This window comes from Podarcis vaucheri (assembly GCF_965113315.1).
Source record: "Podarcis vaucheri genome assembly, chromosome: 12".
Taxonomy (NCBI): domain Eukaryota; kingdom Metazoa; phylum Chordata; class Lepidosauria; order Squamata; family Lacertidae; genus Podarcis; species Podarcis vaucheri.
This window is the reverse complement of record NC_138750.1, coordinates 39,605,553-39,887,956: the sequence shown is the minus strand read 5'-3', so window position 1 is coordinate 39,887,956 and position 282,404 is coordinate 39,605,553. Positions and strand designations below refer to the sequence as shown.

At 43.0% G+C, this 282,404-nt stretch overlaps 3 protein-coding genes and 2 long non-coding RNA genes across 5 annotated transcripts; 3 read left to right on the top strand and 2 right to left on the bottom strand.

Moving 5' to 3' along the window:
• Nucleotides 1–5,099: 5,099 nt before the first annotated feature.
• Nucleotides 5,100–18,629, bottom strand: VIM (vimentin). The gene is made up of 9 exons (XM_082192058.1): nucleotides 17,972–18,629; nucleotides 16,479–16,539; nucleotides 10,214–10,309; nucleotides 9,942–10,103; nucleotides 8,168–8,293; nucleotides 7,135–7,355; nucleotides 6,999–7,042; nucleotides 6,436–6,518; nucleotides 5,100–5,463 (listed from the first exon to the last, which is right to left on the bottom strand). The coding sequence occupies exons 1-9, from the start codon at nucleotides 18,532–18,534 to the stop codon at nucleotides 5,425–5,427; spliced, it is 1,395 nt and encodes a 464-aa protein (XP_082048184.1). The 5' UTR covers nucleotides 18,535–18,629; the 3' UTR covers nucleotides 5,100–5,424.
• A 28,348-nt stretch (nucleotides 18,630–46,977) lies between these two features.
• Nucleotides 46,978–198,814, top strand: CUBN (cubilin; the record flags this gene model as incomplete). Its single annotated transcript, XM_082194061.1, has 68 exons — nucleotides 46,978–47,210; nucleotides 55,180–55,401; nucleotides 55,530–55,659; nucleotides 58,179–58,271; nucleotides 69,778–69,816; nucleotides 70,453–70,554; nucleotides 72,037–72,140; nucleotides 76,389–76,515; nucleotides 78,120–78,288; nucleotides 78,388–78,519; nucleotides 80,094–80,189; nucleotides 82,135–82,256; nucleotides 83,583–83,769; nucleotides 85,076–85,188; nucleotides 85,974–86,208; nucleotides 87,833–88,014; nucleotides 88,825–88,987; nucleotides 89,083–89,273; nucleotides 96,048–96,207; nucleotides 97,770–97,948; nucleotides 99,865–100,027; nucleotides 100,325–100,541; nucleotides 101,333–101,463; nucleotides 104,527–104,713; nucleotides 105,207–105,367; nucleotides 106,393–106,574; nucleotides 109,297–109,453; nucleotides 110,391–110,578; nucleotides 119,127–119,286; nucleotides 130,668–130,849; nucleotides 138,318–138,492; nucleotides 139,614–139,795; nucleotides 142,903–143,059; nucleotides 143,669–143,785; nucleotides 144,427–144,540; nucleotides 145,285–145,413; nucleotides 146,279–146,411; nucleotides 148,841–149,046; nucleotides 150,408–150,589; nucleotides 151,055–151,247; nucleotides 152,177–152,374; nucleotides 153,190–153,336; nucleotides 154,958–155,148; nucleotides 155,812–155,995; nucleotides 157,123–157,297; nucleotides 159,078–159,256; nucleotides 159,366–159,575; nucleotides 161,223–161,363; nucleotides 162,020–162,201; nucleotides 163,701–163,872; nucleotides 166,938–167,144; nucleotides 168,315–168,464; nucleotides 168,886–169,007; nucleotides 169,755–169,980; nucleotides 170,983–171,170; nucleotides 172,532–172,691; nucleotides 173,929–174,078; nucleotides 175,554–175,751; nucleotides 180,358–180,487; nucleotides 181,826–182,043; nucleotides 189,448–189,656; nucleotides 190,664–190,826; nucleotides 191,671–191,879; nucleotides 193,660–193,816; nucleotides 193,948–194,123; nucleotides 194,577–194,742; nucleotides 196,793–197,028; nucleotides 198,609–198,814. The coding sequence occupies 68 exons, from the start codon at nucleotides 46,978–46,980 to the stop codon at nucleotides 198,714–198,716; spliced, it is 11,247 nt and encodes a 3,748-aa protein (XP_082050187.1). The 3' UTR covers nucleotides 198,717–198,814.
• LOC309515447 lies at nucleotides 115,507–116,307 on the bottom strand. Its single transcript, XR_014212480.1, has 2 exons — nucleotides 116,117–116,307; nucleotides 115,507–115,732 (listed from the first exon to the last, which is right to left on the bottom strand). It is a non-coding gene; the product is annotated as an uncharacterized lncRNA (long non-coding RNA).
• A 3,000-nt stretch (nucleotides 198,815–201,814) lies between the features above and the next one.
• RSU1 (Ras suppressor protein 1) lies at nucleotides 201,815–266,344 on the top strand. Its single transcript, XM_082193239.1, has 10 exons — nucleotides 201,815–201,986; nucleotides 204,169–204,284; nucleotides 207,956–208,006; nucleotides 221,241–221,361; nucleotides 223,030–223,148; nucleotides 225,277–225,359; nucleotides 225,719–225,833; nucleotides 233,316–233,448; nucleotides 265,706–265,873; nucleotides 266,045–266,344. Exons 2-9 carry the CDS (start codon nucleotides 204,176–204,178, stop codon nucleotides 265,806–265,808), a joined length of 834 nt encoding a protein of 277 aa, XP_082049365.1. The 5' UTR covers nucleotides 201,815–201,986; nucleotides 204,169–204,175; the 3' UTR covers nucleotides 265,809–265,873; nucleotides 266,045–266,344.
• LOC309515749 lies at nucleotides 211,396–217,004 on the top strand. The gene is made up of 3 exons (XR_014212648.1): nucleotides 211,396–213,058; nucleotides 213,116–215,483; nucleotides 216,650–217,004. It is a non-coding gene; the product is annotated as an uncharacterized lncRNA (long non-coding RNA).
• Nucleotides 266,345–282,404: the final 16,060 nt, after the last annotated feature.

Below are 282,404 nucleotides of genomic sequence, written 5' to 3'. Positions count from 1 at the left end.
TTCCTACCCTGAGGGTAGATGGGCAACTTTTTTTTGCTGCTGTGGGCTGCATTCCCCTGGGGGTGCAGGGGGCAGGAACTGGGTCAGAGCCAAAGGTGGAATAGGGTAACCCCCCCTCTCACTGCCATTCCTTTTTCTCTCTCTGCTTCTCCTTTCTCCCACCCCACAACACACATCCCCATTTGCCCCTGCTATATTTCCTCCTTGATGCCAGCATAAAATTGGCCTGATGTTGCAGGCTGCCTTCCCCAGCTATAGCCTTTGACTCGACAGTGTTTGGGAGGTGCTCCTGATGGGCACAAAATGAAAGAAGCTGCATGCTCAATGCTGGGAAGTTGTAGCACGCAGCTCACAGAGAGTGAAACATTATTAACAATGGAGCTTTTTGTTGTGCAAGAGTGCCCCTCCGGATAGCAATAATGCAGTAAAACTGGAGAAGCATCGCAGAACAACTAATGAAGTGGAAATATGGGCTGGTGGTCCAGTATTGCATCAATGACATGTTTGCATTTCAGCTGCATGTATTGACACAGGCAAAAACACAGCACATGCAGGCACTAGTTGAACCTCCATTCTTACTCCTGTGCATAATAGCACCCCCACACACCCTAGCCTGAGCGGGGGATATGCTGCAGAATTAAGAGAGAGTCGAGACCCTACATGGAGTAACAATTCAGTGTTTCTTCCTCCAAGTTCAAGCCAAACTTCTTTGCACAGTGCCACCTCGTGGCTCTTTTGATTGCAATCACCACATCTCCCTTCTTCCGGAGAAAGAAAATGAAAAACATACAAGAAGATGAGTTAAAAACATGGCAGGACTAATACAGAGTCACTGTCAGGATTGCTGGCAATTTCTATTTTCTGATTGTCCTTGCATCTGTAGGCTGTGGAAGTCAGGCTGGAACTAGGATGAAAAACTGAGTGGAATCTAATTTCTCTTCCTTCAATAGCTTTGTCTGGCTGATGCCTCTCCTCAGCGGCCTTGAATCATCAGCCACCTAGTGGCCTTTGTGCTTATTTACACTTATTTAAAACTTTTCATGCTCTTTCCCACAATGCGAGCTCAAGGCTGCCTGCAAGGCAAAAATTCAAACAACTTTCCCCCCCTTTAAAAAGAGTCAATAAAGCTAACTGTCCAATGTATAATAATGGTTAAACAATCCAAGAGCAAAGTGAGGCAAAAGCAATGATGCATCAACAAATAATAAAGAGAAGCCCAGAGAAATAAGAGTTTCCACCTGGTACTTAAATAATAACCTAAATCAGCTGCCCCAACCTGGTGGCCTGCAGACATGTTTGGATTACAGCTACTGTCATCCCTGGCCATTGGCCATGTTGATGGGCATTGCCAAAACACCCGGAGGGCACTAAATTGGGAAAGCCTGTGAAGCAGGCATTTCTGAAGTGGGCTACAAAACTAAGAGGAGGCTCGGAACAGGATTTGCTGGGTAGCTCTCTTCTTGCTCTTGAAAACGATAGATCTAGAATCACATCTAGTTTTTTCTTCGGATGGACTTAAAACCTGTTTATCCTCTGCTTTCTTGAGGGGTCCCTGCTGGTGTACCTTCTACCCAGGTGCTGGTCATTTGACAATGCAGAGTGCCAGTAGGTGCTTGCGAGATCATTCACATCCATTTCTCAGCTTTGTCACATTTCTTTTCTCCAGTGATGTGTTTGCGTGTGATTTGGCTTCCCAGACACTCCTGTTTGCTCTCCAACCACTGCTTTGGGAAGTGGTGTGCACATGACATCCGCCACAGTTCTCATCTATCCTGTTGTTTGTGCGACAGTCACACATGGCAGCCCAGGAGGGCGGCAGGAAGGAGCACAACCAACACACCTTTGCAGGATGAAACAGGCCACAACTTTATTGGGCTTTATGCAACAATGGGTTTGCAATTGTATTAGTGCAAGGATTTTGACTCCGTTGCAATCCGTTCTTGCTGCCAAAATGCTATTGCCGCTTGGTTAGAAAGTCACTGGAGCTAGCCTAGGATTCTCCTGAGCCAGGGCCATGATGTGAATCATGGAGGGAAAGGCCAAAAAAAGCCCTTTGGAGGGTTGAATTCCCCTTCAACCCTGTCAATCAATGACCCAAGAGTTCAGTGAAGCACAAGCGTTGAGGGTGGGCTGGCTTTTAATCTCGGGCAGGATGGATATATATTTAGTATGTGTCTAAAGACAGGGTGACTATTTGGGAGGGCTGATAAAATACAGTCAGCACTAGGAATTCTGAAAGCCAGGCTTGAAACAAGAGGCCATGCTCACAGGGAGTGAATAAATACCATCCTAAATGTTAATATAATTTCCATATAGACACCATATGAGCATTGGTCTTCAAATGCCATATTTTCCTCGCCTACCCCTTTCATATCATATCAATTTATACAAATGAAATATTAATGTGTGGCATTAATGTTAATGCTGCTCAATCAGAAATAATGGCTTTGAAGATAAGAAAAGGTTGCCCGATAAGAGATGCTTAGTAAAACATAATTGGAGGCTGGTATCTTTTATATAGTCACTTAGGTGGGATATTTTCAACAACGGGAAAATAGAAAAAGAAGATGGGAGTGTGTTCTCCCAGCTACATTCAATCCAGTCTAGCTTGTTTGTTTAAAATGAATGGGTGTCACTAAGAAAAACAGGGATATAGACATAATTTCAGTGCAGCTTCATTTTCATTGTAAGCACACCTGGAATCTTTTTTTAAGGGCATAGTAAAAAAAATTGGATTTATAATGCTAAATGCCTATAGTAAGTAATGGTTATAATAACTAAGCAGCAAGACCCAACAACCTTTTGTTCTCACACTGTTCTAAATCACAGTTCTTAAAGGAAAAAAAATCTGGAAAGGCATTGCATCAACTGCCCACCTGTTCTCAAGCTATCATTAAAAGCTTTCGCTCCATAATAAACAGAGAGGGGGGTATTTATAATTTTTAAAGGCCTGCTCACCCATGCTCTCAAAGGCTGGGGTAAGCCACATGATCACCCAACAAATGATTATATTAATTTACTCTGCTAACACTACCCGAGGCTTGACTTGCGTGAGACGAACTAGCAATTGGCTGTGTGGTCCCTACAGGGCCAAAGTCTGCTGGGAGGGAACAAGGGCCTAAGCCTTGTTCTCTGCCAGTCATGCTGGCACCACAAGCCCACCAGGGAAATAATTTGTGCTATGCAGACAAAGCAGATGTGAGCAAAACAAGCGCTCAGCAGCAAGAGCAAATGAATGGAAGCTAAACCAGCCATGAATACTGGCACGCAAGACACACACACAGAGGTCAATGTGGTATAATGGCAGGAGTGTTGGGACTATGAGCTGGGAGAGCAGGGTTCAAACACCCCCTCAGCCATGAAGCTCCATGTATGGCCTTGGACCACTCCTATCTCACAGGGTTCTTGATATTTTTTAATTCATGAAGTTTATATACTTCTTGATGGTAGGAAAAAACTTCAAAGCAGTTGTGAGGAGAAAATGAGGCAGCGAGAGCCATACGCATCACCTCGAGCTGCTCCTAAAATAAACCCATTCACATGCCCCTGTTAAATTCATACATAAAGACAGCAAAAGTGGTATGAATGGTTTCCTGCAAGTTTGATCAATTTGAAACTGCACATAACAAGATATATAGGAAGCCTGGCACTACATATATGTACATAAATATGTGCTCTGTGTTTACTCCAATCAATGAGACAAATGGGGGGGGGGATTTGTGGTGCTCTCATATTCCTGAGTCAAATTGTGCTGTTTACTAGACATGGGAAGGCAGGTCAGGGAGCTGCAAGGAGATAAAGAGCCTTACTGGTTTTCACCCCGTACCAATGAGGGCTAAATGAGTGCACCTGAACAGCAACAAAAGCAGTCTATTTTTAAAAAAGACTAGAGAGTAATATGTATCTCATACCCACATTGTGGAACAGGCGCCATTCAACAGATGGTTTGTACCATCAGGCACATTCCATGCAGGCTACTATTGCAGCTAGTGATGTCAAAATTGGTGAGGCCATAAACTTCCGCCCCAAGCACTGGCTTATAACCAAATTGACCCTAGTAGCATCAGTGCCTCTTCCCTTCCCCAAAAATTCACCAGAAACAGTGGCAACGGCAAGACCTATTTGCCTTCACAGGCTCTGGAATGTCATGGCATTATTTTAGGCACCTGTGGGGAAAAGTAGCTTGCAGGACACCCAGAATCTGATAGATAATAAATGTTTCTTGCATTTCTAACGCAAGGAGTGCAAAGGTCTTGTAGCTTTATTAGGCATCTCCAAAGTCACTGCTGCCAGGTAGGGTTGGGGGCAAGAGAAGATGCTCAGATCAACTTATGGGAAGCACAATAGGGTCTGGGTTTTTGGGGGCAAGAGAAGATGCTCAGATCAACTTATGGGAAGCACAATAGGGTCTGGGTTTTTTTATGACTTCAGGTGAGTGCCAAAAAGAATTTCACAGCTTTGGGGAAGGAATACCTTACTATTAGTTCAGCCCAGTATAAAAGCTGATCTGAAGGGAGTGTGTGTCTTGGTCACTAGGGGCAACTAGTGGGGGAGCATAGTCCACTTGCAGAGCAGATGGCTTGCATGCAAAAGGCTGCAGAGGTGGTTTCAATCCTATGTCTCTCCTTATAGTGCCAAGACAGACAAGCTGTCTACAGTCTGTGTAGAGTAAGGGGTGGGGAGCCTGCCACTTTCTAAATGTTTCCAGGGCTGATGAGAGTTGAAAAACATCAGCAATATCACAAGTTGCCCATCAATACTAGCCTAAATTGACCAGTGGTCTGATGTGGTATGAAGAAGCTTCCTAGGAGAGAGACCTTTTTCCTATATTAAAACAAATATCACAATGAGGGTGCTGGAAAAGGAGTAGTCATGTGCTTATACCCCAAGGAAAATATATTTATCCCCTCAATAGTGTATAATTACTGTGTAAGAGCTAATCTTGACAGACACCAAGTTTCAAAGAGCAGGTGTAGATGTGTGCGTGCGTGTTTTCCATTAAAAAAACAACAACCTTGGAAGCATTTCTTGCTGCTACAATGAAAGTAGATCTATGATTGTTGCTAAAAACTTGCTGCAAATCAAGAAGACATGAGAAAGCAATTTCCCAAATGTTTATTGAAGCAGTGAGAGGTTTCTCATCATACTGTGCTGAAAAAGCAGTTTTATTCAATTCAGAAACTTAAAAAAACAACAGTATTGCAGCACAAGATAGTGCTATCTGAACTAGACTCCCTTTTTTTTAAGCTCTTCTAACCCATCAAGAGAGTCAGTTTTGCATGATCTAAGACCTATATCTTCTAGCATAACCACCTTGCGCTCTTGGAAAAAACTGCAGAAAGGCACTTGAAAAGCTGTTTCTCTTTTTTTAGTTTTGCTGGTAAGGGTTCATTTCGGCACAAGGAAGATGTGCTGTTCTCTTCTTCACTCCAGTTCATCATGGTGAGAAGTTTCATTGATAACCTATTAAGACAAGTATCGTAAAGCATTAGAAGGGTATTTAATTGTCAATTGATCTCAGCTCCTAAACCTTTCACAGGGAAGCTTAACTGCCACTTGAAATATTTTCCACTTGAAGCTAGTGACTAGAAATCTTGCACAAACACTACTGTCTGGCTCGCCACATGGTCCACAGATTGTATAGGCAGCAAAAAGGAAGGTGCAACTCAACAGGCTGGTGCAACACTGTGCCCAGCTCCCCTTGCCCTCCCCTCTGATACCTCAAAGCATATGGAGGGACACCAGAAAGTCTTCCCAGCTTCCCACCACCTGCTCAAGATATCTCCTTGGGAGCCAAGGCGGGGTGTGGAGGGGGGAGTTTAAAGAAAGGCAACTCAGCAATTTAGAGACAGCTGGCCTTCTGTCACCACATGCTTAAACCTGCCCAAGACATCCAACAAATGCAGAGCAGTCCTTGGAATTGCTGCACCACACAGCATTTGAAGCACAGCATTCAGTGGAAAAATTATTCACATTGTGGAGGTTTTGAACAGAGACAGCAGCCTGACTTAAGGGCTCAGAAACCAGAGCTAGATAGGCTTGTTGATGACTTTTAGATGGAATTCTAGGCTTAGCCCAGTATCCTTGTAGAATTGAATCCCGTTCATCCACGTTTTCATGCCCTGCAACCAGTATCTATCCCTCCCACCGTTCCAATGAAACAATGGCAAACACAGGATCTAGATCCTTCACAAATTTGGAGGTAGACACTCAACTTTCATTAAGCATCCTGGGCATAAAAGGTTGACCATTTTGACTGTCTTTGTGTGTGCACACACACAGCCAGTCCAGAAGAGAGGAAAGGATACCCCCATAATATATTCCAGTATGCTAAAGTAGTATGTTCCACACCCCTAGAAGATACGTTTAACAGCATAAATGTAAATATGTATGTATATACACAGCCCCACAACTGTAATTGCTCGTAGCACTCACTTGTCCATCTCTAGTTTCAACAGTCTTGATAAGAAGTGTTCTCTTGGAGTGGGTGTCTATTGGGATAGACTCAAGGTTTGTTTCTGTAGATAAGAATAGCACAGTTAGAACTCTGTAGAGAATTCTCACTCATGTTAGAAAGATGCCACAGCAATGCTGATCTTAGATCAGTGCTTGGGTAATATTGCTATGCAAAACCAATGAGATATCAGGCCTTTTGGAAGCTCTCTATTTAGGGTACCAACAAAACAATGTTTAAAAAAGCAAACGGCTAATTCAACCCTAAGTCAGGACCATCCACACCCATCCAATGGCAAAAGGCAGGACCACCCAGAGAAGGACACTTCAACAATTCTAGTCCCAGATTACACATCTGATACAAGGTGGGCATTGCAACAAGGACTCAAGAGTGCATCAAGGGAAGTCCAGACCCTTTACATACATCAGATGCCAAAATCAAGACCTTCTATTGCCGAGTTAAACTCAATGTCCGTACTATTTACATAAAAATGGTTAATACACCAAGGACGTCCAGCTACCAGATATAGATGGCACTTGCTTACCTCTCAGGTTCAGGGAAGCAAAAGTCGGAATGGGCATTGTGATTCTGAAAAAAGAAGACAGAAGTCATATTTAGATAAGACGGCTGAGACTGTTTTCAGAAATGCTTGCTGAGGGTTCACCGGATGAATCTAGTACCTGCTCTCTTCTCCCTCCAGCAGTTTCCTGTAAGTGGCAATCTCAATATCAAGAGCCATCTTTACATTCAGCAGCTCTTGGTACTCGCGCAGATGGCGAGCCATTTCTTCCTTCATGTTTTGGATCTCATCCTGGAGTCGGGCAATGTTGTCTTGGTAGTTAGCAGCTTCAAGATTAAAGTTCTCCTCCATCTCACGCATCTGGCGTTCCAGGGATTCATTCTGGAGAGATTTCACAGAAGCGTACACTGAGGCTTCAAGCAATAGCATTCAGTTCATGGGTAAAATGGTGAAATCAATAGGTTGTATCCAAGCAAGTGGACCCGAGTTAATAACATCTATTAATTTCAATGAGTTTATACTCTGGTAGGATTAAAGCGGAACAAACCCCAATGGCTCAATTCATCCCTGACCATTAAGAAATGCTGCCCAAGGCTGATTCAAGTAAAAACTTATTTTTTAACCCAGAAACATCTGGAAGACCACATGTCCGCCAGCCCTGGTGTAGACAATCCTGAGTGAGATACAACTGTCTGGCAAGGTGTTAAGTCAGATTTATATGTTCCCAAGTGTAAACATGGAAGACAGAAGGCTCCTTCACTTGCTACAAGAATGTGCAGAATGGACTCGAGTCGTAAGATTAGATTCATTTTATGAGTGCAGAACATTCTGCAAAGACAACAGCTCAGCAGCAGATCACATGCATAACAAGGCTGTACATTCAATCCCTAGAGTCTCAATTGAAAGAATTTTTAGGGTAGCCTGATAAAACTAGGGTGGCCCTAGTTTTATCACCAGCTTGAGATCAGAGACAGAGATGAACCACAGGCTCATTTCTATGTCAGGCAGCTTTGTTAGGGCATATGCCAACTTTATTGTTTGAAAGGTCTCTTTTGCAAACATGTAATATTTAAGTTTAGCTATTCCAAAAGAATGACTGAGAAATGCAGACTTAAACATACTTTTCTTCTTAAAAAACCACCACCACCACCACCTGCCAAAGCCTTCCCCTCCAAGCGTCATCTTTCACTTACAGTTCCTTTAAGTGCATCCACTTCACAGGTGAGACTCTGAATTTGCCTGCGGTACTCATTCGCTTCTTGCTTGGCCTGGCGCAGGGCATCATTGTTCCGGGAGGCTGCTTCAGACAGATCTGCAAACTAACAACCACACCAAGGTTAACTAGATGAACTTTTTCAAGAGCCCACCTTTTAGCTAAGACACATATTAAGAACTGGGCGAATTAAACTCTGGTACCAAAGGGCATGATTGATGAGCAGAACTCAGCTGATTCGCACCTTACAAGCCACTTTGGGTGGACTAGGCCTCTGCGTCATGAAGACTTGCATGATATAACCCTGTCTTTTTTAATGGGCTCATTTCACAATTGCAACGTGACCTCCCAATATATGTGTCTGTGAGACATTTGTTTACCATGCAGAGAAGTCCCTACAGAATTCCAACTGCTTTTAACAACATAACCAAACCCATCTGCAGCTTGCCAGATGCTCCTTAGCAACAGGACACAATACTTTTTTTAAAAAAACCAAACCAGAATGTTACTGGCCTGCAACTATCCCTTCAAGACACATCAAGGTACAAAGAGACACACGATCCTGTCACAGGATTCTAGTTTTATGGGGAATTCCATATTTTCCCCTGTAGACTAGGGGTTTTTAAACCAAAAAATTAGGTTTAAAATTGGGGCTCGTCTTATACACGGGTAGTGCTCAGGGGTGTTTTCTTAATTTTGAGTTCCCCAGAATAGGGGGCATCTTATACACAGAAAAAATACGGCATATTCTTAGAAACACTGAACTTTCAATGCTGCACCTACATTTTCTCAACTTTTACATGTTATTAAGTGCCACTTATCAAGGAACACCAGGAACCACCCTTATTTTAAAAATTGAAATTTAAAATATCCAAAATATAAATTAAGAAAATTTATATAACACTTATTTGACAGAAAATCTCTAAGAGGTTAAAACCCAAGCAACATTTTTTTAACCGAAATATAAATAAAATCAGTGATTCTAACACAGATGTAATGTGTGTGTTTTCATGGCCCACCCTATTTCTGCAACTGTATTCTGTCTTAACTGATTTTAATTCTGAATTTTAAATTACCGTTACCCACCCTGGGACCTACTGGTTAAGGGTAGGCAATAAAGAAGAATCATAAGAAGAATTCTAATGCTGATGATAAGAAGCTAAAACTGTGTCCCTGGGCAGACTTGCCAAGTTCATGTGTTCACCCAATTCAGTTCCGACACGGTTTCCGAAGTTATGTGTTGTGTTACTTAGAGACTATGAGTTGTTTCTTAACTGTTTCTGGTATTCTCTTTGAGGCACTGGAAGTTGGGAAGAGGAGAAGAGTGTACACCTTACGTAGCCTGAGCTGAGTGTAGCTTGTAAGTGTCCCTCTCTTAAAACGAGTGTGAAATGCTCCCATTACTAATTATGATTTATTTTTAATGGATTGCTTTTAAAGGTCTCATTTTATTAAATAATTAAGCCACCTCTCAGAATCCTTTTTGTGACAGAAAGCGTGGGACATAAATCTTCTAATGTACACACAAGTTTTATTTTATTTTTTAAAGAAATCTGCAGTATACCGCCATTTTGAGGGAGTGCTTTCTGTAGTATCAAGGCCTACAGTAGATCCCTAATAGTTCCATGACCATCATATTCAGGCAACTAAGATTAGCACTTTGCATCCAAATGACAAAATGTAGAACTGCTGAACTAAAGTATTTTATTTTATTAAAGAAATCCTCTAATTGAAGCCAAAGGCCATTCGCTTACTTTGGATTTGTACCACTCTTCAGCTTCCTGGAGGTTCTTAGCAGCAACACATTCGTACTGTTGACGCACATCGCGCAGGGCAGCAGTGAGATCAGGTTTGGCAACATCCACATCGATCTGGATATGTTGTTCCTGGATCTGGGCCTGAAGCTCACGGATTTCCTTCAAGGGGAAAAAAGGATGACATTCCAGAGATTGAACATTTTTACCAATGCAATTCATTTCCCCCCTAAGGAATCACATTGGAAAGCTGATGGGAGTTCAAAAATTACCTCATCATGGAGCTTCTTCAAGAAGATAATCTCTTCTTGCAGAGATTCAACTTTGCGTTCAAGATCCAGGCGGTTCAAGGAGGCATTGTCAACATCCTGAGGGAGGAACAACAGGGGGAAAGGTGTCAGAAACATTCATAAGCTAACTGGGAGAATGTTGAAATATGGGGCAAAAATGTCTGCAATGAACAAACTTCTGTCTAAATAAGGAGCGGCTCAATTTCACTTCCTTCCTTCAGTAATTGAGGTGGAGGTTTGACATTTCTCCATGGAAAATTGTCTACAACACAGAATCCGACCAAAGCTCTCCACAGCTATATTTTTTCTGCATACAATTTTCCATTTTGAGAAAGTCATTGTTTCATAACATTAATTAATGATCAATGAAGTCTAGTCAAATCTGAAACTGCAATCACTTTTTCTAGGGAGCTATTTTCAGAAAGGCTGCACAGCTTTCAGTCAAAAGAGGCGGAAGTATAAATCTTATTGGCACCTTCAATTGTTTTCTTAATTAAAAAACATACTATTGTCATGTCATGTCTTAATCATTCCATTATCAGTAATTTCCAATAAAATTTTTTATTATAATATTTTAAGCACACCAAGTGTACTTTATTGAATTCCCCAACTCTAATTCAGTATTTCAGTTCAACTATTTTTGGCTACAGAAAAAACTTTAAAGTTAGTATGACATACTTTTAGTTTGGCTTATGAATACCAGTTTGAAACATGCAGAATCAAATCAATATGGAGTAGCAGAAATTTTCCAGTATTTTTTCTGGAAAGCCAGCATCACTGTATCTAGGTGATCTCAACTTAGACTAAACACATTTGACCACCAGAAAAAAAAGTTTAGTTTAGATAGAAGTTGTATGCAGTCTGAGATGAAACGAATGGTGTGGCATGTTTTCGTGTGGTTAAAGTAACCTATTTACACACTAAATTCATTGCAACAGGATCAAAGGCATGCAAGTACTTTAAGAACTTTAGGATATTACATCAGGAAAGTTATTTGAAATATTAATGCACCTGAAACAAGCTACTAATGAATGTCCACAAACTTTATCATTCCATTCCATTTAGGACAGCAGGTTTGTTACACAAAAGAAATAGTTGGTGTCATTTAAGACTCCAGGCAAAGGATTAGCTGGGCTGGAGAAGGACGGCAAAATACAGTAGGGCTCAGCCACAACAGAAAGGCAGATAATGTTGTGTTGTGTGTACTTGGCAGTAAGCAAAAGAGATTAGCACTCATCTCAGAACCTACTTTTGTTTTCTCTGCAACTGTGCAAAGCTGCCAGTTATTTCACACAGGAACTCAGCAATGCCATTTCAGAAATCAGATTTCATGCCTGAAAGCTCACTGCTTATCCCAGACAAGTGTGAGCCCACAGCAAGAGTTCATATCCTCCTCTCAAGGCACCTGTTGCAAGTATAGCTGAAAAATGAACACGCTCGGTCCACTGAAAGCTAATGCAGATTGTTCTAGATGCACCAGGCTAGTGATTCTGGCCCACTCTCCCCCTCAAAACTTCGAACAACAACACCTTTAGGCAAAGAGTGAAAGAGTGCCATTGCTGGAAGATGTTTCTGGAGTGTCATAAGTGGTCATGCAAACTGTTATTTATTTTACTGTTAGAAAGGGGAGATGTTCTTGTGCGATTTTCAGTCTCAGGTGCTAAAGCAGCTCCCTTCCAGATGTTGCTGTACTCCCAACTCCCATCAGCCCAATTGTCAGTCCAGTACCATCTTGAGAGTACCACATTGGCTACCCCCATGCTAAAGTAACTTGGCTGGCCAGGGGTATTGCAGATTTTTATTTGAGAGTCTGGGAAAGCAACACAAGCTCAGGCAGCAAAAGTATTAGCCCAGTTGTGGCTAGCACTAAAAAATAAATAAATATCCACATGCAAGTATAACTAGAGTGCACTCTTGCAGCTTGACTTGAGATGACAGTCTGGGCTTGAACTATTGGGAAAGGAGTTCCTTTGAGTCCAATAACAGGTGCTGGCTCTCAGTGGAACACAATTAGGGAGAAAGCAAAGAACTATGAAGGAAACTTAGAAGACATAATCATGTAGACTGCAGAGAAGAGCCAGTTTTAGCTCTGGTGTTGCACCTTCAACAACCACATGGTTCACTCTACCTGTAGAAGAACGCATATGCTTCTGCAAGCTGGAGCACCACATGCCTGGCACACTGCATGGAGCTCCTTGCACACTGGGCTTTTTTCTACATGCGGAGCATGCCATTGTTGGGGCGGGTGACACAATTTGGGGGAGGGAGAGGTAAAAGCAGAGTCCCACTCTATGTAACGATGCTCTACATACTCAAGTTAACATGTGCAGAAGGCTCAACTGTATATATACATATAGAGATGCTTTGTGGTGAAGCAGGTCACTAGACAAGAAATGCTGGTTAGGAACAAAGCATTGCTGAGTTGAGGTTTTACGCCTGAAGACAATGGCTGGGGTGGGGAGCCCTGGACGCTTCAGAGGTTGCAAGACCATGGCTCCCATCATTGCCTGAACACTGGCTATGCTGGCTGGGGCTGATGGGAGTTGAGGAATCCTACAACAGCTGGAGAGGCCCTTGGTTCCTCACCTATTTTAGAGGAATGCCCTGAGACATTTATGGAATACTAGAGGAATACAAGCTTTGTCCCCCACCTTCCAGCTTCAGGGATTTAGCATTTTCCTTCCCCATGTTTCAACCAAGGGAGACGCAGCTTATCCTTCCTAAGCTCTTTCCAGCAGGACACCCTCATCTCTTTCACGTCTCACTTTACAGACTTCAAAGACAGTTTGCTGAAAACACTCATTGTGAGCTGCTATTTCATTCTGAGCCATTAAATTATGGGGAGGGAAGCTTGACACCATACATACATACATACACACACACATTTCACAGCCTTAAACCCCTATATTGGGGAGGTCACAATCAAACTTGGGATCCATACTAAATTAAACTTGTAAAGGTATCTGGCAACTTCACTGCTGCACAGAGTTGTAGCAATTAGGCTATTTGGATCTGAGCGCTGGTTCTTCCATGGCCTCCATCTGTCAATCATGCACAGTAAAACGAGGAAGCAATTCTTGCAGGCAGACCAGCCTGAGTATGTGAAGCTCTTATATCAAGTCAAGATAGCCCAGTGAACTCCAGCAGAGTTGTTTTGGGCCTGCTGCCAAAGAGCTTGTCAATTGACAGTACAGTGGTGCCTCGCAAGACGAAAAGAATCCGTTCTGTGATTCTCTTCGTCTAGCGGTTTTTTCGTCTTGCGAAGCAAGCCCATTGACGGATTAGCGGATTAGCGCTATTAGCGACTTATCTGCTGAACGGATCAGCTGATAAGCGGCTTAGCGGCTTAGAAAAAGGGGGGAGGAAAAAAAACACCAGCAGGAACTCGCAAGACATTGTCGTCTTGCGAAGCAAGCCCATAGGAAATTCGTTTTGCGAAGCACCTCCAAAACGGAAAACTCTTTCGTCTAGCGAATTTTCCGTCTTGCGAGGCATTCGTCTTGCAGGGCACCACTGTAACCTAGGACCCTTCTGTCTAGGACAAGCCATGACCCAAGTCAAATGTCCCCTAAATGCGTGAGCAAAGTATCTTTCATTCTACCTCTCTACAACCCTGGTTTCTCTATTCCTTCCCACAAGGTGTCCTAAGCATACCTGGAGTTAGCTAGGAAGGTGGAAGTGGGGAATCAGCCTAGGGGCTTCCAAAAGCTAATGCTTAGCCTAATGTTAAGGATTTTAATGATTTCACCACCCTAAGTAGTTCTGTTCCAAGATCCTGCTTTTTCTCTTTCAAATGCCTAAGCTATACAGTGGTATTGTACCACATGTAACATCTTGCCAGCAAAATGAATGCAGCTTCCTACATGGTAAGTGTTTTACCAGATCAGATATTGTACCCAAAGGTTCACTTCATTACATCATCTGTGCATGACCATCTCTTATCATATTCTTCCATGTGCTCAAGAACGCTGGAACATCGCCAGTGTGCTTTAGGTTTACAGTATGGAAGATAAAAGTAAAAACAGAATAAGCTCCTAAGTGTTGCATCTGCATTATGGGTCTGGGCTAAATAATCCTCAATCAACATTGCAAACACATGAGGAAAGAGGACACAACGCCATTGTGCACTGTTCCCTTTATTTATAGCTCCCCCCAGTCACGTGGCTCATGCAGGATAGATCAAAAGTCCCAGCAAAGCAAGGGGAATGAGTCAAGAAGGCTCAGTATTTGGTAATCTTTTTCTACCTGAGTGGCAGTCTTGGAGAATACCCACAAGACAGATGTGGTCCTAGCAATGTGCTATGTTATCCCATAAGTCACCCTTCTCGGATTCCCCACACTCAGAGGCAGACAACCATGCAAATGGAACTATCAGGCCACGCACAAAGGTGCTCTGAGCTACACAGAGACTGAAGCTCTCTGCAGTACTAGACATATCCAAAGAGTACCAAGACTCAGTTTCGGGTCACTCTGGGGGCTCACACCAGTAACTGTAGAAGACAACTCTGCAAGCCACATGTCTCATTCATGCTTGTGAACCCAGCTCTCTCGAATTTCACCTTCCTCTTCTTTTACTTGAAAGTCTCAAACCAAATGCGCTATCCTGCTTCAATTCTAAAGTAATTCCCACAGGATTCAATGGGCTTACTACAAGGTTGGGTATAGGAGTATGGGCTAAATATGTTTCTTCCACAAACTGAGAATCTGGCTCAAAAGGGGGGGGGATATAGTCAGCAAAGTTGCAAACATTTTTATTTTAAGTTAATTGAAAAATGCAACTTATTTCATGAATTTTGCCCAAACTCAGACTCTCACTGTCTTATGGAGATGGCTTTACTTAAAAGGATCCGTTTCCATCTGACATTCTCCTTTGAAATAGAGGTTTGAAAATTAGTTATTGTATTAAAAATTGGCACACAGAGAACTTAAGGCAGAAAAGCTTCATTTTTCAAAGCAAAATGACTAAGCTTTGAAAGGCTCCAAATGTTATTTACTTCAAATGTCCAGTGAACCAGTCTAGTGGGATGGGAAGGAATGCCTGAAGTATTAATTATTATGCAGTCCTAAATTAACATCCTTGTTGACTTTAGGTCGGTCTTCATGTCAGCAATATAATTAGTGGACAATCTTGTTCAATAATCAGTTAGAGACTGGACCAGCTGAAGTGGCCAATGCTTTAAATTATGGGTTTCTAAATATGCTTGCATCATTACACATCCAGCAAGAATGCAGCCTGCCATAAGCACCCCCAGAACACAAAGGCTCCTATTATTTCAATCTGCTGCCACCACAGTCGCTGTTAATGCCTGCATCGGCATTCCATAGTGAATCCCATAGAAACCATTAATACCTTTCAGCCAAGCGAACAGATGGCTCCCTTTCACCCTTACCAATCTGAAAAACCGATTCCACAGAGTTTCTCTGGGTAACAGGCTAGACGTTGATAAAACAGAAACAATTCTTGGCCCCTGCAAGAGCGCTATGTGCTTGTAAATGCCTCTGCTAAATTCAAGCACAGCTCAAAAAGCTGGACACAGCTGGTGTTAACATAGTGCCTGAAAGCATGACCAGCAAGTTTTGTTAAAAAGTTTCTCCGCCACAAACTTACTACTTGGCCCATGGCAATATGCTATCCTTTCATCTTCATCGGAATGCAACAATGTTGTTATATGACAATGTGTCTAGATCAAGGTTAGCCAATATTGGTGCCATCTAGATGTTGTCAGACTACAACTCCGATCAGTCCCAGCCAACATGGCCAATGGTTGGGAGAAATTGGTTTAGGTCAACATCATCATGGTGGCAACCCCAGTATAGATCTTCATAGTTTCTAGACATCATGGTTAGATGAAAACTCCAGGAACAGAGGCAGCGTGCATCAGACTATAAGTTGCTGGGGAGCAACAAATGTAGCCAGCTTCCCAGAGGAATCCCATTAGCCACTGTGCAAAAACAGAAAGCTGGTCTAGACTGACCTTTGGGTTTGATTGAGCTGGGCTCTTATGATCTTAACATTTCAATACTGCTAAAAAATGCAGAAATACTGTTTCGTATGAGTCAAAACACAAGGGAAGTGAAAGAACTACTTGAATTTGTACCGAAGAACCAGAACACTCCCATTATTCATATTCAACCACCAGGTGGCTTTCCGTTCCGCTTTTTTCTTGTAAGCGTTTAAGCACTAGAATTTAACAAACACTTAAAAACTTTAATGGGGGTGGGGGTGGGGATGTATGAAATTACAAACCTGTCTGAAAGATTGCAGGTTGTTCTCAGCTTCTTCCCTCTGAAGCATCTCATCTTGAAGTCTGGAAAAATTAAAGGACCCATTCAAAGAAATGAAAAAAGCTGACCAAGTGAAGTTCAGATTTGATGGACAGTCAGCCACACCCATGAGGGAAAGAGAAGCAAAAGGGGGAAGAGTGTGGGAGGGGGAGGTCTTCCACACAAAAGCACCCCATGCCTCCATTTGTGTGGCTCCGTTTTCATTACAGTGTGACCAGACTTGGAGCAGAACTCTTGCAGAAGCAGCAGCATTAAATCCACCAATAAACATAAGCCTAGCAAAAAAGGGAGGGAAGGCTACCCCACTTATTCAACTAGCTGAGTGGGAGGGAGAGATGACCTACAATTGTGGATTGTTTGCCTAACACATTTTGTTAAAACTGGAGGTTTGCAGCAGCTCCCCAAACCATAAATTCAAACTTAGCCCTGATCTAGACCTTATAATTCTAATACCAACGTGGCAAATTACCAGGCACTTGCAACCATGCAACTTTGGAAAGTACCAGCATAAACTGATTCAACAATGGGTAGAGTAACAGTGCAATCCAATCTATGCAACTTTACACAGAAGTAAGTCTGTGAGTAATTGCAGGCTAGCACCACAATCCTCTACAAGTTTACTCAGAAGAAATTCCCACCCAGTGCAATGGGCCTTGCTTCTAGCAAAAAATGCAAATTGAAGCCAAAGTAAAGTCTACTGAACTGGGTGGGGCTAGCAGCCCAATTCTATGCACACTTACATGGGAGTAAACCACACCTCTCAATGTTTATTTGCAAGTAATTCCCCTTTTACATCAGAGTAAAACAAGAATGGAACTTCATCCCTTGTTCTTTGTGCTGCAGAGTGTGAATAACGGGACCCACCACACTGCAGATTCTTAAGACAAAGGCGCTTGCCCAGCTGCCTCTTCAATGCCTCCAGCCAGCGCAGGCTCAGCTGTGGAAAAGTTTTCTGAACTTTTTCACATGACGAGTCCTTCATGCGATTCACAAAGTGAATGTGATCATTCTGAATCAGCCCACGTGACTGAATTCACAAGCTTTCTGAATCAAAGGAATGAATGAACGCTCAGACTTTTATATTTGCTTAGCGCTGATGCGACAACTTCATTCCTAAGGGGAGAGGGATGGATGGAGACAGACAGAACGAGGGCTGTAACCTGAACGAGGAAGTGTTAACCATCCAATCAACCAACAAATCAATCAATGTGGCTGGCTGAATTCGCACAAATTTGCAGGCATTTTGAAACGAGAAGCACATTTCCTTTGTTTGCAAGGGATGCGCGCGCGCCATCACAGACGGAACCACTACTCGGAGAGCAGGAAGTCTGGCAGGGCAAGCCACTACTCAAACCCCAAGTCCCATTGGGGCCAATGTAGTTTACTCAACCAGCCCAACCCAGCCCTCGCCCCGGACCCCCCCCCCCAGCCCCGTCCAGGGGACCCGCGCCTTACTTTTCCCGCAGGCGCATGATGTCTTCGGCCAAGTTGTCGCGGTCCACCTCCACGCGGGCCTTGTCATTGGTGAGCTGGTCCACCTGCCGGCGCAGCTCGCGCATCTCCTCCTCGTAGAGGTCGCCCAGGCGGGACGTGCCTTTGCCCTTGAGCTGCTCGAGCTCGGCCAGCAGGATCTTGTTCTGCTGCTCGAGGAAGCGCACCTTGTCGATGTAGTTGGCGAAGCGGTCGTTGAGCTCCTGCAGCTCGGCTTTCTCGTTGGTGCGGTTGGCCTTGAACTCCGTGTTGATGGCGTCGGCCAGAGAGAAGTCCACGCCGCCATCGACGCCCAGCATCCGCATCGGCGGCAGGCTGCTCCGCAGGCGCATGGCCTTGGAGGCGTAGAGCCCGCCGCCGCCGCCGGGCGCCGACGACACCAGGCGGACGCTGCTGGGCCGGGCGCTGCCCAGCGAGTAGCGGCTCGACGACGTCACGTAGCGGCTGCTGCTTGAAGAGCTGGGCCGCCCGCCGGCCCCGCCGAACATGCGGCGGTAGGAACTCCGGCTGCTGCTGGTGGTACTCATGGTTGTAATCCCAGAAGAGGAAGGTGGGCAATCCCGGGGAGAGAGCGCGAGAGAGCAGCGCCGTCGAGCAGCGGGAGGAAGAGGCGCGGGAGAGCGGCCGAGCGGGCTCCGCGCGCCTCTTATACGCCAGTCACGCCCTCCGCCCCGTCCAACAAAAGCCAAGCCCCGCCCCGCGCGGCGGCCAACCGCTGCCCGACGGGGTCCCCCGGGACGGGCGGGGCGGGGCTGGTCCCCCACAATCCCAGCCCATTTCTGATTGCAAAAGGAGGAAAAGCAGATGCAAAGGCTTTTCCTGCTCAAGGGGAGGGAGGGGGATGATTAATAGGGGAGAAAAGCCACGACGGGGGGGGGAGGAGGGAGGCGGTGCCCACCCCCCTGGCCTTGCAAACTCCTGATTTGTGGCTGCGCAGGGTGCAGGAGGGAGGAGGGGAGAGAAAAAAGGATGGAAAGGAAGACGGGGGCGGAGAACGCGGGGGGGGCACACCGCAACAAGGGGGGTGGAGAAGTTGGAGGGATCTCAACGAGAAGCAGATGTGGGGAGGTTGAAGGCGAGACGTGGAGATCGGAGCCTGTGGAAAGTGGAAGGAACTGGCTGCAGGATGAATACCATGGGGAGGGGATGGGCAGGACGACCAAGCTAATGGGGGAACCGTCGCGTCCCCTTTTCCTCGCGCAGAGTTTTTGAGAAGTTGGGAAAACGAATCCGAGGGAGGGAGGTGCTGGGCTGGGTGGCGAAGGAGTTCCCCTTTGCTCTGGGGAGTCCCCGCATGTCGAGGCGCCTCCAGCCCGAGGAGAAGGAGGCTCTTTGCCTCGCGAGCAAAAACCAGCCAGGTTTCCTCGGGACAGGCGCTTGCAGAGACGCAAGAGGCTGCACGCGTCATTATCAATCCCTTCCACATGGCACCAGCCGGGGCCTATCTGAGGCGCCGGGGCCGTTATTTGGCTGGCTGGTTTCTCTCTCTCTCCTTTCCTTTAAAAAAGCAAAAACAAAAAACCTTTCGCAGCAGTTGGGCTGCATTTTCTGGTCGATGCTTCTCCTGCACGATTGGAGACGCATCCGTAAAGGGAAGGACATATAAGCTTGCAACTTCCCTTTAAAGCTGTGCGCCAGACTCGGCGCCCACGCAGCCTATTTGCCCTGGAGCAAACTTCGCTGAACTCGGTGGGACTTGCTTCTGAGTAACCAGCTGCTAATGGCAAAAATCGGTGCGGGGATCGTGCCCCCCCCCCCCCCAAGATGATGATGGGTGCCTATCTAGTCCAGCCAGTGGGCTGATGATGGGAGTGGGCATGAGCTTTGAAACCTGCAGGAAAGACTACTTTTCCCGTCATCTCCCAGCCAGCTTAGCCAATGGGAGTTCTTCACAGCAACATCTAGGGAGCCACAGATGTTTTTTCCTGAAAACATACATATTTTTGACATGGATTCTGCTGCACATCTCTGATGGATCTTTCCAAAAGTCCACATAGGGCAGTGTCCTGTTTTCTGTAGCAGCAAACCAGTTGCAGAAGCCTGAAGCAGGGCAAACACAGCAATAGCTCTCTCCCGCTTCTCCTCCCATCAGTTGGCCTACTGTATCTGAACCTAACTCTTCTGTATAACCCTTTTCACTCTGAGGTTCACATTCCCATCTGGGAAATCTTTGGAGAGCTGCATGCAGTGGTGAGTGGAGCCAGAGGCAAAAATGGCAGGAGCTTTTGTTCTGTAAGCTTCATGCTCTCTTATCCAAGCAAGCATTATCAGAGTTCAAGGGCACCTTCTAGCCAGGCAAAAACACTCGGTGGGGATTGTGATGCAGGGCTAGTGAAGCATGTGGTCTGGAGAGACTGGGGGTGGTGGTGGAATGCCCAACATTAGGTCCCTGGGCCTGAGGTGTGCCACTTTTGTGCATAGTCGCAAATGAATTTGCCCAGTTTGGCCTTCATCTCTACAGCCAAGGGGCGTTTCAGCGCAGTAAGCAGTGAAGAGGTGTTTTGACATGCCACATCTTTGGCTGAAGGACAGCAACACAAACTTGGCCCTTGAGATTATAATAACCGTACATAGCTAGCCAGTGGGAAACAAAAGCCCAGTGTCTCATGCAGAATTCTTTACTGATAAGTTATGCAGTTGACAAAAGTGGTTCCCCACTTTTGGGGACCTTCTGGCCCAGGAGCCTAATGAGGCCTGTTAGACTTCAGGCTATTTTGCTTAAGCCACACCCACCTGCCCTGCACCTGAAGTCATATACAACACCAAATGAGCAGGCCTTATTAGGCCCAGAGGATCCCCATTACTGGTCTTTTCTGATGACCTCAGTCAAATTCCAGCTGCTTGCAAACATTTGGCACATGAGCTGGTCATCTGCATGCTGCTGCCATGTGTCACATTCAGCCTGGATCAGCTCTGGTCAGGCCACTAAATTTGTAGCTTGTGACTGTCTCTAAAAGGATGAATGCTGAAATTGCTGCTCATGGGAGCTATTGCAAAATGTCAATCCCAGTAATGGCAATGGGATACAGTATATTGAGTCAGAGCAGGGAGAATTGGACAGAAAGGACAATTTGCTTACACATGTAGAACTTGTTCATAATTCATTGCTAACTCCAGTTCACATTCATAGCACTTGTGAAATTTCAGCTTATGAATAGCGGAAGGTAAATAACGTATTACATTATCGAGACAGATTAACCTTATTCCTGTGTGTGGACAAAATAACAGCAATTGCAGCAGTGGAGACGACCTTCACATTTCTGCCCTATTGCTCCATAACTCTTATGAAGACCAAGATACAAGCTGACCATGAACATGTTGCAATCCCAACGGTGTTATGAAATTCCCCCCACAGGAATCCAGGGGAATCCGGTGGCAACCAGGGAGCACATGCCCCAATCACATTACACAGTGCACAGCCAGAAGTGGGGAACTGAATGGGCGATCAGCTGATTGGCAGCATCAGTGAGCTTTATTTGCAAAGGTACAATGGGAAGTCCACTTTAAGAATGCAATTCTTTCTTTAGAGGTGGGTCCTTAACTGCCCCACACCTGATATGACACCATATCAGGGCATGATTTGAGGGAAATTCCCTTGCGGTCCAAATTGCTACCCATGCTGGGCCTAATTAGAGCTGTTGGCTGAAGGATCCCCACCCCTGGTATACAGACGTTCACCAAGCCAGTAGAGCCCCATGTTGGGCAAAAGATTCCTGCATTGCAGGGGTTTATGGCCCCTTCCAATTCTTAATGTTCCTTTGGTGTATACCTCAGCAAAATGAGTGTAAGGGGAAATAGCCCGAAGCACTCAGAACATGTACCCTCTTCAAAAGAAAAGGGCTGCAACACAAGCTCTTTAGGAGGCAAGTTTTAATAGACATCGTGGAAGATTTTTATTATGGGGTGAGGAGGCCATTTGTATTATTACATGCAGTAATTAATTTCTAGCTAACAGTTTGCTCTAATTCTCTGCTTTGTCTTTAATACTGACCTGGCTCCCACTTGAAAGCTACCTATGCTTTGGCTTTGACAGAAGCTACTTGAGAGATTAGGGACGCGGGTGACGCTGTGGGTTAAAGCCTCAGCGCCTAGGGCTTGCCGATCGAAAGGTTGGCAGTTCGAATCCCCGCGGCGGGGTGCGCTCCCGTTGCTCGGTCCCAGCGCCTGCCAACCTAGCAGTTCGAAAGCACCCCCGGGTGCAAGTAGATAAATAGGTACCGCTTACCAGCGGGAAGGTAAACGGCGTTCCGTGTGCTGCGCTGGCTCGCCAGATGCAGCTTTGTCACGCTGGCCACGTGACCCGGAAGTGTCTCCGGACAGCGCTGGCCCCCGGCCTCTTGAGTGAGATGGGCGCACAAACCCCAGAGTCTGTCAAGACTGGCCCGTTCGGGCAGGGGTACCTTTACCTTTACCTTTACCTTTTACTTGAGAGATAGCGGAGGCAGTTCATAACCTTATAAGGCCAAATAACCATTTTCATTATGGCTTAATAACTTTTTGGGCTTGTGACACATTTAGCAAACCCCCAGAGTCCATGCACTACCCAATTCATTACCTAATTGCTTCCGCTGATACTGAATGTTGATCCATAAGCAATGCTGATGCAAAAGTTGACTGTTTCACAGTGCACAGCCTTCGCTCACTGTGTTCCCCAAACCTAGCCAACTTGTTCCTGAACAATTTCTCAGACAAGCTTGAGCAATGTTGCTATATGCATTCATGGTGTTCCTATAGGGGCAGCTAGGGCTTTTAGGAGTCATGGTCCAAAACAGCTGGAACAGGGAACCTTTGGGCCACCGGATGCTGCTGAACTACAACTCCCATCACCCCTAGCCTTTGGCCATGCTTGTTTGGAGTTGTCATTCAGCAACATCCAGAGGGCCAAACATGCCCTACACCTAATCTTAAAGGTTGGCAAAAGCTGGCTTAAGCCTTGCAATTTCACCTACTGGTAATTCGATAGATCAGGAGTGAGGAACCTCTAGCCCAGGGGTCAGCAAACTTTTTCAGCAGGGGGCCGGTCCACTGTCCCTCAGACCTTGTGGGGGGCCGGACTATATTTTGGAAAAAAAACCCAAACAAATTTCTGTGCCCCACAAATAACCCAGAGATGCATTTTAAATAAAAGCACACATTCTACTCATGTAAAAACACGCTGATTCCTGGACTATCCACGGGCCGGATTTAGAAGGCGATTGGGCCAGATCCGGCCCCCGGGCTTTAGTTTGCCTACCCATGCTCTAGCCCTTTGGATGTTGTTCAACTCCCATCAGCCTCAAAGACTTGGAAGGGACCCTGAGAGCCATCTAGTCCAACCCCCTGGAATGCAGGGATGTGAACACGCAGCCCCTCATCCAATTTGAAACCATACCAGACCCTACTTAGCTTTGCAAATGTCCTAGCAGGGTTTTTGTTTTTAAAAAATTGCCGGTTTGGGATGATGGAAATGGTAGTGCAGGCACCTCTTGAAGGACACTCTGCATAGAACTATGAACAAGATGCTCCTGTTTCAGTGCCAAGTTTATTTATTTGTTGCATTTATAGACATTTATATCCCACCTTTCCTCCAAGTTGATGACAGTGGCATACATGGTCCTTTCCCTTTTCCATGTTATCCTCATAACCACCCTGTGAGGTAGGTTAGGTTGAGAGTGGGTGACTGGCCCAGGTCACTCCTGTGAGCTTCATCAGATTTGAACCCTGGTCTCCCAGGTCTTAGTCCAACACACTAAGCTACCTCTACACCATGCTGGCTCTCAGTGCAAGGCAATTGTTCTAAAAACTGTGACCTTGGCAGAAGAAAAATGGTGCTGGTTTTAGACGTGCCGGCAGCAGGGCACCACTTATTAGCAGATGCCTAGTTAAAACTTTTGAGAATTGCGTCACTGAGAATTGCTCCGGTTTCATCTGGAGTTTTCCCCCCCGCACCCCAGAACTGCTTTGTCAATGTGAAGGACTAACTTTTGATTCTAGATGGGACACACAGGAGTATAATAAGGTTGTTTTGCAACTAAATAAAGAGATTTGCTTTAGCCCTCTGGGCTAACTTTATTTTGTTTTATTTGTGTCATGCAGTCGAGAAAACGAAGCTGACGAGCCTGAATTGAAGGAGTATTGGTAGCGCAAGCCCCATACAGTAGTCTATTTTGTTCTCTCATTCAGTGGGGATCAGAGGTCGCACAGAAAGAAAACATTGCTGGGCCTAACTGTTCTGGCACCCAGGACTGTATTTTGTTGAGCTGTCCAGTTCTTTGAGAGCTCTTTAGTTAAGCCGTCAAGTTTGAGCTATAATCCTTTGTGAGCCTCCCAAAACTCCTGGTACAGGCAAAAGAAAAAGAAATCCCTACAACGATCCTCTGCAAAGAAAAAAGGATGAGGGCAAGGCTGTTCAAGCACTTAATGAACAGGCTCTCCTCTCAGGCCAAATATCCTCTGAACTGGTAAGTGCTCATGTCTGTGATTCAGTATGTTTGTTTCAACAGCCGACTATCTTGCAACCGTTAGAAACAAACTAGTAGCCAAAGTTAGTCAGACTTAACGTTAGTCATGATTTCTGTGTGACTAATCTAAGTATGACTAGGCCAGGATCCAACCGTATTTCTGCAGTATAGGTTTCCCAAATCAAGGAAACAGACAGTTGTGTGTAGCCTAGCAACCACTCAGATGTGTTCGGTCCTTCTGAGGTAACTTGAGCTCTACTTGGTTTGTGGCCATGCCTATTTCCCCCCTTCTGTAGGCCTGTAGAATAAGGCAAACTTTTGCATATTTCTCCTCATGTTGCACGGTTTTGTTCGGTTCACCCTCAGTAAAGTACTACCAGTTTCTTTTCTGTCTGCTTTATTTCTGCCACTCTGTTAACATACCCAATTTGTGGATGTCCACTGTTCTTCCAGCTTAGATATGGCAGCTTAGATATAGCAATTAACATACCCTCTAACATTTCTCCAACAAAATAGGAAAGTCCCATTCCATAATGATAATTTTACTCTTTATACCTCACACGTCTTACTGGGTTCCCCCAGCCACTCTGGGCAGCTTCCAACATATATAAAAAACTGAATAAAGCATCAAACATTAAAAAACCCCTCAATACAGGATTGCCTTCAGACAGCTCAGGGGTCCGATAACTCCATATCCTCCCAACATTTCTCCAATGAAAATAGGGACATCCTAAGGAAAAGCAGGACATTCTGGGATCAAATTAAAAACTGGGATGGCTTCTCTAAATCAGGGACGTCCCTGGAAAATAGGGACACTTGGAGGAAATAAGTCTTTTTAAATTTTTTGATCACTGTGTTGGTCAGCTGTTTTTGGTCTTGCAGTTATTTCCTTCAAGCGTAGGAGAAAAGTTTTTTCTTCTTCTCTGTTTCTTCAGGAACATTCTTGGAGCTGATGGCCCATGTAATTGCTGTTAGTAGTACTGGTGTGTGCATGTTTATGAGTTTAATTTGTCCCACACTGAAGCTTTGGAGAAACCAAAGGTGCCAATCTTGAAAAAATACACCTCAGTTAATTCAATCTTTTGGTGCTTATTGGTAAGCAACATTTCTTTTCCTTTCTTGGTAATAATTTATTTAGTAAATGGAACCAAATACTTTTTTTTTGGTTGCCATGTAACCCCCCAAATACACATAACAGATCTCTGAGCAGTAAGCTGGTGATTTAGCAACGGAAATGACTGGGGTTTTTTTCCTCTGTTCAAAACCATATCTCTCTTTTTTTTTGGTCTGGTGTACATCTATGACTCTCTTGCTCTTTTTCTTATTCAGAAAGGAAGCACCCTCCAGATGATTCATTCTACACAAACCATACTGGTGCCATCTCCATAGTGATTGTGTTTGGTTTCTTATGCTCAGTTCCTCTGGTCTTTCAGCTTTACTTTTGTAAGCTCTACAAATGGAATGGAAAGAACCTTATCCAACTGCCTGCTGACCTCCATTCTTTCCTTATTTTACCCAACACAGACCAGTGTACCTCTGGAAAGAGTTGCCACAAGAAGTTTAGTCGCTGCCATATAGGAGGTTCTAACCCTTATGCCACATAATCCCCGTTGACTAGCATAGACTTGCTCAAGAGTCCAGTGGCTCAATATTATGAGTCACAATGAATGGGCAATAAATATGAAGGATAAAGTGCAAGGGTTTCATCACCAATGCAAATGTTGCAAGTTGTGCTGGTGCACCAATATGATGAGGCGGACCCAGGGTATTTCGTCAGTGCTGCAGCAGATGTTCATATTGATCTGTCTCAAGCAACAACTGCTATTGTTTTTGTTATTTATGGCGTATCGGCAATGTAAATTCTGCTTTACAAAGTAATGTAAGTAAAGTAACAGTGCCCCTGTCTCCCAAAGGACTGCATTATGATTTACATTTAGACAGTGTACATGTGTGGGTACAGGGCTTAGAAACATAAACAGGAGGGATGAGGCATGGGAAATAAGACAACATAGGGATAAGGCAATGAGAACAGCACCATCAAGTGATAAATGCAGTAAACATCAAGTGATAAATGCAGGAAACAGTTACATTAAGCCAGGGATGCAGACCATGTGGCCTTCTAGATGTTTGGACTTAAAACTCCCATCATCCTTGACTATTGTTTATGCTGGCTAGGGGCTGAGAGCTAGCGTCCAATATGCCTGGAAGGCTTTTCCAGAGGGGAGGGCCCACGTTCAGCTTACAAGATAGAAGTTTTCAGCAAAACATTCAGAACTTCCTGATGGCATGAACTGCTGTGGCAGGGGAATAGACTGCATTGGAAGATGAGACAGGTGGCATCATGTTATGTATTCATAGAGGGCATTTGAATGGCATGGTAGAGGCATTTATCACTGCTGAGCTACTACAACATCAACATGTCATTTCCTGGCAGGGGAAACCAAATATGGCCATCCAGGAGTGAGTCTCTATCCAGTTCCAGGCTAGCTCTCCTTCCCAGCCCCTGCCCCCAGGCTATACCCTTCACCATGAAATGATAAGATCACCAGATGTTGTGTAATTGGAGGACTTGGGGACATGGGTGGCGGGCACTGTGGTCTAAACCACTGAGTCTCTTGGGCTTGCTGATCGGAAGGTCAGTGGTTTGAATCTGTATGATGAGGTGAGCTCCCATTACTCTGTCCCAGCTAGTAGTTCAAAAGCACCTAGTAGTTCAAAAGCACCCCAGTGCAAGTAGATAAATAGGTACTGCTGTGATGGGAATGTAAATGTCATTTCCATGCGCTCTGGTTTCTGTCATGGTGTTTCGTTGCGCCAGGAGTGAGTCTCTGTCCAGTCGTTGGGCTTCCCCTCCCCAGCACCAGCCCCTGCCCCTGCCTCCAGGTTACACCCTTCACCATGAAAAGATACAATCACCATATGTTGTATAATTGGAGGACAAGAGATGATCTGCAGATATTGAGATCTTTTGGCTGCCTCAAATACATCCACTGGTGGAGGAACGGGGGTGCAGAGGGAGCAGACTGCCCCCAGCACCACCATTCTGGTAGGGTACCATCGCGGTGGCCCCCCTGGATATGCACCACGCACCCCACAGGCAGTGCATCGCGCCCCCAGAACATGTGCCACGCCCCTGCGGATGGCGCGCCACGCCCTTATGGGCAGCATACCACGCCCCTGCCTGCCTCCCCCCCGCCCCCCCGTAGCAGAGCATGCAGCTTCGCCACTGAATACATCTGCACCTACATGCTGTGCTGGCCAGTCAACAATGTCCAGATATAATACATTACAATTAGTAATGTGTTTTAGAATGAATTCAGAACTAGGGGCTCCAGCACGGGGCCTGCAGGCAACATGGTGCCTGCGAAGCCTCTGAGCCCATCCACCCTGCACTGTGGTTACTTCCTCCCCTCCAAAAAAGACCTTGAACTAAAGCAGGAAGTGAGAAGTGCAATATCATTTCCCGCTTCCTCTTTCAGCTCTTACTTGCGTTTGAAGGCTCAGATTGGCACTTGAGCAGCTGAACATAGAACAGAGAGTCTGAAAGGGGTGGGAAGGAAAGCGGAGAGCAGTCTGAGGGACTTGGGGGAAGAAAACAGGGTGACTGGGAGGAGGTGGGACGAGAAAGTAGGGCACCACAGGAGCTGGGAGGAAAAGGGAGTGAAGCGCCAGAAAGAATGAGGGGGGGGAATGGTGTCCTTGAGAAGGGGAGAAAAGGTACATGTGCATGTGTATATGTGCCATTTAAGTCTGTGTGCTCACTATACATTTAAAGCACATTTTCCTCCAACCCCCCAAAAGAATCCTGTGAACTGTTTGTTAGGGGTGCTGAGAACTGTAGTTCTGTGAGGGGATAAGATACAATTTCCAGGATCCTCATGAATTTAACATTTTTTTCGCAGAGCCCCCAAACCACTATCAAATCATAGATGACATCTATCTCCATTTTCTGAACTGTACAAATCAGGGCTCCCGTGCTTTTCAGGACTGCCAAGAATATAGTTCCAAGGCATGGATCTTCATAAAGTTTACAAGGCACCCCCTCAAACATACCATCTGATCGTAGGTTACCTTTGTGTCACAGAAGTGTTCTGTGATTTCTTGGTAGCTTTGTTCTCACCCTGTGCAAAATAACAAGAAGGATCTGGGTCTAGGATAAATGTTGTTTGCATTGCTGGCAAGCACTGGGTCTGCAGTGTTTACTGCACAATCTACCAATGTAACCCATTAATTTGACAGTGCAAAACCATACAAATTCAGGAGGATCCATTTTTAATTCTGCTGGGTCTAACTTTTATCCAGACCCAATGAAAAAGCAAAGTGTGCGTGCGTGCAGACACGTTTTCTCTTGGGGGTGAGGAGCAGTTGTGGGGAGCAGGAAGAGAAGGGTGGTGCCCATGGCACTCTCCCAAAGTCCCAGAAAGTTGGAGAGCCTTGGTTTAGAATTACACAGTACACTAAATTATGTGATTTCTTTTCCTTCCAAAACGTTTTTCTTTTTTTTCTTTTTTTCAAGAAAAAGGCAGCTATGTTAAAGGCTGCAGTTTGAAACAGAAGACCAAAACAGGGGGAAGGGGATGAACTAATATTTCCCCTTTGTGCTGTTTCTCCACAAGAGGAGCCCTGCTGGATGAGGCCAAAGACCCATCTAATGCAGCATCCTTTTCTATAATAATAATAATAATAATAATAATAATAATAATAATAATAAATTTATTTATACCCCGCCCATCTGGCTGGGTCTCCCCAGCCACCCTGGGCGGCTCCCAACAAAATATTGAAAAAGCAATAAAACATCAGACATAAAAAACTTCCCTAAACAGGGCTGCCTTCAGATGTCTTCTAAAAGTCAGGTAGTTGTCTATTTCCTTAACATCTGGTGGGAGGGCATTCCACAGGGCGGGCGCCACCACCAAGAAGGCCCTCTGCCTGGTCCCCTGTAACCTCAGTTCTTGCAGTGGGGGAACTACCAGAAGGCCCTCGGTGAAGCACCTCAGTGTCTGGGCTGAACAATGGGGGTGGAGACGCTCCTTCAGGTATACTGGACCGAGGCCATTTAGGGCTTTAAAGGTCAACACCAACACTTTGAATTGTGCTCGGAAATGTACAGGGAGCCAATGTAGGACTTTCAGGACTGGTGTTATATGGTCTTGGCAGCTGCCGCATGCTGGCTCCCACCGCTGTTATTTATAACCTGCGGTAATTAGATGATTTTAGACTCTAGATTTAATTAACTTGGATAGATGGGGGAGAAGCTGTTTAGATGCTTGTGTACTTGTGTGCTTGCTTCATTTGCTTCTAAAAGCATTAAACCAGCCCAACTTCCTTTGGGGACCCTCCTGCCCACACTGCTGAGTGGAGCACTGGACCTTTGGCCACAAATCCTGTTATGATGCTGCCACTGTATTCCCCACCGCTGGGAAAAGACGTTCCTGCTCATATCCGCCCTTAGGCTGCTGCTGTAGCAACAGAGGGTCAAGGCAATGCGATGCTGCGTTGCATATCTGTGGGACTAAGAACCGAGTTCCATTGTTCTATCCTAGGCCAATAGCACTTTGGTTTCTATGGCTACAACCCCCAGATGACTTGCATCATCCTATTGCAATCAATAGGAGCTCGATGTAAATGATTTAAGATTTGCAGCTCACTAGGTCCCTTATGGCATACACCTGCTTCACTGCTCTCTTCAGTGAAACAAAAAATAAAAAATGTAGCCCTCAGCTGTTTTGGGACAGTTGCTAAAAGCCAGATTAGATATGTGTAACATTTGTACCATGTTACTTTAGTTTTTTAAAAATAAATAAATACAACTTTGCTGTTATATATTGTATTTTTTTAAAATGAAAAACAGCCTCAGGAGCAGAAAAATAATAGGAAAAGCAGCTGGTGGGGAAATAGTTAATGAACCCCCCCCCCCAATTCCTCCTCCACTTCTGGCTGCAGCCACTTGAGATTCCTTTCCATTAAAATAAAATATCCAGGATACTTACATGTAGACATGAGCAACATCTAGTATGACCTTAAGCTGCTGCTAGATTGTTGCAGTCCACAATTGCAGATGTGAGCCAGCTCTGTTCCCCACCAATTCAGAAAAGATGCTTTGCAAAGGCCTCATTTAGTTCTCTGGAGATGGATGTGGGGAGCAGCTTGAATTGTTGAAGCAGCTCCCTGAGGGCTGAGTTAACAGGAGACAGGTTTTAATTTTAATTCTTAATTTTTTAAGGATTAGGGAACCTTCCTTCCATAGCAATGATGGGCCCTCAAACGCTCCCCAGAAGCTGTTGAGCTACAGATCCCATAAGTCCCAGTCAGCATGGCCCATGGTGTCATGGGCCAGGAGTCAGCTTCCTCTGCTAAACAGCAGCCTGAAGCTAGAGAAGGTGGAGTGACTCTACCTGCAGCTGATCAGGAGAAGGCACAGATGAGAACCAGCTATCTTCTGGCTTCTGGCTTCTGGCTTCTGGTAGCAGTCAGACACTGGAAACAATGCCTGTGATTCTCAGCTCTACCTTGCTGCTCCCCACTCCCTGTTTGGACCCTTGGCTTCATGTCCATTTGGATTCCATGGCCCATGGATTGTTGGATTACATGGGCAGCTGTTTGCCCAACCCTTGGAATGGACTGGACTTCACATATGGATTCTTCTTGCAGAGACTCCTATCTCTTGTTTGTTTGGCCTCGCATCCCACACAGCTCTGCACTCCATTGTTCAGCAATGGGATTTGAGACAGAGCTACGACACATCGGTCAGGGATGGTGGGGGTTGTAATCCAACAACAGTGTGGTGCAGTAGTTAGTGTGTTAAATTAGGACCTGGGAGACCCAGGTTCAAATCCCATCAGCCATGAAGCTCATGTGTGTGTGTACCTTGGGATAGCCATTGCCTCTCAGATGAACCTACCGCATAGGGTTGTTGTGAGGATAAAACGAGGAGGGAAGAACCATGTATGTCACCTTCAGCTCCTTGGAAGAAAGGTGAGATATAAATGCAATAAATAAGCAAGCAAGAAATAAAGTATAAGCAGGACCATAGGTTCCCTATTCCTGTACTCTTCTTTTTTAAAACCCAAAGTTAAAGATGTGCATCCCTTTTAGAAGGCCAGGAATTTATTTTTAACGGTGTTGTGCAGAGCAATGGTAGAACCATATGCCCCATTCAGGAGAACTGGCAGTCAACTGCTGTTTAATTTCATTTTGGAAGGTTAACAGAAATCTGACTTCAGGGGGCGGTTAAGCAGCAGCCCAATAGATTTTCTAGGAAATGTGTTTAGATCGGACCCTCCTCCCTCCATCACCTATGCAGAACATAACTAACAGTAGAATGTTTTGGTTAGGTGGTTGGAAATGATGATGCTATTCCTGAGGACGAGGCAGAGCCCAGTAATGGAATTGCTTATCTGGCAATGACTGCCTCTTCCTCTGAGATGCCCCAAGCCAGCCAGAGCAGCTGCCACCTTAAGTGACGGCAGTGCTTTCGGCCAATTCCTGATGCCAAGTCCCCAAGCCAAATTCTCTGTGCCAAAAGGACTAGCAAACTGGCTACATGCTGATCTGGCTATTTGAGGGTTGTTTGGCTTGGTAGACAAAGGGAGGTAGGGAGTCTTATAGGCCCCTCAGTGAGAGGCGGGCCAGTGGAGCTGCTCTGTGTGCAGGACATGAATGCTATTCTGTTATCCCTTTTTACCAAGCCTATATGTCAAGGGAAGGAGATACTTTCCCCTCCTTCTACCAAGGACTGCATTACCTTGGTGTATATGGCTGGAGTGGTTGTCATTGGGATTGGGGCCAAAATAGGGCTGTGCAGATCTGTCAGTTTTTACTTCTCTCTATTTCTCTTTTGCAATCTTAAATGAAGGTCTCCAGATTTCCACATTAGTTTATCATTATTTTCTATAAAAAAAATCCCCATGAAAATTTATGAACATTTTAGTGCAAATTTCTCCTAAGGGTTGCGTGCAGTTTTGTCCACTTTATCCATTTTTAAAAAGCATTTCCATACACTATAATGCATTTTTGGGGGGTTATTTTCACTAATGTTATTTTTGTATGTTATTTTAATATGCAGTTGTATGCACGCTCTACCCTGGCCCATGCATTTTTGTGCATGTCGCTTGGCTGGAGAACTGCATTGCAAAACTCGGAGAAGTACAAATTTTAAAGGAGCACTGTGTTTTGGTTCTTGTATTGTTTCGGAAATGGGCAGATTATGTAGGTTTGCATTTAAATGAGGACTGAATCAAATATCACCCCCAATCCATAATCTAGAGTCAGAAGTGAGTGGGGTACCCATTTTCTGTCTCTCTCCCCCCCCACTCCTGCACTGGTGCCAGACACTGGGGGTGTGTGGAAGATGGCATTTTGGTGCCTTTGGGAGGAACAGATAGAGGAAGAAGAGGAAGAGTTTGGATTTGATATCCCGCCTTTCACTCCCTTTAAGGAGTCTCAAAGCGGCTAACATTCTCCTTTCCCTTCCTCCCCCACAACAAACACTCTGTGAGGTGAGTGGGGCTAAGAGACTTCAAAGAAGTGTGACTGGCCCAAGGTCACCCAGCAGCTGCATGTGGAGGAGCGGAGACACGAACCCGGTTCCCCAGATTACGAGACTACCGCTCTTAACCACTACACCACACTGGCTCTCGATAGCAGGAGTCCAGGGCTCAAAGTGGGTGGAGGTGCCCCTTTTCTCTCTGTTGCCTCTTTCCAGGCCTGGCACCAGACTTGGGGCCGAGCTCAAGATTTTACCTTGGCACAGGAGTAGCTTCCACATGTTTTCTCTGCCACCACTCCCACTTTGTTTATATTAATCCTTTGTATTTTTATTTTATATATATATCTTCTTTTTTATATCTTATTATTCACGTGTAAATTGTTCAATTTCGTTGTGTCCTTTATACATTTTATTTACTGTTTAGGACTATTTTTGTTATGTTTGTAGCTATGTAATTTTTTTATGTTGTAAGCTGCCTTGAACATGGTTTTAACTTTGGAAGGACAGTATATAAATAAAATGGTTGATTGGCACTTTAGCAGAGGAGGAGCTGAGACTGCTTTAAATGGCAGTTAACAGTGGTGTTCACTGACCATCTTAAATTACCTAAAATGTAAATTACCCCAGGACATGCATAGATTTTATAGGTCTATAGTCCTACCCATGCTGAACCTCATTTCACACTCCAAACCAGATAACAATTTCGGGAGGAACTTTGCTTGATTCATGAAGAGTTGGACAAATTAACATTCCAAGATGGGACCACCTAGTTTTGTGCAGATTTGCCTAGCCCAAGAAGGAAGTATCAGCTGTAACTTAAATTGCAGGATGATGACATCAGCTGGAATATTCCCATTTACTGAAGTGGGCTTCTGAGTCAAAAAGCATCTATGATTCCAGAGCTTGCATTCCTAAGGAAACTTTCTTGAATTTAGATAAATGCAATCACTGCTCCACTTTCCCCAGTAAGAAGAGACTAGGTAATGAAAGTGATGAGGAGGTACTTTTGTTAGAACTGTGGGAGATTTAACCCACCTGCTTCCTTTGTCTTTACAGCACACTTGCAATATTGTCATGTCAGTAAGCAGATTCTATCCTGCTTGTCTTTGGTATATCACATGCCAAAGAGAAGGCAGATGATTTCTGGTCCTGTGTTCTCAAAGTTTCCCTTTGGGGAGAATCGGCTACTCATTTGTTCAGTTGGAAGGGTTTTCCCCCCTCCTTCTTTATGATGTTTCCTGTAAGCCCACAATGCTAGTAATTTCTAACTTTGGTTACAAAATTCCCCTTCTGCAAAAATTCTTAGAAAAAATGGGCAACTGTTAATGTAAGGTTCCGATGTGGACTGACTGTGCCAGAAACCTATTTTTCTCTTTCTCTTGCTCATGTCCATGGCACTCAGCATGATGCAAAACACAAATCTGTGAAAAAAAAGTGTATTGTTGATGAATTCCAGTAACACCCTTGGCATACTACTGGGAAAAGCCCACAGGCTTCCCTTGTCTAATCCCCTCCCCCTTAATGTGATTGCCTTCTTCACCCTCAAAAGTGTGATGTCTGTCTTTGAAGTGTTGAAAATAGATCACTCCAACAGCATTGCCAAGCAGGAGAAGGGGCAGCAATTCTCCCACCTACACAAAGCCTTTCAATTAGCAAGAGGTGTAGACTTCCACCCCTGCAGCCCTTAAAAGAGCAAACAGCAAAAGTAGTGTGTGTGTCGTGTGTGTGCAGTAAGATATCATAGCATTTTCTCAGTTATACTTGGTGGCAGACACAAGTGAAGTTACAGCAGATGGATGGGGTATAAATAACAAACAAACAACTATTATTATTATTATTATTATTATTATTATTATTATTATTATTATTGAATCAAAACCAGAAATCTGCATGCTTGCATCATCAATTCTGCAATAAGCTGCTGTCTGGAAGAAAAAGTCTAACATGTGAAAATACAGGCATTTGGCCACATCTTCAGGGGAAAATGTTAGCATCGTTGGTCAGTGTACCATGCTAGCTGCTGATCTTTCTATTCAATGGATCAAGTTATGTAATTTTATCTTCAGCATTAGAACTCCTATTGTGCATGTGTAATCAAACAGGTTCTGGGCAATGTCAACATTCTGCATTTGTTCATGACTGTGACAGGTGAACAAGAGCAGGTGCAAATAGAGAGGCCAGCTGGGATAACAGAGATACTCCAAATTAATAGACACCAGATGCAGGAAAAACAGGCAGGGCAAGGGAAGAGTTCAAAGGCAGTCCGCAGGGGACCGGAGGCCCCTCTAAAAGAAGTGATGATAGATTGCACATAGATAGAAGTGCATGCTTTAATTAGATTGTGCAGATAGAAGGGCAGACTTCCATTACCAAAGTTTGGAATGTATTGAGAAAAATAAATTTACAGTGCCAGACTTCTCTTCTTGCAGTTCATGCATCTTGATGCAGGAAGTATTCCCATGTCCTGAATGCTTAAGGATGTTTAATTTGTGAACTTGTAGCATAGGTCTGATACACAAATGCAGCCACAAAATTGTAAGCGGGCTCTGAAGTCATGACTCTGTTGACGAGTTCCACTATGTGCTATAAGTTTATACAAGGATGGGTATAATCTTTAGTCCACTTGCTTCTATGCAACATCACAAAATGATCAGACTATAACTTAATTGATGTCCATGGTGATAAAGAACAAAAACGGATGTGCTCTTTTAAACCTATTTTCAAAGAAATCACAACTTATCAGTGAAAATATGAAGGGGCGATGTTTTATATCATGTGCTCCCAGAAAGTATATCTTGCGCATAATCTGTCATACACAAATGCAAGTGGAGGATAAACTCCCCTTGGATGAAAGTAATGATTTATGATACCTAACAGTTTGCCGGATTTGAGGAAGGTGCCTAGCATAAGCGATGTATCCTCCTTGTGTTTTCAGTTAAAAGGCTCCCCTTTAGAATGTAATATTGTTTCTTACTTCCTTTCCTCTTGCATAAACTGCTTGGTTATCATACTTTTATTCTTTCTTTCTTTGCTTTTTTAAAAAAAGCATAGGAAGCGAAACAGTTTCACCACTAACTTCCTTCCTTTCCTGCTAGGCAGAAAAAGAAAAAAGAACTTTTAAGAAACAATGTTACTCAGTAAAACCATTGCTATAAAAAGAATGAGACTGAAATGTGGCTTCCAATAATTGGGTGGGAGGGAGAACAAATCTTTTGTTTTAGCTCTGTGGTTTGCATCAACACTGAAGACATCAGTGCTTTGATAATTTCATTGCTTCTAGAGGTGCAATTCTGCAGCTGGGAGCAAACTACACCAGGGCTTTTTCTCGGCTGTAGGGGATCACCGCAAAGGTTTGAGAACTTTGCCTTTCCTGGTTAGATGACGGAAGACATTGCTTCTGACAAATGTGTATGTGTGTTGTAGTTTACACACTTTCTTGTTATTGTGTCTTAAATGCTGTGACCCATCTAACAGTTTTGCAGCCTCAAGAATTTACCTGTGACTTGGATAAGCATTTTCACTAAAAGTATGAATCAAATTTTGTTCCCCATTCTGAAGCGAGGTACATAAAGAGCTAATGTTTTATGAGCAAATGTCACACTTATGGTCATGCCTATTGGAAACTGTAGAGAAAAGGTTTTCTGGCAAATGACCCGTGACCAATGTAATATGTGACAATCCAGTGACAAGACAACCACAAATAGATGCCTCCAAAGCATGATCGTGCGTATGTGACACTTTATTATGCATTCACAAGTTGCTGGTCAGCATCAAGTCCATGTGGAAACTTGCAGTGCCCAAGGGAATTTGCATTTAGCTATGGCAACACCCTAATGAGTTGGGTTTTTTCAACATTGTAATGTAGACTCCACTTGATTTATTTATTACCTCTATATTCCCCTGAAGTGTACATAATTATCCCCCTCCTGCATTTTAACCTCATAACAACCCTGTGAGGTGGGTTAGATTGAGATTCAGAGAAAGAGAGAGAGAGAATGAAAAATAGAAAACTAAAAGGATACAAGTCAGTTGGTTGGAGTGCAGTGCTGATAAGGCCAAGAGGTTGAAGGTTTGATCCTCGTATGGGACAGCTGCATATTCCTGCATTGCAGACGATTGGACTAGATTATTTTCAGGCTCCCTTCCCTTCTATGATTCTATGAAATAAGTAAATGTTTACTTTTTTTCCCTTTGGGGGGAAAATGATCCTTATAATCTTTTTAAAAAGAGCCAAAACACATGTCTGAGACATGTTTCATTGAACTGAACGGAACATGAACATCAGAAAGACTTTGCACGTCCAGGCTCTGATCCTCACCTTACCCAAGTGGGTATGAATGATGGACATGACACACCTAGATTAGATCGAATAAGGCCACAATTTTATTTACAACGCATGTCAGAGGTTTGGCAGATCTCCAATGAAAATAGGAATGTCCTACCACACCCTCCCTCCAACATTTCTCCAATGAAAATAGGGACATCCTGAGGAAAAGTGAGATGTTCTGGGATCAAATCAGAAACACACGTTTCCAGATATATTGCAATTGAGCAAGGAAGAGCCAGTTTGGCAGGAGTGTGTATTTCAGTTTATGCTGTGGCCAGTCCTATGGAAAGCTTAAAAAAAACACACCACTACAAGCATTTCATTGTATTCTGGATTTGTAGGGTGTTGTACTTTTCTGTAACAGCATTTTTTACAGCTTAGGTTTTTCAAAAAGAAAATTAAAAAAAGAAAATCATTTTCTGCACAGTCCAAACTATAGGTATGCTACAACGACTATTTTGTGAAAACTAGGATTTATTGCTCTAGAGGTTAATAAGGTGTTTCCTATGCAAAACACTATATACACTTGGTCCCAGTTTATGCACAATCCCATCATCTTGGTCAGGGCTAGGGAACTGGATCTGCCTGGTGGGACAGGCCCTTATCTTCCCCCGTCCCCCATTTTCAAAGTTTGGCAGGTAAGGAACATGCAGGCAAAAGCACAGCTTGTAAAGGGCTGATAAGCATCTGGTTGTGGGGGTTTGTGAAGTCCAGTGCACAGCATTCTGCAAGACCCAAAGATTTTAGGTTTTATGCACATTAGAGTGTAGGAGAGAGAATGGGTTTCCTCACCAAACAAAGAAGCTTCAGTGTGAATTTAGGTCTACACAGGTAAATGCTGCAACTAGTCCATCACCCCATTCCTGCACAGTTAGCCATCTGTCCCCTTTTTCTGGCGAACAAGTTAGTGATTCACACTGCAAGGTCTATATACAGCAGAAGTTAAAAAAAAAAAAGGTAAAGGACCCCTGACAGTTAAGTCCAGTCGCAAACGTCTCTGGTGCTCATCTCGCTTTACTGGCCAAGGGAGCCGACGTTTGTCCACAGACAGTTTTTCCAGGTCATGTGGCCAGCATGACTAAGCCACTTCTGGTGGAACAGCACAGAGCAGCACATGGAAATGGTGTTTACCTTCCCACTGGAGCGATACCTATTTATCTACTTGCACTTTTTGGTGTGCTTTCAAACTGCTAGGTTGGCAGGAGCTGGGACCGAGCATCAGGAGCTCACCCCGTCGTGGGAATTCGAACCACTGACCTTCTGATCGGCAAGCCCAAGGCTCAGTGGTTTACACTACAATGCCACCCACGTCCCACAGCAGAAGTAGAGATGTGCATACCTAAGTCCCCCTCCCCCGCCCTATGATTTGTAAAAATATCCTACTGAGGCTCATTTCAACCAGACCATAGAAATATTTCTGGGGCTTGCAAGATATAATTGCACCCATTAATGTGTGAAAATTGCATGGTCTTTTGATATTCAAAGATGTATTTTCATAAAGCAATATAATCTCTTCATTTTAGCAATGTCCCCCTTTCAGTATTGTTTTATTTTGCTTTCCTTTCTCTCACTGTTGAATCTCCCTTCCAGCTGAAATTATGCAGAAGCTGGTTGCATAGATTTAGTCAGTTTCACTGCTATCTAGGGGTTTGCTAGACATGGTCTGTGCTCATCTGTTGAAGCTGATTTATTGCCCCACACTAGGTGTCAGTGTTAACTTACCTGATCTGTCATCTCAGGTACTGGCTATCCCTGTAGCAGAGCAAATTAACACACAGGTGACTAGTATATAAGTACAAAGTACTGTTCTTGCTGCTCATCTGGAATGCTAGAGAAGACAACAAAACATGCTGATTTTAGAAATGTTTATTATAGTGGAACCTCTATATCAGATCACCTGTTGCTTCTTCCTTGTGAGGTTTACATCCTGTTTACTGTGAATTATGAGGTGCATCTCTGCAAAACAACTAGGATATGTGGGATTCCTTGAATGTAAGCTTTGAGGCAAGGTTTTACTTCCTAGCTCACAAATATAATTCTTCTTTGCTTAACATTTAGTTATCAGCAGAGTGGCCACTTCTTTTACTGGCTGTGTAACAGCAACCCAATATGCAAATGTCAACAGCCTGATACACAGCTGAGACCATTCCCTGTATCCCACCTCAAAGGATGCATGGCGGATGCTCATCAAAATACTGGCCTTCTCTGCAGTGGCCCCCTGTCTTTGCAATGTTTTCTACAGGGAGGCCTGTCTGGCACCAACTTTGCTATCATTTGCATTCCAGATTGAAACATTTCTATTCTCCTGGGCCTTGGGGCACCTTTAATGATATTGTTACAGTTACTCAAACTGGGTTTGTGTGTGTTCTTATTATGAATATTGCAGCAATACTCTGCATTGTTTAATAGGTTTTTATTACATTTAGACCCAGTTGGAGGGGACTGCGAGCAGGAGAGCACTGTTGGCCTCATGTTCTGCTCCCAGAGGCATCCATCTGGCCACTGCAAGAATTGAATGCTAGATTAGATCGGCCTTTTATTTGTTTCAGCAGGGCTTTGCTTTTATGCTCTTATGTTCATTTCCACTGCCTTCCTTCCAGATGCCACCCAGCACACAGCTGTGTTGAAGGGTGACTTTACTGACCCCTTTGAGCTAATTGATTAAACTGAAATAACCTTCTACAGAGACATGTTTGGTTTCAAGGGAAATAAGGGCTGGTGCTCGTAGTTTTGCTTGTTGGTGTCCCGTCGACCTTGAAAGCCCTGAGGCTCATGGCCTTGTACAGCTTATTGGAACAGCACGGAAGCAGAGTTTGCTTGAGTTTTCAGTGGCTGCAGATTTTAAAAAGTCATGACTGCTCCATTTTCCAGTGTGACAGCTTCACCAGAACAGTTGGCTAGCAGTTTCATTTCAAGGACAGGAATAAGCACAACTGACTTTATGAAGGATATGATTCTTAACTAAATGACATTTTAAAAAGAGAAAGGGATGGCATTGTTCTGAAGCTGACTTTCTCCTAATTGTCCCTGCTTGAATTCTAGCAAGTGGCAGCCTTGCTGAAATGGTTGCAGTTGTTGTCAACACAGTGGCTAACAACATTTACATCCACAACTTCCCTACCACCCAACTGTGGCCCAAGACAATTGAGGTGAGGAGTCAGGATGATGCCAAAATCTTTTGGATTTTTGATCCCAGTCAATGTTGACTTGACAGGTCAGGTTTAGTAAGAAAGCAAATTGGATGTTCTACTTCTGGAGCAGTGGCATAGGAAGGGGGGGTGCAGTGGGTGCGGGCCACCCCAGGTGTCTTCACTGGGGGGGGGTAACAAAATGGCAAAAATATGTGTTTTTAAAATTAAAAAAATGGGGGACTCATGACACTTTTTTTGAAAAACTAATATTATTTAAAACAAGTTTAATAACTTCGTCTGACAATTAAATAACCTCAACAAGTCAGAAACTTTTTAGTTTAGTCAACAAATGCAACGAAATGTGGCTGAACTCGACGTTGTGTAGTGGAGAGCATATTGATAAGGAAGGGGTTTCTTTCTGCCGATTCGTTGACGTCTGTCTCTGCAGTTTATACCCAAGCAAGACATAAACAACCGGTGACTCATCCACAACCAATCTTATCCACCGCCGTGCTGGTCAGTCACCCCCATGTCATTCTGTTGAGTTAGTTGTGCATTATTACTGAATACCTCCTGAGATGAGTGGAAACCTGGTGGCAACCTACAAGAAACGTCTGACCTCTGTAATTGTCGACAAGGGTTTTGCCACCAAGTACTAAGTCATCTTTTGCAAAGGGATCAAATACTTATTTCACTCATTATAATGCACATCAATCTCTGACTTTTGTCTTCTGGGTTTCTGGGGGGTTTCCTGTTGTTATTCTGTCTCTCACAGCTTCAGCAAACCTACCATTAAAATTATGGACTGGTCATTTCTTTGTCAGAGGGCAAACGGCCAAATTTAGCAAGGGGTCAAATACTTTCCCCTCTCACTGTAAGTGCTGTGCTGAATTTATTTTTGTTACATTTTTTAGTTCATTGATTCATTACGATCGTCCTATTTTCTATGATATTGAATTTGGTAAGTAACGTAAATGTTATGACGCATGCTATTTGTTTGTAATTGTACGTTAAGCCAAAGCTGCAAAATAGCAAAATTAAGTAAAAAAATTCATTCATCAGAAATTCCCATCGTGAAAAAAAGGATTTAAGTGCTTGTGCTCACAATGTTAAGTAAATAAACCAGAAAATAACACTTGCAACTGTATCTTATTTTTCCTTATTTTAATACTCTCAATGTGGGGAGGGTGGGAACAAGAAATTTTCCGCACTGGGTACCACGTGACCTTGCTACACCACTGTTCTGGATTGCATCTGACCAAGCCACAGTGACCCATGTGCTGGTAACCTTGAGGCTTGATTACTGTAATCCACTCTTCGTGAGTCTGCCCTTGAAGCTAGTACAGACATTGCAGCTGCTGTAGAATGTTGCAACTAGGCTCCTGTGGCCGGCTGTGAACATATATCACCCATCCTGAAAGAATTGTGTTGATGGCCAAGCACCACTGTTTAAACATTGGTAACTATCTTAAAAATGCAGTTTTTGCTTCTTCTAGCCACTTAAATTTTGACATTGTTAATGTTCTGAAATGTGTTTTCCCCCCCTCATTTTTGTAGTGAGCTCACTGTTAATCTCATTGGAATAATTTTGGAGCTGTTCCTGCTGTTCTGTTAAAGTGATTAGCTAATAACATTCTGGGCTATGCACATTCCTGCTGACATCACTATGGTGGCTGGCCCTTTGATATGACTTAACTGCAAATCTGCAAAGAACATTCTCTGTGTATTAGAGAATGGCCACCTTTATGACAAACACATGGCATTAGCAGTGTTACTTTTTTAAGCTAAGGTGGTACTGCAGCATGCAATGGAATGTGAACACAATGGAATTTTAACGCAGAAGCAAAGAACAAAAGCATCCTATTCATAATGTAAAATGCTGAATTAATTTCTTTATATGGGGAATATCATTACAGAGGTTCAATAGATTGTCTTTTGCGTGAACAGGCGGAGTCCCCAAATCCCGCACGGTCCCCCCCGTCATGTGAAATAACGACTCATGACAACGTGCTATGGGATTAAATTGGCCACAACTTTATTAAATTTCAAATGTGGGTAGACCTTGGCTCAGGCACTGGGCGTTCTCCCTCCCCAGTCCCCAGCCGGGGACCTAGGGAGCATCAGGGTTATCCAGTGTGTGTGTGGGGGGGAATGGGCTGGCTCTGGAGAACATATGTTCAAGCAGAGATAGCCGCCTCCGTTATGCCGCCACCGCAGGGGAGAGCAATGACAACCTTTCGGCGTACGGTCAAAGCCTCCCTTCAGAAACCCCTTTAATGGGGAACCCTGGTATCGCCGCCGCAAAGAGGAAGATGGACTAAAGGATTCCGCCCAAGGCCTGATACCGCCAAAGTTGTGACATTTTGCTACGGGAAAGGCGAAACCTGCCAATGCAGGGAAATTCCTTTCCGGCCCTTTAACAGCGACCTTAACGTAGCAGCGCCCGCATACCTGTGAAGAAAAGTTAACTTGCAAAACCTGTGAAGAAAAGTTAACCTGCAAATAAGACATTAACTGAGGGTGGGTAGGGTGGGAGAAGCTCTGGAGCCAAGTGAGGATTCCCAGGTAAGATCCTCCCTCTATTGTGTGGGCAGGTAATCCCTCCCCTACCTGGCCTGGTCTCCTTGGCAACGCTTCCCCCAGGTGGGATTGGACAACTGACTGAGGTAGGCGGAGACCTCCAGGTATCCCACCTGAGGGAAGGCAAAGCCAAGCCTATGCTGTTGGAGCCGCTCCAGATCTAGGGGCTGCGCGCGTCCATGCAAAGGGCGCCCCTCATTTTAAGCAGGGAGCGGTCATTGCTATGATTTTGATGAGCCCTCCTTGTCAACACTTTATGAGGTGAGGTGCATGTTTCAAATTCCCTTCTTCTGTTTAGAAAGAGAGGAAAACATGCATTGATGCATATTTTGGAAGATGAAATACAGCTCTCAGAAAGGGATATATGATTGCAATTTTTTAAAATTTAAGTACAATACTATGACAATTAATGGCATTTAATAAATTTTTAAAAAGAACAGATGGGAGGAAATAAAAGCAGAAGTGTGAACCAGCTTCAGCACAGCTGGGTTACTGGCTGTCGGATTTGTGTTCATCTATTAGGAAAGGGAGCTCTCCTGTTCACTGGGCCTAATGATGAAACAAAATGTTATGTTTAACTAAGTTTCTCTTGGAGTAGACCCATTGAAAGCAATGTCTCTAAGTATAGGATGTCTGTTGATTCCAATGGGTCTATAGTGAGCAGGATTTCCACTGAATACCACCCAAAACTGCAGTTGGGCAGTTTTCAAGCTTTTCGATTGTAAGGCAAAACAAAGCTGAATAAACTGCAGGCTTGCTTGTGGATTCAGTCACAAGAATGAAAATTTTATCCTATATAGTGCATGCAAATGAACAAAAACTGCACCTAACTTCTTGATTGAGGTCTAGCATTTGTGTGAAATGAAAGCCTAGCAATTATCCAGTCTGAATTCAGAGCTGTATGCACAAAAGTCACGTTTGCTCATAGCTTTGACTCTGTTCTCTTTCTCTCCACAGAGTTGGCTGACAGGGTGATATTTCTGACCCCAGGACCTGGAGTTTTGTCTATATTCTTGATATTTTTCCAAGGTAATTGAATCAAAACTTCTAAAGTGATTTTGCCTTCTTTAGAGTTTTTTTAGGTAACGACAATAGTGTCCCAAACCAAGCGTATTGCACTGCCAGCCTAATACTTGTCAGCTCTCAGATTAATAGGCAAAACACAGGGTTGCAGTATAAAATGTTGCTGCAGAGTGAAGTTGTGTTGATGCAAGTGCTTTTGCAGGTATCTCAGGGAAAGGAAAAGCTGTCCCAGCAAAGGCAGCTGTGGCCCATTTGTGTCAGTTTCTGACTGAGTTGTGATACTGCTCTTACCAATAATTGTATCCCATAATAAGCACCTGAGCCTGTTTGTTGCCATTAAACATGATGATTTAGCATGTAAACTGCAGGGGGGAAAGCATTTGAAACACCCTGTTTCATCTCTTCGCACTGGCAGGACCTTTGGAGCAGGTATGCGCCTTGCTGGCAGAACTCCTCTCTGTCATCAGATAGGCAATTCTGCCTCACACCAGCTCTTCTTATCCAATCTTTCATAGAGATCGCTCTGTAAATCATTAGCTAGTTAATTAGCTGTACAGCAGCATTCTCTGCATATGTTACTTATAATTAAGTGCTACAAATTCCACTAGGAGTTAGTTCCAAGTGAATGGAACATATGACTGGAACTTTAGATACTTTTATGAATATTCTGTGGGAAAAAATATTTTGTCAACAGTTTTTAAAAACGTAATGTTTATTTATCAATTATATCACCAGCGTTTGTGGTTTTATATACGTGATAACAAATATATCTAGTAAAGGAGAGGGGTTTTTTAAAAATAGCATTTCCTGCCACCAATGCTTTAGTGCTGAATTGTAGAATTTTGAATGATGCCTATTTAAATTTTAGCATCTCTTTGCTTACATGCAGAAATATTGTTTGGTAAGCAAAGCATTTCGTGTAGCCTCTCCAACCCTCTGCAGCCTGAGATGAGTCTAGTTTGGGTGGGCGACGTTATCTGGAAATATGCAAACGCACTTCTAATCTTCCTTGGCCATGTGTCTCTGAGTGAAGCTGCAAGCACTCAAATTCCAAGGCTATTTCTTTAGACTCCCCCAGCTCTTGTGTGTCGCCGAGATAGTGCTCACATGCTTTCATTGCCTGGGGCTCCTGACTCTAGAAATGTTGAACATTTTTGTCATTGTTTGGCAATAATAATAAAAAAAGAGGGAGGGATTAATGCACTGTCACACTGTTCAGATGTCAAATGTAGAAGGCATATTAGCCTAATGGTGATTTTGATCCAAACGTTCTTGCTTTATATCTACCCTTTAAACAAACTGTTTTGCAGATTTGTAAAGCTACCCAAATATTTACTTTTAGAAAATGTCAAAGACTTTGAAACATCTTCTGCCAGGCATGGTGGAATTACACTTCTTTTCTAATTTTCTGGCAAACTGGAGGGAGGGGTGGGAGGGAATCAATTGAAAAATAACAAAAAGGTATTTTCAGGCTGAAAAATGCTGTTTCCTGGAGACAGAACTGACAAAGAAAATAACAGAAGATCTGCGCTGGAAAGATGCTTAGTGGTCTTCCAGTCCAAGAGTTACCACCCTGTTGTCTCCCAGATGTTGTTTGACTCTCATCAGCCCCAGCCAGCATGGCCAAAGGCCAGGTTTGATGGAAGCTGTTAACCACCCTGATGTAGTCCTTCCTAAATCCAACAGTCATGCAATTATATTTGACTTTCAACCATAGATGCTATTCCCAAGATGACAGGATATAAGGATAAGGTACATAACTCAAATTCCAGACTCAAAAGCTTTTCATGGTGGATTTTAGTGGTCAGTGGAGGCTGGTGAAGCAGCCTCTATAATTCTAGATTCACAATTGCCACCAGGAAATTTTAGGACATTTTATACTATTGATTATATATATATATATTCTGAAACTTGTATTTCTAGGGAAGGACATATTGGCTTTCATATAAAATTCAGCATTAAATCCTGACCCAGTAATGTGGAGAAGATGCTGCAGAGATGTTATCCTTTCACTTTCTCTTAAGCAGATAAGAATAACCCTGCTGGATCAGACCAAAAGCCTATCTCCCCCAGCATCCTGCTCTCACCTAGCATTTTTCCCACAGGCCATAAAGGTTAGGGATGTAATCGGGACAGAAAGGAAAAACAGAAGGCTGAACTAAATCTCTTGATGAGAATTGCTGACCCCAAGTGACTCAGCAAGCATAACAGTTTATCAGCAGAAAGTGTATTATACATATAGAACGACCTGGGCATTTAACTTGCCATAGTGCAATTTGTGTTTTGATTTTTAAAAAATGTATTGCCAGAGATGAATTTATATGAACACTGGAAAACCATGGATTTACATATCAAGAATTTTCTTTTCTCCAATTTGCATGAGTAACGTCATAATCAAAAAGACCTATTTGCAAGGAAGAGATGACAATGTATTTTAAAAAGATTGGAAGGACTTTATTGAATATCTACAGAAGCAATGTTAAGGTTAATACATTAGCAGGATTTTAGAAATACCTGTAATGACATTATGAATGGACAGTAAGTAATTTTAATGATTTTTCTATTTAAAATGGACATGCAGTATGATGATAAACAATGGAACCAGGGAAGGAGCTAGGGGGAAGCCAACTTTTTGCTTTTTCATGTTTGATTATGAAGATGTACTGTCGTTGGGTTTATTTTATTTTTTTTATTTTTGGTAAATTAATAAAATATTTTTAAAAGTCCTCCTTGCAAATAAATAAATCGAATCACATAATATATCATTTGAAGTAGCTCTGCAATGACAGCCAAATAACTAGTGTGTTTCTCTTAAGCCCAGAATAGAAAAAATTGCTTGCACATTTTTGTTGGTATTGCTTGGTATTGACAAGATTTCCTGAGCTCAAAGCCAGCGGATTCAGAGGTGTCCAAAGGCCCTACAGACTTGGCAGAACACAGCTCCCCAGAGCCTACGAAAGAGCCAGACTCTGGTTATGACAATGATGGCAGACAACACCCACAGGAGGAGGACTTTCTTTTCAAGCTCGAAACAGTGGGAGAACTGGAAAGCGAACAATGACTTCTCTTTGCAAATGCTGAAAGAGGACCTCCAAGATTATGTGATGGAAGCACTGAGTCAGTACTTCCTGCCAGGAAAGTTATTACTGCGTTACGCTGTTCTTCTAGACATTGTTCCACCCTCTTGCAGAAGATCTACGTGCTTCATGAAAGGGTAAGCCTCTCAGAAAAGAAGTGTTGGTGAATATTATTCTCATATTAGAATACAATATTTTCTTTGTGTTTTTTCTTTTTCTTTTGAAAAAAGCTAGCCAACAAACCAGACTATTCTGGAACATATTTTTCCTAACTGCATTCTTCCTGATCTAATAAAAAAGAATTGACTAGCCTGTGGGAACACCCAGCCCAAAACAGTGCTCACAAAGGATAATGCTGAATGGCTTTCAAAGAAACGTGGCTATCCCTCATAAGAGCGAAGCCACGCTATGAGTTGCTGGCAAAATCATTTGTTCATGCACTTCATATGGTTTCTTCAAGACAATGATGCATTATGCAGAGTGATGTATCTAGCCCTCATTAAACTGCCACTGCTTCTCAGCTTGTTCAATATCATGAATGTCAACAATGTCCAACTATCTCTAGTTGAATATAGGAAGGGTTCCAAATGCCAGCTTCCTCAGTGATGGCAGATGCAATCTGAGAGGCAAAACAGGAAGTGCCTCATGGAGAAAAATATAAATCACAATTGCATTGTTGAATCACATCAATTGCTGCACAGTCCAGTATCCTGTTTCCAATAGTGGCATTTCAGGTGTGGCATGTTATATCCCCCTGGAAACGCACATGTTTATTCCACACACACACAGTAGTACCTCGGGTTACATACGCTTCAGGTTACATATGCTTCAGGTTACAGACTCTGCTAACCCAGAAATACTGCTTCAGGTTAAGAACTTTGCTTCAGGATGAGAACAGAAATTGTGCTCCGGCGGCGTGGCAGCAGCAGGAGGCCCCATTGCCCCATTAGCTAAAGTGGTGCTTCAGGTTAAGAACGGATTCAGGTTAAGAACAGACCTCCGGAACGAATTAAGTACTTAACCTGAGGTACCACTGTGTGTGTGTGTGTGTGTGTGTGTGTGTATAAATACACACACACACACACACACACACACACACACACATCTAAGCATAGGATAATTTCTGGAGACACTAAAACTGGTTTTGTACAGTGGCTCTCCACCACCCTCCTGCCGTTGATCTTGCAACGTGATGGGGAGAGATGATGTCCATCTGTCACTTACCTGGCATCACCGTGACACCAGGAGAAGCATTTTCCTTTGCCCAAATCAAACTGGACTGGCAAGGAAAGCGAGGTTGGCAATTGCTGCCAACCAACAGTAGCAGCTGCAGACCCTGGTTTCTTTGTGCCATTGGAATTGAAAGATGAGGATTTCCAATCATCTGATCAATACTTGCAGCAAGCACCACTTTGCTCTGGGATAGGCTGCACTACAGTGTTCCCAGGAGTTGCAACCTTGTCCCGTCTCTCTCTCTCTCCCCCCCCCCGTATCTGTTTGTTTTATTTGCAAAGTCAATTGCTGTCCAGGACAGTAATTTAAACTCTTGTGGAATTCCATGTGTCATGCAGTGTGGTCTTTGCTGGAGTTTCTAGATGACCACAGCCTTCAATACATACACTAAGCATTTTGCACTCCAAGTAGCATTGATGAGACAGTTGGCTAGCTACTCACTGTACAGATCCCACCCCTCCTCATCCCAGTGCAAATATTTACCTTCCTCTCCCCAGCATGCACCTTTTAAAATGTTTTCTATTGTTATATGCTTTTGCTATATGGGCAAGAGATCTGAAGTGCACTTTCTAAAACTGCGTCTTTTCTCAGCCAGTTCTTCCAGAATGGTTATCAAGGAAATCAAGCCCATTTCTTAGATCCTTGTTCTATAATTAACATTAAATGACAGCCTGCAAGAGACTTCTGTTTACACAGAAAACCTCATTGAATCTAGAAAAGGCATAGCATCATTTAAAAAAATTGCTGGACTCTCATTGTTAAGTGTAGGCGTGTGTGTGTGTGTGTCCCCTTTTGAAATAAACATGCTCAACATTAAGTTGAAAGTACTGATTAAAAACAACATCTGGTTGAGTTCATTGTTCTGGGTCTTTTTTGAAATAAAACCATGTGTCTTTTACTAATGGTTCTGTCTGAATATCAGTGAGCCCAAACTTCTGAAATGGCCCTGCTTTCTGTACATACAATAGGAAATGCATTTAGTACATCTGATGAAGAATTTGTGGACATGTAGCCACCGATTTCAGCAGGGCATGGCTGCCATTCAGAAGAAGCATGAATCACACAAGCACAGAAGAGTCGAGTGCACACTGTATTTTTCATTTTAGCAATTGCCCATAAAACTGTTTTTTGGAAAACTGAAAGGGAGGAAATGAAGCAAACACTACAGGAAATTCCTGGCTCTGAGTACAAGCTGGGCAACTGGGAATATATATTGTACCCTCTTTGGATTGATTGCATTGTATGGTCTTCTATTTTTAAAATTCATACTGGCTAATTTTCCAATCCCCCAGATCATCTGCATTCAATAATAATGTTTTGTGCAGATTCTTTCATTAGGCTGTTGTGAGCACTGCCCTTTTAACCCCTGCACGCAATCAATACTGGAAATCTCACAGGAATCTTAATATCTTGCCCTAAATTGATTTTTAAAATGGTATGGTCCCTATATAGAAGGAACTGGCTCAGTGTTACAGACAGCAGAGAATATTCAGGTAAAGTAGCCTCATTTATATGTTCCTAGATTAATTTTAAGGTGTATTTAGGTGTGTTTTCACTGCAAAAGTTAGTCTGGGGATATAAGCAGCAAAACACTTGACAGAAATAAACCTGGAATCCCAGATTTCATCAAATACAAATGTGGATGTGTGCAATCACTTCCAGGTATATTGTTTGCAAGAGTGTGAACATCTCACTTGCAGGGAAGCATGCAAGAGCCATTAATACAGGTTACATTATGAAAGAATGTAAGAATAACACATGGCCTTTCACCCTGGAATAGACTACTTAAACACAAAAAAGCATGTTCCACCCTCAATCTGATTATCTTAATATTATCCACTGAAGTTCTCATTAAACTGCTCCCAGGGAGAGCATTGGTCCTAGTCATTCTTGGGCAGCTATTGTGGCCTATGTGTCCTGATACTACAGCTCACCAGCACAGCTGCATTGATGCAGAACTGGGAAGCCTTTTTTGCTTCTCATGGGCCAACTCTGACAGGTGAGAAAGACAACCCACCTGAGAGTCACATGACATCATTATGGTGTCACATGGTTGACAGGCAGGTGTGCTTTCCACTTATTAAAATCTTTACACAAGGACTGCAGAAAAGATGGAGAGTGGGAGAGGAAGAAAGGGTAGTTTTGCAAGCAAAGGCAACGGAGGAGACTTCTGGAGCTCTGCCTTTTCTTGCAAAATGCTCCAAAACACACCCTAGATATCCAGAACACACCTTTCTTCCTTTCCGGACTAGGGTGAAGGGAGAAATGAGTGTTTGCAAAACAACCCCTTCTCTCTTCTTGCCTCCAAGCCAAAAACACAACCCAGAGATCTGTTACTTTCAATGTGCTCTCCCACAGCCAAGTTTGAAAAGGAAGAAATATATTGGATATCTAGACTATGTTTTGGATCTGTGATGGGGCAGGGGGAGGAGAAAGGAGCCTTTTGCCAGCAAATGCAAAATTCTTCTGAACACTCTGCCTTCACTTCCTTTCTCCTGATGCTCAGGGGCGTTTTTTGACTTGCCTTGACTGCCTTCTTTGGCTCTGTTTTCCAAGCACATTCCCAGTCCACATCTTAACATAGGGCGGCACAGGAGGGGAGGTGGAGAGGATCATGTGCTGCACAGACAACAGGTGGTATTCAGTGCAAGCCCTACTCAGAGTAAGCCCATTGAAAGTATTGAACCTAAGTTAATCATACCCATTAACTTCAGTGGGTCTGCTCTGTGTAGGATTAGCCTTGAAAAGCATCCAAATAGCTTGCCCCTAATATTCCAGGACCCTCATGGCTGCTTGAATGAAAACCTTGGCCTTTTGTGGCACGGCTGCTTGGTCAACCTCTTCCTACCCATTGCACAACCCAGAATCCAATGGGCCTGTGGCAATAGAGTTTCAGCTCAGCTCCCCTAAAGGCTCCTTCAAGGAGTGTTGTTGTGGCAAATGTGGCATGAAATTAATTGCTAAAGAGGTAGTGTACAAATGTAAGAATTATGTAAAGTGATTGTCTACCCAGAGCAGTTAACTTTTATGTTTTTCCACAGCTTGATGGGAGTTGTAGTCCAAAACATCTGGGGGGCACCCACTGGGGAGGGCTGTTATTTACTAATAGTGAGCTCATTCTCTGAGTGCGGAACCTTATGTGGCCAATTGGAGCAATAACTGTAGCTATAGATGACTGGCCACTCTGCAGTACCTTTTAAAATCCATGAATTGGTCCATAATCACAATTCATAGTCTCTTTGGCTATTAAGGATGGATTTATTGGTCCTCCTTTCTTCTGGATACAGGAGAAGTAGCTATGATGTAGAGTCATAAACTCTTCTAATTGTTTTATCATCATTAATATAATAGGTCTCCAAAGATTGCTGAAACAACATCATTATTGACCAGGATGTTCTTGCACCTGCGACTAGCTTTCAGAAGGATGACATCAGATTAGAAGATTTTTCTGCTCCTGAACATAAGACAAGAGAGTAGGGAAGTGAGGTGCAGGAATGATTGGCTGACAAGCAGGCTCGAGAAAGGATTACTTCACTTTTCCACTCACAAACAAGGGATGCTTCAGAGCATAGCATTTAGGACTTGAGCCACTTGAGTCTAGTTTCTCTGCAGGTCACTGGGCATGGATAAAAAGCGGAGAAAAATTACTCCAAACTAGGCAAACATATCCTTTGCCAAGCAGCCGTGAGAGGCCAAAGCAAGACAAGTTGTTCCCTAAATGGGAACACTCTGAAGAGCCACTTTTCAGTGTTGCAAATTTTACTGCTGGACAGTTGGTAAAAATCAATATCAAGAAGCGTTGTGGGCCTAATTGTAGTACATGCTGGATTTCTATTTTTTATGGATTAGGTCCTGTAGAGGTCATGTGCATTGGGTATTAGACATCAGGAATTCCAAAACAGAAAGACGTTGGCCACAGAAGTTTAAGGTCCATTCCAAGTGAAGGAACTGGATACAGTGCATGTTATACATGTCAAATCAGAAGAAAGTCCAATTGATGTTCCGTACTTCTGAGTAGACGACTGCACTGCACATATGTAGTCAAATAACCAATTTTTACTGCACTTAATAGCATCTTAAAAAGCAGAGACATCACCTTGCCAATAAAGGTCCGTATAGTTAAAGCTATGGTTTTCCCAGTAATGATGTATGGAAGTGAAAGCTGGACCATAAAGAAGACTAATTGCCGAAGAATTGATGCTTTTGAATTATGGTGCTGGAGGAGACTCTTGAGAGTCCCATGGACTGTAAGAAGATCAAACCTATCCATTCTTAAGGAAATCAGCCCTGAGTGCTCACTGGAAGGACAGATCCTGAAGCTGAGACTCCAATATTTTGGCCACCTCATGAGAAAAGAAGACTCCCTGGAAAAGACCCTGCTGTTGGGAAAGATGGAGGGCACAAGGAGAAGGGGACGACAGAGGACGAGATGGTTGGACAGTGTTCTCGAAGCTACCAGCATGAGTTTGACCAATCTGCGGGAGGCAGTGGAAGACAGGAGTGCCTGGCGTGCTCTGGTCCATGGGGTCACGAAGAGTTGGACACGACTAAATGACTAAACAACAACAATAGCTGCTGGAGACAATTGTGGCTGATTACAGGGCCATAAATCGAGAGTTTATATAAAAATTAAAAGATAAGTTTTTGTAGTATATAATTTATGCCTTATCTAAATGAACTTTATGGGTAACTCCAAATGATTAACATCCCTTGTAAAATGTTTGTTGGAAGAATAAACCTCTCTTAGTTTACGCGACTGTCGTAAGACAGTTGTGGAAATACAGAGCATTACTCAAAATTAATACTATGTTTTAATTTGTAGGCACTATAACCTACATTTGTTAGTGACAAATAAATTTCTACATTCTGTTAAGGAACAATTCACATTTTTATGTCAAGCCATCTGCACGTTTCTGCACTTAAGCAGAATGTTGAGGTGTCAATGCTTTAAATAAACAAACTATTTTGTAAGAAAAGTCATAACCAGCTGCAATTACTTAGTACCACTATAAAAACATTTTAAAAAACCACAGAGTTCTAGTGTTGTGAGAGAAGGTGAAAAGTGTTTCACTTTCTTCATACCAGGCATAATTTTATGTACTTTTATCCTGTCACCTTTTATTCCTATAATTCATCTTAGTTTGTTCCTAAATTAGATATAAGAGCTGAGCCTTCATCTAACAGATTTGGCTAAAGGCTTGAATTGCACTGTGTCTCCATGTATCATTTTTTAAAACTGAAGTATTTGGCAATTAATTATGGTCAGATATACTTTCTTTTTCTGCTTTCACTATACTTATCCTAATGTAATATTTTTTCCACCCTGCAGGAGACTCTCAATATCAAATGCAGCTCAATTTCCTGTGTAAGTTTGTTTAAAATCAAAACCCATTAGTTGTTCAATATATCTTGCTGCCCCGATATATGAAACCTCTTAAGTGCTCTTGTGGTTTCTAGGTTTATAAGTCCTGAATCAATAAAGATAGCCTCTTTTGTCTCTGGCAAGGTGTAGCATACCCTCCTGGGCGCATTCGTCGACAAACAGTGATTTAGTCACAGAATTCAGAGTCTAATACGCATAGAAATGGCAAACAGGACAGATAATAAGGGCGTGCAGATACACAGATAAAGCATTGGTTGCACCATTTGGTGACCTTTGCTTCACCCTTAAAAGCTGTGGATTTGGCAGACATACCCACTTCTGTGAATGAACAGTGTTTACTAGTTAATAACTTTGTAGCAAAGAACAAGGGGAAATATCTAAAAGAGATGGAAATGTTCTCAGACAGGATCAAATGCACCATCACAGCATCTTGGAATTATGGGCAGTTGCTATTAATTATCATTGCAAGTGGGATCATTGTGAGTTTAAAGGGGGAGGGCTCAGTGTAGGAGAGGCTGAGCCAACATGAACAAACTGAGTGAGATGAGTCATCTACTGTGGTGGGGATATCGCCATGCCCAAATCAAAGTGCTGGTTTTGACCCATAAAGTCTTAAACATCTCAGGACCGTAATATCTCAAGGATCACATATCCCCATATGAACCTGCCTGGTCCTGAGATCATCTTCTGAGTCCCTTCTTCATGTGCCTCCTCCACAAGAGATCCGGAGGGTAGCAACATGAGAATGTGTGGCTCGCCATTTGTGGAATGCCCTCCTCAGGGAGGTATACACCTTTAGGTGCCAGGCAAAAATGTTCCTCTCAGGCCTTTGATTGATGCACTTTTAAAACGTGTTGTGGAAGGTGTAGATCATTGGGCAGCCTTTGTTTGTTTTTTTTTACAGTGGTACCTCGGGTTACATACGCTTCAGGTTACAGACTCCTCTAACCCAGAAATATTACCTCGGGTTAAGAACTTTGCTCCAGGATGAGAACAGAAATCGTGCAGCAGCGGCAGTGGGAGGCCCCATTAGCTAAAGTGGTGCTTCAGGTTAAGTACAGTTTCAGGTTAAGAACGGACCTCCAGAACGAATTAAGTACTTAACCCGAGGTACCACTGCATTTATTATGTATTTTCTGTTTTTTATATTGCGATTTTATATTGTGAACATAGCTGAATCTCCAGCCGTGTTTCCATTATTGCTGGGGCTATGGAAAGGGTTCAGGGCGGGTAAAACCAAAATACAGTTACATGGCACCACCAGGACGCACACACCAAGATTACCAGTCCAGGGAGAAGTCTTGGAAGACAGAGAAGCATTGCCCAGTAAGAAGTACCTGCTGACATGTCCCAGGAACTGCTCTTTCAAACCTTTCACCAGGCATATTGTCACTCCTGGCAAATGAAATCTCCCTTTTCTCTCTTAACTATGTTATGGATGGGTCAGAAGGGGAAAAGAGCTGAATAAGCATCTCTGTGAATATGCAAAGAGTCCTGTCAGGGCAAAGTACACCTGACACTGGGTTAATCCTTGAAGATAGTGCAGATTTCACTTTAACCCACTGCACAGTCCAGGAAGACTTGCGGCGAGGAATGTTGAGTCCAGGCTCTCTTCGGTGGGCTTTGGTGACATTCCTGATTATTTCTGGATTCAACTATGGATCTGAATCTACTGAGAAAAAGAGAGCAAAAAGGGGCATCAATCAGGATCAGTAAGTATCATTCTTGGGGTGTTAACCTGCAACCTGGCTTGCTCAGACAGAGCATAGATCAATCAGCTTCATTATATCTCTGGCAAATTTAACACCACGTGCAATCTTCTTCCTTTTCAATACACCAGGCCTCGCTTGTCATCTGAAAGGGGCCATTTAGTGTTCCATACTGGCTCTGCCAAAAATATTGAATTCAGAACCGGATCGCAGGGCAGAATAAAAGTTAACGAAGAAGACCTTGTGGAGACTTTGATCCAGGTAATCTTTTGTGTGGTTTTATTTGGTTCATTGGTGTCCTTCAAATGGCTTTTGGATGCAAAGAGTTATAGTCAATCAGTACAGTGGTACCTCAGGTTACAGATGCTTCAGGTTACAGACTCCACTAACCCAGAAATAGTCCTTCAGGTTAAGAACTTTGCTTCAGGATGAGAACAGAAATCGTGCTCTGGTGGTGCAGTGGCAGCAGGAGGCCCCATTAGCTAAAGTGGTGCTTCAGGTTAAGAACAGTTTCAGGTTAAGAACGGACTTCTGGAACGAATTAAGTACTTAACCCGAGGTACCACTGTATGGAGTTACACAGAGCCATCAGGGCGCATAGAGCTTCACAATATAGGTCCCTGTCCTGAGGAGCTTACAGACAATAATTTGGCACAGAGGAAGGGGAGGGGAGGTCAGCCAAAACGATTTGAGTATACACTGGTGCCTAGCGCCACCATAATTTCAGGCATCAACTGTATTTGTTTATTTCATTAACTTAATTTATGAATCACTTCCCATAAAACATCCCAAATGAATAGCAATCAAAGTATCAACAATAAAATGATATATTACAATAATTTCAGAGCTAATTCTGATAGACACTGGGATAAAAGTCTGTACCGCAGATTGCCTCCACTTAAATGGCTTGTTGAAAAAGGAAGGTATTGGATAGTCGCCAAAATGACAACAGAGGTGGTACCTGTCAGATATGGAACGGGAGGGAATTCCAAAGTGCCTGATTCCTATTTCATATGGAAGAGACCTCCCAATAAAATGCTATCACAGAATCATAGAGTTGGAAGGGATCCTGAAGATCATCTAGTCCAACCCCCTGCAATGAAGGGATAGGCAGCCATCCCATACAGGGATCAAACCTGCAATCCTGGCATTATCAGCACCACAATCTAACCCACTGAGCTTTCAGCACACCGATTAAGTATCTAAGGGGTGAGGCACTCTTTGGGGTATCCTGGTTCTAAGCTGTATAGTACTTTATACTTTGGTAGCTAATTGGCAGATAGTGCAATTTTCTTTCACTGTTGTGTTGACAATGTTGATGGAACACTTCCATCTGTTGTGAGTTAGACCGCTTCAATCAATCCAGCTCTGGACTCAACTACCCCACACAGTGCATGCCTTTCTGCAAAAGTAATTGGGTCATGTGGAAAACACAGTTGTGATATGAGGTCTTTTCATTGCTATGGGGACAGTCCAGGCCATGAGTGCTTCTGGAGTTCTTTAGCTCATGTCAGCCTCTCTTCATGGTATCCTTGGTTTCCTCCTTTTCATTGAACCAACGGTACCAGGAAAAATCAAGTGCTATAGTCACGTGGCTTCTTCCAAACTAAGTGGGTTCAGAGCTCTTCAAAGCATTCAAGCCCACGAATCCAGCATCTACTCCTGCTTCTATCTTATTCTGATCTTCTCCCATTTGTCTAAAGAATTTATTTTTATTTATTTTTTACTGCACTTAATCGCTGCTGGAGATGATTGTGGCTGATGACAGGGCCATAAATCGAGAGTTTATATAAAAATTAAAAGATAAGCTTTTATAGTATATAATTTATGCCTTATCTAAATGAACTTTATAATAACAACGTCATATAATAGAAGTGATGTCAGGGTTAGCATGTGGCAACAACAACAGAAATATACTGTGGCCTTGTAAGACCTTTTGATCACAGGGTGGGCTTTTATATGTGTACAATTGACATGCAAAGCTAGAATTGGTGCCATCGCCCTTTCACCCCCATTTTGTGAGAACCCCTCAACCTCATTGTTGCTCTTATTCCCTTACTTGCCCCCAACCCCTAGCAGTGTAAAAGGGGAAGGGCAGGTGAGCAACCAAGCAGAAAGTAATGTATGTATTTACTTTTTATATGCCAAAATTTATACACTGCTTCTATGGGATGCATACGGTATTAGGGGAGGGGTAGTACTTCTGGTGGGGGACACATCATGCTCCTTCTGCGGTAGTTGGTCTACCTTTGCTTCCTACCCTGCACTCAGCTCTCACCTGTGGCTCCTAGAAGCATGTGACAATGGTCACACCCTGGGAGATAGCTTCGACTTGCCAGCTGAACCAGGTGAGGGTAGCCAAAGGGTCTCAAACCCTCAGGGAGTTAGGGACGTCCCCTGCATGTGAAGATGCGGGTTGGGTGGGTTGGGCAGGCGAGACCAATAGTGGGTCCAACAGTCAAGAAGGCGGTTTCAGCATGTCCTGTAGAGGGAAGTGAGGGGCAGATGGGGCTTGTCAACCTGGGGCAGTAGCCCATCTAGGAGAAGGAAAACTCTGGTCTTAAACCTCCACTGCCTTGCAGGATATCTTCGGGAGAAGAAAAGGCTAAGGACAAATCTGGAGTGGAGTCCCTAAGGCAGTTGGATGGTGCCTTGTAGGCCTCCCTCCAGCATCCAACAGTGTCCTGTATTTATCTCCCTTGTGGATTTCTCACAACATCTCTGAAACCTGAGTACATTCCCTGCACTTTAAATCACTGTCAATTTCTTTTGAAATTTAGATCAGAAAGAATAAAGATGAGATTCTGGATCTGAAAAGAATCGCTGGTGTCCCTCAAAATATTTCCAGTCAGATCACACAGCTTCATTCTAAGGTAAGTCTTGTTTTCTATAAATTTGTACACAAATATATTTTCAGCTCTTCACCACGTGAAAAAAAAGTCAGTCTTTTGCCATAAGAGTGATGTAGTAGTTGGAATGTCAGGAAATGACCTTTCCAAATTTCCACTCAGCCATGAAGTTCATTGCACAACCTTGGGCTCATTCCTATTTTTCAGCCCAACTTACCTTACAGGATTATTGTGAGGATGAAATGGGGCAGTGAGGAAGCCATCTATACTGTTTCAAAATTCTTGGAGGAAATAGTGGGATATAACTGTAATAAAGTTTCCTATCCTAATTGAGAATTCTGCATTTTAAACCACATGGACAGTGCTCACAATACATATTTTCAAAAATCATTGTATTTGTTTGTTCTGTAAAGAGACATATACTGATTTCACTGGGTACTGGACCAAATCCTATCTCTATGGATTTTTTTCTCCAGCTCCATGGTGTTTACCAACCTACCAAGGTGTTTACCAAGCCACAATCACTCATGCAAGCCTAGTTTGGAGTGTTGTTTTCATTAAAAAGGGTACATAATGTGCGCAAGAACTTCTAGCAAAGAGTTACCAGAGCTGGTTGAATTTGGAAATAAAACCCCCGTTTCTTATATCATTATTAATCATACACCCAGCACTGAAATCTGCTTGCTTTCCAGGCAAATCACAAGTTTTAGCTAGACAGATGGAAGTTGACAGTGCAGATCCAAATGTAAAATCCCATGGCATGCTTTGTTCAGGTGGTGCATAATTTTGCACTAAAGCTATTGTAAATCCTGCTGATTTTAATGGGAGAAAGTTGCTTAACCTTTTCCTGTTGAAATTAAGGACCACTGCAGCTGTTCAATTTCTACTGTCTTGTGCCTTTTTAAATAATAATAATAATAATAATAATAATAATAATAATAATAATACACGGGGAGGTGGTTCCTGCAACGCAGCAGGATGAATTGATCTTCAGAGGGGACTGTGCAAACAGTAAATTTTGGAACTAGGTGTCTGACTGGTGCAACAAGATTATTAAGGTGGCAGCCCTAGTAGGGGAAAGAGAGGCACAGGCAGGAAAATCTCTTCAGTCAGCCCTGTCCCTGAAGCATCAAAGGCAAAGCATAACGATTAAGATAATTGTAATGTGTATGGGTTGCTCATGCGTAAGTTGCCGCCTCTCCAGGCTTTGTTGCCTTGCTAAACCTTTCAGTCTGGGCAGCCCTTCACTTCGTGGCTGCCTCAGTCGCTAGCAGAATCCGTCAGTGGGCGTTTCTTAAATCTTTTCCAACATAAAAGTTGTTTGACACCCAGTCTCCTCCTACTCTCTCTGCGCGGAAGTCTTCTGCGCAGGGTGGGCATGGGTAGCGGAGGACCCGTGCTCTCCCCGCTGGTGTCCGGTGAAGAGTCCTGGAGCCCTCTCGCCGATTCCCCCATCAGCCCCTCTATATCCCTGGTGTTGCGCTGATAAGCTTCCCCATCTGCGGAGCTGCCTCTCTCCCTGCTGGGCCCTTCTCCAGCATCATTTGAGAGCCTTCCCTCCACCTCTAGCTCCGATGTCAGTTCCCTGACAATAATGATGGAATAAGTGAAGAAAGAAACATCTTCACTATTGTGCTGAGTCATCGCTGTAAACTGATGCTTTCTTGTCCATTCAGGACTGGTGCTGGACGTCAGGGGATCATCAGCAGAGTGCTGCTGATGCCTCTGTGCAGCTGACCCCCTCCCCAAATGCACCACCAATACCTCTGTGGCAGTTGCGCCCCAGTTCCCCTCTTCCCTTGCTGCTCCTTCTCCTTCTCCTCTGACCCCCCTCTTCCTTTTTTCTTAAAAAAGAAGAATGTAAGGTAGTTTTCAGCTAAGTTTTACTTAGAAGAGACCCTCTGAAATTAATGAACATGTTATCTAAGTTATCTTCATTAATTTAAATAGGTCTACTCTGACTAAGACTTAGTTGACCACCACCCATATTCTTCACTGTTGTGATGGCAGCAGAACCGATGGTTTCGCTACCATTTCTTGGTCAAAAACAGGCACCTGTCTGAGCTGGGCATTTTGAACAGGGTGGTGGGAGAAGTATTAGCACCACCACTGTGATTTGCTGCCGTGGCTAGAAAGATTATGTTAAAACTTAGATACATAGAATCAGCTTTATTTTTATTTTTCAACTATGCTTTTGAAGAAAAGGCTTTTTAGTTGCCCTGGCAAACTACGTTTTCTGTGCCACCCCATCCCAAATGTCTGGCTCTAAGAAGGATACCTTTCTCAGAGTCCAAGCAAGGCCGACAGGGAAGTGGAGGTTGGAAACCAGCCAATCACCATGGATGTAAGCAAGTTTGGCTCTCAAGCAAAGTAGGCCATGGTGTCTGCACACATACATTCAGTGGGTTGGGCTGTGCACGCCATGTGGTCTGTCCTTCACCCAGTGGCAGAGCTTCATGCTCCAGCACCGGGGGGGGGGGCAGATAGTAGGTGGGGGCATGGCTGGTGCGCATCCGGGGGAGCATGATGTGTGTCCTGGGGGCATGGCATGCATCCTGGGGGTGTGGCGTGGTGCCTGCAGGGGTGTGGTGTGCGCCCTGGGGGCATGGCACACCGCCCGCAGGGGCGTGGTGCCCAGCACAGGCGGGGGGGCAGCCACGATGGCACCCAACCGGGATTGCCCTGCCTGGGGCTGTCCGCTCCCACCGCTCCCCTCTTCCTCTGCCAGTGCCTGCACCCCTCAAGTGAGCCTGTTGTGGTTGCAGTACGTTGCCATCACCACTGTTAAAATAGGATTCAGCTTCCAGTCTGTTCAACTTCTGTACATAGACCAGAGGGATTGGCCCCCATCTTACTATTTTTGGATTAATCATTAGCTTCATTTGCAGCATTGATATTGATCTGTAGTTATCTAAGTATATTTCATTTTGTTTTCTATTTTAAGCAATTTTTTTAATTACTTTGGCAGCTTCGGGCTCTTTAGTTAACTTAACTTGTATTGGTTTTTGGAAGATGCTATGTGTATGTGTGTGTGTATATATATAAATAAACCTTCATAAATATGAAAACATAAAATGTGTACTTTAATGCTTAACCCGCAATCCTGTGGCCTGGAGTTTTTGCTTCGAGTTTAAAAGATCATACAAGCACAGTTCTGTATAATGTTTTTCTTTTTTAAAAATGCTCTGTATTCAATATACAAAACTGTATCTCTATATAGACAGCAGGAGCAGAAACATAAAATTCTGAATTAGAGCATTTCAATCTCTTTAGGCTTGTTTTTGAAAACATTCAATGGTCAATTCATTCTTGATGTAAGTGGCTTTGGCTGTAAGTCTTCGGAAAACATTTCATAGACTAAGAACTTATTCAGAAGCAAATATAAGAGTTTGTTGGTATTTTTTTTTTTACAGCATTTTACATAACTTCGTCAAATAGACTAAAAAATGACTAGAGACAAATAAGTTTCTTTCACTAATCACTGATTTAGGTTACATGACAAAGAACCATGGAGTGTAACAGTCTTGGGAATCAAAGAATGGGAGTTCATGATTGCTACTTACTAACAAAAATGAAACCATGTTTTGTAAACTGAAGGAGAATATTCTTTTCAGCTTTAATGTCAGCTACTTCATATCACATTACTGGAAGTATGTTTGGAAGTATTTTCTTTTTAATTAGACAATAATTTCTATTTAGTTTGATAATTTCCTGCTTCTTATATTCTTATTTATTCAGTTTATATCCTGCCCTTTATGGAAAGATCTCAGGGCGGTATACAACATTAGAAACATAAAACATCAAAAAAGGAATGGCAAGACAAACTGTTAGAGTATATTGAATTGGCTAGATTAACAGAGGCAAGAGTTTCAAAAAGCATGTGGAAAATGCAGAGAATACTTCACAAAATAGTGCCCTAAAATACATACCTGGACTTGTTTCTTTTTTCTTTTTCTTTTTTTTTCAAATTCTTTTTATTATTCTTTCCATAAAGAAAATAAAAAACAGACATGCGCATAGATAAAGCAAAACATAGTAAAAAAAAGAAAAAGGAGAAAGAAAAAAAAAATTTACAAACGGATTAAATAGAAAAAATACACAAGTTTTCTTATTTTCATAGTTCTCCTGTAACTTAGTTGTTTCTTTGAGGACTTCCTTCAACTTAGCCGCGAATCATACAAAATACATAAATAAAGTTACACGTTTCCTCGTTCTTATTGTCGTTGTGTCCGATTTTGTTCTCTATTTTCCTTACACAATAACCATAGTCTGTCACAGTACATCTCTAAATCCCTCTAGCGTTATTTGTCCCTCACTAATAACTTCCAGATAATCAACGTACTTTCCCCAGTCCTTGATAAACACTTGGTCTTTTAAGTATCTGATTTTCCCCGTTAGTTTATCGAGTTCTGCATATTCTGATAATTTAGATCTCCACTCCTCCACCGTTGGGGTTTCCTGCTGTTTCCACCTCTGGGCTATTAAGATCCTTGCAGCCGTGACTGCATAATATACCAATCTACAATCCTCCTTCTTTATCTGTTGTTGCAATATCCCTAGTAGAAAGATTTCTGGTCTCTTTATGAACGTGTACTTTAATATCTTTTTCAATTCTGTGTATACCTTCTCCCAAAATTGTTTTACCTTTCCACACTCCCACCACATGTGGTAGAAGGAACCCTCTGCCTCTTTACACCTCCAACACTTGTTGTTTACCTTATACATTTTAGAAAGTTTCATAGGTGTTAGATGCCACCTATAGAACATCTTCATGACATTTTCTTTTATCGCGGTACACGCTGTAAAATTCAACCCATCACTCCATAATCTTTCCCAATCCTCATATTGTATGCTATGTCCTATGTCTTTTGCCCAGCGAATCATTACTGATTTAATTTCCTCATCCCCTAGATTCCAGTCAAGGAGCATCCTATACGTTTTAGATATATTTTTCACCTTACTGTTTATTATTTCCATTTGGAATTTCGAATCTTTATCTACGTAGCCTCTTTCTTTGATATCCTTACTAAGCATCTGATTAACCTGCTGGTGGTTAAGCCAATCATAAACATATTCTTTTATCTGCTCGTAGGGTTTGGTTCTCCATTTCCCATCTACTTTAGTCACTAACTGATTGTATGTTGCCCAGTTTCCTCCCATGTTGGTAGTTTTCCTGCTGATTGGTTCAAGGGGTGATAACCAGTGTGGTGTTTTGGGTTCTAATATATTTTTATATCTTTCCCACACCTCAATTAACGGTCCCCTGAAAATATGATTGCCGAATCCTTTGTGTATTTTCATTTTATCCTTCCACAAATAGGCGTGCCATCCAAAATGATTATCGAAGCCCTCTAAGTCGAGCAGCTCCGTATTTTCTAATTTGACCCAATCTTTAAGCCAACTAATGCATGCTGCCTCGTAGTATAACTTCAAATCTGGCAGGGCAAAACCCCCCCTTTCTTTTATGTCCGTTAGTAATTTAAATTGGATTCTGGGTTTTTTGCCCTGCCATATGAATCTCGAGACTGTCCTCTGCCATTCTTTTAGAGTCCTACCCCCTTTTATTATAGGGATAGACTGAAATAGGAACATCAATCTTGATAGAACAGACATCTTGATCATATTCATTCTTCCCCACATTGACAATTTTAGCCGCCCCCATTTTTCTAAATCTTTCTTTATTTCCCTCCACACCGGCTCGTAGTTATTTTTATATAAATCTATGTTTTTAGATGTTAGCCAGATGCCAAGATATTTCACTTTTTTAGCCGTTCCTATCTGCGATTGCTGTTGTATTGTTTCTATTGTCCTTAAATCTACATTTTTACATATCATTTTTGTTTTGGTCTTATTTAGTTTAAACCCAGCCACCTCTCCAAATAGTTCTATTTCTTTCATTATCTCTCCTAGTGATGTTAGAGGATCTTCCGTCATCACCACTAAGTCATCCGCGAAGGCCTTAGTTTTATATACATTCTGTCCTAATGTCACTCCTTTTATATTTACATTTTGCCTTATCGAATTTAGGAGGACTTCTAACACTGTTATGAATAATAACGGAGAGAGTGGACATCCTTGTCTTGTTCCCTTCTTTATCTTGATTTCTTCTGTTATTATACCATTTACAATTAATTTAGCCTTCTGATCCGTATATATTGCCCTCACCGCGTTTGAAAAATCACTGCCTACATCCATATATTCTAAGTTTTTAAGCATAAACTTCCAGATCACATTATCAAACGCCTTTTCGGCATCAATAAACATCATTGTAACTTGTTTGTCAATCCTAATAGACAAGAATTCTAACATATCGATAATATATCTTATATTATCTTTCATCTGTCGTCCTGGCAGAAATCCTGCCTGATCTTTATGGATGACTTCTGCTAGCACATTCTTTAATCTTCTTGCCAGAATTCCTGCAAATATTTTGTAGTCTACATTAAGCAAAGAGATTGGTCTATAATTTTTAACTTGGGTTAAATCCGCATCCTGTTTGGGGAGAAACGTAATATACGCCTCTTTCCAGGTTTCTGGGATTTCTCTTTTCTTTAATATTATATTCATGATCTTTTTCAGGGGGCCCACCAGGACAGATTTCATTTCTTTATAGTAACTGGCAGTAAATCCATCGGGACCTGGTGCTTTGCCCCTCTTTAAATCTCTGATTACCTCTTCTATTTCTTCGTTTTCTATTGGGGTATTCAATCTTTGCTTTCCTTCCCTTGAAATTTTTTGTCCCCCTTTTTCCTTCAAAAATCTTTCTATTTTCCTTTGACCTATCTTCTCTTGATCTTTATACAGATTTCTATAATAATTAATAAACTCACTCCTTATTCCTTTGGGGTCGTTTTTTTCTTCCCCATCTACCATTATTTTATTTATTGTCCCTTGATCTTTCCTTTTTTTAATTTGCCAGGCAAGCCATTTACCTGGTTTATTGGCAAATTCAAAGTTTCTTTGTCTAAGTCTTTTTATATTCCACTCTACTTCTCTATTTATTATTGTAGCAAACTGGGTTTGTAAAATTTTTATTCTCTCTTTTGTTTTGGAACAGTTGGGTTTTTGGACTAATTTACGTTCGTTTTCCATTATTTGTCTTAGAATTTCCTCTTTGTTTCTTTCCTTATTTCTGTTTTTGATTGCGTTTTGTTGGATGAAGTACCCTCTTATTACCGCCTTGCCTGCATCCCAAATTATATTTTCCTTTGTTCCTTTGTCACTGTTATCCTCAAAGTACTCTGTTAGTTTTTTCCTTGCCATTTCCACCACCTTTTCATCGTCTAACAGGTAATCTTTTAGTCTCCATCTATAGGGTCTTTTCTCTAAGCTCTCAAGTTCCATCTCTACCGGGTTATGATCTGATATTACCTTCGGTTTTATTTCTATAGTTTTGACTCTTGGACAGAGTTCTTTTGAAATCCATACTTGATCTAATCGGGAGAAGGACTGATTGGGCTCAGAGTAAAAGGTAAATTGCTTTTCCAGCGGGTGTCTCAGACGCCATATGTCCACTAAACTGCAGTTTTCCGCCATCGAAAAGAATGACTTTGGTAGCTTCCCATCCTTGTTTGCTCTATCCCTGAGTCTGTCCATCTCAAGCGAAACTACTGCATTCGTATCCCCCATTAATATTATTTTTTGATCCACATAATCCATTAATTTCTCTTCTAATCTTTTAAAAAATTCGGTTTTACTTCCGTTCGGGGCATAAATCCCCACTATCAATAGCTTTTCCCCTTGCCAATTGATGTTAACCCCTATCATCCTCCCCTCCTCATCTTTGAACATTGTTTTGGCCTCTATTTTATTACTGATATACAGCACCACCCCTCTTTTTTTTACCTTATCCAAGGTTTCAAATTCATTCCCCAGTCGTTTATTAATTAACACTTTTTTATGTTTCCTGGCCACGTGTGTCTCCTGAAGACAAATAATATCTAAGTTTTTCCTTTTTAGACACTGTTCAATTTTATTTCTTTTCTTTTTATCATTCATACCGTTAATATTCCAATTCCAAATTTTTAAGCCCATAGCGCTTATTTTTTCCCTTTGTTTTCCTTTACTATCTTCCTATCTATTCTAAGTTTCCTGAATCTTCTACTTCCTCTTCTTCCTCCTCTCCCGACCCACTCCCCTCCTCCCCCCCCCCTCTATCACTCTTGGTTCTCCCGGAGAGGCTCTATCAGCTTTTCCTATCTCCTGTATTTCGGCTTTAAGTTCCTTATATTTCCTGAGGAATTTCCCGGTTTCTTCGTGGTTTATCAACTTGTGTCTCTTACCTCTATATGTAAATGATAACCCTTCCGGGAATTCCCACCTAAACTCTATCCTGTTTTTCCTCAATGTCTGCACCAATGATTTATAAGAATCTCTTCTTTTAAGTAATCTTATTGGGACATCTTTAAAAATAATTATATAATTCCCATCTATGTTCAATCTCTTTTCTCTATTCCTTTGGAGGATCCTGTCTCTCATTTCTTTACTCTTAAATGTAATCAGACAGTCGCCTGGAAATTTCTTTACTCTTGTTGCATTGACACGCATTCTAAATGCGTTCAATATACTGTTAGCCATTTCCTCCACTGACAAGCCCATCCATTCTGCTAACTCCTTCGTCAGTTTTTCTTTAATGTTCTCATTCTGTGTCTCTGAGATTGCTCTCATCCTCAGATTCACCTCCCTCTGCCTTAATTCATTCATCGCAATAATATCTTTCATCTCTTCCTGCGTCTTACTTAGTTCCATCACTTCAGATTTAATCTTTTCTTTATCTCTTTTCATATCTCTTAACTCCATCTTTGTCTTTTTTAACCCTTCCTCTGTGAGCTGTGTCCTTCTAAATATTTCCTTAATTTGCCCCTTTAATTCATTCACAGTTTCCTCCATTTTTTTATCCAATTTTCCAATTCTATTATCCACCGATTCTAACTTATGTTCCACTTTGGTTTGGCTTTGTTTAATCTCTGCAAACATTTTCAAAATATCTGACTTAAAGTCTGCCTCCTGCTTCGAGCCTCTCCTGTCTCCTGGGGCTCCCCCGTTCGTTCCCTTCTTGCCTGTTTGAGACATCTTATACCTTTATGTTGGCCCCTCTCCTCTACCGTTCTTCTCCACCAGATTTATCTATCCAAATGCCTCCCGCTGTTTCCTCACGCTCCTTTTTTTTTTCCTTTTTCCTTGCTTAAGATTTGCCTTTCATACCCTATTGGTTTCCTTAAAAACCAGGGTCGTTAATCAGTAACTCCCCTAAGCAGTGCTCCGCAAGCCCAAAAAAACAACCATTGGGGGCACTAGCTAGGCTTTAGCCACCTCATGGGAAGAGATAGATTTAGTCCTTGTTAAGTCCTCGGGGTCCCAATCCTATCAATATCTACTTCCAATAGAGCGGTAGTGTCTCCTATAGTGTCTCCCCAAGTCAAACAAAGGTTTCCAACAGACGCAAAACTTCTTCCCTTCTCTCCCCAAGCTTGTCCAGATATTGATTAGTCCAGTTGTCAGTTAGCCCGGGCCTTAGGCAGGCTTCAGATGGAGGGAGGGAGTTAGGTAGGGAAAGGTAGGAGCTGGGGGGGGTATATGGCTAGGTTGAGAGGGGGGGGAAGGGGAGCAGGAAACCGGAGGGGTTTAAGCACAGCTCATATCGGCTCCATCTTGTCCCCGAAGGTTCTCCATGTTAGCTCCCCACTCTCGCTGGCTCTTAGGTCCGCACAGTCTCTCACTGTATCTTTAAAGTATTCTTTGGATTTCCTTAAAGCTCTAAGGGGTTATCACACTTCCTCTCGTCGTTCCCCACATGTAAGATGAGCAGTTCTCGATATAGTGCAAAGTATATAGTTCTCTATCAGACGTGGACGAAAGACGCCGTCCTTTCTTCTCCCTTTCCACCCAGTTCCGCGCTACAGATTCAGACGGCAGCGGAGCTTTTCTTCGGAGATATCTCACTTACATGTATTTAAGCACATGAGGTTTAACAAATTAAACAGGAGAAATGTCCCCTCTCCTCTTAGCACCCTCCTGTCCATCAAAGACGACAATTTTTCGCTCTTCCCCTGGACCCTTTCAAGATTCCTTCACCTCTCCGCGGTTGTTTTCTTCTTTTCTTATATACCTTGTTTGTTTATCCGCTCGGAGAGGGGGGAACTCGAGAGGGAACCGCGTTACCGCCCGGGCAAGTCACTCACTTTTTTTTTTGCACTGGATATCCTCCGCGTCTCAGTTGATTCCGACTATCGGCTGAATTCTCTTTACCTCTCTCCTTTGCCCCGAAATTTCTTTGTTTCTCCTCTTAGCCACAATGTTTCAAGTTCCGAGGCTCTTTCTTGTTTTTTGAAAGCAAGCCGCTCTTCCTGCAAGCGCAGGGCTTCGCTATCTGAAGGCAAGAAAATGGCTCCCCCTCGACCGTTGAATCTTTCCGCTACACTCTTCGCCTCTCTCGAGGTTACCTGGTAGCCGGTTTGATCCTTTCTTTGGTCGTGCCGGGGACTGGACTCCTTGAACACCCTTCCAAGGAGTTTGGGGGGTCTCCGCGCCCTGGAGCCGCCCCTATCCTTCAGAATAGCTTGGGTTTCACCTCGCGGTGTAAACCCTTGCTTGCACTGGGATCGCGGCTCACCGGAAGTCCATACCTGGACTTGTTTCGATTAATGTCTGCTGGAGACTTTGTGGATATTTAAATTATAATTAGAAAAATCTTAATAATTATTCGTAAAGGAAACAGTTTATAAGAAGTAAATAAGGAGGCCAGATACAGGATAAAGGAAGTCTTTTATTTGGTTGTTTGTACTGTTGTATGTTATGCTTATTGCATGTTATGTTCACGTTTAATGGGGGTGGATTTCTGTATTGGGGGGTGGGGGGTTTATGTTATGTTGTAAATAAAATTTCAAATCAAAATTTATAAAAAAAAGAAAGAAACACAAAACATCAACAAGAAGAACATTATAAAAGCATAGTAAAAAGCAGACAGACAGACAGCCTAATAGTAAAAGAATCACAATAATAGCAGTCGTCCCCCCAACACACCTTCACAGGCCATAGATTATTAAATAGACATAGGCCTGGGTAAAGAGGAATGTTTTTGCCTGACATTTTCCTGAGTGCTTGGAAGGGGATGATTCTTCATCAGAGCTTGGAGAAGAGGGGTGTGGGTGGGTGTGAAAAACTTTTTGGAAGAGAAAGATCTGTGAGCCCAGTCTTGGCACCTTAAGGGTACAAGAGCTCTCTGGGGTTCTGATGTGGGACAATGGGTTTGCTGTCTTGAAAGAGTATGGGCTGCCTTGCAAATAAAGCAGATGCTATGAAGGTGCCATGAATCTCATCCAATGAAACCAGATCTGGGTAGCCCTGCCCAGGGACCTTCTTCACGGCTTGTGGTGGTGCAGAGAACACAACAGTACTGAAAAAATATCCTCTTTGAAATTCCACCCTTTCTTCTTAGCCTGCCCATTATGCTTGATTATAATGTCTAGCTGTTATTCCAGGAATGTCTAGCTATTATTCCCAAATGTTTGTCTTTATATTTCTGTTGTAGATTGTGAATATCGAAGGCAGACTTCAAAGCCTTGAGCAGGTGAGTACTTTTATGGAAGAAGACAAAGTGTTCTGTAGTCAGAAATCTTAGTGGTGCGGCAAGAAGTTAAATTGTGCTCAATCCTGGGTTACGCATGAATGTATCTTAAAAAACAACAACCCAAAAGGTAAAGTGGTGTTGATGGAATGAAGATAACAGGGCTGTGTGCACACCCTAATCCGATGCAGGGCACAATCCAGGATAGCTGTGTGGACCTCCACTTCCCCTCTCCTTGCTACCCTCCTGCCTCTGTTTTGAAAATCCTGGATCACTCTGAGTAGATCTGATCTGACACCAGGTGATCCAGGGCTGGCTCAACCCTGTGGCTGAATCCTTGATTGACCCAAATGAGCCCAATTCATTTAGGCATCCAGGGTTCAGCTGGGGTCAGCAGACAGCCCTCGTAAATAAACTTTAATGCTTATTTCTGAGAAATACTGTAGGTTTTCTATTGACAAAGCAAAAGGAGAGCTTTTGTTATGCACCCATTAAGTTTATTCTCTGAACTGGCTGCTTGCGGGAACCTAAACAGAGCCAAGTCCTCTACACACTATGAAGGTTATTTAAGAAAGACTGTGCCAATGAAGTCATAAACGCTAACTGACTGGGTTTATTTTTGCCCTTGTTTTGTGCCAGACCATCCTGAGAAAAGCCTGTAGCAGCAATCCCTGCCAGAATTCTGGAACCTGCATTGATTTGCTAGATGCCTTCTTCTGTCTTTGCCCCAACAACTGGCAGGTAAGGTAGCCACTCAACAACTTCCAATTGATGCAATATGTAAAGTTCAGTCCCTGCTACTGCCATCACCTGCAAAGGACCCAATCAATGCATTGCTCACAGAAGCATGTAGGGATATAAACATGGTGTTATCAATTAGGGGAAGGGCTGTAGTTCAGTGATACAGCATCTGCAGAAGGCCACACATTCAATCTCTAGCATCGCCAGGTAGGGCTGTGAATGTCCTCCATCTGAACCCCTGGAAAACCAGTGTCAGTCAGTGTACAGTGGTACCTCGGGTTACAGATGCTTCAGGTTACAGGCACTTCAGGTTATAGACTCCGCTAACCCAGAAATAGTACCTCGGGTTAAGAACTTTACTTCAGGATGAGAACAAAAATTGTGTGACGGCAGCACAGCAGCAGCGGGACGCCCCATTAGCTAAAGCGATACCTCAGGTTAAGAACAGTTTCAGGTTAAGAACGAATTAAGTTCTTAACCCGAGGTACCACTGTACTGAGTTAGCTGAGCCAATGTTTTGGCTAAGCAGCTCAGTACACAAGAAGAAGAGCCTTGCTGGATGAATAAGCCATTTACAAAGTAAAGCAAACAAAAACAAACCACTTACACAAAATCAAAATATAAACCCCCATCATTAAAAATTTCAATAACACAATCCTACTGAAGCATTAATGCGTGACTCAGTCCAATAGCTTTTAATATTTATTTCTTTTTACAGAAATTTTTATTAGAGTTTTACAATACAACAAAATAGTATCTAGAAAAAATGAAGTCAGAAATATCAGAAAAAAAGAAAGGAAAGGAAAAAAAACAAAAGAAAAGAGAGGAAAGCAAAGAAAGCAAAGACAGAAGAAATCTATTAGAAATAATAACACAGAGAGAGAGGGAGAAAGAGCGAGCGAGCGAGAGAGATCCTTTTCATTTTTTCCGTGCTGTGTTTCTATCAGATGAGGAATGCACCATAGGTGGAAATGGTTTTCATTTAAACATTGATCATCTTATTCATGGGTCTCCCAAGTTCCAAAATTAAAATTTTATTCATGCAGAGGAAGGGGGGGAGGCAAGTGTGGATGCTTAACTGAACCTCTTGTATTAGTAGGATGTATTGTGTTTATGGCAGCACACAAATGGATCTCTAAAGATTAACCCCTTGAGCAGAGCATGTGCTCCTTTGCATATTTGGCATCAGAAGCTGGAGGGCTAATGGTGCATGATTTCACTCCCCAAGGAGAAGCTCCATGCTTCTACTATAATGGCCCTATGCTTTAAATTAAATAAAAGCATGCTATATTTCCATGGACAAGCAGGGGAAATCTGAACAACTGAGTTTTGTTTTAGTGTTTGTGAAAGGCAGTATTGCCGCAAGCCAACCAGATGCTGCGTTACAATCTTTTGAAATTCTATATCATCACACTGGCTCTGCGGACCCCATTGTGTGTCTGTTTTACTCAGGAAATAAGCTCGATTTCACTCTGTTTTCAGGGGCCATTCTGTTCTGTTGATGTTAATGAATGTCAGATTTATGCTGGGACACCTCTAGGCTGCCAGAATGGGGCAACATGTGTAAATACCCCGGGTAGTTACAGGTAAGTAACTCCTGCTGATGTCCTTAGGAGGATGTCCATTATAGTTTTGCTGAGTGCTACAAACATGCAAGATACAACAATAAAGAGTGCCTCTAGATCGCCACAATTTGCAGGAGGAATTCAAGTGGATACTGGAAATTTAGGCTTCCGCAACAAAAGCAGATTAAACAACGGTCTGTCGCAACAAATCCACTTCTAAAACAACAAAAGCAGACTTTTGTGGTTATGAAAATGAGCAAGAAATGCACAGAAAAAGTGTGGAAAGGACCAATGATTAATGGGAAGACATATCAACAGCCCACAGCTGCTGCCCACCTTTAGCAGCAGCAGCAGCAGCTTTTGTAGCTGGAGTCAATCCCGTCCTTGAGTGGTTTAAAAAAGTATCACAAAGAAGAGGCTACTCAGGGAATTTATAACAACTCTTTTCAATATAAAACAGTTTATGGAGGGAACAAACCATGCAGCAGGTTGTTGCTTGCAATGAAGAACTAAACCTAAACTACACACTGCCTGAGAGCTGATTCAGCAGTTCCCAGTATGGTAAGCCAAGAGGGCAAATATACCACAGTTTTTTCCTGGCTGGACTATATATTTGAACTCTGATTATACATATTGCTTGTCTGGAGTAGGATAGGGAGGGTGTGTGTGTGTATATGTGTGTGCGTGCAAAACTAGCCTACTGTTCACATTTTAAGTTCATTGCTCCACCCCCTTTTACCTCTAGCCCTTCCCATGCTGACATTTCATGCAGCCCTCCAACTTGGACTTGTTTTAAGTTCCTGCTCCTTAAAAAAATGGCTAGCTGGTAAAAACACCCATAATTTCCTGACGAAGCTTTCTCAGTGTAATGGGACTGCATGCCAGAGTTCTCTGCAAAGCATTTTGGTTTTGGAATAACAACAACAACACCACACACACACACAATCCCTTCCTCTGCAAATATTTGCTTGGCATTCCTTGTGCTTTGGAAAACTTGCAAGCTTTTACACAAATTAGTTCAGGGCAACTCTTGATTTGATTTTGATTTGATTATTCTTTAGTCCACTTCTTTGTCTGTGCACACATAAGATTAAAAACAAGAACCTTCCTGAAGTGTCACCCATCTCACTCTGGGCACTGTGAGTTCTCTCTTGCTTGCCAATCAGACCCTCTGAGAATTGCCTCCTTTTCCACCGTGTGTGTGAGACGGAGAGGGTGGGTGGTTAGGTAGAGAAGGAAAGCACTTCACATAGCACATAGTTAAATCCTGGAATTTGGTTCCGCAGCGAGAAATGATGGCTACCAACTTGAATGACTTCCAAGTGTCCCAGAAAAACTGGAACATCCCATTACCCCCACAATAGCACTTAACCATCCAGAGGTCTTTTACCTTTACCTTTTACCTAGTATGTCAGCTTCATTTGTTCACCTGGAGTCATCAGATTCAACACATGAAATGCCCTATTTGAAAATAAATGAGATCATCATCATCATCATTTATTATTTATACCCTGCCCATCTGTCTGGGTTTCCCTAGCCACTCTGGGAAGCTTCCAACAAAATATTAAAATACAATAAAAGGTAAAGGTACCCCTGCCCGTACGGGCCAGTCGTGACCGACTCTGGGGTTGCGCGCCCATCTTGCTTAAGAGGCTGGGGGCCAGCGCTGTCCGCAGACACTTCCGGGTCACGTGGCCACTGTGACGAAGCTGCTCTGGCGAGCCAGCACCAGCGCAGCACACGGAAACGCCATTTACCTTCCCGCTAGAAAGTGGTCCCTATTTATCTACTTGCACTTAAGGGTGTTTTCGAACTGCTAGGTGGGCAGGAGCTGGGACCGAACGACGGGAGCTCACCCCGCCGCGGGGATTCGAACCGCCGACCATGCGATCGGCAAGTCCTAGGCGCTGAGGTTTTACCCACAGCGCCACCCACGTCCCTTAAAATGCAATAGTCCTTCAGAAATTAAAAGCTTCCTTAAACAGGACTGCCTTCAGATGTCTTCTGAAAGACTGGAAGTTGTTTTTTCCTTGACTTCTGGTGGGAGGGTGTTCCACAGGGCGGGCACCACAAACCAAGAAGGCCCTCTGCCTGGTTCCCTGTAACTTCACTTCTCACAGTGAGGGAACCGCCAAGAGGCCCTTAGTGCTGGACCTCAGTGTCCGGGCAGAATGATGGGGCTGGAGACACTCTTAAAATGTTTTGTCCACCAAAAAGTACCATAGGGATGATATCAAAGAGCTCACCGTCCTAGTTAAGAAAATGTTATTCTTGCTTTCTATCTGACATTTTCTTAACAGGGTCACATTTCAATTCAAAGCAATGTTTCAGAAAAAAACTAATGACCAGAAATGGAAAACAGTGACCAACAATTCCTTCATTCATTGCTCTGTTGAGATTGTTATGGAACTGATCTTTTTGAACATTCTGGTTTCTAAAGCTTTGATCTGGACAGCATGACGGTAGTAATAAATTAATATCTTATTCAAATAGATAAAATATAATATCATTTTATACCACCTCAGGGAGTTCTATCAGTGCAGGACTTGGTGTTTTGAAGTCTGCGTGACTAATCACTGAGACTTGTGGTCACTTTTGTGAACTGCCAACCAAATGTTCTTTTTCTTCTAAACCGGGCAATTTGTTTTATCTTCCCCAGATTGGCAGAAGGCTGGAAGATGCTTTATGCTTACAGAGTCTAACGCTCTGATTCTAAACACGTTTTTCCAGGAAATAAGTCCCACTGTCTGAAATCAACAATCTGTTAAAAGACAAACCATTGCTTTATTACAGTTGGGTAGGGGGTAGTCAAGCATTAAAGCTTTGAAATCTGAGTTAATCAGTACCACTTCACTGGAGGCTGTGCTCAGTAACCCAGCTTTGCTTGCTTTTAATGTATCAAGTCAACCATCTAATGGAACGTGGAGCACTCTGAAAAGTTAATAATCTGGACTTCTGGCTACCAGTGAAGCGGGGATCTGTGCATATACAGTTACATGTACAATGAAATGTAACTGTGAATGTATAGTTAAAAAGCTTCATTTGCTTTATATAGCAACCTTGTTTGCATGGAACGCTAAGCCAAATCATGTCTTAGTGAAAACATGTGATGGTACTGGCTCCCAGGCCAGGGAGGAGATTACAGCTGTTTTACTCTTATTCAATTTGGCACAGTGTTTTGCCTGTTTGCAGTTTGTTGGGAGTGCAACAGCAGAGATCATTCTCTGTGTAGCTTAAGGGTTAGTTCTGTTGTTATTGTTAACCAAGAAGGAGACAGGTGGGGTTGTTGTTTAGCAACCAAGCAGAATTGCATGATGTTTCTTGAGATAGCTCATCCCCTGATTGCCTGTCTAGTTTTTAATTTTCTCTCTCTATGACATGTGGGACCTGCAACCAAATGCTGCTGTTCAGGATTCCAGTCATTCTTTTCTATCTTCCCCTCTCAGTTTTCCATCCCCACCACCAGCATTCTGTAGGCATTGAGTATGCACAGTCCTCATTGGACTATTTTGAGGAGCTTCTCCCCTTAGGTCTTTCCCCCTAAAGAATTTTTGTGCTTCTGCAGACCTTGGAGTCACCCCAAACCTGCTGATAGCTCTGTCTAATGTGTGTGTGGGGTGTTTTTTCTTGCTACAAAAGGAATGCCACTTACAGTTGAAACACTGGAAATGGAGGGAATGGCTTCAGGTTAATGGAAGCAAGGCAGGCTCTAGATCCAAACACTAGCCAAGTTAACTAGATGTTACAAAGTAGAGAAAAACTTTGATGCAAGTCAAGGAACTCACGTAGAATACTCTGATGACTCATAAATTCCTTCACTTAAAAAAAGCATGACATTCTTACTGTTAATTCTTGCATTCTACACACACATCTCAAGGCAATATACCACAAAACAGCTAAAAACTTTTCTAAATCAACACAAAAATTAGCAGATGTGTTTTTTATTTATTTTTTAAAAAAGGCACCCATGGTAGAGGCCCATTTATCTTGTTGGGATCACCTGTTGGAATGTCTTCATTTGTTTCCAGAGGGCACCTGTCATATCTCAACAGGAAAGCTCTTTTCCAGAAGAGAGGCTGCTACACTGTTACTGTGGGATGGGCTCCTGAGGTCTTTGGAACTTGCAGGAGATGCTGCAGATCAGATATAAGTGTAGAAATTAAGACATCATAACTCAAAGCATGAAACTGGTTAATGTTTGACAGATTAAGGACAGACTTTAGACATGTGGAAGGGTATTGCAATGTTATTTCATTCTTCCTCTGAAAGCTGCACCTGTACACCAGAAACTTATGGACCTCACTGCGTGTCAAAATTTGATGACTGCCAAGGGAGATCTTCAGCTCTCTGTGGGCATGGGCTCTGTGTTGATGGAAACAGGGAGCAACCTGGTCAGGTAAGCAAAGAGAGCTGATCTAGCCCTCCTAGAAAGAAAGTTATGTAGCCTCTTGAACAATTTCTGTGAGATGAACAAGCCTGGCTGCTCCCACTTTTTTATCCACTGAGTTAGAGCTGCGACAGGTGTTTGGACATCAGGCAACAGGAATTCCTGGGGTCCTAAAATACTGCTGCTTTCTGTTCCCCTTTAGTGCACTTTTCTGTTTTATTTTCTAGTTCTTGGAATATCTGCAGTTTGTCCTTCCTTTTCCCTAGCAACCAGTATGCATCTTTCCTAGGGTGGGCTTGTTTGAGATCACACAGTCCCCAGAGACAATTTTCTGCACATACTACTACATAATAAGTACAAGTGAGAGTTAAAGAACTGCCCCCGTCCCCAAATAGCAAATGCAAAATGTGAAAACATTACAAAAAGACTTCGGCATGGGCAGGAGCCAAGGACCACTAAGAATTCACTCTATAGTTAAACTGCAGTTCAGTGGCATGTATGTCTACTCAGAAGTAAGTCTTTTGTGTTTAATGGAGATTACTCCCACGTAAGTGGGTTTAGGATTGAAACTTAAGCTTTGGTTTCATGTAGGCATTGTGTAAAAGCAGCATCCTTGTGCTTTTAGCAGCTACGTGGGAGGCAAAAATTCAATAGGTTAAGCCTTTTCTAGTATAGTGGTACCACGGGTTACAGACGCTTCAGGTTACAGACGCTTCAGGTTACAGACTCGGCTAACCCAGAAATAGTACCTTGGGTTAAGAACTTTGCTTCAGGATGAGAACAGAAATCGTGTGGCAGTGGTGCGGCAGCAGTGGGAGGCCCCATTAGCTAAAGTGGTACCTCAGGTTAAGAACAGTTTTAGGTTAAGAACTCACCTCCAGAACGAATTAAGTTCTTAACCCGAGGTACCACTGTATGGAAATGCAATTATGGCAAAAACTTCCGCTGTTTACATTCTGCCTGCCAGGCATTTTATTATGTGTGTGGCCAGTGATTTATTATTGGGTCCTTTAGTGCACCTGCAAGAGAGTCCACAAATCAGCATATAATGCAAAACATGCAAATTTGATGCAAATCTGTGGCCTTTTTTCAAGTGGGTTGGAAAGCCACATCCACAGAGTACTTGGCCCTTCTCTTGGAGTTTGAATTTCTCTGGTTCAGACTATACTAGCTTTAAATGCATTTTGCCAGTGAATGAATAACCTTTGTTTGTGAATTTCCCCCAAAGCATAACAACCCACAGTATTCCAAAGACAGAGCAGCCAAGTTTATTTGCAGATGGTTATGTTTGTATCAGTCTTATGATACACTAGCAGGTTGTGCTCACTGAATTTAATTATATTTAGGCTGATTTCATGATTACTGGTCATTCTCTGGCTTATTATGATTAAATTACAGGTTCCCTTTTACTGGAGCACATTAAGCCTCTGCTGCTAGTAGAGGAGAGCAAGCTTGGGGGAAGAGCACAGACCATAATTGAAATGGGGCTCTGTAAAGGCAAATCACCGCACGGCTGCAAGCCTGGCTTGAAATCAGCAATAGTTCAAAAGGTTTATTAGGAGCAGTTCCTCTTGTGGCAGCATGTTCATGATTGCCCTGTTTTAACTTGGCAGCCCAAGTACAGCTGCATCTGTGATGCTGGCTGGATGGCGCCACCAGGGAGTCCTGCCTGCACTGCTGACATCGATGAGTGTAGCCTCCCTAAACCACCCTGCTCTCTGGATCCTCCTGTGCAGTGCCAAAACAAGCCAGGCTCTTACTCCTGCGGTCCTTGTCCATCAGGTGAGTAAGGAAATAAAAAGAGTCCTGCTGGATCAGGCCAGAGGCCCATCTGCTCCATCACAGTGGCCAGCCGTATCATGCAGCTTTCTGTTTCCATAGGTTGGCAAGGAAACGGCTACACCTGCCAAGATATTAACGAATGTGAGATAGATAATGGAGGCTGTTCAACTGCCCCAATGGTTCAGTGCATCAACATCATGGGCTCCTTCCATTGCGGCTATTGCCCGCCAGGTAAACAATGGACGTCCTCTGCGTTTCTCAATCGGTTTCAGCTTTGCTGTTTTGTAGACCTTGATGCTGCTGTACCTACTCAATAATATCTGGCAAATTGGTCAAACCTGTTCTTTGGGAACCTGCCATATTTCAGCTATCTGAAGAAAGACAAATACATTATGAATGGAAAGGTTCCATAGTTTTCTTCACCTGGTTGTAATAATGTCATTTAGTATGAGACTCTGAGGTTTTACAGGGATTTTTGTCAAAAAAAAGGCAAATTCCATTGTGATGCAGGGCAAAACCGATCACAGTCTTTGAGACTGTAAAGGACTTTTATCCCTGTTTAGTTGGGTAGGAAACTCTGCGAATTTCCTTCCTTACTTGAAAGCAGTGGACTTCTCTGAGTCTCCTGAGAGCATTTTAGGCTGCAATTCCCATTGCATTCAGTTGGACTGCTGAGAAAAAATGCATTGGCTTATCCAACAAATGTGAAACACTTTGATGCTGTTTGCCCACGGTCCAGGAAAAGGTATGAAGGCAGATCATGTTTGCTTTCTGCCTGTGACACACACTGTAATGTGGATGATAGTGCTTTGCTAGAGGATATAGCAAGGATAGGTGAAGTGGCTATTAAGGTTCTTTTTGTACCCTGGAGTTTCGTGACGCTATGAAACATGTACTCTTCTGTTGCCATTTCCAGTTCCCTCTTACCTGCTAAGCTTGTGTTGTGTGGGTGTGGTGGGTGGGTGTGTACACCCCCCTGCTTTTTCCAAATCTAAAAAGCACAACATTCCCTGTCCCCTTGATATCTTCTCCTGAGTTTTCCAGCCAAACAATGTGTACAAAAAGGCATATATTGCAGTAGAGTGTGCATAAACACACATGCGTCAGTGAAAAGTAACATACAAAATGCATTCAATTAAGGGAAATCGCTTTGCAAAAATGTCTCTTTTAGGCAAAAATTCCTTACAAACACATGTGTTTTAGGATAAATTAGCACTAAAATGCTGGTGGATTTTGAGGGGGACATTTAATTTTTTAAAAAATTGCCAACTGAGGAGGAAATGTAGAGAACCAAACTTAAGACAGGAAAAAATGAGGAATAGAAACTGAAAATGGCAGTCTGTGGGAAGGAAGCCTATCATTCTCCCCCCCCCCCCCCGAGTGATTTGTTTCTGGGAAAGTTTAATAGAGCCTGGGTCCATAGGGATGCCAGCTTACATCTGGCTTGCACCAGCCACTCCGGCCCCATTGCATCTGGGGCTATTACAGGAACCCGTCACATGGCAGAGATCTAGGGAAGTTGCTGCAGAACCAAGTGCAATGGCTGATGATATCGTCCAGCTCATGAGACTTGGATTGCCCAACTTTCTGCTGATTTATAAGCTATATTAAAATAGACAGGCTTTGTGCTAATGTCAAGGAGACCCAAACAAGACTTCCTTGGATGATGAAACTGGGGAAAAATTTGCCTCTGGCTTCATTTGTCACTGTTCTTTGTCATCTTTTCAACGGCTTGACAGTATAAACACATGTTTGCTATCATATGACACTGCAACTTGATAAAATTGCTGTTTTATTCAAACCAGGCTATGAAGGAGATGGGAAAGTGTGCACCCAGGTTAATATTTGCTCAGTAAACAACGGAGGTTGTCATCCACTCGCTGCATGTACCAGTATAGCAGGTAATGCTGTTGCTAAATCACCACCATCCTCATCCTGCTTTGTATGGGGCTGGGAGATGAACCCTAGTGTGGTGGAACAGAACACTGGGTTAACAATAAACAGACCCTGGTTGAAATCTCCACTCAGCCATGAGGTGCATTGGGTGGTCTTGGGCCTGTCACTGGTCACATCCACACCATAATAATAATAATAATAATAATAATAATAATAATAATAATAATTTACTTATACTTCACCCATCTGGCTGGGTTTCCCCAGCCACTCTGGGCAGCTCTCAAGAGAATATTAAAAACACAATAATCCATCAAACATTAAAAACTCCCCTAAACAGGGCTGCCTTCAGATGTCTTCTAAAAGTCAGATGTGGGAGGGCGTTCCACAGGGTGGGTGCCACCACCAAGAAGTCCCTCTGCCTGGTTCCCTATAACCTCACTTCTCACAGTGAGGGAACCTCCAGAAGGCCCTCAGAGCTAGACCTCAGTGTCTAGGCAGAATGATGGGAGTGGAGACACTCCTTCAGGTATACTGGGCTGAGGCAGTTTAAAGCGTTAGTTTTTCCCCAAAATAATTGTGGGAACCGTAGTTTGTTAAGGGTTCTGGGAGTTATACCTCTGCGAGGGGTAAAACTACAGGTCCCGGGATTCTTTTGGGGAAACCGTGTGCTTTAAAAGTATGGTGTGTATGTGATCTTTCTCTCACACCGATTCTGCTTCTGCTGAACCTGCTTCAAAGGCTTGTTGTGAAGATGAAAGGCAAGAAAGAGGGTGGAAACAAATCCTGCAGCTTTGAACTCCTGGCTCTGGTGAGACAAATGGTATTTCTATTTAAAACTGAGAATTAATGGGTATAATTTAAACAGAACTACCATTCGTCTCCCCAGAGCGGGGAGAACTATGTGCCTTCTCAGTATGCTGCCCTAGAGCTAACTTTATTATAATTTATACATGAGGATGATATCTAAAACAATGCCTAATATAATGACGTGCTTGATGCCTTTAAATATTTTGAAAGTTTTTAATTGTTCTTAAATATGTTTTTTATTCTATTTTTAGTATTATTTCACCACTTTGGTGTTTACTGCCTTGAGTTCTTTTGGAAGGATGGGATAGAAATTTAAATACTGATGTTGCTGCTACTACTATACATGTATATTTTATTCAAATCTCTATCCACAATGCATTGTTTATGAGCACACTGTTGGATGAGAGAAGACCCCTCTCAGGTTAAGGGACCAATCACTACAGGGAACTGAGTGCCTGTCAGCTTCCCACTTCAATCTTCTGACTCCTTCCTCCTCTCTCTGGCACGGATGCTGGGCACTGGAGGCTTCACCAACATGTAGGGGGCAGGGCTATGATGCCCTCTGAACTCCCCCAATACTACAGTAAAATAACAAGCACAGACACTCTGATCCTGCACATCAGGAATTTCAATGCTTTGTAATTGAATCAGATTTTTAACTGGGGCTAATCCCTGTAAAAAAGGATTGAGTAAACAAGCCATTATATTTAGCCTAATAATTGAAATGGGTTTTCCCCAAACATCACTACGCACTTAATCCCTATAACAGCTTTTGCTTGACTAAACAGCCAGAAAATATTGCCTACATCAAGGTTGTTGTTGTTGTTTAAAAATAGGGCTTTTATTTTACTCTGTTGCTTAAATCGTTGTTGGTTACAGGCACTGCCATGTCTCTTGAGCGTATGGGTTTCAAGCCAGGTTAGTTTAAGTAAACTGACTTAAATCAGAGGACTGCATCTTAAATTATTTGTAAGTCACAACTTAAAAAAACCAACTACAGTGGATCGTTTGAAGATTTTGCTGCTGATAAAGAAGTTTTTTGAAACAGGGGTGTTCAACATGATTAATATCAAATTATGGTGACATTCATAGCTTTGATTATTTTGCCTCCTCCTCCTCTTCTTCTTCTTCTTATTTTTGCAGGCCTTTTGCCTAGTTGTATCTGCCCAGCTGGATACACTGGGAGTGGCTATGGCCCCAGTGGATGTGTTGCATTGAGCACTATCTGCCAAACGCAAAACCCTTGTCTAAATGGAGTGTGTCTTGTAAGTGTTCATTGCTATGTTAAAAGCATATGATTTTAGATGTCATGAATTATTATGATATTAAGCTTTAAGAAGATCAAGTTACGTGTTGGCTCATAACATCTAAGAACACATGACTTTGCTGTTGTATTGCTAAAAAGGATGTCTATAAATTCTTATGTTAAACTGTAAGGATGAAGAGAAATTTGACTTCATTCTCATTTTATGTGAACTTACCGAGTTCACAGTTCTCGAAACAACATGTGAACTGAAACTTGGCTCTCTTTTGACGTTTGCACTTCTCTGAATTTTGTAATATCGTTGCAAACCAAAAATGAATATATTGGAGGAAAGTTTGCATAGGAATGCATGTGATATTATTATTATTATTATTATTATTATTATTATTATTATTATTATTTATTAATATCATTTGAAAATAACACACAAAATGCATATTATGTTTTTAAATGCCTGCAAAAATGTGTACATTAACAAAAATGATATTTTAGGAGAAATGTGCATTAAAATGGCAATTTATTATAAGGGTGGGAGTTGCAAATTGATTTACTTTTTTTAAAAAAATTCCTCGTGTGAAGGTTTATCTGCAGCTCAGTGTGAATTTCTCCTAATATACAGTATATCAAATTTTGCCCAGGTTGAAAGGTTGGGAACCACTGGTCTAAATTCAGCATGGATCTGGCTTTTGCTGAATATTACACTATTTGCAGTGGTGTCCGAAAAGCCAAATCTGAGTAGAATTTGCACAGGCTTTAGTTACTACAGTGGTGCCCCGCAAGACGAATGCCTCGCAAGACGAAAAACTCGCTAGACGAAAGAGTTTTCCGTTTTTTGAGTCGTTCCGCAAGACGAATTTCCCTATGGGCTTGCTTCGCAAGACGAAACGTCTTGCGAGTTCTTGCGAGTTTGTTTCCTTTTTCTTAAAGCCGCTAAGCCATTAATAGCCGCTAAGCCGCTAAGCCGCTAAGCCGCTAAGCCGTTAATAGCCGCTAAGCCGCTAATAGCCGCTAAGCCGCTAATAGCCATGCTTCGCAAGACGAAAAAACCGCAAGATAAAGAGACTCGCAGAAGGGATTAATTTCGTCTTGCGAGGCACCACTGTATTTTAATGATGGTTTTTATATATTCTGATTGCTGCATGTCAACCTGGGCTCCTAAAGAAGGAAAGATGGGGCGCAAAAATTATTATTATTATTAAGCATATAGCAACCATGCATACAAAACTTGTTCAACATGGTCTGAAGTACCTTGAAACTGCTTCTAGGTTATGGTAGTAGTAGACTCATATGTGTTTGGTTTCTCTTTTGTTTGGTTTTATGTCTGCAGACCACAGTCTCTGGCTACATCTGTGAGTGTCATCCTGGCTGGACAGGTGCCAACTGTACAGAAAACATTGACGAGTGCTCCAGCAATCCTTGCCAGCACGGAGGAAGTTGCACCGATGCAGTGAATGGCTACTCTTGTGAATGTACAAGCAGTTGGACTGGACCTCAATGCCAGACACCCCAACAAGGCAAGCTCCCCATAAATGAACGTCATAAGGCACTCAGAGATCCTAAACGGCACGCCCTAGCAGCAGGATGTGGGTGCCTTGTGATCTGTGCCATTGTGGCAGTTTGTCTGAAGAAGGAAGCTGTTCTTTGATGCGCTCTAGCTCCACCCACTGCAGGTGGTCAGAGGGTGGCATTGCAGCTGTCAACTTAGCAGCGATCAATGGGAAACAGAATTCCAACTAGTCCTTTAAAGCTGCTTACCTAGACCTAGCTTCTTGTCCTGAACAGCTTTCAGACTGTACAGTGTATCTTTGCATCCCTGCTTGACCGCAAGGGTGCTGAGAACTGTTAGGTGATCCTTGTTCTTTTCACGGAAGTACAACTCTCACAGTGGTTTAACAATCAACTCTGGGAATTGTAGTTCTGTGAAGGGAATAAGCATCTCCTAACAACTCTCAGCACCCTTAAAGAACTTCAGCTCCCAGGATTCTTTTGGGGAAACCATGACTGTTTAAAATGGTATAATACTGCTTTAAATGTAATAAAATTATTATTATTATTATTATTATTATTATTATTATTATTATTATCATTATTTTATACATACATACATACCCCACCCATCTGGCTGGGTTTCCCCAGCCACTCTGGGCAGCTCCCAACAGAATACTAAAAACACGATAAAACATCCAACATTAAAAACTCCCCTAAACAGGGCTGCCTTCAGATGTCTTCTAAAAGTCAGGTAGTTGATTATTTCTGTGATATCTGTTGGGAGGGTGTTCCGCAGGGCGGGCGCCACTACCGAGAAGGCCCTCTGCCTGGTTCCCTGTAACTTTACTTCTCACAGTGAGGGAACCACCAGAAGGCCCCTGGAGCTGGCCCTCAGTGTCCAGGCTGAGTGATGGGGGTGGATACGCTCCTTCAGGTATACTGGACCGAGGCTGTTTAGGGCTTTAAAGGTCAGCACCAACACTTTGAATTGTGCCCAGAAGTGCAGATGGGGGCCAAATACTGTATTTTGATCTGTTGAAGAGAGCTTGTTGAGAAAGGAAGGTCTTCAACAGGCACCAAAGAGGCAATAGATATGTCACCTGTCTGGTATGTAAGTGGAGGGAATTCCAAAGGTCAGGTGCCACCACACCAAAGACCCTATTTCTTCATTGTACAGAAGGGACCTGATATCTACAGGAGGTCTTCTCCTGCAAAGGGCAGTGACTAGTTAGGTAAGAGATGAGATGATCTTTTAGGTATCCTGATAGGTATTTCTCATTTCCTTCAAGGAACTTCTGATATTAACTTACTTACTCTTTTCCATACCTGCAGCGTGTGGTGGGTCACTTTCAGGCCTGTCGGGCTCATTCAGCTACCTTAATCACACTGAGCAATATAATCAGCCGGTCAGCTGCGCCTGGGTGGTTCGGACTACAAACGACAAGGTAAGAGCTGCACAACCTGGGGGTGAAAGAGCATAACAGCCAAAACAAAAAAAAAATTTAGGGCAAGGGAGTCCAGAAGGTAGATCTTTGGGTGGAAGTAGATCGGCAAGGAATTCTGACTCTGTTGTTTAACAATGGCAGCAACAAAATGACTACCCCACCCCAAATTACGAAGAAAACTGGGGCAGTGGGGGAACCAGAAGCAGATGTTTATGAAGATGGCATCTCAGTTCTGTTCTGTTATTTCTTGGCTTTATTCTGAGGGTCTTTCTTTTTCACCCGGGTCTGGTTCATGTCTCCTGGAGTTCTAGTATAAATCAATGTAGATTCTGCAAGCCTAAGACCTGACCGGTCCTGTCTTTGAGAAATTTAAAGCAGTGGTGGGGAATGTTCAGTCTTGGGACTCCCAAGCTTCTGGGAGGAATTCAGTGTCCCTGTTGAAATGGGATAATATGAAATCCAGAATAGCTATCAGGTTACCAAAATAGTTTGGAGCGTCTGGTATTAGATTCCCTGGTCAACTTCTGTGTATATCCACCTCTTTATCTCTTCCTTTGACCTTTCACAATAGCTAATCCTTCTGCCTGCTCTGGGGTTTGTCAGGAAATTATATGAGCACCTCCAGATGTTCTGGCAAACATATGACTGTGTGGACAGGTGTGCTATCTAATCTGCACAGTGTAACTGTATAAACAATATCTAATCAGCCTTCAGCCGAGGCTCTCATAGTCCACGGATAGAAAAAACAAGCAAATTAAATGAATCTCTCTGTTCTTTCCTGCTAGATCCTGTGGATCACATTTCCAGTCTTCCAGCTGGAGGAGAGTATCAGCTGCAGGTCAGGCTTTCTCCAGATTCACAATGGAGAGTCGGCTTCAGCAAACGTGCTGGGGAAATATTGTGGGTCTTCTCCCCCAGAAGAGCTTTTCAGCAGCCATAACTCTTTGTATTTCTGGCTCTATTCTGACCACATGATGAATGCACGAGGGTTTACAGTTCATTGGGAGTCCCGGCAGCCGGGTAAGATGGTGGTGCATGAAAACGAGTAAGACTGTGCCCACAGCACTAGGGCATTGATGCAGATGGGAGTCAGTTTTCCCGTGTGTGCGTTTGTGTGCCATTGCCCACATGTGAGCCCTTTCAATTGTATGTCTCTGGAATCTGCCTTGAGGTTTCCCTACCACATTACTGAGCATTGCTTAATGAGATGCATGTGCTGAGTGTTGTTCTTCCCTCCCCTCAATTAGTATTTCCCCACTCTACGAGTTCTGGAAACCTAAAGTCTGTTGTGGGCATGTGGGCAGCTATTTATTTAGCTGTGCACGTAGACATATATATTTAAAATAAAAAAAATTAAAGTTTTTTTTTTAAAAAGACAGGTTTTTTAATGTACCAACACACAATGCACTTCATTGCATTGTGTGTTGGTACATTCGGTAACATGTAGCTTTATATTGGATTTACTTCCTTTATCAGGTTATCCCTGAATTGGGAAAATCCAAATTTAATGCTGGGGAAGTACGGGCTGCCAGTTAGATAAGAAGCATGGCATTTGGGCAATGCTGGGGGGGGATTAAGACACATGCTGCTTCAAATCTGCATTAAATTCCTGTGTGGATGAGCCCTGAATGAAGCAGAGCTGAAGGCAGCAGTCCACATTTTGAAAACATTTGTTTTAAAATAGCTTTTTGTTGTTTTTTGTAAAGCTAGTTATGTTCACAGATGAACAGTTTACTAATTCCAAGCAAAATGCATAGCTTCTAATTCTGCTGCTTTAGGAAAACATTGCATATTATGCATTCCCTGTTCGGAAATAACATGGAAGCCTTGTGTGTGTCATATATGATTAACATGTGTTATTCTATGCCTATAAGCTGAATATGAAATGAAGAGTGATGTCGCTTGGTTTATATTGGAATGGGCAGCAGTGCATAAGTGTTTTCTTTAAAAAACAACAAAAAACAACCCACAACCTAGTGATGTCATTGAGAGTACTCTGGGTGTCTATGACCCTGGGGTATTTCACTTCTCAGGGTATCTGAGTGCTTACTAAGGATTTCAGGCACCCTCAAAAATCATATGCCCCAGAGCTTATTCTGCTAGCTACAATGCCATCTCAGGTTGGTGCAAGAAGTCTTGAGATGTCTGGTTTTCAGGGCACATGACTTGTGGTTAGTGTAGCCACATATTTATCACTGAAGAAAGAGGAAATACGCCACTATGTTCCACCCAAAAAAGAGGACGTATGAGGACACAAATGTGCAGGTTAAAGAATGCCTGTGCTAATTTCCATTTCTAGATGCAAATTTACCAACAATTAGCAAATTTAGTGACACAGGTCACTTGGTCACTGTCTTCCCCACCTGGTGAGATGAATAGAAATGTGATTCAACTCCCCAGAGAGAGGAAGATGGTGACCTGTGTGACTGCTGTCAATCAAGGGACAGCATCCAGGGCCCTGCTCTCAATACGCTTCTGGTACTTTACCTTGAAACAGACAGCCCTTCAAACAGAGGGCACGTTCAAAGAGAGGACTGCCCTCTCACAAATAGAGGGTTGTCTGTTTCAAAGTAGGACAAGTGGCTTTTCTCCCTGGGGTGAAAAATGTAAATAAGAATCCCCCATTTTTCTGTCTCCCCCTTAGTGTGTGGTGGTGAACTGACTGGTACTTATGGCTCAATTAATTCACCTGGCTATCCTGGTAACTACCCTCCCAACAAGGATTGCTACTGGATCATCTCAACCAATCCCAGCCTCCTCATCACGTTTGCTTTTGGCACACTGAGTCTTGAGCACCATGATAATTGCAGCCAGGACTACCTGGAGGTAAAATCTGTTAGAAGAAAAATGTTATTCATAACACATACTGCTTTGGATAGAAGATTACTGGTGCAGTCCTATGCATTTCTACTCAGAAGTAAGTCCCACAGAGGTCCATGGGATTTACTTCCAGATAAGTGTGCATAAAATGGCAGTCGAAAACACTTAAAAATTAGAAACTTTGCCATATGTGGGGAGAGGTAATTCTCCTTGATAGGCCAGCATAATCCAGTTTTAACCATTATTTAGTCAGAAACACCTGCATAAAGACTTCAGTGGTCCAAATAAGCAGCTTAAATAAATTTCAACTTCAAATACAGTCATACCTTGGTTTTCGAACAGCTTAGTTCTTGAACGTTTTGGCTCCCGAATGATGCAAACCCAGAAGTGAGTGTTCCAGTTTGTGAACTATTTTGGGAAGCTGAATGCCCAGCACGGCTTCTGCAGCTTCTGATTGGCTGCAGGAGCTTCCTGCAGCCAATCAGAAGCTGTGCTTTGGTTTTCGAACGTTTTGAAAGTCAAATGGACTTCTGGAACAGATTGCGTTCAACTTCCAAGGTACGACTGTAGATGCTAGACTGACAGCTCCCAGAATTCTTTGGGGGAAAGCCACGACTGTTTAAAGTCATAACATAGTGCTTTAAATGCATGGCGTGAATGTGGCCTTAGTCGTGCTTTTAGAGCAGACCCAAAAAATCAATGGGATTTAAATTAACGAGGTTTCATTGAGGCCACTATAAATTGGATTACGTCCACCCCATAAAGTGCATGTGTGTGTGACATTATAGCAATATGTGGATTGGTGCTTTTATTTAGATTCGAGATGGTCTCCTCCCTCAAGATCCCCTCCTTGGAAGATATTGCAGCTCAGTGTTGCCACCTCCTCTTCAAACCACCGGCCCATATGGCTTGGTTCATTTCCATTCCGATGGTTCTAATAGTGACAGAGGCTTCCATATCACATATACAACATCAACCGGTAAGTGTGTTTTTGCATACTGGGTCTACAGTTGCAGCTCTTCACAGGGCACACAGATGCTGTTTTGAGTAACCTTTTCTTTTTCATCAATGCAGCGGATCCCAACTGTGGAGGAAACTATACAGGCAGCAGTGGGGTTATCATGTCCCCCTACTGGCCCAATTCTTACCTTAACAACAGGCAATGTATCTACATCATCCGACAACCACCTGGTGAAAAAATGATCCTCAATTTTACACACCTGGAGCTGGACAGTCATCCCAGCTGCAACTGGAACTACGTTGAGGTGACTTTGATAGAATCATCAAATTGTAGAGTTGGAAGGTTGGCTTTGAGAGGAGGGAGAGGAGGATGGGCCAAATGAGATGAGGCATTTGTTAAAGATGTGACTGGATTCCCCTTCTTTTAACATCTATTTAAAAAACAATTGTGGTGGGGATTGTTCTGGTTTGGGTGAGATTATGGCATGCTGGAGGAGAGGTGGTTTATTCCTTTTCCCCTGCAATACTTTCCTGATGGAAATCAACCCTATCTGCACCATTAAGGAATACCTTCAAATGGGTACCTTAGGAGTTACTGGCAAGCAACCTTCTGGGTAACCCCTTCTCCCTCTGGTCCGTGGTCCTGATATATTTTGAAGGGGCTCATGATACTTTAAAAAAGACATTGAAAGTGATAGGAGATCTATTCAAGCAGAATGTCTCTGCACCAAAAAAAATGGTGGAGAAGAGTTTCTAGCTTAGGATATGCAAGGAAATAGACATTCAACTTCATTAGGGTCCAAAAGCCACAGATGACAAGTTATGAGCAATCAAAAAAGGCAAAGGTAGATCAGCACAGAAACATAACTATGATAAGACTGACTCTTTATCATCTCCGTACGATTGAGCGCTCAAATTGCAGTGTGCCAAATACAAGATAAGGATAAGCATTGCTCAGTGAGTTTGTTTTGCCAGAGCCGTATTCTGCAAAGGGTCCTGAGCCTTTAAGAGGTGCATAGAAGGCAGAATTGCACCAGGAGTAGCTTCTCCCAGCACAGAATGGAGTGTCATGATGGCTATGCTCCTTACCTCTGAATGCCAGTTGCTGGGAATCACCAGTGGGGAGAGTGATGATTGCATCCAGGAATCTGGGTGCTCACTGTGATAACAGGATGCTAGATTAGTTGGGCCTTTGGCCTGACCCAGCAGGACAGAAGCTGTTAAAGAAGTATAAAAGGGTCATGGTTCTCAGGTGCTAAAACAGCCAACAGTAATATAGGGTCCAAAATATATATTGGCCAGATTCAAATAATTATGTAATTTCTTCCCTGAATCTATAGGGCTGTAGATTTGTTTCTCCTCCCTCGAGGAGAAACTTCTCCCTCCACAGAAACTTCTCTTGAAACTAAGAATTGCAAGAATTGCAACTATCAAAGGGAAGATAAGACAAGATCTGGGAAATCTTAACTATGGAAATGATTTCACATCAACTAAAACAGGTGTGAGGAACATCTCCAGATGTTGATGACTACAACTCCCATCGGTCCCAGAAACCATGGGCAATGGTCAGGGATAATGGGAGTTGTAGTCCAGCAACATCTGAAGACGGCCAAAGTTTCCCCACACCTGAGCTAAGGCTACAACTGACCCCCAATTTAGCAACTGCTTTATAGGGAAATGGTGTTTGGTTCTAGATATAATCAACTTAGCTAACTTAAATTCTATTCACCGGTACTTTACTGATTAAAGTTTGTGTGTGTGTGTGTGTGTGTGTGTGTGTGTGTGTGTAGATGGCTAAAATGACATTCAGTATTCTTTTATACACATGCCCAAGCACTTTTTTTTGATATATTTTCTTTATCATTATAAATTTTATACAGTTTTAACATCAGAAGGTTTTACAATCATAATAACCCAAATAGACAAGAGCATATCTCATATGCTTTCAATTGTGCCAGATTTTTCACAAAATCCCTTGTTTTGCTCTTCGTTAATATTAATCTCCTCCTTTCGACTCCATCATTTTAACCTCTTAGGTCACATATACCAGTATAACCTTGATAGTTTTCTAGATGCGCCTCAATACCTCCCTCCCCCCATACCCGTTACTTCCCTTAACCCATGTGTGATCTTCTTTACACAATATTATTCCTCTTGTGTTAACCGAAGTTTATATTTATTATTCCATATATATTATAGTACGTCTTGTCTCCTTCCGTGGTTTACTATTGCATATTAAATTTAAGTTCTAAATCCTAATCTTTCTATATATTCCTCCCACTCTGTTGATTTTTTAAAATTTGAACAGCCCCTAATTATTGCTGTTAATTTTGTCATCTCAGCAAATTCACAGATTTTAGCTCTCCATTCTGATATTTTTTTCTGTTTTCCAATTTTTTGCCACTAATAATCTGGCCGCTGCTGTTGCGTAAAGAAATACATTCTTTTTGTCCTTGGGGATGTCACTAGTTATTAAGCCAAGCAATTATGCTTCCGGTTTTTTAGAAATTGAACTCTTGAATATCTTTGTAAGCTCTTGATGTACCAATGTCCAAAATTGTTTGACTACCTTATAGCCCCACCACAAATGGTACATAGTCCCTGCCTCTGATTTACATTTCCAGCAGAGATTTGATTTTTTTAAATAAATACTTGCTAATTTTATTGGAGTGAGATACCAGCAGTAAAACATCTTCATTATACAGTGGTGCCCCGCAAGACGAATACCTCGCAAGACGAAAAACTCGCTAGACGAAAGGGTTTTTCGGTTTTGCGTTGCTTCGCTAGACGAATTTCCCTATGGGCTTGCTTCGCAAGACGAAAACGTCTTGCACTTTTTTCTTAAAGCCGCTTGAAGAGGCGCAGTTGCGACGGACCGTGCTTCGCAAGACGAAAAACATCGCAAGACGAAAAGACTCGCGGAACAAATTATTTTCGTCTTGCGAGGCACCACTGTATTTTCTTTTATCAAATTGCAAGCTGTAAAATTTATATCAGTTCTCCATCTAGCTACGTAAATTGTCTGGCCTAGATCTTGTGACCATTTTATCATTGTTTCTTTTATTATTTCATCTTTCAGTTCCCATTCCAGGAATAAACTATACATTCTCGATATTAGTCTCTTATTTGGTTATAGGAGTTCGTTTTGTAATTTTGATGTTTTCTATTCAAATCCAATTTTTTTGTCTTCTTTAAAACGGTGCACTACTTTGTAATATTGTAGCCAACTATTATTGTAGCCAACTATTACAATAATTCTTAATTTCTTTATAGGGTTTTAATCTTACATCACCTTGCTCTTTAACTAATAGCTGTTCATATGTTGGCCAACCCTTTCCCATATTTTGCTTTTTCATGGCTACAACTTCTAAGGGAGATACCCACCAGGGTATCTTTGGTTCTAAGAGCCATTGGTGATTCGCCTAAACCTTGTATAATGACTTCCTGATTATATGCTTCAGGAAGTCCTTATTTACGGCCACCTTATCTTAAACTAGGTAGGCATGCCAACCATAGCGGTTGTTCCATCCTTCCAAGTCTAGAATCTCTGTATTACTTAGCATGACCCAGTCTTTAATCCATCCTAAGCAAGCTGCAGGGACGCGGGTGGCGCTGTGGGTTAAAGCCTCAGCGCCTAGGGCTTGCCGATCGAAAGGTCGGCGGTTCGAATCCCCGCGGCGGGGTGCGCTCCCGCTGCTCGGTCCCAGCGCCTGCCAACCTAGCAGTTCGAAAGCACCCCCGGGGGCAAGTAGATAAATAGGTACCGCTTACCAGCGGGAAGGTAAACGGCGTTCCGTGTGCGGCTCTGGCTCGCCAGAGCAGCGTTGTCACGCTGGCCACGTGACCCGGAAGTGTCTCCGGACAGCGCTGGCCCTCGGCCTATAGATGTGAGATGGGCGCACAAACCCCAGAGTCTGTCAAGACTGGCCCGTTCGGGCAGGGGTACCTTTACCTTTACCTTTAAGCAAGCTGCATGATAATATAATTTCAAATCTTGGCGGCCAAGCACTTTTTGTGTGTATGATTAACTAGCTTTTTCCTGAATATGAATTAGTTTATTAATATACTCTTATTCTAAAGTATATCCAAAAGAGTTGAGGTGGTCTTTAAAATAAAATAAAGACTTTAAATTCCAGTAAAAAAATCTAGAAGGGGTTTCCACATCTAGTTTCTATGTGGCATCAGGACAGCTGTTCAAAAACAGCAGTCAAAAATTTCCCCATGCTACTGAAAACCTCTCGCTTCAGGCTCTTTGGGTCTCAGCCATCATAAGGGGATCAGCTGACTCATTTGTCTTTATATAGCTTGAAACTTGCCTTTTGAGGGTAGAAAAATGAGAAAGGGTTCCTGTGGACTATCTTTAATATAAACTGAACTGTTATCTACAGCTTTGGCTTGTTGCTGTAATAACATTTCTCCTTCCTTCCTTCCTTCCTTTGACATTGGTTGGAACGAAGTGTAATTAATTTCCAAATCAGGGGGAAGCCTGGTGTGTAATGAAAACAGACAGCTTCTGTTTGTTTGGGCTCATAATTCCCTCCCCTAATTGCTGGCAAAACGGCAGTGAAATCCGCTGCAACAAGAGGAACAAAACTGTTTCTGCCAGGCCCAATCACTTTGTGTTAATTCAGCAAAGCATTTACCTTGTTATTTGGCGATCAAATGCTGGAAGTGTAGCATTGTTCTGATGTGTCTGCATTTCTTTGGCAACTCCTGGCACCCTGATTCCTTGCACATCCACTCAGCTGAGGAATGGAAGCACAGGACACTATAAAAAATGGCTAACAACCCAATACTGGAACTGCTCTAAAGCATCCTAACGAGAGATGGGGAGATGTTTCTTGCTGTTGTTTTCCTTTCCATGAAAGTTCATTGAAAGGCTATTATGCAGGTCATGTGGGGTACCTCCAGACTGTCACTATTTTTTCAAGAGAGGCTCAAGTGTGTATTGTCAATTTAGGTTTCTGCAATTAGATTTAATGCTCTGCCACCCACAGCAGAGCAAATCCACTTTAAGAAGAAACCCAGACTTTTTGCTGTTAGGAAAGTGATGCAGAAATGCACTGAAAAGTTTGGCACAAACAAATGATTAATGGAAAGACATATAAACACCCCACAAATGAGATCGAGATGAATGCTTGTCATCATATAACCTTCCTTCAAACAAATCAGAATAAATGCTCGACAAAGACCGAATATAACCGGTGCTTTTTTTCAGCCAGAGCGTGCCGGCGCTATCAACAGCAAGTTATTTGTATGGTACTTTTTATATATACCTCCCTATTTAGAGGGGAATCCCATGCACAAGTGCATGTGCTATGGATTATATTGTACATTGTGTGTACATGCCACTCTATATGGTGTACGCCAGCTATTCTTAAGTGGCTTCTTCCTTCAGTTTCATTGTCACAGACACATTTAAATGCACTCCAGAAAGCTGTGTCTAATTGCAGTTCAGTATAATGGAGGCACACAGATGTTTCAGAAATGTGACACGGCATATTTTTAATTGAAAACACATGAGAACAGCCCTTAGTGCCTGGGATCACTAAGAAGATGGTGCTGCTCAGATATCTTACCGTGACAGCAGGATATTTCATGCAGAAAGGTCAATCTGATACTAGCCTAAGGATTAAAATTATACAGGTATGTCAGTCCCTGGCTATGCAGGACTTTATGGGTCACATTATACCAGCATGCTTAAAATAAATCAGAAATCTATTAACAGCTGTGAACTGAGATTAAGGTGGTTTATCCTTCCACTGTTTTCAGGTTGCATTCTACCCCAAGGCAAAGGTTTAGCACATTTCCACTGGAGACTGGTCCATTAGTACAAATGTGGCATACACAAATGTGTGATTCTTTTTTTTTTTTAATAGATTGCAGGCTTCTCCTGTGATACAGGATTTTGACATGGAGCAGGGGGCAGGAGCTTGAACTCTCTGCCCCATGCTGTTGCCTCAGTCTGGATCTATGTGCAGTTGGAGCAAGCGGAAGCTTTTCCCATTCCCACAATGTAAGTGGTGTATGTCCAGTTTGGATCAGAACCACAGTGTGTGGGTGAAGCATTAACAGCTCCCCGCCACACCTCTCCCAGTGGTAGTTGTGTGCTCTGGATCCCATCCCAATAGATTTATGTTTAGAAAGGCATACACACAATTACCAATCCCGTGGCTGCCATCACGGCTAGTTTAGCCCTGAGCGAACTAGGGCCAGATGAGGTCCTGTGTTATTGGTGTGTTCTGGTATTTCCTCTCCGTTCTCATCATTTCTTTCATTAAGGCTTTCATGGAGAGTGTGGCAGGGTGCAGGCCAGGGCTAGATTTAGGTTTGATGAGGCCCTAAGCTACTGAAGGTAATGGGGCCCTTTATATATCCAGCTGTCCTTTGTCAACAACAAATTGTCACTTTTTTTGTATTGAATATATGCTATGTGGTAATTTATGGACCTAACAGGTATCTAAAGCTATTTGCACATAACAAAATATGTATTTTATCAAAGTAATTGACATAGAAATGAGCAAACCAGTGATATTTTAGGACGCAGGCTGGCAGGCGGGGCCCATTACTTACATCATAGGAGCCTACACAACACAAAACACTGTTGCTGTGTGTAGGTTTTATTTTATTTGGTTTTTTATCTTATATTTTGGAAATGTACATCCAGGTGTTTTTTTCCTTTAAATATTTTGGGGCCCCCCGAGAGAGTGGGGCCCTAAGCTATAGCTTCTTTAGCTTACACGTGAATCCAGCACTGGGGCAGGCATATCTAAAATAACACCATCTAACTTGTGGATGGTTCCTCTAGCCACTAGAGACTTGTGAATGATTCAGAGGGACTAAGAGGAGGGGTTGCCAGATCTTTAACAGCTTACATGCAAAGATTAAGATCACCTTTCTACCTTCTTCAGCAGCCAATATAGGAGTCACCAGTTTGGTAAGCAGCAGGTGTGTTTGAATGCTGTTGTTTCTTGACCTGGCATTTGCATTGGTCTGGGACACACCCAGCCATTCCCTTGAAAACTTGGTTCTGGTTGATACTTACCTTTTCAGTGGTTTCATTTTCTTTTGTGGCCTAGGTCCGGGATGGTGACACGGAGATGGACCCCTTAATCAACAAGTTCTGTGGCAACAATACACTTCCTTCGGCTATCACTTCCCACGGCAACAACCTCTGGGTCAAGTTCAAGTCCGATACCTCAGTACAAAGATCTAGCTTCAGGGCTGTTTATGATGTCGGTAAGGGAGACGGTTTATAAATGTCGTGAGTCCTCACTTGGACCCAGGAGCAAATTATTATCCCTTACCTGTGCAACACCCACCTGTGGGGTGGGCCGTTATGTATTTTCTCCCATAGAACTCAGTGGTGTCTGTTGGTTGTTATAGGACTAGACACGAGAAAAACTCTGATGGAGCGAATTCAGGTTTCGTTAGTCAATCTCTCTAAAGATTTATTAATCAATTCTAAAGTGAAATTCCATGGACAAACCTGAGATGTGGTAAAGAGTTGTAGTTCAGTAGTAGAGCATATGCTTTTGCATGCAGAAGGGCCTAGGTCAGCAGTTCTCAACCTGTGGGTCCCCAGATGTTGCTGGACTACAACTCCCATCATCCCTAGCTAGCAAGGCCAGAGCTCAGGGATGATGGGAGTTGTAGTCCAACAACATCTGGGCACCCACAGGTTGAGAACCGCTGGCCTAGGTCCAATTACTTGCATCTCCAAGTAGGACTGGGAATGACTTCTCCCTGAAGTTCTGGAGCTCCACTGCCAGCCAGGTAGGTCATATTGAGCTTAATGGACCAATGGTCTGACTCAGTATAAGGCAGCTTCCTAGGTTTCAGTTACTTTTAAATAAAGCTGATAGGGGAAAGAGAAGACATTGCCAGGTTCTCACACATCATCATGATGGAGCACACTATGGACTTATAGTAGCTATAAGTATCCCAGGTAGGTCGTAGCATCGCGATGGAACATGCAGTAGGACCCAGGTTTGATCTTTAGCAGGTCTAGGTAGAGTTTTCTCTCTGAAACCCTGGGGAGCCACTGCCAGTCAGTGTGTACAATATTGAACTTGGATCAGTAGTTTTGTTTGGTTTGAACCAGGGTGGATTTGATTTAAATCAAATTGATTTAAATCGCAATATAAATCACTAGTCAGTAAGATTTGATTTAAATCATATATTTTTTACAGAAAGACTCATCCTTGCTGGTATAATCTTAATATTTACAACCAGGTGAAGGTTTCATTTTTGGGATAATAAATTTTCAGAGTAGTTTTTACAGTTATATAAAAAAATTACTGATTTGGGTATACTATTAGAAATACATACATATAATTATGAAATTATTGTGAGGTTTAATAAGTTAACTGTTTATATTTGGACAACTTTTCTGCTGTACTTTATTGTACTTTATTGGAAGAAGAAAATTTTCTTTAATTTAAACAATTTATTTAACTAAAACAATAACATTATAGCATATGTATCCATGTTTGTTAACTGATGTGGCTAAACAAATTCTTTAAAAAAAACTTAGGCAGAGTTTTAGCATACATGAAAAAATTAAAACAAATCCTTTTTCCTGATGAATAGCCTTTGGACTATAATGTAACTTAAATAGAAAACTATCTTTAGAAAGAGTTTTCCTCCAAAAGCATTTTATTTTAAAAACCTGATTTAAATTTTTAAAAATCCAATTAAAAAAAATTATTACAAAAAAACATTGATGTTTATCCACCTTGGTTTGAAACTGCTTCCTAGTATTATCAGTAGAATTACTAATGGTCCATTTCTATTGGCAGCCTGTGGAGGAGCTTTGTCCGGTGAAGGTGTCATCAGATCACCCTATTATACCAGGCCGTTGTCTCATTACAAGATCTGCGAGTGGATCATCTCTCAGCCAGAAGGCCATCGAGTGATTCTGAACTTCACTGACTTTCGGCTTCATAACATCAGCAGTTGTGAATTGGATTATGTTGAGGTGAAGTGTCTTTTTTTAAAAAAGAAAGAAACCCAAATATATATGTTGGTTTATTGAGTTCAATTTTACCAATAGACTTAGATCTCAATTCTAAGTGTCAGTCCCTGTGAAACTGATGGGACTTTTATTATGAGGAAACATATTTAGGGTTCAAATGAGGGAGGCAGGAGTGAAAGAGAGACAGAATAGAGTACTTCAAAGTTGGGTGAATCTGTCCATTTTCTGTTTTTATTTTTATTTTTCAATCTTAAATACAGCTCTCCATGTTTCCACATTGGTTAGCAATTATTTTGAAAGTCCTAATGAAAATTCATCAGTGAATTTCTCCTAAAATACACACATTTCTGTGCAATTTGGCTTGCTATACACATTATTGCAAAACACCTCCCCGTGATGTAATGATTTTTTTGGTATGTTGTTTTCATTAATATGTGCACTGTACTCCAGCACATGCATTTTTGCACACGTTGCTTGGATGGAGAAATGCACTGCAAAATTCAGAGAAGGAGAGCCTCATTTTGGTTCTGTTATTGTTTTGGAAAGCATGGATTAGGTAGGGTCACCTTTAAGTGTGAAAAGAATAACATTCCACTACAGTAGCACTACAGTAGGACGCAGGTGGCACTGTGGGTTAAACCACAGAGCCTAGGGCTTGCTGATCAGAAGGTTGGTGGTTCGAATCCCCGCAAAGGGGTGAGCTCCTGTTGCCTAGTCCCTGCTTCTGCAAACCTAGCAGGTTGAAAGCACCTCAAAGTGCAAGTAGATAAATAGGTACCACTCCGGCAGGAAGGTAAACGGCGTTTCCGTGTGCTGCTTCGGTTCGCCAGAAGCGGCTTAGTCATGCTGGCCACATGACCCAGAAGCTGTACGCCGGCTCCCTTGGCTAGTAAAGTGAGATGAGCGCCATAACCCCAGAGTCATCTGCGACTGGACCTAATGGTCAGGGGTCCTTTTACCTTTACAGTAACTGAAGGACCATCGCCCACGGGTAGAGAGCAATTTTGCATGGAGGAGGTCCTTGGTTCAATCCCTGAAATCTTCGAGTGAAACCCTGGAAAGCCACTGCCAATCAGTGTGTAGATGATGATGATGATGATGATGAATTTATTATTTATACCCCGCCCATCCAGCTGGGTTTCCCCAGCCACTCTGGGCAGCTCCCTTCAGATGTCTTCTAAAAGACAGATAGTTGTTTATTTCCTTGACAACTGATGGGAGGGCGTTCCACAGGGCGGGTGCCACCACCGAGGAGGCCCTCTGCCTGGTTCCCTGTAACCTTGCAGTGAGGGAATCACCAGAAGGCCCTCAGCGCTGGACATCAGTGTCTGGGCAGAATGATGGGGGTGGAGACACTCCCTCAGGTATACTGGGCTGAGGCTGTTTAGGGCAGGCATTGGCAAACTTGGCCCTCCATATATTTTGGGACTACAACTCCCATCATCCCTAGCTAACAGAACCAGTGGTCAGGGATGATGGGAACTGTAGTCCCAAAACATCTGGAGGGCCAAGTTTGCCTATGCCTGGTTTAGGGCTTTAAAGGTCAACACCAACACTTTGAATTGTGCTTGGAAACATACTGGGAGCCAATGTAGGTCTTTCAGGACTGATGTTATATGGTCTTGGCAGCCACAACCAGTCACCAGTCTAGCTGCCACATTCTGGATTAGTTGTAGTTTCTGGGTCACCTTCAAAGGTAGCCCCACGTAGAGCGCATTGCAGTAGTCCAAGCGAGAGATAACTAAAGCATGCCCCACTCTGGTGAGACAGTCTGCAGGCAGGTAGGGTCTCAGCCTGCATACCAGATGGAGCTGTTAGACAGCTGCCCTGGACACATGGCCTGACTGTACAAGCCTGCTTCCTATGTCTGCTTAATGTGGCAGCTATTTCACGAGTTCTGCACATTTGCCCCCTTGCAGGTCAGAGATGGAAACAATGTGAATGCTCCTTCCTTGGGGAAATACTGTGGCGAAACTGTGCCTTCAGTAATTCAATCTATGCGTAACAATCTATATATCAAATTCAGAGCTTCGTCTGCTGAAAACCTCGGTTTCCTTGCTGAATACAAGTCTTTGGATGCAGGTAAATGTTGCCTCCCTTCCCCCACTCTCTCTCCTTCTGACTCCCCGCCATTGTTACCAAATTACCTGGACTGATGTAATGAAAAGCAATTAAACTGTATAATTAAATGCACTATTTCTGTAGAAAGTACAGTCCTTACAAAGAGCTTAAATGCACAATGCAAATGCTTTTATATAAAGTTAGAAAGTTTTTAACAAAAAAGTATATTATAATCAAACTGCTTTAAGGATTTATTAACTGTCTCCATAGCTGCCTTGTGATGCCTTGATAAATACCCTGTTTTCCTCTGCGGTATAGCATGTGGAGGGACTCTCACAGAACCAAACGGTATCATCTCAAGTCCTGGCTACCCAACGATCTACCCACATGGTGTCAGATGTGCATGGACCATCTTAGTTCAGCCTGGTTACTTGATCCGTCTGACCTTTTCGTATTTCTACTTGGAATTTGATTACAACTGCAACAGAGATTACCTTGAAATCTATGACAACAGCACTATGACAACGCTGGGGCGGTATGCATATATAAAATCTGCAATCTGATACAGCAGGTGTGGGGAGCTTTTGGCTCTCCAGATGTTGCTCCCATCATCCCTTTGCCGTTGACAGTGTTTGCTAAGGCTGATGGGAGTTGTGGTTCAGTAACTTCTGGAGGGCCAAAGGTTCCCAGCACCTGCCACACATGCTAGTATGGAGAAATAAATCCTATAGAATTCAGTGCAACTTGTGAGTAAACAGGTATACGACTGCATTGTAAGTGTACTTGACGTAGCCTGCTATCACATCAAGCTGTTTTACAAACTTTTAAACCCTTCAGAGTGGCTGGGGCAACACAGATGGGCAGGGTACGAATTATACTGTCATCATCATAATCCGCTATCTAACTTTAATCAATACCAAGTCCTTTCTTCGTCATAACTTTGCCAGCCATCCTCTTTAAGGTATGGTAAAACAGAACAGTCCATTTTTTCTGCTCCTTATTACTTTGAAGGCTAGAATATTAGCTGAACATTTTAAAAATGTCTGGAGGTGACATACTCGGTTGCACATTTTTCCACCAGAGGTTATTTTATATTTGTTTATTTATTGCATTTATATCTCGCCTTTCCCCCAAAGAGCTCAAGATGGTCTCATGGTTCTTCCCCTCCCCGAATCCCCACAACATCCAGTGAGGTAGGTTAGGCAGAGAGTTGGTGACTGGTCCAAGGTCACCCAGTTATGGCTAAGTAGGGATTTGAAAACGGGTCTCAAAAGGGGGTTGATCTAACAGGTCCATTCTATGCTCTTTATAATTGTTTTGTCTCAGGTACTGTGGGAGGTCGGTCCCACCATCTATGACCAGCGGTGGCAACACGTTGATGTTATATTTTGTGACAAACCGCAATATTGCCTCTGAAGGGTTCTCGGTTAATTATGTTTCCTTGAATTCATCCACAGGTACGCTTTGACAACCACTGTGTCCAGGACAGTTGTTATTGTTAGGTTCCCTGAGGCTGGCTCCTCTGGAAGCAGATGCTAGGGTGGGTGGGGATGTGTTTGCCACGTAAGCTGCCCTGCAGCCCCTGATCCATCTTGCTGACCTCAGGTGTTGCGTGGAGGTAGGTTTGGGACAAATAAGCTTCACACAGCAATCCAGTTGGCTAGTGTGCTTAACAGCTGGCAGTCCCACATAGGGAGGAATGCAGCATTCAAGCCTGGCTGTAACTAGTATAAGTAAAGGGACCCCTGACCATTAGGTCCAGTTGTGGCCGACTCTGGGGTTGCGGCACTCATCTTGCTTTACTGGCCGAGGGAGCTGGTGTACAGCTTCCGGGTCATGTGGCCAGCATGACTAAGCTGCTTCTGCCGAACCAGAGCAGTGCATGGAAACGCCGTTTACCTTCCCGCCGGAGCGGTACCTATTTATCTACTTGCACTTTGATGTGCTTTCGAACTGCTAGGTTGGCAGGAGCAGGAACCGAGCAACGGGAGCTCACCCCGTCGCGGGGATTCGGACCGCGACCTTCTGATTGGCAAGCCCTAGGCTCTGTGGTTTAACCCACAGTGCCACCCGCGTCCCTCTGGCTGTAACTAGCCCATGATTAATTGAGGCTTGCCTTCTCCCAACAGGGCCGCAGCTAGTGACTGATGATAATGTCAGGGAAGAGGAGATCTTACTTAGTCCTTGGATTTTGAGTGAGCAAAGGCTGGCAATGAATGTCATGCCTGGCAAATGCATTCACTCCAAGCTGCAGAGGGATAAAGATTCAGTTTGAAATGTCCGTGGCTGAATGTTTCTAAATGGGCTTGCTTTTGAACTTACCCACAAAGGGTCTTTGTTTGGACTCCTTCTTTTCTCCGAGTTGGTAAAATTAAGTCAGTTAATTATGCTACTCTGTGCCAGTACCAGCAGGATTTCAAGTGCTGAGATTTTCTTCCATTGTCTTCAAGAAAATAATAATAGAAGAAGATAGAGTATGTTCTGTAGGGGGGGTGCAGGGTGAGTTGGAGGTTTCAAATATTAGGATAAAAGGACTCTCGGGGAAAGTAGCAAAACTCTTTTGACAGGGAGAGATCAAATTAAAAGAAAAATCATGCCCAATGCAAGACCCTTCATCTAGCTTATAAAATTAGAATCTTGGCAAATAATGGATCTGAATTGTGTTTCTGGAGGAACAGGAGAGGGAAATGGCCCAGCTTTAATTTTCTGGGTTGCGCAATGATGCATAAGAAAGAGACAACAAAATGGTGTTTTAATCTTCCACTGGCTGTTTACACAGTTCAGCTTCCAGCAGCTTTTATTGCCCTTTCCATGAGAGCCAGCTTTGGACTGGCTTGGACTGGCAGAGATCAAAACCAGATGGGTCTAGCCATCTTCACACCCTGGCAGAGAAAGTTGTGCACAGCTACTCAGTACAATTTTACTCTCCCCTGGGCAAGCTGGAATTGATATACTGAAAATGGACGGAAGCACAAAGTTTCTCCTAATGGTTAATTAAAGCACCAAGACATCAGGCGATTTCCTGTTATTGACAAAGATCACCAACCCAAAACTTTGTGCATGCACTGTTTATAATTCACATGGATAGCATTTAATCTAGGAGCTGGATGCTGTGTTACTGAATAGGGTACCTCTGTTCCAGTTGGGAAATGAAAAAGGAAGAGTTACTGTAATAGTGTTGGACAAATTTACATGGAAGGACATTAGCCAAGCAGGATCTTTTAGTTTTATATTCATCTGTCTTTAATCTCCTCTGAACACTGTGCAGCTCTAAACAAAATAAGTGCACTAGGCATTAGGCAACCACATCATCGCTGCTTAGGTTTCAAGATCCATCCTCTTTTACTGTGGAAGAACTGCACAGAAGAGATAATAGTTAAATTTAGAGTTAATTGGTTTCTTCAAGAAGAGAGGAGAGGAGAGGAGAGGAGAGGAGAGAGAGAGAGAGAGAGAGAGAGAGAGAGAGAAGCACGTTTTCCCATAACTATATGCACATGTTACTAGAAGGATAACACATATTTTCACAAAAGACATTGTAATAGGAACTGCCCACCTACTTTGCAATGGGAAACCTCAAACTGGGGCTCCGCCTGCACAAGATGGATATATTTTAATGCTTGAATCAGGGCCTAGGTTTTCTCTCTAGCACAGCATTTCGCAGCTTGACATTCATTGCCAGCCTTTGCTCACTCAAAATCCAAGGACTAAGTAAGATCTCCTCTTCCCTGACATTATCACCAGTCACTAGCTACGGCCCTGTTGGGAGAAGGCAAGCCTCAATTAATCATGGGCTAGTTACAGCCAGGCTTGAATGCTGCTTTCCTCCCTATGTGGGACTGCCAGCTGTTAAGCACACTAGCCAACTGGATTGCTGTTTGAAGCTTATTTGTCCCAAACCTACCTCCACGCAACACCTGAGGTCAGCAAGATGGATCAGGGGCTGCAGCGCAGCTTATGTGTTTTTGATCTCCACCTCCCATCACACCTGACTGTTGGATGGGCTGGCTGGGGCTGATGGGAGCTGGAGTCAAGAGAAGTTGGGGAAGGGCCACAGGTCAGAGAAGGTTGCTCTGACATCAAGTGTTCTGTGAACCTTGTGCCCAGGTTGTTTTTGCCCCTGCCATTATCTCTCGCTAGCTATGTGAACCTGTCCTGATTTGGTCTTGCAGAAAAGAAAACAGCAGAAAGGAACTTGGTTTGAGCTGAGGATGAAGTCCTTACCATCCCTTGTTTATTATTATTATTTTTATTAATAAAAACTTTTTTTGTCTAGATGAAATTTCTGTAAGTCATATATAAATAGGTGAAATCTTCTTTGAATCTTCGGTCTTGATAGATGCATTTTAGCTTAAAGCAGTAGCAAAGAACAAGCAAAAATAGTTCATTTTGGGGGGGAGGTGGTGGTTAGTAACAGGGGTTGTTTCTAACTCTTTGTATCCTATGAAGATCTTTTCAATGAGGCCAAGATTTCCAATGTCTTTTAAACATTGCCTGCCTGTTTCGTTCCATTTCCTTTCAAGTCTGTTCACATGAATACACGGAGGCGACCGGTGAGTTAACATCTCCAAACTATCCTGGCCACTATCCCAACCGAATGACATGCATCTACAGGATCCACGTGGGGAACAACAAACAGATTGCTTTGCACTTCACCAACTTCTCTTTGGAAGAAGGAGCCAGGTGTTCAAGTGATTACGTAGAACTCAGGCAAGTTTCTGAGATCTTCATAGTAATATCTTACAGGTTCATGAATCCACTTCACCTTGTAATGTACCTAAGATGCTCCCTCTTCCAGCCGCTATCCCTGGACACCATACGCTAAATATCCATTGCAACATAAGGAGCTGTCTTCTACCTGGTCAGGCTGATTGTCCATTGACCCCAGTACTGTCTACTGTGATTGGCAGTGGGTCTCAGGCATATCATGTTTCCATCACTGCTACCTGATCCTTTTAACAAGGAGACACCAGGGGGGCTGCAGAGTTGTGGGGCTGTGCTGCTCACCTCCCCTCCCTCCAGCTTCATTGCTGCTGCATAACGGGACAGAGAGGGCAGTGACAGTGAGTTTGAATTCCATCATTGGGGAGCTGACCCAGGAAAACCCCTGCCCCACATTCCCACCCACTGAAGCTCTTTTGGTGACTGAACACACAGCAGGGTTTCCTTTTAACCATCATTGTGCGGTTCCTCCTGATTGCAGAGATGGAGGTTACGAGACATCGCCATTGCTTGGGAAATACTGCGGCTCAACGTTGCCTCCAATGACAATCTCCCAGAGTAACAAACTGTGGATAAAGTTTGAAAGTGATTTTTTGCATACGAGCACTGGATTCTCAGCTTACTGGGATGGAACATCAACAGGTAAAATTAGAACGCCAGATAAAGAAAGCGGTGTCTATTACCGTCAGATAGGGAGAAAGATATTTGTTTCTCTATCTTGTTGGCAAATCCTTCCCGAATAAAGCTCTTCAGCCTTTCTTATTGGGATCTGTGGGTGAGACTATAATCAGCTCCATTTGCCTGCTGAGGACAGCTAACAGGGCATCTTCAGTGGTGACGCCACAATGGTGGTACTCCCTCCCAAAGGAGGCCCACCAGGGTTCAGTTATGCCTATGCTAAAGATGCTGGGGGAAATGTAGGCAGGCAGAAATAGTTTTGGGTTTTAATATTTAGAATGTTGCATGCTATAATTTCTTACATTAATGGTGTGACCTTTCCATAAGCCATCTGGGCTTTTGCTAAAGAAAAAGCAGAGTACAGTATACATTTTATAAATGTGTAAATCTGTCAATTGCTATTGATTGCAGTATTGAATGCTGTTCTATTGACATTCTTAATTTGGTTTTATAGATATTCATAGATTGATTTTATTGCCTCCTATGCCCCCTTGATGCATCTGATGGAAATACTGTCAAATAAGTAAATAACTAGTGGCAAGAAGGGGCCATGAAACTGCTGGTCCATTAGGATGAAAGGGACACTGCCTCCCCAAACTAGGCTCCTTTGGGAGAAAGGGCAGGGTATAAATTCACTCAATAATTCTATGATTCTACAATTCTACAATCCCTTGGGGAAATTTATGGTCTCTTCTTGATGGAAGTGAAATTACTGATTACTACCAGCCCAGCTTTCCTTCCTCAGTGATGATTCTTTGGCCTCTTGCCCTCCTGCCACTTAACCTTCAGCCACATTCTTGGTATCATCCAAAGCCACTGATTTTCAAACTACCAGTTCCCTGAGTAGAAAATGTTGCATGGCATATACCACTTTCCTCCAATGTGGATGCAAAATGTTAAGGATTTCTCCCTTACCGGGCATGCACTTTGGACCTTAACAGAGGTTGGTCAACGTGGCTGAGCTGTGTTTTCTTTGTACTTGTTTTCAGGTTGTGGTGGAACCCTTGCAACTTCTTCTGGAATCTTTACATCTCCCAACTATCCATTGCCTTACTACCGCAATTCAGAATGCTACTGGCTCCTCAAGTCAAGTCATGGAAGCCCTTTTGAACTCCAGTTTGATCAGTTTCACCTAGAGTCTCATTCAAGTTGTCAATATGACTATGTTGCTGTATGTACGATGGCTTATTTCCCCCCAATAAGGTTGATTATCCCCTTATTGACTATGTGGCTTGCTCTGGAGCAGCTTTCCTCAGCTTTCAGCCCTCCAAATTTGTTGGACTACATCTCCCATCACCAGTAGCCATTGGCCATGCTGGCTGGGGCTGTTGGGAGTACTAGGGACTGTTCTAGAGAAATTAAAGAAATGTAAAAAGAGACCTTCAACACCAATAGAACAATTCTCCACTAATAACCAGTTTACACAATGCCTTTTTTCTTCACAAAAATATTCCAAGCCACCCAGTGCCTGGGGGAAGGTTCCACCCTGGTGGCAGGAACTGTTGCCCATAGCTATGTATGGATGTCATTTCCACCCCTCATTTTACCATTACTTAGTCACAGGGGACACAGCCCTGGAGTTGCAATTTCCCCTATCCCAACTTCTTCCTAATCAAGGACTTTTCATTCTTGGCCATATTGGGCACTTTTACTCTATATGCAGTCAGTCACGTTGGTCTCAACTGTTCTAGGAAATAAGAGTGCAAAGTAAGAAAGAGAAGAAAAGAAAAGAAAATAGAAAAGAAAAGAGAGTCCTTCTGGTTGCTGTCCGAGTTCCAGTTGCTCCTTTTAGCCCCAAGAATGAGACTATAAATGTGGCTAAAGCAAGAATGAGGAGTCCATGGCCCTCCAGATGTTGTCCGAGTCCCATCATCCTCAACCATTCATTATGCCAGTGGGGCTGATGGGAGTTGGTCCAACAGCATCTGGAGGTCCTCAGCCTTGGCTTTCCCCTTAGCTGCTGATTCCAGTGTTGGGACCACTGTCATGAAGTGGGGGAATAGGGAAATAGCTTCCCTCTCTTATAATAATAATAATTTATTATAATAATTTTATTTATCTCCCGCCCATCTGGCTGAGTTTCCGCAGCCACTTTGGGCGGCTTCCAGTCAAGTGTTAAAAACCATACAGCATTAAATATTAAAAACTTCCCTAAACAGGTTTATGGGTTTGGGAGCAAACTGCTACTGTTATAACTCCCCCCCCCCCAATGACTGATCGTTTCCCTTCTACACTGTCCCTTCCCTAGAGCTAGGATCAAGTTTGGAAGTCAGTAGTCAGTGATTTTCTCCATGCAATGGCGAAGGATAGGCAGGGATTTCAGTTGATGTTCCTTCATAAAGTGTGCCATCACTTTAAGAAATTCTAGAATGCGTTCTGCCACTTAAATTTCGCTTCCACAGGGAGCTGTCTTCTATAAAGATGAACATTTTCCAGCCTGAGCGGGAATGTGTCTTGCACATCAGGCTGTTAGCAAAATGCTTTAATGAATTATAAGAACAAAGGCAGTGAGTTCCCTAACAAGAACTCCATTGTCTGTCCATATTCAAATTGTTATATAAATGACCTGAGTATTTTTCTTAATAATTAGAGCATTAGAATATTTTGTTACCCCCTGGTGAATGCCCCCCCCCAAAAAAAACGACAATCAGCATCCAAATGCTGGACATTCCAGCCACTTCTGTTATTCCTGAAAGCGCATATGAGTCTCACAAATATTTGAACAGTCAGCATTATCCTAATAGTGCTTATGAGCAGGGTCATGCCGAAGTTTTATGAGATTTGATTCTGATGAAAATTGCCATGTCACAGTGGTCTAACCAAAAGTCCCTTCCATTCTTTCATACACCGTTCCAGTACCTGTGTGTAGCCACTGATCTGGTATGCAAGACTTCGTAAGTCAAACTCTGGGCTCCCAGAGAAGAGCCTGCAACCACTTTGCTTCCAACCACGGGAACACTTGGTTAAAGTGTCTCCTTGCTAGCCACAAACTGCAACCAGGAAGAAACTATGGCTGCGTTTCATGTTGAACGAGGAGATAGCTTAACTTTGAGACCAGGTTCAGATCACACACTAAGCCAAACCTCATCTCCACATGGCCATAGCTGTCAACGTTTTCCTTTTTTTAAGGGAAATTCCCTTATTCCAAATAGGATTCCTCTCAAAAAAAGGAAAAGTTGACAGCTATGCACATGGCATGGGATTTTAAAAAACCAGTGCGGAGCAAAGTGGCTGACAGCTGAATGTCTGCATGGTTCCAGTAAGCCATGATTTCACTTACTGTAGCATGACATACAAATACAGCCATGGTTTCTCTGCAGCTACTTTTGCACCCCTTTTCTTGTTTTTACTTTTCATCATGGTGTTATCCTGACTATTCAGATATCGCATTAGGAAAAGTGGCACATAAATGCAGCAAAATAAATAAATTACAGCACCAGGATGAAATAATTGCCAAAACAGATTCAGGTAGGTAGCCGTGTTGGATTGATGCAGTTGAAATAAATAAATAAAAATTTAAAATTCTCCAGTAGCACCTTAGAGACCAACTAAGTTTGTTCTGGGTATAAGCTTTCGTGTGCATGCTACTGGATAATTTTTAATTTTTTAAATTTATTTATGCCAAAACAGAAACATCCCACAGCAAACATCTCATGGTATCGTATCATGAATCAGATATGTGTCTGTCTAGCCTTGTGTGAGTTCAATTAGCCGTACCCCATGGATTGTACAATAGGATTGCAGTATGTTCAACATGTGCTCATTTGCATACATTCTTGAGGAAATGCAAGATTAATTCCCACTGCACTGCACATCTACCCTATGCTAAAAATGTTCCATGATCAATTTAGCAGTTTTTACTTCTATGTTTCTATTGCCCTATAACTATATAGGTCTATGATGGCAACAGTACCAATGCTAAGATGCTGGGCAAATTTTGTGGTGACCAGATACCACCCACCCTCCACTCTACTGGGAACAGTTTGTATGTAAAACTGAGGACAGATGTCAGTTTGGGAGGAGGAGGTTTCTTTGCTCGTTATAAGCAGAGTAAGTACTAACAATTTGATTTCCGTAACATGAATGTGGCAACCAGTTCCAGCTATCTCTGTGCGCCTACCTTTGTTGATCCAAGTTAAAAAGTTCCTTCCTCATTTCCATTTATTCAAGTGTGTAATGACAAGACCAAGAAACCTGACCATGAAGTTGAACTTCAGACCAAATTTTAAACCCTAGTGGCCATGTTTGGCCTGCAGGTCAGAGGTTCCCTACTCTTTCTATATAAGATACACGGTATCCCATTTTGTTCCTTCTCTGTTTTTTCCTTTCCCCCATCCCATCTTTCCCTCCCACTCCCATAAAAGAATGTTGGTAGTACTGCTGCTGTGATCCAGCTTGTTATGAAGATTTGCTTAAACCAGAAACTTGTCCTATGAGACAATGATGATAAACTGTATATAATATATTGCCTGGGATGGACATAGCAGATGTTTTAAGATAGCTTTCTCTCTCTCTCTCTCTCTTTCTTTCTTCAAATACATGTTTATAAAGCCACTGAGATTTTTGGAAAGAGTGTTCGGGGATATTACATAAGAGATGATGAAATAGGTGGGATTCTCCTCTACAAAATATATGTGACTCTCATTGTTAGTTATAGACATTACAGTTGTACCTTAGTTTTTGAACGCCTTGTTACTCGCACATTTCGGCTCCTGAACGATCTAAACCCGGAAGTGAGTGTTCCAGTTTTTGAACTTCTTCTGGAAGCCAAATGTCCAATGGGGCTTCTGCAGATTCCGATTGGCTGCAAGAGCTTCCTGCAGTCAATCAGAAGCTGCACTTTGGTTTCCGAACGTTTTGGAAGTTCTGGAATGAATTCTGTTCAACTTCCAAGGTATGACTGTATTAGTGTTAGTTGATGCTTTGAATATATAGAACAGAAAACTTTAGAAAGTATAACCTTTTCCCCCAAAATGTTTTTCACAAGTTTGCCAGGGTGTGGTCATTGCCAACCGTAGCCAAGGCATCTTGGAGAGTTTGAACTACCCTAATAAGTATCCTCCGGATTCACTTTGCACCTGGACTATCCAAACTACAACTGGAAATACACTCAACTACAGCTTCTCAGACTTTAGCACAGAAGGAGGAGAAAACTGTGGGCGTGACCATTTAAAGGTATGAAGAAAATATTTCCTGTTTTGCATATGGTGTTGAAAGAGGATCTATCAAAAAAGGAACAAGGGCAAATCGAGAAGGAACTCTATTTGTTTGAGTTATCAAAGGGGAAGATATCTGAGGTTGAAAGAAGCCTACTAAACTAAATGCTGATTCACACTGTATTTGAAATGCATGACTTTTTAACATGGATAATTTGTAAAACTGCACACCCTTCCAGAAATGCCCTTTGCCTCTTTTTATTTTGTATTGAATTTTTAAAGCATACAGTACAACAAAAAACAAAATAATCTGAATAAAAAGAAAGAAAAGAAAGAAAAACAAAGCTCTCTTTCACAGGTAGATCTTAACCCTTGTCTCACACAGAAGGTGTAGACCCTCCCAGCTCTCATCTGGGAGCTTCCCTTTCTTCTCCCAGCTGCCCAATCTGGAGAGATCTTCCCTTCCCTGCCTCTCACACAGGGTCCCTCACCAACCAACCATCACTTTCATCTGCAGAAATGCCCTTTGCTTCTTCTGTCACCCTCCCCAGCCCTATTTTTTCTCGGGCTGCCACTGATGAATGCATTTCTGCTCCTCTACTTTATGTACATTTAGAAAATATCTTAATACTTCAGTGACACTCAAAGCAAACATTACCACCAGTAGATCCTTGTTGTTTTCTACTTTCTACAGATATAGTCAGTGATTTAAAGTTTGAGGTAAGTCTCCAAGGCATTGGTTCCTCTAAAACATGGGTTGCCAATGTGGCACCCGGGGGCACCCAGGCACCCTCAGAGGCCTTCCACAGCACTCAGTGGGGTCTCCTCATCGGCTCCTTCTAGGCATGACAGAATCATTCTGTTGTAGCTAATCGAATGGGCTGTGGTGTGTGCTTGGTCATGACATGTGTGAGTGGGGCCCATGACAGTTCCCTAGTTTGCAAATAGGGATGGGGAGACATTCAGTTCACTTTTTATTTAAATGTTAACTTGCCATATCCACATTTTCTGAAACACAATGAGAACCAGAGCACAGTCCCCACTTTCAAATTTGCACTTCTCCAAATTTTGCAATGCAATTATCCAGCCAAGTCTTATTCTTCTTTGGCAATCACTCATAGCCAAGTAAGATTGTCTTCCATAAATATGGTTTTAACAGTGAGTCTGTAAGTGATTGTGGAGGCCAATTCTGGATCCACACGTCCTTCCACAGTGGGGACATAGGTTCCCGGGCGGGAGTTGATCACGGTGAGGGTTTGCTAAGCATGCCTTCTTCTTAGTATGTTTCTCCCTTTTGTCATGAGTTTGAGCATCTTCAGAGCCCATGACACCTTTGGGAAAGGCTGCTCTCCAGTTGGAGCGCTTGCAGGCCAGTGTTTCCCAGTTGTCAGTGTTTGAGAGCCAGTGTAGTGTAGTGATTAAGAGCGGTAGTCTCGTAATCTGGTGAACCGGGTTCGCATCTCTGCTCCTCCACATGCAGCTGCTGGGTGACCTTGGGCTAGTCACACTTCTCTGAAGTCTCTCAGCCTCACTCACCTCACAGAGTGTTTCTTGTGAGGGAGGAAGGGAAAGGAGAATGTTAGCCACTTTGAGACTCCTTAGGGTAGTGATAAAGCAGGATATCAAATCCAAACTCCTCTTCTTCTTCTTATACTACATTTTTTTAAAGATTTGCCTTGAGACAGTCTTCAAACCTCTTTTGTTGCATTACGCTTTCCATTTTTAAGTTCGGAATAGAGTAGTTGCTTTGGAAGACATCCGAACAACGTGACCAGTCCCACAAAGTTGATGTTGAAGAATCATTGCTTTGACACTGGTGATCTTTGCATTTTTGTAACGTGTACAAAAATGCATATGCTAGGATGAAGTGTTGTGTAAATGCATATATCCATGAAAATAATACACAAGAACACATATTAGGTGGAAATGCTGTGCAAAAATGTGTATATTAGGTAAAATTGCAGAGAAGAATGTATGTAGAAGAAGAAACTTGAATGAGAATTATGGTGTGTGTGTTTTCCCCTCAATCATAAACTGATGTGGAAATGTGGAAAAGTGAATATCAAATTGGCACAATGAGAAGCTGAGACAAACTGAATGTGGCATATTCATCCAACCCCATTTGTGCACATGGACCTCAAAATGTCGGCAACCCCTGCTCTGAAACCAGGGAGACCAATGCTTATGCATCTGATCCTGTCATGGTTAAGAAATTTTCTACCTGGCAATCTGAAAGCAGAACTTAAAACCGCCATAGTAATGTAAAGGATGCAAGAGAAAGATGGTCTCTAATTACAGCAAACCTCAGATGACTAAGAGCTCCAAATGCTTCAAAATGCCTCCATGAGGGTGGTTTTACTCTGAGACATGCAAGTCCCACAGTGAATGACTAATAGCTTATTTTTAGTTGCAGTTTTTCTTCAGCTGCCACACCCTGCCTTTTCAGGGCAACGTGATTAAAACGTACAACGGGGCAACTGTGAAGTATCAGCGTAGCTAATTCAGTTGCTCCCATTTTGGTTTTGGTTGTGTGTGTGTTTTAACAAATGTCCTGTGTATTGTGAACCTTAGAAATAAGAGGCTTCATGCTTCAGTGGCTTGCAGAATCATAGAATCGTAGAGTTGTCCAGCCCCCTGCAATGCAGGGATCTTCGGCCCAACGTGGGGCTCAAACCTATGGCCGTGCTCTACCAACCAAGCTAGACTAGCTATTGCATGTAGCAAAATGCTAGTCGGGTATAACAAGCCTGCAGTTAATTCAGATGGAATACTCAGTAGAATTATGGGAATGTTCATAGGCTTCGTATTCTTGGTTTGATGTGCCATAGTCTCCCTTAGAACCATAGAACTGCCGAGGTAGAAGGGTCCCCCAAAATCCATCTAGTCCAATCCACTGCAGTGGAACAAACTCAGCTAAAAAATCCCCGACAGAATCCTGTTTAAAAACCTCCAGTTAAGGAAAGTTCACCACTTTCTGATAGTCCCTTCCACTGTTAAAAAGCTGTCTGGTAGTCAATGAGAGCCAGCAGAGAGAGATGGGGGTTCTCAGATGTATCACCAGCATACATCTGTCCCTGGAGGAACCATAAAGGAAACCTGCATTAACCTCTCTTAATACACTTGGAATCCTTGCATGCTCAGCCACTTTTTATCGCCGCTTAATCCAATTGAACTGTGGGATTCGCTCCCACAAGATACAGCAATGGCTGCTGACTTGGACGACTTTAAAAGGGAATTGGATCAGTTCCTGAAGTATAAGGCTACCAGTCCTATTGGCCATTAGGAATGAGCAAATCAGCCAGTTTCATTTTCTCATTGTTCCAGACTTACGTTCAGTATTCTGAATTCCCACACCAATTTACAAAAGTCCTCATAAATATTCATCAACATTTTAGTTCAAATTTCCTCTAATATACATAGGTTTGTATGCATTATTGCAAAGTATTTCCCTCTAGGATAATGCCCTGTTGTATATTATTGTTACAAATATATCCATGTTTATGCACACTTTACATCGGTATATGCATTTTTGTACTTAGGAGACCAGCACTGCAAAATTCAGAAAAGTACACACACACACACACACACACACACACACACACACACAGCGTAATTTCATTTTTGAATGGGAATTGAATCCATTTCCCCAACCCTCGCCATTGCATCTCTACTGGTCATGATGGTTACATGGTATCTCAAGGATGAGATATCTTGTGCCTCTGATTACCAGTCATGGGAATCACAAGCAGGAGATAGCTACTGTGCTCCTCTTCCGTTTATGAAACTCCCAGAAATATCTATGGGAAATGGGAGACTCTAGATACGATTCATTCTCTTTGAGATATAAAGCATGTTTTAAAACCAAAGTGATGTGAAGCAAAACTTGGAGAGGTCAAGTGACTGGAATGAGCAAATTATTCACAAATTCCTTTTCACTTTGAAGGGGGGAAACTTCACTGCTAAAAAATGCAGCTTTCCTTCTGAAACTATGAGAAGGCAATCTGTGGTATTTCCTGCGGGATGGTTTTGAATGGGCACAGGGTTGTGCCAGTGCAGTTCTCAAAACAACATCCTTGGCTTTTGTGCATACTGACCTTTAGCCTGCCTAGCAGATCAATATCAGCTCTGTTATATTTGCTAAGGATTAGCAGAATTTAATAGCTTTGTTATTCACCCCTCTCAGTGAGCCAAAGCATGCCAGCCGATCGTGAATATTCCTAAGGTATTTATGAAACGAAAACTAAGTCGGTCTGAGAAGTAGACTCTGCTGGAGGCTGCTGAAGAAACAAAGAGGAAGGCTAAATCTGCAAATTTCAAATGGCAGGCTGGAGGAATAGCTGATGCTGTTGCCAGTGGTGCAGCTAGATAATTTTAGTTCCTGGACTTAGTGGGCCTCCTCTCTGTTTAGATGTCCTTGTGTGTTTCGTTCAGTTATGAAGCACATCCTCCAGCAACATCTGGAGGGCCGCAGATTCCCCAGCCCTGGTGTAAGTCATTTAGCAATAGTTAGAAGATGAGAAGGATGGTGACTCAGTCATGGTGTGCTTTTTAATCAACTGCTTCCTCTTTATGCTCTCACATTCTCCAGTTGGGGTTGCCCATCTGTACCGAAGTCTCTGTCGGGCATTGAGCCATTATATTAATTTCCTCTAGCTGAGCATTTCCCAAGACAAGGATATATTTCTGTATTGGGTATAAAGCAGCAGCTGGACTTATTACTGCTTTTTGCTAACCCCTGGAGTGCCTGTTTGGTGAGCTGCCATGTGGAGCAAGGCCAAATATGCCCAAATACAGCCATTCTTCAAAATTCACACTTCTCCAAATTTTGCAATACAATTATTGTCCAGTCAAGGAGTGTAGACCAAAATGCATATACTTGGATAAAGTGTGTGGGAAAGTACATCTATTAATGAAAGTAACATATAATAGCACACAAAAATGCAAGTGTCAGATGTGCCATTTATTATGGTTTTTTTTATTGCAAAACTCTGGGTTCAAGGTCTTTTCGGGGAAAGGGAAGGGAGTACAAATGCAACTATGTAATAACCATGTGTTAAATTATAACTGTAATAATAGCTTTCAAGCCTTTTAAGTAGAGATCTTTTCCAGTCTGTTTCTGTACTGGAATTATTTTTAGATGTTTTATCATTTGTGTGTTTGCCATCCTGGGTTCCTGTAGAAGGAAGGGCAGAATAATAATAATAATAATAATAATAATAATAATAATAATGCCTTGCTTCTTCCTGTTCTTAAAATGCAAGCCTGCAGTCACTATCATGATGCCCATGTGTCCTTCAGGTCTTCCCTTGGCACTCATGAAGCCTCTGAGACCCCCATCTCCCTACTCACTGCCCCCAATGTCATGAGGTGTTGAGTGTGGTTCTCTTTTTCTCTCTTGAGGAGACCACAGAGCTGAAGAAAGAATGTGGAAAAGAGACTCTTTCCCATTTCCTCTTTCAGCTCTGCATACTTTTCAAGGCTCGGATTAATTATACTGGATTCTATTTACCCAAATCCCTTGGGAAAATAAAGTGTGTATGGAGCCCACAGCACTCACTCGGAATTCTAAATGTGCCCATGGGCTTAAAAAGGTTGGCGACCTCTGATGGAAGCCATAAATAAAAAGGCCTGTTTGAAGACCTCAAGGCAAGATATAGAAATGACTTAAGATACGAATATCTCTATGGCAGTACTAAATTCAGTTGAGTTGGCTCTTGGCTGTGCTTTACTGAGGACTTGAATTATGCCTGAGATGTTCAAAATTCTTCACGAAAATGCACAGCTGTTCTTTTCCTTTAGAAAGCGGGACCGCTTCACAAATGCTTGTAACCCTAGCTCTTGCCTCACTCTCGAACAGTTAACAGCTGTCTCGTCGTTTTCATTTGAATTTCCTGTGAATAACTGTCCCGCTCTGAGAACCAAATTGGAAGCAGTACGACATGAAGTGGTTTCTATGGCAACCATTATTTATTTGAAAATGGCTGGCTTGTTTTGATAGAAACTGCGTAGAAGTACGAAGTTTCTGCTGTCTGAGATCAAGTTTAGGAAAGAATTACGAGGGGGGTGTTCACCACCTCCGCAAGGATTTTTACCACAGCCTAACTTCTGTTGTCTTTGCATTATGTTTACCAACTGGTTGGCAGTTCATTTCTGCAGCCAATGGAAGGTGTTCGCATTAGTGTTTAAAGCTCTAAACAAATTAGACTCCAAACATTTGAAATACCACCTCCTTCCTTTCTGTTGGTTGTTAAACTCAGCAGGGATGGCCATCTTGGTAGTTCTGGCGCCCTCAGAAGTTTGGGGGTGGCAGCCTAAGAGAGGGCATTTTTTTGAAGCAGCTCCTAAGCTGTAGAATTCTCTCCCTTCATAAATGTGTATGGCGTGTTTTCTGTGTAGTTGACACTTCCTCCCTCCCTCCCTTCCTCCCCCCACACCCACCCACTGTGTTTCTCAACTGTAAATTGTTTTAGAATCATAGATCTAAAACCGCCACAAGAATAATCTAGTCCAACTCCCAGCAGTGCAGGAATCTTTTGCCCAACGTGGGGCTCAAACCCACAACCCTGAAATTAAGAGGCTTAGGCTCTACTGACTGAGCTATCCTAGCTAAACTGATTTTAACTGATTTTTATATTTAATTTTTAAATTGTTGCAACCTTCCCTCATGGTGAAGGGTGGTTAAGAAATCTTAATACATAACAACAATAGCACAATATATTGGTGCAAAATACTCCGACTGACACCTTTTCCCCCCAGAAGGAGCAAACAAGAGGGTTCAATAGGCGGTTTGTTTAGTACCATTGGCCTTGGCTATATCATAGCAGTCTTGGGGTGGCTTGCTTGTTTTATCTGCTGTTTAATTTTTTATTATTTTATCAAGGAGCATTTTGTACTGGTTTTCTGAATTTTATTGTGTTTGGATCCACTTAAAAACCTTTCCTCCTAATCTCAATTTGGAGAAGTGGTCCAGAAAGACACCATGGTTGACAATACTGAGAGTCACTGAGAGAACTAACTGAGTAGCACTATCCTTCCCATCTATTATCCAACAAGAATGGCAAATGCCTTTTCTACCTTCATTTACTTCAAATGGTTTTAGATGGCAATGCATATTGTTTCACTTGCTTCAGTATGTGTCAAGCCAGCCCTGCTCATCTTGCAAACTTTGATCCTGAATTTCTGCTCCATACTCTAATTGTTAGTTTCAGCTTCCCTCATTTCTCCAATCCTAAATTCGATTCTGTACATTTCTGCAGCAATTTCTCCCTCTCCCCCCCATCTCTCTCTCTCTCTCTCTCTCTCTCTCTCTCTCTCTCTCTCTCTGTTTTTTTTAAAAATCCTCATGAAAATTCACCAGCATTTTTAGTGCTAATTTCTCCTCATAAAAACATTTTTGTACGTAGCTGTGACTAATATACATCGTTTTGCAAGCACCTTCTCCCAATATGCTGCATTTTGTATGTTATTTTCACAGATATATGCATACTTCCTCCTAATGTATGTGTTTCTGTGCACATTGTTTGATTGAGGAACTGCATTGCAAAACTCGGAGACGTGCAAACCTTGAAGCATAATTGTGCTTTGGTTTGCATGCAGGTTTGGTAGTTCATTAAATGTGAACAAAATTGATTTTCTTTCCCATACCTACATGAGGGCTCCGCCATACGGCGGAGGGGGGGGTCACAAAAAGGAGGGGGGAGTGATTTGTCATGCAGGGAGGGGACTATTTGAAAAGTAGATGCTCCAAGATAGTCATCCCCCCCCCCAATAGAAGTTTCTATTGAAATTCTGAAAAAGAGCATGCCAATGTCTTAGCAATGGGGGTATTCAAACATCATTTCTATGGCAAGTCTTTGCTGGACTGTCTCAGAATGACAGGAACCATGAGTCAGAAAATCAAAAGAGTACCACTGTAGGGCACAATCACAATAGAAGGTGAATGCTTCTCCAGGCTTCAAGTACAAATATTTACTAATACTGAGTTAAATTCCTGCTTCTCATTGTGCCAGTAACTAATGCTGTAAAATTATATGCTTAAAATAGAAGTCAGGGTACATTGAACTTTCCATTTTAGAAACAACAACACAACCTTTTTGATTTTCTTACACTCCGCCCCCCATACTTTAAGCAGTGTATTCTTATTTGTGGGAGAGATTTCCCTATAGGAGTAAAACATTTGTGTTGTGAGCTTTCCAAAGGCATTTGATTATTAGAAGCCAAAAGTTGAGCTAGGTGGCACTTTGATATTATCTGACAAGGCACTTCTTAATGTTTTTTTCAGGAGACCAAGCACTGCAGGTACTTCTTCCCTAAACAGATAATTAACCAATAGATCTCATGTGTTACTTATTGCACTATAGAATAATAGAGCACCCAGAGGTGGCCCCTGACAAACTACTGGATTAGTTTTTTTTTAAAAAAAATCAGCCACATTTGTTGCAACACATCTGGATAATACCTGAGACACGCAATGCAACTGATCACTATTCCTTTTAAATGTCCGTTTCAAAAAACTGGTATCAAGTGGGCGATCTATTTCCATTTCATTTCCTTATGCTTGATTTCAGCTTTATGATGGACCCAATGCCCAATCCAGCCTGATAGGCACATTCTGTGGCAATACTGATGTCCCAGCGGGAGGCACAACAGGCTCCAGCCTTCATGTGGTGTTTTTCTCTGATAAGATAGGCGAATCTACAGGATTTCAGATGTTATGGCATGTAAATGGTAAGTCAACAAAATTCCTCTCATTTTGTTTCACACAAAATTTGTTCCTCAAGTGCGATCTCAGAATTTGTCCCTTTTTCTGTGGTGGTATTGACTAGCATCAAGTATTGTCACCTCTGGTTTTTTGTTTTGTTTTGCTGCCTGTGGGAGCCATTTTTGTGCTATCACCAACAGCACTTTTATCAAGACATGTGTACCAGTACCTCATTTTTTAACACACACACACCCACACACCAACAGCACTGCTCAAAATTCTAGAAATATTTGTTAGAAGGGGCTGATAATTTGAGTTTATGCGTACCAGGATATTCTGTCACGCTTTCTGTTCAGAATACCTCACACCTGGTATACCACACTGTTGACTGCAGGACCATTAGTGCCCCAATGTCCCTGTGCACCAGGAGATGCCATGCACTCTATTGACCAAGTCAGCATGCAATGCATTAATAGCCATGTTGATGCAAATTTTGTTTGCCTTTCTTCTTCTCTAGCATTTGAGGAAACATGGCTGTACATAAGTTTGGCTTTGTTGCTTGACCTATTTAACAACAGCATACCACTGCAGGGGGACGAAAACCTGTGGCATTGCCCATTAATTCAGAGAGGGGGCTGGGAAAATAATTAAATAGCCACAGTTGCCTTGTCTGCCTAATCAGTTCATACAATTCAGTTTTTTGACAGCCCTGCAAAGGGGCTGGGATCTGCCACTGAGGCCCCCTGTTTTGGGTTGTGCAGCTGTATGGATTCCTACTCTGCCTTTGAAGGAGAGGTTCCTCTGAAGCACAGGCTGACAGACTGAAATCATTTGGTATATCCCAAAGGACTTTCTCTTTGGCTGGAAATTTTGAGGAGTTCAGAATCTGAAGTGGCAGGAAGGAGGAACTGAGGGGGATGGGATTGAGGCAGGGGAGTGAGGGTCAGCTGCATTGCTGAGAAAATAGTGACTTGTAAATAGGAAGACAGCTCTTCAGCTGAAACCCAGCAGGGGAAGTGTTACTGAACAACAGGAGTAAGATCTCAGGACTGCGAGGTGATGTCATCCTAGAGCCAGACAAAGGAAGAGGAGGAAAGGGCCTTTTTCTTCCCCCTGTGGAGACAGATGACATCACCCTCCTTTGAGGGGCTGCAGCGTTAACTTATCTTTTCTTTTCCCGAACTTCTAAATAGTCTCTAGTTGTTGGCGAGCAGTGTACCTTATTATTCAGAGGGGGTGGAAATCCCCTAAATTATTTAATCTTAGCTGCAGCTTTCCCCTTGTTCTCTGGCCACCCACAATCTTTCACATTCTGTGGCACTGTAACAGGCTTATTGGAAAGGACAGAAAATCCCAGGCAATCAACTGCCTGATCTTCAACTTGCCCTGTGTTTACTGTTTGCTCAAAAAATTATGTAAGTCCTTTTAAATTGTTCTGGAACTGATTTTGTGATGTCCTGTAAAGGCACTAGAGATTCCCCCCCCCCCAAGTAAGCTCTCCATGCAATTCAAATCAAGAATGTAATAATGTGCTAATGCTCCACTTAGAACACTCTACTTAGCGCTCCTTGGGGCCCTCCCCCCCCACTTTTCACATGCAGTGCCAATACCAATTGGGACTCCCACTCTGTTTTCTTAGCCCACCCTGCAGTTTGCTGCTATTCTTGGCTGCCTCCAGTAAGCACAAGGGAGTGCAAGGGTGAAAGGAAGAGAGATTGCTCTTCAGATGCCTTCTTCCCTTGCTTAATGTTCACTTTTTATTTAGTTTGCATTGTGTTTGTGTTTTTAAATCAGGCAAGGTTTTGACTTTCTTTTAAAGTGAGTCGCCTTGCCTAGCCTCCTTGATTCTGCCATTTTAACCAGGGGTGGGCAAAAATCCCCTGCCTGGTTTCAAAAAAAATATTCTCCCTGTGTAAAAATGGGGGTTGATTTTCTTCTGCTTTCTTGTGAGGAGGTGGATAATTTTCACTGGAATTGTTGCACTTCCCGGAATGCCTTGGAAGAGACATGATGCAACATGAAGTGGCATTGCTCCCAAGGCATTCCAGTGAGAAGCTGGAGAGAGAGCCTTGCCTAGCCTTCTTTCTTGATGTGAAAGAGGCAGAACAAAATTTCAAAGAAAGTTATCTTGCCCTTAAAAAATAATAATAATTCAATCTTTTAGCTTGGTTCTAGTTTGCCCACCTCTTGCCATTCTTTTGAATCTGCCCATGCCTTTTCTAACCTGCAGTATGTATTTAATTTTAGCCTTTGTCATAATGGTTTCATAAATGACCTCCATGTGAACATTTGACAACTTTAGATTTAGCTTGCTCTTACTTTTAGGTTCCTGTGGTAACCATAGGTGAGTTTGGAACAAGAGAGGCATATGTCAAATAGAATGTCACAGGGCTGTGAACACATTTTCAACTCTCTTCTCAATGTACACATGGCTGTAGCACAGATGTGGAGAGCTTTAGGTCCTCCAGGAGCTGCTGAACTACAACTCCCATCAGCCCCAGCAATCATGGCCAGGGATGATAGGGGTTCTTCACACCTGCTGTAGCAAATTGGCAAACTGAATGCCTCTGTATCACTGCTGCCTTCAAAGGCAGCAACTTGATAGTTTGCTTAACTTGTTGTCGTTGTATATTTATTGTCATGTCAGGGAAGAGGTGTTTGTGGGATTATCTGCCTCAGGTGCTGAAACAACTTGGCATGTTGTATAGGAGGAAACATTTGCTGTTGTGGCTTATGTAGCAAAATGTCTTGGGGCAGCACTGGTCTGGGGGCTGGGGCAGAAACAGGAAGATGTGCTGATATACTACAGCCGTAAGTAAGTTAACCAAGAGGAATCAATGCAGGTCCACATAGCTAAGAACCACAATCATCAAATGTATGCAAATTCATCTTGAAGCATTCTTATTCCAGTGGTGGTTTATTGTGATAGGCCCGTGGTCTTTCTAAATCACTATTTTGCACTCAATCTGAAGTTATAAGGAAACCGGCCCAAGGAAGATGTGGTCACCACCAGACTGCATGCTTCTTATTTGTTGTATCGTTTCTAAGCAACTATGACTTGGGTCACCATATGTACTTTCTGAGGGAACTCTAAGACCTTTGTCAGCTATATAAAATAAAGAAACCAGATCTCTCCCTCTTTTTTCTCATGGTTTTTTCCCCCTCCCCAAAATATATATGGTTTCCCAAAATGCTTTACAAGTAAGCTGTGACCAAATTGGTGCATATAATTAAATCTCTGGAGTCATATCCTAAGTGCAGCTGTTTGTTTGTCTGTACAAGGACCACCAAAACATTTCAGATCCAAATGTTCCTTTGCTTTGGGACCTTTGATTTTTCTTTTGCTGTGCAATACAACTCCTGGAATGTACGAAAGTTCACTGGGAGATGTATGCTTTCAGGTTTTTGTTACAGTTTTGTGTCTGTGTTTGTATTTTTTGAAACACCAGCTCCTGCTTCATTGCAATTTTTTTGTAAATTCCCTTCTATTTTTAACAGCGACAAAATCATATTTCTCCCTCTGCCCCCCCAAAAAAGACAAGAAAAAGCATCAAGCTGATTTAAGGGAGAAATGCTCCTGTATTAGGAATCCATTCCTAACAAACACTTATTTTGGTGTCCAGTAAGCATTTGAAAATTTTCATTCAGCTATTCCTTTTTTGGATTCAAGCAAATAATAATAATAAAGTATGTAGCATTTCTGCTGGACATCTTTCAAACCTCCTGATTTTGCAGATAAGTAAAGAAAATGCTTTTATAATTTAAAAATAATAATATTGAGTGTTTTTATCATTTCCTCCCCAAAGGGAAATCTAGTCACTGTGTCTTATTATGATTAGGTTAGCATCTGGCTTCAGTTTCCTATCTTTGATATCTGAGGCTTAGAATAGTAGGACATTTCTGCAACCAGAGGAAGTGTTGTGGGCACCTACCGGAGAGGAACATGGACACATGTAGGTCACATGAGCTATAGTCATGACAAGCCTTCCTATTAGCAGATCCTAGCAAATGCAGGGCTGTGGGTTTGGGTTGTTTTGCAGAAGTAACCAGATGAAATATTTCCATTCTTAACAATAGTGGACAGAGTCCACCCAGTGCTCATGCTGGTACATTAGCCCCACTCTGCCCCTCCCCATCACCTCACAAAGGAATGTGGCCTGATGTTATAGAGATGAAAGAGAAGTCAGGAAGCAGGTAAGAGGAGAAAGCAAACAAGGAGTTTGCTTGCATAGAAGTGAACCTGGATTGAAGTAAAAGGGCCACTGCTCATCAAGTCTCAATGAGGCCTCATTGTCTTGGTAGTGTGGTAGCTAGAGATGGGCGTATCTTTCTGGTATTGGCTTGTAATCCCCCTCATTGGTGTGTGCATACTAATCCATAACCCTGTTCTGTTTCTGATTTTTCTATTTAAAAAAAAACCATTCAAAATATGTATTTAAAACATATTTTGTTAACTTTAAACAGCCGAGTACTATGCTGCATCACCTGAAGTATGTTGGATGGCAAAATTATGATCTGTGCATGAATCTGAGATGTGTGGGTCAAGTCATTTCAGATGTAATTTCACAATCAGTAGATTCCACATAGAAGCTGGTAGTCATTGAAAAACCGTTGCTTTGTGGTCAGGATTACACACTGCAGAGATAAAGTATGCAAGCGGCAACCCAGTGTTCCTCCTGAGTTGCGCAGTTGTTTCCTGTACCAACTTTCACTGGCACCAGCACAGAATCTAAACACACAGTCTAGCCACACCCAGCGATTGACAGTGGCTGCTGCAATAAAGAGTTCTAGCTGCATAGAAGCAATTCCCCCTAGTGACTACCAAGTTGCAAAGGTGAAATTTACAAGTGCTTGAGCTCTGATAAGGCCTCTTGCTTGCTGGGGAAGAGGACAGAGGTATGTGTAGAAACTAGCCTACTGTACAGAGGTAAAAGTCACATTTGTAGCTCAGCCCGCTGTTGGCTCTGGCTAATCACCGCTGGCATGTGGCCCCTGGAAGGCTTATCAGATGCAAATGTGGCCCTTGAAATGAAAAAGTTTGCTCCATCCTGATCTAGCATACTATTTTATTTAAGGGTCACATTAAAAATTCATCTAGGTGCAGGATTAGTTACTTGAAATAATGTAGTTATTCAACAATGAATGTTCCCTCCTCTGACTGTGGGTGTCCTTTGTGGGACCATGCATAGCACCCCTGAGCCTTGTGGGACTTACCAGCTGGTTGTGCTGGCCCGCCTCTCTAATGCCGCAGCCATTGGGCATTTCCGCCAAACCTCAATTTAAATTATCCAATCAGCAGCATTGATGGAGGTGGGGCCAGCCGAGTGGGCTGTCAGTGAGCAGGCTTCACTCCGGTCCACTCATGACATTTACTGGAGCACCCAGTAAAAAAAATCTACATAGATACTACGAAGATTGTCAGCAATCCCCCCCAAAAAGTTCAACAACTCTGGGCAGCCTCCCCCCATTTCCTCAATTTTGAGTCCCAAAAAATAGGGGTAGTTTTATACATGAGGGCGTGTTATATATGGAAAAATACAGTATTTGGCTTACTTTGTATGATTTTATGATCTTATTATCTAAACTTAACGCCAATAAAGGCCAATAACAAATAACAACATACTGAAGAATTTTCATTAACTTAACTTAGACGTCAACTTAATTTATCTATGGAGAATGCAGGAAGACTAACCCATGTACAAATCCAAGTGTTTGGCACAGGAGTTGCTGAACTAGAAAGCCTGCGAGCGAAGTTTTGGACATCAGGAGTTTTGCACTGGCCTAGCCCATTTTGAGTTTTCAGTAAAAACATGTATTTGTGGCTAACAGGAAGGGATCAGTAGGAGAAGTTGAGTCATAAATGTCTGTTTAAGTTGAAACATTCCCAGTTCTTTCAGCCCCAGATATGCAGTAAATTGCTGCCAGTGCAGCACTGCAGTTCCCCCTAGGAATTAAACCACATGAGAAGGCTCTGTTTGCTGGGAAAAATTCATCAGTGGCCAAGGGCCGTTTTATTTGGTTTTTCTACTGTGAATGTTCCTCCTGTTGATCCGTTTTAACTCTGCTGAGCTGTAATTGGCAGGCAAGCTGGTGAAGACGGCTTTGCATGCTTATATTTAGACAAATTCCAGAGGGTGAGTTCTGTTGCAATATTCAGAACAAGGGGCCCTGTGGCACCTTGAAGTCCAGCACATTTATAGCATAGGCTTTTATAGGTCAGTTTCACTCTTTGCCAAACTTAGGCTACTACATGCCTCAGGAGTGAAACTCAACTATGTTTGAATATGTCTATGCTCACAAAAACATGTACCATCAATTTTTAACATGGGTTTTAAGATCCATGTTGATTTATTATTATTTTTTTGCAGAAGCTGAAATAGCCTATGGAGCGTCTTCAAATAAATGCGGAGAAAAGTGGAGGTAGCCCCTACTGCGCCAGTAGAAAACTCCAATAAAATAGCATGGTAGAAACATCTTAGGGTTGTAGCAGAGATGGGGAAACCTGGGGTCCTCCCCTCCATATGTTGTTGAACTCCAGTTCCCAGCAGCCCCAGGCACTATGCTCAGTACCCAGGGATGATGGGTGTTGTTGCCCATCCATGTCTGGAGGCCACACATTCTCCATCCCTGTGTTTGTAGGAACATCGCACCAGGGTTGCAGCTACATCCACACAGGGCCACCCACTGAAGCTGAATGTTGGAAGATTCAAAGACAGGTAAAGGGAAGTACTTCTTCATGCAGTTCATCGTTAAACGATGGAATTGGCTCCTGCAAGAGGCAATGATGGCCACCAGCTTGGATGGCTTTAAAAGAGATTTAGACAAATTCATGGAGGATAAGGCTATCAATGACTACCAGGCTTGCCAGGGGCAGCGTGCTTTTGGGTAGCAGTTGTTGTGAATCACAGGTAGGGAGAGTGCTGTTGGACTCGCATCCTGCTTTTGTGCTTCCCATAGGCTATGGGAAGACTATGGTGGGCCTGATCCAGCCAACATTTCCAGTGTTCAGAGTTGATGTGAGTCATAGGTCAATAGTGTTGAGCCACATCCATAGCCACATGGATGGCACCATGTGGGGGAAGCCTGCTGGGGGGAAATCTTGAGATGATGCTGGAAAACAAGCTGTGGGGCAAACACAGTAGGCGTTGAGACATGGTGGTGGGCGATTCTGGAAAGATGGAACTTTGAGAAGGCTTGGCTCACACGGCCAGTAAGAAAAAACAGTTGTAGCAGATATGAATACATCTTTACTGTCCCACTGACTTACGCTTGTTGAAATGTTTATATGTGCTTAGATCTGAACGCAAATCAGCCAGTACTGAAAAATATTTGAAAAGTGTGTTGAATCAGGGTGTCATGGTCTTGCATTTATTGCTGCAATTCTGTTAGTCAGTCTTAAGAGGACCTTCTTGGTAGTGGTGCCCGCCCTGTGAAATGCCCTCCCATCAGATGTCAAGGAAATAAACAACTATCTGACTTTGAGAAGACATCTGAAAGCAGCCCTGTTTAGGGAAGTTTTTAATGTTTTATTTTTTATTGTGTTTTTAACGTTCTGTCGGGAACCACCCAGAGCAGCTCTGGAAACCCAGCCAGATGAGCGGGGTATAAATAATAAATTATTGTTAAATTATTCTTAAGAAACAGAGTCTGGGAGAGAAGTCTAACAAAGGTCATACTTCCTACACACACGTTCAATCAACACATAGAGGGGTGCAGGGTCTCACTGGCTGGCCTTGCCCAGACTTTCATGTATTTGGGGCAAAGATAAGCATGCCCCCCTTGTGCATGCATGACCATGGTTCACAGTTGTGTTATGGGCTCTTGGAGTTGTACACACAAAGAGTCTCTTCTCACTTTCATCCAATGTACAAAGGCCAGGGGTAAGGCTGGTGGTTGCCTACCTCATGAGGCTGGGGACAGAGGCCACAATCCCCACAACATGCCCATATTGAGTGTGTTGAGGGGATTACAGGAGAAAGGGATAGTTTTATCTTAACTAATAGCTGCTATGAGAATCTGCATAGCACTGTTCATAGGCTAACCTCAGCAGCTCTGAAGCCGAAATTCTAACTACATTACTTTGGAGGTATGTAAAAATCAATGAAGAAAGTATATTTAGGATCATGCTGCCAATTCTACCAATCGGAAAACCTGAGCATGAACTCTGCTTCTCCTGACATAGTGCAAGTGTTTTCTTATCTGTTTTGGGTGCAAAAATAAATAGGCAAAAGAAAATGAGCTCACTGAACAAAACAGATCAGCACCAAGGAGAATTCCTAGAGAGCCACTTAATCCTAAAAAGGTTGGAAATGAACTGATGCTTTTTGAGTCTCCCTTCTCCTAGACTCCACTCCTTTTGAGAGAACTAGAGTCTCTTAAAGGGTCTTCTTCTGTGCTCTGTGGTTTGTGCACTCTTGAACTGATGAGGTAGAGTGAGAGGAGTTCAGTTTCTCTGGCCTATGAAGAAGTGTCTGTGAAGGTTCTGACTTGTGCCTGTTGAGTGGTTCTACAGGCCTGGATGTTGTGGCATCAGGTTCTGTTGACTCCTGCTGGCCTTGAGTTCAATGGTCTTCTGATCATCAGCATCAGGGTCAGACCTACAAACCCAGTCCAGCTGCTTAGTCAATTTCATTCCCCCACCCACTTTTTTATAGAAAAGTGTTATGTAGAATTTGAAACTTGAGTTATTTTTTTAAAAAATGCATCTTTTTTTTTTGAAGAACGGATGTGCAGAGCGTGAAAATAACATCTGCTGAAAAGTAGAAACTGGCTCCAGGACCTCAGGGGAACTAACAGCTGGTCCTCCCCATCCCCGCCTGCTACAAACTGAGTAGAAGCCACATCCTCCGGGGAACGCCTATTAGTGGCTTCCCTTGGCCTTGTCTTTCCTGCCCTTTGTTGCTAATTTATGCCTGTTTTATTAATCGGGATAGGCCATATGTTGTTTGGTGGAGCATAGACCTTAACCAATCCGTATGCATCTCTGGCTCGATAAGAGGGTGGTAGTAAAAGATTGACTTGATGATTTTAGACCCTTGCCTCCCTAGAGACCATATGTGCAACGAATACAGTGAAATAAAGGAAATGATTCATATCAAATCCTGCCCACCTCCCCCTTATGAGAAAACCAGCTGCAAAGGAGTCTGGCATTTATTTCTGCATTTCTAATGACTCACGATGAAATGTATAGTAGGAAACTATGTGACAATGTGTGTGTAAGGAAAGGCTTTTGCATGTTTTTACAGCAAATCAACACTTAGAACTGCTTCCATTTTAGCCCCAGAATGTGCCCCTCTTCTGGCCAGCTAAATTATTTGAGAAGAAACCCACAGATTCCAGCTAACTTGGATGGGCAGCTTTGGAAAACATAGAAGAAACAGAATCTGAATTTGCACAGAAATTAGTCAGCATCTCAAAGTGATCAAGATCCCACTTTGCATACTGATGTCTATCAATACCCAAGTTGATAGGAGCTTGGATCCTGGTGCTCCTTGTTCCACTTCCATAATGGTGGAACGCCACTCCCCCCTAAAGTTTACGTGTCCCCCACCCTACAGGCTTTTGGGATGCCATGGCAATTGTTTTATTTCACTGGGTTATTGGCTTTGATTGATTTTATTTGGCTCCTGGATCTTGCATATATTATTGACTTCCTGCTGCATTGTACTGCTAGTTTTTTTCTTAATTGTGTGTTTCTGTGTGGGTGGTTTTTATTTTTTAAAAAATAGCTAATTTGGAGGCCTATGAACAGAAAAGCAGGTTAGAAACATTTAAATAAATAATGAAAATGAAATGTAAACCACTACTCCCCTTCTCCTGCAATATGCAGTCAGAGGGAAGCATTGGGTATGTTCTAGGCTGCATTCTCAATTCACACGGTGGAGAGCCCTGACATACTTCTTGGTGGCCAACATGAACTGAATTCTACACTCTAGAATTTACCCACAACTTCCTGCAACATACAGGAAGTCTGTGGCAACGTAGACAGGTCAATGTAGAAAGTGTCCACTCTAGCTTTAGTCTGAAAACTGGACTTGATATTTTTAATTACATTTGAATTGGGCATGCATACCTTTTTATATTATTTTTATTGGTTTTCCAGATTAATACAAATCAGTCCAAATTATTTAAATTTAATACAATTTCTTTCTTCTTCTTTTTAAAAAAGTAGGTTTCCTGCTCCTGTTGCAAACATATGCCCATTACTTCCTGGTGTAGCCACTTCATTCTTCTTTCATCTCCTCTTCATCCTTCTCTTGATGTTAGTCCATTCATACCTTTTAAGCATATTACTAGCATAAATGTTTTTGCACTTGGATGGTTATTTCCCCACTATCCTTAACTAGATCCACTTCAGTTGTGATTTTTCAGATCCATTTCAACTGGGCTTCGGGCCCAGTTTTGATGCTGAGACTGCCTTGGTCACCCTGTATGATATCTTCTGTTGGGAGAGAGATTGGTGGAGTGTGTCCCTGTTGATTCTCCTTTACCTCTCAGCATCTCTCAGTACCACTGAGCATGAGGTTCTTGAGGGCTCATCCACACAAAGCATGGGTCTGAGCCGTTTGCTGCTTGTCCGGTGTTTTCTAGACATAGTTTTGCCTTCACCACACTGCTTTCCCCCAGGAAACCTGTTCTTTAGTGCTAAATTGGACCCAATGGCAACCTGAGGAAAACTCAGTTGCCATTTGTTCCCAGTCAGCACTAAAACATAGGCTTTCCCAGGGGAAAGCTGTGGGGCAAACAGAAGTGTGGATGAGCCCAGAGTAGAACTATTTTTCATGGTTCTGCTGCTACTTGGATTGTTGGCTCCAGTTGGACAGTCATGGGGTTTGGGGATGTTGTTTGGCCCTGTGAAGTCTCTCATGTGGGAATATGCAGGGTTCAGTTTTATCCCCCATGATCAAACCGCTGATGGGGTCAGCCAGAGTTTGGAGTGCACTGCCATCTGTATGCTGACAACACGCAGTGCCACTTCTTTACAGCTCAAGCAGCTGTGGCCGTGGATGTGCTGGAACGGCGCCTGGGTCTAAGTAATGGACTGGATAAGAACCAACAAAGTGAAGCTCAATCTAGATAAGACTGAGACACTGTCAGTGGGTGGTTCCTCTGCCTGGATGAATGGAATGCATCCTGCTCTGAATGGGGTTATCCTGGGCATCTGCAGTCCACCAATGATGGAATGTTTGTCCTGATTTGGTGTTCATCTTAAGTTGGGTGGGGATGTATGATGGAGATGATAAACTCTTTTATGATAATTGTTTTCTGACTGTATTTTTAACTTGCTTATTTTGTAACTGTATTTTTACCCTGGATGCAAATCACTTTGGAACATTTTTTTAGTGGAAATCAATATGTACATTTAACAAAAACTGAAACCTAACTGTGCTGCCTACTTTTTTTCCAGGGTGTGGTGCAGAGCTTTCTGGGACATCTGGATCTTTCCATAGCCCAGGATATCCAAACAAGTACCCTAACAATAGGGAATGTCACTGGTATATTCACACAGCCCCGGGTAGTAGCATTCAACTCACCATAGTGGAATTTGACGTTGAATACCATTCAAGTTGCAACTATGATGTTTTAGAGGTAGGTGGCTTTTATTAGGGCGGGAGGGACGACGACTCAGAACCAGGGCTTTTTACTGACTAGAGTTTCATGAATGACAAAGAATCTGAAACATAGTCCTGACAATATGGATACGTCCCAGTTACCAACCCCCTCTATTTGACACCTGAACCTGAGGTGCAAGCACACCTGAGAAGCTAGTTTTGTTTTTGTTTTTTGCATGATGTACCACAGAGTTTTCAAATCCATTGATAAAGACTACCTCTTTTCTCAAGAGAGTTCATATTATCTTCTTGCTATCCCCCAGATTAGAAGTCACATGTTCTGAAAATGATTCATGAAAGCTGATCAATCTGAAAGATATCCCTAACTAAGAGGAAACAGGAAGTCTTAATTAACTATCAGGAGTTACTGTATGAATCTCTCTTCTTCCCCATCTCACCCTCCCTGCAAAGCCCTCTCTCTCTGTGTGTGCTGTTGTCTTACAGAAGTGTGCTAGGACATTGTGATCACAGCACGGTGAAACTACTGTTTTTGGAAACTTTTCACAGAATAATGGAAAAAACACAAACTGTTTTACTGTTGGCTGCAGTGGTTTCAATTCAGAACTCTCTTTTTTGAAAAGCATTTCAACCTATTTTGAGGGACTGTTTTGAAAGTTTAAATACTGGTGGCAAAGCTAGCCTTGAGGTGTTTCTGCTTGGAACAATGAATTAACCTTGGAGGCCTCCTAGTTTGGCCAACCCACTCTCTTCCCTGCTCTTTCCCCCCTTGAGCTTTGATTGTTTCCATTTCCTCTGCCTCCAGCTTTCAAGGTCCATCCTGCTGCTGTGACCATTGTCTCCCTCTTTCTGTCTGGTCTCCTTTTCTGTCCCTGCAGGTCTCATGGTGCCATCTTACGTCTAAGCAAGCCATCATTATGCTTCAGTCAGGCAAGGGACATAAATGAAGATCATACTTCACAACCATTCCTAGGTTGATCCAGAAGTGGAACAACTGTAAGCTGACATCTGGTATTTGACCACTGCATGCCTGCAGAAAAAAGTACCAGTGCTAGTTTTAAAATGGAAGAACTTCCAAGTTGAATTTTATAATAATAATAATAATAATAATAATAATAATAATAATAATAATAATAATAATGGCTAGTTCTGGTGTTGTACTAGCATGATCTGTGGGGAATAGAGGCAGTAAAAGTTTCTGCCTACTAGCTATGATTTTAGGCAAGCAAAATAGTAAATCAGAAGATGACAAAAGTAGGCTAAAGTAGATTAAAAGAGGAATCCCAGTAAAGAAGATTGACATGGCCTATTTAATGAGCCTGGAGATGAAAGAGCAGAGAAATTTGATATGAGGATTGTGATAGTAGGAGGAGTCACTGGTGAGGGTGCTTTGAAGATAGGAGGCTTCAGAAGACTCAAAGGGTGAGAGATGAGCTGACGATATACAACTGAAGAGAACAGCTCCATGGAGTCATGTGTCCGTTCCTGGTTGCCTCGTCTTTAGAATGGCATTGACAAACTGGAGCATGTTTAGAGGAGGATGCCCTGGAGGGTGAGAACTCTAGAGAACAAGTCCTATGAGAAATGGGTGATAGGTCTGCTTAGCCTAGAGAGGAGGAGACTAAGGGAAGTGAAATATACTCAGAGTCCTGCAGTGATTTCATGCTCTTTATTGCAGCGTGTAAAACAGTGATTGGATTTCCCCCAAAACCTTAGGCTTTTATATGCATTATTTACACAATGAGTCCCGTCTGATTGGCTGATTCTGCTTCCCTCCTGGAGCCTGATTGGGCTGCTACTGCAGGCCAATCAGTTGTTGCATTCTACAATCCTACCAGCCTAATAGGATGATTAACGTCCTCCTGGAACCTGATTGGGCAGCTACTGCAAACCAATCAATTGTTGCATTCTAGGATCCTACCTGCCTATTGTTCTAGGATCCAAGCTTAGTACATAACAGGAAGAGATGATAGCACAGGAACTTTGCAAACTCCAGTGTAAGACCAGATCCTTCCCACTCTTTCCATGGAACTGGTTCTCCTCCAGTGACACTTTGCAATCACCCGCATCTGTCATAATCACCATGTTATGATTGCTCGGCAGAACTTTCAACTTGCTGACCGTTTCTCAGTCCTTCAGAGCAGCAACACCAAGTTGGCATTGCAGTTTAGACGTGAAAGAGCTTTGCGGCATCCTTTCCTGCTCCACCTCACCCTCCTTCTGCACACTGTATTCTTCTCCCTCCCTCTCAACCTCCTTCTCAGTCAGGCAAAGCAGGATAAAGCTGCATATTTCCTTCTGCCTGAACCTCTCTGTTGTCTCTCGGGGAGAACAGTCAGATCTCAGCGGGGGCCAGTTTTACCCATTGAAATCTGCACCACGAGGATGGCCGGCCATATGAAATGGCCTCTCTCTGTTGCTCATAACTTTGGAATGCCGGCTTGATTGTCACAATAAACAGAACTAGCAGAGCAGAAGCAAATGGCAAAAGCCAGACTAAAACCACGGGCTTTATTGATCTGTGCTGCACCCTCTGTGTGATCTGTTGGAAGCGAGCTATTCCCCCCCCCTCTCTCCATAGGGGTGTTCCGACTCGTGAGCAGCTTTTTTTCATTCTATTCCGGCATATGGCTCTTCTGCATGGACCACACCCCAATATTCTTCTAAGCTTCCTGCAGCTTTCCCCCCTCATGTGGGATTCATGTGGTAACAATTGGAGGTTTTTCACCCCCTTTATAGCCAAAACCAAACTTTTTTAAAAAAAAATAAATGAAATATTTCTTTTCTGTCATGGAAACAGTCTGGCTTGTCTCTGCTGCAGCCTTTGTGAAAGCATCTGACGAATTGGCATCCGCAGCAAAAGGCGTGGGGTCGGGGGGAGAAGCCACTCCTCAATCGCTTGGCTTTTGAAATAGCCTTTGCATTTTTTGAAACTGTACAAAAGGCAATTGTGAAACTAGTGGTTGATGCGAAAGGGCATTGAACCAATTAAGGACCAAGCGAGAGGCGATGACTCAGATGCATAGCTCCTGCTCAATCTTTTAAAACTTTTCTTTTGAAATAGCAGCCATGTAGCAGTGGGGGAATCCAGATTGGAAGCAGGGTGTGGAAAGGGGAAGTTTACCCTTTCTCTTTCTTCAGTTTTCCAGATAAAAATTGCCCTCACTGCTATTTGCCTTGATAAGAAAAATACAAATGTATTGCACCCTTCCAGTAGGGTCTACCCACAAATAATCCATTTCCCCCTCTCCCCCCCCCTTTGATTTGCAAGCAATTCAGCTGCTTTTAAGGGACTGGGAATATGTGGCCCTCCAAATGTCATTCAACCACAATTCCTATCACCTTTGGTCACTGGCCATGCTGGCTGGGCTTTATGGAAGCTGCAAGTCCTAACGACAACTGGTTACCCATCATGCTTTTAAGATATTAGGACCCAGACCAAGTAGGGCCTTGTGGATGGAGGCTTGAGTCCAGAGCATTGCAAATGGAGTTCCACTCATGCAAGAGGGCTTTCGCATTTCCCCCCTTCTTCCTGTAGCCTCTTGGGCCAATTAAAAGCTGCTCTTGAAGGCTGGTGGACTTTCCAGTAATGGCATGGGATGGGATTGAAGTGTTGTAACAGGGCAGGGACTCATTAGAAACCAGCGTGTTATCTGTTGGAACTTGGCTACTGATTCAGGCTCTGGAATGGTGTCGTTAGCATAACAAGTTTTCTTAACATGGCTATGTACAGCTTCATGGCAGGGCACTTAAAGCAGACGCACAGCAAGTTTTCTCTTAGTCCAAGGGAAGGAAGAAGTCTGGAGGCTTAGTTCTATTTCTCAGGGCAGTGTATGTTAGATTCACTGTGCTGAAACAGAACACAATTGACAACTCTTCCTTGTGTGTGTGAAATGACATGTCTCCTGAGCATGTAAGATACTCATAGGATCCCTGCTAGAAATTTGAGGGAGGCCCAGAACGCTAAGCTTCAGCACGCCACGATCTTTGGCTTTATACACATCACAGATTTAAAGTGCATGACTTTCCCCCAAAGAATGCTGGGAACTGTAGTTTGTCAAGGTCGCTGGAATTACAGCTTTGTGAGGGGTGGACCACAACTCCCAGGATTCTTTGGGGGAAGTCATGTGATTTAAATACATGGTATGTATGCAGCTTCCCATCTTGATTTTCCTCTGATTTGTTATTATCATTATCATTACTAGTAGTAGAAGCAGCTTAAAAGAGGTACAGACACATACTGTACCCTTCAAGTGTCCCTATTCTCACAGGACATTCCTGGAATTACAGAAGCCACCCCAACTTCTGATTTAATCCTGGAATGTCTCATTTCCCCCCTCCAGCCCTTCTGCCACTGAGCTCGGGTTGGAGGATGAGCCAGGGCTTGCGTATGCACTGGAACCCTTGTGAAGTAGAAACCTCACGAGCAGGGGAAGCAGTTCCCCACTGAAGTGGAGGTGGCAGATACATGCAACACTCTTGCCGGCCCCTCTCTGCCTTCACCCAAGCCACCACCACCACTGTCATGGTAGCCTAAGGTGTGACACAGGTGGAGGAAGGGAGCAAGCAGCTGCCAGGTAGACTCAAGCAGCAACACACATCTTTTGGTGCCATGCTTCCGTGCAAGCCAGCTGACTTGTGTGTTAGTGTGACACACGTCCCGATTTTCAGCTGAGGAATGTTGGAGGGTATGCAGCCATTTGATGATCTGTACACACAAAGGATTCAAGTGTCCAGGCTCGCTTTCTCCAGAACCTTCTAAGGTGATCAAGAAAGCTCAGCGTCATAACAAGCCCTTCCTTCACCCATTGTATAACGCTGCCCACCATACCCTGATTGGCTGTGATGATAGTACAGAACATGGGAGGTGCCTTATATAATAGGTTTTATAGAAATATGGAAATTCCATACTGGGACAGGGGTGGGGCTGAGATGAGCATGTTGGCTCTGCCCCCACATCCCCATTGCCATCTCCAGACTGAAGGCCAACTATTTAATAAAGATCTCCTTTTAACAGCAGTTCCATTCATTTCTGTAATATCCACACCATGTTTCAAGAACCGATAGGACAGAGGAGTGATTATAAGTTCGAATCACATGCCCTTTCTCTAGTCGAGAAGCCAAAATGCTGCTACTCTTTCAAATGAAAGCATATATTCTGACCTTTGAGCCACTAAACTAAAGTAAGATACGCTCAATTATCTGTATACATTTTGTGGGGTGTGTGGAATATCATGGTTCAGTGACGGCTTATTATTTTACATTCTTAATCATTCAGAGCAATGGAATTGGAGGGGCTGCCCTGTTCTTTCCACTGAGTATTTTCCTAGGGAAAACACGGGACTGTTATTTTCTATAATTCGTATAGGAAAGGCATGGCAGGGTGGAGCACATCTCGTTGTGACAGTTACATTCAAATGGAATGAATCAAAAGGAATATTGTTGATATATATATCTAGGACTTATGGGACTGATTCACTTTGCAAAACATCTGTTCGTGAACCTTGGCTTAGGAGTTGGAAAGAAAATCCCTTTGGGGGTTTAAATATGCAGCTGACTAAATGTACAATGGAGAGGTGTTTGCAGCAGTTCTCAAATTATTACCACAATATCATTTCTCAGGGGTATTAAGGTTTATTAAATAATGAAAATGAGAATGCTGAGTTGGGTTTAGCCTGATTTTCTGTGTGAGTATAATCCTAAGTAAGAGACAGTTATCATCATCATAATCTCTTTGTACTGTATTTATGTACACAAACACCCATAACTGTAGCAGTTAGGGCAGGAGTACTCAACATAGTGCCTTCCAGATATGGTGGGACTGCAACTCCCATCAGCCTCAGCTGGCATGGCTACTGGTCAAGGACAATGGGAGATGAAGTTCAGTAGTATCTGGAGGGTACCACTTTGGCTACTCCTATGCTAGAGGCTAGTTTGATTAACAATGGGCAGACGCACACCATAAACTTAAAGCACATGCAAAGTGCATTTAAAGCGCACAACTTCCCTTAAATGATCCTGGGAACAAAAGCTTCTCCCCTTGCAGAACTACAGTTCCCAGCACCCTTAATACACTATACTTCCCAATTTTCTATTGGCAAAGTCATATGCTTTAAATGTGTGTTGAACGTGCTTTAAGTTGTGTGGTGATGCTCTCTTGGAGCATTTGCCTGAACTCACAAAGGTTAAAAGTGTATGGAGAACACCGGGGCACACATGAAAACACCACAAAGGTTGAACACAAAGATCCAATGGGGACTTCTATATGGTCCCACCGAACACACTTAGAAGCTTCCCCAATATCTGGGAACCTTTCTTTCCCAATGCATGTAGACCTTGCCATTATCACTTTGGATCAGGGCCACACTTTTAGCCCACTCCCAATGTTGTAGCTCCTTCCTCAGACCACCACATGTTGCCCATGACTATCTGAAGAGCAGCCCCAAAGCGGGAGATTCTGATGATGGGTAGGGGCTTGACACAATTAGGAAGCCCATCAAGGATGGGGATATAAGTGTAAAAAAATCAAGGCAACTCCTAGAACCAGAGCCCCAAAATATTAAGTTCAAATATTGCAGTTGGAATGACTTATTTCTTATAACATGAGATCTCTAGGCGACATACAACAATTAGCTTTTTATGAAAGTAACATAGAATAGTGCAAAAACAGACACGACATAAAGATCCCAAATAAAATGAGACAATAAAAGCCATGTAGCTCATATTAAAAAAGCTGAAAAGAGCTGAAACCTGGCCAGCTACCACTAAAACATGGACCAGCAGTAATAAAGCAGGCATAAATAGGGATGTCAAGTTATATTACAAAATGTTAAAAGTTGTTAAAAGGCCTTGGAGAGCTTAAAAATCTTTGCTTAGCTCGGAAAATATGTTAATCTGAGACCTTTAGCAGGTGATGCATTATACATTAATCCACGGCATTTAACTGTTCCTACCGAAATGTTACAGAAATATTGAAGCAGCTAACCTGACAAGTTTCTTCATAACTGACCTGCCATGTAGGGCAAGCCAGCATCACCCCAAAGCCTAGAGGATGAGTGTCCCCTGATACACACTTTTCTTGGCCCTTGCCTTTCCACATCTTTGTGGGAAACTCTTCTAAAGCCTATTCAAGGGCATCAAAAGTGGGACTGGAGGTGGGAGACTGTCAGGGCACGTCTCTATGTTGAATTGAATGTGACTTACTCTCAGGTAAGTCAGCACAGGATTGAGGTTTGGCTATATCTCTGGATCGGCATCACATCACATGGAGGAGATCACAGGAGCTCTGCACAAATGATGGATCCCAGGGAGGCTGGAATAGGCAGCGGAATGTCATGCAGCCTCATTCAGCTCCGTACATTTATTTTGACTTCCAATTTTTATTATTCATATGAAATGTTAAATCTACTTTCTTTATGGGATGCTAGTTGCTTTTGATAGTTGTTGCTTCCTCTTTAAAAAGCAAGTCTTTTTTATTCTCTTTCTAGATCTATGGTGGGCCTGACTTCTCTTCTCCCAGGTTGGCCCAGCTGTGCGCCCCCAGATCGCTACAAAATCCTCTACATGTTTCTAGCACTGGAAATGCAGTTTCAGTCCGATTCAAGGCAGACAGATATGTGAATGGAAGGGGCTTCAATGCCACTTGGCAAGAGATACCTGGAGGTGAGAATGAGTGTGTTTGTGTGTGTGTGTGTGTGTGTGTGTGTGTGTGTTTAAACTACAGTTCCCAGATTTCTTTAGGCAGGGAGTCATGTGCTTTAACTTTGTTTATTTTATTTGTTTTCAACACTTCCTTAAAATGTACTTTTAATGTTAGGCCTGTGAGCAGCCGAAGAGGCAGTGCGGAAGACAACACCCCAGAGTTATGTTGAACTCCAAATTCTCCTAGCACGCTACAACAATACTTTGTACAAGTGTGGCACCATGGAACTAGCTCATTCTTCCTGTGCTTATACTGCTGAAACGCAGTATATACTGCTGAAACGCAACACTCACCAGCCCTGCTTCACGTCTTGGCTGAAACGTGCCCACAGATTATGATAATGTCTCCTCTTTTTGTGGAGAGACATTGGAGAGAGGACTATGTGTTAAAAAAAACCACCTTTGGTTTTTGTGTGGCCTTCCATACAAAAGGCAGGCGCAGAAGTGACTCACTGGGTGGAGCAGAGGTGCTGCCCCAGCTTCCTGGCAGGAGGATCACGGTTGTTTACCAGGGGAAAGAAGGGGTGAGGCCAATCCAGAGCTCCTGCCAGGATTTTGCAGTAGAGGGTGCTGTCCGGTTGGCCATGAAGAAGTAAGTGTCAACTGCCTTTCTCACTGGCTTCTGTACAAGGAAGCAGGAGGGAGCGCCAACTCGCTGTTCACCTCAGGCAGCCGAATGCCCCAGGCCAGCAATGGGAGGGACACCTAATTGTCCAGGCAGTGGAGAGACACTTCCCTGTCTAAGTGCCTGTGCTGTGTCCTGAGGCTGCTGCACATCCCGTAACCCAGAGAAACTGAGGCCATGCAGAATCCCACTCCTACCCTCTTGCCAGCCAGCCAGCACAATGGGCAAACTTTCATTGCCTTTGATGCCCACCAAAGTGCCCATTAGTGGAGTCCCGTTAATGAAGCTAGGACTGTTGTTTCAATTTCAGCCTAATAAACAGGATTGCATTTATTTCTGGAGTTAATGGCTTTGCCAGTACATTGCACTATGTACAACATGTAGCGCAGATAGTCATTTGAACTCTCTGTAGAATACGCAGGTTTCTCAAATGGGCATTCATTACCTTCACTTCTAGGTTGCGGAGGAGTTTTCCAAGCTCCAAGGGGTGAAATCCATTCTCCCAACTATCCTCAGCCTTACAGCAATAGCAGTGACTGCTCTTGGGTCATTCGAGTCGATGGGGGCCACCGTGTTCTGCTGAACTTCACAGACTTTGAAATAGAATCTCATCGTTCATGTAACTATGACTATGTTGCAGTGAGTACTGAGAGATGATTATTTTTTAAGGAAGAAGAAAGACACTTTCCCATGTCTCAGTGAAACTTGTCCTCCCCCCACCAGCTGCTATTTGCCTAGGAGCGAAGCTGCTGTTAGTGCAAATAATAGTTTGGGGAGAAATTTTAAAGAGAAATGTCATCATTGTGCTGTGCTAATTCCTCTGATACTTATTCACATGGGTAGTGCCCAGGATGTCAGTGGAGCCACTTGTATGAGTAGTTCACCCAGATGATCTTGCAGGAGTAGCACTTTCTATCTTGGTACTAATGTACAAAAACAGCCATGTCAGTCTTGTGCATGATGGAAAGGCAGTATTGTATCATGGTCCTGCTCCTTCACTTCACTTGATGAGCAAAATCAAAGTTGCTGTTTTTTTAAGGGTCATTTCTGAAGCTACTGTACATGTTGGCAGACTTCTTGAAAAAAAATTATAATGTTTTAGGTTCTAACAACCACAAAAAGTACCGAGCAAACTGAGATTTGCTCTGTGGTCTGCAATACCAGTAAGCTATGAGTCATTCTCTTCCAACAACTGGAACCGATTAGTTTTGAGTTGTGTTTCAACTTAGCAATATAAGCTAAGAGAACATAGAGTGCAGGCTAATCTGGAAAGCTATAAGCAATATTTCAAGTCATCAGGAATTTAAAATATAAGCAAATAAGAAGGTGGCTTATATTCCTGTGTTATAGGAAGAGATGTTCCAAGTAGGTTTCCACCCTGTTTCATTTACAGTAATAATATGATTTGCTTTCTGGATTCATGTGAGGCAACCCCTTCCCTTTTGATCCTCATCTCTTGCTCAGGGTAGCTAGCCTGTTGCCCTCCAGATGTTGTTGAACCCCAACTCTCATCAGCCTCACAACCAATGACCAGCTGCCATTCTCTCAGAAGAACAAGAGATGGCACACAAAACACCACCACCACCCCAGGCTGGAAAGAGAGGAGATCCCACCCAAAAACTAAGCAATAGTAGCTTTCCTTTCTTTCCAGTCTTTCCACCCTGCATGTGTGTACATGCACACACACACACACACGCGCACGCGCACACACACACACACACACAGAGAGAGAGAGACCTTTTCTGACTTAATAATGTACCCATGTTTCTGATTACTCAAGGATGCTTATGCAAAATGCATATGGGTGGAGTATTTGTGGTAAATTACACTGTTTGTTGTTTCCAGGAAAGCACAGTTATAAAAATCACCAAACTGAATGTACCAATTTCTGTACATTTCACTCATGTGTTTTGCAGCCAGCCAATCTGAAGCGGCAACTTTGGTCAGGCTTTCCAGCATTTGGAGACGATTAGGGCATGAGCTCAAGAACAAGAGGCACTTTTCGGGGAAGCGAGGAAATCTGGTCGCTGTAGAAAAGTGCATTATGCCCAACTTCCAGATTCCCTAATTCTTCTGCCTCTATCCCTGCAAAAAAATAATAATAATGAAGAGACAAGAGAATGAGCATTGCAAAATTATGACATTTTGACAGTCACAGTTTGCTGATAGCAAAGGGGCCTGACTCACCCCATTGTGACTTTTACCCACCAGCTCCACACATGACGAGATTTGCAATTTATCATGCCTCTTGAAGAAACTCAGTTTTCAGTGGCGTTCCAGGATGTGGCAAAATCTGACACACCACATAAAGCTCATTCTGAAGGGAAAAAAGGTTTATTCCACGAAATAAGATGTAATTCTCCACTGACTTTCCCTGTTTAGTGAGAATTGCCAGAGGGGTAACTCAGCTCAGCTGGGATCACACTGCTGCTTACTGTGTACTCACTGCAATTCCACTGCTTGGTTTTTAATCTGTGTTTGCACATCATTCTACAAAATGCATATGCATCTTGCAGTTTGTTATAAAACACTACTGTTTGGGGCATTGTTTTTTCAAACCAGCTTCACACCAATTGGAATCCTTAATCTATTCCTCTCCCTCCCCTCCCCCTTTTATTTTTATTTATTTGTTTGGTTTTTCAGATTAAAATGTTACAATCCCATATCAAACATAAATCATAAAAACAAGATTCCAAGGAATTTCCTGGACCTCCATCCTCCCCTTTGTGGGTCCTATTATTAATCATTTCCTCCTGCATCTTTTACATCTCCATCATATCCAAAACACTATTAAACTGCAAGTGATATTCCAATCCCCCTAATGATTTTAACTGTTTACAGTGGTCTTTAAGTTCATTTATAAATTTTCCCTAGAATCCTTAAGCTATTCCTAATTGATCTCTTGACAAGGTGTGAAAACCTTTGCATAGGGCAAAGCCTTCCATGCTCTGTCAATGCCCACTGGTGTGTACACAAACAGAAACTAATCTGAAGCCATGCTAAAAATGCTAAATAGCAACAAATAGCAACACATATCAGCTACGACCCCTGGTAAAGCATCAATTTCAGCAATAATTCTGGTGGCTTCCAGACTGCCACTATTTTGGCGTGGGATTCAATCACATCCTGACAAATTCAGGATGCACATTGAAGGCTGATTTGGAGTGCCTATGAAACAAACCCTCTTCCCCAAGAGACATTTTGCAATAAGGAAAATCAAGTGTAGGATAACACTTGCTTGTCCTGCCAACCTAGCAGTTTGAAAGCACGTCAAAGTGCAAGTAGATTAATAGGTACCGCTCTGGCGGGAAGGTAAACGGCGTTTCCGTGTGCTGCTCTGGTTTGCCAGAAGCAGCTTAGTCATGCTGGCCACATGACCCAGAAGCTGTACACCGGCTCCCTCGGCCAATAAAGCGAGATGAGTGCCGTAACCCCAGAGTCGTTCGCAACTGGACCTAATGGTCAGGGGTCCCTTTACCTTTTTAACACTTGCTTGATACTACATTGTATAATCTCCCCACCAACAAATCAAGTCTGTCTCAGGTTCCTACACATGAATAACTTCAAATATCACATCTGAAACCTGGTATTAATACAGTACATGTACTATTTGGATGTAACTGGCTATCTTTATTTGCTGCCCAGACTATGGTTACAACATTCTCATAGTGTGTATTTTCGCCTTGCTAGATAAGCAATGCTGTTCTGAGGTTAACCTTAATCATATATACTGCTCTGCTCTATAGGTATTTGATGGTTCCAGTGCTGAAGCTCCACTTCTTCGCAAAGTTTGTGGGCAGCAGCGACCTTCTCCTATCCTGTCCACCCAAAATACCATATTTGTACGGTTTCGCTCTGACAGCACTGTCCATCTCAGAGGCTTTAGGGCTCAATTCACTGAAGGCAAGTTTCTCACTGTCGTGAATATATTTTAATTCTTGTCCTAACTAGGGTTACTTCCAGACTGGGTGTTTATTGTGTTACCAGTTCTCATCATGCATGCAGGCAACACGATACAATTGCTATCTAAATGCCAGCCTGTATCTCCCTTTCTTAACCTTTCAAGGAAAAACCTAGTAAGTAAAAAGAAAAGAAAAAACATTGTTGCCAACAACCCAGTTGCAATATCCTGGCTCCCCTCAAAGCTTTCTTTAGCTCAGCAATCTAATTTAGAGGAAAGAAACCTTTTGTCAAACTATTAAGAGTGAGAAACAGTTGCTGATGTACCTAGAAATCTAAGTCAGTAGATTGCAAACTGTCTTCTGCCAACCACTGATGGACCAACCATCTGACTCAATAAAAAGCAGCTTCATATTGTTATTTTAAAAAACCCAGAAGTGGATATTTGACCATTATGGGAAGTGATTTGGGGAGATTCCAGAAAGCAGCCTCACCACATATTGTCAGCATCTGTGCATGCAAGATTTTTAGGAAGGTCTAATTTCATTGTGCTTCCAGGCCCAGTTTTATACACACCTTAACTAATGTTCATTTGTATCTTTTATTCCAAAGAATGTGGAAGTGTCTTGGAAGTTGATTCAGTTGGTGCAGCCATTTCCTCTCCTCTGTACCCGGCCAAGTACCCAAACAATCAGAATTGCAGTTGGATTATCCTAGCTCAGGAACCATGTAAGTTAACAAAAGACACACATCCCTCTCTTGCGGGAAAACAGGCTGAATGACTAACATCCTCCCCTCATCTGTGATAACAATGCAAAATTCCTTCTTTTCTTCTTTGCAGGAAGTCCTGCATCCTGGTAGATGGGCATGACCAAGGGACACTTAAATCTTTTTCTGAGTGGATATCAATGCGAAAAATCTTAGGATCTGGGGCAAAATGAGATAATGTACAATTTCGTCATTCTGTCCCTAAGTGCCCCAACTATAAGGTTTCAAGGTTGTGCTGAACGCTATGAAGCTCAAATTACAAAAGGGCAAATGCAAGTCTTGAGCCCACAGCTCTTTGAAACTAGCATTCATTTGCAGATAGAATTGTGAATATATGTGCAGACCAGGAAAGGAGAAGGGAGATCGCTGTGCATTAGAACAGTGGGAAGGAGGAGTGCATGAGCCCGAGGCTCCTTGTTCATGCAATGTCTGAACCATCTCAATATGATTAAGTGGTTCTATCCTGGCGAGAGAGAGAAATCAAATTAAATAAATAAATAAATAAATAAATAAATAGCTAGCCAGCCTTCAGTGTGAACATTTACTCAGTTCCTCCTTTTGTAAAATGCAAAACCTTCCCTTACATATCTTTCTCCCAACAGTCAATCATGTCACACTGTCATTTACTGACTTTGAAACTGAAGACAGACGGCATAATTGCACCACTGATTACGTAGAAATTCAGGAAGGGGATAATTATGATGCACCTCTGCAGGGTATGTTAGCATTTACTTATTTTGTTGCATTATTATTATTATTATTATTTTGCATCATCATTATTGTTCTTGTTTTAGCAAATTCACTTGTTTGCAGACAAAATTGTGACCTTTAAAGTTGGGAATGGATGGAAGGATAGGTGACATTTAATACCAGGTGTGGGGTGGATTTGTGCAGTGCCCCCCTCTTCTGCATGGGACGCAGGTGGCTCTGTGGTTTAACTTGCCAATCAGAAGGTTGGTGGTTCAAATCCCAGTGACTGGGTGAGCTCCCGTTGCTCAGTCCTTGCTCCTGCCAGCCTAGCAATTTGAAAGTTGCACGTCAAAGTGCAAGTAGATAAATAGGTACCACTCCGGCAGGAAGGTAAATGGCATTTCCGTGCGCTACTCTGGTTCGCCAGAAGCGGCTTAGTCATGCAACACCAGAGTCGGTCATGACTGGACCAAATGGTCAGGGGTCCCTTTACCTCTCTTCTGCACCTGGCACTGAATTTAACCCCCCCCCCAATGTGAGGACTTCCTATGTCATAAATATAACAGGTAGTAAGGCCCTTGGCCACCTGTATCTTCATTTTGAAAGCTATCCCAGAAGCTCCATTGAACAGCAATATAGTAAACTTCTTTAAACAGCAAAAATAAAGAAATGAGGACTGATTACAGGCCCATGATTAATGGATGAAACAGAACCCCTTGCTCCCAAAAGGTCTATCAAACATTTAATTTATCTTATGTTGGTCTTTTCAGGGCGCTACTGTGGCACCACCATTCCACATCCTGTCACTTCTTTCAGCAGTGCTTTGTCTGTCAATTTCATCTCCAATGATGCAAATACTGCCAAAGGTTTCCATGCCATTGTTGCTGCATCAACATCTGGTAAGCCTGTCTCTGAATACTCCAGGATGGGGTAACAATTTATAGCTTGGCATTGGGAATATGAGACAGTCGCTTTGAGCAATAATCTCGTAAAGAAGGAAAGAGCAAGGCTGGAGCTAGGAAAGGAAGCTGGTTGGAAGAACCAGTAAAGCCAGTCAGTGAAAGCCCAGTAGGAATGAGGGTCTGTTACAGGTTGCCCAGTCAATAAGCAAGTGGACATTGGGTCTTGTGCAACCATGTTCTTCAACCCTAGGTCCCCAGATGTTATTGGACTACAGCTTCTATCATCTCTACCCAACTTAGCCAATGGGTGATTGGAGCCGTTGTCCACCAACACCTGGGAATCCAAGACTGAAGAAGATGATGGAGTGATTATTGGCTGATAACCAAGGGTCAGTACAGAGCAGCTTTAGGCGAGTGAACTATGGGTGCTTGGTATCACCTGTTGTCAGGGACTGGCAGGGCTCTGAAGAGTGTGTGGCAGTGGCAGGGAACCAGGTAAACCAGTGGTTTATGGAGTTTGATGCCACCTGCTAGGCAGGAATCTGCAGTGTAACATTTTTAAAAAAGTATTCTAGCCTGCACCTTTCATTTAATGCAAAAGTGCCATATGAGGACCATGGAACACTTTCAGCCCCACAATGTGCAAGAGCAGAGAAACTGATCCACTAGAGAAGCTTCCTATAACTAGGATTTCCTGTTCTGAGTCATAAATCCGAGATGGAGATATTTGCTTTTCTCAAGAAGCTACACAAAAGGGAATTCCCACATTTTTGTGGCTATCAAAACCTCTAATCTGCTTGCAGTATCTTCCTCCTTTTCCATTGGTCTTCTTGCAGCTCATTTCTCCCTCTCTCCTTTGCAGCCTGCGGAGGGACCTTCCATATGGAGAGAGGAGCCTTCAATAGCCCCAACTTCCCTGAGCCTTACCCGCCAAATATTGAATGTGTCTGGAACATTCTGGTCTCCCCTGGCAACCGGCTCCAGCTGTCTTTCACGTAAATTGAATTTCCAAAGGGTTATTGTTCAGCCTTTTAATGGAGCTCCAGGAAGGAAATGCTGTGTTTAGTAGGAAATGTAATTACCAGCATGTAAAAGTGTAGCGGTGCCCACAACAACTTGGAAAAAGAACACAGTAGAGGCCATAAAGGGCCTCCCGTCTGTTTCTTCCGCCGTGCATTATCTAGAGCATATCGTGGTAGATGTTGAAACAATTGCATTCTATGCTGTAAATGCCACTCCTCTGGTATAGCATAAACAAGGAGAGATTATTAGATATCCTCCTTCTTTTGCCTCTGTGGGGTCTCTTGCAAAACAAATACACACATATATATCCCAGACTAATCAAGCAGCTATTATAGTACATGTCTATGATTCACCAAACTGAACTGGTATTTCATTCCCAAATACTTTCCTCCTAGTCCAGAGTCTCTTGCACAGTTGTAAGAAATGAATGTACAATGCAGAATGAAGCAGGTACAGTTCATCCTTATCTCCTTGAGGAAATCATGAAATCCTATGTGCACACTCCTTCTAGGCAAAAAACCAAGTACATCCACGTCAGTGCACTAAGCAATTAAATCTAATGACATGCACACACAAATGTGCCAATAAGGCCAGCACCCATAGCATTCTGTGTGTGTGTGTCTCTCTCTCTCTCTCTCTCTCTCACACACACACACACACATACGTGGGTGTGGGTGTCAGCAGTTCCTTCCCAGTTCTTCATAACTGAAAGGAAAATCACGAAATAGTGGGAGGTCTTTGAACCATCTTTAAGATGTCAGTTATTATCTGCTGTGTCTGTTATCAGTTTTGTCTCTTTTTATTTGGGAAAAGCTATTTATTTTTTGAATATTGGTCTTGCAAAATTACTTCTCTAGCATGTTCCAAGGAATAGCTCTAAATGAGTTTGAAGTGTGTCCAGATGGGCTTTTGGTTCCATTTCATAGTGCCCTGAAGAGACATGGGCCCACTTAAACTGGAAGGAAATCTGAGTAGTGATATTTTGTGCATGTTAACCATAGAAAACTCTGGTTTTGATTTTCTATTCATGGCTGACCTTCGAAAAACAGAATATAATTTTGATACAGGAAAAATACAGTTTACCTAGCATGCGGGGTTCAGATTAGTTCCTGATGTACACATGTGACAAAGCCAATTTGTTCAAGAATGAATAAGTCAGCCAAGTTGTTGCTGGTGAAACTTTGAGATGCAGAGGATCCAATTTTTAACCCCCCCTCCCTTGCTCACAAGAATACTTGGCCAATGTGTCTTAAGGAAATAGGGTCTATAGGTATGTGCAGAATCCTATATAATCGCTATATAATCCCTGCTCAGAACCATCAACTATTCTCTACAAACCCTTGGATGAGAAAGAACAACTTCTGTATAAGGGCAAACGTATGATTTAAGACAAAATTGCGGATCAGCATCTTTCATTTAGCAATTAAGCCAGAACCCATCTCATGTGCTTTCAAAGTCATGCATTTTGCAAGGAATGCATACACACCCATGGACAAAAAATAAAATTAAAAATACATCCAGAACCTTTAAAATGGCAAGGAGCTCTTCCTTTGGGTTTCATGCAGTTAAAAAGCAAAATAAACACTGAACCTCCCCCCCCCAAAAAAATAACACCCCCAAATGATGCATTTCCTTAAAATTGAAAGAATTCTGAACGATGCATTTCTATAGATTAGAATTATAGAATCATAGAATTGGATGGGACTTCGCGAGCCATCTAGTTCAACCCCTTGCAATGCAGGAAACCTGCCCACAGCCATCCCAGGTTGGGCTCGAATCACCAACCTGCTGGTTAACGTCCAGATGCCCTGACCCATTACGCCACATGATCCACAAGCCAACGTGTTAATTGACTTACAAATGCCAGTGTGTCAAGCAAGCTGGTTCATCTCAGTTGAAGAGCATGCCCTTCCAGATGTGTAGAGTGGTAAACTGATGCCTTAAACCCTGCATTATAGCACATAGGGTGAACAGGATACCATGGGTGGTATTCAGCTAATTCAGAGTAGACCCAGTGGAACTGACAACCATGACTAAGTTAGGTTTATTAATTTCAGTGGGTCTACACTTAGTAAAACTAAGTTGGATACCACCCACGGAAAGGATAGGATATAGAAGTAGACAGTATAACAGGATAGCCGCAATTTGTAAAAATGTGATGAGGCTCACTGATAACTTTTCCCACATGCATTACACTGCAAATGGACTGGATCCTATTATATACAGAATATTTTGGAGCCCTTAAATACCATTGGCATTTTACTGACCCTTGTAAGAGGAAAACTGTAGAATCACTGAGAGATAATTGCTTGATGCAGTACATTCATTTCCCTTTGTATTTTATATTTTATCCCATGCGCTGTTATGTCAATTAATGTGCTCACATTGCTGTTGAAAACAGAGATTTTCAGATGGAAGCAAGTGACGACTGCAACAAGGACTACCTAGAAATTAGAGAAGCCAATTCCAGTGGCCATCTGGTGGGACGATTCTGTGGCGACTCTGTGATGGAGAATTATACGTCTATCACTGGGCACGGCCTGTGGGTTATATTTGTCTCAGATGCCTCAGGTGATGGAAGGGGCTTCCAGGCCACATTTGCTCACAGTAAGTAAATACTGAACTCAAACAGAAGCAATTACTTTACAGATCATTTGCAAGCAAGGAAAGAAAGAAAGATATGTGTAGACATACACCTTGATAATATTACTGTGTTTTAACTTCTGGAGAGTTCCAGCCAACAATATGTAGCATCATGTAACTTCCTTAACTTTGTGATAGCTTAGTTCACACACAGACACACCTGTTGTGGGTGGGATATAAGTTGTTGCTGTTGTTTAGTTGTTTAGTCATGTGTGACTCTGACCCCATGGACCAGAGCATGCCAGGCCCTCCTGTCTTCCACTGCCTCCCGCAGTTTAGTCAAACTCATGCTGTTAGCTTCGAGAACACTGTCCAGCCATCTCATCCTCTGTCATCCCCTTCTCCTTGTGCCCTCCATCTTTCCTAACATCAGGGTCTTTTCCAACATCATATATAAGTACTGAAGATAAATAAATCCCCTGGGCACATGTAAATTCAAAAATCCATAAAATATGAAGAGGCAATGTAAAAGTTACATCAAATAAGAGCATGTGATTTGCCATTGGGTACATTCTTAATCAGAGACCCTTGGTGTCTGTGGTAGAGGTGGCAGGTATGCACTGGCAATGTGGAAGGGGAAAAATACCGTACAAAATTCAGAAAGTAAAAAATGGTGGATTACTAGTACACTGACTCAACTCTAAAAACAAGACTACACCTGCTGAAATCCCCCTTTCCATACAGCTATTAAATGTGCAGGAGCCATGTCCTCTTTTGTATCAGGACACCCTGATACAGCTCAGGGTCCCTCTTCACTCCGGTAGGAGTGGACAGCGTAGTGGGACTTCACCACTCACCTGACCTCCCTCTGGCTGAGTCACTGCTGCATACTTGGAAGGAGAGCAGTGGCAAGGTTGGCACAGTGCAAACATGCTGGCAGGATTGCCCTTCTGCATTGTGCCAACCTCAGCATTACCTGCCGTCACCCCCTTCTCCATCCTGCCGTTCAGCAGTAGCTCTCCTAGAGGGAGGTCAGGTGAGCTGTGCAGCCCCAACACATTGTCCATGATGGTACCCACATGCTTAGATTTCGTTTAAGTTAAAATAACAAAGCCTTGCAAGGGGAAATGAAACTTAAGGGGAAATTGGAGGCAGTATTCGCAGGAGGCAGTGGAAGACAGGAGTGCCAGGTGTGCTGTGGTCCATGGGGTCATGAAGAGTCGGACATGACTAAATGACTAAACAACAACAACAATTTGGGGGTGGAGAGGGTTTCGAAGAAAATCTCCCCTCTTTTACCTACATAGCAAAATCATTCAACAGAACATTAACAACAACAACAACAACAACAACAACAACAACAACAACAACCTCTTATTTTTCAGTGTTTGGAAATACTGTGGTGGGAAGCAGTGGACAAATTGCATCTCCACTGTGGCCTAGAAATTACCCTCACTACTCCAACTATCAGTGGACAATAACTGGCAACACAACACAAGTGGTCCATGGTCAGATCACACAGATGGATATTGAAGATACGTATAACTGCTACTTTGACAAGCTGAAGGTGGGCTTGAACTTGCAAACTTTTTTATTTTGGTAAACTCTGTTACAAATAAGTCACAAAGCAAAAGGAGCTATCAGATGATTATATCTCAACTTAAAATGAGCTGAGGCATGAAACAGTCTTTTGGCCACACATGCAACCACTTCGATCCTCCCACCATAAGAGCATAAGAAGACCCCTGCTGGATCAGGCCAAAGGCCTATCTAGTCCAGTTCTTACAGTGGCCATCCAGATGCCCTGGGGGAGACCCACAAGGAGGACCTTTCTGGCAGAAGCAAACAGGAAGTCTTTGCCGCCACAAAAAGTGGGGAGTATTTGGGGGGAATTCTGAAAAGTGGCCTTCTTTTTCCTTAAGGGGGTGAGGAGAACTGTCAGAAATTTGCTCAGAAAAGTGCATCCTGAGAAATGTTGACTGCATCTAAAAAAACCCAACAGTGTTACTAATCTTTATTCTCACTGTTGCAGGTATATGATGGGCCCAACACGCGCTTTCGTCTCATAGGAACGTACTGTGGTGTAGCCCCATTTTCTTTCACCTCCTCTGGAAGCTCTGTTACTCTCCAGTTCACCTCTGATTTTTCTGTAAATGGAAAGGGCTTCCTTTTGGATTGGAATGTGGTGGAAGCACCTACAGCTGTGGGACGTGCCATTCCTATAGGTTGGTCTCCTGTCCATGTGGCTAACCTTTTCGTTCAGCGACTGAGAGAAAGGCAGATAATGAAAGCGTATGTTTGTTAGTCTGCGTGATGGAATGCTATCATCCAGTGATAGTCAACCTTTTTTCAGGCATGCTTTTAAGCCAAGTGAAACATTTGAGAGCATACCTTTCTAGTGTGCGTGCCAGTACACGTGCCAGCTTAGTGTTGCCTTGGCTTTTCTATACAGAATCAAGGAGCAGGTGATAGCACAGGACAGGACAGAGAGGCAGGAGGACAGGCTTGACTCTGCAACACAGTTAAGCCCATAGACCTCTTCTCTTATCCTAGGAAATCACAACCCCACCAACTTTTCCACCTGCGGCATTTGTCTTGAAGATTAGCTACCTATTGTATAGCAAACCTTTTGTTCAATACGAGGTGGTTTCAGCAGTAAGAGGGATTGCATTAATTGTCAGGTAGATGCGACAGCTCAGTTACATTATATTTGCAACAAGATTCACTGCCTTAGATTCCTTTAAAAGCGGATTAGACAAATTCATGGAGGATAAAAGGCTACACTGAACCTCAGTGTCAGAATGCAAGGCCAGTTGTTGGGGAGCAACAGAGGCCCATTCCCTGCCCACATATTAAAATAATCAGGGGAGGCCCTGCTTTTGTATCAAGAAGACATTAGGTGAGCCCAATGCATGCATGCGCATGTTGTACACACAAGTACACATGCTCTAGCAGGGATAGGGCACCAGTGGACCCCAATTCCCTTCAGTCCCAGCCAACATGGCCAATGATCAGGGAGGATGGGAGCTGTAATCTAGCAATCTAGAGGGCTACAATACATAGAAACAAACATGGAAGAGAAACAAATAGTGTTGTCACTAAACACAATGAAAAAATAATTTATTTTTACCCATGATTCTCTCTTTCATGGCAGGAGCCTGTGGAGGTTTCTCAAGAACCAGTGAAACGCCTTCATTTCTGTTTTCACCGGACTGGCCTTCAAACTACAGAAATTTTGCTGATTGCATATGGGTTATCAGAGCGCCAGACTCAACAGTGGAGATCAATATCCTATCCTTGGATATTGAGTCTCATCGCTCATGCAACTATGATAAACTTGTCCTGAGAGATGGTGAGAAACATTGGCACCTTTCCATAGTTGTGGCCCGCAAATGGAAATCCTGGTTTATGCAATTTGCAATTCTCATGCTTGCCAAATTCCCATGTCTACATGTCTTCCCCTATTGTGTTAGACTCATGGTGAACTGGGGCTCATCCCTCTAATAAGTGCCTCTCACAGATTTCTGCCATCAGATAGGGCTATCAAATGGAGCAGAGCTGCAGCAATAGCCTCCTAGTGGCAGTGGCAGTTCTGCTTACTAGGAGGAGGGTGAGCAGAAGGCAAGGCCCAGGGCCTTATGGGTGCAGCGCCAGGAGTGTTAGATTGGCTCTGCTGGTGCACTCACATAGCCTCAACCTCAGCACCATTTCACACACACCCTTCCTTCTTCCATTAAGTAGCCATGGTGATGCTGCCAGGAGGCTATTGTTGCAGCTCCATACCACTGCGTTTTAAAATGCCGCACAGAAGTATTTCCAAAGGCCACCATGCACCTGCCACAAAGTCTGAACAGAGACAAACCATGAGCCTAGGTTCTGACACAACACTAAGCCAAACCATGGCTTAGCTCTGATTAGCACCACAGCAGGAAAACATGACGAGGAAAATGTTGGCCATGGTTTTTATTGTGAGTACCCACACACTCATGGACTCCCACTGCCATGGTTTGGCTTAGTGTTGCATGCAAACCAGTCCATCTTCTGTCTACCAATGAAATGGTGAACGGAGAACTTCCAGCTCTAACATTGCCTCTCCAAATAAAACATGGCTGTTTCTTTCACAAGTAATGGAAGTATGGAAACACAATTTTCCATTTCTTTTCATAGGAGACAACAGCCTTGCACCAGTCCTGGCCACTCTATGTGGTCGTGAAGTTCCTGGACCAATAAGATCCACTGGGAATGCTTTGTACATCCGCTTCACTTCAGATGCAAGCATTACCGGTGCTGGGTTTAATGCTTCTTACCACAAAAGTAAGTCATCATTTAAAACTGTTCTTTGAGTGCCTTTGCAGATTTAAAGGGGGGGGGCTGGAAGGAAGTGATTATAGAATCTCTTTAATTTTTATACTGTTGCCTGTCCTGTTCTGCAATAATGCTCTGCACACACACATAAATGTTGTGAATCCCACGGGTGCATGTTTTTTGAGATGTAATCTTAAATTCACCCAATTTTCAAATGTAACTTCAAAACCACTGCACAATTATTGTTGCTGATATCTGCCTGGATATCTGCCTGGAAATGCAAACTAAGAAAACATTTCTCTATTATGGTAAGATTTGCAGGCTGCCTTTGTACTGCTGTGGGGTTTTTGTTTTGTTTTGGTTTTGGTTTTTTTTTAAGGAAAATGAATTGCATACCACAAAACAGTGCAACTGTTTTTACGTGGTTAAAAAAAATTGGAAGTCCCTACAAATGCAAAGAAAGAAAGAAATAAAGAAAGAAAGGGAAGGAACCCAGATGTATATGATAACAGGATTAGACTGCTGCAAGTTGATTATTTTTTAATGTACCTCTGTGTTCTGGAGAAACAGAATAATCAAATTACAGAATCTTAAAATGATACAAGAGGAGATGTCTAGTCCTTCATACATTTCCAAACATTTACTGTTGCTTCAGAAGAATTTGTCGCTTCCCCTGTCAAGGAAATAGCACCACAGTTATTGTAGGTTTGGCATTTCAGCAGCAAACTGGAGTGGGAGAGATAGGTTTGGTTGCAAGTAGCCAGTGAATCATGAAACAAACCTTTGCTGAAGCACCAAGTGCCACATGTTACACATCATATCTGGCACTGGAGAGAATTAGTTCTTAATTTTTTGTATTGCAAGATATATTAGTGACAAATTTGATTGCGGAAAAGGCACAACAGCAGCAATCCTATACATGCTACCTGGAAGTAAGAGCCTCATTGGCCACAATGGGACTTAACTTCAAGTAAGCATGAAGCAACAGGAAAAGGTGCCAAATTCAAAAAGTGATGAACCACAGCCAGAAAGGAGGAATTTGGAGCACATTTCTAAAGTGCTCTGAATTCTTCCTTTACAGCTGTAGCCCCAGGGTGAATTCAAGCCACAACTGCAAATGATGATTTTTTTTTTTTGCAACTGCAAATTGAGTTAAGGTCAGAGCTGCAAAGGAAGCATTGGGAGTTCACCAAGAGTGCTCATCCCAATTCTACCAATGAAAACCACAGGTTCAATGTAGATTCACTTGACATTGTATGACATCAGGTGACTGACAGGTGGGCAGCCACACTTACCTGTCAAGGTGGCCCATGGAGAAAGGTGCCATTCGGGATCTGTCCTGCCAGCTGGATCCCGTTCCCTGCCTCTGTAATTAAAGCGACTGGCATAATCTGTAGATCTAGTAGGAGATCTCCTACAAATGAATTAATTGAGCCTGAAAACATGTATGTTACGAGTTTGGCCCTGGCTCATAATATGCACTGCTTTGGGGGGGGTGTGATTCTATAAGAGCTAGAAGCACCAAATTGATAAATCTGAGATTTCAGAGATTTGGACAGGATAGGAATGATATATAATAAAAAAAATTAAACAGTCCTTTCCTTAACGGAGTCTTATTCCTTTAACTTAGGTTGCGGTGGTTATTTGTACACAGACAGTGGTGTGATCACTTCACCCAACTATCCGCAAACCTATCCTCCTAACCTTAATTGTTCTTGGCATGTTATGGTTACTGTTGGCTTCATCATTGGCATCCATTCTGAGGAGCTGTTCCAGGTGATAAATGAAGATGCTGCCTGCAGTCATGGAGATTATGTTGAGGTGAGGACAAGAGGAAAGCAATATTGAAATAGCTCAGCCAGTTACTCTTTTGTTTCTGTGCACCAGTTTACAGTGTGGTGGTTCTATCCAATAAAGTCATCCCATTAGAGCAAAGCCCTTCTTCTTCCTTCCCCACATGAACACCTCCAATCTGTTCCAGGTTTTCTTCAACCCCAGAACAGATTAGGGTGCACATAGAAAAGGTAGGAAGAGGAAACTCTGTTACACAGGCAGAAGTTCATGTAGTAAAGGGATGAATTTACTGGATAAAATCATAGGTTATTGTATTTAAAGCCTAAACTGGCTTGGGTCCAGAATACCTCAGGGACCAGTAAGCAGCTTGCTTACTTCTTACTGGGTCCTTGATAGCCCGGAGGTCCCTTCATAAAACAGTAGCGTTTCCCTTTTTCATTTTCTGGGTTGAGATACAGAACCTATAGTGGATTTATTGACTTTCTGACATGTTAAAAGGCCTTAGGCCTGAAGCAGCTGAGTTAAAATCCCAATTCTTCCCTGGATTAATTGAGTAGCCTTTGGCACGTAGCTGTGTATCTGTCCATTTCAATTCCACATCTTCAAAATGGGAAGTAATAGCTTGTTCTCATAGATTTGTTGTGAAAACGAAATAAATCATCTTGCACACTTAATGTTGTTGTTTTTTAGCTTAGGAACGGACCAGATCTTTCTGCCCCACCGTTAGGACCTAGCAGCAGGAATGGACGCTTTTGTGGTAGCAATTCCCTTTCTACAATGTACACCACAGACAACCAGCTATTTGTCCACTTCCTTTCTGATAGCAGTAATGGAGGGCAAGGTTTCAAACTGAAGTACGAGGCAAAGGGTCTTGGTGAGTATTGGCACTAAATACAAACAGGGGCTGCCGAAACATTCATGATACTTTAAATCAGTGGTTCTCAAATGATGCCGGGATCCATGATTGACAGGAACATTAAATGGTTAAGAAGTGCCCAACTGGCTCAGACCATATCTCCATCTGGACCACCATCCTTCTTACCATAATGACCAACCAGATGCCTCAGGAAAGCCTACAAGCAAGGCAGGAAACCAGTGGCTCTCTGGTAGTCTGTGACATAGTGCCTCCAAACTTAGAGAGCCCATTTAGTTGATAGCTGTTGATATACTCCAAAAATTCAGCATGGCTTCAGTGCTGGGGTCCTTGCTTGAGTGGAGGAGCACCAACTTGGTCAAAATACATCCCTGGACCTCATTTGCACATTACCTAATACTCCTGGTGAAGGACCACACTGGCATATTTCTCAGTTGGTGTTTTATGAATGCCTGTAGGGAAACAGCTACAAAGTCTCTATGGCATATGAGGAGAAACTTGCCTCCTTTACATATTACCCAGTTTAAGGGGCATTATGGGCTGACTGGAAAGCAGGGCCATGCCGCTGGTCTTGCCCCTAAGCATTGGGCATGTCACTGGCCCCACCCTCTGGACGTCAGTGTGTTGGTGTAGATATCTGCAGGGAGGAAGCTAGGCATGAACATCTGCATGGATGTGAACTTCCACGCAGCTGAGACTCCCAACCATGCAGGTGTCACAACTGCATAGAAACCAATGCACAAAGAGCTGCTCTCAGGCAGGTCTTCCTCTCTGCATATATCATTGCATGTGCATCCAAGGGACAGGGACAGTGGAATGGCCCCATGCCATGATCATTGCATGAAGTCCCCTCCATGAGGATAACTCATGAAGAGAGCATCTGTGTGTTAATTTTGAAAGGAAGGGCAGAACTGGTAAAACCAAAGCTATAAACGATTCCATGTCAGAACTTCCACACGCACATAGAAAAACCACAACAGAAGAAAGTATTGTGTATTGTCCTTGTGATACCAGAAAATGAAGGTGGGTCTCATAGATGATCCTTTTTAGTGTGTTTATAATAAAAGACATTATTATACACATTTCTTATAGTATTCAACCAGCTCCTCCTCATCTTCTGTTTCCAGCTTGTGGAGGGAACTTCTATATCAGCCAGTCCAACCCCTCGGGATTTGTCTCCTCACCTGGCTATCCTGGCAATTACCAACCACATGCTGAATGTGTGTGGACAATCATTGCTCCCTATGGGGCTGCAGTGGAGCTGCAGTTTGAAGATCACTTTGATATCCAGTCTTCACCCAAGTAGGAGCACGTTGTTGTGTTACCTTTCTTTAAATTTTCTGAAGCTATCATGGAGGGTTTGGGGTTAATGTAATGGGGTTCTTGCTTTTATTTCTCTTCTAAATCTAAAGACAGGAGTGACTGGCATGGTGGGCTGGTGTAGCAGAGCTCTCCTGGCACCAACACTGCTGCCACTTATTGGGATGGTGCAGGGACAGGGCAGGGCAGTGGGGGGAGCTGTGCAGGTTCACCATTCCAGCACATCTGCTGGGGCACCACTTCCCACCTGTGCACCATCCCAGTAAGCTATGGAAGCACTGATCTCAGGACATTGGCTCTATGGCACCGCAGTGGCTGCTATTGTCTAGCAGAAGTATGGTTGTAACATAATCAGTCTAGTACTTACACTACAGTAAAACAAAGTGGTACCACTGGCTTGGGGGGGGGAGGCCTTTTTGCAGCCGCAGGCTAACAGGGACCCTCCTCCAGAACATTCAGTCTGTTTCTCTGCTTGTCAAATGTCTCCCCATTAAAAATGGTGGGATATTTCAGTGATCCATGATGGGGAAAAGCTCTCATCCCAATCAGCACTTTCTTCTGTCTCAAAATTGAATCATAGCTATTGGAGAAGGGAGGAGCCTAGGTGAGCTGGGTGAGGCCATAGGGTCACTGGGAGGAGCCAGGATGTCTGACAGCCAGGGTGGGATCTCCTGAAACCTGCTAGAAAGGTAGGAAGACATGTAGGGAGGCAACTAGCAACCTAAGGAAGGGGGAAGTGCTAGCTTTGCTTTAGCTTAGCATTATGTTCTTCTTTAAGGGCTATATCAGAGTTTGAGAGCGTGTGACGCACCAGATATTTCTGAGCTGCAGTTTCCATCATCCTGGACCATTTGCCATACTGGCTGGGACAGATAGGAGATGGGAGTCCAACAACAGGTTCCCCACCACTAACCTACATTCATTGCATCAGTGGAAGCATGACTGTGTCAGTTGTTTCACAGGCATATTTTATTTGCTATAAATTCTGCGTCTTTTGAAGGAAACGGCATTTATACCCCCATTTAGGATGTACTGTTAACGTTAAAATAAATGTGAAGAGCCTTCTGAAGGAGAGGTTTCTAAGAATCATTCTCAGTTTTGTTTGCCTTGTATATTTCATTAAGAAGAAAAAATATTAGTGCAGATATTTTCTTCTTTGTCTTACATTTCCCTACAGTCACTTCATGCACCAAGTTCTTCCTTCCTTCCTTCCTTTCTCCATCTGCTGATACTCAGGGGCAATTATATGCCCTAAAAGCATTCCCACTGAATTTATATGAGAAAAAAAATCATCCTTATGATATGGTCGATTTCATAGCCATATGTGTCTGAAGATAGTCCCAATTACTCTTCCTACAGTGGTTTTTAATTAAAAGACTTCAAAAATGCTTGATTGAGCTAATTGCATTCATAATTGGCACTTAATGAATCAGAACTAAGCATTCTAAATTCAGTTTTTTAACACAGTCCTCAAAAGCCATTTTTTAAATCATGCTTCAGACAGGAGGATAAAGTACTGCAGAGCAAACTCTCCATAATGCTGTGACCTATTTAGATATTTCTTGCTCTATAATTGATTTATATCTCAGGTGACCCTAGGTATTATTGATTGTTAGGGTGTCTGTCTCTGTTTTTCCTGCCCTGCTCAGAATTGAGCTACCATGTCATTCACTGAAGGATGTTAGTTCCATGTTTCAGATACTTCCTGAAATGTTGCAAAGCAATTTTCACCAGTTTAAATGTATCTGTTGCCTTCTCTCAGCTGCACATTAAGTTACCTTGAATTGCGAGATGGTGCCGACGCCAATTCACCAGTAATCGCCAAGCTTTGTGGGAATTCTTTACCAGGCATTCAAAGGTCATCTGGTTCTACCTTATATATGAAATTTCGTTCAGACAGTATAGACCCACACGCTGGATTCAATGTCAAGTATTCAAGAGGTAAAATGAAAAAATAAATAAATACCCAGCATTTTTACTGATCCAAAATCCTTAAATGAAAGATTGGAATACATATGACCATTTCCGTGATCAGACTCTTTCTTTGCAGCTGTTTGTGGTGGAACACTGACGGGACAAAACGGAGTCATTGAAAGTGTCGGATTCCCTGATCTCCACTATCCAGACAATTTGCTGTGTGAATGGTTTCTCCGCGGACCTGTGGGTCATTTTCTCACCATTCGCTTTGAAGCACTAGATATCCAGAACTCATCGGAGTGTGGATATGACTACCTGGAAATTCGAGAACAGTATGCGTCAGGTCTGTGAAACCATGTCGTTACTCTTTCTTCCTTGCATGTGCGGGGAACTAACAGTCTGATATGATTTTCTGCTGAAGTCATTACAATTCTGAGTAGGGCATGGCTGTCTTTGTGAGCAGGCAACTGGGGCAGAATCCTGGAATCCTCTCTGTGCTGTCCCTCACCCCACCCCACCCCAGAACCTATCAGTCACTACTATGGCTGATCAAATCTGTCAATTTTGGTGTTTCTAAATTTTTGGCTTTTTCAGTCTTATGTTTGGTCCTCTATATTTTCACATCAGTTGTTTGTTTGTTTGTTTGTTTGTTTGTTTGTTTGCTTGCTTGAAAAGTCCTAATAAGAAATGGCATTAGTAGTAGTAGTAGTAGTAGTAGTAATAGTAATAGTACAGTGGTACCTCTGGTTACGTACTTAATTCGTTCCGGAGGTCTGTTCTTTACCTGAAACTGTTCTTAACCTGAAGCACTACTTTAGCTAATGGGGCCTCCTGCTGCTGCCGTTCCGCCGGAGCACGATTTCTGTTCTTATCCTGAAGCAAAGTTCTTAACCTGAAGCACTATTTCTGGGTTAGCGGAGTCTGTAACCTGAAGTGGATGTAACCCAAGGTACCACTGTACTGAAGATCTCAGGGCAATTCACAGCATAAAAACACAAACTAAAAACACAAAATACACAATAAACCAAAAACAAACCAATAACCCCCTGCCTCCCACAAACACGTATAAAATGACATAAAATGTTAATCAGCCAAAGGCCTGGTTGAAGTGGAGCGTTTTCACCTGGCGCCTAAATGAAGGTGCCAGGCAAGCCTCTCTGGGGAGAGCATTTCACAAATGTGGAGCCACTGCAGAGGCTAAAGGTAAAGGTAAAGGGACCCCTGACCATTAGGTCCAGTCATGACTGACTCTGGGGTTGTGGTGCTCATCTCACTTTACTGGCCGAGGGAGCCGGCGTACAGCTTCTGGGTCATGTGGCCAGCATGACTAAGCCACTTCTGGCAAACCAGAGCAGCGCATGGAAACACCGTTTACCTTCCCGCCGGAGGTAACCTTACCTATTTATCTACTTGCACTTTGAGGTGCTTTTGAACTGCTAGGTTGGCAGGAGCAGGGGCCGAGCAATGGGAGTTCACCCCATTGTGGGGATTCGAACCGCCGACCTTCTGATCGGCAAGCCCTAGGCTCTGTGGTTTAACCCACAGCGCCACCTGCATCCCGCACTGCAGAGGCTAGAGTGTCTGTATTTTCTGAGGAATGTTAGAGGCCTTTGGACCTCTCATGGAAGGAGGCACATGAAGATGGGTCTCAGATGATGGTGGTGAAGGAAAGCATTTTAGTGCAAATTTCTCCTAATGGACATATTTTAGTATGCAGTTTTGCCTAATATACACAAAATACAAACAGAATGCAAGTAAATATAAATAAATACAGTGACTGGAACACAGGAAGCTGTCTTACAGTGAGTCAGACCACTGGTCTATCCAATTCTGTACAGTCTACACTGACTGACAGTGTTTCTCCAACACTTCAGGCAGGGGTCTCTCCCAGCCATGCCTAGAAATGCAAGCGATCAAACCTGAGACCCTCAGATCAGATGCTCACCCTCTTTATTAACTTCTCTCTCTGTTCCTCTCTCTAACTACCTAGGGGATTTATTAGGTAAATACTGTGGTGTTAGTATACCCAGTGCATTGGACACCTCCAGCAACTTGGCTTACATCAAGTTTTCCTCTGACGGATCCATCAACGCTCCAGGCTTCAGACTACATTTTTCTGCTAGTGTTGAAGGTGAGCTGCAAAAACAGTCTGGTTTCCATTTCATATGTTGCCTTTTGACTATTGCTTATTGCATGCCATTGGGTTTGTCTTCAGGGGCGCCGACTTATAAAAAACATTGGGGGAGCCCGCGAAAGCTCATGAATAATAAATAAGCTCATGAATATGCAGATAAAGTGGCGCCGCCTCCTCGTGAGCGAATAAGGGAGAGCGTGTTGCGCCTATTAATCAGCTCCGAAGGAAATTGGGTGGAGCTTTTGCTCGGGAGGGAGGGCAGGAGGCATGCAGCCCGACCCTGTGCATTTTGGGCTGGGGGAGGGGCGGCGGTGGCACTCTGCTTGAGGGGCGCCCGAGATTATTTGGGGGGCAGAGCCCCCCCAAACGAATTTTTGAGGGGGCTCGGGCCCCCTCAGGCCCCATGGAGTCGGCGCCTATGTTTGTCTTCTAGTCCAGCTGCTATTGGCAGATCTTTTTTCAAGTTGAAGATACAGTGTAAGATATTCTGATTTTAGTTTCTGCCTTAAATATGAATCAAGAAGAAATATGGTAAACAAGGCAGGCACCTGAGTGATTCCTTTTGCTTGACCTTTCCTCAGAATCACTATACATTTTCTTTTGCTCTCCCAGAAAACATCAGTTCAGACTGCCTATTATTTGTGTCGTTCCAGAGTGCGGAGGTGATCTCCGCGGCACTGTTGGGACATTTACATCCCCCAACTATCCAAATTCTGCCCTGCACAAATTAAAATGCGAATGGAGAATCATGGTGCCATTGGGACGCCGGGTCACCCTTACCATTCACGACATGACTTTTGGACTCTACCAGAACTGTAGCTCGAATTATGTGGCTGTAAGTGTGGGGGAAAGGGTTATTTGTACTACTGTGGAATATGGAAACGGCATAGCAAAGTTAAATTGACTACAAAAACAGGACAATGGGAATTAAAACACACCTAGCTTTTTAGGAATGACTAGTGGTGGCTGGTTCTCATTGGGACTGATAGGGCAGAGGGCAGGAAGATCAACATTAGGTGGCGCTAGAGCCAGTGACAGGCAAAGGCAACTGTTTTCGTCCCCATCTTCCTCCTCCCTGCTGAGTTCTGTAAAGCACAGCACAGAGAGAGGCCAACTAGCTGGCAGTGCTGCCTCCTGATTGGCTGTAAATAGGAAAGCAGGAAGGTGGGGGCTGACTGAGGACAGGCTGAGGTTGATGTGGCAATGCCCCCCTTTATCCAAATAGACCAATTTCCAGTGCAAATAATACAGATGCATTTAAAACACAGGGAAGCTGGGCTTACCAAACCTAATCCACTCCCTGATATCCCTAATACCTCCACGGCATGAATTCCGTGCTTTGCAACAGGTTGCTATGATCAGTGTTGCTAGCATGCTTGCCCACTGGTGCATTGTCGAAGTCCCACATCATACAAAGGTTTGGGCACAAGGAAGGCAGCTAGGCAGGCTGCAGCAGCAGCAGAAGAAGAGGTGGAATATCTGGTCCTGAGTGCAACCTCCTTCTCCCTGTGATGTCTTGACTGCAATAATTTGGCAATCTTGACTGAAGAGCTTGGAAAGGGACTCTGTGGCAATGCACATGTCTTGTATATACAAAGTCCCCAGTTCAGACCTGAGCATCTCCAGGTGGACCTGGGAAAGACCCCTGTCTCCTAAAAGCCTCTGCCACTCCTTGTCAAGACAATACTGAGCCGGATGGAACAATAGGCTGACTCGGTGTAAGGCAGCTTCTGACTCCCCCCTTCATGTTTCAAAGCACATTTGTTCAAGAATGTCAATCGGGGTTTGAGGCATGTTGATGGTCATGCTACACTTAGAAGAAAGCCTTTTCTAAAGGTATTGTCAGGGAACTGCCATCGGCTCAGGGGCGAGAGGGGAAAGACCGGATGGATTACAGAGAGCCCCCAGAGATCGTGGGAAGCAGCACCTCCTCAGCGGAGGAGAGTAGCCACGCCTTTAGTGGAAAGGAGATGCAGGGCTCAGAGGAGGCGAGGCGGTGCCAGGACACCTTGCCTGAGCAAAGCAGGAAGGAGAGAGGTCCTCCGTTACCCACGCCTTCCTTGCGCAGTAGGCTTCCGCGCAGAGAGGGGAGGTGCAGACTTGTCGTCAAGAAATTTCTCTGCTGGGGAAGGTTTAAGGACCGCCCACTCTCAGATTCTGCCGGTGAATGAGCAAGACACGGAATAGAGGCGCTCTGCATTCCAAAGGTTTTTATCACTGATAAGAAAGCTTAAAAACAGACTATTGAAGCATATTGCCTGATTGCTCTCGAGCAACCAACCTATACCTCTTACAGGTATGCTTGTTAATGTTATTCTCTATTTTGGCAAGTAGGTTCACAATGGCTTCGGTGAAAACGCACCTCGACTCTCCACGCTGTGTGGTTTGGTGGCTCCAGGGACTCAGGTGAAATCCTCTGGAAACAAGATAACCGTCGTTATGGTCAAAAGTCACAATGGTTTTGAGGCAAGCTTCAGAATTACATATGCTTCTGATGAAGAAGCAGGTAATAGAACATGGGGGGGTTGTTTTGTATTTGCAACTTAACACTGACAAAAAGAATTAATCTAAAGTCTGTTTAGCAGCTTTCTTATAACATGGTATTTCTCTTTAAACTGACTTATATGAAGTTCCAGTATTACAGTTCTCTGCTTGCATCTCTGACATGCAAGTAGGAGAACTGGAGGTGAGGAGTAAAGGAAAGATTCTGATAATTTTTGACCTGCGCAATGAGTTGTCTAATCCAGTGTTTCCCAACCTTTTTTGGGCAAAGGCACACTTGTTTCATGAAAAAAATCTCGAGGCACACCAGCATGCCAGATGGGGAAAGGTCACTTTTTACTTATGTAAAAATAAAATAAAAAATAGTAACAGCATAGAAGGTAATGGTTATCTCTTTGATGTCTGATGGGAGGGCATTCCACAGGGCGGGCGCCACTACCGAGAAGGCCCTCTGCCTGGTTCCCTGTAACCTCACTTTTCACAGTGAGGGAATTGCCAGAAGGCCCTTGGCACTGGATCTCAGTGTCTGGGCTGAACGATGGTGGCGGAGACGCTACTTCAGGTATACTGGACCGAAACCGCTTAGGGCTTTAAAGGTCAGCACCAACACTTTGAATTGTGCTCGGAAAGGTACTGGGAGCCAATGTAGGTCTTTCAAGACTGTCGTTACATGGTCTCAGCGGCAGGTAGCAGCGCTCACAGCTTACGGACTGCACCGTGTAACAGGTGTCTGGCCCAGCAGCCTAAGGCGGACAAGCCACTGAAACAGGCATTCAGAATCCATTCATTTCATAAAACCTGCAGGGCTCAATCTCTGTGTTTGTGTATGTGTGTGTTTCTGTTTTGCCCAAGGGTCTGGGGGTGGGAGAGAGCTCTTTAGCATGATGCTTTTAAAACAATTAAATTATCAACAAACAAACCTGATGATACGAATAGCAACGTCAGGTGCTACGGGGGGGGGGGAGAGAAGGGGGCCTACTCGGAAGTAAATACTGCGTCCAGGCGCAATTAGCGCTGATTTAAGGTGCACCAAGACTGCCTAAAAACCTCACCAAAGATATGCAACAAAGTGCTTCGTTGCAGAGGGGAGAGTTTGTGCACCGTGGAGGCTGGAGGGCTTCTATTCTACATGCGGGGGTTGGGGGGGCAAGGAAAATGTGCTCCGTGGGGGGGCGGGGAAGGCAAGAAAAGGAGCTGAGCTCTAACTATAGGCTCCCACGCTTGAGCAGGCCCGACTCGGTGGGGCGGACCACCCTCTCTCCTGGAGGAGGAGGAGGAAGAGGAGGAGGAAGAGGAGGAGGAGATTCCCATCCACGGCGTGGCCTCCCGCGCTCCTGAACGGGAAATCTCTGCAGCCCAAGACTCTCCGCGAGGCAGCTCCTCCCTTCCTGCCTTGAGCCGCCGCCAGCCGCGCCCCCTCCCCAGTTATCTGCTGCCTGCCAAGCCCCGCCCCTATTCATTGTCCTCCCCTTCTGTTTATACACAAAGACCCCCCATCTTCTTCCCCCTTCCCCTTCCTCCATCCCTCGCTTTTTTCCCTCTCTTTCCTTTTTTTAAAAAAATATTTTCTCTTCCCCTTCTTTTTTTCCACCCTTTCTTTTTTCTCTTTCTCCCCCCCTCCCCGCCCTCCTGCCTTCCTGGGTTAAAGGATTTGAGCAATGGGTCTGGAGGTGGAGCTCGTCGGAGGATTAGCCTGACTCGCCCGCCTCCCTCCCACAGCACACCAGGCAACTTCCGGCAGCACACTAATGTGCCGCGGAACACCGGTTGGGAAACACTGGTCTAATCAGGGCCTGCCCTATTGTTAGAAAAAGTGAAGTGGCCATCTTGGATCCTTGATTTTGAATGTCATGAAAAATGGCAAATTCTAGTTATTTAACTTATTATTACAACATTTTTATTCTCAAGGACAGGTACTGATGGGATTTTCTGCCTCAGATACCGAAATAACACAACTAGCCTTGGATATTATGCACTTTGCAGTGAAGATTCATTTGCTTTTCAGCCTCAAGCAGTGAAATGTCTTCGATCAGCCCTATCTCTAATACTGTGGTAGCCAATGCAACTTCTGCGACATGTTGCCAGACTACAATTCCCATCAGTGTTGACCTCTGACCTTACAGGTTGGTGCTGATGGGGGTTGGATCCAGCAACGGCAGAAGGGCACCACATTGGCTACCTGCCACTACTTCTGCCAAGCCACTACTTCTGTGACATAGACTTTAATCTGACGGCTTCAACAGCAAGCTGTTTCGCCTCTGCTTCATTTATCCAGTCTTTAAAGGGCAGAGTAGGGCAAAATAATGTCAGAATTTGCCATGCCTCTCTGGTATGTTTGGGCAATGGAATGATCAACTCTTCAGAGCATTTTAGAAGAAGAGATTTTACCATGTTATTTTTTTCCAAATGTGTTGCCTGCTTTGAGAGTTATGGAATAATAGCAGTACCAAGAATATCGGCCTGGTAATCAGTGGTAGACTAGTACGAATATTGGAACGCAGGTGGCGCTGTGGCTTAAACCACAGAGCCTAGGACTTGCCGAGCAGAAGGTCAGCAGTTCGAATCCCCTGATGGGGTGAGCTCCCGTTGCTCGGTCCCAGCTCCTGCCAACCTAGCAGTTCGAAAGCACGTCAAAGTGCAAGTAGATAAATAGGAACCGCTCCGACGGGAAGGTAAACGGCGTTTCCGTGCACTGCTCTGGTTCGCCAGAAGCGTCTTAGTCATGCTGGCCACATGACCCGGAAGCTGTACACCGGCTCCCTCAGCCAATAAAGCGAGATGAGCGCCGCAACCCCAGAGTGGGTCACGACTGGACCTAATGGTCAGGGGTCCCTTTACCTTTACCTTTAGTACCAATATCAACAGTGGAATGTGGAAGATTATCTTTGGCTAGTCATTGTCTCTTCTCTTAACTCATCTCATATGATTGTTGTGAGAAAAAGTTGGGAAGGACAGAACCATGTACACTACCTTGACCTCCTTGGAAGAAAGGTGGGCTGTGAATGTAATAAATAGGTAAATAATGAAATGTTGCCTTACTGTTCCAAATGGTGTTGTCTTTTTTTTCAGTGTGTGGCAGCCATCTGCTCAGTTCAGGTGGTGGGAATCTCACTTCTCCCGGTTATGATGGCACCAGCAATTATGCAAACAACCTGAACTGTGAGTGGGTCATCCAAAATCCGCAACCATCCATCACAACTCTTTATCTTCTCTTTGGAGATTTCCACTTGGAGCAGCACATCAATTGCCAGAACGACTACTTAGAAATCCGGCGAGGTAAGTTACAGCTGCCTGTAACCAGTAAATAAATAAGAAAGCAATTCTAGTGGGGAGCAGGTGTCAGTTTGCATTTCTTAGTGCAGAAAGTATTGATCTGATGTGTAGAGATCTTTCCTATTCTAATTAATTCAAGAGGGTTCTGAAAACTTCTCTGTGTGAAACAAGCAGAAGGTTCATGATGTTTGTCCAGCTTCAGAGAAGCTGAGCACATCTGGCTTAAACTGGTTTTCTTACCTCTTCTGTCAAGGTCATGCTGACTGTACAAGTAGGGTCAGAAGGAGTCTGGGTTTCACTTTCTGCTTCCATCTCTCTTCCTTCTGGTGTGGTGTTCTGTACATAGTATGCCTAGTATTAAGGTTTAGACTTATTATGTTATTGTAAGTTTAAGTCAAGTCTGCTGCAACTGGATTTCTTGTGGACAGTGCCAATCCTGAGTATATTGGATTTGTGACCATTATGCTCATTTGCCTTCAGTAGCAGTAAAACTCTGCTGGTCTATTTTTTGGGAATCCTGCAATGTGCTTAAGTTGTTACTCTGCTAACTATACATTGAAATCTACTCTAGATCAATATTGAGTAGAATTTCATGACGGGCAGCAGGAGAATAGTTGTGGTGAATGAACAGTCAAATCCGAAGTTCTACTGGGCTCCTGTCAGCAGGGTGAAAGGTGACTGTGGTGGGATTTTGAGTGTTCCCTGTTGTTATTCCTTTATTCTGCTTTGTTCCTATTTCCTCCCCCCTCAAGGTAAGTGTTGTAGGGATAGAAGTGCATTAGGTCCAGTCATAGCTGTCAACTTTTCTCTTTTCTTGCGAGGAATCTTATTCGAAATAAGGGAATTTCCCTTTAAAAAAGGGAAACGTTGACAGCTATGGGTCCAGTTGATCCCAAGCTGCCCTTGGAATGCCTCCTTTTACCCTCTCTTATTTTGTATTTCATTTTATTCATCGGACTATAACAAAATATCAGTTTTCCCTAGCCAGAGGGGACCAAATGGTGCAGTTGTGCATACACTTTTAAACTGTGATTAAACCATGGTTGTCAATTAATAATAGGGACATGGGTTCAAGAAGCCAAGGTACTGCAACAACTTTGTGTCTTTGCTTGTTTTGAAGGGAGTCAAGTTTAGCTGGCTTTAGATATTTCATAGCACCATGTTTCTATTTAGGGGATTCTGATGGAGAGCTCTTATACCGACTATGTGGCCACAGCCCACCTCAGCATCCACTGCTAATAGCAGCTCCTCAGACCTGGGTACAATTTTTGAGCAATGATCAAAATACAGACAAGGGATTCTTCATCCATTATGGATCTCTGGGTAAGTTTCACGTTACTTTTACTGTGTATGGTGATTCTAACAGGTTGTACTGAAGGTGCAAAGCAAACACCTGTTTTCTATTAATAAACCATGACGTGAACCCAATAGTCTTGCTTAACCATGGTTTGTTTGGCCATCCCATCCCAAATGTTTGTCGCTGTACAAATGCACAAGGCAAGCTGGAAAACAAATCAAGGTTTAGGGGAAAGGGACATACCATGTTTGCTCATCTGTGAAATGGCTTGTGGCTTGTTGAAAGATATGGTTAAAACAAGCAATGGCTTCTTGTTATATGTGAATGCAAACAATGCAGGTGAAGTGTGTTCCCCTCACCCAATGAAACCACCTAGGAACTGGCATGTCTGCATTTTCTATGAGCCAATGAACAGAGCTTCTTCAAATATCTCAAATTTTATTTCAGCCTGTGGTGGTGTGATGGAAGGTGAAAGTGGAATTATCTCAAGCCCTAACTACCCAGCACCTTACAATAGTTCTAGCCATTGCTCCTGGCTCTTGGTAGCACCAGAGGGACATACCATCAATGTGAGTAATACTTTTCTCATCAGCTTATAATAAAATAAATGGATGCATTTTCTATCCATAAGAACAAGGTGACTTTTACATGAAGTACTCTAATTGAGAGTATGGGTGTCATCATGCCTCAGACCACCCACTTGACTCCTTCCAAGACCCTCTGACCTTTCTAATATTTGTTGTATATTTTTTAAATGAACTGTTGTTCGTTTTTTGCAATGTTTGTCTGCTTTTTTTGTCTGTTTTATTTGTTTGAGGGGAGTGTAGGTGTTTTACCTGTTTTGGGGGGAGGGGCAGTGCTGAGCATCACCAAATTGGGTACATTTTGGTGTGCACAACAATGTGTTTCCAGATGCGTTCACCAAAATCCTGGGTTCCCCTACACTAAGCTGCATTCATCTCACCAGTAAATACCTGCAGCTCAGTAAATTTCTATATTTTTTTCCGTTTGCCTGGGATTAGGAAAACAGGAGGCTGTTAAACACCTTGGAAGCTACAATAAAAGGTTGGTGGGTTGTGTTTGGCTTGGTTCTATTTAGCACTTCCTCCTAAATAAAAAAGAAAGTAAGACAAGTAAGTGAACTGAGCACATTATGACGTCTGTTATGCTGGAGTAAAAATGAGGACAAATAGATTATTTTATCATATTAAGCTATTTGTATTAGAGCTTTTAGCTGACTGAGATAGCTCTGTTTCTGATGCATTTTTGCAAATACTACTCTATGTTCACGGTCATCTCTTATTGCTCTCCCACAGCTTACTTTTGTGGACTTTGAAATTGAAAATCACAGGACCTGTAGATGGGACTCGGTCACTATTCTGAATGGTGGATCTCCGAGTGCTCCTGTCATTGGACAATACTGTGGAACTTCATCACCAGGCACCATTCAGTCAGGCTCCAATCAGTTATTAATAAACTTCAATTCCGACCACTCAGTGCAGGGAGATGGTTTCTATGCAACATGGACTGCAGACTCTTTAGGTAAGCAGGAAACCATTATAAATTCCTTCCTTCTAATGCATAGCATTGACTGTTGTGAAGTAGGACTCCCCACCCCACTCCATCTCTGGATATGGCAGTGGACAGGGAAATGTCTCCATTGCTGGAATAAAGAACAATTTTAATGAAGTTTGATAGAGATAAAATGCATGTATACCATGGGCAAAAAAATAGCTCCATCTTCCACCTGATTGTCTTAGGGCCCATTTTCATGATCTGCATCAGTGTGGTAAATGCTCCTTAAGCTATTGTTGAGATCTTGACACAGAGACAGGGAGAGCTGAGTGAAAGCAATTGATACATGCAAACTCTTTGTGAATTGCCTGTTAGTAGACCGCTGCACACAGTCAAGAAAGATACAGTGGTACCTCGGGTTACATCCACTTCAGGTTACAGACTCCACTAACCCAGAAATAGTACCTCGGGTTAAGAACTTTGCTTCAGGATGAGAACAGAAATCGTGCTCCAGCAGCACGGCGGCAGCAGGAGGCCCCATTAGCTAAAGTGGTGCTTCAGGTTAAGAACAGTTTCAGGTTAAGAACGGACCTCTGGAACGAATTAAGTACTTAACCCAAGGTACCACTGTACTCTGATATAGGGACTTATTAATAATACACTTTTCAGAGTGTGCTTCATAAGTCATACATGACTGTTTTTGGTTACAAATGGTTGGGAAAGTAGAGAGCTGCCTTGGAACATTGGTTCATCTAATTTTGTATTCCGCATTAAATGGCAGCAGCTCTCCGAGGTTTCAGAAAGTTCCACCTGGAAATGCCAGGGATCGACGCTCAGACTTACTGTATGAAAAGCATGCGCTCTGCCACTGAGTGATGGTCCTACCTCCAACAGTCAGCCGAAGAAGCCACTGCCATCTGACCATGAATCCATACCTTTTCACCAGGAAAAGATTGTGCAATGTGATCTTCTATCCAAATGCATGCATGCATTTTTGACTCATTCTATAACCCTCTGTCATTTTTGCAGGATGTGGGGGCATCCTTCATTCTGAAAATGGCACCATCCATTCTCCCCACTGGCCCCAGGACTTTCCTAGTAACATTAGGTGCTCGTGGACAATAATTACCCATGAAAGCAAACATTTGGAGATAACCTTCAATGAGAATTTCCAGATTCCAGATAGCTACGGGCAGTGTCAGAGCAGTTATGTGAAGGTAAGTAAATATGTTTTGTCAATATTATGGACTATAGTAAGTATAGTTCACTAGCCAAGCAGTTTTAGGCTGGTGAAGCAGGTCTAAGGATTGAGCTGCAGGTAAGTAGAAGTACTGACTCTGTAAAGCATCCCACTTCCATGCTGAGGAGGCTTCTGTGGTGAATTTTCCTGTCTTCCCACAGATGTCCCAGTCCAGAGGTGGACAGGCAGGTCCACAACATCCAATGGTGCCTTGGCAGCCCTCCCAGGGTGCTTAGAATTGGACCCTAAGCAAGGGTCTTTTTGGGAAAACAAGGCCAAGTTGTTCGCATTTTATACAAAAAATAATGACAGAAAAACACCCCAATCTGTGCCTGCTTTTACATAAATTGATATACACTCTGTATCAGAAAACCTGTTTCTTTAACGTTGCTTTCATCAAATACCTGAAAATGTTCAGGAATAACAAAATAATAATGTATACTTCCTTGGCTGTTAAAGATCTGCTTCTCTGGAAGACACTAGAAGAGAAGGGGATTTTTGGCATTCCTTAGAGCCTAATGGTTTTCTAAAGAATTTGGCAGATGTTGTGTGTTGTTGTTCCCAGACTGTGCAAAAGCACACAACTCCCACTTGTTCATAAAGGGCAGGCATAATTTATCATCGTGTAGGAAGACATAAGCAGCTGGGTTACTGCTCAAAAAGGGCCAAGATGGCATATATTTATAGAAGCAATGGGAATATACCTTGGCCAATTTAGAGTTCACGTTTCAGCCTACTGAATGGGATAGAGTTTGAAGATGTTAACTGAAATATGCTTTGTGCACAAGAGATCCTTGGTGGGGGGTGCAGAAATCAGAAAGGATTTGCCTACTGTGGCTCTTTGGGTGAAGCATTCAATGTGCCATTAAAGAAAGTGATTTGATGCCTTTCCTTTTGAAAAGGGAAGCTGTTGCAAACACACAAGAGCTGTACTAGGCCTTTGGGAATATGAAGCCAGGTTCTCTTCATATTCCCAAAAGCCTAGTACAGCTCTTGTGTACTGTACCAGCGAGTACACTGAGCTTTGAGACATAACACTGCCATTGAAGAGCTGAAGCGAAATGTGCCGTCTGTAAGATTTCCTCCTAGTTGTTTCCCCCCACCACCACCACCATTCACATTTTGAAACCTGGTGCTACAGTCAAGGCCTTGTGACAACTGAGAATGGGTGTTTTTATTATATGCCCATTGTCTTTCTGTATGACTCTAACATCCTACTGTTTTGCTGGCCTGTATGGTGAAACCAGGATTGCCATAAACTGTTTGGAGCTGGTGTAAAATGAAAATCCGCATGAAGCCTTATTTAGATATTCAAAAAAGAGTAACCCTTTCCCCCAGGTGTTGAGAGGACGTGATAATGAACAGGAAGATGCGGTATTAGCTGTTGGGTGTGGAAATTCAGCTCCCGGACCTATTGTTGCGCCAGGAAATATGATGACAGTAGTGTTTCAGTCACAGGACATCCCAGGACGTGGCTTTTCTGCATCTTTTATAAGCAGTAAGTAAATCAATCAATATCAATCAACCTCTTTATTATGGTCAATGGTCAGTATTAGAAAAAAGAAACTTTGTAAAATATATAAAATAAAGTATTTGTATTAGAAAAAAGAAACTTCATAAAATATATAAAATAAATCCAAGCAAAACAAAATAGAGAGCCATAGCGATAAAATTACTAATAACTCTATTGTACTATAAAATGCCAGGCACAGAATAGAAAGCAAAATTACAAATATGCTAAAATAAGTCCTTTGAGAGTTTTATATTCAGCAGCACAATATTTAGCCTTCCTGGAAGGTAGATTCATTCTAAAATGCGGTTAATAATTCTGAATCCGGGAATTGCTGTGATGATCTACATATGAAGCGTCATCTATATTGGAGGTGTAGCTTAGGTGCTTGCATACCTGGACTGGAAACTGATTAGGATGTAGGCCTCTATATTGTTGGCACTGTTTATTGGGAGGTTAATTCAAACTGTGTCAGTACAGTGGCATCACAAATGCAGAGGATAAGAATACTGTAAAGGACCTCCCTTTCTCCACAGAAGCTCCATATTTGTGGCAGTGTGCTGGGATACTAACCAAATCTGATAGGCTTGATACACTGATGCAAACTGATGGCACAGTGGACCCATATCTCAGGGTATGCGTGGGGTGGAGATATAAGTTCAGTTGTAGCTACGCCACATCACTTTGCAAGTGGAGGCTCACAAGAGTAAATCCTCTTTTATAGAAAATATTATTTACACACAGACAACTAAATGTCTCAAGGAGAACAGTTCCGGTTTTGCACACTTTCTCATTTGCTGGTTGTCTATATGCAGGAATTATCTTATTTGACTGTAGAGGAATATACAGACACATGAGACCCCACCTGAGGTTTGAAGGTGGGAACTAGGATCTTAGATGTACTGGAATGAGAAACATGACACAAATGCCTTGGTTCTATTTTTCAAAAAATACTAGCAATAATCGTTAATTGCTTGTAAATCAACTTAAGCATTCCTTTGGATGGGTAGAGGATAAATAATAAAGCTAAACTGACATATTTTAATTTTTTGTTTGACTTTAATACCTTTCCAGAGCATGCACTGAGACATTTTGTAGGCTGCAAAAAGTGGAAAGTATTTTACATGTCCTTACCATTTTGATCTTATACCCAGAAATCACATGGAGATAATTGATTTTGAACTTTTTCAATGGCAGCAGACTATGTTTCTTTGTTTACATGCAGGGTGTGGAGCAAACTTCACTGCGCCGTCAGGTCGAATAGCCTCTCCTAACTTTCCCCATCAATACGACAACAACATGAATTGCAATTATATCATAGATGTGGAACCACAGTCCATTGTCATCCTACGTTTCCAAACGTTTGGTTTGCAATGTAAGTGACAGAAATGTTAATCCTTTCACCTTGGTATAAACCAAATTGTGAAAACGTTCCCTCTGGGAAGAATGAATGTGTCTAAAGGCATATTCTGAGCAGGTATCAGCTCCTGGAAATCTTGGGCACTTGCTGCAGTGCTTTCCCAGCAGCACAGCACAGCCCACAGCCCAGATGTCTGTCCTTGGCCCTCACATTGAGTAGGCAGATCTGGAGTTGCCACACTGATGTATCAGACTTCCCTACTCACATATACCTTATTTTTTGCTCTATAAGACTCACTTTTTCCCTCATAAAAAGTAAGGGGAAATGTGTGACCGTCTTATGGAGCGAATGCAGGCTGCACAGCGATCCCAGAAGCCAGAACAGCAAGAGGGATCGCTGCTTTCACTGTGCAGCGATCCCTCTTGTTGTTCTGGCTTCTGAGATTCAGATTCCCCCCCCCCTTGTTTTCCTCCTCCAAAAACTAGGTGCGTCTTATGGTCTAGAGCGAAAAATACGGTACATTGTTTAAGGCAGTGTGGAAAATGAAAACTGGGGTACAATTCTAGATGAAGAGGATTTCAGAAGCATCCATAAAGTAGGAAAAAATTCAGCAGCAAGTAGTAACTTCCGTAAAGCATTACAGGAACAGTAAAGGAGTCACTTAGAAGATTAGTGTTCCTATTTATCTTTTATGAGGCCTCCAAGACCAGCTGTCTCTAAACAAACGGTTTCGTTCTTTATCTGTGTTTGCAAGGATGTCTTATAGCTCAAAAGTGTTCTCGGCTCACTCTAACCAGAAGGATACAGAACACACTGTATCACAAATATTTAGTTGAAATCGAGCACACAAGGAGTGGGAGATGATTCCTAAGAGATGATTCACTCATCTTGGCATGTGCTTGTATTTTGGAAATCAGAAACAACTGTACCATTGTGCTGGCTTGTGCCACTCCAGATTATTACTTTTTGGCTAGCTTCTTGTTTACTACAAAACAAGAAACAAAACTGCAGTCCTGCAGCAGGCAAGAATGTCACCTTTCAGTTATAGCATGATCCACTTTAGGGTTTCTTCATATATAGAAAATAACCTGTAACCAAGCAGTTTGAAAAAGAGATCAGTTGTGAGAGAAAGGAAATTTGAAATATATATGGGACACTCTCTCTCTCTCTCTCTCTCTATATATATATATATATATAATTATCCTCTGATACCGTGTTTGGTTTTCTCTTCCTTAAATTAAATGAAGGAGAAGAGCTACCTGCCTTTGCCTCTGACCCCATTCACTTTTTCCTCTGCCTCCACCCACCCTTGGCAGCTGCCCCCCTGAAGATTTCCCATTAGGCTGAAAAAGTTTCCCGCTCCTGCTCCACAAGTAGTGTCCTAGTCTGGTTTCTATGATGGGGTAAATTGGCTTAAAAAAGTACTTAGAGGGTAGTTAAACAGTTACCCAAAATATTGATGAACTGTTCTAATTTTTTATGACATGCAGCTCATAATGCCTTAGGAGATTGTGCTTATGATGGAGTGAAGGTCTTCAGAGGGGACAGAGCTGACCCTTACCCTGAAGAAACGTTTTGCGGCAATGAAATCCCTCATCCTATCAGCATCGTTGGATCCACACTGTTGAATTTCTACACAGATTCTCATACTGTTGGCGTCGGATTTCTGGCTACTTATGCTGCAATCCGTGAGTAGCAACACATTGTTGGTGGGAACAACATGTGTTTCTTTGCATCAGGCAACGAAATGATGCCCTGGAAGAAGACCTAACTATCCCTTGACTTTCTGGGTTCCTCCAAATTTGTAAAAACAAACAAGACACCAACCAATGAAAAACCTCGCCCATTTTCAGAACCACTGCTTTGAACTGGGACCAATTTGAACTGGGACCAAGGGGTAATCCGTGTAACCCATATGGGCATCTGTAGTCTAAGGATGCTATCCAACTAATGCATCCCATCAGACAGTGCAAGAATATGCACTTGCCCAATAGAACTTCTACCTTTTCCTCCTCATGCGAATGCCCTGTGGTCTTCTCACAAATCTGCTCCATAAGGCTAGGGTAACCCCTGGAACATATTTAGAGGGCATGTGAGAGAAGAGAGGGAGAAGTTCCATTGCTCAAACAGAAGTCCTTGCACTAATGGAGCCCATTAATTGGATATCACCCTATGAACGCTTGTTGCGAAGCAACCCCCTTCTGTAATCACCGTGGCTTAGCGTCATGTAAGTTTGCTTAGGATTTCATCCTTGGTTTCAGAGTTAACTGTGACATACCGTATTTTTTGCCCTGTAGGACGCACTTCCCCCCTCCAAAAATGAAGGGGAAATGTGTGTACACCGACCCCTCTCGCTCTCCAGGCTTCAGGAGAGCCCCAGCGCCAGCCCCACAAGGTCGGGGGACAGAGGGAGGCGGAACGCCGCCATCCCGCTGTCTCCCGAAGTGGTTTGGAGGCTGGCGGCGGGGAGACCCCGCCGCCAGCCCCACAAGCTCCGGGGACAGTGGGGAGGCGCAGCACGTCTTCCCGCTGTCCCCGGACCTGATCTGAAGGCGGGCGGCGGGGAGAAGAATGCTTCTCCCCGCAAGCTCCGGGGACAGCTGGGAGGCGCAGCGCATCTCCCCGCTGTCCCTGGACCTGATCTCAAGGCGGGCGGCGGGGAGAAGAGCGTTTCTCCCCGCTGCCATCCCCACAAGCGCCTGGGGGGGGTAAATAATTTTTCCCCCTTTATTTCCCCCCCAAAAAAAAACTTGATGCGTCCTATGGGCCGGTGCGTCCTATGGGGCAAAAAATACGGTATATCACACACAAAGCACTCCTCCAGTTTTCAGAAATAATTGTCATAAAACGCTCAGGATTAGCCCAATGCCAAATAAACAGTTCAAGGCCATCTCTTTTCATTGTGCATATCCCATTGGCAATGAAGCAAAATGACCCTGAATGCAATGCCATGTTTTTAACATTTGCATGATTCAAGGTTCAGTGCCAGAATGGGATTCTAGCAAGCAGTTTGCAAAACAATTTCCCCTCTGCCACTGAAATGGTGGAATCCGGAATGGAGAAATCCATGTGCACACATTCAGCATATATCTGTAGTCATTTTTAGTGAGTTCTTGTAAATTTTTATCATAATCATCACATTTACAGGGAATACATTTTTAGTAAATTTTATGCATCCTATAAAGCATTATTCTTGTTTGCTCTTTTTAAAAACTTCCTGTACCTTAATCTCATTTGGGTCTCATAAGGAAGCTCCTAAGAACACTTTAGTTGTATTACATATGAATTTACTTTGCAAAGATCACATAGTGCAATATTCTCAAAGACAAACTATCCAATGCCCCTGGGATTGAGCTAATGGAAGTGTCTAGTCCAGTATAAAATATTCTAGGCAGGGAAGAAACTAAACCCTCATCCTTTGGATATGAGAGTGGCTTCTGAGACAAAGAAAATAGCTAGGCCCCAGCTACCTCACAGACCTTGACATTGGAAAACTTTTTTTTAAAAGACTTAATCAAACCTTATGCCGATAACAAGTATGTGAACCTCATTTTTTGTACCAGGTAGTATGTTCCCCTCCTTGCCATAGCCTTGAGAAATAGCTATTTGCCTCAAAGCATGAAATCAAGTATCATTGTTGGAAATGAGTCATCCTGAGAGCTACTGGCTAGACGGAATACCATTGAAGGATGACAATGTTAATTTACTTGTGAAAGAGGCCTTCATAACTCACTCAAATTGGCTGCTGCCACCTGACCTTTGACTCCTGACATTTGTGAAGTATGACTAGTAGCTTTTTATTGGCTTTTTGGCCCATGCAAAACACCTTCTAGCCATGAACATTCTGTTTCCTTCTAGCTTCATCCTTCACAAAAGACAAAAGGGGGAAGAAGAGAGAAGCTTTTCTCTCCTTGCGTACCATAAGCACTGCTTTTTTAAAACCTCTTGTGGTTTTGTCTCTTATTTGTCAACAGTCCAAAGGGCAGCGCTCGCTAGACGCCACCCTACCATAGCTGAAAATGAGGAATGGGAGCCTGGGCATTCATTGCCTGTTAAAGAATTTGCTTTGCAATGCTAGTGGTTGCTGCGATGACTAGTCCTTTAGAAGCTTGGACAGCAGTGGGTTTGGGCGATTTGTCAAGAGAGAGTCCAGAGTGGTTGACTGCCAAATGGAAGACTATAAAACAGAGCACAATGGTGGTCACAGATGGTTTTGCAGAGAGCTGTGAACCAGAGGACAAAGACTGAGCCACCTCTTAGACTCCCAATGGCATCCATTATGGAGAATAAAAAAAAGAATGTACTGTGGCTTCTGCCGCTGCAAATTCTTCAGTAGATCTTAAAGCGGGCATTAACTTTCACCCTGAGGGAGCCATGGAGCAGTTACAAAGCCACTCACTCACACTCCACCTCCAAAAAGTTGGGATCTCCTACTGAATCCAACTGAAGGACTTAATGCATTGCAAAGCCTTTCCCATGCACCAGTGAAGTAATCAGGGACACAGGAAACAACCATCACAGTGGCTCAAATAATTAAAGAAACCAACGGTCTCCTCACATGTGAGCCTCTGTGGTCATCAGGAGAGGGCCTCTTTTGAACTGGGGCAGCCACTCTGTGGAACTCTGTCCCAGGAGATCCAGTGAAAGCATTTTGCCACCTACCCAACGGCATTGTTGTTTAGGCAGGCCTTCAACCTCCAGGCTAAGTGCTCACTTTCTGCTGCTCTTTTCTTTTTAAAAATGTAACCTTTATGATTTGACCAAACTGTGGGAGGCAGTGGAAGACAGGAGTCCCTGGCGTGCTCTGGTCCATGGGGGTCACGAAGAGTCGGACACGACTAAACGACTAAACAACAACAACAACAACTTTTATGAATTGTTGTGTTTTATCTGCATCTTCTGTTGTACTTTAGTTCACCCTTGTAAATAAGCCCATTAAAGTTACATGCCTGCCAAAAGGCGGCGGGGGGTGGGGGGAGTTTACTGCCTCCCTGAGGACTGGCAGAGGAGGAGCAGAGAGCTATAATCCCTTTTGCATAATTTATTTTCTGGGTGTGAAAGAAGGGGGCTTTTAATTCCCTGGCAGCTCATTTGGTTTCTTTGCTCTGGCCCTGCTCCGTCAGTCAGCCTTCTCCCTCTTCGGAGAGGAATGCCTTTCGCTTGCCTGCCTGCAGTTCCTTAGCACCTTTAGCCTTTTTGAAGTTGCTGGACTACAACTCCCATCAGCCTCAGCAAGCGTGACGATTGGCCAGGGATGATGGGAGCTGTGGTCCAGTAACATCTGCAGAACCAAAGGTTCCCTACAACTGGCCTATGGCACCACCTTTTTCATCCACTGCTAATGCAAGATATATTGTAAAACCAGCTGCCTACCTGTCCCAATTAGAGGTACATGGACATAGAGGGCCTTTACACCTGCAAAGTGTGCTGCCCTTCCATGTGCAGTTTTCGATGGTTATTACAGAAAAATCCCCATTGTCAAAAGGCTCTTCCCCTGTAAGGATGGAAAGATAGACACCATAGACAATTTTCTTTTACGCTGCCCCTATTACCATGATGCTCATACACAGATTATTGCCCCATTGCTTAGAAGACTGCTCAAAGGTTCTAATTTGGAACTGCCCAGGTTACTTCTAGAAGATGGAAAATGAGAGATTATAGCAGTAGTCTCAAAGGTTTGTGTGGCAGCCTACAAAATATTTCAGTCATTCTTTCTACTATATCCTTTCCATTCATTTCTGAGCTGCATGATGGCTTTTCAACAGTGGCGGGTATGTCAAAATGTGTTGAGATACTCAGTATTTATGTGGTGCTTGATTCAAAGCACTTTGCATTTGTAAAAGACATCTGAAGGCAGCCTTGTTTAGAGAAGTTTTTAATATTTGGTGTTTTATCACATTTTTAATATTCTGTTGGGAGCCACCCAGAGTAGCTGGGGAAGCCCAGCCAGATGGGTGGGGTATAAATAAATTATTATTATTATTATTATTATTATTATTATTATTATTATTATTATTATTATTATTATTTAGGTCTACATAGAACATTTATCTCTCTTTTAATTTACTATGTCTTCAAGTTTGCTTACTTACCATTCTACTTTACTTTACTTTATCCATACTAGTATTTGTTGTATTAAATGGAGTACGCTGGTTTTTAACCATGTAACAAATTATATATATACTAGAATGTATAGACCAGCGCTTACTGCATTTTAGTGAAACCCTAGACCCAAAGTATGTATGGCAAAGAGGTTCTTTGACAGTAATGATAATCTTTTGCCTTTCACTGCAGCTTGTGGTGGCGTATTCAACAGCTCTCGGGGTACAGTCAGGAGCCCTACCCATTCATTTACTGAGTACCATCACAACATGAACTGTTCGTACTACATCACTGTCAGAAGCAACAAGATAGTGGCACTCAAGTATGTAAGCCAAGAGCACTTTTCATTTTATAATGAAAAAATCATGGTCTCTAGGTTTGGTTTGGTTTGGTTTTAAACTGCTATAGTGACAGCAAACATGGGAATTGTTAGTGCTGTGGTACCTAAGACTGTGCACACACTATATCTTTAAAGCATATTCAGAGTACATTCTTTCCCTCAAAGAATTTTGGGCACTGTAGTGCACTTCTCACAGAGCAACCCTTAACAAGCTACAGTTCCCAGAATGTGCTTTAAAGGTATGCAGTCAATCCCACGGAAGTTTACTTTCAAAATAGCTTAGCTGCACCCAGTGTGATTTGTTTCCAAGTATACGTAGGACTGCAATTTTATGCAACTTTATTTGTAAGTCAGTGCTATTGAGTTCAGTGGGACTTATTTCTGAATAACCTTACATCGGATTGTGATGGTAGTTCTACCGTTAAGTGCTTTTTCTTCAGTCCAGAACCTTTCCCATAAAAAAACACACCCAAGAAAAGTCAGAATGCCTCAGTGTTTGAATAGACCAGGGTAGACAATATGGTACTCTTCAGGTGCTGTGGACAGGAATGGATAAGAAATTTATTTTGGCTTGCATTTTAATGTGTGTCCACCTAATTTGCACATCCCAGACCAATATGCAAACCAAAACACAGTGAACCTTCGAAATTTGCACTTCCGTGAATTTCTGCAATGCACATCGCCAACCCAAAAGTGTGTGCAAAAAGTGAATATTAGCGAAAAGTGCACAATCTTTGTATATAAGTGAAAGGAACATGCAAAATACAATACAATAGGGAACATGGCTTGAAGAAAATGCATATTTTAGGCCCAAATATATTTAATAGGATAAATATACAGGAAAACACATACATTCTTTTTATGTGTCTGTGTATTATATGGACTGAACTTAAGATAGGAAAAATGAGGAACCGAGAGAAACCCAGTTTGACAGATTCTGCAATAATTCTTTCTAGCAAAGTGGAACGCTCTTCCTATTGAAATCAGATAGGCACTTACGATCTGATATTTAGTCACCCGCTGGAAACATTTTTGTTTCACCAAACGTTTTTGAAGAGTAGATACGTTTCAGTGTTCTTCATTTGTTCTGTGTTTCATGATACTTTAATCATATTTTTCTTGCATACTCCCATGATTGTTTTTAATGAGCTGAGAGTATATAAATATTCCTGTAAAGAAATAAACTACTAGTCCATTGACTATGCTGGTTGGGGCTGATGAGAGGTTGCCATGTTGGCCACTATTATTTATCCCCAAATGCATTTTAAGAAAAACAGAACTGAAACAATTCCACTTATTAGTAAAAAATGCCCTTGACAGGTTCAACAGCTTCCACCTTGAAGCATCCTCATCTTGCCACAAGGATTCTGTTACTGTCTATGATGGCCTGAACATATATGCTCCGCTCCTGGGCACGTTCTGCGGTGTGGCCCTCCCACCTTCTATCAAGAGCTCCGCAAACAACTTGCTCCTGCTGTTCAGGACTGATTCCTCTGGAACAGCCAATGGATGGAGAGCATCGTTCAGAGAGACACTAGGTAAAAGGGAATTCTCCCAGCACCTTCAGTGCAAGCCAGCTGCTATGAAATAGCATGAGTTACATATAGGAAATCTTTGCTACGTTTTCTTTTCTTTAGTTGCTTCATTTGTGCAAACCTAGACTGGCATATCCGTGAATGCTTAGCACCTTAGTAGACCTGAAGTACCCTTTTTTTATACTCATAGTGAGAGTAAAAATGAGAGGCACAAATACAAGATGGGTGACACCTGGCTTGAGAGCAGTACATGTGAAAAGGATCTAGGAGTCTTGGTTGACCACAAACTTGACATGAGCCAACAGTGTGACGCGGCAGCTAAAAAAGCCAATGCAATTCTGGGCTGCATCAATAGGAGTATAGCATCTAGATCAAGGGAAGTAATAGTGCCACTGTATTCTGCTCTGGTCAGACCACACCTGGAGTACTGTGTCCAGTTCTGGGCACCACAATTCAAGAAGGACACTGACAAACTGGAACGTGTCCAGAGGAGGGCAACCAAAATGGTCAAAGGCCTGGAAACGATGCCTTATGAGGAACGGCTAAGGGAGCTGGGCATGTTTAGCCTGGAGAAGAGGAGGTTAAGGGGTGATATGATAGCCATGTTCAAATATATAAAAGGATGTCACATAGAGGAGGGAGAAAGGTTGTTTTCTGCTGCTCCAGAGAAGCGGACACGGAGCAATGGATCCAAACTACAAGAAAGAAGATTCCACCTAAACATTAGGAAGAACTTCCTGACAGTAAGAGCTGTTCGACAGTGGAATTTGCTGCCAAGGAGTGTGGTGGAGTCTCCTACCTTGGAGGTCTTTAAGCAGAGGCTTGACAACCATATGTCAGGAGTGCTCTGATGGTGTTTCCTGCTTGGCAGGGGGTTGGACTCGATGGCCCTTGTGGTCTCTTCCAACTCTATGATTCTATGATTCTATGATTCTATAAAGCATAAAGGTTTAATTTTAGTCATTCTGTCCAGCCTTACCTTCACGTGCAGCAGAATTAGGTGGTAGGATCCTGAGCTCGTAGGGTGAACTGCCCCACACTGGGGGCAGGGGAGCACCAGATGATTGTTTATGAATGTTTTCCTATGGGGGTGAATCACACACAGGAGTGGATTGGGCCAGAACATTTCTCCTTAATGTGCAGGTTTCTCTACCTTGAAGGGAAGCCTTTTGTTGTGTGGAGAAGCACTCAGAGGTGGTACCCCCGACAGGAGTGGTCAAGCCCACTTGAGAAACTCAGCATGTCCCCACCTCATTTCAAGCTTCATGCTATAAAAACATTATAATTGGTTATTCCTAATGTTAATTAAGGGACGCGGATGGCGCTGTGGGTTGAACCACAGAGCCTAGGGCTTGCAGATCAGAAGGTCGGTGGTTCGAATCCCCACGACAGAGTGAGCTCCCGTTGCTCGGTCCCTGCTCCTGCCAACCTAGCAGTTCAAAAGCACGTCAAAGTGCAAGTAGATAAATAGGTACCACTCCAGCGGGAAGGTAAACGGCATTTCCGTGCGCTGCTCTGGTTCGCCAGAAGCGGCTTAGTCATGCTGGCCACATGACCCGGAAGCTGTACGCCGGCTCCCTTGCCCAATAAGCAAGATGAGCGCCACAACCCCAGAGTCGGCCACGACTGGACCTAATGGTCAGGGGTCCCTTTACCTTTAATGTTAATTATACCGACTTTAATTCAGCCTTCCTATGACAGTTGAATAGATCAGTGATACGCTGAAAATAGCTAACTACCTGTTCTTCTTTTTGGTAATTCATTGGGGTTTTGCAGGGTGGGATGGGTGGGTGGACGGAAGTAACTCCCTTAACTTTTTGTCACTTTGTCCTAAAGCATTTGTGACGTAGCAGAAATATCCTTAACACTCAGCCATTGTACACATGCACACACCACAGCTGGCAGCTGTTTTTCATTTGATACCATCTAAAACAGCGGTTCTCAACCTGTGGGTCCCCAGATGTTGTTGGACTACAACTCCCACCATCCCTGACCACTGGTCATGCTGGCTAGGAATGATGGGAGTTGTAGTCCAACAACATCTGGGGACCCACAGGTTGAGAAGCACTGATCTAAAAGGAATATAGGGATAATGAGTATATCTGGAGTGCCACCTTCTCTGTATTACAAGGTCATTGTGAAATTAAAGTGCTGCTTCCTCTTGGAGGAAGGTTGGATTCTGGATTCTCTCCCTCCCTCAAAGGTAGGCTAAAGAACTCTGCTTAAATCTAGATCAGGCTTCACCAACCATGTGCCCTCCAGATGCGTCAGACTACAATGCCCATCAGCTCCAACCAGCAGAACTGCATTGACTGTGGCTGATGGGTGTGGCAGTCCTGAACATCAACAGGGCACTTTGGTGATGAAGGCAGATCTAAATCAGATAAAGCCAAAAAGCTCATGGGAAATTAATCTTGTGAAAGGAGCTCCATCTCATCCGCCAGAACAGAAAGGCCAAGAGGTGTTGTATTAGTGCAGCTTCCACAGGCCAAATGTGAAACACAATTCTTCATTAATGTTTAACAAGTGTACACCACCCTGGCTGTGTTAGTGAAGTGAGATTGGCTAATGTGATTACTGTGTTCTGCTTAATGTTGTGGGTAGCCCTAATTAAATCTTGGAAGGAGGTGAACACAAATGGTAAACTCATTTGGAGCAATCTAAACATTCCTGATTTCCTTCCTTCAAAATCCTGCCCCTTTTCATCAATGGTTACTTACGATTTTTGCACAAATGTCATCCAAAATAAGGTTATCTCTACTTCATCTTTTCTGGATTATTATTATTATTATTGATGAGCATTTTGTTGACATGAAAAGAAGCTATAGGAATTAATTAGAAAAAAATTGAGAAGAAACACCATCATGCAATTTAATCAAAACAACTTCTTTTTATTAGGGACACTGCATCAGTAGGGTCTCATCAATACTCTCATTTAATGTGGATGGTAAGCTTCTATACCTCCATTTATTATCCATTGTCCATATGAATTTTCCTCCAGATCACTTCGCTCCCATACTTTCTCCTCCTTCAATCCAGATTTTCTCTTACCAGGCATGCACTGAGAAAGATAAGGTCTTTGGAAATCCAAACCAAAGAAGGGGGAAATGTAGGAAGGCAGTGGCTTGGTGTCAGGCTCCTGGGACTTGGCTTCCTCCCCCCCCCCCTTTGGCTGTAGATAAGCAGGGCAAAGCGAAAGGAGTCCCTTACCAAAGAGCCTTTAATGATCACAGCAAAAGAACAAAGCATCCATTTTTGGAGGAAGGTGTTCCCAATGAAGGATTCCACCCACTTCCCCCCTAGTCACTTCCATCTTGCAACCTGATCTTGCAACCACCTTGTGTTTTGTGTTGCCACCTTATCTGCTCTACGTGACCTTGGACAGATAGGCTGAATACTTTCCAGCAAGAGAGAGTCTGTTAGCCCTCTCTCTTCCTATTCTTCTTCACTTTGCTGTTCACCCCCCAGTTCTTCCCAACTTTTGTCTTCAGAACTATGCCCCTCTGCAAACCACTGTTCCAAATCTATACTGCTCCACTGCTCCTGGACAGTTTCAGGATCCTGGACAGGAGCAGGGGGAGGGGGAGGCTCCCACCATTCCTCCTCAGAGCTGTACTCCTCAGCCAGGTCTCTGACACTTGGAAGGGAACATTGCAAAGCAGTAGTAACCAGCACTGCACAGGATGAAAACTTCCTGCTTATTCATAGTAAGCAGGAAGATTTAATCCTGTGTGGAGTTGATTCAGAGAGTCAGAAGAAGGAGAAATTGAGCACACCCACCCACCCCTACCTTCTCCTTTGAAGGCCCAGTAGTCCTTTCTTTTAGTCACCCCTTCCCTCCCTACCCCACCCTCTGACAGGCCCAAATTGCTCTGGGCTGCCCAGTCAATGCCCAGATCCCTCTCAATTTGGCTTGGGAATCAGCCAAGTATACAGGCTAAAGTTCACTAGTTGGTTGGAGGTATCAGTTAATTGGGCTACCAGGATTCAGATTTGTCTTATTTCTCTACCTGTTTTGTTGTTGTTTTTAGTTTGGGTGTTTTTCTTTCTGGGTTTTGTTGTGTTATCCTGGCACCTTTTTAATGTTGATGAGGGGCAAAGAGAACGTAACAAAGCATGAGCTATTGAGAAGTGATATTCTACATATGGCTCGACATGTTGCCTTAGTTCCGTACCAGAGATCTGTTTATAATTAAGTGCAAGTATTTACAGTTATCTCCAGCGGAGCTGAATGGATTGAATATCATTCATGCTTTGAATGGAGAGAAAACCTCTGCCTTAGATGTGACTCTCTCATATTTCATCCCTTCATGTTTGCTGGTGCCATTCCAACCGATGTTGTGTCTGTAATTCTATCAATTTCGCCGCCGCTGCTGCTGCTTTTGCAATTATCTCATTTGAGCCAGAAATATTGTTGCACTAATACTGCTGTCACAGCATACAAGCACTACATTTAAGCAAAAATCACACTGCTCAATATTTGGCTTCAAACCTCCTTCCATCAGTTCAAGCCAAGTCAGCAGTGAGAGATTGTCACAAGAAAGGCACATTTTTGCAATGGGTTACATTAGCAGAAACATTATGTGCAAAAGACACCAGGTAATATTGCTGCTCCAGTTTGCACAGATTGGGGCTCAGAAGGAGCTCTACGCACTCTTTCAATTATTCCATTTTAAAAAATTTCAAAATCCACAGTAAGGCCAAATCAACCAAAGTGGGGTTGGGAGGAACTTGTTGGTCCTCCAGGTGTGTATAATGAAAAAGCATCTGGGATCAGGGGCGTTTAGGGATGTAGTATAATTTTGTCCACTCCACATTTTTAAGCAAACCCAACTGAATTTGCACCGCCTGGCCATAGTCCTCCAAGTTTTATGATACTATTCTCAAATTTAAAAAGTACCAAAATGCATTTTAGACTGAAATGCACACATTGATCTCAAATATGCATTTAAATGTTTGTTTTATGATGCAGTACATATTTAAATACAGATTCTAATACGGAATAATTAAATGCAAATTTTCACACCTTTTTTTTTAAAAAAAGCTTCAAATTGATGCAGAAATGGGGCAGAACCAACTAATGCAAAATACATACATGTGAAGTGGATGCAATCAAGAAATGGACTGATCCAGCCATCCCTAGGAGAATGGCATTGCAGCAGCTCTGACTTAATCCTGTGCTCTGTAGAAAGGCCCTACACAGCTCTTGCTGTGAAATTTTCCAGGATGCCCAGCTACATAGCATGATCCATCCACATGTATATTTATGTGTCCAAGCCTATGGCTTGGCTACAGAGATTCATTGATTCTTAGGCATATGTTACGCAGGGAAATGCCATCAGAACCATGGTTGGAAGACACATGATGCAGTTACGTACCTTGTTGAAGCCCAACAAGTCTGGCCAGTACTTGGATGATGAGAGCTTGCCTGGGCTCTTTGCCACCTTGAGTTTCATCATAGGAGAAAAAGAGTATGTATAAATAAATAACAAAACAGTTTCGCCAATTGGTTTATTAAGGCATGCCAGCCATTGCATCCAATCTCAGCAGATCTTTTTACTTATCAGCATCCCAAGTTCATTATGATGAAGTATCCTTTTGCATAATGTTGGGGTTTTTTCCTTTTAAAAAAATGCAGCCAAGCAAAAAATATACCCATTTTGATCTGATCATTATAAGGACCTGATACTCATGTAGATTTCATGCACTCAGAATTTCTGATCACCTGGCCACAAAGAATCGTGGAATAGTAGAAATGGAAGGGACCAAGAGGGTCATCTAGTCCAACCCCCTACAATGCAGGAAAGCCAGATGAGTGGGGTTAATAATAATAATAATAATCATCATCATCATCATCTTTTGCCCCAAATGGGGCTTGAACCCATGGGCCTGAGATCAAGAGTCTCATGCTCTGTTGACTGAGCAATTAGGTGTTTGCATACAAATGTAAGTGCTTCTTTTTTTTAACATCCCAACGACTTTAATAGAATCTAGGAATATTAGTCCTTGTGGGCTGAAGACAAAGACACAGCGCCACCTACTGTTTTTTAAAAAAAATACAACCTTTGACATGATAAGATGTATGTTGCTTTTACTTACTTTTTATGTATTCTTTTATCGTCGACGGGCAATCGCTGAACCCTTCGGTTTGCGTGCTTTGTTTCTCAAGGCAACTACTCCTTGTTGCACTCCCGCAGCCTTCCTTTAGCACCCCGTCTGATAGACTCCCTTCTCGACTCCCTTAAATCTGCCACTAGGAGTTTTTGCCTGGTCTGCACACTTGACTTACCAACTCCTGCTTTTTCTGTCCCTTGCCCTCTGGGGCAAAGCTCCCCACCAGTTACCCCCCCCACTTCACACTGCTCCCCCTTTTGTCCCTCTTTCTTCCACCCTCCCTCTGTCTTTTCGTAAACCGCAATGAGGTTTTGTTACAATCAAGTGGCATATAAATGTGAAATAAATATATCCGTCCAATCTCCTGCTTTCCTTCTCTCTCCTCTACTTTTCTGGCTCCCCTCTCACCAAAGCTATTGCTTCTCTCTGCTTTCTCTCCCTCTTCATTTTGGGACTGTCCTGGAAAGGGCAGCCAGCTGTGCTCTTTCTTTATGCAGCTGGGGCATTCTTTAAAGGTAAAGGTAAAGGGACCCCTGACCATTAGGTCCAGTCGTGACTGACTCTGGGGTTGCGGTGCTCATCTCGCTTTACTGGCCAAGGGAGCCAGCGTACAGCTTCCGGGTCATGTGGCCAGCATGACTAAGCCGCTTCTGGCGAACCAGAGCAGCACACGGAAACGCTGTTTACCTATTTATCTACTTGCACTTTGATGTGCTTTCGAACTGCTAGGTTGGCAGGAGCAGGGACCGAGCAACGGAAACTCACCCCGTCCCGGGGATTCGAACTGCCAACCTTCTGATTGGCAAGTCCTAGGCTCTGTGGTTAAACCCACAGCGCCACCCACGTCCCTGGGGCATTCTTTGCCTCTTATCAAATAATCAGTCCTGTTGTTAGCATTGGAGCCACCTCCTGACATATCCACCCCCACTTTCACACATTACATTGAATATAATGTGGGAAGGGTTCAAAGGAAATTTTGCTTCAATCTTCTCGCGTTCAGTGAATAGTATGAATAGTTTGTGTATGGAGTCTGGAAGCAATGGCAGCGTGTGAGATTCTCTGTCCACATATTGAACATATTGTGTGGAAAGGGCTTAGTTTAACAAAACAAAACAAAAACAAAAAAAGCTGTGCAATGCATTAAAATGATGCAGTTCAGCTCCCAAATGCCCATGGTTGACAGTAAGCATCAAGACAGGAATAGGAAAAGTGATATGATCAAAAAAATACAGAACATCCTTTAAAATACTTCTATGAAACATGCAGTAGATGACAGATCTCTCTTTTTAACAGGCCCTCAGCAAGGCTGCGGTGGTTACCTGACAAATTCAAGTGACAGCTTTGGCTCACCAGACTCCGACATGGATGGCAAATATGACAAAGATCTTGAATGTGTGTGGGTTATAGCTGCCCCCATAAACAAGCTGATCAATCTCACCTTTAACACTTTTCAACTGGAAACAGAATCGTCTGTTCAAAACTGCCTCTATGACTATGTCCAAGTAAGATCAGTGTGTGCTAATTAAGAAATGCAAGGCACTCTCTTTGCTGTGTTTCGACCATAGGCTAGAAAATAACTTTTGTTCCCTTATTTCTTTTCATTCAAAGTCTACCTTACAGCAGGGGTAAAGGAAATATAATAAATAGTTTTATATGACTCTAAACAGACATGTCCTGAAGGTTTGCAAAGAAAAAGCAAAGCAAAGGTTAATTCAAGTTCAGTAAGATAGTGAACATGTAACTAAATGTTCAGTTGAAAATGACTTCCTTCTTTACATGAAATTGATTCCATTTGGACAGAAATGGATTCCATTTGGACTTGCATATCTTGGTTTCTTAAGATATGAGTCTTTGTCTGCTTGCTTGATTCTCGTTCGGCTCCATTTCGCCTCCCATCTTGGCATGCTATGATTGAAGGCTTCCTGGGCTACATAACCATAATTTCCCATTATGTCCAAACTGTGCAAGAATGGTTACAAGGAATAGCCTCCTAAACAAACACAAAACTCTGGGCTCCAATCCTGCTTTGCGCCAAACCTTATATCCATGGTTTCCTGCCTTGGATGTAACAGGAAACTATGGTTAGTTAGCTAAATTGCAGTGCACCAAAAATAGAAGAGGGAAGGGTGATGCAAGGACAGAGCATCTGGATAAAAGGTTACACCTTAACCTGACCATTATTTTGATTTGAATTAACAACAACAACAACAACAACAATTCATAGAACCCTAGAATTGTGGTCTACGATCATCTAGTTCAACATCCTGTGATGCAGGAATATGCAGCTGCCCTATATGTAGATCGAACCTGTGACCTTCGTGTTATCAGCACCGCACTCTAACCAGCTGAGCTATCAGTTGTAGTAGTTCTTGCATTTGTAAGACACCCTATGAGACATCAGTCAACAAACTGAACACTTGAGCTCCTTCCACCAATCATTCCCATAGCTTTTAACTGTTCACACACATATCATGCCATAGAGAAGTTATGTTTCTGTTTTGTCTTTTAGCTCTTCGATGGAAGTAATGAAAATGCTACAGTTGTTGGCAAGTTTTGTGGCTCCGGAGTTCCAGCTCCTTTTCTTTCTACTGACAACTTCTTGACCATTAAGTTTGTCACTGACATGTACATAGAAAGAGCAGGTTTCAATGTTACCTACACTACTGTGGACAGTGAGTATAATTTTCATTTTCTTCCCAGAACATCCCGTGAAATAAGCCATTCCTTTGTCTTGCTCAACTCCAGGGAGGATTTCAAAACTTTAAAAATCAGCAATTATATAGCTCAGTGTTATCAAATTAGGAAACTAATTCTAGAGAGAATCCAGCTTCCTGGAGACTTGATGGAAGAGATGGTGACTGAAATGTATCTGTCTGGGTGGAGAGGATTTGGGGAGATTAGAGGGGTTAGAAGGTGGGGCTTGGTTAGGACTGTTAGACCACTGATTTAGAAAACATGAACTTGCACGTTGCTTCAAGTATTTTAAATAGAAAACTCCAGTGTCATAGAAATATAATATTTAAATACCCATTGTGATATAATTGATCTATTTTGAATCTGCACATTTTGTCTCTTGGCATTGAACATTTGTACCTCAATGTCTTGTTGCTTTCAAATAAATATCTCTCTAGGTCAACAGTTTATGATTCTGAGTTGAAGTACACAAAAAGATCTTTGCTGGATCAGTGCAATGCCCCATCTAGTCCAGCATCCTTGCTCTGTGTTTATTCATTTAACTAAATTCATATGCCATTTTATTGCAAAATAAACCCCTTAAGCAGTTCCCACAGAGGCCAGCCAGATTCCTATTGGAAACTTGCAGGCAGGACTGGAGTGCAACACCACCCTCCCCTTGTGAGAATTGAAGCTACTGGTATTCAGAGGCATCCTGCCTCGGATGCTGGAAGTTATACATAACCACCATCCCTAGTAGCTACTGATAGCCTTGTTCCTCCATGAAAGAGTGCTTATAACCCAGCAAGCTTGTCTAACCTGTGTTGCTGTTGCTTTTAACAGGACTGTGCGGAGGTGTGTTTAATGCAACTTCAACCAGCCAAACAGCAACATCGCCCTACTTTCCAGAAGCATATCCTCCCTTTACGTACTGCAGATGGGTTATTGATGCTCCTCCTGAGCAACATGTGAAAATAGCGGTGCAAGAATTCCACCTCCAGTCCAGCCAGGACTGCTCTCAGAATTATCTAGAGTTCCAAGAGTCACCACTGGTAAGTCAGCCAGGCCTGCTGCTAGGATCCTTGTGTGCTAAGGGTGAAGGTGGGGATCCCCAGTCTGGGTATCAAAGGTCCATGAGACTTCCCTGCTTTTGATCCCCCTTGTCCAAATCTCTGCATTGTCTGATACTGAAGGCCAAACAAGACCCAATGCTAATTGTATGAATGGAACTGATGTGCATATTTTTTTTGCTATGTTAATAGTAGCCCTGGTACCACCTCAGAAGTTGGGTCAGGGGGGACTTTTAGCTCTTTCTTTCTTTCCTTGCCTTCATTGAAATGCAAGTAGTAGCTTTGGAAAGTTGTTGTTGTTAGGACCATGGCAGGGACATAAAACATGAAGTGCTCTCTCCTTACCATCCACTGCCCTTAAGCAGCTATCACAGCTACTATCTGCATAACAAAACAAAAAACAAAAACCTATGGGTGTGAATTGCATTCATGCAATTAATGCCATGTGGTCTCGACTGAAGTCTGAGGGTCCGGAGATTGAAATCCTGGCATTCCCCCCCAGGTAAGACTGTTTTTTGAAAGGGTAAAGGAAATGTAAGCTTTATTATTCATGACAAACAAAGCCATTCCAAGTGTAGGTTTTACATGCAGCCAAGATGAAGCCAATAAGTTAGCACTAGTACATTCTAACTCATTCCAATACAGGCTGAACCTGGAGAAGCAGCAGTAAGTAAGGAAAGCCTGAAAGGAAGCGGTTGCTTTACTAAGAGCCAGAATTAAGATTGCCGGAAGAAATATCAACATATGCAGATGACACAACTTTGATGGCAGAAAGTGAGGAGGAATTAAAGAACCTCTTAATGAGGGTGAAAGAGGAGAGCACAAAATATGCTCTGAAGCTCAACATAAAAAAAACTAAGATCATGGCCACTGGTCCCATCACCTCCTGGCAAATAGAAGGGGAAGAAATGGAGGCAGTGAAAGATTTTACTTTCTTGGGCTCCATGATCACTGCAGATGGTGACAGCAGTCACAAAATTAAAAGACACCTGCTTCTTGGGAGAAAAGCGATGACAAACCTAGACAGCATCTTAAAAAGCAGAGATATCACCTTGCCGACAAAGGTCCATATAGTTAAAGCTATGGTTTTCCCAGTAGTGATGTACGGAAGTGAGAGCTGGACCATAAAGAAGGCTGATCGCTGAAGAATTGATGCTTTTGAATTATGGTGCTGGAGGAGACTCTTGAGAGTCCCATGGACTGCAAGAAGATCAAACCTATCCATTCTTAAGGAAATCAGCCCTAAGTACTCACTGGAAGGACAGATCCTGAAGCTGAGGCTCCAATACTTTGGCCACCTCATGAGAAGAGGAGACTCCCTGGGAAAGACCCTGATGTTGGGAAAGATTGAGGGCACAAGAAGAAGGGGATGACAGAGGACAAGATGGTTGGACAGTGTTCTCGAAGCTTCTAACATGAGTTTGACCAAACTGCGGGAGGCGGTGGAGGACAGGAGTGCCTGGCATGCTCTGCTCCATGGGGTCACGGAGAGTCAGACACAACTAAAGGACTAAACAACAAATTTACTAAGAGAGAAGGAATCAGTGAGGAGGATTGGGTTGCCTTTAATGCCAAGAATGTCACAAGCACTGGCAACCAGATGCCTGTGTTCACATGGTACTATATCTTGCAATAGCAGTGCAAAATATCACAAGCCACAATATGTCACAATCTGTTAGGAAAGTCTCCTTCATTTCCATATGCTCTTTTTTTCCTTGTCCCCCCCCCCCCAAGTTTTGACTTCTTGCTTATTACATTTCAGGGCAATCCAGAACATGCTGATCACGTCCACCGATTCTGCGGCTCCGAAAATCTTGCGATTCCTGTGTTTTATTCTTATGGGCGGACTGCTGTTGTAATTTTCAGATCAGAAGCCTATGTGGTTAATAATGGACTTAGCTTCTCTTACCTGACTTCAGGTAAAGCTTTCGCCCTGCTTTTTATAGGCACCAAAAATTATTAGCGTGGGGAGTGAAAATCTAAAGGTGTGAAGATATTGTAAAATGTAGAAACGATATATATTTATATTTATATATTTGTCTCCTGCTAGGCTGCAACAGAGAATACAACCAATCATTTGGCTATCTGAAAAGCCCAGGCTGGCCTGATCCTTACCCTCACAACTTGGATTGTACTATTATTCTGCGGTCCCCACTAAATCACACCATCTCTCTCTTTTTCAATTCCTTCAACCTACAACACAGTGGATGCCGTGATTTCTTAGAGGTATGACAGTTACCTGCTTCACGTGGTCTGCTTCATGGGGCCCCTTTCCTTAAACCAAGAACCTGATCCAGATTACCTCCTATGTCTGCAATTTCCTTTTCAAGTAGCAGCTAGTCAAATCCTAGGTTAGATGATAGACCAGAATGGGTCACATGGCGTCGCCTAACTCCTGTAAAAACGTCCAAGAGGACTCTGCTACTATATTCCATGTGACAAGTTTGCCTCTGTTGCCATGTGCTGGGTCTGACTCAGATACCATGCTGATTATAAGGTCAGCTTTGTGACAAAGCACTTGTAGGAATCACCCTTTTTTTAAAAAAAAAAGTTTAAAGATACCTGCTAGTGTCATGACAGAGACTGTTTCCATCAAGTTACCTGTATCAGTTGCAAAGATTTTAATTTTTCATCACTGATAACATTTCATTAAAAATGGCTTTGTATATTCTTCTAAAGGTCAGAAATGGTAGTGATGCAAACTCTCCACTGCTTGGCAAGTACTGTGGAAACACCCTACCCAATCCTGTATTTGCCAAAAATCATGCTGTGTATCTCCGTTTCAAAAGCGACATCCTAGCTTCCAGTGAAGGATATGAAATCACTTGGACTTCATCACCAACTGGTACTAGCAATGGTTTTCATTCTATATTTGTTTGTTTCCACTTATCGTATATCCTGCTATTTGGACTTTCAAGGGTCTCAGGGTATCTTACAAATTATTTTTAAAAACATTAAGACTTAATTTAAACTACATTTAAGAGATTATAATGACTCCCACTGAATAGACTATTAAACATGGATTTCCAGTCATCTAGAACTGTGTCAGATTCACCTTCTATATAAATATGTGCTGAAATAAGAAACCTTTGACCATTCCTGAATGGAAGGACTGGATCAGTTTAGGAGCCTTTGCTGCAGAAATAGTTTCAAGGAAAGGGAACCCCTCACTCCTCATCATCATCATCATCATCAAACCTTTTATTGGCATCACATACAAACATCCAAAACAAATCAATACAGAATTACCACTTCCCCAGTGGCACAAAACATTTGCTAAAAGAAAGGAGGCAGGGCAGTCTATCGTCACATCTCTAGGTCTCCAGGGAGATCAGACGTCTGCAGTGTACTTTGACAACAAAAAACCAAATAGAGATATTTAGCCACTAACTTGGTGAGCTCCTGATCTCTTCCCAGTAATAGAAAATGTATGACCTCCAACTCAGGTTTCCATTTGGGAATACAGAGTTGATCTAGAAATTGCTGGCGGAGATGAGGATCTAGTTTACAATTATCCTTTTCCCCACAAATCCAACTTGTATCAGTGAGCAATCTCGGAATAAGGCCTCTTCTATTGATGTATGGAAGGGATGGGGAAAGTTTGGTCTTCAAGGTGTTGGCGTAAAACTCCCACCAACCCTGACTATTGGCCATTCTGGCTGGGACTGGCTGGAACTGGGAGTTGGAGTCCCGCAACAGCTGGAGAACCGCAGATGTTCTCCATCTCTGCTATACATCAGCAGAAGAGGCTTCATCCAGTCGTGGCTACACTCCTCGCTGGGATCCACTTCTCCTTCCTTGGTGTCCTGCCAGTTCATGACATCAAGCTTTATAAAATTTGAAGGTTTAAAACCATCACTTTAATTGTGCTTGCAAACAAATTTGGAGCCAGAGCAGCTATTTTAACAATCCCATTATATGCTCCTTTCAACCAACTCCTGAGATTAAATATTGATAACACTTTGAACTAGTTGAAATTGCCAGATCACCTTCAAAGGTAAATCACTGTAAAGTGTAGTAGTAGCAGTAGTAATGATAATTTATTATTTATACCCCACCCATCTGGCTGGGTTTCCCCAGCCACTCTGGGCGGCTTCCAATAGGATGTTAAAAACACAGTAAAATTTCAAACATTAAAAACTTCCCTAAACAGGGCTGCCTTCAGATGTCTTCTAAAAGTCAGATTTCTTTGACATCTGGTGGGAGGGTGTTCCACAGGGCTGGTGCCACTACCAAGAAGGCCCTCTGCCTGGTTCCCTGTAACTCCACTTCTAGCAGTGAGGGAACCGCCAGAAGGCCCTCAGCACTGGACCACAGTGTCCGGGCAGCTCCTTCAGGTATACTGGGCCGAGGTCATTAGGGCTTTAAAGGTCAGCACCAACACTTTGAATTGTGCCCCAAAATGTACTGGGAGCCAATGTAGGTATTTCAGGACCAGAGTTATGTGGTCTTGGCGGCCACTCGCAGTCACCAGTCTAGCTGCCGCATTCTGGATTACAACAACCCAATCTGGATGTTCCATACATTACAATGGTCAGGTGAGCCTCCTTCTCCAAAAGGTTTGTAACTGGCCAACAAGCCTAAGCTGGTAAAACGTGTTCCTGGCCATGGCTGCTGCCTGGGAATTCACGAACAATGACAAGACATACTGTAACCTAAAAATTGGTATGTTATGTTATGTTTTGTTTTGCAATTGTATTCCTATAAATCCAGGCCGGTTGGGATTTCAGGGGAAAAACAACCCTCATGCGATCTTCCTCATCCAGTTTAAGACCAATTAAGTTAGTTTAAGAAATGCAGCATAATCACTGATACTTCCTCCCTTATGTCTATTGCTGAGAATGTTGAGAATGCACAGTACAACAAAACATTTAGCACTAACTTTCTGTTTATAGGATGTGGTGGTACTTTATATGGTGAGACTGGTTCATTTGCCAGCCCTGGGTACCCAGCTTCTTATCAGAATCAGACAGACTGCGAGTGGACAATTAAAGCCCCCCAAGGAAGGGCTGTTACCGTCAATTTTGCTTTCATCAGCATTGATGATCCTGGTGACTGTAGTAGCAACTATCTGAAACTCTATAATGGACCGGACAGTAGCCATGCATCTATGGGACCATATTGTGGAATGGTATGTTTAAATGTTGTCCTATGCGATGTTTGCCAGTGTGAGCTCCAGCTCTGTTGTGAGTTGTGTAATATACATGGTCATTCCAACAGAGAGACTGTAGTGACATCTAGTGGAGTTTGTGCTAAAGTGTTCCTTTGATTTTAGTTTCTTCCTCTGAGCGTTTCCAAAATGAGATCTAATATCTTGGTTCACAAACTCTCACCCCTTCCATGTTGCAATGCAGAGAAAGCAGTGCTGGATGAAATTATGAGATTCCTCACTTGAAGGCAGCTCAGTTATACACAGCCTGGTGAAATCTAAATTGGACTATAGCATACTCTGTGTTGGGTTGCCTTTGAAGACAGTTCAGTCATATTGCAGTTGGTACAAAACACAGCTGTTGTAGGGAACACATCTTGTCACTTTTAAATGAACCCCTCTGGCTGTCAATTTGTTTCTAGGAAGAATTCAGAGTGTTTATTCAGTTTATTCAAACTGATAACCTTTAAAAGCTCTACATGGCTTGGGACATGAGTACTAGGAAGGGTTGGCTGCTCGCACACAAGCCTGGCTGACGTTTAAGATATTCATCCACAGGCTGCTCAGAATAGCCTGCCACCACCAGAAGCAATGGAAATGCACCCTGCTCTGTCTGTACACACGATACCTTTAAATCATATTTAAAGTGTGTGCGTGCACACACATACAATCCTGGGAACTGTAGCTTTTCCCTCATAGAACTACACTTCCCAGCATTCTAAGCAAGCTACAGTTCTCACAGTTCTCAGGATTCATGGGTGGGGAAAATGTGGTTTAAAGGTACGGGTGTGTACACAGCCCCTGTAAGCAATGCCTGACACAAGCTAAGATATATTTTGTCAAACATCCACACCTCATTCTGCTTCATTAGTTGTCTTGTGATGCTTTTCCAATGCTGTCACACTGTTGCCATCTGGGGCCAGGGCACTCTTGCATTATAGTACAACGAAAGCAAGACAAAAAAACCTAAATTATAACATTTGCAGTATAAAAAGTTACAGGGACATTTCCACAGGAAGTCTAGGGATCTGCATTGATTGGAAAGTAAGCAGAATATCTACCCCAAAACTTTTGCAGCTGCAAGCAATATTGAAAGCAGCATCATGTATAATCGCCCCAATATCATCACAAATTCACAATAAAAAGGATGTCTGGAGGGCCCTTAAACCAGGGTCGGTTCCAGACAACTTGTTTGTTGAACATTCATCCTGATCTGTTTCCACGAAGCTTGTGAGGTGGTTAGACAATGTCAGCTATTTATTCATTCTGATTTGTTTGGGGGAAGTTATATTATGTTCCATAAAGCAATTGTTATCCCACACTTCCAAGCACGTTTCCTCATCACTTTCCTTATTGCAAAAAGTCTACTTTAGCAGGGGAGGAATTCCAAATAAACTTTTAATTGCACAATCTGAATTTGCTGGTATGTGATTTAATCCTCTGTCAAAATAAAGACAGCCTGGAACCATCCTGTGTAGCATTCTTATAGGAATGTGCTTTCTGTGAAAAGGTTTTGTAATCAGTATTATTATTATTATTATTTTTCCCCCTTTTCTTCTCAGGACACCAACATTGCTCCATTTACAGCTGCATCACATGAAGTGTTTATAAAATTCCATTCAGAGTATGTAACTCTACCGTCAGGATTTAGGCTAACTTGGAGCAGCTGAAATAATGCTTCTGTGGAAAAAATACATTTATTCAGCACTTCTCTGTATTGAAGAGACTTCAAAGAATATAATTGTCTCCATAAATACAATAAAATTATTTTGGTCAATGCAGTTGCTATGTATTTTTTAAATTCAAATGATTTTGAGCGCTTTGTGATTGCTTGTAAGAATACAGTGGTACCTCTAGTTACGAACTTAATTTGTTCCGGAGGTCCGTTCTCAACCTGAAACTGTTCTTAACTAGAGGCGTGCTTTCACTAATGGGGCCTCTTGCTGCCGCTGCGCTGCCAGCACCTGATTTCCGTTCTCATCCTGGGGCAAAGTTCTAAACTCGAGGTAACTCTTCCAGGTTAGCGGAGTTTGTAACCTGAAGCATTTGTAACCTGAGGTGTTTGTAACTCATGGTACCACTGTACCTGTTTGCTATTGGGCACAAAACACTGAAAATGACACCAAATGAGAGCTGAGTGCCCCTTAGCAAACTATTCTCCAAAATCACTCTTCTATATAGACAATGGTAAGACTGGAGCATTGCAAAAATAACTCTTGAACTATTGGTGGAGTGGGAGACATCAACTAGCGTTCCTGCTGGATACAGAAAATCATGCTCAGTTCTAAGATACATGAATTTGTCTAAAATTCATATCACTCATTTGGGACATTTACACACTTTCCAAAATAAGAATGGTTGATTATATTTATAACCACAGTATTTCAGATCAAATACAAATTATTATTATTAATAATAATAATAATAATAATTGTGCAACCACCTTGGGTCCCTAAATATTGCTGGTCTACAGGCTCCATTACCCCACAACCAGCTTAGCTGATGTCCAACAACAGTGGGGAACCCAAGGTTGAAGAAGGCTGAAGTAGGTGACTTTCAAGGTCCCTTGCAACACTAGGATTCTATTACTCTTAAAAGGCAGCAGCACAACATTAAAAGCCTCTTCTCTCTTTAAATGATGGTAGCTTCTGTGCTGTGTTACTGTCTTCTGATTTTATTGATACCAGGGTTTTAGTATGTGAGTTATTTAACTTTATTGGCTAGGACCCAAGACATTACTTTAGGTGCATCTGAGGGCTTAAACATGTACCATGGGATTTGTTTTAACATCTCCCCCCCCCCCATTTTGAACAGCAAGGTCCCATGTGCATCAAATTTTAAAAGCTCTGAAATGTTCCCCCAGTTTCAAAAGTGGTTTCCCATGTTGAGGAAAACAAGCAGAAGCTCCTTCGGCACATGGAAACAAGTTGCACTTACACTCATTGGAACCTGGCCAAAGCCTGTAAATGGCCTTGAGTGGATTGTAACAGAAAGGCGATTAATACATTTAATAACTAGATAAATTGAGTGGAAGTGGTGCGCATACCTCTCAAATGTGGGTTTTGACCCTAGGCAGTAAAGCTTGTTGAGTAAAGTCATTTGTGGGGATGAGCTGCCCATTCCAAAATGCAAGGGGCATTTTGTGCTATTTCCAGCCTTGCCAGATATGCTATGCAAAGTAAGAGGGCCCTAGAATGGGATCTTAAAACACACTCTCATTGGGATACATGTGCCGGGATTGGGTATCAGTAGCCTCCTTTCCATTTTTTATTTTATTTTTTGCTAAGTGGTGGGTTTTTTTAATTAAGCATCTGTCATGCTGGGTATGCTTATGCTATGTCCTCACTTGTTTGGTTATTCTGATGGTTTGAGGATGTTGATACGAAGGGTGAATATAAGTAAACCTATGTTCCTCTCTCACGAGAGTGCCATAACTGCAGAACCATGATTGTAAGTAGTCATTGTGGAGTTGACTGGTTTCCTTCTGCTTCAGTAATGTCCGTACAGACAGCTGGAAGTGAGACATTTGCCGATTTATTTCAGCAGTGGCCTAAATTAATCATGGGAAGAGAGACTGAAAATAAAACTGCCAGTACCATAATGTCATTACACAAATCTATGGCGTGACCACACTTGGGATACCATTTACTGTTCTGGTTGCCACACCTCAAAAGGGAAATTGCGGAGTTGGAAAAGATTCAGAAAAGGGCACCCAAAATGGAGCAACTCTCCTGTGAGGAAAGCTTTTGATATTTGGTGCTTTTAAAGCCTTAAGGCATTTTGGGGAGTGGGGGAGATGAGTAAGAGCATGGCAGAAATGTAGAGTGTGTGTGTGTGTACACACACACACACACACACACACACACATATTATAGAGAAAATAAACTTTTTTTCCTGTCGAACTTCTAGACACTTGGGTCACCCTATGAAGCTAACACTGGGAAGATCCAAGATGGACAAAAGCAATGACTTCGCAACACATAGTTAAACAAACAAACAAACAAACAAAATTCAGCTGCAAGATATGCTGACGACCACCAAATTGGGCAGCTTTAAAGGGAAATAAAATCTGTGGAGGTTAAGGCTATCAGTGGCCAGTAGTCGCGATGACCATGCATTACCTCCAAAGCTGGAGGCAGTTGTTGGCATCCGTTTGTCTCGGGAGACAACGGGAGAGTGCGCCTTCAGGGGTGGATAGTCCCTGGATAGTCGCAGCGCCCGCTGTGGCTGGACGCCTCTTCATACCAGTTGCTGAGAGGGGCAGAAGTGGGGAGCGCTCTGCTGCGCCCTCGACCTGCCTGCACGACCTGCGCCCCACGGGCACCTGCTTGGCCACTGAGAGAACAGGAGGTCAGGTCAGCTAGACCTTCTCCTCTGATGCAGCTGGGATCTTCCTCTGACTCCTCTTTCCACCCCCTATTGGCCTGCGCGTTCTTCCTTCCCGCACATTCCAAGCACAAAAGGTCTCGGTGCAAAGGATGCGCTTCAGCATCCGGCTGCCCGAACACAGAAAGAAAAGCGGGGAAGGAAGAACACGCTCCGCGAAAGTTCCCAACTACTTCCTCCAATGCCACCGCCCGTGCGCCTCCATAGCCTCGGGCCCGCCGCCTATTGGCTCGCGCCTGAGTCCTCCCATCCAATGGCGGCTGGGCTAAGGCGGAGCTGCTTCTCGGGTTGGGCAGCCGCCGGCTGCGCATTCCGAGCGTCGGGCGGAGCCGCTGCTCCCCGGAGCGCTTCGCCTTACTTGGAGCGGCGCGCGCCGGGCTTCCCTCGCCCCCCCCCCGCCGGGCGCCTGCGCACTGAGAAGGAAGGCACTCGCCCCGGGAGCCGACGGGCGGGCGGGACGGAGGCGGCGCCTCAGAGCAGGGCGTGTGCCGTGAAGCGGGGAGCCCGGCCGGCCGGAGTTGAGCAGCCAGCAGCGCCCCGGTCCCGTCCCGTCGGTGAGTTGCTGCGTCGCCCCCGCCCCCGAAACCCGAGAGCTCCAGCGGGGCCTGCCCAGCTTTCGGACTTGGGCGGCGAGTCGGAGCCCCTCGGTCCCCTTCCTTTCCCTGGTCGTGTGAACTGACAGTCTCCTGGACCCAGGAAGGACTCGCCCCTTCTCCTCCTCCTCCCGAGGCCGGCGTGGCTCTTTCCCCTTCTGCAAAGCTGGGTCGAGGCTCTGGTGGACGGGCAGCAGCCCGCCAGTGAAGCCTCCTGCGTTTCTGCAGAGAGTGTCATGGGAAGCAAAAAGAAGAAGCCCGAGGTTCTTGGTTCTTCAACAGGGGTGGGGATCTGTGGGCCAGATCCCAGCCAGCAGGGCCAGTGGTCAAGGGTGATGGGTTCCTCATCTCTGCTCTGAAACGCTGGAGGGGATAACACCCAAAGTGTACACGAATAGTTGAGCTGTGTACTTTAGTGCGGTGATTTGCATGGAAGTGTCCCATGAGTGCAGCTGCGCACAACAGCGCTGGGGTTAGGGCGGTACAAAATAGTAATACAGTGGTACCTCGGGTTACAGACGCTTCAAGTTACAGACTCTGCTAACTCAGAAATAGTACCTTGGGTTAAGAACTTTGCTTCAGGATGAGAAGAGAAATCACGCAGTGGCAGCGGGAGGCCCCATTAGCTAAAGTGGTACCTCGGGTTAAGAACAGTTTCAAGTTAAGAACAGACCTCCAGAAGAATGAAGTTCTTAACCCGAGGTACCACCGTAATAATAATAATACCCAGTGCTTTTTTCTGGGGGGACACGGGGACGCATACCACTAAATATTTTGTGAATCTTTGTACTTTTGTCCATTTACTGTATTTATTTTTCCCGATTTGAACTATAAAATGGTGATTTTCTAGAGTCAAAATGAGAGTACTCCTAAACGTGTTTTTAGAAAAAAAAGCACTGATAATACCTATGTTTAGATGGGGACCCACTAACAAGATCCATTAACAAAAAGTAACTGGACCAAAAGGAATTATTGTGAAAATCCAATATTTAGGGAAGTGCCAATTTTTTGTCCTTGCTCAGGGTACCATATTACCAGTCTGCCCCTGCACACATGGTAGTCGAGCTGTGCACATCGCTGAGTGTACACTTCCCCTAAGCAAATACTTGTGCATATATGGAGGCGACTTGTTCCTATTTCCAGCTTCATGTGTGAGCAAACTGACTGCTTCGTTCTTTGCAGAGTTAAGAGGCAATTGCTAGAACTTCTTTCTTCTGAGCTCAGTCATTCAAGGCCTTTCCCCCGTGACTGTTCCACCTGTCAGTGGCAGGGAAATGATAGGAAGGACTATTGTTGAGGCAGCTAAGATGCCGATGGGTGTAGGGTGTTTTGAATCTACCCCACCCAGTTTTGTGTGATCTGTGTTAGCTGCCAGTTAGTTTCTGAGCCCAACACAAGGTGCTAGTGTTCATCTTTAAAGCCTGCTCTCATCCTTTTCTGGGTGGCCACTTTGAGAACAGGATGCTGGCTAGACGAGCCATTAACTTGTTTCCCCAGGCTATTAAGTTCTTATTCCTCAACAGGATGAGGCACCATTGACAGTGACCACAGGTAGGACTTCTTCTGTAGTGACACCCATCCTGAGGGATTCCAAGTGCCAGGCCTTCCCACTTTTAGACAGCTAATGAAGACGTGGTTGTTTACTGAATATTTTTGACAGAATATTTCCTCTTGCTGGTGTTCTGGAGTTCTGACAGCTGCTTTGTCACTGTCTGGTCTGAGTTTTTATGCAGATAGTTTGATTTATGATTCCATTGAACTATGCATGGTTTTGTGTTGCTGTTGTCCCTTTTTGATTAGCTGGCAGGATTTTCTTTTGATAAATAGTTGGCATGTAAGTTTTTAAAACAATTTCCACCTTGATATAAGCTGTGCGTAGCTTAGGGGCTTGACAGTTGGTGTAAACAGTACACTTTGCCTGGTTGAGCGTTGCTGTCACAATCACTTCTGGACAGCACCGGGTTGGGGAAGGCTACTCTGTGTGGTTAGAATGCTTGTGTGAGCAGCATTTTTATCTCTCAGATGGGCTACTGTATTGACTTATTTGGGGCAGTAAAATATACCTGCCTCTTACTGTCTTATATCACTTTCCCACATCTGTCATTCATTCCTGTTCCACTGTGTCTCTCTGTTCTGGTTCCAGCTTAACCATGTCCAAATCACTGAAAAAAATTGTGGAGGAGAGTAGGGAGAAGAACATATTGGAGGTGGACATGTGTGATCGAGGGATCTCTAGCATGCTGGACATATCTGGCTTATGTAAGTATTTCTCTTCTCCCTGCTTGCTCCCATCATGGCTTTCTTGCTCTTCCAAGCATAAGGTTGCGCCTATATTCTTGGGTCTGAACACATGTCACAACCACAGAAGCTGAAGGGCGCATTACTGTAAGAGCCATATATCTTTGGAGAGAAGGACATTTCTGAAGTCCTCTCAGTTGACAAAACTGAAATCAGAGCCCAGAAATGCTTTTGGGGTGTTATCATCTGAAGATTTCCTGAAAAGGGGCAGCTATACATTAAATGTAATGTGTGGAGGTCTGATTCACAGATAAGTTTGTCCAGATAAATACTCTCTATGCCCTAGAGCAGTGGTGAAATGCTGGCTCACATGTCTGCCATACTGTTCAAACCAAATAATACTCCATGGACTTCTATATACATTTAGAACTGTTATTTCCCATGTTACTTCCAGAATTAATTATATTCACAGTGGGGGTTTTTAAATAAAAAATTCATAGAAAAAAAATTATTTATGTTACTTAGGAAAATAGCTCAAGAGTCTATAGATACCCAATATATTGGGTTATGGTCTAAACTGGCATTTGAAAGCCCAACATTTCTGAAGCCAAACCAATCTGTGTCTGGTTAATGCCTTGGTGGTACATAGACGCCAACTTAGGCCCAATGGGACAGAAATGTAAGAAAATAAATACAGTGAGAGCCTGAATACTTAAAGAGCATTTAGGTGACTTTACAGAATTGTGAGATCTGAAGAACTAGAGGATAAATTAAATTACAGAATCTTCAGCTTCAAGCTTTCTTGAAGTGTTGGTGTTGACCTTTAAAGCCCTAAACGGCCTCGGCCCAGTATACCTGAAGGGGCGTCTCCACATCCATCGTTCTGCCCGGACACTGAGGTCCAGCACCGAGGGCCTTTTGCCAGTTCCCTCATTGCGAGAAGCAAAGCTACAGGGAACCAGGCAGAGGGCCTTCTCGGTAGTGGCGCCCGCCCTGTGGAACACTCTCCCATCAGATGTCAAAGAGATAAACAACAACTACCAGACATTCAGAAGACATCTTAAGGCAGCCCTATTCAGGGAAGTTTTTAATGTATGACATATTAGTGTATTTTTTGTCTTTGGAAGCCGCCCAGAGTGGCTGGGGAAACCCAGCCAGATGGGCGGGGTACAAATAGTAAATTATTATTATTATTATTATTATTATTATTATTATTATTATTATTTCTTGTTTTTCATGAGTTGAACACCCACTTGCTTATCTGTTGCTAGTTTCTGAAGCAACCATTGGAAGATCATCAGGAAGTAAGAATCTGGGGTTTATTTAAAAGAGCTTTTGCACAAACTGTAAAGGGTCGTTCTGAGGGCAAGAACGTGTCAATTTCTGGATGCAAATAACTTCATATTTTGGAAAACTCTTCTTCTGGCTCCATGGATTAAAAAGACTGTAAGAAAGATCATATCAGCTGAGACCTTTCCTTAATCTTCTTGTATGATATGTTCTCTGAAGCGAACATAAATTAGTAATGGTTTTGCTGGCAGTAAAGAAATCTGGAGCAACGGAAGTCTCTCTTTTGTGTCTTAGTGACCTCTCCCCTGAATCTTCCGAGACAGGCGGGTGCTCAGTCTATGCTAATTATCTCGTAAATAATTCAGATATGCTGTAACAGGTTTCTTTTTCACGATGTGACATTAGATAAGTAGCAACACCTGTCTCAAGAGTTCCCTTTGTCTGAAACATTAAATTATCCCATCAGAAATTATCATATTGCTTAATAATGTCAAAGATATTTAAGTTATTTATTGGTTTGTAGCTAGGCAGCTTATTAGGCAGATGCTACACTTCAGCTCCCATTGTGGCATTTGGTTAATTAGGCAGTAGTACTTGCTAATGTCTAGGCCACATGGGGAAAGCGTTAACTCTTTCGGCCAGGAGAAAATGAACATTTGTCATTGGAAATGTCCCATCTATATGCCAAAAGAGGGTTTCTTTTTTAAAAAAAAAAGGCCGTGTACCTGAACACACTAGGGTGTACAGTCAGGGACAAGTGTCTCTTGCCCTCTGGTGAGCGTGGCAACTGGCACCACATGAATTTCCACTGCAGTTCTCAAGCAGGTTAAGAAATCGGTGTCACAAAACAATACCGCCTTGTACTAAGAGGGCCCTTTCAAGCAGTGGGAGAAGCACCTACTGTTTATTTCCTCAGTATCCCACACAAATGAGAGAAGACCCTGTCTTTTGCTCAAATTCCCTGTGCACAGGGGGTTTGAGAATGAAATTGGTGGCAGCCAAAAATAGAAGTCTTGGCTGCAATGCCAAACCCAACATTTGTGGACCCCTGGCAAAATCTATTTGTCCTCAGGAAGGCGAGCTTTTGGCGAGTAAAAGTGTGTTGTATAAAGTGTCATTTCTCCCTTGAAAATGAAAAGGGCGGAAGTATCTGACTGCAGTCCTATACATGTCTACTTGGAAGTACGTCCCATTGGGTGCACAATGGTTATGTCCTACCACTGCTTTTGGTACACCCCTGAAAACCAGTTGCTGACAATCACAAGTGTGCGTACAGTGCTGTTGTGCTCAGTCCCTGCTTGTGTGTTTCCCACAGACATCTGGTTGGCCACTGTGAGAGCAGGATGCTGGACTAAGTGGGCCATTGGCCTCATGATTCAGAATAATCTTCTGTTCATATGTTACTTTTTTCTGCCTGCCCTAGATTCTTGAGCACCTAGATTCTTCTCTACTCTCCATTGTCTTGACATTTAAGCCTTGTCTTTCTTTAAACTCAGTTTCATGTTGTAAGCTACCTTCTTAAATGTGATGGCGTGTTAATCTAGGAGTAAGCCCCACTGAATTCACTAGGGCTTACTTCTAAGCAGACATGGTTAGGATCGTGCTGCTTGCCTGCAATCCTGTGCACACTTACTTGAGTTTAAGTCCTACTGAGCTCACTGGGCTTTGCATGTCTGACTAAATATGCATTGGCTAGCACTCTTAGAAGTTACACTTAGCCATTCTTCACTGGCCCTGTACATAAATTACCAGGTAATATTTTCAGCTCCCTAGGTAAAGAAGTTATTTCCAAATTATGACGAGTTGGCATAAACTTCAAACCCCTTTCAAGATCTGTAATAATGTCAACTTTCTATTTTTTTCCTGTCTTCTTTGTTTTTGTGAGTCTTACGATGGCAGCATAAGGAATCTTCAGAAATCATCTGCTACTTTCTAAAGCATTGAAAATGAAGCTAGGATGCCATCTTGTGGATCTGGTGACATAGTTTAGCACAGTCCTTTCTTTAAGGGTTTTGCTGTCAAATTCCTTCAGTGACATTTCCCCCCCCCCCCTTAACTCTCAAAACTGCCTGTCATTACGCTATGTTTAGTTACAGCAATTAATCACAAAGAAATTGTCAGTTACCAAGAGAATAAGTTTCCTGTAGGATATGAATTGTGACAATGTGGTAATCTTCCCCTTCGTAATAATTTTGTCGAGTTGCCAGTCTAGTTCTGTTTTAATGTAATCTCTAGTCCAAAGGGCCATCTTTTGTAACCTGTTAGGCTATACCTTACTAGGAATGTATGTGGGTATTTATTCTCTACCATTCAGATGCATTCCTGCTGAAGTTCATCTCTCTCCTTCTTCCCCAATGCAATTTTGCCCTGTTTATACTTTTATTGTCTCTCTTCATTTACAGTCACTCTGTCCCATATCACACAGCTGGTCCTCAGTCACAACAAGCTGACAAGTAAGTACATTTCTATTCCTAAGTATTTTATTTCTTGCCTAAGCACAAAGGAACCTGTCTACTGATTCCTTAGATTGCAGGGCCTGTGGCTGTGGTTCATTTTGGGAGAGGGCTGCCGTACGGTCAGGTGGTGCTTCTTGTCCTTCTAGAACCAGCTGCCAAGTCCCTGGTCAAAATTCTGGGCCAAATATATGAAGGGCCAAACTATGTGTTATGGTCAATGCATAGTGTGTTTCCCCCCCCCCCTTTAAATGCGGGGCTGGGTGAGAGTGTTGCTGGTTATCACCAGGACAGCAGCTTGTCTGGATGGAGGAGGGAAAGGGTTGGTGTGTGTGCATCAAACTAGCCTGCCCCCAAAGCAAACATTAGATGTAAATCTACCTGCTTTTGCCTCTGACCCTGCTAACTACTGGCCCCCAAATAGAAATATGGCCCTTGGGCTGAAAGGTAATCTCCACCCCTGCCATAACATCATGTTTTAAGATTGTGAACCTTCTGTTTTTGTTTTTTTTAAAGATATTTATTGAAGTTTTACAAATTATATCAAACAAAACAATACACACAAACACAAAAAACAAGTATAATTTCAGAACCTTATTTTCTTAAAACTTACTTCACCGACCTCCTCATACCTCCCCTTTCTGCATTCCCATTTTAAATATTTAGTTCAGCAAATCCTCACCCTTAATTTTATCTAATTGTCAACCTTTCTTTTCTTTTAACTTAATCTTTACAGCTGTACTCCATTTAATTTTTAAAGCCGCCTCATTCTAACACACATTGATTTTGCAATATTTCTTAAGATAGTTCTTAAATTTCTTCCAATCTAAGATTGTGAACCTTCTGACAGGTCTGTTCTACTTCCCATGGGCGGGGGGCGGTGTTGCAGACTGGCATCTGGGACCCCCAGTGACCCAGATTGGGGGCAGAGGGATTCCGGCCGTGTCACACCCCCCTCCCCGGCCGACCAATCGGGCAGCCAGGGGGTGTGGCCGCATGAGGTTTAAACTGCGGCACGGCCGGGGGGGGGTGGCCTCCTTCATCTTAAGAGCTTTCTGAGAGCTCTTACTGGAACTCCCTGTAGCATTGATAAGGGATAGAGCTTTCTCATTAGTAGCCACTGTTGGCCCACCATGCCTCATTTGCCACTTCTACCCTCTTTTAGAAAATTTCTGGAAACGTTTCTCTATGGGATGGCTTCCTCTCTCCCCAAAATTGATTGAGTTTCCTTGATCTGTGAACCCACCCTTAATTGGAATGATCCTATACCATAAAACTCTACTCCTATATATTATAACAGCTGGTCAGAATCTTGTATGCACATCCTAGGGAAGCTCTCAGAAAACTCATAAAATACATCTTTTGGGGGGAAGCTCTGGGAACAACTAAATATTGTTAAGTTAGCAGTTACGTTTAAAGAGAGAGATTTAGAGTTATCAGAGGTTGGAGTTCAGTTACTCCATATATGAAGGAAGAACTGGGAATTTTCAAGACAAGGAATAAATGGTATGCATTTATAGGCTCAAATAATTTTTCTATGAATGGAGAGCAAGCAGGGTCACTTTTTTTAGAAGGAAGAATAAGAAGTAAGTCATCATTTTTTAAAAAATCCATTTATTTGTTTAAGGAATTGTATAAAATTTTAAAAGATACTTTGTACCCTATTTTGCATCTATGTTATTTATTTTTAACATATAGATCAATATAAATTATATTGCATAATGAAAATTTACAAATAAAGGGGTTTTTTAAACAAAAAATATAATCAGCATAAAACAAATCAGGCTAAAGCAAACCATGTTAAGAATTACTATGAAAGTACTGCTGAAATAGGTCTTAATAATGCAGTAGGCAGTGAACTAAAGTAGTGCTAATACAATTTTTTAATGCAGTTTTTTTAAAAAAAAACCATGCATTTGTATTTAATTTTAAATTGTGGTTTGGAAACTTCTACCCCTTGTAAGGCACCAAGCAAATTGCTGGAGGTTGGGGTAGAGGTTGAATAAATAAAAATAAATGCCTATTCCTTACCAGCCTCCCCTAAAAGACTGAATCTCACTTTTATTATTTGTCACTTTGGACACTCTTGACCTAATCCCTTAAAAAGATACAATTAATTGTCTGAGTAGATAGTCCTCAAAATGACTTGGAGAAAACAGTGTCGATGACACTTGATATGCCCCACTAAGGTCATATTAGCATCTCTTACTGGTTTTCTGGCATATAAATGAGTGTGCCTGCTTTGCTGTTCTGTTGTTTATAGTAAATATGTCCATTTTCTAAGGCAATAAATATGCATGAATGGTGTCCAGTATTTTCCAGTTAGTAAGTTATATCCAATGCAAGTTACACTTGGAGTAGACCCACTGAAATCAGTGGGCCTGCCTAACATAGGGACATGCATTTCAAATGGGTCTACTCTAACTTAGTTGGATACAATTCAGTGTTTCATCCGTCACCCTGCCAAAAACGGGCAGCCCTATATCATTACAGTAAGTCATGATGTCCTGCTTTCGTTCTTTTGCTTTCACATCTCCATTTTTTATACATTTTTCTTAGCGTGCTTTTCATCTTTCTATCAATAAATCTGCCACGTGTAGGCACACCAGTGTCTGCCTCATCCACAGATCAGCAAAGGAGAATATGCTTGCATGCATCTGTCATTGGAAAAAATATGCATGATTTCAAGCCATTAAGACAAAAAGAGAAGGAGGCAGCAGCAAAGGGGGGTCGCTATAGATTTTAAATGCAAATTCTTCAAATAAGGTTCGGTTTCCTTAAACCTTGGCTTCCTTATCTGCCATACTATAAGGCTTTTCTGGAGATTTTAGGAGCTGTTGCACATCAAATTATATATCTTTCTGGATTATATATTATATATCTTTCTGGATATCTGCGGCAATCAACCATGAAATTTGAGGAATTCTTTCAGCTACTTGACCAATAATAGTCCTTTCAGAAAAAAGAGAGAAAATTAACTCTTGCCTAGATAGGATGGATTGGATCCAGTCCAAGGTGAGCATCATGAAAAGGCTATGAATGAGAGCCTGAAGCAACAGGTAACAAACTTGCCAAGCAAAGCAAGTAAGCTCATATATTTTTGTTGAGAGGATAATGCAAAGAGGGGGAATGTTCTACATCTTGCCTGGGAGCAAGTCCTGCTTACCTCTGAGTAGACATGTACGGGTTTCCACCGGGTTCCCAAAGTCTGGAGACATCTCAACAAGGTTTTGGAGGCCCTTTAGATATTACTACTGACAATTATGGTTTATTTAAATTTTTTCATTTTTTACATCTGTGTCCCTCCTCAAATTTGCATAAATGGTTCTCCCCCCTCAATTTTTTCATAACAACATCCTGCAAGATAGATTTCAGTTGAGAGTAAGCTATACCAAGGTGCAAATCTTGGCTAAGGGATTCAGTCCTGGTCTGACATGCTATCCATTGCACCACGCTTCCATTAAGTGTGGTCAGGAATGACTACTGCAGCAGCTCCCTGCTCAGTCCAGCAGTTAGCTGCAGAGGTAAGCCAAACAGACTAGGAAAGGCTGGCAGGGTGGCCTTGAAGAGAGACTCTTGACTCAGCTGGTGGATAAACACATAGTGGGTGGCCCGATTAGAGGGGATTCCAAGCAGGGAGGGAGCAAGGATGGAGGCATACCAGAAGAAGAATAGAGCGAAGATCTAGGCTCAGAGCAAGTCTTGTCACAATAGGAGGAAGAAAAAGGCAGAAGTTCTGGGGCTAGACACCCTAGTAGCAAGCCAAGAGGGCATGGGGCAACTGAGGGAAAGGAGAGACTACTTACACACTTGATGGTGGAGGGATTATTGGGGAAACAAGGCAGATTAAATAAACAGATCTCAGAGGATGTGAAGGGCTCTAAACTAATCTGAGTGGACATCTCACCAGGTTTTTTCCAAAGGAAAGAGAACCCCTTGGGTCTCTGAAGACCACTGGGATCCATAGTGGGAGAGCTCTTATTATTGGGAACTCTAGAAGGGCCAAGGATATTGGTAGTGTTGTAGCACTTTTCAATCACTTCCCACTTTTCCTTGTTCCTTTAGCTGCTGGAAAGAGTTTTCTGAAGATCACTGCTTAGCACAGTGGTGGGGAACCTGCTACTCTCCAGATGTTGGCCTCTAGCTCCCATCAGACTCATCTAGCATAACCAGTGGCCAGGGGTGATGAGAGCTGTAGCTCAGCAACATCTGGAGGGCCAACATGTTCACCCACTGGCTGAGCCACATACATGTTTTGTTTTGCTTCCTTGGAGGCTCACATCTCTGCAGCTTTCTCCATTAGAATTCTGGACCATCAAGGTTCTGTTTTCCTTCTGTCTTCTATCCAATAATGACCACCAATATCTTTTGTCAGAGTTCAGCAGTTTTCAAGTTACTCAATGATAATCTGCTCCAGCTTTCAGTTGGACTAGGAACGAGTCGTCCTGGTTTCTGGAGGTATGCAGAAGGCCTCTGCCGCTTCTCTTTCTTCTCTTCTCACCAGATAATTCACTAATAAATATATCTGTTTCTTTGTTATTGCCACTCTATCTGTTTCTTGTTAGGAATGACTCTTTAGTTTGCAACTTGTGGGAGTTCAGGGTTGTCATAAACTACCTAGCATATTACTTTCAACCTGATTGCAAATACTTTTGAGAGGTCACTTTTTGGACCTAATTTATGTGAAAAATTGCTGGTGTTGATGCACATGACATTTTCAGAAGGTTAGTTATTTTTGTTTCTCTCTTTTTTTAAGAAGTGCTGTTCGTGAAGTGATTTTTTTTTTAAAAAAGACAGAAGCATTGTCTGACTTGTCCAGTGGAGGTCACTATTGAGATTATTATTATTTCTTTAAAAGCCACTTGGTGAAACTTCAGGAAACTTGTGACAGTATGCAGGAGTTTATTATTGAATGCTTTTTTGTGAGTTATAAGGCAACTTGCAGTTCCATCTTTGATGGACCCTAATTCTATAACCATACCTGTTCTAGGATTTTTCTGGCTTTGTTCTGCTCTCTATCTTCAGATGTTAAGAGCAAGTACTTGTTGGCCAGTTGCGCAGTCTGTTCCACAGTTGTCTGGTTGCTTTGCATTAATGTCACAGGTGGAGAACCTGTGGTTCAGAAGGAAGAAGTGGATCCAGGCATTTGAGCAAAACAGAGGAACCTGTGGCTGTTATTGGACTCACGTCAGCCCCAGCCAGCATGGCCAATGATCAGGGAGGATGGGACTTGCAGTCCAACAACATCTAGAAGGCTGCAGGTTCCCCATCCCTGATCTATACAATTTCCCCTTTCAGAATTTAGAAACACATACTTGAAAGAGATTGCGGGTAGAGAGAACACAAGAGGATCATTTTCAGCGGCCACACTCAAACTTTGGAATTTCCTCTCTAGGGACATTTGCCTCATCCCTTCCATGATGGCATCCTGGTGAGGGAGAAAGCTTCTCTCTCTCTCTTTAAATCTGAATTTCATTTGACTGGAATGAATATTTTCTTAAGGAGTGCTGCCTTTGCTTCTGGGCTTGTTCATCTATTGATTTTTGGTGTGTGATTTTTATGGTATATTTACTTTTTGATGAATTTTCTTTTTTTTAGAAGCCACCTTGAGCAAGCATTGTGCTGGGAATTCAGGATATCAATACTATAAATAAATAGAAGTGGTTACTTAAGTAAAAGTCAGCTGAAGATTTGTTTGTAAGCAGCTTGGATTTTAAACAGCAGTCTCACGCCTGCCCTTCACAGCTATGTTTAACATGGAGGTATTGAAAACCTTTATATGTTTCAGTTTGCTGTCTAGAATTAGAAATAACAATGGGCAAACTCTGCCTGTGTTAACTCTGGAGCCACAGTAAAGCAATATGCACGTTAAGGGATATTTCTTTGCATTGTTCCAAGTTAAGTCCCTGGCATCGCCATTTGAAAGGATCAGTTTTGGGGTGATGAAAAACATTTTAGCCTAAGGATCTGCAGAGCTGCAGCCTTTCTAGGCTAAATTAGCCTACTAGGCTAAATGGTCTGAACTTATATAAGAAAGCTTCCTATGTTACAGCAATCCTGGGCAGGCCAGGACTGTAGCTGGAAAATATATGATGCGTTGGTCTTGCTTCAGCTAGGAAGGTCTGGATGAGATCAGTCCTGAAAGGGATGTTGAGAGCTGTCTTGCAGGGCATACATTAGTTTGAACACAGTCAAAATTAATCTAAACATCTTCAGGCAAACAAAAGCCATAGGACGTCCAAACTTAAAAAATAAATAAAAATGCTTGTTCAATATGAAGGCTTACAGCTTTAATCCATTTCCCCTCATGTGAATCCTCCCAAGTTAAATGCTTAGATGGTTAAGACGGCTGAAATTTCAATCAAAGCCATTCTCAATTATATGAAAATAGAGGCTGGCAATATCTTTGTACAATACCTGTGTCAAAACATCTTTCATTCGTTAAACTAAAAAATGTCCTTTTTTCTGAAGCTTAGAGTAAAATCAATAACCATCTTTTAGTCAGGCTGCATGCTGAAGGGATTTAGAAAATATATAATCTTGTCGGGGGGGAGCACATTGCTATGTAAACTGAACATTGGGAAAAGGTTTAATATTAATTTCATTCTGACATTCCAGGTTAATCTGCACACATTGCCTCTTGTTGCTCAAACCATAACTCCCCCCTCCCTTGAACTGGTCCCAGGATGATGCAGAAATCTTGTTGAAACCAATCAGATCTTGGTCTGGTCAATGGATGATGATGATGATGATTTTGTTTATACCCCGCCCAACTGGCTGGGATGAGAGCCCACCTGAGAACCCTTTGCACATCACTCTGAGTTCCAAGATAGAAGAAGGGCAGACATGTTTGGGTTAAAAAGAGTTGATGGGTACAACTACTATGCATGTATTTTTAAAAAAGTAGGTGCCACCTATTTCTCCTAAAAGAATTGAGGTGAATTGAGAAACAGTAATAAAAGTTAAACAAAGCAAACATAATCCCTAAATTCTAGTATATATTCTGGTTTTAAAAATTAACACTGTCCAGCCCATTTAACAAATCCCGGCAGCACAAAAATAGCATAAGCTATCAAAAACTGCATCAGTAACAAAAGCCACGTCGTCACCAACGACCTGAAGCAATGTGGTTCTCAAAAGAGTATATAAGAGAGCATGGCAAGTGTGGCAGGAAGATTCAAGGACAATCAATATTATATATTGGGAATAATCATGTTCTTATGTAGCTGCATTGTTTTATAATTTCTGGATACCCCACGATCATATTATAAAGTAGTTGTGTTCACCTATGTTCAAAATCAAGCACTGCTAGGAATTGTTTATTTATGTTTTCTAACTTATTTCTCATAAAAAAATTCGGTGTGGCATAAGCACATTTTTATTCTGAAAGTGTGACCGAGAGAAAAAGAAGTTTGAGAACCACTGCAATAGAGTGATGAGGACTTAACAAACCCTGCTCAGAAAGACATTCCATAGGGTAGGTGCCACAACATAAAAGGCCCTGCCTATAATTGGCACTCATGAGGTCAAGGGATTTGAAGCAGAGCCTCAGGTGATATTTTCATTTCTGATTTGTTTATTAATTAATTAACTAATGATGGGAAGGTTAGTAGATTTCACAGGTGGTTGAGGGGGTGGTGACAAAACGATATCTAGGACACAGCTTCATATGCCTGAGATAAGGACAGGGGGTATGTATCAGAACAGTAAGGAAATAAATGGTAAAAAAAACTGATTGTCATAAGAGGGGTTATCTAAGACTTTAAAAGCTTCACAATGCAAACTCCCATCATCACTGGCCATAGGCCATGCCGGCTGGGGCTAGTGGGAGTTGTATTCCAGTGACAGCTGAAGATGTTGAATACCCCTGCTGCAGCTCTAATCCAGGATGCATTCAGATCTTCAGTTGTTTTCCAGAAGATGCAGCCTTTATTTGAAAGACTTTGTCATAAAATGTTGTCACTTGCACCAAAGTGGCTTGAGGAGGAACGTTCCATTCAGCACAGAGTGCGCACAGCGCCTGCATAAGTTAGCTTTAATTCACATTTAGCATCATTTGTCCTCTTAAATTGCACTGATTTAGTAAGGAGAGTAAAATAATCTCTCATCCTGTCAGAAGGGCCGGTACCCACAGAACAGGGCTTAATTGCATTAGGGAGCTGCATCGTGTCTGCCTGTGTGTAGTTTGGGGATGTGGTATTGCGGGGGGGATACTTTGCTCAAATCCTTTTGCTTGCATTCCCTGTGTTCATAGTGCACACTGTTCACCCAGCCTTTCCCTGAGGATTGGTCCAGCTACGTGGACATACACTTCTCTCTGCTAGTCAGAGGGGTAACTGCTAGGGGGGCAGCCTGCTGTAGTCACTTAGGCTTCTGTACAATCTAGAACCCTGTGCAGTCAGCAAAGCCAATGGATGGAAATTGTATTTAACCACCATGAGGTGGGCTGCAGATTCACCATCCCAATACAGTGGACGCTCGGGTTGCGAACGTGCTCCATGTGGGAGGCACGTTCGCAATCCGCAACGCCGCATCTGCGCACATGCGAGTTGCGATTCAGTGCTTCTGCATGTGTGCAAAGCACGATTTATTGGTTCTGCGCGAGCGCCGAAACCTGGAAGTAACCCGTTCCAGCACATCCAGGTTTTGGCACGTCCATAACCCGAAAACGCACAACCTGAAGCATCTGTAACCCGAGGTATGACTGTATATGGAGAGCCAGTGTGGTGTAGTGGTTAAGAGCGATAGACTCGTAATCTGGGGAACTGGGTTCACGTCTCCGCTCCTCCACATGCAGCTGCTGGGTGACCTTGGGCCAGTCACACTTCTCTGAAGTCTCTCAGCCTCACTCACCTCACAGAGTGTTTGTTGTGGGGGAGGAAGGAAAAGGAGAATGTTAGCCGCTTTGAGACTCCTTCAGGTAGTGATAAGGCGGGATATCAAATCCAAACTCTTCTATATAACTATGGGGGATGTTTCAAAATTGTTTCAGTATTGAATGAAGGTGTTGTCATCTGTCTCAAGAGACAATAGAGTCTGCCTCCAGGGGTGAAATCAGGCAGCTGCATTAGCAGCATCAAAGTGACCACCTTGGGTTCAGGCCTAGCAGAAGGCAGTTTCTGCACATTTTGCAGAAGAAAGTGAGGGGCAGGTGGGGCTCATCAACCTGGGAAGGTAACCCATCTAACAGAAGAATAACTTCAGTCTTAGACCTCTGCTGCCTTACGGGATATCTTAGGGAGAAAAAAAGCCTAAGGTGCAAACCCTACACAAATCTGGAACGGAGTCCCTAAGACAGTTGGATGGTGCCTTGTACACCTCCTTCTGGCAACTCCGGCAGCCAGCTGGTGCCAAACATATTGCTTTGTTTTCCTTTGGGCCACATCAGCAAGGCCGGGGGGGGGGGGACGGGTCTTGTCACCTGGGCAGCCCAGGACCTCCATACACACTGAAAGAAGTAATCTAGATTCAGGAAGGTAGCCGTGTTGGTCTGACGCAGTTGAAATTAAAAAATTAAAAAATAGTCCAGTTTGTTCTAGGTATAAGCTTTTGTGTTCATGCACACTTCTTCAGATACACAGAAACCAGTGTATCTGAAGAATACGCTGTATTCTTCAACGTATTTGAAGAAGTGTGCATGCAAACAAAAGCTTATGCTGTACCTAGAACAAACTTAATTGGTCTCTAAGGTGCTACTGGACTATTTTTTAATTTTTTATTTTGAAGGAAGAAATGAGAAGAAAAACATAGGAAATGAAGGGCTCATACTCTAGCGTGTAAATATTTGTTTTTTGGGGTTTAATGGGATGTGAGTTACTCCTTAGATGATAGTTTGGCAAATTATTTGGATGTATATGTTCTTCAATCTGCTACCTACATTGCTGTTAGACATCCAGATCCATTATCCAGGTAAACTGAAACACAAGGATGCAAACCAATTATTTCTATAGACTTCATTGTGTCTGAATGGGCATAAATTTTGGGAATTCAGTTTAACTGGAATATGGATCATGTTGAAATTGTGTCCTCGGGTGATAATACAGTGGAAAGCTTGAATGGATACAATCCCCTAAAACATGTAAGCATTATTTGCTTGCTTAGATTTTGCCTTAATAGCTCCACATGAAAATTAAACCCATATAGAGTCTTAATCTTTATCTGAGTAGTAGTATTCATATCATGCAACTGTATTTTTTCATATTTCTAGGTAGTATCAACACATTGATCTGTTGCTAATCTGATGTAACCTTTTTTTTGTGTGTGTGTATTGATCACAGCACTTACCTCTTGGGACGCATATCAAAAAATGGCCCAGCTGAACAGTTCATTATTTAAAGTAGAGCGTTAATTGTTACAATTTAACTGAATTTTAAATGAATGTCTACTTGGGATAATAGGTTATTTAAACAGCAATCCAAATGGGCTATTTTATTTGGAATGCATTTTTGCATCAATTTTGTTCATGATGGAGCCAAATAAAAATCTTATTTAGGGCATCCATATGATCAATTTATAGCATATAGATGTGCGCTTGTTGTTGTTCCCTGTGGGAATCCAGGTGTCTTTTGAGACTGTGTTTTTGATGCAAGAATACCCACACTCAGTCTGCAGATTTACATCATTTTCCTTCCAGTTTGCCTGCCCATCAATGACAATTGTTAATGGCGTATGGCTTTGCAATTGACACAGGCAGCAGTTGGATAGTAAACATATCTTCACTGCCCCATAAGAAGGGACAAAATGGTATTCAGAATGTTCCATCATTTAAAGAAGGAAAATGGGGTTTCTAATTCTTGCTTGAGAATGTGTGGACACTGCCTGGTAGTGAAGTAGTTATGGCCACCGACTTGGAGGACCGCGGAAGAGGAATTTGGCAAATTCATGGAGGATAAGACCATCAATGGCTACTAGCCATGATAGTTATGTTCTGCTTCCACTCTACGCCAGTTTTGTGGAATCACAAGCAGGGAGGGTCCTTCGTTCAAGGTTTCCCATAGGCCATTGTTTTTTTGTTTTGTTTTTTAAATTTTTAAAATTAATTTTCAAGAATTTTAAACAAACATACATCTTAACTGTACTTAATCCAGTCTTAGAGACATTGTTAAATGACTTCCTCGAATTCCCCTGGCTGAGTTTCATTGTATATCATTGTAACAGTTTTCCAAAACCAATTTTCTCATAAAATTAACTTAGTCACTTAATATCTTTCTTCCTTTTCATTTTAACTTTAAACATATTATTCTTTAACATCACAAATTTAAATCCTAAGTCTATCTGGTATTTGCAAGTTTTTCCAATTAAGTTATCGTAGCATATTTAACTAAGTAGTCTTTGAATTTCATCTAATCATCCTGGTACTCCTCCTCCTTCTGGTCGCGGACTCTTCCAGTCACGTCGGCTAGCTCTGAAAAGTCCATCATCTTCATCTGCCATTCCTCCACTGTTGGGACTTCTTGTGTTTTCCAATTCTTAGCTAACAAGATTCATTGTGATGGGCCATTGGCTTGATCCAAAGATTCTTCTTATGTTATTATGATGAATCCAGGGCACAACTTTTTAGGAAAATTGTTACCTGCACAAAAAGCAGCAAGCTAGGCACAACACGTGTATCTTGGAGTACCTGCACCAGGGGACCCGCCCCCCAGCCTGACAGAGCTCCCTTGCATGTGTTATGACCCTCTGAGACACAGATGTAACTTTAGCAAGCTTGCTTGATTGCCATGCAATGCATGAAGGTGGCACAGGGTGCAACTAGCTAAGCCTTACAGGGTTTCAATACTTTGAACAATTAGTAGTTTCATAAATTTAATTTAAAAAAATAACGTTTTTCTGCTGACCTCTGCTGGTCCATTCCCTCCACTGAATCACTTAACATTCCTTCTGCCAGGTTGCAGATATGTGCAGATATGTGTTGTTGTTTAGTCGTTTAGTCGTGTCCGACTCTTCGTGACCCCATGGACCAGAGCACGCCAGGCACTTCTGTTCACTGCCTCCCGCAGTTTGATCAAACTCATGCTGGAAGCTTCAAGAACACCATCCAACCATCTCAACCTCTGTCGTCCCCTTCTCCTTGTGCCCTCCATCTTTCCCAACATCAGGGTCTTTTCCAGGGAGTCTTCTCTTCTCATGAGGTGGCCAAAGTATTGGAGCCTCAGCTTCACGATCTGTCCTTCCAGTGAGCACCCAGGGCTGATTTCCTTAAGAATGGATGCATTTGATCTTCTTGCAGTCCGTGGGACTCTCAAGAGTCTCCTCCAGCACCATAATTCAAAAGCATCAATTCTTCGGCGATCAGCCTTCTTTATGGTCCAGCTCTCACTTCCATACATCACTACTGGGAAAACCATAGCTTTAACTATATGGACCTTTGTTGGCAAGGTGATGTCTCTGCTTTTTAAGACGCTGTCTAGGTTTGCCATCGCCTTTCTCCCATGCAGTGATCATGGAGTAAAATCCCTCACTGTCTCCATTTCTTCCCCTTCAATTTGCCAGGAAGTGATGGGCCCAGTGGCCATGATCTTCATTTTTTTGATGTTGAGCTTCAGACCATATTTTGCGCTCTCCTCTTTCACCCTCATTAAAAGGTTCTTTAATTCCTCCTCACTTTCTGCCATCAAGGTTGTGTCATCTGCATATCTGAGGTTGTTGATATTTCTTCCGGCAATCTTAATTCCGGCTTCGGATTCATCCAGCCCAGCCTTTCACAATGTGCATATTTAGTTACATACAAACATGGGTTATCCCCAACGCCCTCCAAAAGTGTGTTCCTTGGAGTTTGGGGGTATTTCACATCAGGGTGGAAGATGGCATGGGGGTGGGCTGCACAGGGAGGGAGGGAGGACTTGGCAAAAATCACCTCCCACCCACTTCCATCAGTGAAGGCACCTGCTGGATCAAGAACCCTTCCCTTACTGGAAGGGCGCCAATTGGATCCCATTCATAAGAGTGGTTATTTCTAGGTGAAGCAAAGGTCCTATTTAGTCCAGTCATTCTCTTGCCCAATGATCTGCAAGGTGTCTTTGGGAAAACAGGTCAGTAGCAGCCAACCCTTGTTATCTGTCCCCATCACCTTGTAACCAGCGGTATGCTACTTCCTTTTTAATATATATCTGCCAATTGTCATGCATGAATTTTCTGAACCTTGTTACAGAAAGTATTTCTGGTCCATAAACAGAAGGGTGGCATGTTTCATGCTGTTGTTGGTTTTTTGAGGGACTTATGCTTCTCTTTACAGCTGTGCCTGCAAACATTGCAGACCTCCGGAATTTAGAAGTACTCAACTTTTTCAACAATCAGATCGAGGAGCTGCCAATTCAGATTAGCAGCCTTCAGAAGCTGAAGCACTTGAACCTGGGGTGCGTATCCGTCCTGATCAGTTGCTGGCACGGGCCAAATGTGGCCCTCCAGGGCTTTCAACCCAGCCCTTTCCCCATGCTCCATCCCTCAGTGGCCCTTCTTCACTTCTCCGGTGGGTTTGCCTGGCTAGAATGAGTTCTTGAACTCTTTTGATGCCGCTTGGTTGCCTGGATTTAGGGGAGAGGAAGACATATACCGTATTTTTCTGTGTATAAGACGCCCCCTATTTTTAGGGACTCCAACTTAAGAAAATGGGGGGTGAGATTTCCCAGAGTTGTTGAGCTTTCTTTGCGGAGGATTGCCCATATTTGGTGAGCTTTTTTTATGGGGGGTTCCTGAAACTCACTCACCAAAAGAACCCACCAGTTGTCTGTCCCCTCGCTGGCAGAAGCCACCAGTCGCCCCCCCCCAATTGCTGCAGCGACTGGGGGTGGCCCAAAATTGCTCACCCAAAAACCCGCTATCATGTCCACTCACCGGCAGAAGCCGCCAATTGCCGCAGCGACAGCAAATCAACACCAACCCTTTTCACAGCCACCAATGACACAAACAATAGCCGCTGACAGTCTCTGGCTAGCTAAATCAACCAGTCGCATGTCACCAATATGCACTGACATTTGTTAACTTAATTTTTTAAGGAAAAAACCCTCGTCTTATACACGGAAAAGTATGGTATTTGTACAGAAGCTAGCCAGTTGTACAAAGGCAAAATTCTCAGAATGGTTTACCAGTCAACCTCTCTTCCCAGGGAACTGTTTATTGAGCCTTCATCCTGATTTGTTTGCAGAGATATTAGATGACACTGGTTATTTAAGCAGCATTCATTCCGATTTGTTTGCTGGGAGGTGAGATGGTGTTGCACTAAAGAAAGCGTTGCCCTACACTTTCCAGCGCATTTCTCCATCACTTCCCTTATTGAAAAAAGGCAAATGTTTTGGAGAAGCAGATATGTTGCACAAGATCTTCCAATCAACTGTAATTGTGCAACCTGAATTTCCCAGTATGTGATTGAATCCCACCCCAAATAGCAACATTCTGGAAGCACCCTTTCTCTTTTTAAAGGACATTTCCTTAGCCATTGTGAGTTTTTAATGTGGCTGTTTTTGTTTCTTTGTGTTATTGGTGGCTTTTTCCTTTTTTATGGGCTTTTAGATTATGTTATTGTTGGTGTGTCACCTTATGCAGCATCCAAAGCAAATGTACAAGAGAGAATGTGGTCAGTAAAGTCTAAAATGGCTTAACAGAGAGAAACAAGCGATACAGGCAACTCCTCATTTATGCGGGAGTTACGTTCCAAGGCACTGCACGTTTAAGTGAAATCGCGTATATTGGGAATGCCGCTGAAAAAGCCTGCAAACATCCTCCCAACCTCCTTGCTCAAACTCCAACTCTCAACAGGCCTCAAAGGTCGGTGCAAGAGCTCCTGGGATTGCACTTGCAAAGGCTTGTGGGATTGCTCGGCGCTGTTTCTGCAGCATTTTTGCGCTCTTTTGTGGCTGCTTTTGCCCCTTTTTATGCCACTTCTGGGTTTGCAGTGATGCACGTGTGTGCAGTCATGTGTTCCTTGAACACATGTAAATGAGCAGTTGCCTGTATATACGAAATAAAATAACATGTTTGCTTTCATATCCCAAATAATACCTTACACATCCTTCTCTTAACATTAGGATGAACAGGCTTAACTCCTTACCACGAGGATTTGGCTCCTTGCCAGCTCTGGAGGTTCTTGATTTGACTTACAATAACTTAAACGAAAATTCGCTTCCCGGAAACTTCTTCTATCTAAGTAAGAAACCATTTTTTTTTTAAAAAAAAAAATGTGTTAAATCATCCTGAAAAGTTGCTTTGCTTTCTGCAGGTAAAATTTATTTGAGGGAGGTTGAACTCTAAAAAAAGAATATTAGAGATATATGCTTCCTTCTATGAACCGCCTTGAATATTTCTGCATACCTTGGCAATCTGTACCTTTTGATCTACAGTCACCTGATCTCGGTGGGAGTAAGTGGACAGCTAGGAGTGTTGTATGAGCTACCGCCTTGGTCATATTTTCTTGAATTTTATTCCATTTCATACTGAGCTAAAATGCAGCACCCGCCTGGGACAGTTAAGAAGGTCACCAAGCGAGAGAAGAAATGCAAGCCACCACGTTATAATCTGTTTTCCATGAACAATTACTTATCAGCCCTGGGTTCAGCCCTTTGGCAAATATAGGGCTTCGTGGCTGCTGATGCCTGCCCTAGACCAGCTAGGCCAGTTAATTCTCCACCACCACCTTTCTACCTGGCAAGATGCCTGCAGCAAATAAGTGAGCCATCCTTTCTTTTTAATCCAGGGGTAGCCCTCCAGATGTTGTTGGGCTCCAACTCCCATCAGACCCAGCCAACACGGTCAAAAGTCTGGGTTGATGGGAGTTGTAGTTGAACAGCTTCTGGACGGCAGCCTGTTGTCTGTCCCTGTTTTAATCCCTCTCATGAGACTCTAACATGGTGCCACACTGGAGCAGAGGTTGGCAGAGGTGCGAACATTGGGGGGCAGGCAAGCCCCAACCTGCATAATCGATCACATGATGCAGCTCACACACTATTGGAATGGCAATACTCATCAACTTTAGGGGGACCAGTCCCCTCAGCCCCTAGAAGTTTGCTCCTATGGAGTAGGCAACCTCTGGCCCCCTGGGCCAAATTTGACCCACCGGGCCATTTCTCCTAAACCACGGTCACCTTCTCCACATCATATGTGACACCAGCTGTGGGGCAGGCAGAGGCACATCTAGATTGGCAGAAAGCAAGATTAAACATCGGCATCAGCTGCTGTGCAGGGAGCTCACCCCACACCCACCCACGCTCCATGGGGCCAGCTACCTTCCACCCATTAACGTTAGCCCACAGTGGGGAAATAAAGATTTGGCCCATCAGGTTGAAAAGGTTCCCCACCCCTGACACTAGACCTATTGACATTAATGGCCTCTGTGGCGTACATGTTTGATCTACAACTGAGTAGTCTGAGCCATGCAATTTTGGTCCAGCTTTGGAAGTTGTGTCTCCATCAGAATCATCTTTCCATGGTGAAATGGCTGGTTTTCCTTCTATGTTGGGATGGGTGTGGTGTGTTCTAAGCCATCTGGGAGCCATGAAAAGGTAATTAACTAAAATGAAACCAATTTATCCTTTTACCCCCATCCCCATTCCCCCCAAATTTGCTATCATTTCTTGAAAGGAATAACGCAGGAATAGCCAAAGCTCACTGGTCCAGGTATCTGCTTTCCATGCAGAAGGTCCCAGGTACAATCCTCTTCTTCTCTCGGTAGGACTGGGAAATGATTCTCTGCCTGAAAACAGGAAAGTAGCTTCGAATCAATATAGGCAGTCCTGAGCTTGGAGGACCCAATGGTTTATGTTGGTATAAATCAGCTTCTTAGGTTCCAGATCTGTACAAAATAAATTCTTGTATTTGCTGTATTTGTACTCCAGCCTGATCTAAAATGACTTCTCAGCTATTCTCTGCAGACATCTAAGAGAGGCAGAGGGTGAAGCCTATCGGGAGCTTTTGAGGGCGGGTTGTAGATGCAAATTTCGATAATGACTAGGAATTGGAAGTTAATAAGCTGTGATAGCTTCTGTCCTGGCAGACTCCTATTGAAACGGTGTGCCGTGGCCTGCCAGAGCCTAATGTTATAGGAATTGTTAATTGTGTCAGTCCTTTTGGATATAGATGTTTTCCTGAGCGGACCCAACAGTACAATAAGCCAGTAAATCTAAGTTTGACCTGCCTGTTATTATAGTGAGCCTTGGGTATGTCAAAGGCTTTTCACCAAGTCGGGGTTATTAATCAAAGCTGACACTTTTTTATTGATCAGGCCTCAAATGGTTTGGGTTGTATGCCACCCTGTTTATATATTGCTGTTTAATTTGCAGCCACCCTGCGTGCACTCTATCTAAGTGACAACGATTTTGAAATCCTGCCACCAGATATTGGGAAGCTCACAAAGTTGCAGATAGTAAGTAATTTATCTAAATTCTTGGAAAAAAATCAATTCGCTTTTGCGGCCCTTGTAAGAGTAGAATCAAGTCAATTTGCAGGGGAGCGGTGGGGGCTTTGAAGAAACCGGCCTCCTATTCTTGGCGTTGCCTATTGTTAATCAGCAGACACTTGTAACTGAATTGGAGGAATTGAATGTTTAGGGTGGGGTGAAGTGTCAGAAAGAAAGAAAGAAAGGACTTTGCAGTATAAAATATTTATTTATGGCTGATTTTGACATAAACATCTGCTTCCTTTCAACTGAGAATTGTTCTGACAACACTGTGTGCCTGTCTGTGTCTCTCCCACTCAACCACCCTCTCTCTCTTTTCCTTAAAGCTTAGCCTAAGGGATAATGACCTGATATCCCTCCCTAAAGAAATTGGTGAACTCACTCAGCTTAAAGAACTTCATATCCAGGGCAACCGCCTTACAGTGCTGCCTCCTGAGCTAGGTAAGACTTGGGCATTGCTGCTGTAAGGATGCTTGAAAGCCTACTTGAACACAGCTCTTCATTTTGGTAACCAAACTTGGCCATTAGCATCTTTAAAACATGTTCATTGCTTTTTCTGGGTTTTCCCCCAGCCCCTGCTAAGCACAAACTAGCAAGCCCAGCTAATACTTAAAGAACATTTCTGAGCATGGGAGGCAAAGATTCCTGCCACAACTAAACTTAATATTGCCACACCTGGCAATAGTGGCATTTGGTATTGTATTTAATGTGTTATATATAAAGCAACATGTCAACATCATTTGTATGTTTGTTTACAGTATGGCTTTTTCAAACTATTAATTCAGCATAGAATTGTACAATTGGAAGGGACCTCGGCAGTCATTGAATCCAACCTCTTTGCAATTCAGGAATCTCCCACACAGGGTCCCCCATCCAATATGAAAACATACGGGACCCTGCTTAGCTTAGTAAATGTGCTCGCAGTTTTATTGATGCACCACTAGGAGAACTAATGATAGTCTACATCATTTTGTGCTATACTCTAGGGCTGTGAATGAGTTACTCTCAGCGTATGAAACCAAAGGGAAATGCTATAAGTCTTAAAACTTGGGGGGGGGGGGTCCAGAAAAATAGGAATAACTGGGCCCACCCCTCCCAGTTTTTCTATTCTCCCCTCTCCCAACCTTTACATCTCTAGTTCCTTGGGTGTCTGTCTTTGACACTGCTCCTCAAAATGCAGTTCATGAGATTGTGGTAAGCAGCACTATCCATAGATAAAATTTTAGTAGGTGTTGTCTTTTCCCCCTGAATTTAAAATGTTATGTGCTGCACTGTAAGACACATCATGATTCACCTCAACAACAGAGTTGCAACCAGTCACATAAAGTGACAGGAAACACTAAATTTCTTGACATATATACTCTTGATTTCTCAACGACTGGAGTTGCATTTTAGAAGGTAGAGGAGGGGGAAAGCCAAAACAAAGCAGCAGATTTAATTGCAATATCAGATTACTAATGAGTTGTTGAACGAGCATTCTATGTATTTTGTATTGTTCAGCTTTTTATATTTCCTTTTTCTGTCTTGTGAATTGACTTCAAGCTGCCCCCCCCCTTTTTGTATAGAGGGACTGACAAATGTAATAAGCAGTAGTGGTAATTAATAATACCCCTGGCCCTAGCTCATTCTGGGAGGGGAAATGGCAGTATTTTTAGGGGTCAAAAAAAAAAAAAAGCTTGAATGTTTTCTGAGAAAAAATATGTCTCCTGAGAGACATTTCAGCTCAGCTGTACCAAAGTAGTCATAGCTTATTTGGTGGAGGGGGTTGCTTGCATGCTTGTTTCTACACAAATAAATTTTGAACTGAGCAGAATTCACTGTGAACTCCTCCTCCTCCTCCTCCTCCTCAGTCCCCCTTGGAGCAGAGGCTTCCTGCTCTTGTGCAGCTTCCAGTCACTCCAGAAGGGCTTACAAAAGAATACTTCCCCCGTGGATTGGGTCCTGAGGCCAAGTCATCTTTCTCTTTTGGAAGCAAATCACGTGGTCTCAAAGTAATAAAAATGTAATCCTGAAAGTGTAGAGCAAAGCTGAAGGAAATCGTGGCAGGCGTGCTTTTACATATAGCCTAACTGTACGTTCTGTTCAGAGGGTTTATCCCTTACTTAGCCTTTAATAAAGTTGGATTCGGAGGTATTTATATCCAAATAAGAAAATAAAATTAATTTCTTTCTTCAGAGTATCAGAAAGAGAGCGTGTCCTCTGAGCGGAAATAGAAAAGGACACTTAAACTTTAGCCTTGGTTTCACTTACTGATTTGCAGTATTTTTATCTTGCTCGTCAATGACAGGTTCTCTTGATGGTGTACAATTTATTCTTGCAAAAAAATTAAAATCCAATATGAATGTAAAATCAAACGCAGGTGTCAGAGCTGCTTCCAGATCCCAGCTCACAGAGGATCACGCTAGCCAGCGTCCACTTTATAAAAGTCTTTATTGAGTTACAGTTTCCATTTCCAAGCTGCAGCGTGCAGCTCTACGTCTTAGAAGCTAGACCGGCGAAGCTCCGTCTGAGTCCCCGCCTCCTGTACACCAACTTAATACTCTAGCCTTACTCCACCTCTTCCGCCTTTCCTTCCTTCTCTGGGTCCCTCTGCCCCCCGTGGTCTCTTCCTTCCTAGACTCTTCCGATGCCGACCCCCCGGACCCTTCTCCCTCTTTGCGGCGGGCTTTAGGACCTGGCTCCCTTTCCGGGCTGCTTACTCTGCCGCCTTCCTGCACATTTGAACTTGGCGCGCGCGCCCAACTTTTCACCTTCCTCTTGACTGTTTCCTCACTCCCCGATGGAGGTGTGGCCAATCCTGACTCAAGCCCTCCCGCTTGTGGCGAGTCGCCGGATCCCGATACCTGGGACCCTTCCTCCCTACTGCGCTCTGGTGGGGAAGCTGGCCCCGATTTCCAACTGCTGCTCTCTGAGTCCCCTCTGGTCCCTTCTTCCTGGGGTGTCCCCCTAGGTGCCCCCCTTGCTCTGACCACTGGCGCTCCTTTCTCTGAATCTTCCGATTCACTGGAAAGACTCGGAGATCTTGGGCCGCCGTCATCGCTCATGTTTCCTTCGTATTCCTCCCCTTCGCTCTCCGTTTCCTCCCTTTCCTGTGCCTCAGCTCCTGAACCCCTGACAGCAGGTTAAAGCATTGTGCCCAGGCTCTAAAAAGTGCTATAACGCAAAAAGCTTGGGTAAGGAAGAAAGCTTTTCACCTAATGCCGGAAAGACCACAATGTGGGTGCCAAGTGGGCCTCCTTGAGGAGGGTATTCCACAGCCACTATGCCATGACTGAAAAGGCCTCTCCTTAACAGCCATTCACCCCACACAGGCACCTGGAGAAGGGCCTCAGAAAATGATCTTGGGATTAATGCAGGTATATGAGATTACCCTTCAGATAACGGCTGCGAAAGAAATCTATGATAATGCTTGAGGATCTTTTAAGGACAGTGGCATGGAATGGAAGGTGTACGACAGAAAGAGGGGAGAGTATATAGATAAAATCTGATGAGAGAACAGCATGGCCGGATTCAAATAAACCTTTTGTGCATGCAGCCTGGAAATATATAATTAAGCACAGTTCCTGAGTTTTGTCTGATCTGAAAAACTCTGGTTTCCTGGAATATAAAACCTTCAAACCACGTGTTATGAGTTTAAAATAGTGTGTCTCCAGAATGCCAGGACAGTCCCTTAACTCAGGGTCTTCCTGACAAGACGCTAATGCCCTGAGGGGATAGAGTCCTGTATCGCCATTTTTGGATCAGCATTCCACAGTCACAGCGTCAAAACAATTTCCTAACTTCCTTGAGCTGCTTGAAGTTTACAACTCAGTTTAGCCAGCAGCCTAACACTTGGCCTTCGTTCTTCAGGCTCTCATACATGAAACACAAACACCCCCGAGTAAGGTTTCATTCTTTCCCATATCCCAATTCAGCATACTTTTTGTTGAAGTTCTGTTAGTTCATCTGCTTCTTCTCTTGGCCTGCTCTCCCCCCTCCCTTTCCACTCTTCCACTCTCCTAATATCTGCTTTGTTTTAGCTTTTGGTCCCACTATCAGGTAGGAGCAAAGGGGAAAGGCTTGCTTGCATCCCTGCTTACTAAGCTGAGGAGTTTGAATTTGCTCAGTAGAACTTACTCAAGGGCCAAGTCAAGTCTCCACTGACATTATCCTTACCGCTAAAGAAAAAGGGACAGACCGGTGGAGACGGAATAAAAAGCACTTCCTGTTGAGTAATGATGCTTTTAGTTAAACCCTGTTACCCTTTTAATTACTTAAACATATGTTCCAAATAGTTCAAATTTCTCTTGAAGCAAGAGAGTTTTTTCCTTGGTAAATCAGAGGGTCATTGCAGAGTCATTCATTTCCAGTGACTTTGGCATGTAAATTTGAGTTTTGCAGGATGTTAATTCTAACACATTGCTGACCTCTATCTCTTATTCTTCTGACTCCAGTGTTAATTAGTTAATGCTAGAATGAGCATTTCCTCCCGGCAGATTTTCTCAAGGTTTTCAAGCATTTTCTACAATTATGAGATTGATTTGAAGTCATTTTGGAGGTGAATGTTGCTTAATGAGTAAGTCTCCACTTACTCAGCTTTTGAGATCCAGCAATGAAAACATTTGTTCGAGAAAGTATTTAATGTACTTTTGTGTGTGTGGAGCTAAACATTCCTTTCCAAAACTCATCTTGACTTCCTTGTGGCCAGGCCACGAGATGCTTGTGCTTTTCCTTCTTCCTTCTCTGCATCCAAATGGGGTCATCTGAATTTTCCTTGCATTGGCCAACCCACATTTGAAAGCTTTACAGTAATAGGCATCTATTCGACATTTGCCCACAAAAAGCATTTCGGATGGCCGCAAACCATGTTTACGCTTTGTTCAGGGAGCAAAGGTATCCAAATACAATGCTGCCAAGCTCCTAACACAGCCCCACACTTCGTGCAGGACCTATATTGTTCTGCCATGCCTCTATCAATGTAATAGTCAGTTTCATGTTAGGATGGTATCTAGGGATGATTACGTAACCTGAGAAAGATGCACATTTCATTCAGTTAAATAACTTCCTCTCCTTCCATTCCTACTTCTGGGGCGGGGGGGGGGGGAGTGACTCAATATTTTGGTGCCTGAGGAAGAAAATCTAAAGGGTGTCCCTCATCCCCATAATAAGATAGGCTGAAGTTAAGGAACTAGCATTTAGCTGCCCTTTCTTGGCACTGCCTCATTTGCCCGTAATGGCAAAGCTAGAAGCCCTACCCTTCTCCACAAAAGCTGGTCCCCAACCTCCTAGTGCATGATTCCCCCCCAAAAAAAAAAAAATGTGTCCAATTTAAATGATTTTATTTTAGTACTTGGTAACTCTGTTGGAAATATTATGCTTGAGGGGTGAGAAAGCCAAAGTTAAATCTATGTGTGATTTAGTCCTGGCAGTAAGCCTCTCAACCATTTCAAGATTGGAGCGTTCTGCTCTGCACTCCTCTGAATGAGATTTTTGGATCCGACTACCTACACTCTGAGCATTGTGCCAGATTTTTGCAATTCGCATGAGTGGCGGCGGGCTGATGGTTCCCTTCTCCCGATGGCAAGGCTTGCAGAATTATAAGCATAAGTGAGTGCTTACGGTTGGGGGCTTTAGAGACAAGTGCCTGTAGGTGTTGTGGTTTTTCTTCTTCCAGGTAATAACATGGCAAATCCAATTTGCAATTGCCGAATAAGCCTCGAAGTAAAATATGATCTTCATAGCAGCATTGGTCAGGGGGTTACTGCTAATCACAGCACCGGCTTGCTTCCACGGCAGCCTCTGCCTTTAAAACGGCACGTTGAACTGTGCGAATCTGTTGTTTGAGCTCGCCAGCATAGATTTAGACACCCCGGCCTCTCGCTTATTAGGTTCCTCTTTGTCACAGTGCTTAATCCTACTGCCTGATCCTTGTTAGAACAGGAGCGCGGCTGAGGCCTCTAATAAAGGAGGCGGGGTGCGAGGCTGCAAGCCAGGCGCACTCAAGCATGAAGTGCTTAGGGCAATTGCTGCCTGGCTGGCAGAGGGGTGGCGTGCTGGTGCCTGCATGTTATTACGCGAGAGGAGAACAGGCCTTCAGACAGTTGACAGAAGATGAATGACAAATGGTTCAGAGGGCCCGTCTGAGACGAGCATCCCTCTTTCTCCTTTGCGCGTGTACCAAGGTCATTAGGCTCACCCATTTTCTCCTCCTGGGCTACATTAAGGGTCATGTGGTGCAGTGGTTAAGTGGTTAAGAGCAGTAGACTCGTAATCTGGTGGACCAGGTTCGATTCCCCGCTCCTCCACATTCAGCTGCTGGGTGACCTTGGGTCAGTCACACTTTGAAGTCTCTCAGCCCCACTCACCCCACAGAGTGTTTTTCGTGGGGGAGGAAGGGAAAGGAGAATGCTAGCTGCTTTGAGACTCCTTCAGGTAGTGATAAGGTGGGATATCAAATCCAAACTCTTCTTCTTCTTCATGTGCTGCACCGAGCATGGAAAATGCACACTGTATGACCAGAGCGAACTACAGCGACTTTGGGGGGCACCTGCTCTCAAGCAGCCCATCCCTCTAGTGCTGCTTAGCTCAGCCACCACGCGCTTCCCCGTATAATGCCTGAACTTCATGTGTTGCTGCCACTTGTCGATCCAGCACTAGGGAAGTGAGGTTGTTCTGATAGCTTTGCCAGTATGCAATACAAGGGGGCAACAGAGGCCCAGCTCCCCCTTCTCTCTACATATTATCCACAGCCCTTACTTACCTTATAAAATCTCACATATGGCACGATTCCGCAGAACCTAGACTCGTCTCTCAGCCATGCCCAAATTCACATTAGCTGGGAAAGAGCTTTGTGACATTTTTGCTCACAACAATAGTTCAACCTGGCATTTTAAAGACTCAGAGCTCTATTTGATAGGGGGTTTTTGTTTTGTTTTTTGCTAATTACTTTTGTTTCCCTGCAATAGTCTGCAACATAGGTAACCAATCCCCACAGGCAGCTCCCCAAGCCTCCCTTCCAGGCCACACACACCCTCCCCAGACCGCAACCCTCACAGCCATGCTGTGTGCCTTTTGCCTAGCTGGAATGTGTTTTTGAACTTGCTGGTCTGGATGGAAGAGGAAGAGAGGGATGTGTGTAGAAGCTTCTTGACCAGAATGAAGTCTACCGTACAATGTTCAGAGTCGCATCTGATGCTTTTCCCTACTTTTGCCTCTGGCCCCTTCCCACCAAAGGAAGGTTGTCCATGAGGGAATGTGGCTCTTAGGTAGGCATAGGCAAACTCCCATCATCCCTGACCACTGGTCCTGTTAGCTAGGGATGATGGGAGTTGTAGTCCCAAAGCATCTGGAGGGCCGAGTTTGCCTATGCCTGCTCCTAGGCATAAAAACAAAGATCCCAGCCAATCTAGGTGGGGCTTGAAGTCACAGCTGAGCTGATTGGAGATCATTGGGAGCTCCTGAGTGGAAACAATCCCAGTAGGGTTTGCATCTGGCACCAGATTTAAAAGGAACAACCTGGAGTGCATTTTAAGGTGCCTGGCTGTTCCTTTGCAGCTGTGTCTTTACACACATATGACTTGTGGGCGTGGCTCAAGGCAAATGGCCTCACAGGCCAAATTAAAACTCCTTCTGCATCTGATTAGGTCCATGGGCTGGAGTTTCCCAACACTTACGGATGCAGGATAATATGGAGCAAGCCCCACTGGCGTCAACTCAGTAGGATGTACTTCTAAGTTAAGAGAAATTGGATTTGATTGCACAAATAGAGTCTTATTCAGACTTTCTTGGAAAGAAGTTGACTTCAACTCATTAGGACTCTTTACTTACAGGTAAATGTGCTTAGAATCACACTGCACCTTGGTTGAGCCTCTCGCTCGTGGTTCTTTAAATGCTGGAGTTATTTAAATTATCCAAGAAGAGTAAATGCCTGTTCAATCCTTTCAGGTAACTTGGATTTGACCGGTCAAAAGCAAGTCTTCAAAGCAGAGAACAATCCCTGGGTCACCCCTATTGCGGATCAGTTCCAGCTGGGCATTTCTCATGTGTTTGAATATATTCGGTCAGAGACGTACAAATAGTGAGTATTGTGCTTCCGTTTGTCTTCGATAGCTTTTCTCTTTCTCTTTTTATTTCTTTTTAATGGAGTTGTAGCACAAAGCCCCTGTGATCTTATCAGGGTCAGTTACCTTAATGACTCAACCCACCTGAACCAAAAGTGAAGATGGAGGTGCTCCTATTAAGCCCTTCCTCCCCAGAATGAATAGCATCAGGGACTATGCCACACTTTATCGCCACCGCCCAGTCCTTACCATTTGCCTGCACCTTGGCGTGTGTGTTGGAATGCACAGCTGAGGTGCATAAAGGGGAGGATTCTGGTGGAGCATCTGTTCCTGTTCACAAAGCTGGTGGCCTGGAGCGCCTAGAGAGCCCCTATGCTGCGTCTTAGCTCAGATGAAAGTGTCTTAAGGTACTTTATTTATTTACATTAAGGTACCTAACTGTATGCTGCTTTCTCAGGTGGACTTCACAAAGCAATTTCAGTAATATATTTTTTTTAAATGACATCAATAAAAGTTATATAATAAAACAGGAAAGACAAAAGAAACTCCTGGTCACTGAAGGAACTGCTGCTGTTTCTCTCCTCCCTTCAGGGCAAGGCAGTTCCTCAGAAGTGCTTCTGGTGGCAGCAGGAGGGGGCTGCTTAGGTAGGGCAAAACCACTAAGCTAGGTTGCTGTTGCTTACTTGACGGGGATGTTGGCAATGTGGTGCTTTCCAGACACCGTTGGACTACAGCTCCCATCATCCTTGACCATTACCTGGAGCTGATGGGAGTTGTATTCCAACAACATCTGGAGGTCCTTACATAGGCTGCTCCTTGTCATAGATTGGTGGTTATTTGCCCAGATGCCACAAAAGTACGAGGTGCATCTCAGCTTTGCAACAGCTCTGGGGTCGGAAGCACCATGGCCAAGAAGGTTTTATGCAGAGGGAATTATAGGTGCATAAATTATTGAACCGAGCTTCCACCTTCTGGCTTATGATGCATTTTCAATAAGGTCTTCAGTGCTGAATGAATTACCCACCCATGGATTAGAGGATATATGTCAAATTGCAACTGCCATATGTTAGGAGTTATGATGAAACCATAACGAAATGCCTGGCTACACTGAAAGAGATGGGAATCCAGTAATTTTTCAGCAGCGCAATCATTTTATCAGACAGAAGGATGTAATTACACATAGAGTGTGATAGATCCTTAGGTGGGCAAATGTCTTGGATGGGGTGTAGGTTTGAAAGATGGTCTTGCAAGCCATTCTTGTTCCTGCTGAAGTTCCCTGCTTACAGCCAGTGGCAGCATCTGGAGGGGAAGGGCAGGTTGGAATGTTTCTTTCTGTCTGAGTGAGAAGGCAGCTTTTAATATCAACACTGTACACAAATACCTGGTTATCTTGCTTGCTCTAATAAAGGTGTGCACAGGAGGGGCAATACAACAAATTTATTTTTGGCTGCACACACTCTATACCTTTAAAGGCACATTCTTTCCCTGGCATTCTGGCATGCCACATTCTGTAGTTCACCCCTCACAGAGTTACAATTCTCAGCAACCCATAGCAAACTTCAGTGCCCAGAATTCTTTGAGCAGTAGGGAGAAACATGCTTCGAACATGTTTTAAAGGTTTAGTGCACACTCAACATTTGTTAATTAACAACATGCATCTGATAAAGTAGCCATATGCTCAAGAATTGAAATTGATTGCCATAAAAAAGTTTTTTCTTTTCTTTTTAAGCCTACCTACACACTGATATATTTATTTTGACCATAGCATTCTGGTAATGTCCTAGCAGTGCCTGCGTACCAACATGTTGGTGAGTTTGCAAGGTAGTCCCATGAAGTATTTCTTTTGTTCAGCAGCCTAACAAAGTTGCACTATGCATTATGCTAGCAGCTACTGACAGGATTGTTAGCAAAGGGAAGCAGCTGCCTTGGGTGGAAGCTATTCAGGAGTGAATAGAGCTCTGTGTGCCATTTGTCCAAGCTGGCATTCCTTAAGTGAGCTTGCTCCTCTTGGGTGCAGTGACACCTTCCAGCAGGACTCAGTTGCTGGTATGGCTGGATCTTGTGCATGCAATTGGGGGTGGGGCATCATCTTGTCCTTCACCCCAGGCAGCAAAATCTCCTGGGTACCAAAGTCCCATGGTGTAGAAAATTCTACCCCATGATAACCACCCATACAGTAAGCAGGTTTTTAATAAAGTGAGGAGAAACCTCACTGCACACATACCTGTTCAGGAATCCTGGGAAGCTAGGGTGTGGTAAAACTGCCCTCCCCAACTGGCAAGGTATTCGGTAGTGTCAAATTACAGTGTGGTTCTGTGCACATCGTGGTAAGTTATTACTTCGTAAATCGTTACCGGTATCCACCTTTGCTTCCGTGTTGCTCCAAGGAGGTACTTGGGGTTCTTTGCATGTTTACAGATGTGCAAGCAACAGAACTCCCAAGAGGAGGCATGTACCTTTTGCACCTTCTGTAAACACAAAAGGAAGCTGGACCAGTTGAGCAGAAATTGTTATGCAGTCTCCAGGGTGACTATGGATGTCATGCCAGGTATGGGCAAAGGTGGCGTCAGTTACTGAAGCCCAGTTACCTTGCTAGCTTCACTCAACAAGCATATCACAGTCCTTCGGAGAGACCACACCCTATCCTTGCTACTGCCATTTATCTGGGAATGTGACTGCATAAAGATGGCTTTCTCAAATAAGTAGAAACCTGGCTTTCCAGCAGTCAAAATGGTTTGCACATAGGAAGTTGCATTATACCAGGTCAGACCTTTGGCCCAGTTAGCTCAGTGTTGACTACATTGAATGTTAGAGGCTCTCCAGCCTTCCATATAGGGATCTCTCCTAGCCCTCCCTGGAGATGCTCAGGGTTGAACCTAGGACTTTACCACGGAGAGCTTCCCAAAATTATAGCTCCCTTTGTTATCTTTGTGGGGGGAGTTCCTTTATGCATGTTAAACAGTTTGTTTCCCTACAGAGAAGCATGAAAGCATATAAAGCATAACGACAGCAACTTTATCTAAAAGGCAATATCTACATGGGGGGGGGGAGTGGTTGTGCCCCTAGTCAACTTTTCAAAGTGACCTTTTTTGTTATGTGTATCCTCTGAGGATCTTGTATGTCTAGAATAGTGACAAAGACATGATGGATAGTATGATTTATTGGCTATAATATACTCAGCAACTACACACGGGCACAAATGTTTAGAACAAAACAGCAAATGAAACTCCTATGAAGAATTGCAGTCTGGAAATATCATACAGAATTAGTGTAACATAATTAGTGACTTGATGATGTGGTTAAACCACAATGAGCGAAGAGGGGTGGGCTTCACTGATAGCACTTAGAAACAGGCGGCAGTTTTCCAAGTATATTCGAAGCATTAATCATGTCCTTCAGATCATTTCTCCATGGTTCATTCTTTTTTCTAAAAAGCAAATTGTTTTAGTGTTCTCATTTGTGATACTTTTTTTTTGTTAAGTTGCTACCTGATAATTTCATCTCAGCTAAAGTATTTCCTTTACTTAAATATTTGGCAGAGGGTTGTTGTTTTTAAACAGCTGTTACGCCAAATGGATTCGTCTTAACACTTGCTTTGAAATGTGCTGTTTGTTTGACCTTGTCATCTGATTTCAGCAGGATTCTTAGAAAATACTTCCAATTTATTACCATTCTAGAATTAACTTCCTCTCCCCATGGGAACTATCAAATGGAGTTAAAAGATCCCTTGACATGATACCTTGTGAATCAGAGTAAATCTCAATCTATATGTTTACATTCAGGAAGTTATCGTGGCAGCAACCCAAGAGTGTAGGACACTGTTAGGCGCCGAGTCTCACATATTCTCATTCTAGCATATATGTTTGCTAGAAATAGCTGTGTTTCTGGGACTCGGTGCTATAAGAACATTTTAAATGCTCTACTCGTGTAGGTCTGCTAGATTATATGGGTAATAACCATATTAGCACTGTGTGTTCCTGGGAGCCAACAGCCCTGCTGCCAATACTTACCTGTGCAATCCAACAATACTTAATAGAATAGCTATAATACAATGGAAACTTCAGAATGGGTCTTTATAACGGATAGGCACCTCTGCTTCCATTATAATCCTAAACATTATTGCCGCTCAGGTCTCAAGTCCATAACAAAGCTTCAGCCCTAGTGTACTGTCAGTAATGAGGATCACAATTCTGATTTAGAATAAGTTCCCAAAGTTTGCCTTAGATTTATCCTTTAACTATGTTTGCACTGGTTTCTCAAGAGCTTAACTCAAGCAAGAAAAGTGTAACTATTTGGAGTATAAATAAAATGAGCACTCAGTCAGTTCTTGTAGGATTTGTATTCATTGGAACGTATTGAGTACTTGTTTAACTCCTTTGTTTAAAAAACAATTAAAGGCTTCCTTCATAAGAAAAACTCACACAAGCCTGCATATAGTAACAGATTAAAATGCAACTTCCAGCAATAATGAAACACACACGTATATACATACACACACAATCAAAATACAGACTTCTGTAATATCCACATTATATTCAGTTATCAGTTCCTTGGTGCAGTGTTTTCCAACCTGGTGACCGACACATGTTGCTGGTCTGCAACCGCCCTCAGCCCCAGCCAGACAGCCATTGGTAATATACTCTGGGAAATCCTTGGTGAATTCAAATGAATGAGGAAAAAGCATTGTGTGGCCAGAAGCAAACTAAGGCAGAAGAGTTACTGGTGTAAAATACAAAGCCTTAGAGCAGGGCTGGGGTGGTTAGAGCATCCTGGGGACCGCCCCCTTGGTGGGCCATTTTGACAGGTGAGTGGACTCTGCCCACCTGCCAGTCACCTGATGTCACAATGGCATCAAGTGAGCCGTTCTTCATTTCTAGCGCAGCAGACTACACTAGACAGGAAAATCCAAGCCCGGCCAAGCAGATCAGCTGATCCTTGTGAACTTCAAGGTCTGCTTTCTGCAAGGGTTGGTTGTGCTAAAAAGTGCCCTGTGAGGAACTGCATAGTGTAGCCCGTTCTAGCTGGCTTGCTCTTGCCACCAATCAGCTGATTGGCAGTGTCAACAAGCAAGCCCATCTTTCCAGTGCACATTTGAAGGCTCCCAGTTGTGCATTGGCAGCTGTGTCTCCACCTGCCCCTCATCTGGCATGACAACATGATGCTGCATGTGGGGCAACTGGGTGTGGGGGTTTTGGGGGGGGGCTGCATGGGCCAAAATGTGATGCACACCGGGCCAAATTGGGTCAACATCCTTGCTTTGGAGACCAGTCACATTCCTCTGTTGTTTAGTAAGAGCAACGCTAAGTATGGAGGAAAAGTCTTAACCCTTTATAACTTCAAAAATGGTTTGGCTGTTCATTCCAGTTAGGTTATTTACAACTAGGCAGGATGAGTTACTATGTACGTTGCTGTTTTTTATTTGGGACATAAATTAAAAAGCAGCATTTTTATAATAAAACAGAACGGGCTGTGGTTTCTATTCTCAACACAGTAATATCTTGTTTTATTACATGCTGGTATTTTATGGAGCTCCAGTTTCTTATTTCAAGCTGATATTGTTTAAGGCTTTTGTGTTATCCTTGGCTGTTTTTTACTCTGCTGTTGAGGGCTATCGGGTAGCTGTAGAACTGGCTTTTGCTTTATGGAGAGATTTTATCAAGTTTTTTATCCAGCAAAAAGCTTAAGTGGAAATGATTTCAGTGTAATTTGGACAAGTCACAGTTCAGCGTGGTCCTTATTTTTTATTTTAGGCAATGTATTCCCATTTCAGGGTACTTTTTAAGGTCAAAGGCACAGCTCTGAGAAATAACAGTGGCAGAAATGTTACCCTGAAATTCAGCTGTTTTTTCTTTGGCTTCTGCAACAAAATATTACTTTGGGGAACAGGGAAGCCAGATGGATATCTTTGCAGGAGTGTCACCGTGCATTTTGGAATGCATGTAACACTGGTTCCTCATAAGATCTAGAAACTTGTTATGTTAAGTGAAAGCAGAAAATCTCAGAACACTGAATTCTGATTGTGCATGGATATTTTAACGATTGTGGATCTGCTTCACATAATTCTAGAGTTTCTTCAGCCCCAGGCTGAACTCTTCAATTATCTGTAAGTGCTTTTGTGCATGCATTATTTTTATTATAATGATCATTATTATCTTGCTCTTTTCACCCTCCTTCTGCTACATTTAGAGGCTCACTCCAGGAATTCTGCTGGATTTTAGGAACAGCTTGTTGGGCAGCAATGTAGGAGGCAGAAAGGGATCTTGAATAAGCAGAGCTCTCCATGTAACCCGTTGGATTGCAAGCACATGCTGCAATTTATCTTCAGCAAAGAAACTTGACATGATTCGGTTTTCGGCAGAGAACTTCATGGTCTAAAAATAACCCTCTCCCCAACCCCCACCACCAACCCTGACTTGATTTCTAACTAACTTCTGAATGTCGTTTTCATTACAGCGTTTCCTTACAATCCTAGAACGGGATTAAGCTTAATGTTGGTTTTAAGCAGGGGGAAGGTATGCAAAGCTTAACAGTGATGAGCATGAATAGAAACTGGATTGAACAAACGGATGCAAAATAATATTGCCAAATGAACCTCTTGTGTTTTATGGATGATCTAATACATGTTTGGCAGTAATTTCGCCCTTAACACATGAATTCCTGACAGTTTCAATTCCTCAGACTTACTAATCAATGGAGTCTGCTCCAGAGCAATTTTATGGGACTTACCTAGTCATCAAAAATTTATTATCAGATAAATCAAAGAAACAAGTAGCATCTTAATAGAGGAACAAAGTGGTCTGTAAAGGATCGTTTAGGACTGTGTTTCAGGCAGTCATATATTGTATTTACTGTTGCCATTGGAGGCTTTATTTATACATTCTTGAAAATGTTCACAGTAGCAAAACAAGTTTGTTTGGCAAGTTCTGTGAAATCCAATCCAGTGTGCAGGCAAAGAGTCCAATGGCACTTGAAGTTCCTAGAGGTGTCAGGTGGGAATATTCTGTGTGGCCAGTGGCTCCCAAACCTTTTCACCCCACAGACCTCTTTAAAAATTGCTGCAGGTATGGGTGGGTGGCTTAATGGTTTTTCTGACTGTTGTAGCAATTCTAACACGCTGTGCTAGGTGCTGTATGATTTTTAATTGTATTCTTATTGCTTCTTTTATTTCATACATACTATATTTTTATTGTATTACAGTTAGAATGTATGCAAGCTGCAATCCAATAAAAAAACAACATAGGAAATTTTTAAAAAGCAATGTATATACAATTAGAAATCAATATGCATTTTTAGTACGATGGATTCTTCTGTGATCAGCCCCAGATCTGTGGACACAGCATGAACCATGTGAATGAAGCTTGCGGACCACAGTTTGGGAACCTCTGATCTAGGCAGACAATTACTCAGCGCTGAACTGCGTGCAAGGAAAGTCCTACTTACGTAAAGCTCCATTTGTGTATCTTGAGTTCCACCAAGCTTTGCATCCTAGTAGTCTACCTCTTAGAGATGGATCTTGCTAAATTGGTTTCTGAATCGGGGCAGAAAAATTTCAGAAGTTTCCCCACCCCATCCTTTATTTTTCCATTGAAGCTTATTTGTTTCCTAATTTTATTATTAACAGTGAATTGCAAGCTTGGCATTTTCAAAGTTTTTAGCTTTGTTTACTAAATACAAGTAAAATAAGCATGCTGAATCACACCACTCTCTAGGGCATCAGAACATTTTCTGATGCAAACTGAAAATCAGGAGATTTAGCAGGAATCTTTTCCTCTAGCCCAATGTGAGCTGAATTGCCCTGTTGGTATGTGGTGGGGTAGAGGTTTAATAAATACAAACTGTGGAGAGGCGGGTTTGGTACAGCTACAGTGTTGGCTTTGGATTCAGATGCCGCTCAGCCAGAAAGCTTTGCCATGTGGAATTGTTAGGATAAAACTGTAAAATAAAAGAACTAGTGATGGTGCCTCACACTGTAACTGAGGGCTTGCAGTGGCCGTTTCAAAAGTACCCCACCAACCAGCCTATTCTGAGCTGAGCGTGCTGCTCCTGAAGTTTAGCCCCAGCTTGTACAGTGGTACCTCGGGTTACATACGCTTCAGGTTACAGACTCCGCTAACCCAGAAATACTACCTCGGGTTAAGAACTTTGCTTCAGGATGAGAACAGAAATCGTGCTCTGGCAGTGTGGCAGCAGCAGGAGGCCCCATCAGCTAAAGTCGTGCTTTAGGTTAAGAACAGTTTCAGGTTAAGCACAGACCTCCAGAACGAATTAAGTACTAACCCGAGGTACCACTGTAATGACTACATCCTGGTGCCAGCAGTATTCATGCCAGCCAGCACTCCCTCCTACCAGTCCTCCATCAAACATAACTTTGTGTAAAAGGGGAGCATGCAGCACCAGCAGCAGAGGTCTGTTTTTTTCAGAGGTCAAAACAGAGCATTCATGGCTGTCAGGGAGCCTGGGCAAATGGCCTTCCCAAGGCCTCCTAGCACAATGGATTGAGCAAGAGTCATTGGGAACTCCCATTTCCCAGGCTTCCTGGGAGCAATGGAAATACTTCACAGGCATTCAGACCGTCCAAATGGGGCTTCTACTGTGACCGCAACCCCTGCATTGATGCTTCCAGAACTTCCTGCCACCTCTCTCTCCAGTGGGTACACTTCCCACAGTGAAATTGTTGGCAAGCAAATTTCCTGTGCTTAGACAATCAGACACTGGAGCATAAGGTTCTTGTCTGGTATTTTCCCTGGCATGTTGTTTTCCTATGTGGAGGAAATCCTTGTTTGTTTGTTTGTTGTTTGGAACAGCCTTCAATTACTGGAGCAATAGTATATTCCAGAAACCATCTTAATCTCTCCTCCTCTATTTGCGATAACAAAGCCAGAAAAATGCTTAAGAATTTTGTGGGGCTTTATATTTTCATGGTTGTTCCACATTCAGAAATGGTAGGAAGTGCCCCTGGGGTGGGGAGAGGAGGGGGCTTTGTGGCCCGATGGTTATTATTGCTGCACATTTCGTAATGTTGACACTTCCTGGATCACTATTTAGCTCGAACCCATTCTATATGTACTGCAGAGGCCAGGCCTGGAATGTGAATACTCGCTGGTTTTCCTGTTCAGTCGGTGTTCATACAGCTATTTATTTAGATTTCTTCATTGTCCTGGTGGTTCTTTTCTCTTGCTATACCTCCTGAGCAATCCAGTAATTCCCTTCCATTTTACTCTGTCCTGGGAATAAGTGGGAATTGAGATATCAATAGGCAATGCATTTTGGCATTATAGAATACAACAGTGTTTTTTTTATTAAAAAAAACCACACACACGCATAAATGGGTATTACAAATAAATCTGTAACATGTATAAATAAATAGATATTCATGGATAAAATATAGTGGTAATCAAAATGAATCATAGAGCTAATGCAAAATGCAGATATTGAAGAGCAAAAGTTTTCTTTATATTCATAGACATGATTATTTAATTCTGGGAATTGGAACGTTATGGGCAAGAATGCAGCGCAGGTTTACCACTGACTAGCTATTTTATGTGACAGAATATCATCTTTGCATATTTATTAAAAATATTCATAACTGGCTACTGCCTAGATGAACTGCTCAGTTCATGTTTCTTGATTCAATATATTATCCTGGCCACTTTATCATTGTAATGGAAATCGTGTAAATTTTCAGCTGATTCCTGAGTGGGGGGCGGGGAGGAATCCCAGTGGCATTATCAGTGTCTCATAGAACATTTGCCAGCTCCCATTTCTAGAAGGAGGAGAAACAAAAGAAGTTGTCTAAATGACTTTGGAGCAAATAGGTGCAGCCTTTTTCCAAAAAAAATAAATAAAATACGTATGTGGGAGGATTTTAATTAAGAAATAATACGCAGTTGGGAAGCTTAAACTACAAGGAGTGACAGAAGCCCTGTGCAGATGTTACTGACATGCAGGGCATAAGTTTGTAGATAAAGAAGTGAGTTGATGTTCTTAGTCTGCGTCCCCACCCCCTGATAATTCCCCCCCTTTTTTTACTAAACATGTTCTGTGTGCAGTTGTGTAGGAAGTCCAACATGAGATCACCTGCTCAGAAGCAAAGGCATTGCAGAATTGGGATACCTAATTTTGCAGGTATCCCAATTGCACAGAGCTCTTACTTGCTAGCAGGTACTGCAGTCTGGTCCCAACCAACCTGTGCTCCTTTGGGAGGGAAGGTGGAATATAAATTTAGCAAAGAAATAATAATAAAATAAGGAACTTCCGTCTTCCCTCAGCTAGCCCTCGCCCACCTGTCTCCTTTCTCACAACCAGGCCAGGGAGCAGCATTGCCTGTCAGCTTCTTCCCCCTTAAGTGTCAGTGTGGAACGCAGTAAGGAGGAAGATGGGAACAAAGCTAGAATTTGTGGCTCCACCTGTCATTGCCTTTGGCTCCCTCTATTGTTGGTCTCCCGGCCTTCTACCCTACCAGTCCCAAATGGGCAACAGCTGCCACTATGGGCTCATGTGTTGGGTTTTCTCAAAAAGCGCATGGTCAGCAGATGAGAAAAAGACAATCTTGGGGTGGAGCTAAAAGCACATGACCCACTTATGGGTTATATTCATACTAGGAGGCAGAGTGTATGAAAATGCCAAGATGACTGCTTGCAAGCTTCCCATAGGTGTGTTGTTGGCCACTGTGAGAGCAAGAGTACTGGACTAGATAGGCCTAGATAGGAAATTATCAAACCCTGCAATTAGTCCTATAGGAGTACCCAATGCTTGTTTGCCTTTTGCTCTTACAAACAGAAATTTCAGCTAAACGCTGCAAATTAAACCCCATGGACTTGGAACTTGGGCCCAGCTACCAGTTCTTGTGGTTCATAAGCAAAATGATCAGCTTCTCCACTGCCACTCCCCATACACACCTCATAAGGATGTGCACATGTGCAAAACATTTCTGTGCTTCCCTCGAGTTGGTTGGTCAGCATTCCTTCCACCCCAAATCCGCAATCCCATTTTCTTTCCCTGTTTCTCTGTCTCCCTGCAGCCAGTTCCATGTAGGTTACTCTAGATGTGGGGTTCCTAAACTCTAAGGACCACCAGTGGTCTGGCAGCTTCATTTAGTGGTCCACAGCATGCCTGTGGATTAATGGTTGAAGATAGGAGATAGCACACCCTTCGCATTAAAGCTTCGTACTTGTTTTTAATTGTATTGCTATTGCTCCTTTTATTTCATACGTGGTATTTCATTGCATCACAATTTGAATTCTGTGAAATTCAAATTGTAACACAGTGAAATACTATGTATATAAGAAACGGAAGAAGCAATAAAAAATGCAATAAAAATAATACAGCACAACACATTACAGCTGCTGCAACAGGCAGAAAAATCATTAAGGGGTCTACCAAGACCCTTGGCAGTTTTCCAATGGTCCGTCAGAAAAATTGTTTCAGAACCACTGAATTGCTTGGTAAACATATGGGGGAAAACTTTGCAGGGAATTCATTAATGAGTAATGCTTGACCTCAGCTACGTTTCTTTTGGAAAAGAATCTAAATTTTCACACTGCCAGAGACTTCATGCAGTTGTCCAACATCTGTTTTAAGAATGGCAACTGTTTAATATCATAATTACCACTGTGCTTTCTGCATTTCATTTCCCTCTGACCTTACCATTCGCAGTCTCACCCCCACAACCACAATCTTATATATTCCTGTAACTAGGTTACATGTCATGTATCTGATGAAGCAGACTTGTAGTCCCCACCCCATAGTTAATGCCATCATAATTTTTCCATCTTTATGATACCACAAGATTCTTGGTTGTTGTATTTTGCCGCTGCAGACTTAACACATCCAATCCCTTTGGAATGAGTCCCATGTGCTGTAGCAAGAAGTGACCAGACGATATTTCTGATGTCAGTTTCAGGCTTGTTGATGTTGTAACAACCTTGTACACCCTCCTGGTCACCAAGGAAAAATTCTTTAACAACGATGACCTTTCATTAGGAACCCAACTAAGATAAATTTAGAGGAAAAGAGATAAAAGCTGTCATTTTGGAACAAATTTCTCCAACTTATATTTGGAACACTGATTATAAATCCATGCTGCTGTGTAGACTAGGTCAGGATCGATATTTCTGCCTGGAAGTTGCGCAATCTCTGGGAAGAAAGAGATTAATATGGTTACTTTTCACTCTGTGTTCTCAATCAGCTAACTATCTGCACTTGTCGTTCATATTTTGTTTTAGAGCTTGTTATACTGACAGAAAAGTCTCCTGAGGACTGAGAGGCGATTCAGTTCAGAGTTGAAGCTCTCTAAAAATGTACATATCTTTCCTCTGTGTGGGAACCAAGCTTTTATTAAAACACACACAACACTTGCATATACATCTTACTCACTGGTACTATTTCTTATAGATCAGAAGAAACATTTAAAACCGAACTGCAGTTTTTCGCTGCTGCCTGATTCAGAACAGTCCTTGCTGCCAGAAAGGACTCAAAACAGCCTGGTGCCCAAGGCAAAACAGAATTCCAAATTTCAATAGTCAAAATACGGGGTTGAATCCCAAATGCGACTTACATGATCAGAAAGGCATTTCTGTAAGATGACACCACCCCGAGTTACATTGATTTTTCCTCTGAAACCCCTGTATTCTGTTCATAACCCTCAAGTGGATTTTTCTGAGACCATAGGGGGGGAGCCAGTGTGAGAGAAGGTGGCCTTCAAAATACCCTTTTAGGAACAAGTCCATCCACCTTACTATAGTCAACTCTGACTGGCAATGGCTTTCCAGGGTTTCCGGCAAGGTTCCTACCCAGCCCTACCTGGAGACATCAGGATTTGAACCTGGGACCTTTTGCATGCAAAGCATGTACTCTGGCACCGAGCTGTGCTGCACTGGATACAACGCAGAATAAGCTACACAGTTGGCCATTGAATAAAATAAAAGCTGGTGGGTTGTTTGTATTTATTTAAAAGATGTGTAAATTGCTTTTTGAGCACGTGCGCTACAAAGCTGCTCATAAAGTAGGTTAAAATACAAAACCAAATGGAATATAAAACCAATTTAACTATACACTTAACACTACCTCCAAAGCCAGGGCAAAATAGACAGTAAAAAACCAATAATAACAATTCAGCAAATCCAGGCACAGCAGCCCCTGTTTATGACCCCAGTTTATATTACACATCAGAGCCCCTAGTGCAGCTTTTCTCAACCTCAGGGCCCCAGATGTTGTTGGACTACAACTCCCATTATCCCCAGCTAGCAGGACCAGTGGTCTGGAGTGATTGAGTTTCTAGTCCCAACAACATCTGGGGACCCAAGGTTGAGAAAGGCTGCCAAAGTAAATAAGTTTCACTTGAAGCAGGTGTGGGCCTCCAGATGTTGCTAAACTAAAACTCCCACAATTCCCTGGCCATTGGCCATGCTTTCTGGGGCTGATGGGAGTTGTAATTCAGTACTATCTCAAGGACCACAAGTTCCCCCTGTCTGGCTTAAAGAGTAAGAGGATGTGGAACCTGAAAGAATTTAGTGAGAACCTGGCAGAATCTGGTTTGCATTCAGAATTGTTGCTGCAATCAGTGAAACTTGAGGTTCTCAGCCATCTCTCCAATATGAACGTATGCAAATCACTACTTCCTTTTTTGTAATTTTTGTTTGATTGTTCACTTGTGTTTCAGCACCACCTTTATTATCCCAATACCTTGTCCTTTGCTTCAAAGCTGCAAATAAATGTGAATTATGGACAATCCGCAAAAGGTCTAGCTGAATTATTTTCTTGACAAGTTTAAAATACCAACCAATTTATTACCTTGTTTGTTAGGAATTGTAGTTTAGTCTTTGTAGATGAGCAGAACTGCTTCTAGCATGAAAATATTCACCGTCTGCTTCCTTTCACTTCCTTGCAGGAGAACTTTGTCAATCTGTATTTTGCCCTCTGTTCTTTTCTTGTGTTTCCTTCCATCCTTTTTGCTGATCAGTTATAAATGCCTGATGGTTGATTTCAACCCCCCATCCCATATCATATCATATCATATCATATCATAAATACATTGCCAGCTTCTCCCTCCCTTTCACTCAGAGGATTTAGCAACATGCCTGGCGCTGGATAGCACCAGCAACGGGGATGCAATGTTAGCGGGGTACATCAGTGCCAAGCACTTCACATTTACCTCCTCCCATTTTTATAGAGCACACTGTGGAATTAGCAGTTAATTGCTTAAAAGCACCTTGTTAGTTGAATATGAGCATATTCCAAGAATTTTGAGAATCGCATTTCTGAGAATGTTGTGAACACTGTTGAACAAAATGGTTCCAGTACTTGGATAACATCAAAACACTCAGAGTGAGGGGTGGGGGCAAATTGAGGGGCGCGCAACCAGGTTTTTTGGGGGGCACCACAACTATGAGGTAGAATGAGAAGCGAGGGGGTGCTGAGTTTTGATGTTGCACAGGGTGCCACTGAAATTTGACATCCTAAAGTCAACCAACTGCGTGAGGTATGGAGTTTCTAAAGACCTGGGCAGAAGAAGGGGAAGGGCGGAAGCTCAGTGGTATATCATCTGCTTTGAATGCAGAAGGTCCCTGGGTCAGTCCCTACAGATTTGGCTGGGAAAGGCCCTGGAGAACTGCTGCCAGTCAGTGTAAGCAGTACTGGGCTAGCTGGGACAATAGTTCGACTCGGGCTAGAGCAGGCTTTACTGTATTGGCCTGAATATAAACCACACTCCCCCCTCCCCTCCAAATTCCGACTGTGAAAAGTTAAAGTGCAGCTTAAATTCGTGACCTTACCAGAATTGGCTTTTATGATATTACTGCTGAAAACAAACATATGAATGTGAGTGCCTGCAGAATTTTAAGGGAGCAGCTTATATTCAGGTATTGTCTTTTTTTCTTTTCCCCCCTTGAATTTTAAAGGTGCTGCTTATATTCGGGTGCAGCTTATATTTGGGGCAATACGGTATAATCCTGTGCAAATGATGAATCTCAAGGAATCTGACTTCCTGTGTTTCCTTTTGGGAGGAGTGGTGCTTATCAGAGCAGCGGCTTCTTTTTTAACTCTTAAAAATCTGCCACCTTTGACAGCAGGGGCTCGGTTTGTACTGTACTGGAAGCTGCCTTTATACCATATCAAACCACTGGCCCATCTAACTCAGGGTTTCTCGAACTCTAGGCTGGGGACCACAGTCCTGTCCCCGCCCCCCTCTCCAGCCATGCAGTCAGTAGCCTTTGGGCTGGGCAGGTGCTGGCTCCAGCAGCTCCAAAACTCCTAGCAGTGCTAATAGTAATAACAACAATTATAATAATCAGAGAAGGGAGGGGAAGAAAGAGAGCTTGTTATAAGAGGAATAAGTGAATGTAAAAGAAGCAGAAAGGAGGGGTGAGGGAAATATATAAAACCGAATGCCTACTCCACTTGGTCTGACTAAATAGAAGGCTTAGAGCCCCTGGATCGGCAAATTCTGCCTCAATTTGGGAGGTTGAGCCATGATACCTCCAGAATCAATGTCTGTATTTAACCTGAGGAAAGTCGAACTATGGAACTCTGGGGCACAAAGAAACCACCGTAGCAAAGAATTTGGCAACCTCCAAAGTGGGGTGAGAGATGTTGCTGATTGCCGGCTGGTTATGCCAATCACCGACCTCACCTGTTTTCTGACTGGCTTTGCCCTTGCATCTCTGTCTCATGGCTGGTGGGCCTCAGTAATGTTTAGCCTTCTCCAAAGGGACCTGGGGGTGGGAGGTTTGAGCACCCCTGATCTATACTGACTGGCAGTGGCTTTCTAGGGTTTGGGGCAGGAGTTGCTGCCATTTCTGACAAGCTCCCCTTCCCAGAAGCAAATGCAACAGAATGTTTTGGCCTGTCAGCTCCCACAGAAAAAATAAAATCAGCAAATACCACACCTCTGAACTGGCTACCCAAGTCATATAGCTCTGAATGGGAATGACAGGTAGCCATTTTGATTTAACCTTAGTTACAAGGTATGCTAGAAAGAATGTAGAATCATACCTTGGGTTGAAGTAGCTTCAGGTGGAGCATTTTCGGGTTGTGCTCTGCGACGACCTGGAAGTAACAGAACGTATTACTTCTGGGTTTCGTTGCTTGCGCATGCGCAGACGCTCAAAATGGCGTCATGCGCATGTGTGGAAGTGGCAAATTGCAACGCGCAGACGCGGGTTGCGTTCACTTCAGGATGCGAATGGGGCTCCGGAATGGATCCGGTTCGCATCCAGAGGTACCACTGTATATGTTTTGAGGTGTTCTTTTCATTTGAAATGCTTTGTGAACACCGTCTCAAGACCTCTCTGAGGCATGCTGCCTCTACCATACCATGGAAATACCTATGTATTTACATCTCCAAGGTTTTTGCTTTATGAGCTGCAAAAGCAAACTGTCAACTGTTTGCTGTAAATTGAAGCTTTTAATAATTTTGTCTGTTCTACCACATTTGTCAGCTTTGAATATTCTGTCAAGTTGGAAATAAAAATAGCAGCAAAACTCAGGAACGGTGACACTGAAAATTTATCTGCTCATAGAAAGTATCAAATGCAGACTTGAAGAATGAGCATTTACAGGTGTTTCTCCCGCCCCCACCCCAATTTCTTTTTGATAACATAAAACTTTCAGTTGCTTATGGTAGTAAAAATAACTTATACACTGCATCAGCCTGTGTTAAATGTTTGACTATCAAACCATTCAGGTTTTGCTACAGCTACATATCCTCCTATTCAGAGAAGCCCAGAAATTCTCCACCAAGATGGGTGGGGGCCTGACTGTATCTTTTCCAAGTGGTGTCAACGGTGCAATCCAATATCTAATGCAAGTCAGTTCCAGTTGAACTTAGTGGGTTTACTTTGTATTTATTTATAATTGAATTTGAGCCTTCACCCTAAGGCCTAGGGCATGTTACAAACAATATTAACAGAAAAGATTAGAAACCAAGTATTAAACATAGCCATTACATGTCTAAACCCATTATACATTTTTTAATATATAAAATTTTAATCACGGGCATATATGCCACCCTGAACTCCTTTTGGAAGGAAGGGTGTGATATAACTTTAGTAAATAAATTTCTGATCCGTTATGAGTACACTTTCCTTCTGCTGCCACTACCCAGAGCCTCAACAAAACCAAAATATTCTCAGCATGACAACTGGATCTCATGGGGGCAAGGGGAGCTCTGAGTAAACTTTCATCGTATTGGGCTGTATGTAGGACATAGTGGTTTGTTTGCCCTCTGTTAGTCTAGATTGAAGAGCACGCTTACTAGAACCTAGGGCAGTGTACTCAGTATCCCTTTAAAGCACATCTTTCCCCCTCAAAGAATTCTGGGTACTGTAGTTGGTTAAGGACTGCTGCAACTCTGTGAGAGGCAAACTTCAGGGCCCATAATTATTTGAGGGAAAGAACATGCTTCAAATGTTCTTTAAAAGTACCGTGTGAATACATCCTACGTTCCACAGAACTAGTGGCATTCAGGGGCGCCATCTCCTAGGGGCCGAGCCCTTTGGGGCCCTCCAATGTCCAAAGGGGGCAGAGGAGGCTGAGTGGGGACCTGACCGTGGCACGGCTTCAATGGCCAGCTCCTCCTCCCGATGCAGGAAAGCTGCCCTTGGCAGGTAGCAGTGGCAGGAGGAGGAGCCGCCAGCCATTGAAGCTGCAGCCACATTTGGCTCTGCCCCCTGGCTCCTCCCGACGTCACACAATGTTGGCCTCCCCCATTCTCCCTCGGATGTTGGCACTTCTGGTAGGATTTATTCCTAGGTAAAAATGTGTAGGACAGGGTTAGGTTGCTGAGCCTTGGCATCAATAGTGTGGAGAAAATACTCAGTTCTGTTGGTGAGGCCAGTTCACTGTAAATCTGTGCACCGTCACTCAGAAGTAAGTCTCCTTGTGTTTGGTGTGGCTTACTTATACATAAGCAAACATTAAGATTACAGCCTTGCTGTTGTTTCATAGCTTACCTCTCTCTCTCTCTCTCTCTCTCTCTCTCTCTCTCTCTGTGTGTGTGTGTGTGTGTGTGTGTGTAATATTACCCCACATATTATTGTCTGAACGCTTTCCCACTATTTCAGATTTTATATTAGTGTTATGTAAAATACCTTACTTTCAGGGACCTATAAATCATGTAAAGGAAATATGAATGTATAAAACCATACTCTCTCCCCCCCCCCCACTGCACTTAGCTGTAGTCCTTATTTGTTTTCTACATTAAGTACCATTAAGGCAATTTTATAAAGCTAGGGATAAATGCTCTTAACCCATAGGTAATATTGCTTGGTGGATGTTGGCGGCATTCTGTGTTGCGTGTGCGTGTAGTAAGGAAACTGCTATTCTATTTTAAGGCTTCTCTGAGAAAGATTGTAAACCATTATTTCCCTTTTTTGTGATTTTATGAAACCGCGGACCGTATAACACTACGAGCGCTATGAACATCCTCCTTTATAGAGAGGATAAACATACATCAAGCTCATTGCTCATACTCTGGGTGGTGGTCAACCAAATTTTGCTCAGAATAGAACCACTGAAATTAATGGACTTAACTTAGTCTTGTTCATGAATTTTGATACATCTACTCTAAGTAAAATTTGGTTGAATACCATCCTTTGTTTTTTCAAAGTACTCTGAAGTCCATCAATTGGAGGCAGGTACAATATAATAGCTTAGAACGACATGTGAGCATACATTTAGAATTAAGGGGAAGGACACATCTGAGTTCATTTCAACCTGGGCAATTGTTTCCAGTATAAAAAATGAGCTCATAATCCTTTCACACAAAAATCCATTAAAGGGTTTCTCCAAGTTTTTGTGGTTGTTTCAGCAGCCTATTTTTTGGCACGGGGGGGGGGGTGTTGCTATTGTGAAACAGTTGGGTATACAACTGTTGGTGATCTACTGTAAATCATGCAGAGTTTTGCCAGAAGATCATGATCTAACTTCTGCCTGGCCCTTATTTATTTGACCCTAAAATTCAGGCTTTCTTTCATCCCCTCAGACTTGACTTCCCACGTAATATCAAAGCTCTTCTTAGTTCTTTCTCCATCACTTAAGAGGGGCTAAACTTGAGTCATCAGATGCAGAGTGTAGTGAGGATCAGAGGACAGCTCACACATGCAAGACACCCCCCCCCTATTTCTACATGACTGTGCGCACAAGCGGTTGAGTGCTCTGCTTCGTTGTTTGAGTGCTTTGCTTTCCATTCGTATGAATTCCAAAAGTGACTTGCAAACAATAAATACAAACAACAGTTATAAGCACAATAGAACGTCTCAGTTACAGAGCAAAACAATTACAACGCTTAGACCATTAAGAGCTGACCCTTCCAAGTCACTTAGTCAAGCCTATCCAGACATGTGGAATGTTAACATGTGTCCTTATCTGGTTTTTAGCTCATCATTGGTTGTAATTTTTTAATTGTTTTAAATATAAGTAGTCTGAACAATGCTACATTCCCCCAAACCTCACCTATAGTCTCAATACCATTCTACTCAGTTAATTAAAATACACTGACCAGTGTGTGTGTGTGTGTGTGTGTGTGTGTGTTCACTAAGAGAGCAATTGTGATTCTTGTTACTTCAACAGATGGCTGTGATCACAGAACAGGCTGCTACTTGACTCCTAGCATTGCCTGGTTCACAGTCCTCATTTCTTCCTTCATGCAGTTGTAGATGCAGTCTTATGGAAAAATAAGGTGGGGGGTGAATTTGGCCCTCTAGTTCACATATAATTTTTTGCTGGTTATTTTTACTCCTAATGTACAGAAGAGCAGGATGCGAACACAATGCCATAGTAAGAAATCACATGCAACCTGAGGACCGCATTGACGTTTGGTAATCCTCCAAAGCCAGTGGGTGGTACGGTCATTGCACACTCAGTTGCATATGGGAGCAAGCACCCACTTCATACTTGTCAAGCATTTATTATTAATTATTGATTTATTGATTGATTGAGTTTATATACCTCCCTATACCCAGAGGTCTCGGGGCGGTTCACAGAAAAGATCACAACATATATAGTCAGAATAAAAACAACAACCCAATGACACACACACACACACACACACACACACATTTTAAAAGAGTATAGGATGTCAAACAGATCAACCAAAGGCCTGGTTTAAAATGAATGTTTTTGCCGGATGCCTAAAGGTGTGTAATGAAGGCACCAGGCCAACTTCCCTTGGGAGAGCATTCCACAGATGGGGAGCCACTGCAGAGAAGGCCCGTTCTCGTGTTGCCATTTAGCTTTGCACACACCCAGTCTCCTGCATCTCTGCCCCCGCTGAAGCTTCCAGACTGTCTTCTACAGCTACTTTGATAGTTAGGCTGAGTTTTGAAAGATAGTTAAGGGACAGTTAATCCTTGTGTGGTCCTCGGCATGTTTCACTGACGTTTTAATTTAGTGAAAACTTGCCTTTTGCGTTACCACTTATTTTGCGTTCACATTGAGCGCTGTGTGTGTGTGTGTGTGTGTGTAAGTGGCACAGGTTGAAATGCCTCCTGCTTTTGTCTGGCCCAAGCGATTTAATGAATGCCTTTGCCACAATACAGTATCAGACTTTCATCTGAAGGCTGTAAACATTTTTTCAGACATGTTTCATATCGCCATGCATCTAGCTGAAATTTTCCCTCTAGTTGAAGCCTATCCATCATTCTTAAGGCTATCTAATATCCTCCTTTTTCCTATTCAATGAGATGATATCTTATTATCCTTTTCACTGAGTCACCGTATTTTATGTGTTCAGCTGACACTGTCCGGATGTATCTCCTTCAGTTCAGATAGTTGTGCATCACGGGACACAGAATTCCCCAAACCTAAGATTATGGCATAAGGTTATAGCACATGGGGATATTGTGCTGCACATGACCACCCTTAGCTGTGAGTGCTATTGAGAGATATCAGATGACAGCAGGTTTTATTGATAACTGTATCTGTATAAATGAATATGTATACAGTGGTACCTCAGGTTAAGAACTTAATTCATTCTGGAGGTCCGTACTTAACCTGAAACTGTTCTTTACCTGAAGTACCACTTTAGCTAATGGGGCCTCCTGCTGCCGCCGTGCCGCCGGAGCACAATTTCTGTTCTCATCCTGAAGCAAAGTTCTTAACCTGAAGCACTATTTCTGGGTTAGCGGAGTCTGTAACCTGAAGCGTATGTAACCTGAAGAGTATGTAACCTGAGGTACTACTGTATATGATTCAGCCTCGCTTAAATGCTGAAAGCACTCTGAATAATAATTTAGAGAGAGGGAGCATCCACTATTTGTGGGTCTTTATAGCAATGCTTCCAAACAGTGCAAGAGCTCTAGTGTGGCATATTATGGGCTTATGCGCTGATTGTAGCACATAAGCACGAGCCTCCAAATAACCCAGCCCAAGTTGCTGCAGCTCCACTTTTTCCTTTGGCAGGCAGGCGGAAGGGCAGCAGCAATGACTGCAGCTGACACCTGGAACTGGGGTGGGAAGCCTGCGACTTCCGGGCATTGTTGGACTCCAGTTCGCATCAGGCCCTGCCAGCGTGGCCAGTGTCTAGGCATGATGAGAGATGCAGTCTCGCAACGGAGGGTCTGACTGTGCCGACTGATCCTTTTCTCCATTGTGAGTCAAAAGCAGCTGAAGGCAAGGGTGCCTTTTAGACATTTTTAAACATCTCTGCTTCATATATTACTGCAATAAAGAACCACAGAAAGGAAAGGAAATGCCTCAGCATAGGAACAGAAGAAGCGGGCTTGGACCAGGTCCATCTAGCTCAATATTGCAGACTCTGACTGGCAACAGCTCTTTGGTGCCCCAGTAGAGAGGTCTGCTGCTACCATGTCCCTTTTGGAGAAGCCAAGGGCCCTTCCGTCTGCAGTGCTTGAGCGCTGCTCACTGCCCAAGATCGCAAAAGGGATTACTCAAAAAGAAGTAAGTGAGGTTCCTTTTGCCTTCTAAGCTCCAGTTCAATGTCTGCCTTGGACCTCGCGCCAGCAAACAGCAGCAGCTGCCAATGCCATTATCTGAACCTATCGTTGGGGATGACAGTAATGAACATCAAGTCACTTATCAGCTAATTCAATCTCAGTGGAAGCTCATTACCAATCAATAACACCTCTTCCTGAGTTCTAGCATTTGTAAGCCAAGTGGAAATATCTGGTGCACTTTGAAATCTGGAAGTTGTTTTGATTCGTCTTGGGGGATTATTATTTTTGGTATATATTTCCACAGCCACAATTACCACATTTTTTAAAGGGGTGGCTGCTACCTTTTGTGATGGGGTGAGCGTCTTCGGTGGAGATGAGAATTCTGCAAGGACCACATAGGTGCATTTGCATGGAAGTGGCTGAATGAGTTTCCTGGTGCTGTCAAAGCCACTGCAACTTACAAGATTAGATTGGGGTGTTTACATTTTCAGTTACTCTGATAAGGTGATAATTCAGTTGAAAATAATGCATATTGTGCTGCAAGTGGGGGGAAATGTGTTGCGGTTAGTTACATAAATTGTATACTAATCTTCACTTATATACTGATCATAAGAGCTACTTGAGGTTGGTCCAATAAATGATATCACCTTGCCTATTTTGCACCTGCTATTCTCAAACTCTAACGATGCAGGAACCATCTGTACCAGTTTTAATTAAATAAAGAATTTGAAGTAGATGCAGCCAAATAATCAAAGGCATCAATGGCTCAATGTATCAGAAATATATATTCAAATTTTTCTATGCATTGAGAATTTGTCCTTGCTGGGCCTTGATCTGAAGCAAAGTTAAATGGAAATAAGTCTTATGGATTTCATTGGAACTTGATTCCAAATAAGCATATCTGTGATTCCAGCCCCTTTCACTGCTTTTTCTTCAAGCTTGAAGACAGCGTTTAAAAAAATATAAAAACTTTACGTGGCAATTTTGTAGCTTAGTGGACATTCAGTATAAAATGATTTTATATCATAGCAGCAGGTGTGTTTAGTGCTAAACCCCCCTTGGAAGGAAAATATACTGCATGTACCTTGCTTTAAAAATACAGCCTGTGAGCATTCATGTTTTAATTCAAGTTAAGATAAAACAGGAATTGATGTTGCAGAGTGTCAGTGTGAGCTGTAGCACAGTAGTAAATATTTGAGCATCGGCAGACAGTTAAAGTAGGAAAAACCAGGACCAATTCTTAAGTCGATAACGTTGTCACAAACTTTGCAGAATTAAGTTGTTTGACTGTCTTTCCCTGGTGATTTGGCTGCAGTTTGAAATGTCTTTGCATTAAGATTTCATGCTTGGGTCTCTACTCTCTATGATCATCAATCAGAAGATGAACACATCAAGGGTCTCTCTGTCTCTCTCTCTTTTTGTAGAATTAGTTAAATGCATTGGCAGACATATGAGAAACATTTGGTATTTCTGTGCGCATATATATATATATATATATATCATAAGCAGAAACATTCCTTCTACCTGAAGCTGCAACACATAGTCAACTTGCATGATTAATCAATATCCCTGCATTAGAAGAACAGATATAAAACTCTTTTATGTACCAAAGCTTTCAGGGTTACCAACAGTAAACCACAGCAAGTGGTTCTCAAGCATTCAGCCAAGGGAATTGGATAGTAATACTTTTCAGTGACAGTATAAATGAACAAATAAAATAGCCAGGTAAGAAGAACGTACTACTGACCCAGCTGGGATGAACACTTGAGACTTCATAAAGCACTGTTTATGAATGAGTGCTGGGGCCAGGCTCCCCTCCCTCCTTCTGCCAGATATTGGCTTTTGTACAAGGACCCAGGTTTATAATGCCCCCTCCTGTGTGAATCTGGGAACTCTGGGAGCAGGAAGGAACCAAGTGAGAACACTGGGCATGTGTGTGCTAAACCATTAACTGTGGCTTACCATGACATCCAAACACTGCTACTGACACTGTTTGAGAGCCTTACACCCGTGTTACATGCAAGGGTGTCAATACATGGGAGACCCCTTCACTCCCAACTTAACTCTTTATCATGTAGGCCTGCGATAGATGAAACAGTCTTGGGGAAAGGCAAATCCATGCCACAGGGTTTCTTATACAAGCATCCCATTTTCATCCCTGACCCTGGTGAACCACAGCACTTACACACAGTTTGGGAGCCTCATCATCATCATCAGATGGGTGGCATATAAGTAAAAGATTATGATTATTATGCTGCCTATCTCACTGGGCTTCCCCAGCCACTCTGGGCAGCTTTCAACAAATTATAAAACCATAGTGAAACATCACACATTAAATATTCCCTGTACTGGGCTGCCTTCAGAGCTCTTCTAAAAGTTGTATACGGTAGTTATAAAAAGGTAAAGGACCCCTGGATGGTTAAGTCCAGTCAAAGGCGACTATGGGGTTGCAACGCTCATCTCGCTTTCAAGCCGAGGGAGCCGGCGTTTGTCCACAGACAGCTTTCCAGGTCATGTGGCCAGCATGACTAAACTGCTACTGGCGCACAGAGGACCATGATGAGTGCCAGAGCACACAGAAACGCTGTTCACCTCCCCGCCGCAGTGGTACCTATTTATCTACTTGCACTGGCGTGCTTTTGAACTGCTAGGTAGGTAGGAGCTGGGACAGAGCAACGGGAGCTCATCCCATCGCAGGGATTCAAACCGCCGACCTTCCGGTCAGCAAGCCCAAGAGGCTCAGTGGTTTAGACCACAGCGCCACCCTTGTATAGTTATATATCTCCTTGACAGGGCAAGTGCGACTTCCGAGAAGGTCCTCTGCCTGGTTCCCTGTAACCGTGCAATGAGGGAACCACTAGAAGACCCTCCGAGCTGGATCTCAGTGCCTGGGCTGAACGATGGGAGTGGAGATGCTCCTTCAGATACAGGGCCAAGGTTGTTTAGGGCTTTACAGGTCAGCACCAACACTTTGAATTGTCCTAGTGAAATATAGGGTGGGCTGGCACTACAAGAGTCTTGAGTATGCTCCATGAACATACTGAGATACATAAAAGCTTCACCTTGGTACACCCAATGATTTGATTATTCCTCCTAATTTTGATGTGTTCCAGTTCATTATCTTCTCATTAGGTTTCAAGTGTAGCCCACAGAGACCTAAGACAATCTAGAAAGCTAAATATCAGAATGTGAACAATGCTAACACCTCTGGCACTGTCTCTGTTTGCTTTTTGCTCAGTTACAATTTTAACACAATCATCTTAAGTAACAATGAGCAGATTATGTTCCATGGTTATTCCCCCACCCCCCTCCTTCTGAAAAATGTAACAAACGCAGGGGGGGAATCTAATGAGAACTAATGGAGAAATATCCGAGAGGCTTAACTTATGATCTGTGTTCATTACAGCAAGTGACATTTTCACTGCAGTTTTACTATAAAGATTGGCTGGCACAGAGTGAGAGTCACAGCCGAATAAACTCTCAATCAGTCTTACCTCCATGGTGATAGGTTATGAAAAATTGCTGAGGGCCTTCATAATGTCTGTATCATTCCTTAATTGATGGTGGGTTGCTTTGCTTTGAAAGTGCTGATGAGTAAGTGGAGAAAGGACCCCCCCTTTGCAACCTATACTGTTTCGACACAGTCATGCGGAATACACATATGTACAACCCTGACACACTGTAGCAACAGATAATGGGAGCAGCTGCTAATTAGCAGACTCTTCTCCACAAGGCCTCGGTGGTAATCTTGTGCTTTTGCAAGTTTTGTTTTGTTGTAAAACAACAACAAACAAACAAACATCTTTAAAATGTGAATTTAGAATTGGGTCTGGGAATTACCATGGGATTGGAGCCTATATCTAATCACCCTTGTTCTGTATTTTCAGGCTTGTAAAGATGACTTTGTATCCCACACTTTAGGCTTTCTACTCTCATGTAATGTGGGCCATGGCAATGAGGGGACGAGAGCAGCACTAATCCCACCAAACCTAAGGCAAAACTAGAAGTCTTCTCTTTCAAATTTGTGCTATATCGGCAGCTGGCACTCTCCCTTGCATAGCGTCCAGCCATACTATTGGGAGCTTTCCCACTTTTGACGGTATCCTGTCCATTTTTAAGAGAAACAGAGAGTGAGCCTGCAATAACATAAGAACATCACGGACCAGATCCGAGCAGCCTTGAAGAAAGCTGATTTTTCTAGATCCAATCAGAAATTCAGTCAGGGTTTGGGCCTGGTTTTGGCACAGAAACTGCTTTTGGCCACTCTGTATAATGACAGATGTAAGATTGGCAGGGGAAATGTGCTCCTGTTAATTTTCCTTGACCTCTCAGTGGCTTTCGATATCATCAACCATGGTAGTCTTCTGGAGCAACTGTCTTGAGTTGGGAGTAGGTGGCACCACTTTGCGGTGGTTCTGGTCCTACTTGGGTAGTCATTTCCAGAGGGGGGTGATGGAGGAGTTCTCTTTGGCCCTGTGGAGCCTTCAATGTGCGGTTCCTCATGGTTTTATTTTATCCCTCATACTGTTTAGCATTTACATGAAACTACTGAGTGGGATCATCTGGAGTTTGGGAGTATGTTGTCAGCTATATACTGATGACACACAGCTCTCCTTCTCCTTTACTTCTGCAGGTGTGGCAGTGGATGTGCTGGACTGTTGTCTTGTCTCAGTAATGGACTAGATGAGAGCTAATAAACTGAAGCTCAATCCAGATAAGACTGAACCACTGTTGGTGGGCGGTTCCCTAGACTGGATGGATAGGAGGTTGCCTGCTCTTGATGGGGTTACACTTCCTCTGAAGGAGCAGGTATGTTGCTTGGGGCCGTACTCTTCGAACTTTTGCTGTTGCCTGATTTCACAGTGGAGTCAGGTGACTGGTTTTCGTCCACACAATATGATTCTCTTTTAGCTGAGTGATACCAGTGGGTATAATAGGGCCAGCCATCTAGAGGTAATTCAGATTCTTCTGGGCCAAAAGACTGTAGAGGTTGACTGGCCCTGCTACACAGGAATTGCCCCTTTACCTAAATAACCAAATGATTGACCCCATTTTGCTCTGCGGGCAAAGTTTTTGTAAGGCAACCACCTGGGGAGTCAAGGCTTTTGAGGATGGTAACCCTGCTCGAAAATTCAAAGGAATGTGTGAGGGCTCAAATACTGCCGAGAGTGACAGAGGAACATGCAGCAACCCCACACCCCTGTCCCCATACGTCCGGGATTTCCCGGACATAGCTGGAATACTGCAGTCAGAAGCAGTGTCCGGGTGGAAATCGCTAAAATGTCCAGGAAAATCCGGACATATGGCAACCCGTGTCGGCAGTGTTGTTTTTGGTGGTTTTCCTTAAAAATAGCTCCGAAATTTCAACAGCTTTGCAAAAAAACAAAACAAAACCCTCAACAACTTTTGTGTCCGGATTTTCACTTTTTTGAATATTGCAACCCTACTATATATGGCCCTCCCCTCCCCTCCTGAGCTTTCCCCTGTTAAACACAAAAGTCTCAAGGCAGAGTCGTAACTGTCTGGCATAGCATGTCAGTAACACTGCCCCCCCCCTACCCATTTTGAAATACATGCTTGGTCTTTGTAAAAGACCAAATGATGAAAATATAGGTGGGTTATTCCAGAATAGACCAAAATATTGTGGCATCAAGCCAACGTGATGAAATAAGTCTGAGGCAGCCTAGAGGAGAGCGATGTCTCAATTCTGAAATCTGCAGGAATATTTTCATTCTGCTGTGCAAGTTATTTTGCTCAGGCATACTGCTAAAGCATCTAAAAAACGGCACTTTCTCCAGGACTGAGTATGTGGCTTAACCATGCAGTTAGAAATCAATGCATTTTCCCAGAGAAGCATAAACCTCCTATTTCTAAGGTGGTATCTTGCATTGCCACATTTTCATAACTTAAGGCTTCATCAGCCAGTTTTGTGATGGGGATGATAATAATCATTAATAATAATAGACTGTACCATCCAAAATCAGCTGAAACTAACTCATGCACAAACATGTAGAGTGTTTCCCCCAAGAGCATCGTATCTATTTGTAGTTGAGTTTGTTCTGTTTCCCTTTCAGCCCAACCATTTTAAAAAGCGTAGCCTTGGCCTATTGGCATTTTCAGTGCTTAGCAAAGGAACCTAACTGGGAGTGGAATTACTTTCAAAATATTTTCACATTTTCCAGCCCCTTTAATAGCCCTTGTTAAAGTTATAAGCCTTAATAAAAGGATTTATAGCTTCAGTGTCTGAGGTTTTCAGGCCTCTTGATTTATGCCTTAAATTGCAGCATTTAGCACTTCGCACTTTAATTTAGACAGATCACCTATTTTCTTAAATGCTTAAGTAATGTACCAAGCTGCAGTTATTGATTCTCTTTGCATTTATTACAAAGGAGGCTGTATTTGCTCCTTCCTCTTGGGAATGCCCCTCCTGAACTGCAGGCTTGCTAGTGACAGCTTAGGCCCCTGATACATAACCAAAGACCTTGCCTAATATCCCTGCAACTGCTCAGGGAATTTTTATTAAGTAAAGGCATCATTAAAGTGGACAGAATGATGAAGTTTAATGAGCATCTTTCTCCCTTATTGTTAGTTTTGCTGTAGCAGCCAGAGTGTTCTCATTTGTTACCCTCAGTGGGGCAGGGTAGAGACTGCACGGTGTTTCTTCAGATACCTTTTTTTGTTTCGTTTATAGATTTGCATATTATATACACTTGTGTGCTGTTGCAGAGTGTATTTATAACCAGACTCTATAGCAAAGAAAAACCCAGAAAATATTATGGAGGGTTTGGGTTTCTTTCTTTTTTTAAAAAAAAAGTAGTATTTTCAGACTGACATTAAATCCTCTAGAAAACTATTTGCCCTTTTCCTTAATGAGGAATCTGCACACAACGTGGCGGTTCTGGCTGTGCCGTTGTTTAGAGAGGCTGTGCCATTTATCAGTTACGATTATAGCGCCAACAACTTTTTAGTTGCCACACAGCATAATTACAGATGTCTGAAGGACATGAAATCTTGGTTTTATGCTATGATCTCATTATTGCTCTGCGGAGATTTGCATGGAGCATCCCATTTAAACTGGCTGTTGTGGGGAGAGTAATTTGCAAGCTAGTCTTTTAACTTGGCCTTATATAATCAACAGCTAATGTGTGAACATGAAGCGTTAACAGCAAGGACAAATGGAAACTTGTTAGGATTCAGTGTATTTTATTTTATTTTTACGTTTTAAATGCATAATATTCAGAGTTTCTTTGCACAGTGTAGATTCTGATACTTGCACACACACATACCTGTGTAAATCAGAGGATAGAATCATTAGGGATGCCTCGCTCTATGCTTGTTCTCTTGGCCTTTGCACACACACTCAAGGGTCAGGCACTCCACCCTAGATAGTTGTGTCCACTATAAGTGGCTGCCTACTCAGAATTTTTTCTGCGATCCTTATCTTACCATCCTGTTATTGCAAATCATTAATGAATAATTTTTATGGTTGCCTCCACGTTATCATGGTTACATCTGTGAGTCTTTCTTTGCCAGCATATTCCCTGAAAAGAGCCTGGAATGTAGTTCTAAGTTGCTTTGAGACATTTTATGTAGCAAGTGGTGAATAAATGCAAATAATCGTAATAATTACTAGTTTACTATGATGGCACTTGCTGGGAAGAACAGATATTTGGAGTTCATCGGTTTCTTTGAAGCGCTAAGACTGCAGTCCTAACCCCACTTACCTGGGAGTAAGCCCTATTGAACCCCCAACTCAGACAGCTGCTCCAGAAGGATTAGCATGGTTGATGGTATTGAAAGCTGCTGAAACGTTGAGGAGAATTGACAGGGAACAGTTTCCCCTGTCTCTCTCCCATCATACAGGCTGATCAAAGCAGTTTTTGTGCCAAAATCAGGCCTAAACCCTAATTGAAATGGATCTAGAAAGCCAGTTTCCTTCAAGACCACCTAGATCTTGGTCCATGACCAACTGATCAAGCACCTTGGCCCAACATCTGGAGGGCCACAGGTTTCCCAACCCTTGTCTGCCCTGATTGGCAACAACTCTCAAACTGAGGTCTCTGCCAGAGCTACCTGGAGATGCTAAGAACAGAGCATGGAATTTTTTTGAACATAGTTCATGTGCTCCGCGCAACTGAGTTACAGCCCTTCCCCAATGCCCTCCTAGAATGTGATTATTTCTTCTTTCTTCTTTAAAAAGCTGAAGAGTAATTCATTCTGAAGGCTGAGTGTCAGGCTTGGTTGAGGATATGTTTGCATACAGCAGGTGCCAGGTTTTTCTTGAGCTAGTCCCATCACTTCCGCCAGAGCAGTCCCCTTTCAAAACAAGAAAGTTTTGGGATCTCTTTTCTTTCTTGACATGCAGAGTATCTTCCAAAAGGTTCTTTGTCAACAGAGCAAGTTTACATTTGTATCCTGTTTTGTCTCGAAGGCTTTTAATTTTGCTTTAAGTAGGAATTACTCATAAATTATCCATTAATTGCTCTCTGGTGTTCAGTGTAAATCCTCTCAGCCTTAGAGTCTATTTAGCTTTCCTGTGAGTGCCAGCAATCTTAATTGTAGGATACTTCGTCAACATTTAATCAGGGGTCTGTATTAATGTGGCATTGATGTGTTGGTAGCTCTCTTGCAACAATCCATCATGTGTGAGCAGGCAGAGAAGACTCTGACACCATTGCTCTGTGTCACTTTATCAAGCCCTCGAGTATTCTGGTTACGCAGCCAGTTCACTCTCTGTTACATCGACATTCCATCTTGCCAATTCAACCCAATTTTTGTCAATGTCTCCAAGGTTAAGAATTTAAGAAGCCTGGATCTTCTTCCCGCAAAACTGTTGTGTAAAAACACTTATGCTTTGGCTTGGAAGTAGTAGAAATGTCATAGCATACAGAACTAGTTTTTTTAAAAGATATGATTACATATAGATAGATTATATACATTTTGTGTGTGTGTGTGTGCGCGCGCACACACACACACACACACACTTCAAATTTTAACAACACAAACAAATAGAACATGAACTGAATACAAACAAACTGCTGGCATATGGTTACACAATAGGATGGCATCTTAGAACAGGAGTAGCCAGTCCGGTCCCCTCCAGATGATGGACTCCAACTGCTATCAGCCCCAGCCAACATGGTTGATGGTCAAGGATGGTGGGAACTTGAGTCTACCGCTTTGGCTACCCTGGTCTTAGAAGGTGGGGGGTCACAGCACAGAACCGATCTTGAAATCCCATTTCCAAGTTCAAGCAAGCAGGAGTAAATCCTTCCAAGGCATTACAGTGGTATCTCAGGTTACATACGCTTCAGGTTACTGACTCCGCTAACCCAGAAATAGTACCTCAGGTTAAGAACTTTGCTTCAGGATGAGAACAGAAATCGTGCTCCAGCGGCACAGCGGCAGCAGGAGGCCCCATTAGCTAAAGTGGTGCTTCAGGTTAAGAACGGACCTCCAGAACGAATTAAGTACTTAACCCGAGGTACCACTGTATTTATGTTTCCAGCAATTTGTCGTCACATTCCTCATGGTTGAGGAGTTTGGATTTGATATCCCGCTTTATCACTACCCTAAGGAGTCTCAAAGCGGCTAACATTCTCCTTTCCCTTCCTCCCCCACAACAAACACTCTGTGAGGTGAGTGGGGCTGAGAGACTTCAGAGAAGTGTGACTGGCCCAAGGTCACCCAGCAGCTGCATGTGGAGGAGCGGGGAATCGAACCCGGTTCCCCAGATTACGAGACTACCGCTCTTAACCACTACACCGAACATCCAGCACATGTCCACAGAATTGGTCATTCTGACCACCTACCCATCCTGCACAAGTTATTCTGCTTTAATTTCTCTGCTAGTGTCAACTGTGACACCTTTCCCATCAGCCTTCCATTGTGAAGGACTGCAAGAAACCTGGGAGGAACCACTGCCCAAGTGGTGATGCCCAGTGGGGCAGTGATACTTTGGGGCAGCTGAGGCCTAGATATTTGATCAGACTAGTTGGAGCCTTGTTTAATGGATAAACAAGCCTTGTTATTTTTGGGGTGTATTTTTCTCAATGTTGTAAACAGCTTTGAATATATTTTATTATTATTATTATTATTATTGTTGCAAGACAACAGCATACATATGGAACAATGATGTGTGGCGAATAGGCTAATTGCCAGTGAGCCATCTCCAACACAGTCACAAATGGAGGATGAGGTGGTTGTCAGGACTGATAATTTTTAATAAAATGACACTCTTGTTTTCTAAGCCTCCTTGAGTCCCATCAGAGGAAAAAGCTGGCTATAACTAAATTAATGATGGCAGTAATAATTGTTTTATATGGTGCACTTGAGTTCAGGGAAGGTACTAAACATGTTATTTGTGTTCCTTGTTTCTCCATAGCCTTTATGGCAGACACATGCAGGCGAACCCCGAACCACCCAAGAAGAACAATGACAAGTCCAAGAAGATCAGCCGGAAGCCGTTAGCTGCCAAGAACAAATAAGCCACTTGTATTCATCATTCCTCTAATTCTATTTTATTTTTTTGCATGTCCAATTCTTTTATATATCGTATTTTTTGCACCATAACACTCACTTTTTTCCTCCTAGAAAGTAAGGGGAAATGTCTGTGCGTGTTATGGAGGAAATGCCTACGGGTGGCATGCCTACGGATTTTCCTCCTCTAAAAACTACGTGCGTGTTATGGTCGGGTGCATGTTATAGAGCGAAAAATACGGTACTTTTTTGCTAGCAGAAATGGATGTTTTATAAAATAAAAACAAGGAATACCTTTTTATATCCACAGCTACTCACAAAGTGTAAACTGCATTGGCTAAGTAATCCATTATAATTACTAATTTCTGCTTAAATCATATAGCCGTTTGATCCAATGTAAACCACTTTGTTGACTCTCAGAACATGTATGAAATGCACTTTTGGCTTAACTAATTCACACATCTGGCTACACCTTATTGCAGCACCAAACCGTGTCTCAATCATATTTTATGTAATACTCCCAAATAAAATCATTTTTGTACCAAATGTTGCTTTCTTCTCCCCTTTCCTGGATTTTGTGGCATGTTTCATTTGTATTAGAGGAAGTAGGTTCACTAATACGTGGTACAACTTCTTAATTGCATTTTTAAAAAATAATGTTTGAGTGGGCAAACACAGGCTGCATCTGCACAGCTATTAAAAAACATTCTGAAAATGCTCTGAAAAAAACCGTTTCCACCCCCATCGTTCTGCTCAGACACTGAGGTCCAGCGCCAAGGGCCTTCTGGGGGTTCCCTTGCTGCAAGAAGCCAAGTTAGAGGGAACCAGGCAGAGGGCCTTCTCGGTAGTGGCACCCGCCCTGTGGAACACCCTCCCACCAGATGTCAAAGAGAACAACCACCACCAGACTTTTAGAAGACATCTGAAGGCAGTTATCACTGAGGGCTACCGGCTTTTAATGTTTGACGGACTACTGTATTTTAATATTTTGTTGGAAGCCGCCCAGAGTGGCTGGGGAAACCCAGCCAGATGGACAGGGTATAAATAATAAACTATTATTTACTACTACTACTACAATGGAAAATGTCAGAGTTCCGATTTTAGCTCTAGAGCACCATCTGGTGTCATTGTTACAAGGCATTTATAATGTTACCTACTGTGGACTCTGCTACATTAGTAAAAATATAAAGAGACCCATTAAGTTGCTTTATCTTGAGTCAATCCATTGGTCCATCTAAACCTGTAAAGTCCTATTTGACTGGCAAAGGCTCTCAATTATCTTGTGCAGAGCTCTTTTCCAGCATTGCCACACAACAGACCATTTAAAATGGTGACATCTGTGCTTGACACCTGTAACTTTCTGTATAGAAAGGAAGCCTGATCTACCATGAAAGAAGTGATGTCACTGCTACGTTAACTGTCTCTCTTTGAACTCAGCTAGTTTGGTGTCTTCAAGTTCTCTTGGACTGCCATGACGGTTTACAGCCCGGATGCATGATGAATAAAATTAAATAATTATCAATTTCCAAAATTCATATTAACATCATCAACAGCAACATTCAATAACAAACCATGCAAATCTTTTGCCCGCCCCATTGATGACGTGGAAGTGGCCTTCCTAATTCTGGGTGCACCAAGAAGAACCGACACAAACTCAGTCACACATACAACTGGATCTGTAGGTCTCAGAACAACTCAACCAATGCTCCCAGTTCCCAAAATGGAAGGAAATGACCTCCTGTACCACCAGCAAAAAAGGGGCTAAGAATTGTATCCAACCAAGTTCTACTCAGACCCACTGAATGAATCAAAGTCCTGACCATTGATTTCAGTAGGTCTACTCTGAGTGTATCAAGCATTGGCAACAACCCCAAGCTTCATCTTTTTAGCACAACAGTGGTACCTCAGGTTACATACGCTTCAGGTTACAGACTCCGCTAACCAAGAAATATTACCTCAGGTTAAGAACTTTGCTTCAGGATGAGAACAGAAATCATGCTCTGGCAGCAGCAGGAGGCCCCATTAGCTAAAGTGGAACCTCAGGTTAAGAACAGTTTCAGGTTAAAAACGGACCTCCGGAATGAATGAAGTACTTAACCTGAGGTACCACTGTACTAGGGAACGTCATTTTAAACAAGGCACTTTCTGCATGAGATGTGATAAATTTTAATCAGCTTCTCTCCTTTCTTATTGGTGTGTCACAATGCTTTCCTTAAACATCGCCCCCCCTTCCCTGGAAATTTGGGTGGAAAATGGGGAAACGTTATCACTAAGGAGGGGTACCAGCTGCAAGATGCTTTTCTTTTTTTAAGAAACTTTCCCATTTGAAGAAAAAACTTTCTGCCAATGTTTAATTGTCTTTTAATGTAGCAAACAAGAGGGGAACCTAAATAGAATTTAATCTCCTCTGTAAAAAAAAGAAACTTGGATTGAAGGATTGTTCTAAATTAGTGTGTGGATTTTACCGAAGGAAATATTTTTATCTACATAAAGCCTGCTCCACATCCAGACCTTGAAATCATAGTTGGGAGGTGATTAAGCAGCTGACATCTATATCTGAAATAATGTCTCCCTCCCGCTTTTAAAATAAAATAAAATATGGTGGCACTACATAAAAACGACAAGTAAAGTTTCCATCTGCTAGGAGTCTAACAGCTAAACAAAAAATGTGCAGTCATAAATTGTGCCAAAACCTGTGTTTTCTCCCTCTTAAATTCAAGATCTTTGCAACCTGTTGCAAACCTTTTCAGATCTTTTGGCATGTAGGGCGGGGGGAAATATAAGCCCAGTCTACATTTTGGTTTTGCATTAAATATGTAACCGAAGCTGTGACAACTTCTTGGGCTCATTTAAAACAAGCTTCTGTGGTTCTGACTCAAAAACACAAGACCTGAACCTTTAACAAAGGCTGAACACGCCCTGTACCTTTAAAGCACATTCAACATCCCACAGTCAGGGGTGATAGGAATCTGGGAGTCCCAACAACTTCTGGGGCTAATGTCACACAAAAGGGATGCATTAGCAGCCTTGTGGAAACATGAAGAGCTGCAGAAGTACAACAATTTTTTGGTGGGGAGAAAAAAACCCCAATGTATGGGGGGGGGAGCTCCAAACAACCAATGACTGGAAACCCAAGTGGGAGAGGGGATGGAATGGACTATTGGAGAGAAGGGCATGGACAACTGGCTGGCACAATGAACAGGAGCACTCCATGCTGCAAGGGTGTCCCCCCCCCCAAAAAAAATAATAATCTCAGCTTTCCTCCAAGGAGCTCAAGGTGTCCTACATAGTTCTTTCTCCCTCCCCAACTTTACCCTCTAAAGCAGCCACCCCCAAACTCAGCCCTCCAGCTGTTTTGGGACTACAACTCCCATCATCCCTGATGGGGTCCTGTTAGCTAGGGATGATGGGAGCTGTAGTCCCAAAACAGCCTGAGGGCCGAGTTTGGGGGTGCCTGCAAGGTAAGCTAGGCTGAGAGACAGTGATTGGCCAAGGGTCACCCCAGTGAGTTTCATGGCTCAGCAGGGATTTGAACTCAGGTCTCCCAGGTTCCTAAGGCAGCACTCCAACCCCTATGGACTTAGCCACAGTTGCATTTTGTCCCACTCTTTCCGGGCAGAGCTCCAGGCTTCAACACTCATGCCAGAGCAGAGAAAGGTAAGCGTGAGTAAGCCCTGCATGACACTGGCAGTCAAGATCTTATAAATACCCAGTCACCAGTCGTAAGACCAGTTTTTGAAGCACGTTTTCCTTCTTTCAGGTCCATATAATTTTAAAGCTGGGATTTCTCAAAAGTGTAAGCTGCTGATTAAATCGTTTCTGCATATCTTCTAACATTTCAGTGATAAAAATAGGGCCATGGGGGTGCATCTGCGTCTTAGTGAACTGCAGTCGAGATACTCCATTTGGGCGCTTGCCAGTCGTGCACATTGTTAAGGGTGGTAAATTGAGGCAGGAAAGCTGTTCTACAAGCCACTTAAGCTAGAAGTAGAGTGCCTCCATATGTCCATAACATATCATAAAGTGTGCTTGGTAGAAAGGGGAGAGGTTAAGAAACTAAGAGCCTGCTTGATCAGGCCAATCCATCGAGCCCAGCATCCTAAATAGCTCGGTTGGTTACAGCATGGTGCTGATAATGCCAAGGATGCAGATTCGAGCCTGAGATGGGACAGTTGCATATCCCTGCATGGCAGGGGATTGGGCTAGATCAGTGATGGCCAAACTTGGCCCTCCAGCTGTTTTGGGACTACAAATCCCATCATCCCATAGAATGTTGTTTTTGTTTCAAACACTACAAATTGTGGACAAGATGGACTGTTTCAAGAGGTGGCAGAAAGATATCTCGAAGTTTGTCTGGCAGGGCAAGAAACCCAGAATAAAATTTAAGATTTTAACTGATGCAAAGGAAAGAGGGGGATTTGCCCTGCCGGACTTTAAACTTTACTATGAATCAGCAGCTTTCTGCTGGTTGAAAGATTGGCTGCTTCTTGAGAACACAGATATTTTGGATTTGGAAGGTTTTAACAATGTATTTGGATGGCATGCATATCTATGGTATGACAAGGTTAAAGCACATAAAGTTTTTAAAAACCATATTGTTAGGAAAGCATTATATAATGTTTGGATTAAATATAAAGATCTGTTGGAAAATAAAACCCCAAGGTGGTAGTCGCCAATGGAGGCAAAGGCTGTGAAAAAACCCAATATGGAGGCCAAATGGCCGAAATATTGGGAAATTTTGGAACAGGAAGGAGATAAACTGAAATTACAGAGCTTTGAGAAATTAAAAGTTAAGGTGCGAGATTGGCTCCATTATTATCAAATAATGGAGGTTTACAAGCAGGACAGGAAAATTGGCTTCCAGGTAGAAAAATCAAAATTAGAAACAGAATTGTTAGAACCCAATACTAAGAACTTGTCAAGAATGTATAACTTGCTGTTGAAATGGAATACACAAGATGAAACAGTGAAATCAGCCATGATAAAGTGGGCACAAGACATTGGTCATAACATTATGTTTGCTGACTGGGAACAGTTGTGGACCACCGGTATGAAATTTACGGCATGTAATGCCTTAAAGGAAAATATTATGAAAATGATTTATAGGTGGTACATGACTCCAGTCAAGCTTGCAAAAATTTACCACTTGTCTGATAATAAATGTTGGAAATGCAAAGAAACTGAAGGTACTTTCTTCCACCTTTGGTGGACGTGCCCAAAGATTAAGGCTTTCTGGGAAATGATATATAATGAAATGAAAAAGGTACTTAAATGTACTTTCCCTAAGAAACCAGAGGCCTTTCTCTTGGGCATTGTTGGCCAATTGGTGCCAAAGAAAGACAGAGCTTTCTTTATGTACGCTACAACAGCAGCAAGAATACTCATCGCAAAGTATTGGAAGACACAAGATCTACCCACCTTGGAAGAATGGCAGATGAAGGTGATAGACTATATGGGATTGGCAGAAATGACTGGCAGAATCCAAGACCAGGGAAAAGAGACGATGGAAGAAGATTGGAAGAAGTTTAAGAACTATCTTAAGAAACACTGTAAAATTAATGAGTGTTAAATGATGCGGCCTTAGAAAGTAACCGGATTACAGCTGTAAAGTTTAAGTTAAAAGAAAAGGAAGGTTGACAATTAGATAAAAATAAGGGTGAGGATTTGCTGAATTAAATATTTGAAATTGGTACGCAGAAAGGGGAGATATGAGGAGGTCGGTGAAATAAGTTTTAAGAAAATAAGGATTTGAAATTATACTTGTTCTTTTTTTGTTCGTGTTTGTTTGGTTTGTTGTGTTTGATTGTATAATTTGTGAAAACCTAATAAATATTTTAAAAAACAAAAAAACAAATCCCATCATCCCTAGCTAACAGGACCAGTGGTCAGGGATGATGGGAACTGTAGTCCCAAAACAGCTGGAGGGCCAGGTTTGACCATCACTGGGCTAGATGATCAACAAGGTCCCTTCTAACTCTACAGTTGGTTCTATGATCCTGTTCTCACGGTGGCCATGCTCCCCTCCCGCTGTTTCTGGCAACCGGTAAAGGAGGTTATCTTCTCCTACATTCTCCCCAATGAACCTCCAGCGTTACTCCTTCGCCATCTAAAGTGGTGTGTTTCATTCATGTTCTGCTCATTTATGGAACTGCAGCTGCTTATTGTGTAGTGTGTGGACCCAAGGCTAATCTATTCTGAGTCCGGACACAAAAATCAAATCTTTTTTACTTGAAATTGGGGCATTTACAGCTGTCGGGCCAGGGCAGAAACTCAGTTGTCAGTGGGTCTATCTGTTATATCATTAGAATGGAATGGCAGGCTGGGGAGATATCCAAAATGCAATATTTATCCTTTATATGCCCTGGGTATGATATTGCTAGCTGGAACAGAAAGCAAAATAACTAAGGTGCAGCCCTGGAAAAAAAAATTAATTCCATTGCTCGTAACATACAAGAAGAAAAAAAACATTTCCAGAGTATTACCTTAGAGCATAAATGTCTCCCAAAGACCTGACAAGCACGTCCTTGAAAATTCAGCAGGGATTTCTTTCTCTTTCCCCCCCTCTTTCCTATCCTTGCTCTTGCAGCTGCTCCACCAATTAAGATTCCAAATAATTCAGAGGCAGCCATGCAACAATTGCTGAAGGAAGTGCTAAAAATACGATCAAGCCCTTAAAAGAACCAGAGCTGTGCTTTGGCAGTGAATGAAACATTGTGGAAATCAAAGGTTTGTAGTCAATTTCTAAGTCACCTACAGAGAAGAAGCCAAGACTTGGCTCTCAGGCTCAGGCAACTGCAAGGTGGCCATCAGGAATCCAGGCCGTGTGGAAACTGTTCTATGTCAGCCTTTGCCAAGCTGGTGCCTTCCTGATGTTTTGAACAAGTCCCATCAGTCCCAGTCAACGTGGCCAGTTCTCAGGAATGGTGGGAGTAGTCATCTAAAACATCTGAAGAGCACCATATTGGCTTCCCCTAGCCTAATCATCTTGTTACTCCTCCTCGGATAAACACACTGTTCTCTCGCCTAGTTCCCTTGGATCTTGACCCAGGGTAGCATATCATATATGTCAGGGGCAGAGGAACTTGCAGCCCTCTAAATGTTGCTGCACAACAACTCCCATCACTCCTGAGCATGGGCCAGGCAGGCTGAAGTTGATGGAAGTTGCCGTCCAACAACGACTGGAAAGCTACAAGTTCCCCATCCCTGCTATGTGGTTTGAACATCAGGTGGCTATTCGTTTGTTTCAGTCAGATCCCAGACTGTTCACAAATCTATCTCCACAACTCGTCAGCTTTAGCATCAAGGCGCATTCACCTTGCAGGCGTGATTCACAGATCCTGCATGGCGCATAATGAAACTCAAGTGCCCTGCCTAACACAGGAAACTATTTACACATCTGAATGACAGCCATCATTAAGTGATTGATGTTAATGTAGGTATTGAGTTAAGATGTTTTTGCTTTCTATTGCTGATATGTCTTCAATGCTGAAGTTTTGTTGTTGTTGTTTTTTGGACGGATTAAGTCTAAGTAGTCTTAAACTGTTTTAATATTGTGCAATAATTGTGTTTTAATGTTAATGTTGTGTTTTAGTTGCTGTAACACACCCTGGGACCTTAGGCTGAAAGGCAAGTAATAATTTGTAATAATCTTCATCGTCTATGACTTTTATTATAATTCATTGTTCTGTTTTCCTGATTTTATTATATACTCTATGCCCTTAAAATGTAAGTCACTTACTTATTCTCTATGTAGCAAACAACATTATTTTTATTATTAATGCTGTATTATTATTATTAGCTCATTTATAGTCTGTAGGCAACAATTCAAATGCCAGAAGACAAGTTGGTTGAATTGCAAATGCAAAGAAAAGCAGAATACAGGAGTGCAACATCTCTACAACACTGCTTGCCCTTTATGAAGACATTTAGGAATTCCTGCTCTTTTATTCAAATCTAGATTAATGCTTAGATATCCTATAGATGCAGCTACAGGGCTTAATTTCTAAAACGAAGAGAGGGTTGGACAGATCAGTCTGTTTCCCATCTGTATCACCTTTGCATGTATTCAGAGGTGAATTTGTTCTATCCCATTTCTTCGTTAATCTGCATTTCTTTTTAATCCGCACCAAAATGTGTATATAAATATGTATTTTGGATGACTCTCAGAAAATGTGCCTTTCTAAACTTACTTCTCTCAAAATACACATTTATAAAGGCACATCATCCTGAAATATACATTCGTAAACATGGTTTCATCTGTTTCGGAGCCAAAAACAGCATCACAGAATTCAGAGAAAGTGCAGAACCAAAGGACAAGTGCCTTCCAATCTGCACATTCAGCCAGGAGGTGCAGATTAGGGATTCATCATAAGCTTATTCTTGAAGCATCCCTAGCTGAGGAGCAGAAGCTTTCAGGAGGATCAGGTGAGGGGCCTTCCCCACCTACCTGAAACCTTTGCTTTAACTAGGGATGCTGGGATCATCTGCATGAAAAGCGGGTGTTGGGCCACTGAGCTATATACTGTATTTTTCGCTCTATAAGACGCACTTTTCCCCTCCTAAAAAGTAAGGGGAAATGTGTGTGCGTCTTATGGAGTGAATGCAGGCGGGAGGCCCTGCTCAGCACTCCCTTTAAAGAACGTGTGGAACGTGTGTGTGGCTCTTGGGGCCTTTTCCCCGAGGAGGGAGAAGGGCAGCCCATCAGTGACAGGCTGCCCTTCTCCCTCCTCGGGGAAAAGCCTGCAAGTGCAGCACACACGCTCCACGCCACTCGTGAAAGGGAGCGCTGAGCAGAACCTGGGATGCACACAGGTTCTGCTCAGTGCTCCCTTTAAAGAATATTTTTTTCCTTGCATTCCCCCTCTAAAAATTAGGTGCATCTTATGGAGCGAAAAATACAGTAACTCACCATGCCCTCCTAACTAAAATTGAATCCCTCGGAAATCCTGAGCCAAATAGCTTTCATTCCACTAATGCAGGCTGCCCTGCCCTGCCCTCCAATTTGGAGCAGGAATGAAGGCTGACTGGTGGTGGGGAGGGGAAGAGCGCTTTGCACATGCTCAGGAATGCATCGCCCTCTTTCACAGTGCTTCACATTCTCCAGGGTTGAGCATTGGCATTTAAGAAAAAAAGTTTCTGGGGCTGAGCCTTGCTCAAATTAAGCTCTGTGTGGCTGACAGTGCCATGCATCAACACCCCTCCTGGTGTGACAATTAATCAACCGAGCCTTTCAAGTGGATGGCAGGCGCACCATTCAAGAGTTATTTTGATATGCTGTCAGATATTGAAGGCCTGATGCTGAAGAACATCCAGCTACATCATTTGCGTGCATAATTATATTGACTATTATCTTTTTATTGGCTAATCCTAGAAGAAAACGTTGAACAACAACTAGTATTAAATATCATGCATGTCAATTTTATACATATATATATGGTCCTGTAAAACAAAGCACTTAAACGCTGTCAGGCAATGCTAAAGAAATTATTTTGATGTCATTAGTCAACAAGGACTGCAGCATATGCATGTTATAAACTCCTCTATCTAGCAAGTTTAGGGTTTGTTGTGTTCAGTTGTGAAATGGTGAAGGTCAGCAGTGGAGGATTATAGGAAATGTGTTTGTAGCATGATCCCATGGGGCCATTTGTGAATCCTGAAAAAGGTAAGAGCAGCCTGCAGGATCAGGCCAGTGGACCATCCAATTTGGCATCCTGTTGGAAGACTGAAAGCAGGACTCACACCCAAGAGAACACTCCCCTCCTGTGGTTTTCGGCCACTGGTATTCAGCAGCCTTATTGCCTCCATGTACAATCTGTGCACCTCTGTACACAAATAGTTTAGCTGTACACTTGTACAGTTGTTCAAATGCAGTAGTGAACCATCTAGCTACCTGTGTATGCAAATAGCTGGGCTGTACAAATCAACAAGTTAGGCTTTTTCATGCAAACACGTGTACAACAGAGAGCTTGTACCTGTGCGCAGTGTAAGAAACTGAGTGAGAATCCTGGCAAGACCCTGTGGTGGGTAGTTCCCCATGTCTGGATGATTGGTCAATTGCATTTTGGGTGGAGTCACACACCCCTCCTAAAGGAACAAGTTCATAGTCCAGGTGTGCTCCTGGATGATAATGAAGATGCTACGCAGGCCCATTCCCCACACAGGCTCCTCTTTCATTTTGTCCTTCCCGTTTCCCTCAAAATTTACCTGGCAGTGGTAGGGTTGCCATGTCTTGAAGAGCAAAAAAAAGAGGACACACCGAGCCAGGGAAAGAGGCACACAGGCCCAAGCCGCCCTCACCTGAGCCATCCCCTCAAAAAACCCCTCAAACCTGAACATTTTCTTTAAAATGTAAAAATTTCCCCAGATGGCCATGTTGGGCTCCCAAAAGAGGGCATGTCCAGGATTTCCAGGACATATGGCAACCCTAGGCAGTGGCAGCAACACAGGATGCCCTTTCCCTAGATTTGTTGGTGGCACCCATAACACCTTATCTTCCACCAGCAGGTATATTTCAGCCATCTTAGGGTGGTTGTGACACAACCACTGTGGGTGTTCAAGCTGACATCTAGACACATCAAACAAAACATTTCAGGAAAACGCGTTGTAAACGTCGTAATGGGAAATCACACTGGCGAAAGACGGAACTCTACAGCGCTATCTGGTGTCATAACACATTTAAAACTATTTTTCTTTATTAATGTAGCCGAGTCCTTAATTATGCACTTTGCTCATAATTAGCTCAGGAAGAAGTTCATACTCCAAACTCCCCAACATGGCCTGTATAGCTCTTTCCCAGAGGAAAAGTTTCGTTTGCAACAGACGTGAGATTGAATATTCAATGTATAGAATCTCTGCCTGACAAGGCGGCGGCATTAAATCAGTGGACATCTTGCAGTGAAGATTTTGCAAAGGTTAACTGTCAACCAGAACAGACACATTATCAAGAGTATGTTGGTTCAACCTTTACTGAACAGGAAGTGGAGCCTATAGCCAGAGCACCGCAAGGAACTATAGCTGCAGCTTATAGGCATGGCCCCAACAGAGACCTCTAGGCTTTTGAATCAAAAGGAGGGATAAGTGTATTCAAAAACAGTGGTACCTCAGGTTAAGAACTTAATTTGTTCTGGAGGTCCGTTCTTAACCTGAAACTGTTTTTAACCTGAGGTACCACTTTAGCTGCGTGGGACACAGGTGGCGCTGTGGGTTAAACCACAGAGCCTAGGACTTGCCGATCAGAAGGTCGGTGGTTCGAATCCCTGCGACGGGGCGAGCTCCCGTTGTTTGGTCCCAGCTCCTGCCAACCTAGCAGTTCAAAAGCACATCAAGTGCAAGTAGATAAATAGGTACCGCTCCAGCAGGAAGATAAACGGTGTTTCCGTGTGCTGCTTAGTCATGCTGGCCACACGACCCGGAAGCTGTACGCCGGCTCCTTCGGCCAATAAAGCGAGATGAGCGCCGCAACCCCAGAGTCAGTCACGACTGGACCTAATGGTCAGGGGTCCCTTTGCCTTACCACTTTAGCTAATGGGGCCTCCCGCTGCCGCCACACAATTTCTGTTCTCATCCTGAAGCAAAGTTCTTAACCTGAGGTATTATTTCTGGGTTAGCGGAGTCTGTAACCTGAAGCGTCTGCAACCCGAGGTACCACTGTAAATGCTTTGGTACAATAAATCCATATTTAAAATGATGATGATAATAATAATAATAGTAATAATAATGTGAAGAGCCATTTCTTTGCAAGTGACTCGAGGGTCATACTACTGAGTCCATCACCCTGGAGAGCAGACAATAGCTCTCGGTGAGGGAGAGGCCTTTAAACTCTGTAGAAAAATACCTCAGCATTCCACAAGCAGTTTAATGTTAACTGTGCATAATAGGCTGGTGTTCATTCTTCTGCTAATCGGTGTCTCTCCCTTCCATTAACACTAACGGGATAATAGGTGCCATGCATCTTCATTAGGACACACACACACCCTTGCAATCGCAGCAGGATTAGGGGGAGACTATCGCCTCAGCAATTCTGAAGACAAAGCCACTTTACGGACACCTAACTGTGGGCTTACGCTGAAACTTTGGCTATTGAGGCAATGAGCCTGGAAGGGCAAGAGACGGGGGGTCGAGGAGCTGTGGCCCTCGCTGGCTGACACCAGTCCGAGAAGAAGCGTTACAGCTTTCTTTTCTCAGGCCTTTCATCCATTGTAGGTGGTGGTGCTGTCAAGGCAGGGCTCTGGGACAGGATCCTGCTCAGAACAAGTAGGAAGGCCCTTCAAGCGCAAGGTTAAGTGGCCGTAGAATTACTGGGCTGCTACACTAACTACTGAAACTTCCGGGGGCTGTGAGGACCATATGTGCAGACAGATTGACATAATTTAAACCATCCAAAGCCATCCAGGTTCTACAGTGACTTTGACTAGAAAATGCATACAAATCTAAGAAGCTGACAGATGAACTTTCACTTCAACCCCCATCCTCTCATCCAATTATATGTGAATTAAGGATGGGCAAGCCCTCACCAACCCGCCTCATAGGACATTTGCTTTTTGAAGCCCCTGGTCTTTGTGAGCGCAGATGCAAAAATCCTACACACATGAAAGCAGCCTATAATTAAAAGCTTTTAAGAAATATTTCTTCCTACTATTGACTATTATTTTTGTGATTGACCAACAGATCTTCCTCCCAGGTTCACAGCCTGTGTATAACAACTTTACAACTAGATGAGAACTGTCCTGTCTATATTTAACAGGACTCCAGAATTTAAAGAACCAAAAAAGAAATATTTTACCTCATAAAAGGAGCTTATGCGAAGTCTGAGAGGTTAATTATAGTATAACATTTCTATTTTAATTATCCTTTGAGAGATGGCCCATTTTCCACAGGAGACTTCATCCCATTTGAATTAATTGATTCAACACCATCTCTAAGGGTCTTTTCCAGGATATATTGTCTGATGGAAGACTTTCCCTCATTGTCCTCTGAGGTCATGCACATGCCAAAAGCTAAGTAGAAATTGGTTATCCACTTATCTTTTGTTGGGATAACGTCACATGGTTTGTATTAAGAAACTAAGAACTTGTTTGCAGGATCATTACACCCCAGTTTACATAAATAATGCAGCATTTCTATGGATGCATGGATTGCATTCTGTACCTAAAAGGTAAAAGGAACAGGACCCCAGGATGGTTAAGTCCAGTCAAAGGCGACTATGGGGTTGTGGCGCTCATCTCACTTTCAGGCTGAGGGAGCCAAAATTTGTCCAGAGCAGCTTTCCAGGTCATGTGGCCAGCATTACTAAACCGCTTCTGGGGCAACAGAACACCATGACCAGAGCGCACAGAAACACCGTTTACCTTCCCGCTGCAGCGGTACCCATTTATCTACTTGTGCTGGCATGCTTTCAAATCGCTAGGTTGGCAGGAGCTGGGACAGAGCAACGGGAGCTCACTCTGTCGCAGAGATTCGAACCACCGACCTTCTGATCGGCAAGCCCAAGAGGCTCAGTGGTTTAGACCACAGCGCAACCCGCATCCCTACTATTCTGCATCTACCTCCCCCCATGCAAGGAGCCACTTAATTTGCACCAAGAGGAATACTTTTACTCAATCAGGGAACCAGGCAGAGGGCCTTCTCGGTAGTGGCGCCCGCCCTGTGGAACGCCCTCCCATTAGATGTCAAAGCGATAAACAACTACCTGACATTCAGAAGACATCTTAAGGCAGCCCTGATCAGGGAGGTTTTTAATGTGTGATTTTACTGTATTTTTGGTTTCTGTGGAAGCCGCCCAGAGTGGCTGGGGAAACCCAGCCAGATGGGTGGGGTACAAATAATAAATTATTATTATTATATTATTATTATAATCAATGTTCTTTTATATGTTTGGTGTGTTGTAAATTTTCTATCCTGTACACTTTTATAATTAAAATAAAAAATTCCTTCCAGTAGCACCTTAAAGACCAACTAAGTTAGTTCTTGGTATGAGCTTTCATGTGCATGCACACTTCTTCGGATCTGAAGAAGTGTGCATGCACACGAAAGCTCATACCAAGAACTAACTTAGTTGGTCTTTAAGGTGCTACTGGAAGGAATTTTTTTATTTTGACTATGGCAGACCAACACGGCTACCTATCTGTAACTTTTATAATTATAAGTTGTTTTGAGACTTTTTAAAGTGGTGCGTAAGTGTAGCCTAGGAGAGGGGGGACAGATCAAATAAAATAATAGAAATACTTTACTAACTGACCAGAGCTCAGTGGAGGGAGTAGCCAGCCAACCAGCCGAGTCTCAGGGGAGAGTACTTGCCTGGAGGCAGAGTCTGTAGGCAACATTCAGTCCGGTCCTGAGGTCAGGAGTATCTCAGTTCACGTAGTCAGATGATCCAGGGGTCAAGAAAGCCAAGGGTTCAAGGTCATGACAAGCAAGAAGCAGCAAGGTCTGGCCAGGAACAACAAATGTTGTTTCCAGCAACTGACTGAAACCTGCTTAAGAAAGCTGGAGCCAACTGGTTCTCATCAGGAGCAAGAAGGCTGATCAGCAGCAGGTGGAGTCACTTTGCCTCCTGCTCCTTCAGGCTGCTACTCAGCAGGTGAAGCCAACTCCAGGCCCAGGGCATACAATTCCCAGAATTCAATGGGAAGGATTGGCTGTTAAGCACTGTGGGAAGTGAAGTTCTGTGAAGGGAATAGGGGCCTCCTAACAACTCAGCAGCATTTGACAAACTACGGCTCCCAGAATTGTTTGAGGGAAGCCATGACAGTTTAAAGTGGTATCATAGTGCTTTAAATGTATGGTGTGAATGTGGCCTCAGAGTGGTGTTTTCTTCTTCCAGGAAATGTAGAGGGTTGGGCTCTTCCCCTCTCTCTTTCTGAGGCTTCCCATCTCATTGAATTCCCAACCTCGGCATGCACACAGTATTTCTAATAAACCTAATAAAGCAGGACAAATGCTATGAAAATGTTATAAATCACGGCTCACTGGCCATCCTGTCAAAAGTAACATCTTTGACTTACAGCAGAAGGAAGGAACTGAATCAACTTTTCTCTCTTTCTATTCTGGTGGTGTTTCTGATTTCTCATGTCTCAACTCACTGAGGCATCCATCTTGGGTAACAGTACAAAGTGCACCTACAGGTTTGGACAAAAAGGCAAATACTCATCCTTGTCTCCCATCGGTGGCATTTTAGTCCAGTAACCTTGGGGAAAATAGGGTGCCCGTCTTTCAGCTGTTACTAGGAACCTGACTAGGCTTTTTCCCCCTTAGTGTTTTGCAGCAAAGGGTGGATTTCATGCACATTTTCAAAGTCATCAATTTTGCAAGGTGAGATTACTAAGGAATCAGATCCCTGATCATTGATTAGTCTGCAACAGAGCGATGTGTCTTATATGATGGCTGCAGAAGCTTAAAAATATCTTCTCCCAAAATGTGCTCAAACTTGGAATGTTGGACTACCTACCACCTATCTTTGAAAATCATATAATAATATATAATGCTATTTAAAAATTTTATAGGGACGCAGGTGGCGCTGTAGGTTAAACCACAGAGCCTAGGACTTGCCGATCAGAAGGTCAGTGGTTCGAATCCCCGCGACGGGGTGAGCTCCCATTGTTTGGTCACTGCTCCTGCCAACCTAGCAGTTCAAAAGCACATCAAAGTGCAAGTAGATAAATAGGTACCACTCCGGCGGGAAGGTAAACGGTGTTTCTGTGCGCTGCTCTGGTTCGCCAGAAGTGGCTTAGTCATGCTGGCCACATGACCCAGAAGCTGTACACCAGCTCCCTCGGCCAATAAAGTGAGATGAGCACCGCAACCCCACAGTCGGCCACGACTGGACCTAATGTTCAAGGGTCCCTTTAGCTTTACCACCCCCCCAAAAAATGTTCATGTTAGTAACAAAACAAAAGATCCCTTCTTGTCAGGATCTCATGGGCACTTTCCTGATAAAGGAAGCAGAGCTATTCCTCAGGAGGCGCCTCGCACCAACCCACCAGCCTTGCTCTGATGCATATCCGACAGTTGCACAGAATTCCTGACGTAAGTGGGCAGCTTTCAATAACCGTAGAGTTTGAAAAAAAAAATAACAGCAAAGCACTAACTGAGAAGTATACTAATTATCTTGGGTAGAGAGGTCCTTGCCAGCTTAAAAAAATCAAGGCATAAAAAGCAATTATTAAAATTAATGCAACTTACCATGTGTTCCACTTCTTGAAAAAGCTATTTTTGGCTAGAGTTGCCATCTGTCCCATTCAGAACGATCGGCTCCCGAGTTTTTGCTCTCTGTTCTGCCTCCTACGATTCCCACGTGGAGGTCTCCAAACATACTCGCTTGGAAAGGAAAACTCAAGGAAGTTTGGGCTTCGGCACCAGCTGAACTTTCCTGAAACTGGCAACTGTTATAGGGAATGAGAGGGAGGCAGGGAAAGAGAGGGAGACACCAGCCATCTAAGGAGCTATTGCTGCTTCCTCAGTGAAGGTAAGATCCCCCTTCAAGGCCTACGTCAAAGGATCTCCCCAGGGCCTCTTCGCACACGGCAGACCCTTAAATATGTATAATGTGGATGTGGCAAAGTGTTTTACAATATATGAGTCATGGAGCCAGTCTGTCAGTTTGTAGA

Excerpts from the sequence above, each read along its gene's own strand:
- VIM (XM_082192058.1), bottom strand. The coding sequence starts at position 18,534 with ATGAGTACCACCAGCAGCAGCCGGAGTTCCTACCGCCGCATGTTCGGC. Across the intron at positions 7,356-8,167 it reads TGGATGCACTTAAAGGAACT|AATGAATCCCTGGAACGCCA; the intron begins GTAAGTGAAAGA and ends AAATCTCTCCAG. Across the intron at positions 6,519-6,998 it reads TGCTTCCCTGAACCTGAGAG|AAACAAACCTTGAGTCTATC; the intron begins GTAAGCAAGTGC and ends TCTTATCTACAG.
- RSU1 (XM_082193239.1), top strand. The coding sequence starts at position 204,176 with ATGTCCAAATCACTGAAAAAAATTGTGGAGGAGAGTAGGGAGAAGAAC. Across the intron at positions 204,285-207,955 it reads GCTGGACATATCTGGCTTAT|TCACTCTGTCCCATATCACA; the intron begins GTAAGTATTTCT and ends CTTCATTTACAG. Across the intron at positions 223,149-225,276 it reads CGGAAACTTCTTCTATCTAA|CCACCCTGCGTGCACTCTAT; the intron begins GTAAGAAACCAT and ends TTTAATTTGCAG.